General features: G+C 37.3%; 3 protein-coding genes and 3 long non-coding RNA genes across 14 annotated transcripts; 4 read left to right on the top strand and 2 right to left on the bottom strand.

Annotated features, from left to right (window-relative positions):
• Window positions 1-4108: 4108 nt before the first annotated feature.
• On the bottom strand, window positions 4109-7002 carry LOC139976960 (uncharacterized). Its single transcript, XM_071985887.1, has one exon. The coding sequence runs from the start codon at window positions 5025-5027 to the stop codon at window positions 4158-4160; it is 870 nt and encodes a 289-aa protein (XP_071841988.1). The 5' UTR covers window positions 5028-7002; the 3' UTR covers window positions 4109-4157.
• A 9073-nt stretch (window positions 7003-16075) lies between these two features.
• On the top strand, window positions 16076-195848 carry LOC139976942 (uncharacterized). Of its 7 annotated transcripts, XM_071985830.1 has the most exons (53): window positions 16076-16745; window positions 18463-18700; window positions 23312-23390; window positions 31739-32519; window positions 35239-35473; window positions 44293-44352; window positions 45608-45931; window positions 49938-50167; window positions 50367-50510; window positions 53523-53666; window positions 55044-55100; window positions 55729-55963; window positions 58578-58656; window positions 59208-60018; window positions 64502-64742; window positions 65910-66056; window positions 67302-67625; window positions 69278-69501; window positions 69700-69843; window positions 72331-72474; window positions 73765-73821; window positions 74689-74926; window positions 76113-76191; window positions 80652-81426; window positions 85069-85312; window positions 93871-93930; window positions 95290-95370; window positions 96524-96586; window positions 97383-97457; window positions 97933-97992; window positions 98789-98866; window positions 99902-100225; window positions 102516-102745; window positions 102944-103087; window positions 106135-106278; window positions 107563-107619; window positions 108237-108471; window positions 109658-109736; window positions 165145-165931; window positions 172929-173166; window positions 174163-174237; window positions 175608-175667; window positions 176616-176711; window positions 177698-177772; window positions 184796-184867; window positions 185679-185777; window positions 186665-186988; window positions 188572-188801; window positions 189002-189145; window positions 192264-192407; window positions 193665-193721; window positions 194330-194564; window positions 195614-195848. In XM_071985830.1, exons 3-53 carry the CDS (start codon window positions 23359-23361, stop codon window positions 195688-195690), a joined length of 10092 nt encoding a protein of 3363 aa, XP_071841931.1. In that variant the 5' UTR covers window positions 16076-16745; window positions 18463-18700; window positions 23312-23358; the 3' UTR covers window positions 195691-195848. The 7 variants fall into 7 exon arrangements, 4 of the variants coding, with proteins under 4 accessions (XP_071841931.1, XP_071841934.1, XP_071841933.1 ...); XR_011796329.1 differs by lacking the exons at window positions 165145-165931; window positions 172929-173166; window positions 174163-174237; ... (10 more) ...; window positions 194330-194564; window positions 195614-195848 and adding exons at window positions 127613-128399; window positions 131013-131087; window positions 131489-131834; ... (5 more) ...; window positions 138228-138991; window positions 141842-141995 and having other exon boundaries at window positions 16084-16745; XR_011796330.1 differs by lacking the exons at window positions 165145-165931; window positions 172929-173166; window positions 174163-174237; ... (10 more) ...; window positions 194330-194564; window positions 195614-195848 and adding exons at window positions 127613-128399; window positions 131013-131087; window positions 131489-131834; ... (5 more) ...; window positions 138228-138967; window positions 141842-141993 and having other exon boundaries at window positions 16084-16745.
• Window positions 23879-29692, top strand: LOC139976962 (uncharacterized). The gene is made up of 2 exons (XR_011796343.1): window positions 23879-26517; window positions 26944-29692. It is a non-coding gene; the product is annotated as an uncharacterized lncRNA (long non-coding RNA).
• Window positions 121288-124675, bottom strand: LOC139976963 (uncharacterized). Its single transcript, XR_011796344.1, has 2 exons — window positions 124574-124675; window positions 121288-122783 (listed from the first exon to the last, which is right to left on the bottom strand). It is a non-coding gene; the product is annotated as an uncharacterized lncRNA (long non-coding RNA).
• LOC139976954 (uncharacterized) lies at window positions 146409-158212 on the top strand. 2 transcript variants are annotated; one of them, XM_071985872.1, is made up of 7 exons: window positions 146409-146585; window positions 146934-147059; window positions 147499-147662; window positions 151211-151903; window positions 154834-154906; window positions 155526-155591; window positions 156190-158212. In XM_071985872.1, the coding sequence occupies exons 1-7, from the start codon at window positions 146450-146452 to the stop codon at window positions 156420-156422; spliced, it is 1491 nt and encodes a 496-aa protein (XP_071841973.1). In that variant the 5' UTR covers window positions 146409-146449; the 3' UTR covers window positions 156423-158212. The 2 variants fall into 2 exon arrangements, with proteins under 2 accessions (XP_071841973.1, XP_071841974.1); XM_071985873.1 differs by having other exon boundaries at window positions 146934-147072.
• LOC139976961 (uncharacterized) lies at window positions 151915-154087 on the top strand. Of its 2 annotated transcripts, XR_011796342.1 has the most exons (3): window positions 152043-152801; window positions 153169-153367; window positions 153804-154087. It is a non-coding gene; the product is annotated as an uncharacterized lncRNA (long non-coding RNA). The 2 variants fall into 2 exon arrangements; XR_011796341.1 differs by having other exon boundaries at window positions 151915-153367.
• Window positions 195849-214330: the final 18482 nt, after the last annotated feature.

The raw sequence follows: 214330 nt of genomic DNA, 5'->3' as shown, positions 1-214330 counted from the left end.
TAAAGGCATTGAAGACTTGCCCCAAACCGCGTGCCGCCCTCTGAAAAAAAGGTTCACTTTCCGTTGCTTGCAAGTGAAGTTTTTTTTCCTTGTCGCTACAAAATGCAGACAGTAATGAAACGTGATACCTTGTTGTCTTTTATCTGGACCTGAGATGTCCACCTCTGCTATGTTCACTGTGTTGTGGGTATTGACAGAAGCTGCATGCTTTGACTGTACACTAGTGTCTAATTTCCGACGGTAGCAAGCTGTGTGTGTATTTTCTGGGATCGATGGTGGTGTCTAACACTTCTGTTACACCTCATTCGAAACTAGGTCAGACATTTTAGAGGTCTTGTAAATAATAATAATAAATACTACTAACCTCTAATAATTGTTCTGTCTAGTCTAACCCTCCTTGCGTCGGTCCAGGGAACTTGAACTGTCAGTTCCAGGATAGGTCCGCATATATAAAAATCCTTGTAAATGAATAAATGTATCACTGAATCCGCTAGTAATTGGTGGGTTGCATTGCTACATCCCACACATAAATGTCCGGTGGATTCCCGAAGAATATACGAAAAATATATGAAGTATCGGCCTTTTTAGCCAGCTATCGCTGTAGTGTAGGCAATGGTATATATTGTAGTTATAAAGTAGTATTATACGGCTTAGGGAACAACCTTCGCTGACCGATTCTATGAACGAAGTGGCTGATAAAAATATGTCGCTCTACACTTGAACTTATGACCCCAAAACTTTCTCTCGTTGGACACTGGTCCTCTTTGTTCAAGTTTACTATAAATGGGGGTGTAGATAAGCAAGAAAGTTGGGCGACAGAATGTCTACAAACAAAATAAGTAGGCTGTTCCACTTTGCGAGAGGGAATATATAGGCTCGCTTGCAGTGCGGTCACTACATCTAGCTCCCCCCTAGATTGCTAATAATAATGGAAGGCAATCGATTAGAACTGCGTAGCTAAAATGACTAGCTACTAACTTCATAGATAAATCTGCTGGGCCAATGAACATGTCGGCCACTACGAGTTACTCTATCTGGTCTATTAACTTGAGGCGGAGAAGAAATATTACTTTGTTTACGAAGAATAGGCGTAGGCAATGAACGTACTGGAGGCTTACCAGATGGTGACTTCCTAGAAGGTGGCTCACTAGGTCGTGATGATTGATCTGATAGTAGTTCGTCACTGAAATCTTTATCTAAGTATGCTACCTTCAAGCGATCTATACTAACAATTTCTTCCCTGGTGATGTAATCTAGCTTGAAAAACTTATCGCCTTTGCTAATTACACGATATGGTCCTTTGTACGGGGACTGTAGCGACTTACGAACTGCGTCAGTGCGAACCCACACATGTGTACACGTTTGTAGATTTTTGTCTAACTGGCTGGTGTGACGTGACGGCCTAGTTATTGCTGGACGTAGATTTGCCATATGCTGCTTTAAGCGATCTGAATATTTGCTCGGGTCCGTCAGGGCAGGAGTATCAATGGGTGTTACTAGTTCGCATGGTAATGTAAGTGGAGAACCAAAAACTAATTCTGCAGCGGAGCAGTTAATGTCGGCTTTAACCGTGGCGCGGATACCCAGGAGTGCAAGCGGAAGTGCTTCTGTCCAGTTTGTAGAATCCGGCTGCGCTTTGAGCGAGGCTTTTAGCTGTCGATGAAAGCGCTCTACTAAACCGTTCGCTGCAGGATGGTATGAAGTTGTGCGAATGCGTTTCGAACCGAGCATGCGACTGAGCTCTCTGAATAGTGATGATTCAAATTGCGATCCCCTGTCTGTGGTGATTACAGATGGTACTCCAAATATCGCGACCCATCGCTGAATGAATGCCTTGGCTACTGTTTCAGCTGTGATGTCACTGATAGGTACAGCTTCCGGCCATCGAGAGAAACGATCAACTATAGTAAGAAGGTACGTATATCCGTTTGATGGTGGAAGTGGTCCTACAATGTCAATATGAATGTGTTCAAAACGTGCATTAGGTGTTACGAAGGTACCTACCGGTGCCACGTTGTGGCGATGTACCTTGGCCTGCTGACACCTGATGCATGAGCGAGTCCATTCACGAACGTCTCGATTGATACCGGGCCACACGAAACGTTTAGTGATGAGATGTTGTGTTGCCCGAATGCCTGGATGAGATAAAGAATGCAGGGAGTCGAAAACTGCACGACGAAATCTTTGTGGCACATATGGTCTGGATGTGCCTGTAGAGATGTCACAAGTGATGGTACCTTGAGATGACGGTAACGGAACTTCTTTGAATTGCAAAGTCGACGACTGACGTAGCTTGCTGAGCTCTTCGTCGACTTCCTGTTCCGCTGATATTGCTTTAAAATCTATATTCGAAGCACTGACTGTGTTGATTGTGCTTCGAGATAAGGCATCTGCTACAACGTTATCTTTACCTTTGATATGACGTATGTCCGTAGTAAACTGTGAGACGAAATCCAAATGACGAATTTCTCGTGGTGAGTACTTGTCAGGACTAGTCAAGAATGAATATGTAAGTGGCTTATGATCTGATAAGACGTGAAATTGTCTACCTTCTAGGAGATGACGAAAGTAGCGAATGGTGAGATATACAGCCAATAACTCGCGACCGAATGTGCTGTAACGAGTTTCCGCTTTCTGTAGGCGCTTCGAAAAGAATGCGATTGGCTCCCAGTTACCTCCCACTAACTGCTGGAGAACCCCACCTACAGCTACGTCCGAAGCGTCTACCATCAGACAGAGCTGGGCGGTAGGGTGTAGATGATTGAGAAGTGTAGATTGTGCAAGTGAAGCTTTGACATTCGAAAATGCCTGTAACTGAATATCCGTCAAGGTGATAGGCATGTTCTTAAGATTAGTTCGTAAGAGATCAGTCAGAGGTTGAATGATGATAGCACAGTTTGGAATGAACCGTCTATAGAAATTAACAAGCCCCAGAAACTCTCGTAACTTGCGGAGTGTATCAGGTGGCGGAAAGTCAGTGATTGCTTTGACTTTGTCCGTTAATGGAGTAATGCCACTTGCATCGACGTGATGTCCTAGAAAATCCAGAGATGAAACGCCGAAAATGCTCTTCGAAGGATTGATTACTATTCCGTGTTCATGAAGGCGATCGAAGAGTTGTCGCAGATGATCGTAGTGCTCTTCATGTGAAGAACTAGCGATGAGCAGGTCATCGATGTACGCATATACGAATGGGAGGCCTCGTAATACTTGGTCGATGAAACGCTGAAATGTCTGGGCACTATTCCTGAGACCGAATGGCATTCTCACAAATTCGAACATGCCAAATGGGGTAGTGATGGCAGTTTTGGGAACGTCATCTGGCTCGACAGGTATCTGATGATAAGCTCTTACAAGGTCAATCTTGGAGAAAATGGTTTTACCATGGAGAGAAGATGTAAAGTCATGAATATGTGGTATGGGGTACCTATCGGGCACGGTTGAATTGTTGAGGGCCCGATAGTCACCACATGGACGCCAGTCACCAGACTTCTTAGGAACCATGTGAAGGGGTGAAGACCAACAGCTCTCTGAGGGCCTGACGATTCCTAGTTGGATCATGTGTTCGAATTCGTCTTTCGCAATCCGATATTTGTCCGACACTAATCTACGAGGCCGTGCGAATACAGGGGTACCCTTTGTAATGATGTGATGGGTAATGTTATGCTTGATTGCCGTTTCCTTGTAGCATGGTCTGGTGATGTCCGGATATGTGTCGAGTAACGCGTGATACTGCGATTGTAGATTGGAGATACGATAAGACGGACTCGGCGACGTGTCTGTTGAAGTGCGCACGTTTACGCTGAGCGATGTTTCGAGATCGATTAGCTTGCGATGTTTGACGTCCACGGCTAATGAAAAGTGAGCGAGGAAATCAGCACCTAGTAATGGCGATGCTACATCGGCTAGTATGAAGACCCAGCGATAAACGCGTCGTAGACCAATGTCGAGTGTGAATGACCTCTCACCAAAGGCAGAGATGGGTGTCTGGTTTGCGGCATTTAAGGTAAACAATGGCTGTTTCCCTTTTTCCACTTTTGTCGCAGGAAAGACGCTCACCTCAGCCCCGGTGTCAACTAAAAATCTGGAACCTGTCCGGCGGTCAGTGATATAAAATAAACGACTGCTGGATGATGCGCCAGGACGATTCGTCGTTCCTAATCGCTGGCTGTTGAGTTTGGGGACTTGTTTTGGTTACCGGATGTCTGAAAGTTACATGGTGGTGTACATTTCTCCGCTGCAGCACCATATTGCCAGTGGTACCAACACTGAGATCCAGCATGGGAACGCTCAGAAGACGGAGACCTTGTTCGTCGTTGGGATGACTTACCATCCCTCGGTTTAGACCGGCTCCTATTGGTTCGGTTACCTTGCTGTCTACCTAGGGCCTCAACTTTCAGTGTGAGAGCTGCGACCATTTCCCTCAATTCTGCCATCTCTGTAGAAGGTGCATTGACAGAATTAACCGTAGGGGTAGATGCAATGGCCGAGACCTGATGGACAGACGGGGTTACTTCCATGATTTTGTCTGCAATGACTGCAAGTTGCTCAACGTCGATTGTCTCGCTAGTGGTTGCTAGAATAAGCTGCACATTAGTCGGTAGTCGTTGTAAGAACAGCTGGCGGAGAAAATTGTCATCTAATTTGCTATCCCCGAGAAGCTGGCGCATGCGCCGTAATAGTTGTGACGGTTTGCGATCGCCGAGTTCCTCTGATATGAGTAGTTGATGTAGCCGCCTTTGTTCCGACGCACTTGTTCGCTTAATTAGCTCGGACTTCAATGTAGAATACGGTTGTTTGGCGGGCGTGTGCAACAATAAATCCCTAACTTCCTGTGCTATCTCGGGCTGGAGGGAAGCGACAACGTATGCGTATTGCGTCTGCTCTGACGTAATGCCACGCGTGGTAAACTGCGCTTCGACCTGTGCGAACCAAATGGTCGGATCGTTCGGCCAAAAGGGAGGTAGTTTCAAACTAACTGCAGCGAGTCTTGACTGGGTTTCGGTTTTTTTCTCTGGATCGGTCATGATGACATAAACAATTTAGTTACATGAAATGTTATAGAATATTAAGGATACACCCGCTTAATTTAACTCTTGAAGTGCTTGTAGTTCCTTGCTGAACGATTTGACCAGCTCTATATGCCACTTACGCTTGATCGATGAAATCGCGTGTAGACCGTCATATAAGTGTGTGAAATTGTTTCGAATTCTACGCAGTGGACGACCGGAGCGGGATCGGCGTTTGTCGGCTTTGCGGATAGATGTGTGCCAAGACAAATTCCAAGGCTGAATGATGTTCGGTGCGTTACGATTGTACTCCTTAATTTGCCGATTGATGGCGTCAATTGTTATATTGTGCTGATGTTGGAATGTAGATAGTTCGGCTGCCGTGAAAATGGGCGATCGTAAGTTCCTATACTGTTGGAATTTCAAGAAAGACGCAGGTGGAATAGTGGCGAATGATACGATAGACTTGGGGTGTGTGGCGAGTACGCTATGTTTGAAACGTTCTAACTCGTTGAAAAGCTCATGCGATGTTACGCGAGATGGTTTCAGGGCGCGCTTTCCCCTGGAGTCCCGACTAGAAAATTCTGTGAGATTGTTGATGCCTGCAGCTACTTTAACTATTACCCAACTATCACTGATATAATATCGGAGCTTGGATAATGTCGGTGATAATAAATCTTGGACTGTAGCTCCCCGTTTAATAATATAGTCTATGTTTATGTCGTAACTCGCTGGTAATGAATAACGCTCGAATGAATATGAACGAGAATCCGCCACGAATAGAAAATGAATGTTCATGCCGGGTTTGACCGATATTCTAAGCAAGTATATAAGCTACCGTAGTTAAATTATGAAATGTCATGTGACTACACATACTGTACTGGCTGAACTGCTCGTGTACACACAGTCAATATCCTGATAAACTCACAAGGAAGAATTAAACTATCACGTCGGGGTCACCAATTTAGAGGTCTTGTAAATAATAATAATAAATACTACTAACCTCTAATAATTGTTCTGTCTAGTCTAACCCTCCTTGCGTCGGTCCAGGGAACTTGAACTGTCAGTTCCAGGATAGGTCCGCATATATAAAAATCCTTGTAAATGAATAAATGTATCACTGAATCCGCTAGTAATTGGTGGGTTGCATTGCTACATCCCACACATAAATGTCCGGTGGATTCCCGAAGAATATACGAAAAATATATGAAGTATCGGCCTTTTTAGCCAGCTATCGCTGTAGTGTAGGCAATGGTATATATTGTAGTTATAAAGTAGTATTATACGGCTTAGGGAACAACCTTCGCTGACCGATTCTATGAACGAAGTGGCTGATAAAAATATGTCGCTCTACACTTGAACTTATGACCCCAAAACTTTCTCTCGTTGGACACTGGTCCTCTTTGTTCAAGTTTACTATAAATGGGGGTGTAGATAAGCAAGAAATTTGGGCGACAGAATGTCTACAAACAAAATAAGTAGGCTGTTCCACTTTGCGAGAGGGAATATATAGGCTCGCTTGCAGTGCGGTCACTACAACATAACCGGCATCAGACGTTTCTTTGTGCCTCTTTAAGCTCCCCCCTCACCCTTCCTACTTACAATCATACCCTCCCATTTAAGTGGAACGTCCTTGGCTTGCTGTGCATGGCAACCTACATGACATCAATAACGTGACTGACAGACTCTAACAATGTATACGATACAGGCTACTGTCTGAATGTAAACTTGGTTGTATAATGCACCCATGAATGTGTAAATAAAATCTGCTACTGTCAATAACATGCTTCAATTTAGAAATATGGATTTATGGCATTGATCGAAGGTTTTTAAGTGATATGGGAAATTTCACATATTATACACTGCTAGTATAGCCGTGGTTACCATTCAATAATACAGTGCCATGAGACAACATAGGGGCATGAGAAAGTGATAAGCCTCGAATATATATAATAGTTATATAGTTATAAGCCTACAATATATATATATATATATATATATATATATATATATATATATATACAGGCACATAAAAAGAAGACACCGGGAAGAGAAAGAGGAACAGTGACATAATTACAGCACTGATCCCTATTATATACACAGGGTAGCCAGTGAAGGATCGAGAAGGGGTGCCGCCTCAGCCTACCCCTTACACCGACAACTCCGTTTTTGATGTTTCCATTTTCCTCTCTCACTAATGTTTATATATATATATATCATGGCGCGTGTGTGTGTATGGACGCCTTAAACAATTGTAAAATTGTGCTATGAAACCAATTGTGGCTGTGACCTATTCGTCGGGGAACAACGCATTTCGGTATTAGCCCAGGATCTATATGCGAACTGCACTAGACATATGTCCTTCGATGCAACACTGTCATCTAGAGATAAAATGTGCTACAACGCGAACTGAATGCTAATTGTTACCCCACCCCTAGTACGATAACTCATACACTGAATCTAAAAAATAAAATAAAAAAATTCCGCATGCGATTTGAGAATTGAGCACATTTCCTGCTAATATCATGTAGTGGATCCAAAGGTGTATCATTGCCGGCGAGGGGGGGGGGGGGGAGGGGCGGACGCACACATCACTTCTTGAGATTGTTCCCACCTGCATGAAAACGCGCGCCCCACAACCCTACGCCCACCCCTCTAATCGCTTCCCGATGAGTTACGAAACCAGACCCATCGTATACAAAAGTCTACTTGGATTATTTGTCCCCTGATTTTTTTCTGCAGATGCCCATGCATTTCCCCAAACTTAATTTCTAAGCCATAAGATCTAAAACTTAAGGAGGCTTAGGAGCATCATTGGGTCTGGGAAGTGTTATTTCCGGTGATCTGGGAGGTATATTTGACGAAAAAAATTTCGACGCTACGCGCGAACCCATGGTCGCGCTCCACTTAGATAGTATCAGAGAACAGACAAGCGTCTCCACAATTATCCACGATTGATCTGCGCCCATGCACCAATAAATTCACTGTCTAGATTTTCGAAATTTCCCTTACCAACATTCCTAAACAATCTTCCATCTTCTCGTGCAATTTTGACCGGAGATTATGGATGGAAATAAAAATATTGGGAAAATACTCGATTTACTCACGGTCACACTACAACGATATCGGATCGGAATCCGATTCCGAATTTTACAGCAAAATATCGGAAGAGTGGGTTTCCTATCAGTCACACTACATCGATCTCGGTCCGGATTGTCTTCCGATAAAGTAGTCCGATCCGATTTATATTTTATGATCGGTCAGCAGAGCGATTTTTATCGGACGACTATCTGATTTGCGAAGTTATGTCCAATCAGCGCGTTTGTTTATATTGACGTCACAATTTTGTAAATGCCCTAACTAGCTACCAATCATTATGGCGGACGAGGAAAATGAGAAATTGGTTGAATTTGTGAGGTAGAATCCTTCACTGTACGACAAAACCGACAAGAATTTTAAGGATTCTACCCGGAAAAGAGACATACGGGACTCAATTGGGAGAAATGTCAGTATGAGTGGTAAGTAAATGCATGGGCGGCGATCATGGGTGGGGGGGGGGGGGACGGGGGGACATGTCCCCCCCAATATTTTAGGTGGGGGGATATAGTATCTAATATCCCCCCCCCCCCCAATATTGGTGGCATAGTTTTTTTAAAGCATATGTTTTGTGGTTTTTTTATGATATCGCTAGTAATTTCAAAATAGAAAATGCTTAGATGCAATTTACAAGGCCTGGGAAGTGCCATTTCCAGCGATCTGGGAGGCATTTTCGGCCAAAATTTTCTTTTGCGGTTCGCGCCAACTTATGGTGGCGCTTCGCTTAGAAAGTCTGGGTACAAGCTTTGCCCCTCCCTTGGCAAATTCCTCGCAAGGCGCCTGTCTAACCGTGTCACAATTTGTTACTATATATGACCGAAAGTAGTTTTTACTTTTTTTCTCTCGAAATGAATAGCTAGACGGACCGCATCCGTAATGAAATTTGGTTTGCCTCTTGTGTATGAGTATAAGTACGTACAATCATATATATGATCCACATCGATATGGGTTCACTGGGTTTCCAATTTGGCCTGTTTCCTACAAGATTTCTAACCGCAGGTGCGTTGCCAAGGGTGGGGGGGGGGCGAAAGGTGGAGACCGCCCTTCCCCCTCGAGCATATTTTTTTGGTATTTTCTATGATATCGAAGTTTTATAATAGCCGTTACAAGAGGTTTTAATATTTGTACACCAATAATTTAACTGTGTCTGAATTTTCAAAAGTTCCTTGACCAACATTCTTCATCATACTTTCCCTCTACTCTTGCAATTTTGACCGGTCTGTTAGGGGTTGAGGGGGGGGGGGTTTCTATACTGGTTGTCCATAGATGAAATTTTGTGTAACATTATGGGTATGTTTGAAGTGAATTTATTATTCAAATTCTGAACAAATAATGGGCTTAAAACCTTGAAAAGTGGGGCTGAGGGGTTTTGTGGGGCGTTACGTAGAATTACCTCAGCAATGATCCACTGGAGATGCAATGAGGTCGAACATGGTGTGTGACTGGTGACAATCTTGAAAAAAAGGTATGAATGAAAAAAAAAACTGTTAGGAAAAACTTGGTTCTCAGGCAAAAGTGTACATCTGGTTGGTCATTTTTAAGCCCGAGAAGTGCCATTTCCGGTGATCTGGGGGCTATCAAAACCAGAAATTTTCTTGTACGCTGCGCGCCAACCAATGGTGGCGCTCCGCTTTGATAGTAATTCGCCTGCATCCAAGCAAATGTCCCCCCCCCCCCTCCAATATTTGAAACAGATCGCCGCCCCTGAGTAAATGGTTTTCGTGATACGAAGAACCCATAGAATCAACTGGCATGTGTAATTTGATCTTTTGTTATACCTAGCATGCAATAGGCTTTATTGTATTGTATTGCGACAGCTATGCTATTAGTATTATATTAATAGGCCTATTATACTTTTTGACCTTCATCCTCGGGCCGACCAACAACATTGCGCCTGTTTGCTGCTGCTCTCAAGCGGAGAACGATACTCACATTCGACATCACTCGCAACCTTTCACGAAGCAATCATTCTAAGCTTGTGGTTATGGTAGGCAAAGTCACTGTTTTATTGAGGGATTCGTGAAAACTTGTTTTCCAAATTACTCTGCCTAGGACTAGCCTAGTCAAACTCGAAGTGAAGTTTGTTGCGTTTCGTGGAAGTGGCTCTCAGTACATGTTTCTACTGTATATTCTACTTTCGCTAAGACCAGTGAATCGAACCTTAAGTTATAATGTAATCAAACACTCCCGACAAACTTGACAAGCCAAGCCTTAGCAGTGGCGGAGATATTGTAGAAGTTAGGCCTAGTGAAGGAATGTTTAATAATAATAATAATGTATAAAACAGTGTTGTTAGAACAAAGTTGTAGTACTGTGTCAGAGTTGTCACTTTTTTAACTGAGAGGAATTTGTACAGTCCTGTATTACTGTAAAAGAAACTTTGCTCTTATCAGCCTCCAATTTTTCCATTGTTTTAACCATGAGTATAAGTATAGAGCTCTTTTACCAAAGGAGAGAAGACTTTAAGGCTGAGTAAGTCTGATTACCCAGGTAACACCCTCGTTGGTCAACAATAGTATTACAAGTTCCAAACTTTGTATGAGAGGTGAATGTTACTTTCCATAAGGCAGGGAATCATTAAGTAATTTGATTTCTGGTTGAAATTCAGTTCTGGCCAGTTGTAGAGGGAGTTGTACTATTTCTTTTACCAAATGTCAAATGTAATTTTTCAGGATGTCCTAGAAAGGCACATGGTCTACAATAATGTATCCTTTTGCACCTCCCTCGAAGAGGCTAGAAATTTAGACAGTGCCACATTGATATATGTGGGCATTTTATTTTAATACCCAAGCATGAACATTTTGCACATTTCAATTGCAATTTAAATGAATGAGATCCACCTTTTGATAATTTGTGATTTTGAAATGCCAAGTTAATGCAAACATGGTGTAAAAGTTGAAAACAAGTGGAAAAGTCATGAAGAGAATGAAAATAGAGCGAATGAACTTGATATGAAACTTAAAATTATCAGGTGTCATTTCACTAATCAAGGAACATTAAATGTGAGGCCAGTGATTTTAATGAAGATTAAATGTGTTCAATAGTGGATAGCCAGCAGTTTCATTGATGTATTTCAGCCAGATGAGGTCTATCCCTGGCGGTCCTAGCCTTTGCTTGACGCCCTCTGGCACCGCCCGCATGTCATTTTCAAACATTCTACACATTTCCTGCATGCCCCCCCCCCTTTTTTTTTACTTGGACGGTAGCAAGGTCTGGCACAGTGCCAGATTAGCTGTTTACAATGGTGTTTCACATTTAGTTTTAAGGAGGACTGCCAATTCACCCAGTTTAGGTGTAGACTCCGAATTCCAAGATATCCAGCCCTCCTTGTTGCCCTGTTCCTTCTCCCGTCTTTTAAGACCTACTTCCTTCCCACGAAACCACTGATCTACTACATATATGGCGGCTTAAGGAGTTTTTGAAAACATATCGAATTTATAAGAAATTTCACCGAAAATTAAGGAAGAAATTAATCTGTATACAAACGCAGTTTTGTTGTGATTACTGTAGGTACTGTACGGAGCGTGGGTTATGTCGCAATCTGCATTAGCGTAGATGACACCATGTTCTGTACTGTTCAAATCATATTGGAAATGTCCATCCTTAACGATTAAAAAATCGTTTCTCTGTCAAACGCAACATTAGCGTTCTCATACTTTGTCAACATGTTTGGAAAAATATTTATCATTTTTTAAGGTAACTTCTTTGGGCCACCAGACAATCCTTTTAAATATTTGACCATCAGCAGGTGACCATAATCTGATTCCTAGCATATTTAACACCTTAAATACTTACCTCACAAGAGGAACAACCATACCTCACAACAAGAAGGACCATACCTCACAAAAACCATACCTCACACCAGGGAGGACCATGCCTCACAACAGGGAGGTGTACTGTATACCTCAAATAAATTAGGGCCATATCTCACACCAGGGAGAGCCATATCTCACAATTAGGCTAGATACATATGAAAGTACAATAGTAGAGTAGAGACAGGTGAGTGAGGAGTGCAGCAAACATTAAATTTAGGGACGAGAAAACAATTAGAAATCAATAGTCAAATTTGTTCCGAATCTGCCCAAATATTTAGAGATATTCAAAGGTCCACAAAACACAGGTGGTCTTCAGCTATCTTTCCACCAGCTACAGTGTTACAGAGCTCGAAACGTTTTGGGCATTGATGGTTGCACCTTTTGTAAACAGTTGAATACACCTGTTTTCGGTAAACAAATTTTGTTCCTATGGAGTAATACCACTTAAAACCCTATTTAGTTGTACACAAATTTATGTCTGGTGTGACAGCTCAATTTAAAGTTCTCAGCATTTATATGGTAGCTACTTTACAGGTTTTCATAATGCAAAGTAAGTCAACTGAATCAAATCCACAAAGGTGGGGATGGATTCTTATAAGTACAATCAGCTTTAACAGAAACCAGTCTAAAGCTGAATAAACTGTTTAACTTGGAAGAAAGGTGAGTTACGAAGCATGGTAATCATCTACTTACTGCAGGTCGGAACTTTTTATAATATCACTGAATATGCATGATGCCCTAAGTAACATAGAGTGTGTTGATGTACACTACTGTACCCTTGTGTAACAGTCTGTACAGATAAATCTATATACAAATGACCTTGCCTGAATAAAGAGCCCTTTCAAAATATTTTTCAACTTTGTAATAAAAAATTAGGGACTCACATATATCTATATATCTATATATTTTATATATACAGTATATTTCTACTGACCAAGTCAGTGTTAGTCAGTAGTAGATTTAGTCTGTAGTACTTCTTTATAAGTATAATTTTCCTGTAATCATTGCATTTGTAACTAGTACCTAGTTAAATCACCAGGCATACAATGAGTCCGTCTTGCCTCTTGGTACACAAATACACAACACAAATATTTTTCACAAGATCAAAACTTTCTAGGCCATTTCTCATAAAAGTTCATTTGCGATATTTTAATTTCAATATTGAATAAGGTCTAGGTTATACTGATGATCTCATTATGGTAGCAGATAATCATAACTTTCATTAGTCCTTATTTTATATTTGACACAAATATGTAAAACTACTATCATGGTAACATGGTGACATAGTTCACAGTTGAAAACTCATATTTTCATTATTATTATTATTATTATTAATTGCTAGTATAGCAGTACTATGATTACTTTGAAAATAACACTGGATGACAGGCAACCACACACATACAGTATAGATAGCCAAATAAATTACACTACATACTAGTGTGGTAAACTACCTGTCATATTTGCAGTAAAGGATTGGTAGACTACAAGAATACTGCTAGGCCTGGTTTTAAGGTAGACATCTACCTATTTAAATGGTTCCCAATAGTGGCAGAGCCGGACTGGTACAGTCTACTTGTAAAGCCGTAATGTTAAGTTGGAGTCTTCAGTGTATACTTAGTAATAACCAACCTACAAGTATCACACGATCGAACAATTTCAGAATCTGCGAAAAAGTTTTTTAAGTCATGAAATAATCCGTGAGAGTCCTCTTTGAATCCAAAATTTAAAAAATCAACAACGATACGGTTACAGTCCGGCCATTGCCGACGTTTTTTATGCACTTTAAATTATTATTCCGTTTGCTAATCAATCACAGTAAGGTACTACATGGGACGTCGCGATCGTCTGGCACTGCATGCGCGGGCATATATATATACACACAGTACTGAACACACCGATGAACATTAAAACCACGGAGACGTACTGAGGATTGTAAATCAGAGCACTAAACACACAGAAGGCTACACATGTGATAAGGTAGTGTCTCTGAAATTCGGAACAAGATTGATATTTGTAAAAAAAAATCTCCAAATACCCCATACGTTTGCACTTTAATATCTGTAACAGTGTATGGTTATTGTCCAATGTCAAGAGTTTTGGGATTTCCCTTATTTTGCATTGGATAAATCCAAACAAATCCACGAACAACAACCACATGCTCTAACTATTCTTGCTATTCTGCTCTTAATACGCGTGTATAATATCTGTTGCCTAACCATCGCACTTCATACGACCTGTTAATGATCACAAATCAACAGCAGACGTTTGAAAAACTTTTCGGAAAATTAGAGGACGCCCTTCCAATTTCAGATTTTGTGTGTAATTCTGGTGTCAAGGAGTCGATATTAATCTGTCCGTTTGTTCTCCTTTCTCAGATCAAAAGTAAAGTATGAAATGTTTCCCAAAAGGTAATGACGGCGGTGTTGGTCCTACCTGTCAAGAGCCGTATATAGTGTAGTCCAGTGAGCGCTTAAATCTCTCGACCAATCAAAAATCGTGTTGGCCATATCTCTATATACGGCACTGTACCTGTACCGCATACGATTTGTCACATGGTTATACTCGTAATGTGTAAGGTTGGCATGTAATATACATTTTTGAGTAGTCGAATGAGAAATTAATTTCAAAATACAGTATAATATGTGTGCTCCTCATATGTCACTTTCTCCAAGCAGTTACTTTCGTTATGGATATTTCCATTTTTGTGTATTATATTATATTAAATGCCAACTTTAATACGTTACCCCTGTCAACATAATGGTACTAACCTAAAAAGCGTCAGGTACATGGATTATGGTTAACAATTTCTGCATCAACACAACCTTGTTTTTAACATTTAAAGACATATTAAATACACAATATGATCAACATTTACTTATTTAATAGTACCAAGTACAATTTAATGCGTCGTGATAATTTATTCTACCTGTTGAATGTTTTTTTCTAACATTGAACAAACAGTGCAGACCCTACGACTCTAGTACCTATCTAAGAAATGACGGTCTAGCCGTTGCTGGCCAAGTAACAAAGTCTTTGGCTTTGAGTGCATCGTTTCTGTATGTTGCCGTGTTGGACGAATCTAACCGTAATAGTAATTACCGACTTTGCGATCCGCGTTATAGTCATTGCAGGCTATGGAATCTGCGGTCCCTCTTCACAATTTTTCAAGGTCGGCAAAAGTGTCTCCGTAGGTTTCCCTCTTGAAGAACCATAAAAGTAAATAAAAAGCAAATAGTAGAACAGTTTTTAGATACGATAGCAACTAGGTTTTTAATTTTTTTTGGGGGGGGGGTGTTGGGGCTTTGCTTTGTGTGTTGATGCGAAGTACATTTTGTACGAACATTTGGTCGATTAAGACAATTTAGACCTTCAAAGAAGCAAGATTTATTTAACAACTAACAAAAACTTATGGTTCTCATAGCTAATAATTTACATGGTCATGATAAATAAAATAGAAATAATAAGGAGTGTTCATATTTCCGACTTTTCATGGTAGTGTTTACATGGTGAATCATTTGCAAAGACCTAGAGACCACATTACTTTGAAGATTCACTTTTATAACTTGTTGTGGAACTGTATGGTGCGTACTCTCTTGTTCCAGTGTTTAAAAAACCCAGAGGTTAGCGAGAGTACGCCCTGGTGGTTACGGGAGCTAGGGGGAGGGAGGGCAATGGCGTTAATATTTAAAGTATATCGCTATTCCTTTGATAGTCATCTTATCATGCCATCCCTCTCCGTTATAGCCTTTTTATGTTCCTTGTGTATCTCGCAAACTATACCAAATATACTGTGCTTTATTGAAGTGTGGTGGTATTCCTTTAAAATATTAATGTACAATCATACACTCTCTGACCATTTACATTGATAAGCTATTTAGAATACATCACAGCTGAAAATTAAGGATGTTCTCAGTTTGCTGGTTATCATTAACCTCAATGCCAAGATCATGAATGGTGTAAACTTCATCTTCAGAGAGTAATTGAATAACTTTAACCCTCTAACTTACAGAAACTGACCAACAGATATTTTGTTTACTTTGCATTAAATAATCCACTTGCCTTTCATTGTTTAAACCAAAGGCTAATTAGCTCCTTACACAGAATAGTACAGAGTTAAACCTCAACGTAACACGTAGTCGTCTTAGTGGCGATGAAACAGACGACTATACAGCGATGCAACCTTGGCAGGGAATCAAACAAAGTTTGCTGATCACGCAACTACTGCATGTGTTACTTGTTGACTTCATTAGCTAGAATGCTACACTTTCGGACCAGTTATTGCTACTTCCTCCCTGCATATCATGTGATTAGCGCGTGGGCTTTTGTTATGTTCTATATTGTGTAGGTTACTCGCTGAATGATAAGGACTGGGAATTTTGCTTGTTACGGTCCGTATTCACGTGGAGAACAAAAATATTGTTTACCTCGAAATGATTTACAATGGCTATATATGGCAATAACCCTCACTCATTCAAAATGCTCACCGAACCCTAGCTTGAGTTTGGGTGTAACTGACTTTGCTATTTAGTTCCTCTTTCGTAGACCGTGCTGGTAAGACCTGTTCAAAATTAACCTGCTCATTCCAACAGTTTGCTAATTCATTTTGACAAGTTTCGAGCTGCCTCTTGGTTCAATCGCTTTGTTCCTCCTACCAGCAGACTTAAGTGTGTTCTCTCCTGTTAGTGGATCCCTATATTTGTCACCAGTCACCAGTCTAGTGCACCACCTATACCGATACAACACCAGTCTTAATGCTACATCTGTACCGATACATCCAACGATACCAGCCAGACAGATAAGTCACGCCAGCAAACTGTAACTGACAGTGAGTATAGCCCAAACCAAAATAGTAGCCTGCATCATTTAATCTATTTGAGTCGGTTAACAAAAGTTTGCCGTAGACACGTTAACCTACTTTTGTTAACATTTTGTTAAATTGTTTTAAATATAGACCTTTTCCAATTTTTGTAGAGCGTGAGTAGTTTGAAATTCTTAGATCATGATGTCTTGGTCAGGGCAATTTGAAAATGTGTCAACATTTGACGGCATATTGGAGATCAATTAAGGCCATTAGAGGGATATGTTTCACATTCAATGTTGTGGTCTTCATTATTAGTTGATAGATAATAAGAATAACATGGCCAGTGTTACCATTGCTGGTTTGTGTTTCATAGAATTTCTTGTATTTAATATATGTGTGTGCGTGTACGCGTGTGTGTGTATAAGTCAACAGGCCACTATAGTTTTATGCGTACACACATACCAACATATATTTGCATGAATCAAGAATGTCATTTTACATATTTATACCGTATATTTCTACTGACCAAGTCAGTGTTAGTCAGTAGTAGACTTAGTCTGTAGAACTTCCTTGTTTAATTTTCCTGTAGTCATTTCATTTCTAACTAGTACTTAGTTAAATCACCAGGCATACAATGAGTCTTTCTTGCCTCTTGGTACACAAAGATATATCTTCACCTGTTCTATGAGATGTCATCATCAATCAATGCAGAGCGCTGCAAGAACTCTTTCCTCTACAGTGGACTATCGGCAACAAATATTTTTCACAAGATCAAAACTTTTCATATCAATACCATCCTATTTTGGCAATTTCTCATAAAGTCCATTACAATACTTTAATTTCAATATTTAATAAGGTCTAGATTATACTAATCATCTCATTATGGTAGCAGATAATCTTAACTTCTCTTAGGCCTTATGTTATATTTAACACAAATATGTAAAAGTACTTTCATGGTAACCTGGTGACATAGTTCACAAGGCCTACTGCATCTTAGTAATTATGAGCACAAAACTTGGTCCTATCAGTTTTAAAATGTACTTGGTTATTATATATAACTTTTCTCCACTCTCCCCAAAATACACACACATTTTCCATGTATATGTCTCAAAGTATACAGCAAGCAACAAGAGAAGGTTAAATAAATAAATAAAATAATTACACATCTGTTACTAGACAACAATTGATGAGTTTTTTTCATACAATGTAAACGTTTGAGGAACCTGTTATTTATTATCTGGCCTCAGACGACAAGCAGAAGATGCAAAGTGGGCAAGGACTCAACCACACTCTGATCATAATGCAACTACAGTGTTACTTGTTGACTTCTTTAGCTAGAATGCGACACTTTCTTACCAGTTACTGCTACTTCCTCCCTGCATATCATGTGATTAGCGCGTGGGCTTTTATTATGTTCTATATTTTGTAAGTTACTCCTTGAATGCTAAAGACTGGGCATTTTGCTTGTTACGGTCCGTATTCACGCGTAGAACAAACATATTTTTCACCTCGAAATGATTTACAATGGCTATATATGGCAATAACCCTCACTCATTCAAAATGCTCACCGAACCCTAGCTTTAGTTTGGGTGTAACCGACCTTGCTAGTTAGTTCCTCTTTCGTAGACCGTGCTAGTAAGACCTGTTAAAATTAATCTGCTTAATTAAACAGTTTGCAAATTTATTTTAACAAGTTTCGAGCTGCCTCTTGGTTCAATCACGTTGTTCCTCTTACCAGCAGACTTAAGTGTGTTCTCTCTTGTTAGTGGATCCCTACATTTGTCACCAGTCACCAGCCTAGTGCACCGTTTGTACCGATACATCACCAGCCTAGTGCACCATCTGTTACCAATACAACACCAGCCTAGTGCACCATCTGTACTGATACAACACCAGTCTAGTGCACCATCTTGACCAATACATACATCCAAACGATACCAGGCATACAGATAAGTCACGCCAGCAAACTGTAACTGTCAGTAAGTATAGCCTAAACCAAAATAGAAGTCTGCATTATTTTATCAATTTCATTCAGTTACAAAATTTTGCCGAGGACACGTTAACATACTTTTGTTAACATTTTGTTAAATTGTTTTAAATATAGACCTATTTCATTTTGTTATGGCCTGAGTAGATTTGACGACATATTGGAGATCAATTAAGGCCACCAGAGGTATATGTTTCATATTAAATGTTGTCGTCTTCATTATTAGTTGTTGTTGCTGTGTTGTTTTTGGTTCCTTGCTTTAGCAAAAAGAATAAGGGAATGTTGGATTGAGGCCAAACTTGGACTATAGATCCGCCATATGGAGAAGGTGTGCCCTATTGTTTCTGGTGCCCACAAAGGTCAGTTATGGTCCAAAAACCGAAAATATTAAAACTGCAATAACTCCCAGTGCCAATGTGCGACAAGATTGATATTTTGGGACAAGTTGTGAACTGGTTAGGGGAGCATTTTCAAACTTAACGGTCATGTGATCCGAGGTCACCAAAGGTCAATTAATGATAAAAAACTAGTATTTTTGCGATAACTTGAGAACGAAATGTCCGTTAGGGTTGGGAATTGCTTCAATGGTATCCAATTGTCGACCCGCATCTGGGTGACCCTTGACCTCAATTTGACCTCTGGTGACCTTTACGTGTTTTTGTGGATTTTTACAGTTTTGATGCTATTTTCAGATGTCAAAGGTACCTTCTGATCATAAATGTCAATAGGTTGACCCCGTGTGACCTTTATGTGCGAAGTTATATGGGGTCAAAGTTTTTTGGTCGGAGTTAGGATGGTTGTACAGACTTGTCGTTTTGTTTTTTTGGAATCAGGAGATCAAACTACATCTGAAACCAAGGTCAAAAGGTCAAAGGTCACATTAGAAAAAATGTGCTTATTTTGGGAGGAAATGAGCAAAGAAGGAAATGTTTGGTTTTGATGCTAGATTTGGATATCAAAGGTACCTTCGGATCAAAAATGTCAATTGGTTGACACCAGTGTGACCTTCGTGTGCGAAGTTATACAAGGTCAAAGTTAATTTTCAGACATTTAATGCAACAACTCCCAGTTCCAAGGTGTGACATGGTTGATATTTTTGGACAAGTTGCAAATGGTATAGGGGAATATTTTCAAACTTAACGGTCATGTGATCCGAGGTCACCAAAGGTCAATTAATGTTAAAAAACTAGTATTTTTGCGGTAACTTGAGAACAAATTGTCCGTTAGGGTTGGGAGTTGCTTTAATGTAATCCAATTGTCGACCCGCATCTGGGTGACCCTTGACCTCAATTTGACCTCTGGTGACCTTTTCGTGTTTTGTGGATTTTTACAGTTTCGATGCTATTTTCAGATGTTAAAGGTACCTTCTGATCATAAATGTCGATAGGTTGACCCCCATGTGACCTTCGTGTGCAGAGTTATATGAGGTCAAAGTTAATTTTCAGACATTTAATGCAATAACTCCCAGTTCCAAGTTGTGACAAGGTTGATATTTTTAAAGTAGTTGCAAATGGTATAGGGGAATATTTTCAAACTTAAGGGTCATGTGATCAGAGGTCACCAAAGGTCAATTAATGATAAAAAACTAGTATTTTTGTGATAACTTGAGAACAAATTGTCCGTTAGGGTTGGGAGTTGCTTCAATGTAATCCAATTGTCGACCCGCATCTGGATGACCCTTGACCTCAATTTGACCTCTTTTGACCTTTTCGTGTTTTGTGGATTTTTACAGTTTCGATGCTATTTTCAGATGTTAAAGGTACCTTCTGATCATAAATGTTAATGGGTTGACCCCCATGTGGCCTTCATGTGCGAAGTTATATGAGGTCAAAGTTAATTTTCACACATTTAATGCAATAACTCCCAGTGCCAAGGTGTGACAAGGTTTATTTTTTTGGACAAGTTGCAAATGGTATAGGGAAATATTTTCAAACTTAACGGTCATGTGGTCCAACGTCACCAAAGGTCAGCTAATGTTAAAAAAGTATTATTTTGGGGGGAGAAAATGGGCAAAGAAAAAATGTTTGAATTTTTACAGTCATGCTCTCTTTAGGTCTCACCGATCAAAAATGTTAATTGGTTGACCTTCGGGTGACCTTTGTGTGAGAAGTTATGTATACAAGTTCAAAGTTAATTTTTTTTAATTTAATGCAATTTAATCTCAATGCCAAGGTGTGACATGGTTGATATTTTGGGACAAGTTGTGAACAGGGTGGTGGAACATTTTGAAACTTAAAGGTCATGTCATCTGAGGTCACCAATGTTATCATATCTGTTGACACGCTTGTAGGTCTATTATATTTCTTACATTTTCGACGCCATATTTAGATCTCAAAAGTGCCTTTTGATCCAAAATCCGATCACATTTGTGATCACAAAAGTGTTGGCTATAGTGTTGGTTACTTTATGGGAACATGTAGGACCACAATTACTTGGACTATTTGAGCCCAATCTTGCTTGATAATATTATGTGTATTGTCATATACCCCAAGCAAGGAACCACAGTGCCCTTGGGCTCTTGTTAAGAAGAATAACATGGCCAGTGTTCCCATTGCTGGTTTGTGTTTCAAAGAATGTCTTGTATGTGTCTGTGTGTGTAAATAAATAAATAAATATATATATATATATATATATATATATATATATATATATATATATATATATATATATATATATATATATATATAAAATAGTTCAAATATATTTCTTTTTTCAGTAAACCATTCGAGAATTTTCTGCAAAACTTTAAAGTGATTAAATTTAGTAATTAGAAGTAGTTCCATAACTCTGAGCTTAGGTTGCAACATTTGGGAATCCCCAATGGTGCAATTGTTTCACAGTTCAATGATCTTACTCAAATGGCACTACTTCACAAAGCCTAAATTGGGCTTTCATCTGATGAATAATTTCTGTGGTAACCAGTGACGTGTAATGTTGCACAGCAGTGCTTTAGTAAAACCGTGTGTAATTATTTGACTTGTACAATGGGGTATGGAGTATCTTAAGGTGTGTGGACAAATAAAGAAATGAAGTGTGGGAGTATTAAATGTTTGTTTAATTCCTTTACTTCAGGCAATATAGCTTTCTTATAATCTTATCCCTAAACGGAGTGTACTGACGATGAGAAATTGTAATCACTAGTAAATTTTTGGAAGAATTATATAACTAAAGTTGCTGTCCACCTCACACCCCTTTAAGGTACTAAAATAAAACCTGACGAGTTGGTTTTACTTAATGGGGGGGGGGGGGGTAACATAGGGTAGCAAAAGAACATAGGATAGACTTACATCTTTGAAGTGGGGGGTCAATAAGTAATGTGTGTTCGTGTATGTGTGTGAATCAAAACTAATAAACCGTAAGATCGATTGCTTCAAACTTGCTGGGTGTGTACATGGGTATTGGATGTAGTGCCTGCATGTCTAATGTCATCATAGGGTTGGTGGTCAAAGGTCAAATAACCTAAACAGCATTGTTGCCATTATTCATATACCAAATAATATACGACTGAATCCTTTAAAAATAAGCAAGTATTGCAGACCACATGTCTACACTGCATTTATTATTGTAAAATTGCAAATGTCACGTGATCAAATGAGGTATAAGGACAAAATGAGGTAAACTGTTGGTTAACTATATTCCAAGTCAAGAATATCCAGGATGATTAAGTTGATTACATAGCAAGATTGCAAGAAAATTTGATTTATTAAAACACTATGTGAATGACCAAAAAACAAAATAGCTGATAGTGTTGTAAACGAGAATAACTACATTGTTTGAATGCATTTGTATTGACATGAAATATCACAGGTTACGAGGTCTCTCAAATTCAAGATTCCCGTACTTCAAACTTTATGAGCCATAGTGATGATGTCATAGCGGACTGCGTTGATTCCCAACATGTTTTCTATTTAGCACATAAGTTTTGAATTTATTACTGGAAATTTAAATCGAAGAATATTAATGCTTATTTATCAACATAAATATTAAAGCTTCTCATCTGTGTCATAATTTATGCAGTTTGTTTCCATGGTAACTGAACCCTACAGGAGTATAAACAAGATACGTAAATATACAGTCTGCCACCATTTGTTACATTGTAGCAAGTATGGATAGTATGTGAGAGAGTCTTGTTGTATTGTTCATCAAATGAGTGAGAGAGGGGGTGGGGGTGGGGTTGACATGAAGACAGGAACCAAGGAGGGTCAATATACTGGTAACTTGCATTGTGGAATTGTAATATCCATGTGTATGAATTGCCTTTACTGTACATTGTTTCTCTAATAACATTTCATAATACCATCACATCATACACAAATGCATACAAATGCTGTAACTAATATCAACATAAAAGTTTGGTTACATACAAAGCTTTTCTTTTTCACGATCAGTTTTGGTACAGTGTAACCATCTCCCCATACACGCCCCACTCACATCCCAACCAATTGCATTAACTCAGGCAGATGTGGTAAGGCACAAAACTGCAGTTATGAATTTTAGTTAAATATAGATAGTCATTTAGTTATAAATAGTTATTGGCGACCAAGATCCAATGAACCGACAAATGCAGTCCTTTTAATTTTGTAAACATGTATTTCTTTTCCAGATCTGAATCTATAACAAATTGAATATCTGCACCCAAAATCAAAGACGATGGCCAGCAAGAATGTACTGAAACTCTCCCCGTAAGTATGAATATTTTCAATGTAGTTTTATTCTTATTTATCATTGTTTATTCATGAAGGTGACTGTGTGTATATATATATATATATATATATATATATTTATATATATATATATATATATATATACAGACTACAGTGGTGTACTGTCGCCTGCCCCACTAATTACGCACGTATCACGCAAAGGATTGGAATACACAATTAAATTGGCATGGTCTTTCTATTGTAGTGTGTGTGAGTAGCTCAGAACTATATGTTGGATTCATGTCCTATATGATAGTCTGATAGCCAATGAGCTGTAGATGTGCTCTATTGCTTTTTGAAGTAATGTCATGGGTCATACATAATGAGTAGGCAGGCATAATGTAAACATCTTTACATGGCTTTATGTTGACAGCATTTGTTTTCTTTCATACTTGGCTTGTATGTATTGGTAGCAAATACGTTAGTGTTCACGTTTGGGACATTAAAAATAATTGATATGGCTGGCTTAATTTTTTATCTCAATACATTACATGTATAGAGATATTGTAACAGTAAGTGGGACTCTCTCTTCTCTTAAAAATTTTTCAGCGTCTTCATATAAAGTTCTTTTTCTCTGGAATTTTCAGAGCAAGCATATATCATATAGGCCAACAAAAGTTACTATTTTTTATTCGAGAATTTTATCTCATTCTATGACTTTTTCACCGATTTATGTCCAAATCGGGCCAATTTGGACTGAAAACAGTTTAAACAACCCATTTTTGCACACGCTCCAAAACTTATGTTTTATGAAAAAGAATAGAATAGAATTGTCTTTCAACAGTGGTATCGTCTAAGATAGGGTCCTATTTATTATATATTTTATTAACATTTGAAACTTTCATTTGTTGTTTACAGGTAGGTATTAATAAGAATTTTACTAGCTGTAAATGACATTTTATGGCTTTTATTTGCTTCATTTGATGTTTAAATGATTTTTCTTTGTTAAAACAACACTGAGCTGCCGCCCCTACTTTTAGTAAAAAGGTCCGTTTTTAATGATTAAGCCCCGCCCCAAGTCTGTTTTGTAGCAGATTGGCTATGACTCATGGCAGCTACATGTTAGATATACGAAAATGGCTACCCTCGCGACCAATTTTCTCTACTGTAGTTAGGTACGCCAGGTGTAGTGTGCATGCTAATTACATATACACATTCTGTACTGCTGAATTCTACGTAGTGCATTTAATTTATATTAGACCTTCGTTTTTGTATCATCCATTTAAGGATAGTACTGGTGTTCAGGTAGCTTTTCAGAGCAAGGGCCATGATAAGTTTGTTTGATTGCCCTTCATGTATTTTGTATAATTACGTATACACATTCTTGTATTTCTGAAGGCTACTTACTGTAGGCCTAGTGCATTTAAAAATATATATATAGGCCTAGGCCTATTAGGCTTTCAGTGATAGCCACATTAGCATTGTACTGGTGTTCAGATAGCTTTTCCTAGGAAGGACCAGGGTAAGTTTGTTTGATGGGTACGTATAAAAGAGTAGCCGGCCATAGCATCACAACTTTTATAAGACTTTAAAAATTGTATAAGGTTATGTTTTATTTATAAGGATATATGATGTAAGGCCACGAGAATGAAAGTTATAGATTTGTGTCCGGACTTTTTTGAAAACACACGAGGCTTTTTTTCATTATTCATTATTTACAACTGCGCATGCGTAGCTATCTACATAAACCATTCACGCAAGTGGTATATAAACGACTTCAAAATGCCATGTTTGCTATCACAGTAGGGGAGAATAAAACCCTGGCTTTGAAACACAACTGCTACTAGTACTAGGCTAGCTGGATGAGGATGCATAGAATTTAAAAAAATGTTAAAAATACCGGGCTCCTGTCTGCAACATGATGTACACAGTGACAATGATAGCCTACATGACTTGGTCACTACAGTGCATTGACCTGGAACAGTACGTACGTACGTAGGCTAGGCCTAGATCGACTGCTTGTTATCCTATGCTTTAGCATTACACTGGAGACGATCATAAACATTGACCAGTGAATCGTAAAATTTCACATTCTGATCATGCCATCCATCAATATTTGTATATCGTATGCAATGTCAATAAACTTTGTTATAGTTTAGCCCTTTTATGTCAACAATTCGAGTCTTGAAACTATAGGTAAGTATAAAAGATTGAACGGATTTCTTACGTTTCGTTCCATGAGAACAACGCATGGTATCAACGCACGCGTGCGCGTGGAGACATTGCGAGAATCCGATGTGCGGTTGGAGCGATTTGACCTGTGACCCCGATGACGCCGCGACACTGGCAAAGCGATGATACTGTTTTCATAGCTGCATTTACGTGATAAATAGATCGTCTTTCCACTGTGCGCGATTTGGAAAGTTTTTTTTTTGTGCGGTAGCTTTTCAGGCATGCGGGCGGTGGACGCAAATCTATAACTTTCATTCTCGTGGCCTAAGTATGTTTAGCTTTCTTTTGAGCCTGTAATGTTGTACATCAAATGTACAAAGAATTAAAGTGGCCATGACACGAAAATTTCAAAGTCCTATATTTTTGGGATCCATCAAAGAATGTTCTCTAAAACATGTATCAACCAATCTGCCAGTTTAAAACTTGATTTTTCAAGTCGAAAATTGAGAATGAATTTACCCTTTTCGGCGTTTGAAACTTTGTTTACTCGAAAATTTTCCGATTCGCATGACGTCATGTGACGTCACGTTTTGAACACATATTTGTTGTCGCTGCTACGGTACCATTCACGTACACAGTAGACAAGTACACATACCACTAGTAGTTACTAAACAAAACACCGATCACAAGTGCGATATCAAATCAAAATTTCCTGTGAAATGGCGGATCCAGAGCCAAATGCGGCAACCGAAGTTCAAAGTGATAATGGTTCTTCACTAGGCAGTGAAATTGGGCTATAATTAGAGTGCCCTTTCTCATATTCGAAGCAGAGAGTGAAGGCGATGATCATTCCAATATTGAACCGAACGCTGAGGGTGGAGCGGAGGTGTTAGAACCGTATCAGTTCGAGCCTGTTAAACGAGCCGAAATTGAAGCTCCACAACATATCGAAGAAGAAATCCGTTCGAAACCATTGCAAGGAACATACAACGTGGTAAGAATTTATTAACGAAGCATTTAAAAACAAAATCCAGTCCATTTTGTGCATGTGTTGTTGGAATTCGCGGAACACCCTAAACCGTATTGTGCGTTGTGTTACGGTAACTTACAACCCATATGTAGAGTGTGTAGTACTAGTAGGGTTGGTTGCATACTGAAAGTTTGGCTCGGGGATGTAAGTTGCATTATGCAGCCATGCTAGGTAGGCATATGTGTTATTTCATACTCATTATTACTTGGCTAGTACTTTGGCCTGGAGTTTTGCAAATCAATTTTCTGAAACAAAAGAATGTTTCATGATACATGGAAGGTGTAAAATCACAACAAATGTAACCATAACTGTACATTGTGTGCCTGCTTGTTATTGTGGACATCATGGCCAACATTAATACATTTTGAACTTTCATAAATTTTTTCCCAGGCAGTACAGATACATAGCCTACAGTCAACAGGTTCAATGATACTTGGGGTTCCTAGCAAGACACGTCAGGGTTGTGCTACCATCATGTGCAGTCCAAAGGATCAGAAGTGATTTTCCAGCCAATGGTCATTACACTGGATTCAAGTTGCCAGGAGAAAACTCATTGTATAGGAAGCCTTTCTAAACTACGATTGTGTTGGATTATCAATCCGTCAGGGTTCCCTCAGTGTTGATATATTGAAATTCAAGACTTTTAATTCAGGATGAAAAGGTTATTTTCCAGACCCAACATCAACAATAAAAGAAAAGGCATGTTTTGAAGCATTTGGACACAAGTATTGGCATGACCGTGATGTCATATAATATGTGCATAAGGGAACGGGCATTGACCTTTTTAGGGGCATTTACCTCGTTTGATTCGTACCTTTAATCTGGAAGCCAAAATAACCATATCACCAATGATATTTGACAGAAAAGTCATAATAAAGACCAATGGAGGCAGCAGAACTCTTGAATGTTTAGACTGTTTCTTCAGCAGCAGTTGGTTTGTTTTGTAGTCTTTCTTCAAAAACTCAGCAGTACACCCTGTTAATGGTCTTCGATTGTTTTAATGCGTGTGATGCTGTGTTTCACATTGCCCATCAGTGTTGTACGTGTCGTCGTGCGTGGGTAACATTTTTGCATGTGAGTTGCGTCGTGCAGTGTTTCTTGGTTTAAATAACCCTGTATTGTATTTGCTTCTGGATTATTCTAATTAATTTGTCACAACAACGATTGATAGCGATGGACATGCAACTGCTTTGTAGGCTTAAAGCAAAAAAAATCATGTAAGTTGTTTTCTTTTAACCTCCTTTGATGTCACAAATTACATTAGTGTAATTTAAGAATGATAATGTTTATGGAAAGTACAGTTTTACTTTTATGTCATATAATACAATGATTGTTGTTAATGTTAGTTCAGATTGTCCAGAATGACTGTCTAGAACTGATATTGAATAAATTTTGTTCAATGATTTAACACTTGAACTATGTTGTGTGAATTTTTGGCTCTGTGACTTTAAAATAAATCGCTTTGAGATTTAATTAAACAACCTTTGGAATAAAATCTTTTTACCTACCTATTTTGACCCATCCCCATTACCCCCACTCCCTCCACAACATAATAAATGGTTTTCCTGGAATAGGCATAAGAAATTATTGCTATAATTAACTGATCCAGCATATTCCAGAAATAAATTGGGGCACTGAGATTTGTTCACAAGAAGATGTAACCCATCGCCTCTGAAGCTAACCTCATAACTTATTAGTATACAATAGAGCAATGAAGGGGGTGTTAATTTAGATGATACAGTAAAATCTCTTCGTCTATTGCGACTTCAGTGTAGTAACGCTAATACTATAGGGGAACCATACTATAGTACTACTAGTGCTCGGCGCGCTACCTCCTAAGGATCGCCACTTGCCCCATTGGAGGTTTCCTGTTCCCCGATCTGGTCTTCAGAGTAGTTTTTTGTGGATTACTTGACAGAAGAATGACTCTTTTATGTCGAACCGTTAAAGTCCATTTGTTTTATTTCATAACAAAAAGGAGGGATCGTAGTATGCTTCCGTGAAGTGTTCGCTTCATTCGAACTGCATACTGGCTAGGCCCAGTGAAATCGGCGCTGGTGTTGTGCACTAACTTGGTCATAATCGCCGTGTTTTTTTTCGTCCTTCAGCCATGGATGAAGGCTAATTGCATGGGTAATGATATTTATGCAGCCCCAACAACACAACGGACCGGCATTTCTCTCGGATAGTTTACAACAGTTGTAAAACAAACTTGAAATTTCTAACGATATAGCGTAATACAGTGGTTGTTCTCTCAGTGTAAATGTGCGTGTACTGTATATGGAACGATATGATCGTCGCGCATCCGATACATGCCTGAGCTTTGCACGTGTGTTCCTAACATGACGTCATCATTGTCTTGTTGTGAAATCGCATTCTCAGGTATCTATTTTCGGATGCGATTATTAAAACGTTAATTACTAATTAGTCCTTGAGGTTTTCAAGGTGTTGAGGATAGTTTTGAACATAGATTTTCTCATAGATTCAGAGGAAGTTACTCTCGATGAGTTGGATTTTTCGTGTCATGGCCTCTTTAAAATAAAATAACAAAATGGAGAGGAACTGAGGTGGCTATTACTTGCATCACTTGCATATAAAAACTTGTAATCTTCTTTTACATTATTTTTTTCCAAGTCATAAATCCATGAAATCTTCATGTCAGAAAAATTGAGATGGAAAAACGTGGGTTGTTTTGATATCTAGAAGTGGACACAGTTTTGATGGTAGTCACCACTACAGTCTACAGTAACATACAGTAGGTCAATAGGCCTAGCTCTCAAGGCAGGCATCAAGAATATGGTCGAGTTGTTCGCCTCTTCTAATTTGGCCGTTGTCATTGACGTCAAACTATATGACCAAAAAGTCTAACAGAGACTGACCCAAGATGGAGGATACCACATAAAAAACAAGTTCTTAAATATCCTATGACATTACTAAACCTTGCAACGTCGTTCTTTCGACTAACAGGCAATGAGCGCTAAAGGCAAGACTAGCAGGATAAAGTGTAACCTGCAGAGACTATTCGTGGCAAAGTAGCAAAAATGCAAGTTGTATATTTGTTGTACCATGAATGATATTGATAATTGTAGAGACAGAGCAAAGATTTGAAAGGAATCAAAATTAAAACTTCCAGTATTGAGATACTGCGTCATTGATGCTCTTGTTTTTTTTTTGAAGCAAGAAAGTATCAGGAACTGTATGTTAGATTATATGTCATATATGATAGTCTGATAGTGGGGCTGTGTATGTGCCCATTGCTTTTAAAATTAATGTAATGAATTAGTGTGTGGGGCGTGACACACGTAAAAGGTGGACATATTTATGTCCTTTCGTATTTGGCATGTTTGCATTGTCAGTTGCTTCTTGAGCATATTTTTTCCCTTGTAATTTGATACAGCGCCACCAATTACAGAAGTTTCCCGCCATGGTTCTGTTTGTAATGAGTAACTGTGTAAGGCGTGATTGGGACCTAGGTTGGTAAATGAACCTATGGCTTTGAATCGCCCTCCCTGAAATTTTAGCCTACCAAAGATCTCTAGTGACAAATTTTGAACGTTTACTAGTTTAAGTGACTACTTTATGAAGCCACTTTTTGTCCGTATTTTCTTTTCATGAAAATTTGCCGTAGTTCTGTGGAAGCTTTGATATTTCATTGGAACCAATTGTCCATTATATGCTGCCTAAAATTCCATTTGGAAAGAATGGTCGAGGATCGTTTTCTTGTCATCATATTTACCTGTCTTTGTTCCCTCCACATAATGATCTAAAATTGAGTACAAATTAACTGAGCTCTTGCTTAGTACGAACCACACGAAGAAAAAAATCCTTTTTTAAAAATAAACATATGCTATCAAAATCATGAATCACAAACGAGCAGAAACTCGATCGTGCCTGATTGAGTGCCGTTAACTTTTCACACATTCCAGAAATTTTGTCAAAATAACTCATATTTGTATACAGATGATTAAAGTCCTCAAAAAAAGCTTTTGTGAGGCTTCCTCTAAACTATAATAGCTAAATGCACACGTACTGCATGTGCTATGCAATTATACCACCATTAAGAAAACTTGTGTTGTTGGATATATAACTCACGGATATCAGGCTTTATAATTACATAGGCCTGTAAACGTCCGTGTATACAGCTACAGCTTGTTCTAAGTTAATTTCCTAAATAATTGCAGCTGCATGGGTCTGTATTATAACTGGGGTTGTGATAGCTCTGTATATACATATATGACACCCCGCTACATGATTTGCCACATCTTTAGTAGAAAAGCATGCATTGACTTAATGATACGTCCTGCGGACCGAATGTTCACATTGCGTCAAATGTAACAAAACAAAGTGATATAGAGTGCAAAAATATAGCACCCTTTTGCATCGAATAGATATAGGCCACCTGTAATCGGTCCAGCTGAAAGGCTTTCAGTATAAATGTTCACATCGATGTCTTGTAAATGCGCACAATGGTGCAGTGTACATGCACACCTGAAAACGTACTTACACATACTGAATATATCACTGAAATTACATCTACCATTGGCGACAGTTATACGTACCGTAAAATCCTATCACCTTTTTCCAAACAACACAAATTTACAAACACAATCAATATATAGTGTTATACTGACGTTGTTCGATTATTAGTACTACTTAAGTTATAGATCCACATTTTCGCACAAATTTACTCCAGTCGGCCCCATTGCCTGTTATCGGAAAATAGCACCGTGCTAATATATACAACTAGTTATTTTTTTTGTCGTGTGCTTACGAAAAGGCCTTCTAACCGCCTTCTATTACCTTCCAATCACTACAAACTCAAAATAATATTTTTCGATTAGAGATTGAGATCAGTATAGGCCTATATGAGTAATGTTCCAAAGACATTGTAAGCCTTTCTTCACTTAAATTTTATTTCCACTGTCAGCTTATTTTCTTTAACTGACCTTTTCAGTATATCTTTATACTGCCCTATAGCTCCCCCTCCCCCCCCCCCCCCACACACGTAAAGAAAACTGAAAATAATTTAGTGGAGTAGCTCTCTCTACGTAATAGCATTCGAAAGTACGATCATTTTTCCATCCGTTGTTTACTTCGTTAACCTGATCTTTATTAGCCAATATTTACGCTAAAATTACTTGTTACCATGGAGACGCAGGCTTGCGATTTTGTCTTTCCATTGCAGTGTACGAAGCGTTACCATACCAAGATGTACAACAGAAGGTGACTGGGCGGTCAGTGATATGGCTGTACGCGGTAACAAGCTGGCAGTGAGCAGATACAGCTACAGGACAGATGCAACATTCATAGACCTGTTTACGTTAAATGGCCCTGATTCTTCGTCGCCATTAATGACTCAGTTGTTCAGTAGAGTATTCCATTATCAAGCTTGGCCGTTCTCTCGCCATGTTTCATTCCTGGACGATTCACATGTAGTTACTACGTACATATATCTCGTTCAGGTTTATCATATTGAGGCTGACGACAGTGAACCATTACACACAGTCAACCTATTACACGATACAATAGCCAGGTGTGTGACTGTCAGAGAGGGAGAGATATTTATTAGTTTGTTTAGATCTAACGAGGTGATTGTGTTTGATTTTAGTTTAAATAAAATCAAAACAATCACCTTGAATGGATTAAGAGAATATAGATATCCTAAGGATATGACAGTTTATGGAGATAATCTGTTTATATCTACAGGTAGTAGAGCTATTAGATGCAACATGGAGGGAAATATTGTACATGAGTATAAAGCACCAGGCTACTCAGAGACATACAGTATCACTGTTAGTGGTCTGGTTTATATTTTATGGGATCTCCTCCATGTTGTTGTTTACTCTCTCTCTGACAGTCAACAACTGATGTCATTTGATGTTGATGACTCAACTAGAATCAGGATTGTTGATGTAAACAGGTTGTTAGCAGTAGACAGCAGTGGTGAAGTGAGAGAGTACAGTTTGGTAAGTACAGCAGGATTATGATAAAAATAGGAATATAATTTAGGTCTAGATTATTCAGCTAGTCAATTAAAGTAGACAAATATGATATAAGTGAATGTGAACACTTGTCTTCTTAACAATTATAACTATTGTTTTACAAATTTGGCAAAATTTAATGAATTCTAATGCAAATTTTTTTTCTTAGTGGAAATGGTTAACCTAAATTTCACAAGTTGTGTGCAACAAGTGTAGAGAAGTGATCAGGACATTCTCTCAAGTTTTTGAACAACTTTATGTGAATTATTTAGCAGTCTAGAATTTAGAAATTTGGTATAAGTGGATGCAAACTTTTGAGTAGAACACAACTGTTAGTGACAGCTTACAAAATTTGCAGAAAATTTAAAAAATTTCAGGGCAAAATATTTACATTCAAATTAAAAAATGAGATTGTAGACTATACACTGTGTGTACTGTATGTAGGAGAAATGAAGGCCAAACATAAAAGGCTTCATATTTACTGCAAAAATTTGACTTCTGTTGCAGGTTACTATCAACACCTTTTAGATAAGTACATGTAAAAAAATGTATAGGTAACAACTATTAGTCCCATTTTAAATTTGTTTTACCTGATTTGAGCAAATTCTAGTGCACATTTTTTCTAAGTCATATTTCAAAATTTGGTTGCAGAGTACACACACTGTGTGTATGCATAAGAGATCTTAGCTAAACAAAACTGACTCCATTGTCTTTTCAAACAAATATGAAATTGTTAGTTGCTTTAGTAATGGTAAATTGGTACTAGTGGATGCAAAAATTTGTGTACAGTACAACTATTACTGTGATTTTACAATTTTTGGCAGATATCAGAAAACCTCAATGCAAACTTTATACAGCCAGTTTCAAAAGCTATAGATATAGACTCCACACTGTGTGCCACCAAAGGAGAAATGACTCCTTTGTGTTTCTAGCAAATGTAATTTTTTTGTCCTGGCCATTATGACCTGAACATTTAACAATAGGCCTTCTTGTAGTATTAATGTACAAATTTTGCACCAGTGAATTCAATTTGGGGACAAACTGGCATGTTAATTGTAGGCCTAAGTTGTCTGTCTACATGCTTACTATAGTATGGTGGGCTATAACACAGCTTTGCTTGTTTCCTAAATTCACATGCTATGTTTCACTATATATGTATAGTAGTCAATTGTGATTAAATGTAAGTCAAACTAGAGCCAGCCAATAGGATATTTATAGTCTGTAATGCTGACACTTTGTGGGATCGTACAGGTACACAGTTGCATCTTTTCAGTCACGATGGCGAATTGGCGATGTTATAACACCACAATAGACGAGTACCTACATCGACTGTTTGTATATAGTCATTCAGGATGCAATTTCTCTCTTGCAATGACACAAAATACAAGTTGTATTGTTAATGTGTATTGTTTATCGTATGAAGGTTCACTTAGGATCAGGAAGTACTGTAATTAAGGTTAGTGTGAGCTGCAAGGGTAAGGGGAAGACATTAAAGTTGTCTTAATTGCTTCTTAGTGGTTTGACTTGTTCTGGTAAGGAATCTGAAAAGAGAAAAATAGACTATGTGAGATTCATAATGTGTATTATATTATATATACATTTTTGGTTACAATGCCAAATGTGTATGTACTTTATATATGTGTGTGTGTGTGTGCATGTGACGGCTTGCTCATAAACAAGATATCTCAAATTGAGTAAATGTCATGCTTGGTAGGTAGATGTCCCATGATTTGTAAATGTGCCCTATTGTCTTGATTGGGTGGGCCTTAATATGATATTGTTAAAATGTCAATATCTCTGCAACTGAATGACTAATTTAATTTATGCATAGTATGATAATGTAAGTAACATGTCTCTTTGCAACAAGTACGTTTACCTCAAAAATATTCATGCATGGGTGGGGCCTAATGGGAATTCGTGGAAAGAGGATTGTATACATGATACCTCAATAAACACAAGTAGAATCACAGTCTTCTTGGTAGATACACTTCCCATGGTGTGTATATGTGCCGTATTGTGTTTTGTTCCCATCTCTTGAATGTGAAGGGGTGGGTGGGGCTAACCATAAAGTTCGTAAAATGTTAATATCTCCTCAACCATATGTCTGATTTAATTTATTCATAGTAGCGTGATGTAACTACACGGTAAATACATGTTCTTTGCAACAACAATGTTTACCTTATTAATATTCATGAATGAGTGGCCTGGGGCTTAATGGGAATTGGTCAAACATGGCTTGTAAACACAGATGCCCTATCATGAGTAGATGTGCCCTATAGTGTGTGGTTTTCATCTCATGATTATTAATGAGTGGGCGTGACTTACCATAAAATTTGTAACTGGATACTGAAACATTTGGAATAGAAATAATGTTTCTTTAAAATCCTTACAATTTAACTCACTTATAAATTCTACATTATTTATTCAGATAGTTATTTTTAATTTTGAGCACATTGTATGGCAAGGAATCACAAAGCCAACTGGCTCTCTGGTTATACTATATCACTAAATACACTTTGTTAACATCATAATGATTCCTAGTACCTTCCTTTAGATGTTGCAGCATTAGTCAATAGATAATCCCTCTTCATTTTGGTGTGCACAAGTTCATGAATATTAACATGTATGGCTTACCACTCTTTGAATATTGTTTGGGCATCGGAACCACTTAATGTTTTCTTGTTCTGGTTCTCTTTCTTGAAAGGATCTTTTGCAAAAAAGGTATTTGCAAAAGGCATATGCAGAGATGACAAGAAGTGACAGCGAAAACCTTGCAAACTTCTTCATGTTTCCTCTGAAACATGTAAAGGCCATCATTAACAGCCCATCACACTCCGAGGACCTGTTAGTGGAACTAGAGAACAAAGGGATTATACAATCTGCTCTCACTGATGAATTATTTGAGAACCTTGGGGCACTTAATATCTTAACAGGAAGAAGTAAGTATAGGCAATGGATAATTGATGGGTGGTAACTTGTAGGATTCCAAAAAAGAAAGTTTTAAGTGACACTGTACTTCATATGTTAACATCATACTTGTTTGTGCAGTAAAAATCTCAGAAAATCCTATGCTATCAGGACACCTGATGAAGGTGAAAATCATGTTATAAATAGAAACTGATATCACTGAGTAATCATTTTGGTGAGTGCCTTAAATCAGTCCATTTAGTTTAAAATATGTGTTATTGGTTTCATTGAAGGTCATTAGGTTTGCAATAATGGTGTGTATGTGTCTCTTTATGTTGATGTCTCATTCGGCCAATTGATACCCCATATATCACAAAATGAAAGTTGGATGGATCTGAAACTTTGTTTGTATTTTGAAAAATAAATACATTTTCAGCTCAACTGCCATAATGACTTCATGAACTGAGGAGTTAACAGGCTATGTATTATGGAATTCCACCAAATTTGGAAAAAATATTGAACCTCCATGACACAAAACTGCTAATATATTAAAGGCACACTCTCAGCTAGGAAATTGCTAAAATCAAAAATCTTGTCTCAACGTATTCCCCGATTAAAAAATAAAAACAATGCTGCCCTCTTCTCACAGCGGCAACATATTCATTTCTTTAATATGGCATTCTCATCCTTAGCTATAAACAGCATACGCAAATGGGTACCGTTACCGCGAAGGTTTTAGATTTCCGAGATTCTAATCTGCCTCTCAGTGTTGCGTAACCTATAGGCACACTGTGTAATTGTACTGTGTGCTATTCGAGTTACGCAATTTTTCGATTTGCTATATGGAACAGTGCATATTGTACTGCTGGGAAAACGCTATACCAGCTCGTAGCAGCAGGTAGTTGTTATGGAAAGTCATATGGGCCCGTATGATTTCGTGCTGCCGATTTTTGTTGTAGAAATTGCTGAAGAAATAAAATGCGAATAGTTTCGTCGTGTAATTCTCTATAAACATGTGACTGAATGTGTGCTGTTTATGTACTGTTATTTGACAAAACGACTTGCTTCTGGCCTAAAGTTCTTCAATACTTGAGTTCAAAATAAAATAAAACAGTGAGCAAACAGCTTATCCACTAGAGAGCCTGTGTAGAAAAAAACACGCACATAATACAGACAGGTTAATGAGCATGGTGAACACAAAGAGATAGATGTAAGGGGATTAGTAGACAAGGGATGGAGAGAAGAATGAAAGATAAAAACCAACAGGGGAAGAGGATAGGTAGGAGATAAACAGTGGAGGGACAAAGAGAGGATTAAGGGAAGGGGTAGGGAATAAACTGGAGAAGGACAACGACAGAAAAGTGTGGAGAAAAAAAAGGGGTGGAAAAAGCTATGAGAAAAGGAGTAATGGGGAGGGGGGCAAGGGGAGAAGGAGGGGGAATGAAGAAAAGTTAGTCATGTCCTTCCTGAATGTTGAGCCCATTTGGTTGAATGGTGCGAAGGCGTAGCATCCACAACCTCTCTCTGCTGATTCGCACTAGCTAGGACGGCTACCTAAGGATTCAATCCCCTGGGCCTATAGAGACATGTCGTTAATGGTATGGTTGCATAGCTCCCAACTCTTGAGAAGGCAAATGCTGGTCCATGCCATGAATTGCCGTCCTGGGGGAGGGGTATATTGGGGGTGTCTCCCTCCACTTTTTATTTTTTTTTTGAATCCTGGTGATGCCTACATGTAAAATGGTGGCACCTAGAAAGGCTTTTGTCACCCAAAATTTTCTGAGAAATATGCATTTTTTTGTGTGTAACATCAATAAATTGAGTAGTAGGTCATAATTCATTCTTGCCTGTGGCATGAAAATGTCCGCTGCTCGCCCCAATGATATGATAGCCTAATTTGAGGTTCAAATGCTGATGTAAAGGAGGTTTTATACTCTATTATGCTAAATGCTAAAGAAATGATGGTTGCTAAGTCCAACTTTGATGCAATTTTTTTATGTATACTTGTCAATTACAATGCAGGTTCTTGGGATGCTTGCACGGGTCAGGGGCTTTGGGTGTTAGAATGGGGGTCCAACCCGCAAATTGTGGGTCAGTTGGGAGCTCTGTGGTTGGAAAGGTTAAAGTGTTCGCCAAAAAAACCTAAAAGATGAATGACCTTCGGCACAGGGGTAAACTGGACTCCTCCAGCTGCCTCCACTACATTTTACTGCATTACTACAAACATATGGTGGCTTCCACGCCAACTCTCGACCAGAGTATGCTGTATTGGCCCCAAATAAACCAGATATTCATATATGGTTACCTTTGGTCAAAGTTTTGAAACTGGTTTTATTACCACCTTCCAGGAAATTTACCTCACTGGGACATTCAGGCATCTTATGCTTTCAATTAGAATGCCTTAGAACAATTTGAAAGTAAAGACCTCTAGGAACATATTAAATATTCTAGCAATTATAGCATGCTAAATTGGGGACAATACTAAATAGCCCACCTTGAAAATATCCTGTAACCTACTCTGGATAAACACTATCTAATATGGAAGAAATGCTTTGGTTAAAGTATGAATATGGTCACTTGAACATTAAGAAATGCAAGTGAGATAGAAGTAAGTTTTCCCTGCTCATTGTTATTGTATATAGTTGAACTCAATGTAAGAACTGTACAGATGCAATCAATGTGTTAAAAATAAAAACATGTTACAATACTGACTTACCTAACTTTAGAATAAGCAATACAAACAATAGTAGGGCAGTGTTCCAAATACGGAATGCAAGGACATATACCCAAGTAAGGCTAGGAGACGTCATGCCTCCATTGTGGAACTTCTCCATGATAAGTATAGCAGCTTTACATGCAAAAGAACTTTTGCCAAAACTTCAAAAGACCCTATAATGTCCCCTGCATTTCAAACATCTCCATCTGCCACTATCTGCATCAGCCACTGGGCCCGACTGGGGTTATCATGAGAGCACTGAATGAACTGTTTTATCACTACTAGCTGCAAGTTAGAGTACCTCTTCAACACTCTATGACATCACAATATATGTTATGTTAAATTGAACTCACACAATACAAAATAAAGACAAGTTATTCTGTACCAACAATAAATAACCCAAGATCAATGTCACATTAGAACTACTGGTATGACTGAACAAGCTACAATAATTAAAAAGATCAGATATTGCTATCATGGAAAGCCAAATAGTGTACAATCAAGTATGTAGTGAAACCAATATTTCAATCATTTACTTATTTAATATGACACAGTTGTAACTTTGATGACATCAATTATGTAGTATACTTACACTATGAATGAACATGCAAATCAATGCTAAATACTACAGAAAGGAGAAGGATACATAATGCACTGAATGCAACAATCAATGTTTGACACCATGGAGAAGATAAATTCTTATGATACATTGCACTAGCTTAGTAACTTCATTTTACTGAGACACCATGTTTGTTGTTGTCTGTTATGGTACAGTTTGTTCAATTGTCTTGAAGCCTTGTGATATCTACATTCTGGATACTTGTTACTCCCATTGTCCACTCTTGTGTCCTTGATGTATGGTATTTAAATAAGCTGAGAAACTGCTTTGACATCAGCTATTTCAAAATTGTCCGTATCCATGTTGTCCACTATGCAAATCCATAGCTTTCACTGGAGAACAAGAAATATGACAATCACTTACGTAAAGTAGAGAAGCACACATTTATTAATGAAACAATCCAACACAAATACTTCCAGTTCCAACCCTTATATCTGCTTGCAAAACATCCATCATGCCATAACGCTATGCTGTGCTGTACTGTTCCTCTGAAGGATGTTCTGTACATCTGTAATGTGAAATGAAAATGGAAAAAAGACATATTTATGGCATTGTGTGAGGACAGAAGTGTCACAAAGATATACCTGTTCAAATGATTTTCCAAGATATGATTTATTTGATTTTAATTGCAAAAGAGACATTCAGGCTCATAGCCAAGGTAACTGGGTTGGAGCCAGCATAAATGTTATGTTTGTTTATTCACTGAGATTGTAACTTGCACTCATTGTAATAACTAAAAATTATTGTTCAAATCTGGGTGAAAGTAGACCCCTTAATGATGCCCCTAACACATTAAACTAGAAATATAGCTCACACTCAAAATTTGCCAAAAATGTCAATGTCTTTGCTGATATGAAACTATATGCACATGACAACCTGATCAGATGACAACTACAGTATAGGCAGTTAAGAGTAACTATCTTTAAGCAGTGCAAGTACTGTACTCTATGTACAAATGATGCCACATCATCATGAAACATAAAAAGAAAACATAAAGAGAAAAGAATAAATGTGCAATTTTTGAACACAAACTGCTTCAGACAGGTAGGTAGCACATTCTACAAGATTGGTAAATGTCTTTATTTTTCAGAGATAAGGAAAAATACTACAGGTACTGTTATCATTAACTTGTGGGGTTTGAACATTTTTGGGTCCCTCACATTTACAGACCTCCAGTGGCTGTATTAGCACCATATTTAGCACTACATGTCTGTGTCATTAATATAACATAATACAATAAATGAATAAATGTGTCCAATGTCCTAAATCTGGTTAGTCATATACAGTCCTACAGTAGTAAACTGCAGACCTAGTTAAAATGTAGACTTATTTACAGCATGGAATGGTTGCAGTATGTACATCAAAAAATTACCAGTCTCCACTGGGGTATAGCTGCTGGAGTGCATTGCTGCATCAGCCTCTGTTGGGCATGGCCTTTCGTTGAGGAACTGGTGTTATCTTTTCTGGTTGATCAGTTTGGATACCAACCTCTCGAGTTTCTTAATTGGGCACACACCTTCAACTGAAAAAGACAAATAATACCGGGATGTGCAAAGTTAATAATATATCAGAATGCATACTGTACACATAGCAGGGAAGTGCTCATGAATATTTGAGTGCCACGCAGATTGGGCGGTAGTGTGATCCACACCCTGGGAGAGGGATTTCATGGGTGGGGTACCCCCCCAAATGGAAAAATTTTGCACATGAAGTATGCTTAGGTGGTGCTATATTCCTATTCTGTGCCATATATTCTCCCAGATTTTGGTTATGGTAAAACTTATTAAATTATCATCAAAAAGTGATGGGCGAAAAAGGTTAAATACTGTTTGTGTGGGGCGGCATTCAGAACTGCTGGGCGTACAGTAGCTGCCCAGTGTGAGCAAATCCCTGACAAAGTGAATTATATAACTTCCAACATAAATTACTGAATACCACATTTTGCCCTTCACTAAATAGTCAAAAATTCAAATCAATTTTGCAAACACAGAACAGTAATTACACTACTAGTTAATACAGAACTTTGCTATTTGCAGCATAAATTCATCACATCTGCTTTATAATTTACAGTATGTATAGTGTCAACTCTGCAAGTACTCAAGAATGGTCCATTTACTAATATAGTGCAAACCTAAACTAGTGATGTGCAACAATTTCTATTATATTTCTTATTTCTATGTTAGTTGTATACACCTGCAGTATTTTAACTCATCTACTAATACCTTACATACACTAAATGTCATAACATTTGATGTTATAATGGCAATGTCCCAGTAGGCTTGCTCATACACTAATAAGTCACCAAATTTCATCATGTTCAGGGATGCATAATTGCTTTAAAAAATATAGCTAGGCTTTGCTTATTTCCAAGACTAAAAATTACGGAATATTCTACAGGTGTGCCCTAAACAATGAAGTGTTTAAAAGATACTATATAGAAACATGATATGGTATATAATGGGTGACCATTCTAGTTCTCTCACAAATCAGTAGTATCATTTTCATTTTGTATAATTTTTAGAACTGCATGATCAGATTATGTGTAGAGCTATGAAGCCTATGATTTTTGTTATATTTTGGCAAATGTCTTTAGTTTCTATATCATGATGAAATTATCAATTATTGTAAGACGGACTCAACGACCCCCGGAGTGGTGCGTCATGTCCGATGAAGCGCATATTTGGTGCGTTATTACAACTACAATATGTGCGTCAATGCGCCATGCATGGTGTATCCTTTAAATTAAATGTCGAACATAAAATGGTGGCATTCACACAATTATTGGTGACATTGATTTGTTTATGTTGTCCTTAATTTTATGATTAAACAACGATGATAGCAAACTATCATGTTATGAATGCATAAATATGTGAACGATATCTACTATCCTTCACTAATTCAACAAAGGAGCCTGTAGAGCTAGTGTACTGTAGCTTCTTTCTGAGAAGGCTTTTGAGTTTTGAATTAATTTGGAAAACTTAGTTATATCAGTTATCACTTTACACTACAGTTACAGGAAAAGCCGCTACCATTTTTTAAGTTACTATACCAAGTTGGAAGTATTATAGGCATACTCTAATTTGGGAAAGAAAGAATTTAAATTACAAAGTGGCTATTCTTACGACTAGTCGTAACAATAATTCCCTTTTAAGCATGCACAGTTGCTTTAACGTGGCTATATTTACGACTAGGAGTACTATTTTTACGACTAGGAGTAACAATATTTTCCGGTTAAGGGTTGGGTTAGGATTAGGTTCGGGTTAGGTTTACCCCTACTACATGCGCAGTTGCTTTATTTACTTTACTGCGCATGAATTCGCCCGATGTCGTAAGAATAGTTTATAAATAATTGTTACGACTAGTCGTCAGAATAGCCACGGCCTTTAAATTAATGCGTACATTTTTTCTTTGCAAGTGGAGAATCAGCCACAGCTAAAGTGGCTATGCGGATTGACAAACAAGTGAAGCAAAGTAAATATCCTAGCCTATGCATATTAGACTTAAAAAAGTAAAAGAACCCAATGCCTTAGTAACTTAATTCATCTTGGAGTTGCTCAGCAGATTCGAGGTTATTTCACCACTTAAGAACCCATTCTCAGACACAAAAAAAAGACAAAACTGAAATGGCTACACAAATTAGTAGTCTATAACTGAGAATGACCATGCATGCAAATATGCAGTAAATTTTCAAGTTGTCAGACTAATTTATTTGTTGCTAGGAACTCTATAATTGTGATGGTAAAGTAGAGTAGGAAATGAAAACAGTTACTTTATTGCGTATAGGCCCGTCCCTCACGTATCTCATTGCATACTAGACCTACAGTTACAAAATAAATATGCCCATATCAAAAATGCTCTTGACAGGAATAACCACCAAATTGAGGTAGGCCCTCCATGGTGCATAATTTATAAATCTGGGCCTGGAGCTAGGCTACAGTAGTCCTACTTTTGCTATTGCTCCGCTCATGAGAAGTTGCATTTCTTTTGAGTTAAATTTTTTTGTGGGGAGATCTCCCTACCAAATCCATATAAAACTAATGTAGGCTAAGTCCTATTCATATTTGCAAAGCTACAGAATCATAAACCAAACACATGATACCGCACACTTCCATACTGATCATGCTTAGTAGGCGAATATAAGTAGAAAAGCATAAATAACACTTCATGAAATGTTCGGCCTAGGCTAGGCTACAGTTTGTACAGCAGCCTGCACTGCAGTAGCATGGACACGACGGAGTTCGGACACCTAAGCCTTAAAACACCCCAAAACTATATCTCATGGCATAAATCACCTGAAACTATACTTGATATGGTTAGGTCATTTTGGAGAGAAACTAACTGTAGCTTCGTAGTTTTTCGTGCAATTGGCTCTTGCTGTAGGTTGTCTCATCGTGAAATCGCGTATTTCTTAGGGGTGTCCGAACTTCGCAGTGTTCCAAACTTGGCAAAACTGACTATACTACGACTGTACTAGCCTATGTCTCTAGGTGTATTAGTTGCCTTAGTTTGTAGTACTCGTAGTAGTAGGCCTAGCTAGCATGATCAATTGAACAATATAACAATGAAGCCTACGGCAGACCAAACACTTCGGCCGGCAAACAGTATGCAGTAGCCTAAATAGTAAATATATAACGTTACTTAGTCGTTAGCATAATTTGTTGCCTACCTTCTCGTATGATCTGCCATGCCAGTGAATGCTCTGCGAAGGTAGCATTGGTCATTTTGTCGATCCCCGATCTCTGTTCCAGTAGATCGTTTTTGGAGACCCAGTCCACATACGTAGCAACAGCTCAAGTACACTTTTCATTTCATGTCCGTTTTGTCGCTCACTGCTTTTGGCATTGGGACTCACAATAATGCAACCTGTGCCTTCCACCTCAACAGCGCGGTGACGCGGCCGTAATATACACGTTACGTGTATTATGCTACCACTGCATGAAACTGTGCTATATATTACGTATATTTACATACAGGGTACACTGTACACTGGCAGTATATTACAAATACTGTGTAGCGTGATTAACGGTGAACCATCGAAACATATGAAATCGGCCCGCCCTCTAAAAATTTCCTAGCTGAGAGTGTGCTTTTAAGGATATATGCTTTTGAGCTGAAGATGAAGAATTTTCAGTAATTTTATTAAACAATGAAGATCAATCGCTGGAATATACCTTTAAAATATAAACAGATGATATATTCAGGTACCGTGATGACAGGGTTGGGCTACAGACATGGGGCCTGATGTCAATAATGGGACCCCAGTATGCATAGGTTGGGATGGATCAAGGCATGGCTTCCTTCTCCAGAAGAACTTCATATATGCCATCAATGTATCATGAATGTATGGCGTGTGAAAAGAATGGGCCCAGTGACTTAATTGTCCCCGGGCCTGACCTGGGTCTGGATTTCCCTACTTTACTTTCAGCTTGGAAAAGATTCAAAGCAAAATGAGACTTTAAGCTCAAAACAAGACGTTGGAAATAAATGCATATTTTACTATTATATTTCTTTTGTAGGTGAAGGAAGCAAGTCATCCATTAAGAGACCTTCATCAACATATCTTAAGCACGAAGAAGGTGGGTACATACCTTCTAAGGTTTTAAATGAAAGTTGGCATACACTCCAACTTTCAATTTACTAGGTCAGTTTGTACACCTCATGAGGTGCACAAGATATAGACATTTCTCAACCCGTGTAAGAATATTATGGAAAACAATTTTTTTCCGTCCAAACAAGCATTCTTCTGACAAGAATCAAAGCTGAATGAGAAGTACCTGAGTGGTGGTATTCTGCTTGCTGAAACATTACATTTGTTCCTTGCTGTTCAAGTGGTCATTTTTCATAGTACTGCGAGAGAAAAGGAGAATTAATTGTTATGTCACATTTGGGAGTTTTTGCAAGATGATTTCTAAAGGTAGTAATTAAAATCACAGGTGAGCTAAGCTTTAATGAGCATAATAAGCATCATGTTAATGATCAAATTTTCATATGTCATTTGTCCTGTTATACAAAAAAAAAATCTGCAACATTAAAACCATGAAAGCATAATGGTTGTCAACATACATGATTATAAATTGTAATGTCAAATTTGGAAGTCTTTAGAAGATGATTTTTAAGAGTAGTATTTTAAAATCACAGGTGCTGCTAAGTTTTTGATGAGCATAGTAAGCATCTTGTTGATGATCAAATTGTCATTTGTCTTGTAATACAAAAACAGTTTAGTGCAAGATTAAAACCATGAAAGCATAAAGGTTGTGAACATGCATAAAGTATAATGCCTGCACAATAGCAGGAATCCTGCTGCTGCCCATTTCTTTCTCAATATTAATACTAGCCCTAGATATACTGATGTTTGAATGTAAACTATGATTTAAATCCATCCTTATGGTGCGATGATGATGAGTCCTTAAAATAGGATGTGATGTTATCATGGCAGAGGTTCATAAAAGGCATAACTTCTAATAATAATTGTTATTTTTATTTACTTGAAATCTGATAGACTTCAGTGAATTAATTGTCTGTGTTCTCTGCATGTATTAGTACATCAAGGTGCAAGAAAGTTATTTCCTCAAGGGGATAAATCATTTGTAATTATTGAAGTAAAGTAAGCTAAATTGCCATCATGGCTTAACTAACTGGGGTGCTACCAGATGCATACTTTAAATTTCATCAAGTGTAAAATAAAATAAAACTTATAGTAGGATATATGCTTTTGAAAATATACATCATTTCCATTAACTTTGTTACACAATGAACGACAATCACTGGAATATCGTTTAAAATATAGACAGATGATACTTTCAGGTAACAATTCAACTATTTTCCCTTTAGACTGGAAGCCACCAGACACCATGAAAATAACATCTTCCATATCTGAAAAGGGAGGATTATTACAGATTCCAAACACGGGTATTAAACTGGTTTTTCCACCAAACGCAGTCACAGAGGAACGCAATATCCAAGTGAAAATCATTCCACCAAGTCTTTTAAATGAGCCAGCCACATCCTTTTCAAGTAATTCATCAGTGGTATTGGAGCTTCTGCCGAATGGATTGCAGCTAAAACGTGAAGTTTCATTGACCTTACCACATTGTCTGACTTTTATTAATGAGGAAAAAGCTAAAGCCAAGGTTTATGTCAGTCACCATGAAGAAGGTAAACCTCACTTTATCTTACAATATATTGCTTAATTTCACACATTATGGTACTTTATTTGACTTCACATGATTTATCACATACAATATCTCACTTTACTCCTCACCGAATAGCTGCCACCTAACATGTGTGGAATGCACTGTGGAATGCACTGTGAAATGGAAAAGTTGACAGCGTACACTGCAACAGTGAAAGTTTATTTTCTATACCACACTGCTTGCCTTTCATCAAAGAAGCTAAAACAAATAATATTCATTTAGAAAAAAGTAACTCTCAGTAAACATCCAAAACTTTTGACAAATTATTTACAACAGAACTGTCTAGTTTAGGGTGTGTATAATAACTGCAAAACTTTGGTGGATAGGATTCGGAGATATAAAATGCAGCCAACAAATTAGTTAAGTATGATATTATCTTGTATTTGAAGACATTATAGAAGGAGATCACAGTTGGTTTATATGGTTTTTAGTTATTCAAGAACAAAGTTTTTTATATTTTCAGGCGCGTATCCAGGATTTTGTAACCCGGGGGGCGCGAATTACTATCTAAGCGGAGCGCCACCATCGGTTGGCGCTGAGCGTACAAGAAAATTTCTAGTTTTGATACCCCCCAGATCACCGGAAATGGCACTTCTCGGGCTTGAAAATGAGCAACCAGATGTACACTTTTGCCTGAGAACCAAGTATTTCCCAAAAGTTTTTTTTCCGTCCATAACCTTTTTGAAGATTATCACCAGTCACATCATGTTCAACCTCATTGCATGTCCTATGGATCATTGCTTTTGTAGGTGATTCTACTTCACGGCCCACAATATCCGAAAGCCCCACTTTTCAAGGTTTTAAGCCCATTATTTGTTGAGAATTTGAAAATTCACATTTCTCGTGAATAAAATCACTTCAAAACATACCCATAATGTTGCACAAAATTCAATCTATGGACAACCAACATAGAAAAAACCTCCTTCAACCCCTAACAGACAGGTCAAAATTGCACAAGTAGAGGAAAGTATGATGAAGAATGTTTGTCAGGAAATTTTTCAAAAATTCAGACACAGTTAATTTATTGGTGTAGAAATATTAAAACCTCTTATAACGGCAATTATAAAACTTGGTTGAAGGAAATGAAAAATAACAGATATTTCCGATATCAGGTATATCGAAACCGAACACTACACACATAGGCGTAGGTCCCGTAGGAGGCGGGGGGCTGCAGCCCCCCCTCCCGCAACCAAATTTTTCCCATTTTCTTCGGGCACCTACTTAAAGATGCCATGCAATGTAATGACCAATGCTTGCTTGTATTATATTGGCATGGATATATTGAAAAATTTTGGCTTTTTTTTCGGGCAAGTCATTACAGCCCCCAAATCCAATTGGGCTCCTACGCCTTTGACTACACACATAGACAGTTTTTGAGGCTGTTCATCGTGGAACATGCATTTCAATGCTCACTGATACGATGTTATATCTGCTCTTTGCTTTACAAATTCGAACAGGCGTGTAGCGAGTAATTGCCAAGGGAGGAGCGATGCCGGTAGGCAAACTATCTAAGCGAAGCGCCACCATGAGTTGGCGCGAAGCGTACAATAAAAATTTTGGCCGAAAATGCCTCCCAGATCGCTGGAAATGACACTTCCCAGGCCTTGTAAGTTGCATCTAAGCATTGTCTATTTTGAAATTACTAGCGATGTCATAAAGAAAATTTGCTCGGGGGGGGGGGGCGGTTGCCCCCTTCCCGAAATGCGTCATGTTCCCCGACGACTCGGTCGAGTTCAAGACCAGCCACAGTTGGTTCCATATAGCACAATCGTACAATTGTTTAAGGCGTCCATACACACACGCGCGTTATGATAGACCATATATAGTATTTATATAGATACATTAGTGAGAGAGGAAATATGGAAACGTCAAAAATGGAGTTGTCGGTGTAAGGGGTAGGGTGAGGCGCACACCCGCTCCGTAATCCTTGATCTGTCACTGGCTACCCTGTGTATATAATAGGGATCAGCGCTTTAACTATGACTGTTCCTCTTTCTCTTCCCGAGGTCTTGGCTATCTTCTACTCCCTCCTTTTTCTCTCTTTTTCTTTTTCTTTTCCCTTCCTTCCTCTCCTCCTTTTCTTTTTCCCCCTCCATTTCCCTTTTTCTTCTCTTTTCTTCTCTCCTCTTTTCCTTACCCGGGGGGCGCGTGCCCCCAACGCACCCTCCCTGGATACGCGCCTGATTTTTATTTTATTTTTTATGGTACATCGATTATATTTAGGGTTCTGATAACAACATAGGTTTGTTAGCTGAATGATACAAAGGAATTATTTACATAATGCGAATATTGATTCTGAATTGAGTATTTCTTCTTCTCCTCTTATACCAAAATTACACATCCAGAAAAACAAACCTTCAGTGAATACAAAACTCACCCTTACACACATGCATAAAAGTACATATACATACACATACAAATACCCATACACACCTACAAACGTACAAATACAGAGACACACACGCATACAAACACGTACGTACAAACACAAACACCCACACACAAGTAAAACAAAGCACAGTGAGGAATAAAACAGCGAAAAACAGAGATTGTCTATGCTACTACATAAATGTAACAGTAAGGTAGATGATAAGCAGAGGTTAAGTCAAGAGTCGCAAAGTTCATTGATTGAATGAGAAAAACAAGTCCTTAATGCCATGTATTTTCTGCGAGCAGAGCTAGTAAAATTTTCGCTTTGAGGCAATGTGCTTCTCAACGTTAAGAATAAGTATGAAATTATCTTGTATATGAAGACATTAAAGAAGGAGTTCACGGTTGGGTTTACTTGGTTTTTAGCTATTCAAGAACAATATTAATGAAAGTGGTCTGGCTGTGACCCAATGACAGGGCTGCAACACACTGAATTATTCATGCATTAAAATAAAAGAGACAGCTTTATGGCAACTCTCCATTTGGCAGTGCACTTCAAATCTACTGCAACAGATTAACTGATTATTGTAATTTTTGACTTTATGAAGCAATGCATTGCACTCTTTATTTTGTCTGGACCAATAAAATGGCTTGGTTCACCAGCTGTATGGGACAAGCAGGGAGTCTTAGTATGTGGTGTCTTGTGTGATTGGTTAAGGGGAGGCTAGTTAATCTAATCGGTGTTGTCACTTGTCACTAATCTTTCTTGTCACTTTTGTCTGGACCAATATAACAAGAAATTGCTAACTAGCTTTTATAAGTCCTGCAGAGGATTCTTGTACCTTTTGCCTGATTCTGGGAAGGCTTGCAAATCTAGTTGATGGCCTGGTGCAATTTCTAGTAGCCTATAGTAAAAGATTTAATGATCTGAAGTTTTGCATAATTAAATACAAGAAGAAAAATGTTAAATAGATTTGCAACCTTCACAAGTTAGCTATTACCTTAATATCAAGTGACAGTGGGGAATGATGCCAAAACTGAATGGGTAAAAGGACAACTTTATGCTTTTGTTTTTATTGGGAGGGGGGTGCAAAGTTGTAGAATGAAGATTGTGAATTGTAAACATGAATGATGCAGCCCAATTGTTTTCAATTAGATATGCTACTATACAGACTGCTGGATCTTGATTTTTATTTCACTGCCTCACAGGGAACAGGATTAATAAAAAGCTTTCTCAGACAAACACACTCCTCTTTATATTGATAGACACTTCATAAATCCTTCTATCCTGTGTATTTTTTATTGCTGCACAGGTGCGGTTAATGTGTCAGGATGTTACCAAAAGAAAAGCACATCATTGTTATATACATTGACATCTCTGTATAATGATAATAAATATTTACTTAGTAAGCATAATATCCACCGTTTCAGCTAAAAGTAAATTAATTCATAGACAAACACACTGGAGTTAATAAATTAATATTTATGAAATACCATGCACAAGGTTGATGGAATGGTAGTTTATGGTAAAATATTAAAATCAACACTCTTAGTGATTTCATTTACCTGATTGAAATTCATTTCTGTAAACTTGACAGGCCAAAGACCCCGTTGGGAAGAGAGACCGCTCAGCCCTTACATCTTTCATCGTTCAAAGTGTACAGTGAGACTTCTTGGCTTTTGCTGGGTGAAGATTGTAATTGATGACAAAGAAGTTGAAGCTAAGAATATTGTGGTATTTGCTACGAAAGATATACTACAGGATAACAAAACTGCCAATTTAGAAGTTGGATATTACGAAGACATTCCTGAATGTGGTGAACCAAATGTAAATTCATTATTAAATGGTGTGTTGTGATGCATCATTTTTTCTAAAATAGTATACCAGCAAGTATATTTTTTACAAAAAGATATTTTTTCTTTATAAAGTCATTTTTTTGTGGATTAACCTATGAATTGATCAGTAAATTTGACATAAATTGTTTGTTTTATTGAGAGTAACATCTAGTAAATGATTTTCATTTCAGATGCTAGAATTGAATCCAGACATGAAACCTGCAAAAAAACTCAAATTGAAATTTTTGAAAGAAGGAAAACAGCCATTAACTATATCATTTAATGGCACTGATCCAGGCAATACTTGGGCTATAGAGCAAGATAAACCACAAAAGGTAAATTTTTTCATTCGCATATTTCAGTTTCTAAAGTGGTCAGGTATTACTTTAATTTAGACTTGATAACATAGTTTATTATGTTTGTGAGAGGGCGCTAAAAAAATGTCATAATTTCTATTAGTTTACCATTAGGAGTTCAATGTGGTTATCCCTCGCTTGGATTATACTCTAAAAACATTAATTTTCCGGGTATCACATGATCTACAAAGTAACCAAAGCTATCTTCCATCTCTCACTCCTCAAGATTTTTTGTGAAAGTTTATTCCTGCTGCAGCTGCTTCATAAGCTAAGATTTTATGGTTACTTCGTAGATCACATGATACCCGTAAATTGCTGTTTCTTTCGGGTATAAACCAAGCGAGGGCTAACCAGGTTGAACTCATAATGACATACAGCACTCTGGCTTACATAGTGTAATACTGTGGAATATGCACAATTGTACTAAGTTATGTACATACTGTACACTGTCAGCTAGGGTAGGAGATATGGCACCATATTTACTTGCTATAAAATACTGTGACAGTAATATTTATTTGATATGTTCATCTGCAATGGAAGCTCAACAACAAGGTTAATGTAGTCAGGTTTGTGTGTCTGTGTGGGTACGCTCTATCTCAATATAAAGGGAAGTTTGATTGAGGCCAAACTTGGACTATAGATCGGCCACATAGAGAAGATGTGCCTTATTGTTTTTGGTGCCCACAAAGGTCAGTTATGGTCCAAAAACCCAAAATATTAAAACTGCAATAACTCCCAGTGCCAATGTGCAACAAGGTTGATATTTTGGGACAAGTTGTGAACTGGTTAGGGGAACATTTTGAAACTTAACTTGCATGTGATCCGAGGTCACCTAAGGTCAATTAATGTTAAAAACGAGTATTTTTGCGATAACTTGAAAACGAATTGTCCGTTAGGGTTGGGAGTTGCTTCAATGTAATCCAATTGTCGACCCGCATCTGGGTGACCCTTGACCTCAATTTGACCTCTGGTGACCTTTAAGTGTTTTGGGGATTTTTACAGTTTTGATGCTATTTTCAGATTTAAAGGTACCTTATGATCATAAATGTTTATAGGTTGACCCCTGTGTGACCTTCATGTGCGAAGTTATATGGGGTCAAAGTTTTCGGTCGGAGTTAGGATGGCTGTATAGACTTGTCTTGTTGTTTTTTGGAATCAGGAGACCAAACTGCATCTGAAACCAAGGTCAAAGGTCACATTAGAAAAAATGTGCTTATTTTGGGAGAAAACGGGCGAAAAAGAAAATGTTTGGTTTTGATGCTAGATTTGGATATCAAAGGTACCTTCCAATCAAAAAGTCAATGGGTCGACACCCGGGTGAGCTTTGTGTGTGAAGTTATACGTTGTCAAAGTTAATTTTCAGACATTTAATGCAATAAGGTGTAACACAGTTGATATTTTGGGACAAGTTGCGAATGGTATAGGGGAATATTTTCAAACTTAATGGTCATGTGATCCAAGTTCACCAAAGGTCAATTAATGTTAAAAAACTAGTATTTTGGGGGGAGAAAATGGGCAAAGAAAAAATGTTTGAATTTTTAGAGTTTTGATGCTATATTTACGTCTCACCAATCAAAAATGTCAATGGGTGACCTTTGCGTGTGAAGTTATATGAGGTCAAAGTTAATTTTCAGACATTTTAGACATTTATTTAACTCCCAGTGCCAAAGTGTGACACGGTTGATATTTTGGGACAAGTTGCGAATGGTATAGGGAAATATTTTCAAACTTAACGGTAATGTGATCTGAGGTCACCAAAGGTCAATTAATGTTAAAAAACAAGTATTTTTGCGATACGAATTGTCTGTTAGGGTTGGGAGTTGCTTCAATGTAATCTAATTGTCGACCCCCATCTGGGTGACCCTTGACCTCAATTTGACCTCTGATGACCTTTAAGTGTTTTGGGGATTTTTACAGTTTTGATGCTATTTTCAGATTTAAAGGTACCTTCTGATCATAAATGTCAATAGGTTGACCCCCGTGTGACCTTCGTGTGCGAAGTTATATGGGGTCAAAGTTTTCTGTCGGAGTAAGGATGGCTGTACAGACTTGTCTTGTTGATTTTTGGAATCAGGAGATCAAACTACATCTGAAACCAAGGTCAAAAGGTCAGAGGTCACATTAGAAAACATGTGCTTATTTTGGGAGAAAACGGGCGAAAAAGAAATGTTTGGTTTTGATGCTAGATTTGGATATCAAAGGTACCTTCCAATCAAAAATGTCAATGGGTTGACACCCGGGTGAGCTTTGTGTGTGAAGTTATACGAGGTCAAAGTTAATTTTCAGACATTTAATGCAATAACTCCCAGTGCCAAAGTGTGACACGGTTGATATTTTGGGACAAGTTGCGAATGGTATAGAGGAATATTTTCAAACTTAATGGTCATGTGATCCGAGGTCACCAAAGGTCAATTAATGTTAAAAAACTAGTTCTTTGGGGGGAGAAAATGGGCAAAGAAAAAATGTTGGAATTTTTATAGTTTTGATGCTATATTCACGTCTCACCAATCAAAAATGTCAATGAGTTGACCCCCAAGTGACCTTTGTGTGTGAAGTTATATGAGTTCAAAGTTAATTTTTAGACATTTAATGCAATTAACTCCCAGTGCCAAGGTTTGACACGATTGATATTTTGGGACAAGTTATGAATGGGGTGGTGGAACATTTTCAAACTTAACAGTCATGTGATCTGAGGTCACCAATGTTATCAAATCTGTTGACCCGCTTGTAGGTGACCTTATAATTCTTACATTTTCGACGCCATATTCAGATCTCAAAAGTGTTGGCTTTTAATAGTGTTGGTTACTTTATGGGTACATGTAAGGCCACAATTACTTGGACTATTTGAGCCCAATCTTGCTATGATAATATTATGTGTATTGTCATATACCTCTACGCAAGGAACCACAGTGCCCTTGGGCTCTTGTTTAGCAATGTATCTGCATGGTTTAAACATCACCAAATGCATTTATCATTTTGTTCTTCTTGTAGGAGATATCTTGGCAGTCTATAGCAGGGTCTGAAGATCGCTTAGTCTCATTTGTACTTCATAGGAAACAACCTCAGGACTCATTCTGCAATGTTTCAGCACAACAGGGGAACTCTGATCCTATTATATTTGTATTAAAGTTGAAGGTTCGTTGTTTTGGAATGGAAATGTTTGATATGTGTATTACTGATTAAACAGATTTTGGTACAAAGAGATCAAAAGGTTAGATCAAGCTGTTGAGTTGACAGGCTCTTGGCCCAGATTTTCATGAACTAAGTGGTTTAGCTAATGTTTCTTAAGCACTGCATCATCTGAGAAAGCGCACTGATCTCAAACTATCCACTTGAGGGTTCATATCCTTATGAGCATGAGCTGCATGTTGTAATATTATAGTGAACCATTATTCCTGACATCACTTTAACAAAACAATGTTAGGGTGGTAACATGATTGTAATGTGTTGCATTATATACCTCACAGCTGTTGAAGACATGTTTGAGTGCCAACACTACTTTTGTCAGTCAATTCTATGGATAGTCAGGAAATATTTGATTTTATGACCTGATCTTTGCCCGAATTATGCAACCAACATCAGTTTTATCATCATCATCAACTGGCTAAAGTAAATAAGTTTCTTTGTACAGGCTTGTAGATGCCACAAAACCATGCAAAGTAGGTTTGGAATGAAATGAATCTCTCCATAATGTTTCTCTCCTTCTGAATGTTTATGCTTTCTTGGTGATATTGTAACCTCTGCATGTGGCTTTAACTAGGGAGTTGTTCCATAAAAACTCTCTGCTAAAAACAAACACATAGAAAATAAAAACACCTGTCAACATATAGTTTCCAAAAACTTATACGCATTCCTGTATTTTCTAACTGATTTAAAATGTAGAGTAAGAGGCAAAGGGTGGTCCAGCCATAAAATGAAATGGAGGAGATAAGGTCTACAAAAAACTCAAGACCTACAGAACTTTTACTTTTATACAAGCAAAAGAGAATGTCTAGTAAAACAAAGAAATATGTGATTGCTTAATAATCATAATGACAAGCTATGGATGATACTGAGCATTTCTTTTGCATTTCCATTTGCAAAATAAAAGTAAAAACATATTTTACAATACAACAATATTGTGCGGCAGGTAGAAGGGTGTGAGAGTGGAGAAAATAATTACTGAATAACAGGAATTGATTTATATAAGTATATTCTTTTCTCTATGCTCATATTTCTACCCGTTTGGTAGTACCTCCTATTTCTCCCAACTATTACAATCTAATATTATGACTTCTCAAAGTGCTGATATTACATATAAGATAAGCTGTTGGTAATGCCTTCTATTACCTTAAAATCTTGCATCTCTAATGCTATGGTTTGCTTCTTACACCAAAAGTATGGAGATTGATTTTAACTATAAGTTACGTATGTGAAAGATAAATTAGTGCATTTTGCAGCTTTCGAAAGATAAGTTTGGAGCAATGTTTCTTTGTGGCAAGTTTAATGGTAATATATATTGTCTTTCTACAGGTGGATCAGTCAACAGGTGAAATCTTAGACAGAAAAGTACCTGATAGCATTTTAAAGGTATTTATTGTCTTAACGCTGTTTGTCAAGATTTTACAACAATGATCCAAGGATATGGGACAAAATTGTTGTGTTTGTTTGGAGGGGTCGTGGTGGGTGTCTGTGATCAGTTAAGTGTCCTGCTAGCTTACATGTTTCCTCATGCATCCCATGGCTATACTACCTAATATGTACTTTACCGTTGACATTTCTATCCCAACAATGTAATAAACAAACTTATTTGTGGCTAATCTCCCAAAAGTCTGGTGGGCCTTGGTTAGGCTGTAAATGTGTAACGGGAGTTGAGGATTGTACAGATATAGTACTAACCCTAAAAACTTGAAGTCGACATAGCATAATGTTATGTATTCGTGTGGCAGAAATAAGATAGGCAGTTAATTGTTTAGGGTAGTTTTTTAGTTCTTGGACAATTAAGCATCTACTTTCTGTATAAATATTACAATATAAGCCCCTCAGATGTTCTATTGTCACATCAATTAATTTGTTTCAACTAGACCACAAGCCATTAGTGTACAATTTCATTGAGGTCTCTTCCGACCACAGCTGTTCTATCAATTTTCCTTAGTTTTAAGATATTTATGTTTTAATGGTAAACAAAGCAATTTAATTAAACTCATCTTTGTTGTAGTATTTGGCAACAGAACTCGCTGAAGAGTGGCAAACGCTTGCCAGGTGTTTGAATATTAGCGATGCTGATCTTCATAATATAGAAGCTAATAATTCCAGGCGTATGCAAGACACAAAATACTTTATGCTTCGTCACTGGAGTGAAATGAATGGTACTGGGGCCACCTGCAGAGTGCTTGCTACAGCTTTGGACAAGGCAGACCGAAGAGATCTTAAGCAGTATGTGAAGAGACAAGGTAATAATAACTATTGACTGGATTGATATAGATGACTTCATTCAGGTTGATAATTCATCTAATAATACATGCGAACAAATAATTTGCATTCATAGTAACATTCAAGGGGTATTCAGGTAGCTAAAGTTGATTCCTTACAGAAACTGCTGGCAATTTATAGGTCAAAACCTTTATGCATCTTGTATGGCAAAGATAGAAAATCTTTAAATTTGGTGGTATTTTGTGAATGCATCTGGCAACAGCTGAATGATGTCATCACAGCAATTTAGCTGAAAATTTCTTTTTGTTTTTGGTTTCGATGATAATCGTAACCTTTGTAATCATGCGTGTGTGTGTGTGTGTGCGTTTGTGACGCCCAGCTTGTACATAGGAGTACCTTATTGAGTACAAGAAGCCTATTGTTTTTGGTGTAGGTCAGAGGTCATTTAAGGTCACCAGGGGTCAAATAGTGAAAAGCTTGTAAACATGATATCTCAAGAAACAAAGCTTGGATTGATTTCATTTTTGGTATGTAGGTTGACCACATTAAGTACAAAAAGCCTATCGTTTTTGGTGGATGTCGAAGGTCATTTAGGGTCACCAGGGGTCAACTTGTAAAAACCTTTTCATAATATACGGTATCTCCCATCGTCCAGCCTATAAGTAGATGACATGGGCGATTCACCTGATAAGAATAGGAGAGCCTATTGATAATTGAAAATGATCTTACGGGCATCCGTAGATTTGAATATGAACTCGCGACAATATCCCCATTGACTTAACTGTGTCGCTAGAAGTCCTGAATTGCTATGTACATAGCTACATAGATGTGTGTGTGTTACAGTGTCTTCCAAGGCTTGCTTGCAGACCATAGATATGTAAAACTGCTAGAGCTTCTGCACTTGTCACGCATCCGTATGGATATTTTGCTAAAGAGTTGATGTGATTTCTATGGAATAGTGCACTTGAATGGCGAAGCATGCCTTCTCTAGAAAATATTTGTAGATCATTGGTAGTTCTGGTTGGATGTAAGTTGCTCAGGTACCACAAATTTCAAAACATTTCTTGGCCAGCTGCCAAGGAGAAACTAGGTCAAGCACCTGTGAACTTGAGATTTGCTTTCACCTCATGGAGTTGGCTGTAATGTTGGCCTAGTTTTTCTCAATAACTTGTGAAACTACCATTGACAGGGTCCACAAGGTTGATATTTTGGGACTAGTTGTGAATGGGGTAAGGGATTGTTTCAAAACATAAGTCATGTGATCCAATGTCAACAAAGGTCAATCAGGGGTCAAAAACTAGTATTTTTGCAATAACTTTAGAACCAAATGTCCATCAAGGTTGGGAGTTACACTATTGTAATACAATAGTAGACCTGCATTTGGGTGACCTTTGACCTCAGGTCGACCTCCAGTGACCTGTATTAGCTTCTTTCAAGTTGATTCTTTCAAGTTTCGTGGGCATATTCCAATCTAAATTGTCCATAAGTGGACTTCTCTGCAATCTTAATGTGTGAAGTTATTAGAGATTTGGTTTGGTTTGTAATACTTGGTGTGCGGATTCATAACATTGAGTACAAGAACCCTACTGTTTTTGATGGAAGTGTGTATAACCACGTATAGACTGACCTGTGTTAGCATGCCATAGTGTTATTGTAACAGCTAGTTCTGGTTATACTAACAAGCAGAAGTCTAGTGCATTGAAGTCATCGAAACCTCAATACATTTTGCATTCTGGTTATTTATAATATTCAACTCCCCTATTTTTTAAGGATTATAATATTTCTACAAAACGTTGCATTGTAATGACATTCTAAATACTGAGAAATGTCACAGGTTACTAGATCTCTCAAATTCAAGATTCATGTCCTTCAAACTTTATGAGCCATAGTGATGATGTCATAGCGGACTGCGTTGATTCCCTACTTGTTTTCTATATAGCACATATGTTTTGAATTTATTACTGGAAATTTATATTGATGAATGTTAATGCTTAATTATCAACATAAATATTAAAGCTTCTCATCTGTGTCATAATTTATGCAGTCTGTTTCCATGGTAACTGAACCCACAAGAGTATAAACAAGACAAGTAAATATACAGTCTGCCACCATTTGTTACACTGTAGCAAGTACGGATAGTATGTGAGAGAGTCTTGTTGTATTGTTCATCAAATGAGTGAGAGAGAGAGGGGGTGGGGGGTGGGGTTGACATGAAGACAGGAACCAAGGAGGGTCAATATACTGGTAACTTGCATTGTGGAATTGTAATATCCATGTGTATGAATTGCCTTTACTGTACATTGTTTCTCTAATAACATTTCATAATACCATCACAGCATACACAAATGCATAAAAAAATGCTGTAACAAATATCAACATAGAAGTTTGGTTACATACAAAGTTTTTCTTTTTCATGATCAGTTTTGGTACAGTGTAACCAACTCCCCATAAACGCCCCACCCACATCCCAACCAATTGTATTAACTCAGTCAAATGTGGAAAGGCACAAAACTGCAGTTATAAATTTCAGTTAAATATATAGTCATTTAGTTATAAATAGTTATTGGCGACCAAGATCCAATGAACCGACAAATGCAGTCCTTTTAATTTCGTAAACATGTATTTCTTTCCCAGATCGGAATCTATTACGAATTGGAAATCTGCACACAAAATCAAAGACGATGGCCAGCAAGAATGTATCGAAACTCTCCCCGTAAGTATGAATATTTTCAATGTAGCTTTATTCTTAATTATCATTGTTGTAATTCATGAAGGTGACTAATATATATATATATATATATATATATATATGCAGTTCATCTTATCCATTACCTTCCGATCACTACAAACTCAAAATAATATTTTTCGATTAGAGATTGAGATCAGTATAGGCCTATATCATCCAAATGCCCCACAAACACAGTTTAATATGCTCTTAGTCTTACGTGCACTAACCGAAAAATGAGTAATGTTCCAAAGACATTGTAAGCCTATCTTCACTTAAATTTTACTTTTTGTCAGTATATCTTTATACTGCCATATATAGTTCCCCCCCCCCCCACACGTAAAAGAAAACTGAACATATTTTAGTGGAGTAGCTGTCTCTACGTACGTAGCATTCGAAAGTACGATCATTTTTCCATCCGTTGTTTACTTCGTGAACCTGATCTTTATTAGCAAATATTTACGCTAAAATTACTTGTTACCATGGAGACGCAGGCTTGCGATTGACCTGTATTTGCACTTTTTGTCTTCCCATTGCAGTATACGTAGCGTTACCATACCAAGATGTACAACAGAACGTGACTGGAAGGTCACTGATATGGCTGTACGCGGTAACAAGCTGGCAGTGTACGGATACAACAACAGGACAGATACACAATCATTCATAGACCTGTTTACGTTAAATGATCCTGATTCTTCGTCGCCATTAATGACTCAGTTGTACACTAAACTATTCGATCATCCAAGATGGCAGCATCGCTATGTTTCTATCTTGGATGATTCACATATAGTTTATGTGTACGTTGATATCGTTCAGGTTTATCATATTGAGGCAGACGACAGTGAACCATCACACACAGTCAACCTATTACAAAATAGAATAGCCAAGTGTGTGACTGTCAGAGAGGGAGAGATATTTATTGGTTTGTCTTCTGACGAGGTGATTGTGTTTGATTTTAGTTTAAATAAAATCAAGACAATCACCTTGAAAGGATTAAAAAGACACCCTTTTTTTGTTCATTTAGATATAACAGTTTATGGAGATAATCTGTTTATATCTACATACTATAAAATAAGGAATACTTTTGGCAGGAGTGCTATTAGATACAACATGGAGGGAAAGATTGTACATGAGTATAAAACACCAGGCTACTCATCTGCATACAGTATCACTGTTAGTGGTCTGGTTTATGTTTTATGGGGTTGCCTCCATGTTGTTGTTTACTCTCTCTCTGACAGTCAACAACTGATGTCATTTGATGTTGATGACTCAACTAGAATCAGGATTGTTGATGTAAACAGGTTGTTAACAGTGGACAGATTCACTGGTGAAGTGAGAGAGTACAGTATGGTAAGTACAGCAGGATTATGATAAAAATAGGAATATAATTTAGGTCTAGGTTAGTCAGCTAGCCAATTAAAGGAAACAAATTTGATATAAGTGAAGGCGAACATTGTTTTCTTAACAATTATAACTATTGTTTACAAATTTGGCAAAAGTTAAATGAAATTCTAATATAAAAAAATGGTTAACATAAATTTCACAAGTTGTGTGCAACAAGTGTAACAGAAGTGAGCAATACATTCTCTTAAATTTTGAACAACTTGATGTGAATGATTCAGCAGTCTAGAATTAAGAAATTTGGTATTAGTGGATGCGAACTTTTGAGTAGAACACAACTGTTAGTGACATTTTACAAAATTTGCAGGATTTAAGAAAATTTCAGGGCAAAATATTTACATTCAATTTAAAAAAAAATGAGATTGTAGACTATACACTGTGTGTATGTAGTAGAAATTAGGGCCAAACATAAATGGCTTCATATTTACTGCAAAAATATGACTTCTGTAGCAGGTTAGTATCGACACCTTTTAAATAAGTGCATGCGAACAAATGTATAGGTAACAACTAGTAGTTCCATTTTACAAATTTTTACCTGATTTGAGCAAATTCTAGTGCACATTTTTTCTAAATCATATTTCAAAATTTGGTTGCAGAGTACACACACTGTGTGTATGCATTAGAGAACTTAGCTAAACAAAACTGACTCCATTGTCTTTTCAAAGAAATATGAACTTTTCAGTTGCTTTAGTATCAGTAAATTTGGTACAAGTGGATGCGAAACATTGTGTAGAGTACAACTATTACTGTGATTTTACAACTTTTGGCAGATATCAGAAAACTTCAGTGCAACTTTTATACAGCCAGTTTCAAAAGCTATAGATATAGACTACACACTGTGTGCCAGCAAGGAGAAATGACTCCTTTGCGTTTCTAAACAAATGTAAACAAAAATTCCTGGCCATTATGACCCTGAACATTTAACAATAGGCCTACTAGTAGTATTAATGTACAAATTGTGCACCAGCAAATTCAATTTGGGACAAAATGGCATGTCAATTGTAGGCCTAAGTTGTCTGTCTACATGCTTACTATAGTATGGTGGTATAACACAGCTTTGCTTGTTTCCTAAATTCACATGCTATGTTTCACTATGTATGTATAGTAGTCAATTGTGATTAAATGTAAGTCAAACTAGAGCCAGCCAATAGGATATTTATAGTCTGTAATACTGGCACTTTGTGGGATCGTACAGGAACACAGTTGCATATTTTCAGTCACGATGGCGAATTGGCGATGTTATAACACCACAATAGACGAGTACCTACATCGACTGTTTGTATTTAGTCATTCAGGATTCTCTCTTGCAATGACACAAAATACAAGTTGTATTGTTAATGTGTATTGTTTATCGTATGAAGGTTCACTTAGGATCAGGAAGTACTGTAATTAAGGTTAGTGTGAGCTGCAAGGGTAAGGGGAAGACATTAAAGTTGTCTTAAATCATTGCTTCTTAGTGGTTTGACTTGTTCTGGTAACTGTTTTGTAAATTCAATTTTAAGTCTAATCAAAATTATTTTATGTATAGTCGTGGTGAATAAACATCTTGTAAACAAGGAATTTGAAAAGAGAAAAATAGACTATGTGAGATTCTTAGGGTATTATATATTACACATTTACTTTTGGTTACAATGCCGAACACTCAGTTACCATTGCTTTTATTTTTGTGTTGGTATGTGCGCATGTGTGTGTGGATGTGACGACTTGCTTGTAAACAAGATATCTCAACAACCACAAATTGAGTAAATGTCATGCTTGGCAGGTAGATGTCCCATAATTTGTAAATGTGCCCTATTGTCTTTGTTGCCAATCACATATATTAATGATTGGGTGTGCCTTAATATGACATTGTTAAAATGACAATACCTCTTCAACCCATGACTAATTTAATTTATACATGGTATGATGATGTACGTAACATGTTCTTTGCAACATACACCCTTACTTCGTCAATATTCATGCATGGGTGGGGCCTAATGGGAATTTGTGGAAAGTGGATTGTAAACACGATACCTCAACAAACACAAGTTGAATTACAGCATACTTGGTAGATACATGGGTCAATCCATGCCAAATCAACAGTGGCCTCCACGTCGACCCTCTCAGAATCGCCTGAAATTGATATGGCCCTTTCTGGCCCTACTTTGAGTTTGCTCTATATTCACAAGCAAAGGCATGTTTGAGTTTTAATTTGCAAAGGATCCTTGTCCAGTGGTAGTTGTACGGGAAAGGTGAAAAAAAAAGTCAAGCAGGTCGTACATTTTACGAACAGCGCCCTTAAACTTAAGAAATCTCACTTCTGGCCCTAATTATTTGGGCCTGTGGGTAAATTTCAATTTTTCTTCAAATACCATTTTACAGGAGTGTATTGACCCTAATTTTAAAAACTCAAGTGAAAAAGTTGTGTATTTTGTGTTATCTACTCAAATATACGACTCAAAAATTGCCAACATCACTTGGTTCATATGTATGAAAATGCTTGCACAAGCCGATCTGAGTAATTCAAATGACAACAACTTCTTAGCATTAGCATACAGGTGCTGAACAATTATGAGGGTGGTCCACTAGCATAAGGACTACAAATAAACTGTATTGCAGGGTCATATGCCCAAAGATGCCTGTGAACAGCACCCTCAAACATCACATTTTACCAATATTTTGGGCTATTTTGGGCATTTCAAGGTCAAATTTGGTCACAATTAAAAGGCTTTTTTTTTGGTTTTCAATACAAAACTAGTAAGATATGTATAGTTATGATGCAAAGAATGAGCTAAAACATCTTTACATAAGTTATTGATGCTCTGATGAGCAGCTTAAAGTGTCGTATATGAGAGTTACACCAGCTCTACAGAAACATGCTATTGAGGCCAAACAGTGGTAACATCTTCATTCAAGGAGATAATGTTAAACAACATTAGAAACTATTGAAATGTATTTATTAAAAGTGTTCTGTCTAATACTCTTTGACTCCCCCCTCCTACCCCCCCCCCATAGTGCACTATGCAGATTTGTATATGCATACAGTATGTGACTGACGTTTACTGCAAAAAGAATGCATAACACATGCATTCAAGGTAAACTGAATTATTTGGTTTGGTAATCTTCTGCTTCAAATTGTTTGTATGCATGTAACCCACCCCCCTCTGACCCATATCCTCTACCCAACCCTATACCAGAATAGAAATGAATGTGAACCAGTGCATACATGTACAGTGTGTACTATATATGTGTGTAAATTTAGGGCTCTTAAAATGCAATCTGGATTTGGTTGCTAGGCGAGGCCATATCCTAGCAACCAAAAAGTTTTCAAAAGTTTGTTTGCCCAATTTCATCCTTTGAGACATATGGCAAGACACCATATCAATTTCAGGCGATTCTGAGAGGGTCAACATGGAATCGACCCAAAAATCTGTTGATTTTGCATGGATTGACCCACATGGCCCATGGTGTGTAGATGTGCCCTATTGTGTTTTGTTCCCATCTCTTGAATATTAATGAATGAGTGGGGCTTAATGGGAATTGGTCAAACACGGCTTGTGAACACAACTTTTCAACAAATACAAGTTGAATCAATGTCATATTTGGTAGATAGATGCCCTATCGTGAGTAGATGTGCCCTATAGTTTGTGGTTTCATCTCATGAATATTAATGAGTGGGCGGGACTTACCATAAAATTTGTAAAATGTCTATATTTATCTTTTTAACCGTATGTGTGATTTAATTTGTAGTTAGTATTGTGATGTACAGTAACTATAAGTTCATGTTCTTTTGAACAATAATTTTACCTCATTAATATTCATGGTGGGTGGGGTTTAATGGGAAATCGTCAACAACAGTTGTAAACATATCTCAACAAACACGGTAGAATCAACGTCATACTTGGTAGGTAGATCCAGCTTGGTGAGTGTAGGAACCCTATGGAAATTGGTAGAGGTCAAAGGTCACATGAGGTCAACAGGTGCCAAAGTCTGAAAACCTTTTCAACATGATACCGCCAAATTAAAGCTAGAAATAGTGTATACTTTAAAAACTTTACCAGTTAATTGAATGGTTGATGACGTGCTACAAAATGAATTGGAATGTCTGATCGTTTCTGGTTCTCACCTAATTCTTGAACAAATTCAACTCACTTATAAATTCTACATTATTTATTCAGATAGTAATTTTGAATTTTGAGCACATTGTATGGCAAGGAATCACAAAGCCAACTGGCTCTCTGGTTATACTATATCACTAAATACACTTTGTTAACATCATAATGATTCCTAGTACCTTCCTTTAGATGTTGCAGCATTAGTCAATAGATAATTGCTCTTCATATTGGTGTGCACAATTTCATGAATATTAACATGTATGGCTTACCACTCTATGAATATGTTTGGGCATCGGAACCACTAAATGTTTTCTCGTTCTGGTTCTTTTTCTTGAAAGGATTTCAATCTTTTGACAAAAAGGTATTTGCAAAAGGTATTTGCAGAGATGACAAGAAGTGACACAGAACACCTTGCAAACTTCTTCATGTTGCCTCTGGAACATGTAAAGGCCATAATTAACAGCCCATCACACTCCAAGGACCTGTTCGTGGAGCTAGAGAATAGAGGGATTATACAATCAGCTCTCACTGATGAATTCAGTGAGAACCTTGGGGCACTTAATATCTTAACAGGAAGAAGTAAGTATAGGCAATGGATAATTGATGGGTGGTTACTTGTAGGGTTCCAGAATGTAAGATTTAAGTGACACTGTACTTAATACATTAACATTAAACTTGTTTGTGCAGTAAACATCTATGAAAATCCCATGCTATAAGAAAAACTGAAGTAGGTGAAAATCATGTTATAAATAGAAACTGTAATTGCAAAGTAATCATTTTGAAATGTGTATGGCGATTTGTGAATTTATCCTGTAAAACTAGAGTGACTTAAATCAGGCCATTCAGTTTAAAATATGTGTTATTGGTTTCATTGAAGATCATAAGCTTTGCAATAATGGTCTTTATGTCCCTTTTCATGGGGATGTCTCATTCGGACAATTGATATGTCACAAAATGCAAATTGGATGGATCTGAAACTTCGGTTTCATTTTGAAAAAAAATTTTAAACACATTTTCAGCTCAACTACCATTATGACTTCATTAACTGGGGTGTTAACAGGCTATGTATTATGGAATTCCACCAAATGTAGAACAAAATATCGTACTTCCATGATACCAAACCCCTAATAAATATATGATATTCTTTTGAGCTGAAGATGAAGAATTTCCTGTAACTTTGTTAAACAATGAGGATCGGTCACTTGCATATACCTTTAAAATATAAACAGATAATAATTTCAGGTACCAGGCCTGACGATAGGTTGGGTCAGGTGGGACTACAAACATGGGGCCTGATGTCTTTTATGGGACCCCAGTATGCATGGGATGGATGGATCAAGCCATGGCTTCCTTTTCCCAGAAGAAATCTTCATATATGCCATCAATGTACCATGAATGTATGACATCTTAAAAGAATGGGGCCCAGTGACTTAATTGTCCCGGACCTAACCTTGGGTCTGGATGTCCTTACTTAAATTTCCTTTCAGAGGTAAGTATACACCAGCTCAGGACAAACTCAATGCAAAACAAGACTTGAAGCTTGAAACAAGTTTTATTTTGTTTCTATTTACTACTTTGGAAATGACCTGGGTCTGGATGTCCTTACTTTCCTTTCAGAGGTAAGTATACACCAGCTCAGGACAAACTCAATGCAAAACAAGACTTGAAGCTTGAAACAAGTCTTATTTTGTTTCTATTTACTACTTTGAAAATGACTGCATATTTTACTGTTATGTTTCTTTGTAGGTGAAGGAAGTAAGTCATGCATTCGCATACCTTCATCAACTTTCCGTAAGCAAGAAGAAGGTGGGTACATACCAGAAGAAGAAGAACGTGGGTACATACCAGAAGAAGAAGAAGGTGCTAGTGGGTACATACCAGAAAAAGAAGAAGGTGGGTACATACCTTCTATTGTTTAAAAAGTGGGCATACACTCCAACTTTCATTTCACTAGGTCAGTATGTACACCTCATGAGGTGAACAAAACATAGACATTTCTCAACCCTTGTAATTATATAAAGAATATTATGGTGAAACAAAGCATTTTTCTGACATGAATCAAAGCTGAATGAGAAGTACCTGAGTGGTGGTATTCTGCCCGCTGAGACATTACATTTGTTCCTTGCTGTTAAAATGGCCATTTTCATAGTACTGCGAGAGAAAAGGAGAATTAATTGCTACGTTACATTTGGGAGTTTTTGCAAGATGTTTTCTAAAAGTAGTAATTAAAAATCACAGGTGAGCTAAGCTTTTATGAGCATGATAAGCATCATGTTGATAATCAACTTTGCATATGTCAATTGTCTTGTAATACAAAAACAGTTTACTGCAACATTAAAACCATGAAAGCATTTAGGTTGTCAACATGCATGATTATAAATTGTAATGTCAAATTTGGAAGTCTTTAGAAGATGATTTTTAAGAGTAGTAATTTAAAATCACAGGTGCAGCTAAGTTTTTAATGAGCATAGTAAGCATCATGTTGATGATCAAATTGTCATTTGTCTTGTAATACAAAAACAGTTTAGTGCAAGATTAAAACCATGAAAGCATAAAGGTTGTGAACATGCATAAAGTATAATGCCTGCACAATAGCAGGAATCCTGCTGCTGCCCATTTTTTTCTCAATATTAATACTAGCCCTAGATATACTGATGTTTGAATGTAAATTATGACTTAAATTCTTCCTTATGGTGCGATGATGATGAGTCCTTACAATAGGATGTGATGTCATCATGGCAGAGGTTCTTATAAAGGCATAACTTCTAATAATAATTGTTATTTTTATTTACTTGAAATGTGATACACTTCAGCGAATTAATTGTCTGTGCTCTCTGCATGTATTAGTTCATCAAGGTGCAAGAAAGTTATTTCCTCAAGGGGATAAATCATTTGTAATTATTGAAGTAAAGTAAGCTAAATTGCCATCATGGCTTAACTAACTGGGGTGCTACCAGATGCATACTTTAAATTTCATCAAGTGTAAAATAAAATAAAACTTATAGTAGGATATATGCTTTTGAAAATATACATAATTTCCAGTAACTTTGTTACACAATGAACGACAATCACTGGAATATTGTTTAAAATATAGACAGATGATAGTTTCAGGTAACAATTCAACTATTTTCCCTTTAGACTGGAAGCCACCAGACACCATGAAAATAACATCTTCCATATCTGAAAAGGGAGGATTATTACAGATTCCAAACACGGGTATTAAACTGGTTTTTCCACCAAACGCAGTCACAGAGGAACACAATATCCAAGTAAAAATGGTTCCACCAAGTCTTTTGAATGAGCCAGCCACATCCTTTTCAAGTAATTCATCAGTGGTATTGGAGCTTCTGCCGAATGGTTTGCAGTTAAAACGTGAAGTTTCATTGACCTTACCACATTGTCTGACTTTTATTAATGAGGAAAAAGCTAAAGCCAAGGTTTATGTCAGTCACCATGAAGAAGGTAAACCTCACTTTATCTTACAATATATTGCTTGATTTCACACATTATTGTACTTTATTTGACTTCACATGATTTATCACATACAATATCTCACTTCACTCCTCACCGAATAGCTGCCACCTAACATGTGTGGAATGCACTGTGGAATGCACTGTGAAATTGAAAAGTTGACAGCATACACTGCAACAATGAAAGTTTATTTTCTATACCACTGCTTGCCTTTCATCAAAGAAGCTAAAACAAATAATATTCATTTAGAAAAAAGTAACTCTCAGTAAACATCCAAAACTTTTGACAAATTATTTACAACAGAACTGTGTAGTTAAGGGTGTGTATAATAACTGCAAAACTTTGGTGGATAGGATTCCGAGATATAAAATGCAGCCAACAAATTAGTTAAGTATGATATTATCTTGTATTTGAAGACATTATAGAAGGAGATCACAGTTGGTTTATATGGTTTTAAGCTATTCAAGAACAAAGTTGATATTAATGAAAGTGGTCTGGCTGTGATCGAATGACTTGGCTGCAACACACTGAATTATTCATGCATTAAAATGAAAGAGACAGCTTTATGGCAACTCTTCATTGGGCAGTGCACTTCAAATCTACTGCAACAGATTAACTGATTATTGTAATTTTTGACTTTATGAAGCAATGCATTGAACTCTTTATTTTGTCTGGACCAATAAAATGGCTTGGTTCACCAGCTGTTTGGGACAAGCAGAGAGTCTTAGTATGTGGTGTCTTGTGTGATTGGTTTAGGGGAGGCTAGTTAATCTAATCGGTGTTGTCACTTGTCACTAATCTTTCTTGTCACTTTTGTCTGGACCAATTTAACAAGACATTGCTAACTAGCTTTTATAAGTCCTGCAGAGGATTCTTGTACCTTTTGCCTGATTCTGGGAAGGCTTGCAAATCTAGTTTACGGACTGGTGCAATTTCTAGTAGCCTATAGTAACAGATTTAATGATCTGAAGTTTTGCCTAATTAAATACAAGAAGAAAAATGATAAATAGATGTGCAACCTTCACAGGTTAGCTATTACCTTAATATAAGGTGACAATGGGGAATGATGCCAAAACTGAATGGGTAAAAGGACAATTTTATGCTTTTGTTTTTATTGGGAGGGGGGTGCAAAGATGTAGAATGAAGATTGTGAATTGTAAACATGAATGATGCAGCCCAATTGTTTTCGATTAGATATGCTACTATACAGACTGCTGGATCTTGATTTTTATTTCACTCCCTCACAGGGAACAGGATTAATAAAAAGCTTTCTCAGACATACACACTCCTCTTTATATTGAGAGACACTTCATAAATCCTTCTATCCTGTGTATTGTTTATTGCTGCACAGGTGCGGTTAATGTGTCAGGATGTTACCAAAAGAAAAGAACATCATTGTTATTTACATTGACATCTCTGTATAATGATAATAAATATTTACTTAGTAAGCATAATATCCACCGTTTCAGCTAAAAGTAAATTAATTCATAGACAAACACACTGGAGTTGATAAATTAATATTTAATATTTATGAAATACCATGCACAAGGTTGATGGACTGGTAGTTTATGGTAAAATATTAAAATCAACACTCTTAGTGATTTCATTTATCTGATTGAAATTCATTTCTGTAAACTTGACAGGCCAAAGACCCTGTTGGGAAGAGAGACCGCTCAGCCCTTATATCTTTCATCGTTCAAAGTGTACAGTGAGACTTCTTGGCTTTTGCTGGGTGAAGATTGTAATTGATGACAAAGAAGTTGAAGCTAAGAATATTGTGGTATTTGCTACGAAAGATATACTACAGGATAAGAAAACTGCCAATTTAGAAGTTGGATATTACGAAGACATTCCTGGTGAACCTAATGTAAATTCATTATTAAATGGTTTGTTGTGATGCATCATTCTTTCTAAAATAGTATACCAGCAAGTATATTTTTTACAAAAAGAATTTTTTCCTTATAAAGTCACTTTTTTGTAGATTAACCTATGAATTGATCAGTAAATTTGACATAAATTGTTTGTTTTATTGAGAGTAACATCTAGTAAATGATTTTCATTTCAGATACTAGAATTGAATCCAGACATGAAACCTGCAAAAAAACTCAAATTGAAATTTTTGAAAGAAGGAAAACAGCCATTAACAATATCATTTAATGGCACTGATCCAGGCAATACTTGGGCTATAGAGCAAGATAAACCAAAAAAGGTAATTTTTTTCATTTGCATATTTCAGTTCTAAAGTGGTCAGATATTACTTTTATTTAGACTTGATAACATAGTTTATTATGTTTGTGAGAGGGCGCTAAAAAAATGTCATAATTTCTTATTAGTTTACCATTAGGAGTTCAATGTGGTTATCCCTCGCTTGGATTATACTCTAAACACATTAATTTTCCGGGTATCACATGATCTACAAAGTAACCAAAGCTATCTTCCATCTCTCACTCCTCAAGATTTTTTGTGAAAGTTTATTCCTGCTGCAGCTGCTTCATAAGCTAAGATTTTATGGTTACTTCCTAGATCACATGATACCCGAAAAATTGCTGTTTTTTTTGGGTATAAACCAAGCGAGGGCTAACCAGGTTGAACTCATAATGACATACAGCACTCTGGCTTACATAGTGTAATACTGTGGAATATACACAATTGTACTAAGTTATGCACAAACTGTACACTGTCAGCTCGGGTAGGAGATACGGCACCATATTTACAGGCTATAAAATACTGTGACAGTAATATTTCTTTGATATGTTCATCTGCAATGGAAGCTTGACAACAAGGTTTTTGGTTCCTTGCTTTAGCAAAAGGAACCAATGTAGTCAGGTTTGTGTGTGTCTGTGTGGGTACGCTCTATCTCAATAAGGGAAAGTTGGACTGAGGCCAGACTTGGACTATAGATCCGTCACATAGAGAAGATGTACCTTATTGTTTTTGGTGCCCACAAAGGTCAGTTATGGTCCAAAAACCCAAAATATTAAAACTGCAATAACTCCCAGTGCCAATGTGCAACAAGGTTGATATTTTGGGACAAGTTGTGAACTGGTTAGGGGAACATTTTGAAACTAACTTGCATGTGATCCGAGGTCACCTAAGGTCAATTAATGTTAAAAACGAGTATTTTTGCGATAACTTGAAAACGAATTGTCCGTTAGGGTTGGGAGTTGCTTCAATTTAATCCAATTGTCGACCCGCATCTGGGTGACCCTTGACCTCAATTTGACCTCTGGTGACCTTTAAGTGTTTTGGGGATTTTTACAGTTTTGATGCTATTTTCAGATGTAAAAGGTACCTTATGATCATAAATGTTAATAGGTTGACCCCTGTGTGACCTTCGTGTGCAAAGTTATATGGGGTCAAAGTTTTCGGTCGGAGTTAGGATGGCTGTATAGACTTGTCTTGCTGTTTTTTGGAATCAGGAGACCAAACTGCATCTGAAACCAAGGTCAAAAGGTCAAAGGTCACATTAGAAAAAAATGTGCTTATTTTGGGAGAAAACGGGCGAAAAAGAAAATGTTTGGTTTTGATGCTAGATTTGGATATCAAAGGTACCTTCCAATCAAAAAGTCAATGGGTCGACACCCGGGTGAGCTTTGTGTGTGAAGTTATACGTTGTCAAAGTTAATTTTCAGACATTTAATGCAATAAGGTGTGACACAGTTGATATTTTGGGACAAGTTGCGAATGGTATAGGGGAATATTTTCAAACTTAATGGTCATGTGATCCAAGTTCACCAAAGGTCAATTAATGTTAAAAAACTAGTATTTTGGGGGGAGAAAATGGGCAAAGAAAAAGTGTTTGAATTTTTATAGTTTTGATGCTATATTTACGTCTCACCAATCAAAAATGTCAATGGGTGACCTTTGCGTGTGAAGTTATATGAGGTCAAAGTTAATTTTCAGACATTTAGTGCAATAACTCCCAGTGCCAAAGTGTGACACGGTTGATATTTTGGGACAAGTTGCGAATGGTATAGAGGAATATTTTTAAACTTAATGGTCATGTGATCCGAGGTCACCAAAGGTCAATTAATGTTAAAAAACTAGTATTTTGGGGGGAGAAAATGGGCAAAGAAAAAGTGTTTGAATTTTTATAGTTTTGATGCTATATTCACGTCTCACCAATCAAAAATGTCAATGAGTTGACCCCCAAGTGACCTTTGTGTGTGAAGTTATATGAGTTCAAAGTTAATTTTTAGACATTTAATGCAATTAACTCCCAGTGCCAAGGTCTGACACGATTGATATTTTGGGACAAGTTGTGAATGGGGTGGGAACATTTTCAAACTTAACGGTCATGTGATCTGAGGTCACCAATTTTATCAAATCTGTTGACCCGCTTGTAGGTGACCTTATATTTCTTACATTTTCGACGCCATATTCAGATCTCAAAAGTGCCCAAAAGTGTTGGCTATAGTGTTGGTTACTTTAATAATAATAATAATAAGACTTATAATGCGCACACACCACTCGCACACGCACACACCACTCAAAGAATGTTCATGGCGTACTTTATGGGTACATGTAAAACCACAATTACTTGGACTATTTGAGCCCAATCTTGCTATGATAATATTATGTGTATTGTCATATACCTCTACGCAAGGAACCACAGTGCCCTTGGGCTCTTGTTTAGCAATGTATCTGCATGGTTTAAACATCACCAAATGCATTTATCATTTTGTTCTTCTTGTAGGAGATATCTTGGCAGTCTATAGCAGGGTCTGAAGATCGCTTAGTGTCATTTGTACTTCAAAGGAAAGAAACTCAGGACTCATTCTGCAATGTTTCAGCACAACAGGGGAACTCTGATCCTATTATATTTGTATTAAAGTTGGAGGTTCGTTGTTTTGGAATGGAAATGTTTGATATGTGTATTACTGATTAAATGGATTGTGGTACAAAGAGATCAAAAGGTTAGATCAAGCTGTTGAGTTGACAGGCTCTTGGAACAGATTTTCATGAACTAAGTGGTTTAGCTAATGTTTCTTAAGCACTGCATCATCTGAGAAAGCGCACTGATCTCAAACTATCCACTTGAGGGTTCATATCCTTATTAGCATGAGCTGCATGTTGTAATATTATAGTGAACCATTATACCTGACATCACTTTAACAAAACAATGTTAGGGTGGTAACATGATTGTAATGTGTTGCAGTATATACCTTACCACTGTTGAAGACATGTTTGAGTGCCAACACTACTTTTGTCAGTCAATTCTATGGATAGTCAGGAAATATTTGATTTTATGACCTGATCTTTGCCCGAATTATGCAACCAACATCAGTTTTATCATCATCATCAACTGGCTAAAGTAAATAAGTTTCTTTGTACAGGCTTGTAGATGCCACAGAACCATGCAAAGTAGGTTTGGAATGAAATGAATCTCTCCATAATGTTTCTCTCCTTCTGAATGTTTATGCTTTCTTGGTGATGTTGTAACCTCTGCATGTGGCTTTAACTAGGGAGTTGTTCCATAAAAACTCCCTGTTAAAAACAAACACATAGAAAAAAAAAACACCTGTCAACATATAGTTTCCAAAAACTTATACGCATTCCTGTATTTTCTAACTGATTTAAAATGTAGAGTAAGAGGCAAAGGGTGGTCCAGCCATAAAATAAAATGGAGGAGATAAGGTCTACAAAAAACTCAAGACCTACAGAACTTTTACTTTTATACAAGCAAAAGAGAATGTCTAGTAAAACAAAGAAATATGTGATTGCTTAATCATAATGACAAGCTATGCATGATACTGAGCGTTTGTTTTGCATTTCCATTTGCAAAATAAAAGTAAAAACATATTTTACAAGACGACAATATTTTGCAAGGGTGTGAGAATGGAGAAATGGAGAAAATAATTAATGAATATCAGGAATTGATTTATATGAGTAGATTCTTTTCTCTATGCGTGTGTTTCTACCCGTTTGGTAGTACCTCCTTTTTCTCCCACTTCTTGCAATTCTTCTCTAATGCTATGGTTTGATCCTTACACCAAAAATATGGAGATTGAATTTAGCTATAATAGTATATGTTAGATAAATTAGTGTATTTTGCAGCCTTCGAAAAAACAAGTTTGGAACAATGTATCTTTTTGGTAAGTTTAATGGTTATGTATGTTCTCTTCCACAGGGGAATCAGTCCACAGTTGAAATCTTAGACAGAAAAGTACCTGATAGCATTTTAAAGGTATTTATTGTCCAAACGCTGTTTGTCAAGATTCTACAATAATGATCCAGGGATAGGGGACAAAATTGTTGTTTTTTGGAGGGGTGGTGGTGGGTGTTTGTGATCAGTTAATGGTCCTGCTAGCTGTCATGCCTCCTACAACCCATGGCTCTACTACCTAACATGTACTATACCGATGACTGTAATAAATTAACTTATTTGTGGCCATTCTCCCAGAAGTCTGGTGGGTTCTGAAATTTGTTCAGCAGCCTTGGTTATGCTTTTTATAAGTAAATTTGTAAGGATTGTACAGATATCATACTGTTCCAAGTGGACACAGCATTATGTTATGTATTTGTGTGGCAGAAAGAAGATAGGCAGTTATTTAGGGTTATTTTTTAGTTCTTGGACAATGAAGCATCTACTTTCTGTATAAATATTACAATATAAGCCCCTCTGATGTTCTATTGTCACATCAATTTATTTGTTTCAACTAGACCACAAGCCATTAGTGTGCAAACTCATTGAGGTATCTTCCGACCATTTCATCTTTGTTGTAGGAGTTGGCACCAAAACTGACTGGAGAGTGGCAAATGCTTGTCAGGGGGTTGAACATTAGCAAATTCAATCTTTATAATATAAAAGAAAATAATACCGGGAATATCGTAACCACAAAATACTTTATGCTTTGTTCCTGGAGTTAACCCCTCAGCTGATGTTCTATTGCCACATCAATTAAGTTGTTTCAACTAGACCACAAGCCATTAGTGTACCAACTCATCAAGGTCTCTTCCATCCACAGCTATTCTATAAATTGTCCTTAGTGTAAGATATTTATGTTTTTAATGTAAATGAAGCAGATTTAATTTCAATTCATCTTTCTTGTAGTATTTGGCAGAAAAGCCAGAGTTTTCAGAGTGGCAAAGACTTGCCAGGTATTTGAATATTAGCGATGCTGATCTTGATAATTTAAAGGAAGATAATCGCCGGTGTCATCAAGACACAAAATACTTTATGCTTCATCTCTGGAGAAAAAGGAATGGTACTGGGGCCACCTGCAGAGTGCTTGCTACAGCTTTGGACAAGGCAGGCCGAAAAGATCTTCAGCAGTATGTGGAGAGACAAGGTAATAATACCTACTCACTGGATTGATACAGATGACTTCATTCAGGTTGATAATTCATCTAATAATACATGCATACAAATAATTTGTATTCACAGTAACATTCAAGGGGTATTCAGGTGGCTGAAGTTGATTCCTTAGAGAAAATGCTGAAAATCTGTGTCAAAACCTTAAAAAAATGTCTATTGGCAAAGATGGAAAATCTTTCAATTTGGTGGTATTTTGTGAAATGCATCTAGCAACAGCTGAATGATGTCATCACAGCAATTCAGCTGAAAACTTCTCTCTGTTTTTTTTACATAATATTCAACTCCCCTATTTTTAGAGGAATATAATATTTCTACTAAACGTTGCATTTTAATGACATTCTAAATAGAGAGAATGTCACAGTATACAAGATCTCTCAAATTCAAGATTCATGTCCTTCAAACTTTATGAGCCATAGTGATGATGTCATAGCGGACTGTGTTGATTCCCAACTTGTTTTCTATTCAGCACATATGTTTTGAATTTATTACTGGAAATTTATATTGATAAATGTTAATGCTTAATTATCAACATAAATATTAAAGCTTCTCATCTGTGTCATAATTTATACAGTCTGATTCCATATTAACTGAACCCACAAGAGTATCAACAAGACACGTAAATATACAGTCTGCCACCATTTGTTACATTGTAGCTAGTACGGATAGTATGTGAGAGAGTCTTGTTGTATTGTCCGTCAAATGAGTGAGAGAGAGAGAGAGAGGGGGGGTTGACCAGACATGAAGACAGGAACTAAGGAGGGTCAATATACTGGTAACTTGCATTGTGGAATTGTAATATCCATGTGCATGAATTGCCTTTACTGTACATTGTTTCTCTAATTACATTTCATAATACCATCACATCATACACAAATGCATGCAAATGCTGTAACTAATATCAACATAGAAGTTTGGTTACATACAAAGTTTTTCTTTTTCACAATCAGTTTTGGTACAGTGTAACCATCTCCCCATACATGCTCCACTCACATCCCAACCAATTGCATTAACTCAGTCATATGTCCAAAGGCACAAAACTGCAGTTATAAATTTCAGTTAAATATATGGTCATTTAGTTATAAATAGTTATTGGTGACCAAGATCCAATGAACCGACAAATGCAGTCCTTTTAATTTCCTAAACATGTATTTCTTCTCCAGATCGGAATCTATTACGAATTGAATATCTGCACACAAAATCAAAGACGATGGCCAGCAAGAATGTATCAAAACTCTCCCCGTAAGTATGAATATTTTCAATGTAGTTTTATTCTCAATTATCTTTGTTGTAATTCATGAAGGTGACTGTAAATATATATATATATCTATATATATATATATATATATATATATATATATATATATATATATATATATATATATATATATATATATATATATATATATATATATATATACACATATAAATGTGTGTGTGAGTAGCTCAGGAACCATATGTTCATAATGATTCATGTCATATATGATAGTCTGGTAGCCAATCAGCTGTATATTGATTGCTTTTTATCTCAATACATTACATGTATAGAGATATTGTAACAGTAAGTGGGACTCTCTCTTCTCTTAAAAATTTTTCAGCGTCTTCATATAAAGTTCTTTTTCTCTGGAATTTTCAGAGCAAGCATATATCATATAGGCCAACAAAAGTTACTATTTTTTATTCGAGAATTTTATCTCCTTCTATGACTTTTTCACCGATTTATGTCCAAATCGGGCCAATTTGGACCGAAATACAGTTTAAACAACCCATTTTTGCACACGCTCCAAAACTTATGTTTTATGAAAGAGAATAGAATAGAATTGTCTGTCAACAGTGGTATCGTCTAAGATAGGGTCCTATGTATTATATATTTTATTAACATTTTAAACTTTCATTTGTTGTTTACAGGTAGGTATTAATAAGAATTTTACTAGCTGAATATGACATTTTATGGCTTTTATTTGCTTTATTTGATGTTTAAATGATTTTTCTTTCTTAAAACAATACTGAGCTGCCGCCCCTACTTTTAGTAAAAAGGTCCGTTTTTGATGATTAAGCCCCGCCCCCAAGTCTGTTTTGTAGCAGATTGGCTATGACTCATGGCAGCTACATGTTAGATATACGAAAATGGCTACCCTCGCGACCAATTGTCTCTACTGTAGTTAGGTACGCCAGGTGTAGTGTATTGCATGCTAATTACATATATATACAAATTCTGTACTGCTGAATTCTACGTAGTGCATTTAATTTATATTAGGCCTTCGTTTTTGTAACATCCATTTAAGGATAGTACTGGTGTTCAGTTAGCTTTTCAGAGAAAGGGCCATGATAAGTTTGTTTGATTGCCCTTCATGTATTTTGTATAATTACGTATACACATTCTTGTATTTCTGAAGGCTACTTACTGTAGGCCTAGTGCATTTAAAAAAATATATATATAGGCCTAGGCCCCCTAGGCCTATTAGGCTTTCAGTGATAGCCACATTAGCATTGTACTGGTGTTCAGACAGCTTTTCCTAGGAAGGACCAGGGTAAGTTTGTTGATGGGTACTTATAAAAGAGGAGCCGGCCATAGCATCACAACTTTTATAAGACTATAAAAATTGTATAAGGTTATGTTTTATTTATAAGGATATAAGATGTATAAGGTTATAAGAAGTATGTTTAGCTTTCTTTTGAACCTGTAATGTTTGACATCAAATGTACAAAGAATTAAAATAAAATAACAAAATGGAGAGGAACTGACGTGGCTATTAGGGGAGGAGGAGGCCACCCATCACTTGCATATAAAAACTTGTAATCTTCTTTTACATTATTTTTTCCAATGTAAGAAAAATTGAGATGGAAAAACGTGGGTTGTTTTGATATCTAGAAGTGGACACGGTTTTGATGGTAGTCACCACTACAGTCTACAGTAACATACAGTAGGTCAATAGGTCTAGCTCTCAAGGCAGGCATCAAGAATATGGTCGAGTTGTTCGCCTCTTCTAATTTGGCCGTTGTCATTGACGTCAAACTATATGACCAAAAAGTCCAACAGAGACTGACCCAAGATGAAGGATACCACATAAAAAACAAGTTCTTAAATATTCTATGACATTACTAAACCTTGCAACGTCGTTCTTTCGACTAACAGGCAATGAGCGCTAAAGGCAAGACTAGCAGGATAAAGTGTAACCTGCAGAGACTATTCGTGGCCAAGTAGCAAAAATGCAAGTTCTATATTTGTTGTACCATGATTGATATTGATAATTGTAGAGACAGAGCAAAGATTTGAAATTAGGAATCAAAATTAAAACTTCCAGTATTGAGATACTGCATCATTGATGCTCTTGTTTAAGTAATGCCATGAGTCATACATAATGAGTAGGCGGGCATAATGTAAACATCTTTACATGGCTTTATGTTGACAGCATTTGTTTTCTTTCATACTTGGCTTGTATGTATTGGTAGCAAATACGTTAGTGTTCACGTTAGGAAACTGTTAAAAATAATTTATATGGCAGGCTTAATTATTATTATTATTTTTTTTGGAAGCAAGAAAGTATCAGGGACTGTATGTTAGATTATATGTCATATATGATAGTCTGATAGTCAGTGGGCTGTGTATGTGCCCTATTGCTTTTAAAGTTAATGTAATGAATTAGTGTGTGGGGCGTGACACATGTAAAAGGTGGACACATGTATGTCCTTTCGTATTTGGCATGTTTGTATTGTCAGTTGCTTCTTGAGCATATTTTTTCCCTTGTAATTTGATACAGCGCCACCAATTTCAGAAGTTTTCCCGCCATGGTTTTGTCTGTAATTAGTAACTGTGTAAGGCGTGATTGGGACCTACTAGGTTGGTTAATGAACCTATGGCTTTGAATGGCCCTCCCTGAAATTTTAGCGTACCAAAGATCTGGACTGACAAATTTTGATCCTTTACTAGATCCGCTCAGTATAAGTGACTACTTTATGAAGCCACTTTCGTCCATATTTTCTTTTCATGAAAATTTGCCGTAGTTCTGCGGAAGCTTTGATATTTCATTGGAACCAATTGTCCGTTATATGCTGACTCAGATTCCATTTGGAAAGAATGGTCGAGGATCGTTTTCTTGTCATCATAATTTCCTGTCTTTGTTCCCTCCACTTGTTGATATTTTTTTAATTCGCATTAAAGTTTGCTGCAATTTACCCGGTAAAGGTTAACATTAATGTAAAGCAGAACCAAGAATCACTTCACCATAATGATCAAAAATTGAGTCCAAATTAACTCTCTTCCTTAGTACAAACCACTCCAAAAAGTTTTTCCCCTTTCTTCAAATAAACATATGCTATCAAAATCATGAATCACACACGAGCAGAAACTTGACCGTGCCTGATCGATCAAGTGCCGTTAACTCTTCAAACATTGCAGACATTTTGTCAAAGTAACTCATATTTGTATGAAGATGAAATCCTCCAACAAAGCTTTTGTGATGCTTCGTCTACACTATAATAGCTAAATGCACACGTACTGCATGTGCTGTACAATTTCCCAACATTAAGGGTATATAGTTACTCAGGCTCAGATTAATTGCAGGTCTGTAAACGTCCGTGGTACAGCTACAGCTAATTCTTCTAAGTTAATTTCCTAAATAGTTGCAGCTGCATGGGTCCGTATTATTACTGGGGTTGTGACAGCGCTGTATATAGGCTACATATGACACCCCTCTCCGTGATTTGCCACATCTTGAGTAGAAAGCATGTATCGACTTAACGATAAGTCCTGTGGACCGGATGCTCACATTGCGTCAAATGTCACACAAAAAATTGATATTGTGGAAAAATATAGCACCTTTTTGCATCGAAATAGATATAGGCCACCTATTCGGTCCAGCTGGAAGGTCTTCAGTATAAATGTTCACATCAACGTCTTGTAAATGCGCACAATTATGCAGTGTACGGCCTGAAAATTTATTTACTGCATTACACATGCTGAATATGTAAACACTGAATTTACATCTACCATTGGCGACAATTATACATACAGTAGAACTCTATCACCTTTTTCGAAACAAGACAAAACAAATACAATCAATATATAGAGTTACATTGTGGTGACGTTGTTCGATTATTAGTACTATTTAATTATAGTTCCACAATTCCGCACAAATTGCCTCTTATCGGAAAGTAGTACAGTGCTAATACACACATCTAGTTATTTTTTTTTGTGTGGTTACTAATAGGCTTGCTAACCGCAGAACATCTTATCCATTCATTACCTTCCGATCACCACAAACTCCAAAATAATATTTTTCGATTCTATTGAGACCAGTATAGGCCTATATCATCCAGATGCCCCACACACACAGTTTAATATGCTCTTACGTGCCTTAACCAAAAATGAGTAATTTTCCAAAGACATTGTAAGCCTATCTTCACTTAAATTTTACTTCCACTGTCAGCTTATTTTCTTTACTGACCTTTTCAGTATATCAGTACTGTCCTTTAGCTCCCCCTCCCCCCCCCCCCCACACGTAAAAGAATACTGAAAATAATTTAGTGGAGTAGCTGTCTCTTCCTACGTAGCTTCCGAAAGTACGATGCTAATTCTTCCATCCGTTGTTTACTTTGTGAATCTGATCTTGTTTACTAGCCAGTATTTACGCTAACTTGTTACCATGGAGATGCATGCTTGCGATTGACCTGTATTTGCACTTTTTGTTTTTCCATTGCAGTGTACGTAGCGTTACCATACCAAGATTTAAAAAAGAACGTGACTGGTGTGTCATTGATATGGCTGTACGCGGTAACAAGCTGGCAGTGTGCGTACACAACGACAGGACAGATACATTCATAGACCTGTTTACTTTAAATGATCCTGATTCTTCGTCACGATTAATGACTCAGTTGTGCACTAAAAACGTATTTGTTCATCCAAGATGGTGGTATCTCTGTGTTTCATTCTTGGATGATTCACATATAGTTACTGTGTGCCGTGATCACGTTCATGTTTATCATATTGAGGCAGACGACAGTGAACCATTACACACAGTCTACCTATTACACAATGGAATGGCCAAGTGTGTGACTGTCAGAGAGGGAGAGATATTTATTGGTTTGTATTCTAACGAGGTGATTGTGCTTGATTTTAGTTTAAATGAAATCAAGACAATCACCTTGGAAGGAATAGAAGGATATCCTGCAGATATAACAGTTTATGGAGATGATCTGTTTATATCTACAGTCGATCTGAGAGGGATTAGATACAACATGGAGGGAAAGATTGTACATGAGTATAAAACACCAGGCTACTCACGTGCACTCAGTATCACTGTTAGTGGTCTAGTTTATATTTTATGGAATTACCTCCATGTTGTTGTCTACTCTCTCTCTGACAGTCAACAACTGATGTCATTTGATGTTGATTTCACTGATAGATTCAGGATTGTTGATGTAAACAGGTTGTTAACAGTATGCAGTTCCACTTGTGAAGTGAGAGAGTACAGTTTGGTAAGTACAGCAGGATGATGATAAAAATAGGAATATAATTTAGCTCTAAGTTAATCAGCTAGTCAATTGAAGTAGATAAATTTGATATAAGTGGATACGAACATGTGTTTACTTAACAATTAGAACTATTGTTTTACAAATTTGGCAAAATTAAATAATTTCTAATGAAAAAATAAATAAAAATAGAAATGGTTAACCTAAATTTCACAAGTTGTGTGCAAAAAGTGTAAGAGAAGTGAGCAAGAAATTCTTTTAATTTTTGAACAACTTTATGTGAACTATTCAGCAGTCTAGAATTAAGAAATTTGGTACCATTGGATGCAAACTTTTGAGTAGAACAAAACTTTTAGTGACAGCTTACAAAATTTGCAGGATTTAAGAAAATTTCAGGTCAAAATATTTACATACAATTTAAAAAAAAGGAGATTGTAGACTATACACTGTGTGTATGTTGTAGAAATTAGGGCCAAACATAAATGGCTTCATATTTACTGCAAAAATCTGACTTCTGTAGCAGGTTAGTATCAACACCTTTTACATAAGTGCATGTGAAAAATGTTATAGGTCATAACTATTAGTTTTATTTTACAAATTTTTACCTGATTTGAGCAAATTCTAGTGCACATTTTTTCTAAATCATATTTCAAAATCTGGTTGCAGAGTACACACACTGTGTGCATACATTAGAGATCTTAGCTAAACAAAACTGACTCCATTGTCTTTTCAAACAAATATGAAATTTTTAGTTGCTTTAGTAATGGTAAATTGGTACTAGTGGATGCAAAAATTTGTGTACAGTACAACTATTACTGTGATTTTACAAATTTTTTGACAGATATAAGAAAACTTCAGTGCAAACTTTAGACAGCCAGTTTCAAAAGCCATAGATATAGACTACACACTGTGTGCCGGCAGGGAGAAATGACTCCTTTGTGGTTTTAAACAAATGTAAAATGTTTGTCCTGGCCATTATGACCCTGAACATTTAACAATAGGCCTACTTGTAGTATTAATATACAAATTCTGCAGTGAATTCAATTTGGGTAAAAATGGCATGTTGATCAATTGTAGGCCTAAGTTGTCTGTCTACATGCTAACTATAGTATGGTGTTATAATACAGCCTTGCTTGTTTCCTTACTTCACATGCTATGTTTTACTATATATGTAGTAGTTGCATTATGATGATGCAAGTCAAACTAGAGCTTGCCAATAGGATATTTGAAGTCTTTATTTGCTGGCACTTTGTGGGATCCTACAGGTACATAGTTGCATCTTTTCAATGGCGATGTTATAGCACGACCATAGACGAGTACCTATTCACAGACCCCTACATGGACTGTTTGTATAGTCATTCAGAATGCAATTTCTCTCTTGCAATGACACAAAATATAATTTGTATTGTGAATGTGTATTGTTCACCCTATGAAGGTTCTCTTAGTGCTGTAATTAAGGTTAGTGTGAGCTGTAATGGTTAGGGATAGACAGTAAAGTAGTCTTAAATCATTGCCTCTAAGTGGTTTGACTTGTTCTGGTAACTGTTTTGTAAATTCAATTGAAAGTCTAATCAAAAATAATATTTGTATAGTCGTGGTGAATAAGCATCTTGTAAACAAGGAATTTGGAAAGAGAAAAATAGACTATGTGAGACTCCTAGGGTATTATATATTATACATTTACTTTTGGTTACAATGCCGAAGGCTCAGTAACCATTGCCTTTGTGTTTCATGTGTGTATGTATGTATGTGTGTATGTGACGGCTTGCTTGTAAACAAGATATCTCAACAACCACAAATTGAATAAATGTCATGCTTGGTAAGTAGATGTCCCATGATTTGTAAATGTGCCCTATTGTCCTTGGTGCCAATCTCATATAAATGAGTGGGTGGGCCTTAATATGACATTGTTAAAATGTCAATTTCTCTTCAACCGATTGACTTATTTAATTTAAACATGATATGATGATGTACCTATGGAAATTGATAGAGGTCAAAGCTTACATGAGATCAACAGGTGTCAAAGTCTGAAAACTGTTTCAACACGATAACTTCAAAAACTTTACAATTGACCTGTGAATTCTCTAATGCTATATATGATTTTCTTTGGTGAACATAGTTTGGTTAACTTCAGTTGAGTTTTGTGAAGGGGCTATATAGGACTTCAAGTCTTCAACAAAACATAAAATCATCCAGGAAATGGACTCTGCTGCAGATCTTTGCTTTAAACGTGCCCTCAACTGCTCTTCACAGTTTTCACCCTCTGAGCTTCAAGGGGTCAGCAGGTTCTCTTAAGAGGTGCAAAAAGTGGTACAGATTATCAACAGTTTATCTTAAATGGTCTCAAAATTGACCATTTTCTCTGAGATTTATACTAGATGACTTTTGAATTGGCAGTTGGTTTAGAAAATATTTCACAGTGTGGAGACAATGTCACGTACCTCTCATTCATCAATAACAATTATTAAAGGGATGGTTAGAAGCAGAGCTGATTGGCTAGCTCAAAATTGGTAAAAGAAATATCTTTTTATTGATACATCTATGTGTCTTTATTTCACATAGGAAAACTGTTCTTTCTGGATATTGAAACATTTGAAATATAAATTCTATACTTAAAAACCGTTACCAGTGGATTAAATCTTTTTTAGTCTTTTAGTAGAATAAAGGATCAGGAGGGACACTAAAGTCCCCATCAAGGACCCTATAGAGAGAGGGAAAAAAAACTGAAGACACAAACACTCAGACCCGATTACAATGCTTAAAGTGCTTGTCCAAAGCATTCTTAAACCCATTGACACTACTTGCAAGTACAACTTTCTCAGGCAAACCATTCCACTCATTCACAACCCTGTTAGAAAAAAAGTTATGCCGAATATTAATCCTACTATGTGACTTTTGGAGTTTAAGACAATGATCCTGGTACAACTACTGTCAGCAAACATGAAAAAGTCGGTAAAGGATAAATTGTCAAAACCATACACAATCTTGAAAACCTTAATCAAGTCCCCACGTAACCTCCTAAGCTCCAGTGTGATAGATATTTCAGATAACTCTCATACATTAATAACAGTTATTAAAAGTTATATCAAAATTGGTAAAAGAAAATGCCCTTTATTAATACATGTACATAGATATTTCACATGACTGTTCTTCCTGGATACTTCCTGGATACTGAAACATTTGGAATAGAAATAATATTTCTTTAAAATCCATACCAGTGGATTAAATGGTTGATATTTACAAGGAAGTGCTTCAAATAAGAGCTGGAAATCTCTGATGTTTTCTGGGTCTCACTTAATTTTTAAAAATTATTTAGTTATATTGAATTTGAGCAAATGGTATGGCAAGGAATCACAAAGCCAACTGGCTTTCTGGTTATATTATATAGTACTAAATAGACTTTGTCAACATGATGACTGATTTCTGGTACCTTCCTTTATATGTTGTGCAGCATTAGTCAATAGATAATCCCTCTTCATGTTGGTGTGCAAAAGTTCATGAATATTAACATGTATGGCTTACCACCCTACAAATAAGTCTGAGCATTGTAACCACTAAACGTTTTCGTTTCTTTTTCTTGATGAGATTTAAATCTTTTGAAAAAAAAAGCCATTGAAGACATAAATTAAAATGAGATTTTTTCTGCAGCCCCCAGATGTCTTGACTCTATTGAAACAAGAGCTGTTTTCAGAGATGACGAGAAGTGACTGTGAAAATCTTGCAAACTTCTTCATGTTGCCTCTGAAACATGTAAAGGCTATCGTTAACAGCCCATCACACTCCAAGGACCTGTTAGTGGAACTAGAGAATAAAGGAATTATACAATCTGCTCTCACTGATGAATTCAGTGAAAACCTTAGGGCACTTAATATCAAGCTCTTAACCGGAATAAGTAAGTATAGGCAATGGATAATTGATGGGTGGTAACTTGTAGGGTTCCAAAAAGTAAGATTTAAGTGACACTGTACTTAATATGTTAACATTATACTTGTTTGTGCAGCAAACGTCTATGAAAATCCTGTGCTATAAGAAAACCGGAAGTAGGTGAAAATCATGTTCTAAATAGAAACTTTAATCGCAAAGTATTAAATCATTTTGAAATTTGCATGGAGGTTGTGAATTTATCCTGTAAAACTAGAGTGACTTAAATCAGGCCATTTAGTTTAAAATATGTGTTAAAGGTTTCAATGAAGATCATAAGCTTTGCAATAATGGTCTTTATGTCCCGTTGTGTGGAGATGTCTCATTCGTACAATTGATATGTCACGAAATGATAATTTTGATAGTGCTGTGAGAGAAATAGTTGCTATGTTACATTTTGGAGTTTTTGTAAGATGATTTCTAAAAGTAGTAATTAAAAATCACAGGTTAGCTAAGCTTTCATGAGCATTGTAAGCATTATGTTGATAATCAAATTTTCATATGTCATTTGTCTTGTAATACTAAAATAGTTTACTGCAACATTAAAACCATGAAAGCTTGTATGGTTTAAACTGAAAGTTGGCAAGCAGGCCAACCTTCATTTCATTATGTCCTGTACAACTCATGAGGTGAACAAGATATAGACATTTTTGAACCCTTGTAAATATACGAAGAATATTATGGAAAAACAATGTTTTGTTGTCCAAACAAGCATTCTTCTGACATGAATCAAAGCTGAATGAGAACTACCCGAGTGGTGGTATTCTGCTTGCTGAAACATTGCTTTCGTTCCTTATTGTTAAAACGGCCTTTTCATAATGGTTTTCATAATACTGAGAGAGAAAATGAGTATTAATTGTTACATCAAATTTGGGTGTCTTTGGAACATCATTTCTAAAAGTAGTCATTAAAAATCACAGGTAAACTAAGCTTTAGGAGCATAGTTAGCAGAATTTTGATGATTAATTGTAATATGTCATTTGTCTTGTAATACAAAAACAGTTTACTGCCAGATTAAAACCATCAAAGCATAAAGGTTGTCAAGATGCATGAAATCTCACCAAGTTTTAAAAAAAAACCTGCTAGTAGGATATGCTTTCGCAAAGATGCATAAATCCCAGTAACTTTGTCAAACAATGAACATCAATCACTGGAATATTGTTTAAAATGTAAACAGATGATACTTTCAGGTACCAGACCCGACGACAGGGTGGGTCAGGTGGGGTCACAGACATGGGGCCTGATGTATCTTATGGGACCCCAGTATGCATAGGTAGGGATTGATCAAGCCAAGGCTAACTTCCCCAAATATTAATTCATATATACATTTATGGCATATATGCCATAAATGTATGATGTCTTAAAGAATGGGGCACATTGAATTGTCCCGGGCCTAACCTGGGTCTGGATGTCCCTACTTTCCTTTCCGAGGTAAGATCACCAGCTCAGGACAAACTCAATGCAAAACAAGACTTGAAGCTTGAAACAAGTCTAATTATGTTTCTATTTACTACTTTGGAAATTAATGCATATTTTACTGTTATGTTTCTTTCTAGGTGAAGGAAGAAAGCCATCCACTTACAGATCTGCATCAACTTTCCTCAAGCAAGTAAAAGGTGGGTACATACCTTCTATGGGTTTAAAAAGTTGGCATACACTCCAACTTTCATTTCACTAGGATAGTATGTACACCTCATGAGGTGAACAAAATATAGACATTTCTCAACTCTTGTAAATATATGAAGAATATTTTGGAAAAACAATAGTTTTTCGTCCAAACAAGCATTCTTCTGACATGAATCAAAGCTGAATGAAAAGTAACCGAGTGGTGGTATTCTGCTTGCTGAAACATTACATTTGTTCCTTGCTGTTCAAATGGCCATTTTTTCATAGTACTGTGAGAGAAAAGGAGAATTAATTGCTACGTCACATTTGGGAGATTTTGCAAGATGATTTCTAAAATTCACAGGTGAGCTAAGCTTTTATGAGCATAATAAGCATCATGTAATTGATCAAATTTTAATATTTCATTTGTCTTGTAATACAAAAATAATTTAGTGCAACACTGATACCATGAAAGCATAAAGGTTGTCAACATGCATGAAGTCAATGCCTGCACAATAGCAGCAATCCTGCTCCTACCCCTTCCCTTCCTTTCTCAATATCATTACTTCCCCTCAATATAGTGATGTGTGAATGTGAACTCATCCTTGTGGTACGATGATGATGTGTCCTTACAACAGGATGTGATGTCATCATGACAGAGGTTCATTAAAGGGGTAACTTCCAGTTATAATGGTTATTTTTATTTCCTTGAAATGTGATACATTGTCTTAGTTCATCAAGGTGCAGGAAAGTTATTTCCTCAAGGGATAAATCATTTGTATCTTTGCAGTAAAATCAGCTAAATTGCCATCATGACTTAACAAACTGGGGTGCTAACAGATGCATCCATTAAGTTTCACCAAGTTTAAATTGAATAAAACTGCTGGTAGCATATGCATTTGCAAAGATGGATCATTTTCAGTAATCTTGTCAAACAATGAACATCAATCACTGGAATATAGTTTAAAATGTAAACAGATGATACTTTCAGGTACCAGACCCGACGACAGGGTGGGTCAGGTGGGGCTACAGACATGGTGCCTGATGTCTTTCATGGGACCCCAGTATCCATAGGTAGGGATTGATCAAGCCACGGCTTCCTACCCCCAGAAAAAACTCTTCATATATGCTATAAATGTACCATGAATGTATGACGTCTTAAAAGAATGGTGCCCAGTAACTTAAATGTCCCGGGCCTTACCTGGGTCAGGATGTCCCTACTTTCCTTTGGAGGTAAGTACACCAGCTTAGGACAAATTCAGTGCAAAACGAGATTTAAAGCTTTAAAAAATTCTAATAATGTTTCTCTTTAGTACTTTGGAAATTAATGCATATTTTACTATTATATTTCTTTGTAGGTAAAGGAAGCTATTCATCCATTGACAGCCCTTCATCAGCACTCCGTGTGAGAAAAATACAAATGCTGACATTAGAAGAAGGTGGGTTAATACCTCCTATGGTTTTAAATGAAAGTTGGCATACACTCCAACTTTCATTTCACTAGGTCAGTATGTACACCTCATGAGGTGAACAAAATATAGACATTTCTCAACCCTTGTAAATATATGAAGAATATTATGGAAAGACGATATATTTTTCGTCCAAACAAGCATTCTTCTGACATGAATCAAGCTGCATGAGAAGTACCTGAGTTCGGGTATTTTGTTAGCTGAAACATTACTTTCGTTCCTAATTGTGAAAATGGTCTGTTTTCATATTACTGAGAGAGGAAACGAATATTAATTGTTACATCAAATTACGGCGTCTTTGGAAACATTTTCAGTAAATTTGTTAAACAATGAACATCAATCACTGGAATATTGATAACAATTTAAACAGCCTGATGCCTGGTGACAGGGTGGGTCAGGTGCGGCTACATCCATGGTGCCTGTTGTCAACAATTGGGCCCCAGTATGCATAGGTAGGGATGGATCAAGCCATTGCTTTCTTTCCCCAGAAGAACTTCATATATGCCATAAATGTACCATGACGTCTTAAAAGAATGGGGCCCAGTGACTTACTTGTCTCGAGCCTGACCTGGGTCAGGATGTCCCTACTTTCCTTTCTGAGGTAAGTACAACAGCTTGGGAAAAATTCAATCCAAATAGAGACTTAAGGTTTGAAACAAGTCTACTTATGTTTTTATTTAACACTTTGAAAAGTAATGCATACTTTATTATTATATTTCTTTGTCGGTGAAGGAAGCAAGTCATCCTTTTACAGCCCTTCCACACTCCGTCAGCAACATCTGACAGTAGAAGAAGATGAAGAAGGTTGGTACATACCTTCTATGGTTTTGAATGAAAGTTGGCCTGCACGCCAACTTTCATTTCATTATGTCCTGTACACCTCAATGAGGTGTACAGGATACAGACATTTCCCCACCCAAGTCCTTTTACAGCCCTTCCACACTCCGTCAGCAATATCTGACAGTAGAAGAAGATGAAGAAGGTTGGTACATACCTTCTATGGTTTTGAATGAAAGTTGGCCTGCACGCCAACTTTCATTTCATTATGTCCTGTACACCTCAATGAGGTGTACAGGATACAGACATTTCCCCACCCAAGTCCTTTTACAGCCCTTCCACACTCCGTCAGCAATATCTGACAGTAGAAGAAGATGAAGAAGGTTGGTACATACCTTCTATGGTTTTGAATGAAAGTTGCCTTACACTCCAACTTTCATATCATTATGCCCTGTACACCTCTAGAGGTGTAAATATATAAGAATATTTATGGAAAAACAATGTTTTCTGGGTCCAAACAAGCTTTATTCTGACATGAATCAAAGCTGAATGAGGAATACCTGAATATGGGTGTTTGCTTGCTGAAACGTTACTTTTGTTCCATACTGTTGAAGTGTTTACTGTTAGTCAAATTTGGGAGTCCTTACTTAAAAATCACAGGTGAGCTAAGCTTTTATGAGCATAGTTAGCAGCATGTATATGATCTAATTGTCATTTGTCTGGTAATACAAAAACAGTTAAATTCCATATTAAAACCATGAAAGCATAAAGGTTGTCAAGATGCATTAAAGTCAGTGCCTCCACAATACCAGCAATTCGGCTCCTACCCCTCTTTCTCAATATTATTACTAACCCTAGATATACTGATGTTTGAAGGTAAACTATGATTTAAATCCATCCTTTTGGTGCGATAGTGATGAGTCCTTAAAATAGGATGTGATGTTATCATGGCAGAGGTTCATAAAAGGCATAACTTCCAATTATAATGGTTATTTGAATAATTTTCTAGAAATGTGATACATTTCTGCTATGTAATTGTCAATGCTTCTGCATGTATTAGTTCATCAAGGTGCAGGAAAGTTATTTCTTCAGGGGATAAATCATTTGCATCTTTTAAAGTAAAATAGGCTTACTTGCCATCATGTATTAACAAACTAGGGTGCTAACTGATGCATTCATTAAGTTTTCTAATGTTTAAATAAAATAAAACTTCTAGTAACATATGCTTTTGCAAATATGGATAATTTCTAGTAACTTTGTTAAACAATGAACATCAACCATTGGAATATTGATTAAAATATAAATAGATGATACTTTCAAGTGCTAAGCCTGACGACAGGGTGTGTCAGGTGGGGCTACTGCCATGGGGCCTGATGTCAATTATGGGACCCCATTATTCATGGGTAGGGATGGATCAAACCATGGCTTTCTTTCCCAGAAGAACTCTTCATGTATGATATGAATGTACCATGACGTCTCAAAAGAATATCGCCCAGTGAATTAATTGTCTCGGGCCTCAAATGGGCCTTTATGTTACTACTTTCCTTTCAGAGGTAAGTACACCAGCTTTGGACAAGTTCAATGCAAAACGAGACTAAGTTTGAAATAATTCTAATAATGTTTCTATTGAGTACTTTGGAAATTAATGCATATTTTACTATTACATGTCTTTGTAGGTAAAGGAAGATATCCATTCATGCACATGCATTCACCAGCACGCCGTGTGTCAATGCTTACAGAAAGAAAAGAAGGTGGGTAAATACCTTCAATGGTTTCAAATGAAAGTTGGCCTGCACGCCAACTTTCATTTCATTATGTCCTGTACACCTCATGAGGTGTACAGGATATAGACATTTCTCAACCCAAGTAACTATATGAAGAATATTTATGGAAAAAGAATATGTGTTTTTCCAAACCAGGATTCTTCTGACATGTATCAAAGCCTGAATGGGAAGTACCTGAGTGGAGTTATTTTACTCTCCGAAACATTACATTTGTTCCTTATTGTTAAAATGGCCTATTTCGATAGTACTGAGTGGGCAAAGGAGTATTACTTGTTATGTCAAATTTGGAAGTCTTTGGAACGTGATTTCTAAAAGTAGTACTTAAAAATTACAGGTGGGCTAAGCTGTCATGGGCATAGTTAGCAGTATGTTGATGATCAAGTTGTCATTTGTCTCTTAATATAAAAACAGTTTACTGCAAGACTAAAACCATGAAAGCATAAAGTTTGTCAACATGCATGAAAGTCAATGCCTTCACAATAGCAGGAATCCTGCTGCTTCCCCTTTCTTTCTCAATATTAATACTAACCCTAGATAAACTGATGTTTGAATGTAAGTTATTATTTAAATTCTTCCTTATGGTGCAATGATGATGAGTCCTTACCATAGGATTTGATGCCATCGTGGCAGAGGTTCTTAAAAGGCAAAAATTTTCATTTCCTTGAAATGTGATACATTTTGGCGATTTAATTGTCTATGTTCTCTGCATGTGTTAGTTGAAAAAGGTGCAAGAAAGTTATTTCTTTCAGGGGATAAATCATTTGTATCTTTTGAAGTATAATAAGCTAATTTGCCATCATGACTTAACAAACTGGGGTGCTAACAGGATGCATTCATAAGTTTCACCAAGTTTAAATTAAAATAAAACTACTAGTAGCATATGCTTTTGCAAAGATGGATAATTTCCAGTAACTTTGTGAAAAGATAAACATTAATCACTGGAAGTTTGTTTTAAGTATAAACAGATGATACTTCAGGTACCAGGCCTGATGACAAGGTGGGTCAGGTGGGGGTACAGACATGGGGTCGGTTGTCTTTTATGGGACCCCAGTATGTAAAGGTAGGGATTGATCAAGCCAAGGCTAACTTCCCCAAAATGAACTCTTCATACATGCCATATATGTACAATGAATGTATGACATCTTAAAAGAATGGGACCCAGTGACTTAATTTTCTCGAGCCTCTCCTGGGTCTTTATGTCACTACTTTCCTTTCAGAGGTAAGTACACCAGCTTGGGACAAATTCAATGCAAAACAAGACTAAGTTTGAAACAATTCTAATGATGTTTCTATTGAGCACTTTGGAAATTAATGCATATTTTACTATTATATGTCTTTGTAGCTAAAGGAATATATCCATCCATTCACATGCCTACTTCACCAACACACGTTATCACAAGGCTGACAGAAGGAGAAGGAGGTGGGTACATACCTTCAATGGTTTCAAATGAAAGTTGGCCTGCACGCCAACTTTCATTTCATTATGTCCTGTACACCTCATGAGGTGTTCAGGATATTGAAATTTCTCAACCCAAGTAACTATATGAAGAATATTTACAGAAAAAGAATAAGTGTTTTTCCAAACCAGATTCTTTTGAAATGATTCAAAGCTGAATGCGAAGTACCTGAGCAGAGGTATTTTTCTTTTTGAAACATTACGATTGTTCCTTATTTTTAAAATGGCTTGTTTCGATAGTACTGTACTTAGAGAGAAAAGTAGTATTACTTTTTATGTCAAATTTGAAACTCTTTGGAACATGATTTCTAAAAGTAGTAATTAAAAATCACAGGTGGGCTAAGCTTTCATGAGCATAGTAAGCATTATGTTGATAATCAAATTTTCATATGTCATTTGTCTTGTAATACTAAAATAGTTTACTGCAACATTAAAACCATGAAAGCTTGTATGGTTTAAACTGAAAGTTGGCAAGCAGGCCAACCTTCATTTCATTATGTCCTGTAAAACTCATGAGGTGAACAAGATATAGACATTTCTCAACCCTTGTAAATATATGAAGAATATTTATGGAAAAACAGTGTTTTTTTGGTCCAAACAAGCATTCTTCTGACATGAATCAAAGCTGAATGAGAACTACCCGAGTGGTGGTATTCTGCTTGCTGAAACATTACTTTCGTTCCTTATTGTTAAAATGGCCTGTTTTCATAATACTGAGAGAGAAAATGAGTATTAATTGTTACATCAAATTTGGGCGTCTTTGGAACATCATTTCTAAAAGTAGTCATTAAAAATCACAGGTAAACTAAGCTTTATGAGCATAGTTAGCAGCATTTTGATGATTAATTGTAATATGTCATTTGTCTTGTAATACAAAAACAGTTTACTGCCAGATTAAAACCATCAAAGCATAAAGGTTGTCAAGATGAATGAAATCTCACCAAGTTTAAAAAAAAAAAACCTGCTAGTAGGATATGCTTTCGCAAAGATGCATAAATGCCAGTAACTTTGTCAAACAATGAACATCAATCACTGGAATATTGTTTAAAATGTAAACAGATGATACTTTCAGGTACCAGACCCGACGACAGGGTGGGTCAGGTGGGGTCACAGACATGGGGCCTGATGTATCTTTTGGGACACCAGTATCCATAGGTAGGGATTGATCAAGCCAAGGCTAACTTCCCCCAATATTAATTCATATATACATTTATGGCATATATGCCATAAATGTATGATATCTTAAAGAATGGGGCCCAGTGAATTGTCCCGGGCCTAACCTGGGTCTGGATGTCCCTACTTTCCTTTCCGAGGTAAGATCACCAGCTCAGGACAAACTCAATGCAAAACAAGACTTGAAGCTTGAAACAAGTCTAATTATGTTTCTATTTACTACTTTGGATATTAATGCATATTTTACTGTTATGTTTCTTTGTAGGTGAAGGAAGCAAGTCGTCCATTCACAGACATTCACCAACTCTCCTCAAGAAAGTAAAAGGTGGGTACATACCTTCTATGGGTTTAAAAAGTTGGCATACACTCCAACTTTCATTTCATTAGGATAGTATGTACATCTCATGAGGTGAACAAAATATAGACATTTCTCAATCCTTGTAAATATATGAAGAATATTATGGAAAAACAATAGTTTTTCGTCCAAACAAGCATTCTTCTGACATGAATCAAAGCTGAATGAAAAGTACCCGAGTGGTGGTATTCTGCTTGCTGAAACATAACATTTGTTCCTTGCTGTTCAAAATGCCATTTTTCATAGTACTGTGAGAGAAAAGAAGAATTAATTGCTACGTCACATTTTTTTGCAAGATGATTTCTAAAAGTCACAGGTGAGCTAAGCTTTTATGAGCATAACAAGCATCATGTTCATGATCAAATTTTCATATGTCATTTGTCTTGTAATGCAAAAACAGTTAACTGCAACATTAAAACCATTAAAGCATAAAGGTTGTCAACATGCATGAAGTCAATGCCTGCACAATAGCAGCAATCCTACTCCTACCCCATCCCTTCCTTTATCAATATAATTACTTCCCCTCAATATAGTGATGTGTGAATGTAAACTAAACCTCGTGGTACGATGATGATGTGTCCTTACAACAGGATGTGATGTCATCATGACAGAGGTTCTTGAAAGGGGTAACTTCCAGTTATAATGGTTATTTTTATTTCCTTGAAATGTGATACATTTCGGATATTTAATTGTCAAAGCTTCTGCATGTATTAGTTCATCAAGGTGCAGGAAAGTTATTTCCTCAAGGGATAAATCATTTGTATCTTTTGAAGTAAAACCAGCTAAATTGCCATCATGTATTAACAAACTGGGGTGCTAACAGACGCATCCATTAAGTTTTATCAAGTTAAAATTAAATAAAACTGCTGGTAGCATATGCATTTGCAAAGATAGATCATTTTCAGTGTCTTTGTCAAACAATGAACATCAATCACTGGAGATTTGTTTTAAGTATAAACAGATGATACTATCAGGTACCAGACCCGACGACAGGGTGGGTCAGGTGGGGCTACAGACATGGTGCCTGATGTCTTTCATGGGACCCCAGTATGTATAGTTAAGGATGGATCAAGCCATGGCTTCCTACCTCAGAAACACTCTTCATACATGCCATAAATGTATGACGTCTTAAAAGAATGGGGCCCAGTGACTGAATTGTCCCGAGCCTTACCTGGGTCCTGATGTCCATACTTTTCTTTCAGAGGTAGGTACACCAGCTGAAGACAAATTCAATGCAAAATGAGATTTAAAGCTTTAAAAAGTTCTAATAATGTTTCTCTTTAGTACTTTGGGAATTAATGCATATTTTACTATTATATTTCTTTGTAGGTAAAGGAAGCTATTCATCCATTGAAAGCTCTCCATCAGCACTATATAAGAGAGATATGCAAATGCTGACATTAGAAGAAGGTGGGTACATACCTTCTAAGGTTTAAAATGAAAGTTGGCATACACTCCTACTTTCATTTAACTATGTCAGAATGTACATCTCATGAGGTGTACAAGATATAGACATTTCTCAACCCTTGTAAATATATGAAGAATATTTATGGAAAAACAATGTTTTTTCGTCCGAAAAAGCATTCTTCTGACATGAATCAAAGCAGAACGAGAAGTACCTGACTGAGGGTATTTGCTTCCTGAAACATTACGTATGTTCCTTATTGTTAAAGTGGCCGTTTTTTATGGTACTGAGAGAGAAAAGGAGTATAGTATTACTTATTATTACTTACCCAAGATATACTGATGGTTGTGTAGAAACTATATTTAAATCCTTTCTTATGGTACGATGATGTTGAGACCTTGAAACAGGATGTGATGTCATCATGATAGAGGTTCTTAAAAAGCATAACTTCTCATTGTAATGGGTTTCTCTTATTTTATTTCCTTGAAATGTGATATATTTCGGTTATTTAATTGTCAATGTTCTCTGCATGCATCAGTTCATCAAGGTGCCGGAAAGTTATTCCCTCATGGGATAAATCATTTGTAATTTTTGAAGAAAACTAAGCTAAATTACCATCATAACTTTACTAACTGGGGTGCTAACTTGCGTTCATTAAACTACACCAAGTTTAAAATAAATAAACCTGCTAGTAGGATATTCTTTTTGTAAGATGCATAATTTCCAGGAACATTGTCAAACTATGAACATCAATCACTGGAATTTTGTTCAAAGTATAAATAGATGATACTTTCAGGTACCATGCTTGACGACAGGGTGCGTCAAGTGGGGCTACAAACATGGGGCCTGATGTTTTTCATGGGACCCCTGTATGCATGGGATGGATGGATCAAGCCATGGCTTCCTTTTCCCAGAAGAAATCTTCATACATGCCATCAATGTACCATGAATGTATGACATCTTAAAAGAATGGGGCCCGGGGACTTAATTGTCCCGGACCTTGGGTCTGGATGTCCCTACTTTCCTTACAGATGTAAGATCACCAGCTCAGGACAAACTCAATGCAAAATAAGACTTTAAGCTTGAAACAAGTCTATTTTTGTTTCAATTTACTACTTTGGAAATGAATGCATATTTTACTGTTATGTTTCTCTGTAGATGAAGGCAGCAAGTCATCCATTCGCAGACCTTCACCAACTTTCCTTAAGAGAGAAGAAGGTGGGTACACACCTTTTATGGTTTTAAATGAAAGTTGGCAAACACTCCAACTTTCATTTCACTAGGTCAGTATGTACACCTCATGAGGTGAACATAATATAGACATTTCTCAACCCTTGTAAGAATATTATGGAAAAACAAAATTTTTTGTCCAAACAAGCATTCTTCTGACATGAATGAAAGCTGAATGAGAAGTACAGTACAGTACCTGAATGGTGGTATTCTGCTTGCTGAAACATTACATTTGTTTCTTGCTGTTAAAATGGCCATTTTTCATAGTACTGTGAGAGAAAAGGAGAATTAATTGCTACGTCACGTTTCAGAGTTTTCGGAAGATTATTTCTAAATGTAGTAATTAAAAATCACAGGTGAGGTAAGCTTTTATGAGTATAATAAGCATCATGCTGATGATCAAATTTTCATATGTCATTTGTCTTGTAATACAATAACAGTTTACTGCAAGATTAAAACCATGAAAGCATAAAGGTTGTCAACATGCATGGAAGTCAATGCCTGCAATCCTGCTCCTTCTCAATATTATTACTTACCCTAAATGTACTGATGTGTGAATGTGACCTAATCCTCAAGATATCATGAATGTATGATGACTTAAAATAATGGGGCCCAGTGACTTAATTGTCCCCGAGCCTGACCTGAGTCTGGATGTCCCTACTTTCCTTTAAGCTTGGGACAAATTCAACACAAATGGAGCCTTTAAGCTTGAAACAAGTCTAATTATATTTCTACTCACTGCTTTGAAAATAAATGCATATTTTACAATTATGTTTCTCTGTAAGTGAACAAAGAAAGTCATCCATTAACAGATCTTCATCAACATTTCATAAGCAACAACTGACAGTAGGAGAAGATGAAGGTGGGTATATACCTTCTATGTATTTAAATGAAAGTTGGTGTGCACTCCAACTTTTATTTCACTATTTCCTGTACACTTCAAGAGTTTTTTTCTTTATATTTCATTTGTCTTGTAATACAAAAACAGTTTACTGGAAGATTAAAACCATGAAAACATATAGGTTGTCAACATGCATGAAAGTCAATGCCTGCACAATTGCCCCTTCCTCTCCCAATATTATTACCTAACCTAAATATACTGATGAGTGAATGTGAACTAATCCTCATGGTATCATGAATGTATGATGTCTCAAAAGAATGGGGCCCAGTGACCTACTTGTCCCCGAGCCTGACCTGAGTCTGGATGTCCCTACAATCCTTTAAGCTTGGGACAAATTCAACACAAAATGAGACTTTAAGCTTGAAACAAGACTAATTATGTTTCTAATTACTACGTTGGAAATGAATGCATATTTTACTGTTACGTTTCTTTGTAGATGAAGGCAGCAAGTCATCCATTCGCAGACCTTCACCAACTTTCCTTAAGAGAGAAGAAGGTGGGTACACACCTTTTATGGTTTTAAATGAAAGTTGGCATACACTCCAACTTTCATTTCACTAGGTCAGTATGTACACCTCATGAGGTGAACAAAATATAGACATTTCTCAACCCTTGTAAGAATATTATGGAAAAACAAAATTTTTCGTCCAAACAAGCATTCTTCTGACATGAATGGAAGCTGAATGAGAAGTACAGTACAGTACCTGAATGGTGGTATTCTGCTTGCTGAAACATTACATTTGTTTCTTGCTGTTAAAATGGCCATTTTTCATAGTACTGTGAGAGAAAAGGAGAATTAATTGCTACGTCACATTTCAGAGTTTTCGGAAGATTATTTCTAAATGTAGTAATTAAAAATCACAGGTGAGGTAAGCTTTTATGAGTATAATAAGCATCATGCTGATGATCAAATTTTCATATGTCATTTGTCTTGTAATACAATAACAGTTTACTGCAAGATTAAAACCATGAAAGCATAAAGGTTGTCAACATGCATGGAAGTCAATGCCTGCAATCCTGCTCCTTCTCAATATTATTACTTACCCTAAATGTACTGATGAGTGAATGTGACCTAATCCTCATTATATCATGAATGTATGATGACTTAAAATAATGGGGCCCAGTGACTTAATTGTCCCCGAGCCTGACCTGAGTCTGGATGTTCCTACTTTCCTTTAAGCTTGGGACAAATTCAAAACAAATGGAGACTTTAAGCTTGAAACAAGTCTAATTATATTTCTACTTACTGCTTTGAAAATAAATGCATATTTTACAATTATGTTTCTCTGTAGGTGAACAAAGAAAGTCATCCATTAACAGATCTTCATCAACATTTCATAAGCAACAACTGACAGTAGGAGAAGAAGAAGGTGGGTATATACCTTCTTTGTATTTAAATGAAAGTTGGTGTGCACTCCAACTTTTATTTCACTATTTCCTGTACACTTCATGAGGTGTACATGATATTGGCATTAATCAAAATTTGTAAATATATGAAGAATATTGATAGAAAAACAATGTTTTTTGGTCCAAACAAGCATTCTTCTGACATGAATCAAAGCTGAATGAGAAGTACCCGAGTAGTGGTATTCTGCTTGCTGAAACATTAGTTTGTTCTCTATTGTTAAAGTGGCCTGTTTATAGTACTGAACGAGAAAAAGAGTATTAATTGCTACGTCACATTTGGGAGTGTTTGCAGGATTATTTCTAAAAATCACTGGTGAGCTGAGCTTTTATGAGCATAGTTAGTAGCATGTATATAATCAAACTTTCATATGTCATTTGTCTTGTAATACAAAAATAGTTTACTGCAACATTAAAACCATGAAAGCATAAAGGTTGTCAACATGCATGGAAGTCAATGCCTGCACAATAGCAGCAATCCTGCCCCTACCCCTTCCCTTCCTTTCTCAATATTGTTACGTACCCTAAATATAGTGATGTGTGAATGTGACCTAATCCTAGTGGTACGATGACGATGAGTCCTTACAACAGGATGTGATTTCATCATGACAGTGGTTCTTTAAAGGGGGCACTTCCAATTATAATGGTTATTTTTGTTCCCTTGAAATGTGATACATTTCGGTTATTTAATTGTCAATGCTTCTGCATATTGTATTAGTTCATCAAGGTGCAGGAAAGTAATTTCCTCAAGGGATAAATCATTTGTATCTTTTGAAGTAAAATAAGGTAAATTGCCATCATGACTTAACAAACTAGGGTTTTACAGATGCATTCATTAAATTTCATCAAATTTGAAATGAAATAAAACATAGTACGATATGCTTTTCAAAAGATAATTTCCAATAACTTTGTTACACAATGAGCGTCAATCACTGGTATATTGTTTAAAATGTAAACAGATGATACTGTCAGGTAGCAATTTAGCTATTTTTCCCCCTCAGACTGGAAGCCACCAGACACCATGACAATAACATCTTCCATATCTGGAAAGGGAGGATTATTACAGATTCCAAACACGGGCATTAAACTGGTTTTTCCACCAAACGCAGTCACAGAGGAACTCAATATCCAAGTAAAAATCATTCCACCAAGTGTTCTAAATGAGCCAGCCACATCCTTTTCAAGTAATTCATCAGTGGTATTGGAGCTTCTGCCGAATGGTTTGCAGTTAAAACGTGAAGTTTCATTGACCTTACCACATTGTCTGACTTTTATTAATGAGGAAAAAGCTAAAGCCAAGGTTTATGTCAGTCACCATGAAGAAGGTAAACCTCACTTTATCTTACAATATATTGCTTAATTTCACACATTATTGTACTTTATTTGACTTCACATGATTTATCACATACAATATTTCACTTTACTCCTCACCGAATAGCTGCCACCTAACATGTGTGGAATGCACTGTGGAATGCACTGTGAAATGGAAAAGTTGACAGCATACACTGCAACAGTGAAAGTTTATTTTCTATACCACACTGCTTGCCTTTCATCAAAGAAGCTAAAACAAATAATATTCATTTAGAAAAAAGTAACTCTCAGTAAACATCCAAAACTTTTGACAAATTATTTACAACAGAACTGTGTAGTTAAGGGTGTGTATAATAACTGCAAAACTTTGGTGGATAGGATTCAGAGATATAAAATGCAGCCAACAAATTAGTTAGGTATCATATTATCTTGTATTTGAAGACATTATAGAAGGAGATCACAGTTGGTTTATATGGTTTTTAGTTATTCAAGAACAAAGTTTTTTTATTTTTTTATTTTATTTTTTTATGGTACATCGATTATATTTAGAGTTCTGATAACAACATAGGTTTGTTAGCTGAATGATACAAAGGAATTATTTACATAATGCGAATATTGATTCTGAATTGAGTATTTCTTCTTCTCCTCTTATACCAAAATTACACATCCAGAAAAACAAACCTTCAGTGAATACAAAACTCACACTTACACACATGCATAAAAGTACATATACATACACATACAAATACCCACACACACACCTACAAACGTACAAATACAGAGACACACACGCATACAAACACGTACGTACAAACATAAACACCCACACAAGTAAAACAAAGCACAGTGAGGAATAAAACAGCGAAAAACATCAGAGATTGTCTATGCTACTACATAAATGTAACAGTAAGGTAGATGATAAGCAGAGGTTAAGTCAAGAGTCGCAAAGTTCATTGATTGAATGAGAAAAACAAGTCCTTAATGCCATGTATTTTCTGCGAGCAGAGCTAGTAAAATTTTCGCTTTGAGGCAATGTGCTTCTCAACGTTAAGAATAAGTCTGAAATTATCTTGTATATGAAGACATTATAGAAGTTGTTCACGGTTGGGTTTACTTGGTTTTTAGCTATTCAAGAACAAAGTTAATATTAATGAAAGTGGTCTGGCTGTGATCCAATGACAGGGCTGCAACACACTGAATTATTCATGCATTAAAATGAAAGAGACAGCTTTATGGCAACTCTTCATTGGGCAGTGGACTTCAAATCTACTGCAACAGATTAACTGATTATTGTAATTTTTGACTTTATGAAGCAATGCATTGAACTCTTTATTTTGTCTGGAACAATAAAATGGCTTGGTTCACCAGCTGTATGGGACAAGCAGCGAGTCTTAGTATGTGGTGTCTTGTGTGATTGGTTTAGGGGAGGCTAGTTAATCTAATCGGTGTTGTCACTAATCTTTCTTGTCACTTTTGTCTGGACCAATATAACAAGAAATTGCTAACTAGCTTTTATAAGTCCTGCAGAGGATCCTTGTGCCTTTTGCCTGATTCTGGGAAGGCTTGCAAATCTAGTTGATGGCCTGGTGCAATTTCTAGTAGCCTATAGTAAAAGATTTAATGATCTGAAGTTTTGCATAATTAAATACAAGAAGAAAAATGTTAAATAGATGTGCAACCTTCACAAGTTATCTATTACCTTAATATCAAGTGACAATGGGGAATGATGCCAAAACTGAATGGGTAAAAGGACAATTTTATGCTCTTGTTTTTATTGGGAGGGGGGTGCAAAGTTGTAGAATGAAGATTGTGAATTTGTAAACATGAATGATGCAGCCCAATTGTTTTCGATTAGATATGCTACTATACAGACTGCTGGATCTTGATTTTTATTTCACTCCCTCACAGGGAACAGAATCAATAAAAAGCTTTCTCAGACATACACACTCCTCTTTATATTGATAGACACTTCATAAATCCTTCTATCCTGTGTATTGTTTATTGCTGCACATGTGCGGTTTATGTGTCAGGATGTTACCAAAAGAAAAGCACATCATTGTTATATACATTGACATCTCTGTATAATGATAATAAATATTTACTTATCAAGCATACTATCCACCGTTTCAGCTAAAAGTAAATTAATTCATAGACAAACACACTGGAGTTAATAAATTAATATTTAATATTTATGAAATACCATGCACAAGGTTGATGGACTGGTAGTTTATGGTAAAATATTAAAATCAACACTCTTAGTGATTTCATTTATCTGATTGAAATTCATTTCTGTAAACTTGACAGGCCAAAGACCCTGTTGGGAAGAGAGACCGCTCAGCCCTTACATCTTTCATCGTTCAAAGTGTACATTGAGACTTCTTGGCTTTTGCTGGGTGAAGATTGTAATTGATGACAAAGAAGTTGAAGCTAAGAATATTGTGGTATTTGCTACGAAAGATATACTACAGGATAAGAAAACTGCCAATTTAGAAGTTGGATATTACGAAGACATTCCTGAACGTGGTGAACCAAATGTAAATTCATTATTAAATGGTGTGTTGTGATGCATCATTCTTTCTAAAATAGTATACCAGCAAGTATATTTTTTACAAAAAGATATTTTTCTTTATAAAGTCACTTTTTTGTGGATTAACCTATGAATTGATCAGTAAATTTGACATAAATTGTTTGTTTTAGTGAGAGTAACATCTAGTAAATGATTTTCATTTCAGATACTAGAATTGAATCCAGACATGAAACCTGCAAAAAAACTCAAATTGAAATTTTTGAAAGAAGGAAAACAGCCATTAACTATATCATTTAATGGCACTGATCCAGGCAATACTTGGGCTATAGAGCAAGATAAACCAAAAAAGGTAAATTTTTTCATTTGCATATTTCAGTTCTAAAGTGGTCAGATATTACTTTAATTTAGACTTGATAACATAGTTTATTATGTTTGTGAGAGGGTGCTAAAAAAATGTCATAATTTCTTATTAGTTTACCATTAGGAGTTCAATGTGGTTATCCTCGCTTGGATTATACTCTAAAAACATTAATTTTCCGGGTATCACATGATCTACAAAGTAACCAAAGCTATTTTCCATCTCTCACTCCTCAAGATTTTTTGTGAAAGTTTATTCCTGCTGCAGCTGCTTCATAAGCTAAGATTTTATGGTTACTTCGTAGATCACATGATACCCGAAAAATTGCTGTTTTTTTCGGGTATAAACCAAGCGAGGGCTAACCAGGTTGAACTCATAATGACATACAGCACTCTGGCTTACATAGTGTAATACTGTGGAATATACACAATTGTACCAAGTTATGCACAAACTGTACACTGTCAGCTAGGGTAGGAGATACGGCATCATATTTACTTGCTATAAAATACTGTGACAGTAATATTTCTTTGATATGTTCATCTGCAATGGAAGCTCGACAACAAGGTTTTTGGTTCCTTGCTTTAGCAAAAGGAACCAATGTAGTCAGGTTTGTGTGTGTCTGTGTGGGTACGCTCTATCTCAATAAGGGAAAGTTGGATTGAGGCCAGACTTGGACTATAGATCCCCCACATAGAGAAGATGTGCCTTATTGTTTTTGGTGCCCACAAAGGTCAGTTATGGTCCAAAAACCCAAAATATTAAAACTGCAATAACTCCCAGTGCCAATGTGCAACAATGTTGATATTTTGGGACAAGTTGTGAACTGGTTAGGGGAACATTTTGAAACTTAACTTGCATGTGATCCGAGGTCACCTAAGGTCAATTAATGTTAAAAACAAGTATTTTTGCGATAACTTGAAAACGAATTGTCCGTTAGTGTTGGGAGTTGCTTCAATGTAATCCAATTGTCGACCTGCATCTGGGTGACCCTTGACCTCAATTTGACCTCTGGTGACCTTTAAGTGTTTTGGGCATTTTTACAGTTTTGATGCTATTTTCAGATGTAAAAGGTACCTTATGATCATAAATGTTAATAGGTTGACCCCTGTGTGACCTTCGTGTGCGAAGTTATATGGGGTCAAAGTTTTCGGTCGGAGTTAGGATGGCTGTATAGACTTGTCTTGTTGTTTTTTTGGAATCAGGAGACCAAACTGCATCTGAAGCCAAGGTCAAAGGTCACATTAGAAAAAATGTGCTTATTTTGGGAGAAAACGGGCGAAAAAGAAAATGTTTGGTTTTGATGCTAGATTTGGATATCAAAGGTACCTTCCAATCAAAAAGTCAATGGGTCGACACCCGGGTGAGCTTTGTGTGTGAAGTCATACGTTGTCAAAGTTAATTTTCAGACATTTAATGCAATAAAGTGTGACACAGTTGATATTTTTGGACAAGTTGTGAATGGTATAGGGGAATATTTTCAAACTTAATGGTCATGTGATCCGAGTTCACCAAAGGTCAATTAATGTTAAAAAACTAGTATTTTGGGGGGAAAAAATGGGCAAAGAAAAAATGTTTGAATTTTTATAGTTTTGATGCTATATTTACGTCTCACCAATCAAAAATGTCAATGGGTGACCTTTGCGTGTGAAGTTATATGAGGTCAAAGTTAATTTTCAGACATTTAGTGCAATAACTCCCAGTGCCAAAGTGTGACACGGTTGATATTTTGGGACAAGTTGCGATTGGTATAGGGAAATATTTTCAAACTTAACGGTAATGTGATCCGAGGACACCAAAGGTCAATTAATGTTAAAAAACAAGTATTTTTGCGATAACTTAAGAACGAATTGTCTGTTAGGGTTGGGAGTTGCTTCAATGTAATCTAATTGTCGACCCGCATCTGGGCGACCCTTGACCTCAATTTGACCTCTGATGACCTTTAAGTGTTTTGGGGATTTTTACAGTTTCGATGCTATTTTCAGATGTCAAAGGTACCTTCTGATCATAAATGTCGATAGGTTGACCCCCGTGTGACCTTCGTGTGCGAAGTTATATGGGGTCAAAGTTTTCAGTCAGAGTTAGGATGGCTGTACAGACTTGTCTTGTTGATTTTTGGAATCAGGAGATCAAACTACATCTGAAACCAAGGTCAAAAGGTCAGAGGTCACATTAGAAAACATGTGCTTATTTTGGGAGAAAACGGGCAAAAAAGAAATGTTTGGTTTTGATGCTAGATTTGGATATCAAAGGTACCTTCCGATCAAAAATGTCAATGGGTTGACACCCGGGTGAGCTTTGTGTGTGAAGTTATAAGAGGTCAAAGTTAATTTTCAGACATTTAATGCAATAACTCCCAGTGCCAAAGTGTGACACGGTTGATATTTTGGGACAAGTTGCGAATGGTATAGAGGAATATTTTCAAACTTAATGGTCATGTGATCCGAGGTCACCAAAGGTCAATTAATGTTAAAAAACTAGTATTTTGGGGGGAGAAAATGGGCAAAGAAAAAATATTTGAATTTTTATAGTTTTGATGCTATATTCACGTCTCACCAATCAAAAATGTCAATGAGTTGACCCCCATGTGACCTTTGTGTGTGAAGTTATATGAGTTCAAAGTTAATGTTTAGACATTTAATGCAATTAACTCCCAGTGCCAAGGTCTGACACGATTGATATTTTGGGACAAGTTGTTAATGGGGTGGTGGAACATTTTCAAACTTAACGGTCATGTGATCTGAGGTCACCAATGTTATCAAATCTGTTGACCCGCTTGTAGGTGACCTTATATTTCTTACATTTTCGACGCCATATTCAGATCTCAAAAGTGTTGGCTATAGTGTTGGTTACTTTATGGGTACATGTAGTCCGACCACAATTACTTGGACTATTTGAGCCCAATCTTGCTATGATAATATTATGTGTATTGTCATATACCTCTACCCAAGGAACCACAGTGCCCTTGGGCTCTTGCTTAGCAATGTATCTGCATGGTTTAAACATCACCAAATGCATAAATCATTTTGTTCTTCTTGTAGGAGATATCTTGGCAGTCTATAGCAGGGTCTGAAGATCACTTAGTGTCATTTGTACTTCAAAGGAAACAAACTCAGGACTCATTCTGCAATGTTTCAGCACAACAGGGGAACTCTGATCCTATTATATTTGTATTAAAGTTGGAGGTTCGTTGTTTTGGAATGGAAATGTTTGATATGTGTATTACTGATTAAATGGATTTTGGTACAAAGAGATCAAAAGGTTAGATCAAGCTGTTGAGTTGACAGGCTCTTGGCCCAGATTTTCATGAACTAAGTGGTTTAGCTAATGTTTCTTAAGCACTGCATCATCTGAGAAAGCGCACTGATCTCAAACTATCCACTTGAGGGTTCATATCCTTATTAGCATGAGCTGCATGTTGTAATATTATAGTGAACCATTATACCTGACATCACTTTAACAAAACAATGTTAGGGTGGTAACATGATTGTAATGTGTTGCATTATATACCTTACCACTGTTGAAGACATGTTTGAGTGCCAACACTACTTTTGTCAGTCAATTCTATGGATAGTCAGGAAATATTTGATTTTATGACCTGATCTTTGCCCGAATTATGCAACCAACATCAGTTTTATCATCATCATCAACTGGCTAAAGTAAATAAGTTTCTTTGTACAGGCTTGTAGATGCCACAAAACCATGCAAAGTAGGTTTGGAATGAAATGAATCTCTCCATAATGTTTCTCTCCTTCTGAATGTTTATGCTTTCTTGGTGATGTTGTAACCTCTGCATGTGGCTTTAACTAGGGAGTTGTTCCATAAAAACTCCCTGCTAAAAACAAACACATAGAAAAAAAAACACCTGTCAACATATAGTTTCCAAAAACTTATACGCATTCCTGTATTTTCTAACTGATTTAAAATGTAGAGTAAGAGGCAAAGGGTGGTCCAGCCATAAAATGAAATGGAGGAGATAAGGTCTACAAAAAAATCAAGACCTACAGAACTTTTACTTTTATACAAGCAAAAGAGAATGTCTAGTAAAACAAAGAAATATGTGATTGCTTAATAATCATAATGACAAGCTATGCATGATACTGAGCATTTCTGTTGCATTTCCATTTGCAAAATAAAAGTAAAAACATATTTTACAAGACGACAATATTTTGCAAGGGTGTGAGAATGGAGAAAATAATTAATGAATATCAGGAATTGATTTATATGAGTAGATTCTTTTCTCTATGCGTGTGTTTCTACCCGTTTGGTAATACCTCCTATTTCTTCCACTTCTTGCAATTCTTCTCTGATGCTATGGTTGATCCTTACACCAAATATATGGAGATTGAATTTAGCTATAATAGTATGTGTAAGATAAATTAGTGTATTTTGCAGCCTTCGAAAATACTAGTTTGGAACAATGTATCTTTTTGGTAAGTTTAATGGTAATGTATGTTCTCTTTCCACAGGGGAATCAGTCCACAGGTGAAATTGCAGACAGTACAGTACCTGATTGCATTTTAGAGGTATTTATTATCATAATGATGTTTGTCAAGATTCTACAACAATGATCCAGGGATAGGCGACAAAATTGTTGTGTTTGTTTGGAGGGGTTGTGCGGGGTGTCTGTGATCAGTAAAGTGTCCTGCTAGCTGTCATGCCTCATCCTGCATCCCGTGGCTTTACTACCTAATATTTAATATTCCAATGACTGTAATAAATTAACTTATTTGTGGCCATTCTCCCAGAAGTCTGGTGGGTTCTGAAATTTGTTCAGCAGCCTTGGTTATGCTTTTTATAAGTAAATTTGTAAGGATTGTACAGATATCATACTGTTCCAAGTGGACATAGCATTATGTTATGTATTTGTGTGGCAGAAAGAAGATAGGCAGTTATTTAGGGTTGTTTTTTAGTTCTTGGACAATGAAGCATCTACTTTCTGTATAAATATTACAATATAAGCCCCTCTGATGTTCTATTGTCACATCAATTTATTTGTTTCAACTAGACCACAAGCCATTAGTGTACCAATTCATCGAGGTCTCTTCCATCCACAGCTATTCTATAAATTGTCCTTAGTGTAAGATATTTATGTTTTGAATGTAAATGAAGCAGATTTAATTTCAATTCATCTTTCTTGTAGTATTTGGCAGAAAAGCTGGATTCAGAGTGGCAAAGCCTTGCCAGGTATTTGAATATTAGCGATGCTGATCTTGATAATTTAAAGGAAGATAATCGCCGGTGTCATCAAGACACAAAATACTTTATGCTTCGTCACTGGAGAAAAAGGAATGATACTAAGGCCACCTGCAGAGTGCTTGCTACAGCTTTGGGAAAGGCAGACCGAATAGATCTTCAGCAGTATGTGGAGAGACATGGTAATAATAACTATTGACTGGATTGATATTGATGACTTCATTCAGGTTGATAATTCATCTAATAATACATGCATACAAATAATTTGTATTCACAGTGACATTCAAAAGGTATTCAGGTGGCTGAAGTTGATTCCTTACAGACATAATGCTGGCAAGATATAGGTCAAAACCTTTATAGCATCTTGTATGGCAAAGAAAATCTTTCAATTTGGTGGTATTTTGTGAAATGCATCTAGCAACAGCTGAATGATGTCATCACAGCAATTCAGCTGGAAACTTCTTTTTGTTAACTTTTTATATATAATATTCAACTCCCCTATTTTCAGAGGAATATAATATTTCTACTAAACGTTGCATTTTAATGACATTCTAAATAGAGAGAATGTCACAGTATACAAGATCTCTCAAATTCAAGATTCATGTCCTTCAAACTTTATGAGCCATAGTGATGATGTCATAGCGGACTGCGTTCATTCCCTAATTGTTTTCTATTCAGCTCATATGTTTTGAATTTATTACTGGAAATTTATATTGATGAATGTTAATGCTTAATTATCAGCATAAATATTAAAGCTTCTCATCTGTGTCATAATTTAGGCAGTCTGTTTCCATGTTAACTGAACCCACAAGAGTATCAACAAGACACATAAATATACAGTCTGCCACCATTTGTTACATTGTAGCTAGTACGGATAGTATGTGAGAGAGTCTTGTTGTATTGTTCATCAAATGAGTGAGAGAGAGAGAGGGGGGGGGGGTGACATGAAGACAGGAACCAAGAAGAGGGTCAATATACTGGTAACTTGCATTGTGGAATTGTAATATCCATGTGCATGAATTGCCTTTACTGTACATTGTTTCTCTAATTACATTTCATAATACCATCACATCATACACAAAAGCATACAAATGCTGTAACTAATATCAACATAGAAGTTTGGTTACATACAAAGTTTTTCTTTTTCACAATCAGTTTTGGTACAGTGTAACCATCTCCTCATACACGCTCCACTCACATCCCAACCAATTGCATTAACTCAGTCAGATGTCCAAAGGCACAAAACTGCAGTTATGAATTTCAGTTATATATATGGTCATTTAGTTATAAATAGTTATTGGCGACCAAGATCCAATGAACCGACAAATGCAGTCCTTTTAATTTCGTAAACATGTATTTCTTCTCCAGATCGGAATCTATTACAAATTGAATATCTGCACACAAAATCAAAGACGATGGCCAGCAAGAATGTATCAAAACTCTCCCCGTAAGTATGAATATTTTCAATGTAGTTTTAATCTTAATTATCATTGTTGTAATTCATGAAGGTGACTGTAAATATATATATATATACATATATATATATATATATATATATATATATTTATATATATATATATATATATATATATATATATATATATATATATATATATATACATATAAATGTGTGTGGGAGTAGCTCAGGAACCATATGTTCATATGGATTCATGTCGTATATGATAGTCTGGTAGCCAATCAGCTGTATATTGATTGCTTTTTCAAGTAATGCCATGAGTCATACATAATGAGTAGGCAGGCATAATGTAAACATCTTAAAATGGCCTTATGTTGACAGCATTTGTTTTCTTTCATACTTGGCTTGTATGTATTGGTAGCAGATACGTTAGTGTTCACGTTAGGAAACTGTTAAAAATAATTTATATGGCAGGCTTAATTATTATTATTTTTTTTGGAAGCAAGAAAGTATCAGGGACTGTATGTTAGATTATATGTCATATATGATAGTCTGATAGTCAGTGGGCTTTGTATGTGCCCTATTGCTTTTAAAAGTAATGTAATGAATTATTGTGTGGGGCGTGACACATGTAGAAGGTGGACATATTTATGTCTTTCGTATTTGGCATGTTTGTATTGTCAGTTGCTTCTTGAGCATATTTTTTCCCTTGTAATTTGATACAGCGCCACCAATTTCAGAAGTTTTCCCGCCATGGTTTTGTCTGTAATTAGTAACTGTGTAAGGCGTGATTGGGACCTACTAGGTTGGTTAATGAACATATGGCTTTGAATGGCCCTCCCTGAAATTTTAGCCTACCAAAGATCTGGACTGACAAATTTTGATCCTTTACTAGATCCGCTCAGTATAAGTGACTACTTTATGAAGCCACTTTCGTCCGTTTTTTCTTTTCATGAAAATTTGCCGTAGTTCTGCGGAAGCTTTGGTATTTCATTGGAACCAATTGTCCGTTATATGCTGACTCAGATTCCATTTGGAAAGAATGGTCGAGGATTGTTTTCTTGTCATCGTAATTTCCTGTCTTTGTTCCCTCCACTTGTTGATATTTTTTTAATTCGCATTAAAGTTTGCTGCAATTTACCCGGTAAAGGTTAACATTAATGTAAAGCAGAACCAAGAATCACTTCACCATAATGATCAAAAATTGAGTCCAAATTAACTCTCTTCCTTAGTACAAACCACTCCAAAAAGTTTTTCCCCTTTCTTCAAATAAACATATGCTATCAAAATCATGAATCACACACGAGCAGAAACTTGACCGTGCCTGATGGATCGAGTGCCGTTAACTCTTCAAACATTGCAGACATTTTGTCAAAGTAACTCATATTTGTATAAAGATGAAATCCTCCAACAAAGCTTTTGTGAGGCTTCGTCTACACTATAATAGCTAAATGCACACGTACTGCATGTGCTATACAATTTCCCAACATTAAGGGTATATAGTTGTTCAGGCTCAGATTAATTGCAGGTCTGTAAACGTCCGTGTTACAGCTACAGCTAATTCTTCTAAGTTAATTTCCTAAATAGTTGCAGCTGCATGGGTCCGTATTATAACTGGGGTTGTGATAGCGCTGTATATTGGCTACATATATGATAGGTACCCTCTCCATGATTTGCCACATCTTGAGTAGAAAGCATGCATCGACTTAATGATACGTCCTGTGGACCGGATGTTCACATTGCGTCAAATGTCACAAAACAAATTGATATTGTGGGAAAATATAGCACCTATTTGCATCGAAATAGATATAGGCCACCTATAATCGGTCCAGCTGAAAGGTGTTTAGTATAAATGTGCACATCGATGTCTTGAAAATGCACACAATGCTGCAGTGTACATGCACGCCTGAAAACGTACTTGCACATGCTGAATATATATCACTGAAATTACATCTACCATTGGCGACAAGTATACGTACTGTAAAAACTCTATCACCTTTTCCGAAACAAGACAAGACAAATACAATAACCCCACCCCTTCTTGGCGCATTACAGCTGAAATGCGCCTTAAACACTTCTTTCACCCTCGACAAAATCATCTAGTTTTGCTATTGTAAAATAAAACATTTCCGCCTTTTCGACCTGCATTAAGGGAAACATCCCACAACCCCATCACCTTCCTGGCGCATATTGACTGATATGCGCCAAAAACTCTTCACCCTCCTTTAAAAAATATTCTAGTTTAGCCATTTATCGTGCATACAGTGTCATAGAAATGTGCATCCAACGGTTATGTCCATACTTGGATGTTAGAATGTGACATATAATTTAAAACATCATCTTCAACTCCCTCTGTACAGTTTGTACAGATTTGAGCACTGAAAACCCATGTGTTTAGAAAATCATTACTCGAGATAGGAATACACTAGAGAGCTTCCCATAGCTTTATTTTGCACATAAGACAGCCTGCATCAACAAACAACATTTTTCCGAGGGGGTCACATGGACCTTTTTTTAATTTTGTATTCAAAGATTTGTTTACATTAAAAAAAACGGTCGTTTTGACCTTTTTTTCAAAAAAATCGTGAGAAGAGTGAAAACTTTCAAGTCAACTGACCCTATCTCATACAACTAGCTAAGACATACAAGGAATCAAATCAGGAGCCTAACAGGCATATGTAGAGAGATGGCTCTATATTTGGGTAAAATATGTCAAAAAGTGACGTTTTTCGGTCTAAGTTAGGGCCAAAACACGGTCAAATTTCCGATATTATTTCTCCAGAATGATTCACCCTACAGAGTAGATTTTTAGCTCTCCAGAGGCGCCACACTGAAACGCTTGGCTATATAGAAACAATTTAGCAATAACGCCTCCACTTTGTGAGTAATCCCTAGCATTTCAACTCGAGCATTTCTATGGTATAGAATTTCGGTCTACCACAGTTAATATGCTTCGTGTAGTGTGTGATGCCTCATTGAAGCTGGCAGCCACTAAGAGCAGACACTAACAGCAGCCACTAAGAAAAAAAGGACAGTAAGACATGACACATTGTACTACAACTGCGGTCGTGTGTGTTTGTTATAACCAGTGTTACCAGCGACAGTTGACGAAAAAACGCTAGATTGGCGAAAATAAAACCCCAAACGCGCTGTATATACTTAATGTGTAATGATCAGAAAAATGATTTTTTTTTCAAAATCGATTAACTTTAGTTATGGAGCCTACTAGGATGTCTGGTTAGCACCACATTAAAGTAGAAAGGTTCCTCTTTCACGTGGTATACCTCTACTATCGGTAACAAAAATGATTTCTTGACCAAAAGTGGCCTTAAAGTTTTAACCCTGATACGTACATCACTAAACGCGCTGTATATCTAAGGTGTAGTGATCTAAAAAAATGATTTTTTTTTTTCCCTTCAAAATCGATTAACTTTAGTTATGGAGCCTACTAAGATGTCCGGTTAGCACCACATTAAAGTAGAACGGTACTTCTTTCACGTGGTATACCTCTACCATCGGTAACAAAAATGATTTCTTGACCAAATATGGCCTTAAAGTTTTAACCCTGATCCGGACATCTCTAAACGCGCTATATATACGTAATGTGTAATGATCAGAAAAATGGTTAATATTTATTTTTTTCAAAATGGATTAACTTTAGTTATGGAGCCTACTGGCATGTCCGGTTAGCACCACATTAAAGTAGAAATGTTCCTCTTTTACGTGGTATACCTCTACTATCGGTAACAAAAATGATTTCTTGACCAAAAGTGGCCTTAAAGTTTGAACCCCGATACGGACATCTCTAAACGCGCTGTATATCTAAGGTGTAATGATCAGAAAAATGTTTTTTTTTTTTTCCTTCAAAATCGATTAAATTTAGTTATGGAGCCTACTGGCATGTCCGGTTAGCACCACATTGAAGTAGAAAGGTTCCTCTTTTACGTGGTATACCTCTACTATCGGTAACAAAAATGATTTCTTGACCAAAAGTGACCTTAAAGTTTTAACCCTGATACGGATATCTCTAAACGCGCTGTATATACGTAATGTGTAATGATCAGAAAAATGGTTCATTTTTATTTTTTTCAAAATGGATTAACTTTACTTATGGAGCTTACTAGGATGTCCGGTTAGTACCACATTAAAGTAGAAAGGTTCTTCTTTTACGTGGTATACCTCTACTATCGGTAACAAAAATGATTTCTTGACCAAAAGTGACCTTAAAGTTTTAACCCCGATACGGACATCTCTAAACGCGCTGTATATACGTAATGTGTAATGATCAGAAAAATGGTTAATATTTATTTTTTTCAAAATCGATAAAATTTAGTTATGGAGCCTACTGGCATGTCCGGTTAGCACCACATTAAAGTAGAAATGTTTCTCTTTCACGTGGTATACCTCTACTATCGGTAACAAAAATGATTTCTTGACCAAAAGTGACCTTAAAGTTTTAACCCCGATACGGACATCTCTAAACGCGCTGTATATATGTAATGTGTAATGATCAGAAAAATGGTTAATTTTTATTTTTTTCAAAATCGATTAACTTTACTTATGGAGCCTACTAGGATGTCCGGTTAGCACCACATTAAAGTAGAAACGTTCTTCTTTTACGTGGTATACCTCTACTATCGGTAACAAAAATGATTTCTTGACCAAAAGTGATCTTAAATTTTAACCCCGATACGGACATCTCTAAACGCGCTGTATATTCGTAATGTGTAGTGATCAGAAAAATGGTCAATTTTTTTTTTCTTCAAAATCGATTAACTTTAGTTATGGAGCCTACTAGGATGTCCGGTTAGCACCACATTAAAGTAGAAAGGTTCTTCTTTCACTTGGTGTGCCTCTACCATCGGTATCAAAAATGATTTCTTGACCAAAAATGGCCTTAAAGTTTTAACCCCGATATGGACATCTCTAAACGCGCTGTATATACGTAATGTGTAATGATCAGAAAACTATTTAATTTTTTTTACATTGAAGTAGAAAGGTTCTTCTTTCACGTGGTATACCTCTACCATCGGTAACAAAAATGACAAACCTGAGAAGAATAATGTATAAAGAAATACAAGAGAATAGAGTGATTCTTTAAATATATGTGGATTATTTTGCTAGCAGTACCGATGTAAAATTTGACAAAGACTGCAATTTCTTTCGTATCTAGTTGTATGCTGTTGATGAGAATAACACGGGAATGGATAATATAGCACTACTTAGCAACCGATCAATATAAGTAACCTTAAAATTAATTTTCATCCAAATTGTTTTACATTGTCATTTCACTTGTCTGACAATTTTTATTATGTCTTAATTTTTGTTAGGACATTTTCTGTTACGTTGTATCTTGTGGAATGAAGATTAAGCAGTTGCCATTGCAATTGGTTTTATTATCATTTTCCCGAATAATACAGCAAACGGACCAGGTAATAAGTATATTGTTCCATATATGGTATGATGGTTTATGTAGCATGTTTGATATAATGGAGTGTTTGTTGGTTAGCAGTGTGCATATACGCTTGCAAAGAGTTGAGTTGGGAGAGGAAGATTTCATCCTTTGTATATTGATGTAACAGTATGTTAAATTCAGTGTTACGTTGGAATGCGAAAGGTCTCGATAATTAACTTTTAACGAGACACAAGCCTGGGTTCGTTTCCGTAAGGAACACAGACAAATTGACGAGTCTAGAGAATTAATATGAGAACGTAAACTATATTGAACAATGGAGTTGAACCAACAACAACAAATTGTAATTACAAATATATAGAAAATTACTCACAAACTTAACAAGATAGGATACACTTTAAAATACGCTGGTCTCTTCCAACGGCGATATCCCTCAGCGGCCACGACCTAGATGACAACGATTCTCGGTCCGTTGTACCGCGAAATTCACTGGTCCTCGACGAAGTTTCTCGCGATCCCAGAAACAGCAGTCACCTTCTTTCCGGCGATGCTCCAAAATAGAAGACGGACTTCCAGCCACAATAGAGTGAAGCACAAGTCGAACGTCTCGCCGACTAAAAATTACCAGAGTCAGTCCAAAATCAGCTTTATAGCCACAAACTACTGGCGTAACGAACTTCCTCAACGGAGACAGAAATTCTTCACCTTCTCCGAAATAACGACTGGAAAACTGTAGTTTCACAGCAAAGTCCTCTTCAAACTTCTGAATGGAAGTGCAGAATCAATCTTGGTAGCGATATCTCAATCCCTCAGAAACTACTGGCAGTTGAGCACTGACGATATATAGTAGAATGGTATAATAAGTGTCGTCGCTTGTATTTGTTCAGAAACTCAGAAACTTTCCGCTCTGGGCGGGTTTTTATACGATTCGCCATGTCAAGAACCATCCAGATCTTTCTCGATACACCTGAGTAACGATTCGACCCAGTTTCTTCCTTCCCGGAAGTCCTTTGCATATCCTGCGAACATTCCAGAGAATCCACGAAGATGTGTGCACAGCTTACACGCGATTTCATGTAAACCGACGTTAACCCGAGACCAGCGTGTCATCATAAGGAATATACCAGAACAATCGTGTATTATAACATTCTGACACGGTAACCCGACCTAATTTCTCAAATATTGATTTATCACGTAGGCAATTTCAAATACTTTCTATATTGTAACAGTAGGTTCCCCACTAGCAGTGACTAGCGTTAGGCTACAATGGGCCCTCGTAACATCAGTGAAAGAAATGTGCACGTTTATTAGAGAGTATTGTTCAAATTATTAATGCAATATACCAAGAAACGCTAAACGTAATTCCCTTAACTTTAGAAAGGGTCAATAGTGAGTTAAGACTGACTTAAACAGTGGAGTAGCTAAGAATTTGTTTATGCGAGGGTGGTGGGTGGGTCCAAATCGCTTCATGAGTGTGGTGGGGGGGGGTGAGTTTTACCGACTACACTCTTTATGAGGGCCAACATGTGAGCTGTTCTTTTGAGATGTGGTGCTATAAAGTCTAAATTATGAAGTGTTTGTGTTTGATATGGAGTATAATTATTTCCAATAGTGTGGGGAGTTTGGAGGGGTGTGGGTGCATGCCCTTGGCAACCGACCCCCATTGGAGATATATGCTACTGGATGTAACTAAGTGTGAATAAAGGGTATGCCATGTCTCATAGAGAGTCTGTGTAACTTATTAGACGTTTTATTGTTGTGATAATATTACAAATTATACTTTTACAAAGAGGTAATGAGAAGAGAGATTAATATCGTCAGTCATTCTTTAGAACCTCAAGATAGGAATGCAAGATGAATCGTACTAACCATTTTTCTGATCATTACACATTACGTATATACAGCGCGTTTAGAGAAGGGTCCGTATCGGGGTTAAAACTTTAAGGCCATTTTTGGTCAAGAAATCATTTTTGTTACCGATACTAGAGGTATACTGTGTGCAAGACGAACCTGTCTACTTTAATGTGGTACTAACCGGACATGCCAGTAGGCTCCATAACTAAAGTTAATCGATTTTGAAAAAAATAAAAATTAACCAATTTTCTGATCCTTACACATTACGTATATACAGCGCGTTTAGAGATGTCCGTATCGGGGTTAAAACTTTAAGGCCATTTTTGGTCAAGAAAACATTTTTGTTACCGAAAGCAGAGGTAAACCACGTGAAAGATGAACCTGTCTACTTTAATGTGATGCTAATCGGACATGCCAGTAGGCTCCATAACTAAAGTTAATCGATTTTGAAAAAAATAAAAATTAACCATTTTTCTGATCATTACACATTACGTATATACAGCGCGTTTAGAGATGTCCGTATCGGGGTTAAAACTTTAAGGCCATTTTTGGTCAAGAAATCATTTTTGTTACCGATGGTAGAGATATACCACGTGAAAGAGGAACCATTCTACTTTTATGTGGTGCTAACCGGACATCCTAGTAGGCTCCATAACTAAAGTAAATCGATTTTGAAGGGGGAAAAAAAAAAATCATTTTTTTAGATCATTACACCTTAGATATACAGCGCGTTTAGAGATGTCCGTATTGGGGTTAAAACTTTAAGGCCATTTTTGGTCAAGAAATCATTTTTGTTACCGATACTAGAGATATACCACGTGAAAGAGGAACCATTCTACTTTTATGTGGTGCTAACCGGACATCCTAGTAGGCTCCATAACTAAAGTTATTCGATTTTGAAGGGGGGAAAAAAAAAAATCATTTTTTTAGATCATTACACCTTAGATATACAGCGCGTTTAGAGATGTCCGTATTGGGGTTAAAACTTTAAGGCCATTTTTGGTCAAGAAATCATTTTTGTTACCAATAGTAGAGGTATACCACGTGAAAGATGAACCTGTCTACTTTTATGTGGTGCTAACCGGACATCCTAGTAGGCTCCATAACTAAAGTTATTCGATTTTGAAGGGGAAAAAAAAAAATCATTTTTTTAGATCATTACACCTTGGATATACAGCGCGTTTAGAGATGTCCGTATCGGGGTTAAAACTTTAAGGCCATTTTTGGTCAAGAAATCATTTTTGTTACCGATAGTAGAGGTATACCACGTGCAAGATGAACCTGTCTACTTTAATGTGGTACTAACCGGCATGCCAGTAGGCTCCATATCTAAAGTTAATCGATTTTGAAAAAAATAAAAATTAACCAGTTTTCTGATCCTTACACATTACGTATATACAGCGCGTTTACCACGTGAAAGATGAACCTGTCTACTTTTATGTGGTGCTAACCGGACATGCCAGTAGGCTCCATAACTAAAGTTAATCGATTTTGCAAAAAAAAAAAATTAACCAATTTTCTGATCCTTACACATCACGTATATACGTATATACGTATATATACGTATATCACGTATATACGTTCAGAGATGTCCGTATCAGGGTTCAAACTTTAAGGCCATTTTTGGTCAAGAAATCATTTTTGTTACCGATGGTAGAGGTATACCACGTGAAAGAGGAACCATTCTACTTTAATGTGGTGCTAACCGGACATCCTAGTAGGCTCCATAACTAAAGTTATTTGATTTTGAAGAAAAAAATCATTTTTTGGATCATTACACGTTAGATATACAGCGCGTTTAGAGATGTCCGTATCGGGGTTAAAACTTTAAGGCCATTTTTGGTCAAGAAATCATTTTTGTTACCGATAGTAGAGGTATATCACGTGAAAGATGAACCTGTCTACTTTAATGTGGTGCTAACCGTACATGCCAGTAGGCTCCATAACTAAAGTTAATCGATTTTGAAAAAAATAAAAATTATCAATATTTTAAAACGTTTAGGCCACTTTTGGTCAAAAAAATCGGCTTTGTTACCGATAGTAGGTATAACACGTGAAAGAAGAAATTGTTTTCTTTGATTTGATGTTAACCGGACCTCCTAACTAGGTCAATAACTCAAATTAATCGATTTTGAAATAATAATACGTTTGGATCATAACACATTACCGCGCGTTTCGAGCTAATTTTCCCATTTGCATCCCACTCCTGTTAGGATCAAACGGTTTGTAGCCATCGAATTTCAATAAATCAAAGTGTTACTGGCTGTTTTTTCATACCACGTGTAAGAGGAATACCTTAACATCGTCATTGTACCCCTCTTGACTGTTGCATATTCTCATAAATTCATTGTTTAGACATTTGAAAAAAAAAGAAAAAAAATCGTATAGAAATTGCCGCAATTTACGCCTTTCCCACAAGATTTGGTAGGATCACAAGTTTCAGTTCAATATGGATGCAGATTTCGTCCACCATTAAATTCCAAAATTATATTACATGAAAGAGCAACAACTCATCTCTCATATGGTGCAATTATTGGCATTTTACAGTATTCATAGCGTTAATTATTATCGCTTTAAACAGGTACGAAAAAGTAGCAGTCTTGTTATTGTCTGTTAATTTAGGCTGCCCTTAGTGGCTGCTGGGGATCCACTTTCCCACCACAGCATACCCAGCGCTCGTCACAGTGTACAAACATCAGTGGCCACGGCGTGTAACGTTGATGTATACACTATTGGCTGCTGTTAGTGGCTGCTGTTAGTGGCTGCTACGTTCAAACAGGTGTGTGTGATCAACAAACTCAACGCTATCACTCACGTAATTGAAACGGTAACTATTTAGCACATATTATCATGGCTAAATACTTCTAAGAGGCGTTAGACCTTCTTTTTATGGGCAATTTGACCATCCAGCCATTGGAGGAAGAAGATTCTGACGATGAAATCCTGATATGGTAAGCCACACTGTATGTACAATGTATTGTGTATACATGTACTGTCGTAGCGCAATTGGTATATAACTTACCGTTACGCTTGACTACCATTGTATTACATAATAGGCCGTGTCTATTCTTACGACTAGTCGTAACAATTATTTATAAACTATTCTTACGACATCGGCGAATTCATGCGAATTCAAAGTAAATAAAGCAACTGCGCATGTAGTACAGTTGGAAGTCTGACCTGTGACCTCGAAGCAAGATCAACGATCACGCATATCATTAAATTTGAATTTCCCCGCATTTAACGTAAAGTAGGTCCTACGATTCACTCACAGAATTTACAGACATTGAAAGTTAACAACTTACCAAAACCTCACAGAATGGATTAAAAGTAATTCCAATGTATGGTAGGGCAAAGATACCCGAGAAAAAATCAACGAAAACCTATGAAACAACGATTGCAATCCAACTTCGTCCTCACACATGTATTTCTAACTGACACAAAATAGGTCAAAACGAACCAACGAAAGAGAGTTACAGCAAAAAAGTTCTCCCATTTGTCGATCTTCTACTCTCCTACATGATGCTGTAAAGATTAGGTGAAATGGTTGTCTAAGACGGCCGGTCACAAAACGATTACCTCGACTCGCCGATTTTGTTGCTGTCGCCGCCATTTTAAATTAGGTAGACTTTCGCCAAGCCGTTTGCACGCTATGGGCTACTACCAACAAGACTTCATTCAAATCGTTTTCAATGTAGTGGAACCAATTCCTTTAGTGTACGGTCTATTAGGAATGTTAGGTTTTGTGGCGTGAAGTTAAGTAATTTAAGTTGTGCTAAGGTTTGGAAGAAATTTTGTCCCCAATTCTAATATATGATTAGGTAAAATGTGAAATTAATGAGAGCTGCGTATGGGAGGGGTAAGAGTGGCAAGATGGGGAGGGGGCAAGGGAGATGGTGTTTCCTTTCTAGCTAAATTATAGTGGTAACTATTAAGGTAACACAAACTTTCCTGAGTCTGTTGTCAAAACTGAAGGGGTCATACCACATGTCGAATATACAGAGGTAACAGGCCTAGGCCAAGCCTTATTTCTAGTTGCTTTATTGTAAGGAACTTCCAACAATTCCGAATGATTTATACCGACAATACCAAATGATTTATACTTACCCACTTACCATAGTTCCACAGTAGCCCTTACTCAGTGAGATTGTGCAAAGCTGGGTACTCATCTGTTGCTTATATTCATCAATAAACATAAGTTAGTTTTCCAGTCAATACCAATCCTTGTTTGGTTCATGTATCACACTACATAACCACTTGTCAATATTGGAGTTTTAAGTACTGGGGCTTGGGTAGGGGTGTGTTGTTTTGGGGGGGGGGGTGTGTGGTGTTTTTAGGTTTTTTTGGGAGGGAATGTGGTGCTTAGCAGATTTGGGAAAAGGTTTGGAGTTTCCCATCTTTGGGATGGGTGTGGTGTACACCAGCTTTGGGAAGAGTTATTGTATTTTGGAGGGATGAGGTGGTTTTGCCACATATGGGGACTTAAACTAAAAGCAGACTTTCAGTGCACAGGCCATGTTTGGATACATTACGTTCTATGGATACTCTGACCAAATTTTTTGAGTAGGGCTGTTTTCTTTTTCTTTTGCACATGCATAGATACAAACATTAGTCAACAGTGGAAATAGAGTTGCCTGGTCTTTTATTGATTTTGTAACTGTAACAATAAGGCACTTTAAGCAACAGAAAAAAAAGAAAACAAAAACATTTGGTGTTACACTCTCCATGAAAGAACATGTTTTAATATCCTGTGAAAATATGGGCATGAAATAAAAATTACTTTGATCACTTCAAAGTGAAATACTTTATTCAAATGGAAGGAATAGCTTAAATTTGTTTTAATACTTCTTGAAAACACACTTCATACTGTGAAGACTTCATACAATAATATTGTCTGAAAAAAATCACACAAAATGTCAAGTGCATTATGGCTGGAAGGGGTATTACAAGGTGGCATAGTGAAGGCATGACTTGGCAAAAACAGTTCAGGTGGCAGGATGGATAGTTTTGTAACTTTGAAATAGTGAGACATAACTGTGACATAAAGCATAAGATTTAAATTGAAAGACAAATATATAAAGTATATAAATGGTAAGAGTAGAAAGTAAATAAATAACTCCAAACTAGACATATAACAACCTGGTCTTCTTCAGAAATAGGAGCACCAATAGCAGCCCAAGGATCCTTAATTCCTTTCATATAATTCAAATTATTTCCAACTGACTTGCCCTCTGCCTCCAGTTCTGAGGTACTTTTTCTTGAGCTGAATTTTGTTGGCTACAGAGAATCCCTTTCAGGTATCCTAAGCATCCTTGGTTTGTCACTTATTGTAATTAATTCCAGCTGACTTGATGCTATTGCAAGCACAATGGTGAAAAATGCTAGTTGTGTCTTTTTCAAGTTCGCACTCTTCATCTTCTCACATACAGTAACCCCCAACTTTCCTGAGCCATCCTCATAGCCCACAGGCCTTTTACAAGCAACAAATGTCTCATCTGAAAATTCCATGTCAGCCAGTTCGAGCCATCCATTTTGTTAATTTTCCACGTCATATCTTCTGTTGTTCCAGCCATATTGGTCAGTTGTCACGACTAAATTAACCAATTTAAGTACCAACATTTCCCAAGAAATGGTTCCAAAATCAGCACATAAATTCCAAACAACAATCTATTCTACACAGTTAACTTCCAGTGTATGTGTCTGGGCCAATAACCTGTTCGAGTTAGCTAGAGAATAGGCATGAGACTGCTGAGTATATTACAGCCTGTTGCTGCACACAACTTGTTCTTTCTATAAGAGTATAACAGAAACTGAGGAAAAATGTAAATTACATATATAGAAAACAAAATTGCTTAAAGGTAGCACACTAATAATACAACCTGATTAAACAAACAATAGTTTGGAGCAGAGTTGTAACAACAGGTACTTAGCTGAACACAGGCTGCATTCCTTCTTACTACAGGTACATATAACAGAGCTAGGAACTTAACGATATATAGTATTAAATAGAATGTGAGACTACATTTATCAACAGATTTCTATAAATAAACTCTTATATATATGAAGACTTCAGATATGAGGATAATATACATGAGGATGTAATAAACTCTGGAAGCTCTCTGTTCACCTTAAGAATGAGGTACATAAAGTAGATGAATACTTTTTGGGGGGTTGGGCTAATACTTAATACCAGTGGAACTGCATTTTGCAATGTTAGTCATTATACATAACAAAACAAATTTAATAGTGAATGAAACTTTTCTTCTTTTTGGGAATAACTTTTTTTTTTGTCATATATACATGGGAAAGCACCTTAGAGAAATCTGTGTGTGACACACACACACATAGGGAAGACTGTAAGTGAATGACTAAGTACTTCTACTACTGTACCTATCATAGAAAACAACTTAACAATAAAAAGATCGTAAACTCTCGTTAACAGCAAAACATGTTGTCCTAAAATGATCCCTGATATTGTTTTAAGTCACCTGGAATTATAAGTAGCTATGTACAACTACATGGCTCTATGAGGTGCAATTGTTCTCAAGTACCAGCAGTAGGTCTAACTGTAATAGCAATAAGTATAAAGTGTAAGCAGTATAAAGCAAGCTAGTTTTATTTCTGTGTTACGTATCTTGCTCTACCCAACTACATATTAAGCATAGGGAATTGGGCCTAGACTTACGTAAGTCATGGATCTAATACCGGTCTTGAACACTTGTAACAAAGTGACATTGAAATGGATCCCGATCCCAGGATGGAGGAAATTTTCACCCAGTCCAGCTTTAATAAAACTCATAATAAGCCATGATCTTAACTTATACATAGTACAAAGGCAGTCTACTAGTACTACTAATAATTTTTGTATAATAATAATAATACTAAATTGTATCTTATGCAGTCCAAATCTTTTCAAGAACAGGCCCCTTAGAATTATTACCCAAGGTACAAGAAGGCGTAGGCTAAGAACTAAAGGTTATAAGCCTTAGTCCATTATTAAAATTGGACTAAACTATGCAGGTATTCTAGTATTACTAAAACTAGGCTAGGGCCTACCTGTAGTAAAAACTTGTCGTAGTATATTACTTTAGTAAATACAAAAGTACTAGGCCTAGTATAGGCTAGTACTAGTAATATTACTGTCCACTATGCCCTCAAATTTTAAAATTTTAACTATTTAGTAGCCATAAGTATTACCGTGACTTATCAACTCCCTGATTTTTCCATATTAACGCAAATAAATGAAGGGAATCTATGCCGAATAGAAAGATTACGAAAAATACGAGACGTTGCAAATCTACTGTAGCACTAGCTACATCATAGTCGACATATAGCGCTAGGCTGCACGTTATAGGATACGGTGCTTTCGTGTATATGTGTATTATGTACGTTAGGATACATGTATTAGGGGCAACCAAAACCACATAGGAGCACCACTTTCGTTGACCAAAAAATCACACTTTTCGGTGGAGTTACAACTTTTCTGAAAAATATGAGTAAGATTCAAGCTTATATATTACAAAAATGCTATTTTTACGGTTAAAAGTTGTCTAAGACGCGAAAGTCAAATAACGATAGACGTCGACTCGATTTGACTTACCTTTATGTTTTTGCGTTGGTCGTCGATAAGAAAATGCACTGTTCTATTGGTAAAATCTTCGTTTCTTTCCGGAAATGATCGTATTTGAGTCTCTAAAGTATCTTTAATTACCGGATTTGCGCGAAACAATTACTTCCGGGTCAAGTAGCTGTGCTCGAAAGTTTGCTAGTAACGGTCATATATTGAGGTCAGACTTCCAACTGTAGTAGGGGTAACCCTAACTCTAACCCTCAATCCAACCCTAACCCTGAACCTAACCCTAACCGGAAATTATTGTTACTCCTGGTTGTAAAAATAGTACTCCTAGTCGTAAAAATAGCAACTGCGCATGCGCAAAAGGTCATTATTGTTACGACTAGTCGTAAGAATAGCCACTTTGTACATAATACATGTTGGTCAAGTAGTTTGGAGGGAGGCGGGAAAAATCAGTCATATTCCTCACATTCAAACATCAAATTATATTTTACTTATGAAATAACATGTCTTGAACTCATCAAACTATCAAAAGTCCAGCAGATTTCATCAAAATAATTTCGAATGGGCAAAAAAAGTACATTGTATGTATCATAACCTCATTTGCATATTTACATATCTAATTAGCTCAATTATAAAAAAAAATATAAAAATTAAAACCTCATTTCAATACCTATCTGTCAATACTAGGGTCCCTATTGACAAAAATGAACAGATTTTAAGTAATTACAATGTGTAAATATTTTCCCAAGGAACAATGATATGACGTGGAAATTGGTGTACATAAGAAGCAGAGATACAAAAGAAATCAACAACTGACCCTAATCTATGAGATAAAAAAATATTGTTTCCAATTTATAAATTGAGAGAGACGGGTATAACTTGTGAAGACATTTTGCACAACAGCAGTATTTTCAACTAAAAATCCTCTTCTCAAATAGCCCCTCCCCCCCCCCGCCCCCTCCCTCTGGCCCCTCAAAATTACAAGTAGATCCACGATGTATGTTCTGAATGATTTCCACCGATTTTAGATCCTATGCTACAACATAAGCAACCTATGGTGTGATAATTGCGTAATGTTGCATAGCTCAGGAACCATATGTTGGATTCATGTCATATATGATAGTCTGATAGCTAAAAGAGCTGTAGACGTGCTCTCTTGCCTTTGAAGTGATGTCATGAGTCATACATATGAGTGGGTAATGTCAAAATCTTAAAATGGCCATATTTTGACAGTTACACATTTTTCTTGCATAATTGGCCTGTTTATATATTGTTATCATACGTAAGTATTTACGTTATGAAACTGTTGCAATTAATTGATATGAATGGTAGGCGGAGCTTAATGTAATATTTAGGAAGCAAGAAAATCTCAAGAACTGTATGTTAGATTATATGTCGTATATGATAGTCTGATAGTAAGTGGGCTGTGTATATGTGCCCTATTGCTTTTAAAAGTAAGATTTAGTGAGTGGTGCATAGGACACGTACATATGTTGAGGTGGACATATTTGTGTCCTTTCATATTTGGCATGTTTGTATTGTCAGTTGCGTCTTGAGCGTATTTGCTTTCAGGTAATTTAACAGAGCGCCACCACTTTCACAAGTTTTCACGCATTGGTTTATTTGTAATCAGAGTAAGTGACATATGTTGGTGATTGGAACTATGTCTTTAAAAAGGCCCCGAATATAAGCCTGCCAAAGGTCGGGACTGTCTACGTTTGATCCTTTACTATATTCGCTCAGTTTAAATAATTACTGTAGTGAAGCCACTTTCGTTCTCATTTTCTTTTCATGAATATTTGCAATAGTTCTGCGCGGAAGCTTTAATATTTCATTGGAACTGGTCCAATTTGCTATACCTACGATTCAATTTGAAAAGAATTGTCGAGGAAATTATTTCTCCTCATCATACTCTAACTGTCTGTAGTCGGTCCCTTCGCGTGTTGCTTTTTTGAAATTCGCTTTACAGTTTACTGCAATTTATCCGGTAAAGAGATAAAACATTAATGTAAGCACAACCATGCAAGCATTGCTTCATCATAATTATCACAAATGGGTCCAAATTCTCCATGCTTTATACGAGCCATCCCAAAAATGTGTTTTTTCCTTCTAAATCAACACGTCCTATCAAAAGTATGAAACCCACACAAGCATGCTATAGCTATACTCCCAATCTGCTAAAAAAAAAAAAAAATGTGCAAAGTGCCGTCAGCTTTTCAAACATTGCAGACATTTTGCCAAAGCACCTCATATATTTGTACTTTATGTTATTTCTACAATTATTACCCACAAGAAAAATTGCATAACGTAATTGTTCCTTAATATGTAATAATTTGACTATTGACGACAACTGTACGTACTGCAAAATTTCTATCACATTCCAGACAACACGAAACCACCTCCAATATAGTGTTATGTTGTACACATTGTTCGCTCGATCAGTAGTACCATATATTATAGCTAGGCCCACATTTGTACACAAATGTACTTCATTCCCCTTCTGCCTTTTATCGGAAATTAGAACGTGCTAATATGCAACTATTTTTTTTTTCCGGGTGCGTACGATCTTTTAGTCCTATTCACCTCAATTCATCGTATCCATGACCATCCGATCACCAGAAACTCCAAAATAATATCATTTTTTTTCGATTGGACATTGAGATAAGTATACAGGCTTATATCATCCAAACGCCTCATATATAGCTTAATATATGCGTGCCCTAACCAGAACGGAGAAATTTTCCCTTGTTTTTAATGGATTTGAAGCCTATCTTCACATAATTTTTTCTTCTACTGTCAGCTAATACTGTAATTTCCTTTAAAGACCTTTCCAGTAGATCAGTATACTGCCTTCCACAAGTAATAATTTAATGGAGTCATAGTGTTACTGTTATAGTATCTCTTTGTACGTAGCATTCGAAAGTACGATCCTTTTTCCATCCGTTGTTTATTTCGTGAAACCTGATCTTTATTTAGCCAATATCTACGCTAAAATTACTTGTTACTATGGAGACGCAGGCTTGCGATTGACCTGTATTTGCACTTTTTGTCTTTCCATTGCAGTGTACGTAGCGATACCGTACCAAGATGTACAACAGAACGTGGCTGGTTTGTCACTGATATGGCTGTACGCGGTAACAAGCTGGCAGTGAGCGTAAACAACAACAGGACACATACACAAGCATTCATAGACCTGTTTACGTTAAATGATCCTGATTCTTCGTTGCTATTAATGACTAAGTTGTGCACTAAAGCATTCGATCATTCAAGATGGCGATATCACCATGTTTCATTCTTGGATGATTCATGTATAGTTACTGCGTGCTGTGATCTCGTTCATGTTTATCATATTGAGGCTGACGACAGTGAACCATCACACACAGTCAACCTATTACACAATAGATCAGCCAAATGTATGACTGTCAGAGAGGGAGAGATATTTATTGGTTTGCTTAATTCTAACGAGGTGATTGTGCTTGATTTTAGTTTAAATAAAATCAAGACAATCACCTTGAAAGGATTAAATAGATATGTTTATCCTGTAGATATAACAGTTTATGGAGATAATCTGTTTATATCTACAGACACTAGGAGAGCTATTAGATACAACATGGAGGGAAAGATTGTACATGAGTATAAAGCACCAGGCTACTCATCTGCATGGAGTATCACTGTTAGTGGTCTGGTTTATATTTTATGGGATTGTCCCCATGTTGTAGTTTACTCTCTCTCTGACAGTCAACAACTGATGTCATTTGATGTTGATGAATCTCATAGAATCATGATTGTTGATGTAAACAGGTTGTTCACAGTAAACTACTTCACTTGTGAAGTGAGAGAGTACAGTTTGGTAAGTACAGCAGGATTATGATAAAAATAGGAATATAATTTAGGTCTAAATTAATCAGCAAGTCAATTAAGTAGACAAATATGATATAAGTTAATTATTCAGCAGTCTAGAATTAGGAAATTTGGTATAAGTGGATGCAAACTTTTGAGTAGAACACAAATGTTAGTGACATCTTACAAAATTTGCAGGATTTAAGAAAATTTCAGGGCAAAATATTTACATTCAATTTAAAAAAATGAGATTGTAGACTACACACTGTGTGTATGCAGTAGAAATTAGGGCCAAACATAAATGGCTTCATGTTTACTGCAAAAATCTGACTTCTGTAGCAGGTTAGTACTGTATCAACACCTTTCAAATAATTGCATGCGAAAAAAGTTATAGGTCATAACTATTAGTTCCATTTTACAAATTTTGCCAGATTTGAGCATTACTATAGTATATACAGTATATGGTAACCAGTATAACACAGCTTTGCTTGTTTCCTAACTTCACATGCTATGTTTAACTACATATTGTAGTTGCATTGTGATGATGCAAGTCAAAGTAGAGCTTGCCAATAGGATATTTGTAGTCTTTATTTGCTGGCACTTTGTGGGATCATACAGATATACAGTTGCATCGTTTCATTGGCCATGTTATAGCACCACAATAGATGAGTACCTTGTAGCACATAGTTTAAGGACTAGGCTGTGCTGGTAACACAACCACAACCATTACACATTAGATCAAGGGAAGCAGTGTTCAACTTCTGCAACAGCTCGCCTGCCTTTACGATGATATAACACACAAGTTTATTACAATGAATACAAACACAATGTTCTCTTGTAATCAGCAAGGTAAACACTATTTATTCACCATAAAGAAGGATGGATTATGATATGAATATATAAAATATGGTCAAAACATGGCAGTCATCATAGCCTTACACATATATGGCCTACTAATCTAAGTGGCCCGCCCATCTCGTCTAGATGTACGATCCCTCAGTCCACTAATGGGTCTAGTAGTGGGGGGTACATCGACTCAGTTCACCTGGTTCACAGGACCATGAGTGGGTGTCTCCGGCATCTAACAATGTCGTCTAAAGGTAAAGATCGCGGTAGGGTGTCAACTACTGTACATAACCTAAGTCCTGTGTGGAAATTAATATATTTAGTTTCTAATAATCTTGTACAGCTCGTCTCTACTGCAGGTGTACGGCAGCTTGACCAGAGTGTCTTGGTGAATTGTCACTACACATTGCTACTGTAATATTGTCAACACATAATAGTTACAAATAAAATAAACAAGGGGCAAGGGGTCAACGATCTCCTACAGTAAGCAACTAATTTATAAGCATATTAAAATAAGTATGAAAATTTGCAGTAATTTACAAAAAGCTCAACTTGACATGGGAAGATTTCTCCTACCTAATACATACATTTACAAGTACACAAAAATAATAAGTAATGGTGACACAACAACAGTGATATAGTATAGGTAATACGTAGACTATAAAGTATATTAATAATTAAATGAACCTTTGAGACATTTACAGTAATTTGCAACTGGTCGCTTAACATACAACTACTTGCCTATGTTACTCATACAGCAATAACACAGTGTTCCATAAATAAGTGGACTGTCTATCCCTAGTTGGCATAGCAGTATTAATCTTGGAATGTCGCAATATAGTTTATAACTAGGAGCTGGTTGCCCTAGTTACACTACTAACATATCCCGATATAGGCCAGTGATCATTACACCCTTTATAACTTACATGAAACCTACAAATATATAACAAATATATACTGTTGGGGAAATCCCACAGCTAGTAACAATTTAGCAACAACAATTAGCATGCTAACTATGTACTTCAACCCATGCTACCTTTACTCACTTAGACCACAGGTTGCCATGGCAACTAACACCTTTTGTTAGGCTGCAGGTACCTAAGCACCCAATGGGACTAAGAATAGGCTACAAAGCAGAGACTGTCACCTAGCCTATCTGCTGTATCTGGTCAAATGGGGTCTGTACCAATTAAGAGTGACTCATAGGGCTAAAGACATGCTAATATATAGTCAGGTGGGGTAAAAAAACAAAATAATTTACCTAAAGTTTGAGATAACAAGAGATACATTTATGATTTTCATCATTTTTTATTCTTTTCAACTGGCAAGTAGGAATGTCTTCTGACATAACTGGAAGACATTTTGTTTTTGCAAAGAATGAATACAAAATTTGAAAAAAAAACAGTTTTTTTTTAACCCCCAACCAACAAGTAACACATCTATACTACTAAAACATCTTAATTTCTGCTAAGCCACCGGTCCACCTTATAAAAGTACTTCTATACCATTGAAATGTGTATCATGAACAATGAATAGCACAAAAATAGGATACACTACCATCTCGATGTAGTATTAGGTAAAACTACTTTGAGTAAAGTATTACCCAACATCCATATAACACTGTTTCTATGTAAGACCTGGTTCTGGGTTATCATTACCCAGCTGAATGTATGGAGGCAATAATAGTACATTGTCTTAATTTGTTGTTATGTTTTTGTAGAGTCAGTAACAAACTGTGTTTAGAGCCTATACTAATATACTGTTTACTCGTAACTAGGCTCGCGACCCTTCAAGTGTTAAACAGCCCAGCACACCAGTATCAGACCGTGTTGTCACAACTGCTGCCATACAGGTAAATTTATTCAATCCTGGCTCATGAAATAAATTAGTGGCAAAACAGTGGTGGTAACGTTCAGGTAAACTGAGCTACCTTCAATAAGAAAATGACTCCATCAGCTACTAAAGACTGCTCTTAGGCTAATCAGTTGGTAACGTGTAGATATAATGTTATTATAAGTGGAGAGTTGCATGAACTACCAACAAGAACAAGAAAGGTACACAAGGGTTGTTACACAAACCCATTGATGTCAGTTGATTCCATGTATAAAGAAAGATATATATGAACTACCAACAAGAACATAAAGCTACAAATGACTGTCACACTTATAGTGAAGTCAGTTGATATGGTACAGGTAGCCGGCTTTCTCTGTCACTGGTAGCTGTTTGGTTTTTTCTTTCCCACATTATAAATAGAAGAGGTACATACAATATTCCAAAAATCAAGTGTTGTCCAAATCCCTGAGGGTAATGCTGATGATCAACAAGGAAGGAGGAAGATTGGATATTCCAGATACTGGGGCCAGCCTGGAAATACCTTCTGGGGCTCTAGAAGGGGAACAGTTCATTCAGATGATAATTATTCCACCCCATCTCGAAAGTGAATCACTTACATTTGCTAGTAACTCGTCACTGGTGGTTGAGCTATTGCCTAGCAACCTGAAACTTATGAAGCCAGCCATATTGACACTACCTCATTGCTTGGTTCTTAAGAAAGGATGTGAATGGAAAGCAAAGATATATAGAAGTCATCATAAAGAAGGTAATTGTACTGAAGACATTTCACTTTCTTTCATTTTAAGTGAGATACTTGTGTGAAATATGACTGTAAATTATGTAGAGTTTTCTTTTGTAATTGCCATGCGCTACTGGCAAGCAATATTACCAGTTGGTGTTCTAAAGTCAGAACTTCTCATGCTTTCAGTGCAATTGTAGATGTAGAAGTGCCAATAGAGAGTCTAGTATTGAACTTGTCGATCAGGTGTTGAAGTTGCCAAATTTTGTAGAAGGTTACTTGACCTTACATCATAACATTTGATGAGATTGGTGTTTTATAGGGAAAGCCCTAAGTTAATCCCTGAACTCTTAAAAATATGAGATCCTTGATTATCAAGGGTAGGTAATGAATTGATGTGATGTTTTGTAAGAAAACTGAATTGCTTGTGGGAATGAATGTAAAGTGCAATAAAACAGTGTAGTTCCTTCCCAAATTTTGCATTAATATTTCTATTTTGAATTCATATTAGGTACTAACTTCATGGAACTTTGTAAATGGAATGTATTGCGATGAATGTGCAACTTGTAACCAAACTTTCTGAAGATATCAATTTTACTGGTAAAAATTACAATTGTTTATAGTTTTCGAAGTGCACAGCTCTGCACCTACTGGATGCTCTATGCCTGACAAATGTGTTTTTCAATGCCAATCTAGAATGCATATTAGTCATGGGAGTGAGTGTGCTAATGAGAAACCTGGTTTGAAATCACAATGTGCGACTTTCGTTTCATGTTATTCTTCTTTATTTTTATGTTAGGTAGCGAGCCGCAATGGGAGGAGCAGTCCAATACTCATTATGAGCTGGGTGAGCACAATTGTGTGATTGAGATTCAACGTTTTAGCTGGGAGAAAATTGAAATTCTTGACAAAATAGTCGAAGCCAAGAACATTGTAGTGTATGCTGCTGGACGCTGTGGTCCAACGGACTCCATGTATCTTGATATTGGATATTACTGGGATTTAGTAACTTGTGTAGAGGTGAGTTAAATTCATTGCTGAATGTCGTAATTGAATATTTATATCTGTTATCCTTCCTCTACCGTGACCATCTGCTTATCTTTCTGTTTTCAAAGGTTCCCAAGCGTAACAATGCAAGTTTGCTACATGAACAACCCACAGTGTTTAAAAAAGATGGGAAACCTTTGACCATTTCATTAGATAAATTTGAACCAATGACATGGACTTGCAGTAAAGGAAACAACCCACAGGTATGTTAATGTCAACTGTGAACAGGTCATACATTATTTTAAAACTTTGAATTTGTAAATTTTGAACTGATTAATTATTAAGCCAACTTAATAGGAAAGTTACACATTTCACCCATGTAGCAATAAAAATTAGAAATCATTTAAATTTCTACAGAGTGAAGAATTCTATGTCGTGGTCAATCCTAAAACTTCAAGCATTCAACAATGAGTACTGTAGCTATGCATAAGTTGATTACACATTCAGAGCACCAAATCATATCCATTGTAAAGCAAATGTTTGAACTTAAAATTAGTTAATGCTAGGGAGTTAAAGTGTCGAAGAATGTATTCAGTTCTTTTATTCTACCTCAGGTGATATCCTTTGAAAAAGTTGCCATTAACAAAGGGACTTTTTGCACATTTGTGCTGAACAGAACAGAACCTATGGGAACAGATACTTGCACGTGTCTTTTCAAAGCCGGCCAAGCTCCAAATCTTGAGGACTACACCTTCCTGCTCAAGGTTTGAACTTAATCAAATAGATCCAGCTTAATAATGACGCTTTGATGCGGATTAGTTTTCTGCATTTGTTTGTCATGAAATATTCTATTTTACTAAAACAACAATATTGTGTATCCAACATAGCGAAAAGGATGTTTAAGTTTTGAAGATTATATAATGACTGTTTCAGCTACTTTTTAATTACTGTTTTTTTTTTTTTTAAATTGAACCAGAACGCCAGTTGGCTTATCGTGATTCCTTGCCAATTGATATTTAAATCCCTATCTTTCGTCATTGTTGATTACATTGCAAGGTTCTTTCACTGGATGTGGACCTACCTACTGAATATGTTAACTTACCTTGTTTACAAGCTATTTTAGTGAAAATAAACTTAAGCCCGCCCAACTATAAATATGCATCATATCAACTTGAACCTATGTCACCAAGTACCCACTATCTACCAACACATTAATTCTAAGTATGAATAACTTCTGACTTTCGGTCGCGGAGTTATTAGCATTTGGAGATTTTCACGTTTGACCCCGTGACCTAATTATTATTCATGAGATGAAAACCAAAATCAATAGATTTCATCTACTTACTATGGCGCATCTATGTACTAATTATGACTTTATTCCAACTTGTTGTTGTTCATTTACCGTGTTTCCTAGCTATTTTAGTGAAAATCATGTTAAGCCCCGCTTCCTAATAAATATGCATAATATCAACTTGAACATATTTCAAAATGTACCCGCTATCTACCAACATATTAATACCAAGTATAAATTAATTCTGACTTTTGGTTGCAGAGTTATTAGCATTTGACGATTTTAACGTTTAACCCTGTGACTTCATTATGATTCATGAAATGAGCACCAAAGTCAATAGGGTTCTTCTACTTAGTATGGCGCATCTGTGTACCGAGTATGACTTCAATCCAACTTGCCATTGTTGAGTTATCATGTTTACGAGCCAAGGTCGCCACATACACACACACGCGCAATCACCATCGCATAGATTCCTTTTGCTTTCGTGTAAGGAATAAAAAATGGTAACAAAGAAAGACTAGAGTAGATGTATTTTGTAAAATAGATCACCAAACTGTGTATGTTATGAACTAGTATTGGAAAAGTGCTTTGAAAGAAGTAAATTGATGCATACAATAAACTCAATATGTTCAAGCCGTAGTAATACCCCAGAAAGTACCAACATGTAATTTACATTAATGGGTGATATGGTACATGGGTTATCAGATTTAAGTATAAAATTTTATGAACAATTGTACAGTTCAAATGTCAATAGAAGACAAAGAAAAGTGCAACTAAATCCTCCAAGATATTTCCTAATATAACATATGGTTTAATTAAAGTCATTAATAAGATACAATGTGAATTAGGGATACATAAGATAAGTTCTAGGTCACTGTGGAAGACAATATAGGAACCGGAAGGATTACATTAAACAAGAGCCTGAAAGATCAGTAGTAATATTTCAATGTTTTGAAGAACTTTGTTCAAGATTTTTCGTTTTACTGTGAGGTGTTTGTAACAGGTTGGCAGCAACAGAATGACGAAAGAACGAAAACACGTAGAACCCATTTAAGCTTCCTTTCTGAAAACATTTAAGTAAACCAAATATAATTAGCTCCCTGATCAGGTAAGCAAGACCTCAACTGAAGGTTAAATTTTAACTTATAGTTAAACTCCAAATCAAAGTTAAGATACATACTACTAATTGCAACAATATAAATGTTAACATATCAGGTCAAACAAACATGTATGACCATTTAAAACCGTATTTGGGTATTTGTCTTGTCAGCTGTGCTTGTCAAAAGTGAGAAGTATTGGTGTGGCCCAGAGGTTTGGTGTGGTTTAGAGCTTATACTAATATACTGTTTATTCTTAACTAGGCACCTGACCCTTCAAGTGTTAAACAGCCCAGCACATCAAACAGACAGGACGATGAAAGAGTGGGAACATCCACAGCTGGAATAGAAGCATCAGACCGTGTTGTCACAACTGCTACCCTCCAGGTAAATTTACTCAATCCTGGCTCATGAAATAAATTAGTGACAAGTCAGTGGTGGTAACATTCAGGTAAACTGAGCTACCTTCAATAAGAAAATGACTCCATCAGCTACTAAAGACTGCTCTTAGGCTTATCAGTTGGTAACGTTTAGATATTATGTCATTATAAGTGGAGAGTTGCATGAACTACCAATAAGAACAAGAAAGGTACACAAGGGTTGTTACACAAACATTGATGTCATTTGATTCCATGTTTAGGGAGAGATATATATGAACTACCAACAAGAACATAACGCTACACATGACTGTTACACAAAATATGTTGATAGTGTACAGGTAGCTGTGTTTTTCAGTCACTGTTATCTGTTTGGTTTACTTTATCATAATATAAGTAGAAAAGGTATATTTGAGATGCCAGATATAAATAAAACAGAGACAACATGGTCTGTTACGAAATTAAAGCTTTGATAACAACGCATACCAAAACCGGTTGTTTAATTGCTGAATGGAATGTTTTCTGAGTTAGAGATGCTGTTTTTCTGAAGATGAAATCAAACTATTCTTTTATACTTTCTAAAAGAATTTGTCACAACGTTTTTGTCATGAATGGATCGATGTTAGCAGAACACTTGGAATTGAAGAGGCAACGCTCTCGGACATCCAAAGGCGTATCATGTTTACACGACATCAAGCTTATGAGATGTTAGACACATGGAAGAAATTGAACGGAGAGAAAGCAACTTATAAATTGTTGGGAGAGGCTTTGATAGCAGCTGGTCGAACGGACCTGTACGAAGAGTTTATCCCACAAGGTAAGTAAGAATAATAAGACAGTTTTAAATAATTTAGATGGTATGCAACTTTATAGAAATTAAAAGCAGTGAGAAAATTTGGGTGCAAGTAAATTGTGTTGAAAAAGAGCCAGAAATTGTCCACGTATAAACGGGAGATGGCTCACTAAATCCAATTGTTTTACTATTTATTCGTTCCTCAAAGCCTGAAGAAGTCTCTGTTGCCAATGGAATTATCAATCTTTAAAGATTTACCTGTATACCTACTCATATTCGTAATTTGTAATTAGCAAAGTATATCCCAGTTGTGTAGCTTTCCGAAATTGCATACTTTGGATGTCCTTTTCTTACAATTAAAAAAATTAGCTAAGATGAAAAAGAGCAGGGCTGTAAAATAGAGGTACAGGTAAAACAGGGACATAGTGTAAGAAAAAGAGATGGAAGTTTATAACCATAGTATAGATGCTTGGACAAAGAGTGTGCACGATAAGTATAGACTTAGGGTGCATATTGTATTGAAACAAGATTTAGAGATAGAAGGAGGAACATTCTATAGAAAGAATTGATATTTATCATACTCAGGACAATAAGTGAAAGATTACATCTCCCAAGGAATATGAATAACACAATCAGGTGATCTATAAACTTTGCTCACAATGGACTCTGCAGTGAAAGATTAGAAATGAAAACCAAACTGATTTAAATTGTTATCAAGTTCTTGCAGCGGAGTGATACACCACAATGTTCTCTATATCAGGTCAATGTATAGTGGGCGCCTAGACAATAAGAAAAGAGATCGGTATGCCATATATACAGAGGGATATAAGAATCATGTTGGCATAATACATGCCAGTTATATATTACGCATTCCAACTGAATAGTAATCAATATACAGATAACATCGTTAACGTTTCATAGCTGGATAGCTCTTTAAAAACAAAACTGGCTGAGCTGGCATACTTCCTTCAAGAAGTTTCCTTTTTCAAACTCAACACATGTATAGCGAACTTCATGCTTCAGTCAATCTAATCCATGGCTTCTCAATTACTGAGTGTCAGCTTGGCTGTTGAACATCTTGATTTAAAGCTATATATGTAAATGTCTATTAGTGTAGGAGGTTAACTAGGGAAGCTGATCACCCCAAGTAGTATCTGTTACCACATCAGCACTGACCCTAGCAGCTTCTGACAGTCTTGAATAAATCAGTGTGCTACATACACTGTGCTAATATGGCAGTGATACCTTTTGTTTGCAATGACTGACAAATTTGTTACCCAACACCAAAGTAAAAGTTTCAGGGTTTCAATATATTAAAGTTGTACCATATTGCTTACAACCTAATAATCAATTGTTGGACAATGATTAAGTAGACAAAAGCCATTAGTTAAGTTGAGACAATAGCACTGTAGAGTTAAGTCCAGATTGTTCTTCTGGAAGATTGTATGGAATGTTAAAATTAAGTCAACAGTAATTTGAGTTCAGCTGAGACAAAATGAGGATACCTTGTAAACATGATATTTCAAGAATGGAATTTTTGGGAAAAAATTCATAAGAAGTATGTGGATGATCCCTGTTGATTAGATGAAATCCTACTGTTTCTTCGGAGGTCACATTCCAGTTGATGTCATCAAAGGTCAGAGTCTGAAGACCTTGTAAAAATGTTACCGCATCAAGGATTCTTGAATATATCTCATATTTAGTATGTGGAAGCTTTACATTAGGTACATATGCACTATTGTTGTTATTAGATGTGACAAGATACTCAATTTATCAGAGGTTAAAATTTGAAGACCTTGAAATTATAATATCTGATGAAAATGGAAAATATTTAAGTTCAAAGACTCAACATATATATTATTCCTTTGATTGCAGACTCAGGAGATCAACCAATTAAACTTAAACACAAAAATGAAGATATAGTAAGAAGACGAAGCAAAATCAGCTTGACAACAGAGACAGAAAGAGCGTCAGCTGGTGGAGGAACAGGGCAAAGCACAAGCACCATGAAGTCAAGAGAAAGAGCTTCAGTCGGTGGAGGAAGAGGAAAAAGCCAAATCATCTTAATAATGATATTAATAATTATAATAATTTTATATATCGCATTGTACTAAAGGTCTCAACACTGTACCCTTTACGACAGATAGAGGAAGAGTGTCAGTTGGAAGAAAAAGAGGGCAAAGCACACACGATTCAGTTAAGGAGAACCACCGGAAGAACACCAAGTTGAAGATTCTCACCCATTATCATCTGCTAGTGACGTAGAAAACACACATGTCAGAGAATAGGTGCTTGTAGCAAGATATTTGTTGGCAACAATAGAAGCTTTGAGTATTCTGGAACATCATTTTATTTGGCACATTAGGCCAATGGATATCAGCCCTAGTGACCGGCATTCGGAAGAAGAAGAGCAACATCCTCATCTGATATTGTCTGTACCAAAGAAGGACAGAAAGTGATCAGGAAAACCTCACAGAGATAGTTTGAAAGACGAGGAAGGAACTGTAGAAGATCTTCATCGTCCTATTCCTCAGAGATCAGGGAATGAAGGTGACAGGATGAGAAGAATGTTCTGAAACCACCCCACGTCGCTGTATCTCGGGTGCCTACCTCGGGTATTGCAACTTTCCCCCATTGTTGTGAGTTTGGATATAAATTGAAGCTGAGATGAAGTGAATTAAGAAACAATAAACAAAAGGAGCGTTTGAAAAGTTGTCAGTTTAAACCCTTGCTGGTCTAATCTATGTTTTCGTGTTTGACAATATTAGTGCACCGTTTTCCATTCAAAATGACAAGAAGAAGTTCCGTTATATTATAACTTATATATATATGTGCTTTTCCTCTAAAAATCAGGTCAAACCAGGGGAAATATTACTGTTTCATGTATAAAGTTGACCTTGGCATTTTGTTCTAATTGAAATGGTTGCGGTGGAGCATTTGGAACATAAACAAAAGTCGTAATACAACAACGACATCCTATTGTGATGATTGCCATAAAATCACTGCGTAATCATTGCGTAAATAGTGTCTGATCGAACTGTCCATATTGATTGCATGTTAGATAATAATAATAATGGAAGATAATGGCTATGTGAATCTTTTTACTGGAAATAATTAATAACTCAATGCAGAGGACTACACTTAGCACACATTGATTAACAGAAAATTACGGTAAAGACATCTAACTGTTTCTTTTAAAAAGAGAACCAAGAGTAATACAGAAAGTAATACAGTATTACCTATTGTAATACAGTAATACTTACTGTTGATTTGATGGCACAAAAGTTATAGATTTTGTCACAACGCTCAATTTTTTTAATTGTACATGCATCGTATTTGCCAAGTAGAATTTTACGTCTCATTTATATACCACGTGACAATTATTATCTGAAAACATTTCTTGAAATTTTACCTGCCGAGTAGATTAACTGTATTTTCTACTTTGAGTGGTTTGTCACAAACAGAGGTGTTATGGTTCTCTTAAGTAGCCCCTTTAGTAAAGCTCAAATACAAAATGAAGTGAAAGCCTTAACAATATGTATGAAAAAATAATAATTATATAAGTGAAAGGGTATCAGCATAGATCAATATCTTTAATACTATAATTAAACCAAGCCTAAGGTGAGAAAGGTCCATACAGAACCCTTATACAAACAAGGTCAGTAAGAATATTAAGACAGTTCTAAATCATTTTAGATGATATGTAACTTTATTGAAAATTAAAAACAGTGAGACAAAATGGGTGAAAGTCAATTTTGTTAAAAACAGCTAGTAATTGTCCACATAAAAAACGGGAGATGGCTTCTTATATCAAGTGTCATTGTAGTTTATTCTTTCCTTAGGCATGAAGACGTCTCTGCTGCCATATGGAATTATCAATCCTTAAAACGTGCCTGTATACCTACTCACATTTGTAATTTTTATATAGTGTATGTGTAGCTTCGAAAATTGCATACTTTGGATGTCCTTTTCTTCACCTTTTAAACAAAATAGCTAAGATGAAAAAGGGCAGGGCTGTTAAATTAGAGGTACAGGTAGAGAAAAGATAAAGTGAAAGAATAAGATAAGGAAGCTTATGACCACAGTATAGATGCAGGGACAAAGAGTGTGCATAATAATGATAAAACTTGCTGTGCATACTGTAGAAAAACGAGATTTAGAGATAGATGGAGGATCATTCTATAGAAAGTATTGATATTAATCATACTCTGGACAATAATTGAAAGATTACATCTCTGTAGGTATCTGAACAACACCATCAGGTGATCTAACTTTGCTCACAATCAACTCTGCTGGAGGATCATTCTATAGAAAGTATTGATATTAATCATACTCTGGACAATAATTGAAAGATTACATGTTCCTAGGTATCTGAACAACACCATCAGGTGATCTAACTTTGTTCACAGTCGACTATGCAGGTGCCAGTAGATTGTGAAAGATTAGAAATAAAAACCAAACTTACTTAAATTGTTATCAAGCGATACACCATAATGTTCTCTTTATCAGATTAATGTAAAGTTGGAGCCTAGACAATAAGAATAAAGATCAGAATGCCATACATACAGAGGGATATAAGAATCCTGTTGGCATGATACATGCCAGTTGTATATTAAATATTCAAACTGAATAGTAATCAATATACAAAAAAAAACATCGTGAATGTTGTACAGTATAGCTTGATAGCTCTTAACAAAAAGCTGGCTTCTCTGGCATGTTTACTTCAATAATTTTTCTTTTTCAAACTCAACACATGTGTAGCCAACTTCATGCTGCAGCAAATCTAATTGATGGCTTCTCAATTTACTGAGTGTCAGCTTGGCTGTTGAACATCTCCATCTAGAGGGTTAGGGTTATGGTTAGGGTTATGTTAGGGTTAATGTACATGTCTATTAGTGAAGGAGGTTAACTAGGGAAGCTGATCATCCCAAGTAGTATCTGTTACCACATCAGCACTGACCCTAGGAGCTACTGACAGACTTGAATAAATAAATGTGATACATACACTGTGCTAATTTGGCAGTGATACTTTTGGTCTGCAATGACTGACAAGTTTGGTACCCATCACCAAAGTAAAGGTTTCAGGGTTCCAATATATTTAAGTTGTACCATATTGCTTACAACCTCTATTAATATCAATCAATAATCAATTGTTGGACAATGATAAAGTAGACAAAAGTATAAGTTAAGCTGAGACAATAGCGCTATGGAAGATTGTATGGAATTAACACTTCACCTAACCATAAATAATATTAAAAATGTTTATATCATATCAGCATTAAGGTACTGCAGTTACTTGTCATTTAATAAATCAGGACAAATACTAATTTCATCACCAATTAGAAATGAAGTGTTTTGTGCCTTGTTGGAATTGGTTCTAACATCATCAAGTGTAATGTTGTATGAATAACTATAGTCACTAATTACAACCTTGGTAACTGGAACTTGTATGATATTAACACTTTAGCCTACATTGGTTTATCTTACAGCAGGTGATCACCACTACGAACACAGGTATGGAGATAATTCACAAGAAGGTAGGAGATCAATTGAAGAACCTATCCATCAAGATGAGAGACCATCTGAAGTTGAGAGAACACCGAGGGAGCTCCATGTCGAAAGTGATGGTTTATCAACCTCTTCAGGTTGTGTTTCAAGTGACCACCAAGTCATTTCATTTATGCAAGGTGGGCAAACATTTTCCTTAAGTTTGAAAAATTACCAGACCATAGGTAGCCTATTTTAGTGCAATAAAACTAAACCTGATTAAAAGAGAAAATTTCTTGCCACAGACAAAATGAATCTATGCAGTGGTGATGATGTGTGCGTGTTTGTGTGCATATGGTGGGCTGGGCATGTCTTGGCCTCACAACTGGTGACTTGGGACAAATGAAATTCCTGTCACCGGTTGTTAAACAATAGAGAATAATAGTTATCGGTTGTCCAGACAAAGGGTTAGAATAGAGGCAAATGTTATCACTTGTAGCTAATATAATAGAAAACAAGATTGTGTAAGTGTGTGTGCATGTGTGAAGATGCGCACTTGTTTTGTATTCTTACCGAGGACTTGACCTAAGGAAATGTAAGTCCTCATTTATCCATTCAAAAGAATCACCATGTCCTCAGAAGAATTATTTTGTTCAGGTGTATTGTTAAGGTTAGGTTTCGTTGATTTGAACAATGAAAAAAAAACAATGGGGTTCTCAGTCTGAATGTAAAACACACCTGCATGTGTGTTCATGATGCCTAGCTTGTAAATAGGATATCTCAATAAGGGAAGGTTGCATGGATCTCAGACTTTGTATGCTGAATTGTTGATACTGCATATTAAGTACATGAAGGTCAGCAGAGGTCAACGTCTGAAAACCTTGTACGCATGATATTTGAAGATGGGAATCTTGGATGAATCACATTATAAGTAGATACGAAATATGGGAGTCTCGTCATTTACACGGCATACGTCCATTATCAGTAACAAAACTTATTTCTTAAACCAAATATGACCCTTATCATGTTACCATCATTTGAAACCTGAAGACATCCTTAATTTGATTTTTTATTTATTCAAATAAGTTATTGAGGGGTTTGAGAAGCCGGAGTAGAACCAAAAGAAAGACGAGACTCTTGTCTTTCACATGGTATAGGTCCACTAATGACAACAATTTAACTGATGGTGTTGTGTAAGTAATCAGAACATGGACAATATTTTGATTAAAACCAGAGTAAAGCCAAACGCTGCCTCTTTCAAAGACATGGTATAGAAGTTACTCACAGGCTTAGTTTGCAAGAGGACATAGTTAAGATGAGCAACAGTATATATCTGAAATGGGTATTTTATATATTGCACATTTGTGACATAGAATGGTTTTCTTTCATGCAGGTTCAGCTACTTTGCATATTAGTCAATTTGATGTAAATACTCAGCAAATATATTATTCCTTTGATTGCAGACTTAGGAGATCAAAAGATTAAAATTAAAAACAGAAATGAAGATAGAGAAAGAAATTCAAGCAAATACAACTCAAAGCACAAACATCTTGATGCCAGAGAGACCGAAAGAGTGTCAGTCGGAAGACAAAGAGGACAAAGCAAAATCATGTTGGCGACAGAGACAGAAAGAGCGTCAGTCAGTCAAGGAGGAGGGCAAAGCACAAGCATCATGGAGTCAAGAGAAAGTGCGTCAGCTGGAAGAGGCAGAGGACAAAGCAAATTCAGCTTGACAGAGAGAAAGAACATCAGTTTGAAGAGGGTAAAGCACACACATTTTGAAGACACAGAGAGCAAGAGTGTCAGTCCTAAGAGGGCAAAGCACATACGATTCAGTGATGGAGAACCACCAGAAGAACACCAAGTTTAAGATTCTCATCCGTCATCATCTGCTAGTGATGTAGAAAACACACATATCAGAAAATAGGTACTTGTAGCAAGATTTTTGTTGTCAAAAATAGAAGCTTTGAGTATTCTGGAACATCACCATTGTGCTCCACCCTTGGAATTTTTATTTGGCACATTTAGCCAATAGATATCAGCCCTACTGACTGGCTTACAAAGTCATTGGAGATCTATGCGCAGTGTAGATCCCAGGCAATAGGATCTAGAACTGTATCTACACCTCTGTTAGAACCCTCTGTGTAAACCTATTTTCACAACTAACACATAGATTTAGATATGTTAGCACTTTACAAAGTCACTGGAGATCTATACGCAGTGTAGATCACATTCAATGGAATCCAGAGCTGTATCTACACCTCCATTAGAACTCTCTGTGTAAACCTATTTTCACAACTAGCACATAGATTTAGATATGTTACAGCACTTTACAAAGTCATTGGAGATCTATTCGCAGTGTAGATCACATTCAATGGAACCCAGAGCTGTATCTACACCTCCATTAGAACCCTCTGTGTAAACCTATTTTCACAACTAATACATAGATTTAGATATGTTACAGCACTTTACAAAGTCATTGGAGATCTATTCGCAGTGTAGATTACATGCAATAGGATCCAGAACTGTATCTACACCTCTGTTGGAATCTCTTGCATCAACTTATTTTCACAACTAACACATAGATTTAGATATGTTACAGCACTTTACAAAGTCACTGGAGATCTATACGCAGTGTAGATCACGTTCAATGGAATCCAGAGCTGTATCTACACCTCCATTAGAACCCTCTGCGTCAGCCTACTTTCACAACTAATACATAGATTTAGATATGTTACAGCACTTTACAAAGTCATTGGAGATCTATTCGCAGTGTAGATTACATGCAATAGGATCCAGAACTGTATCTACACCTCTGTTGGAATCTCTTGCATCAACCTATTTTCACAACTAACACATAGATTTAGATATGTTACAGAACTTTACAAAGTCACTGGAGATCTATACGCAGTGTAGATCACATGCAATGGAATCCAGAGCTGTATCTACACTTCCGTTAGAAACCTCTGCGTTAGCCTACTTTCACAACTAGCACATAGACTAAGATATGTTACAGCACTTTACAAAGTCACTGGAGCTCTATACGCAGTGTAGATCACATGTAATAGGATCCAGAACTGTATCTACACCTCTGTTAGAACCCTCTGCGTCAACCTACTTTCACAACTAGCACATAGATTAAGATATGCTACAGCACTTTACAAAGTCATTGGAGATCTATGCGCAGTGTAGATCATATGCAATAAGATCCAGAACTGTATCTTCACCTCTGTTAGAACCCTCTGCGTCAACCTATTTTCAAAACTAGCACAAAGATTTGGATACGTTACAGCACTTTACAAAGTCATTGGAAATATATGTGCAGTGTAGATCACATGCAATAGGATCCAGAACTGTATCTACACCTCTGTTAGAACCCTCTGTGTAAATGCTGAGGATCCCCATCGACAATCGAGTATAGATTAGTAAGAAGAAACATACAAGTAAAGATGGAGTGTATACAATTGATTAAAACAGATGGAGAGATGTTGGAGATATTTCAAAATGTAATTTCAACTTGATGAAGCATTTGCCTTGGTAGATGTAGTACTCATAAATGCAATGACCAACTTGAGACAAGCATTGATGTGGAGTGTAAAGTGTGCATGTTTCACAGTGTTATAAAAAACTAATCCTAAATCTTTGCACAGGTAAATGCCATGTTAAGAAATTGATGTCCCGAGGCAAACTTGTTAGCTTATATGTCTTGATCGTCATATCCATTGCTTATATCCCCATGATTTTGAACATGTCAGGTTTGATATCAGCGTATGCCATTATTAAATGCCGTTATTATGCCATCATTTGCCATTTTTAAAGTTGTGATCTGCACCTTCATTCAACCTCCATTTTGTCTGTTGTCATTTAATACTTGTATATATATATAGTGATACATGAAATTGCTATCGTCACGCCTGTACTGGTCATATTCCACTTTTGAGATACTTGAGGATAAAGAGTCTGATGTGTGATGAATGTGTTTTCCTTGACAGCACACCAGGAGCCGGTTACTACAACGATGATGACATACCAGATTTCATGATCATCTTTAACTACGGACCAGGCTATCCTCTGTACTACTACAGCCAGGTAATTAACACTTAAAGAATGGCCGCCTTTGACACATACTGTTACTCCTGATCTCTTCATAGCCTCCCTCCCCCCTGTACCTCCCCCTCCCCTCCTCCCCCTCCACTCCCCCCACAAAACAAGGAGGAAGGTAAGTATTTTAACTTACAGCTAATCTTTCCATTTCTACTTGACCTTTCAAACATTCATTTAGCTTCTGATACATTCCTCTTTGAAAGTCTGGAAGGCTGCCTCAACAGGCTTTTGACCATGATGTCTGCTTCCCTAATCCAGTGTACAAGATTGCTTTTCGTCCCTTTCTTGATAAAACCTTAATTTCTCCAAAAATATGCCGATTTGTTGCATATTCGCGAACGTAGTACCTAAGGATAAATCCTTCCACTAGTTGTTCAAGGAGGTTATGCCTTGTTAATTTGTAATTAGATACCAAAAAATGCATTATGTTGTCCATTGATTTGGGTGTTGCTTCTATTTTTTAAGGTAACAATGGGCGGAATGGCAAACCTCTGTTGGACCCACCTATGAAGATGTCAGGCAGTGTTCAGAGTTCTTCCCTCTCCGTCAGTTTTGAGGGTCACGGCAATGATGCCTTCATCTACTGGGGGTTAATGTGTGCTGGACATGAACAAGACACTTCAGAGTTTAAATATGCGAATGGTAAGGGAAGTATCCATATAGCTATCTATCTACGTACTCTGTAAGATTCGAAAAGATGGTGATATTAAATGGTATCCATCAGTTTTGTAGGAGGGGTGCGAGAGGGGAGCATGAAGTTGTCTACTCTGGCGGGCGACATGGTCATTCTCTGTTGGAGCAACCAATAATGTTCAAATGAAAGAAATGTTTACAATCATGAGCAGTCATGATCGGAGGGAAAATACTAGTTAAGAATGATTTTACTCGCTAAGACGTAGATTTTGATATTAGTGTGATCGATTCCAATTTGTTCAGGGAAAAAAATGTTGTCGGTCCTAAATGGTGTCCTTCAATTTTATTCGTTGTTAGGAGTCACTGGAGGAAGCAAAAGCAGAGTGAATTTCTGTAAAGAGAGATTTGGAACTGACGATGTGACCAGACAATTTATACTCAACCGGAACATGAATATTCCAGGAGATGTCATGTATGATTCAAGTAAGACGGAATGGTACTTATAGGGACTCAAGCTAGTCATATTGACTCCACTAAAATACAGTGGTACTAAGGGGGGGTGGGGGGTGGGAGGTAAGGGAGGGGCTCAAAATACTGGCATTGGCTGAAATAAACTACACTTTCATTAATTAATATGAATGGTACTAATAGGGACTCAAGCTAGATGTATTGACTCCACTAAGATACAGTGGTACTAAGGGGGGGGGGGGGAGGGAGGGGTACATAATAGTGACAAAAACTGAATTGAACTATAAACTGCACCTGCATTTAATAAATGTTATGATGAATGTTATTGTGATTTATAGACTGTAATATTGCTACTCATTAAAGTTGTTCAGTGTCATTTGTAAGTCTTTTCTATTCTATTTTTTTTATTTATTATTCTATGTTAGTTCATTTTATTCTTTTCTACTTTATTCAGGTCAGTACTTTGACTTTGAACATTCCAATCCAGTCAATGCTACCATCCTTGCTGTGAAGTTTCTAAAAACTCATCCAAACATTAAAGACAAAGTTATTAAGGAAGCTCTCCAAAGGCACCACGGAGCAGGCAATCAGGATTTGCAGAAACCGTCTAAGAAAGAGGCAAGTATAAATTTGAGGTACCTCAACGTTTTAATTGGAAAAGATATTGTAGCATGAGAGGTGCAAAAACCTCATTCAATTCCAATGAAAAATGATGCTAAAACAGGGACAATCTTACTTCACTTGGCTGAGTAGAGGGCACTTAAGTATATATATGCAACTTCACCATTTCAGCAAGAGGTCCTACCTCATCAAATAAATATGGATCATGATCCTATAACAGGTTTAGTCTTAATGCATTAGTTGAGAAGATTGGGATTAATTTGGAAGATGGTTCTATAACAAGTTTAGTCTTATTGCGTTGGTTGAGAAGAGGGCAGGCTCTTAAGTAGATATAACCTCTTATTAGAAGAATAGACGATTTTTACAAGAGGTACTACCTCATGGGATTAATGTGGAAGATGATTCTATAACAGGTTTAGTCTTACTGCATTGGTTGAGAAGAGGGCAGGTACCTTAGTAGATATTACCTATTCTTAGAAGAATAGATGATTTTTACAAGAGGTACTACCTCATGGGATTAATATGGAATATGATTCTATAACAGGTTTAGTCTTAATGCATTGGTTGAGAAGAGGGTAAGTATATATATATATATATATATATATATATATATATGTATACAACTACACCATGTCAGCAAGAAGATTCTATAACACGTTTAATGATAGAAAAAGTAATCTGTTCATTATTATTGGATAAATAATCATTCAGAAAATCCAGATTGATTGATTTGAGTACATAGGGCAAAACTGCTTGATTCGGCTACTGGCAAATCGTAGTCTTTTCAAAGATGTTTAATTCCATAATGGTCAGTTTATTCTGCACTTAGTTTAGTGAATAATAGTTAAAGGTTATATCATGAATTACAAGTTTCGGGTATATATGTGAGCTAGGATGAAGATGAAATGTAGTTATAAACCCGTAGTCACTTCACTTAAAATGTGATACAAGTTGTGACTTGTTACCAGTTGTGATTTGTCACAACACTTGGTTTCTCTTTGTGCTAAGATGAAAATGATATATATTATTTTTCAGATAATTAAGTCTCTTGCATTGAAGTATTTGTAAGTATCAAATATCAAAGATAAATTTCACTTTGCTCTAATCCTGAAAACTTTTCACTCACTACTTTACATTGAATAATAACTAACACAATGCTCGGTAAATATGCATTCATTTTGTCATTTGCAATTCTTTTGTACGAATATAATTAGCCAAAACCCCTCAACCAACTGGTGCTGTTCTTTTCAAAAAGAGGGTCATTTCGATAACGAGTATTTGCCTTTAGAAACCTTTTAAATAACCACATTGGAAAACTTGGAAACACAACTAAAATGACTTGCACAAAATATATTACACTTTTTATCAACAATTTAATCATAAACACAAGAAGATGGTTTTCATTTCCAAGAAATATTAGTGTGTTTTCATTCTTCTCATCATAAACCTGAAATTTTTCTAGTAGAAAAATAATCAGAAATAGATGAATAGGGGAAAAATGGTTATTCATTTCAATGTGTCCAGTAGTAAAAGTTATCAAATGCAGCTGAGCTTGCTGGCTTGTAATAGTGACATTTAGCTCTGTTGTAAATATATATATGAGAGGTGCAAGGTCATGTCTCTTGTATGGCAGAAGAAGTTTTCAAGTTTGATACATCTTAACCGAAGATCTCATATCGTAATATTGCCAAGCCTTCCTAACATTATTTTTTTATTGACATTCTACCAACATAACAATCACAACAGAATATCTGTTTTAGGGTACTTCTTTTTTTGTCTTTTTTGTCTTTTTTTTTTGTCTTTTCTATAAAAGCTGTTTTATGATACAATTAAACTGTGTACATGTTCTTTAGATATTTTTTGGGACAAACCTGATATGGAACAAGCACATACCTACGGAAAAACAAAGAAGACCAAACATTTGTAACATTAATTCATTTATTTTCTCTTCATATCTCACTTTGAAATGGGTGTAGATCCGTTCTGACTCAAATTTTTTCACTTTCATATTTTGGTAAGGTACCTAGAGATATTCAATAAAACCTTTTTTTAATTAGCACCTAACATATTGATGCTTTCTTGTTATGTTTAATCTCTGCAGAAACCTATTTCTGTGTCATTTTGAATTAGAAATTGCTTCTTCATTAAATCAGCTTGTTTTACTTCAGTATTAACCAAAACAAAAAAGGTTCTTTGGAAATTATGTTAATTTTTTTCAAATTCACTTCCAGGTTGAGCAAGTAAGTGCCCTTACACTCACACTTCAACAATCTGGAAGTTAATTGGCTTCCTGTGTGTCTGATCGCATGAATAATATACTAACTGCATGAAAATGTTTGTATCAGTTTCAAAGATGTTTCAAACTTGCATTTTACTACAAGGGACGGGGCAGAAGGGGGAGGGGGCAGGGTGGCATGAGGGTGTAGGCTTGAGGTGAAGCTAGGCTCATCAAGAACAGTGCAATGGCAGCAAAATTATTTTGATTTATTCAAGCATTATTTATGAGCTTTCTCTTCTCTCACATATACGTTGTCATTTATTAAATCAGGGAGAAGGGGGGGGGGGAGTGGTGGAATTGAACCTTGACTGAGTTGTTCATATGAAAGGTAAAGTGCAGTTGCATTTCATTACTGACAAAGGAATAGCTAATATACTTTTTTACTTTTTGTTTTTGCAAAGCACCACCCTTTCCTTCTTTAAATCCATATTTTGCATGTTTAATTTAATTTTTTAAATCCTTTATACTTTTTCTTTTCTCTAAAATGAACTGTTTCCTAAAGATAACATCATTTGCATCAGTAATTAAAATGAAGTGTTATAATCTGTTCAACTTAAAAGCAGTAGTTTGGCTTGATCATTCATCAAAATTGTTTTCAAAGTTTATGAAAACAACATAATATGGTTCCAATGGAAACATTGTTGTCCAAGTCATCATTTAACCAATCACTAAACACAGTTGCTTCATCAACAGTGTTATCTTAAGAACTATGCATGAAAATGGTCTATTTATCAATATTGTTATCAAAGTCATCTTTGAAAAATTATTCATGTCTCAGCAGTATTTCACTCTTACTATCCCATCATCAACACCAACCCATGTCATGTTAGAAAAATTACATGGCAAAGTTCATTAATCAACAGTGCCCTAAGTTTTTCAAATTATTTTTGGAATGAATGACTTTTTCAAGTAATTTTAAGTCAAGATAATTTGAATGACTTATTCAAGTCATTCAAATTATGTAACTGATTATTACTTAAACATTATTACTTGATTTTTGCCTTATGCAACAGATACATATCTGACACAGATGTTTCATATACATTGATTGAATATACAAATTCTTTATTATGGTTTTATTCAATCACAAGAAATGTTACTCTTTGCAGGTGACTTACAAGTAATTTGTTGCTGCATTGAGAACATTCTTAACTCAGTCTTTGGTATTTCATTTATTGAGAGGAATTTTTTGGCTTTGGTCTATTAACGAATATTCATATGCCCTCGTTCTACATTAATTGATCCTTTCTTCTGATATGCACTTCAGAATCATGTGACTCCTTCCCACTCGATGGATGACGACGATTCAGATGAGATTTCAGAATTGAATGATGACGACCTGTTGAATAAATTTCTAAGCTACCTCAGAGAGAACTTTGATGATGAGGAGAAGAAATTGATGATCCAACAACTTCTCAAAGATGGAGGTTATCAGTTAGATGAAGATGGTGACTTGGATATCGGCGATTTTGTGTTCCAGTCTGCTCCTGATGACACCGATTTTGGAGAACGGCAATTATTCAACGACTACAGTCCCCTGGATCATTCCAAGAAAAACAGTGTAACATCACGGCAGGATAAGAAAAACTCATATCCACAAAGCCTGGAGGATTTCTATTATAACAGACGTCACCATGACGATGGAGCATACAGACGACCATACCAAAGAGAGCGAAGAAAAAGAAATCCGGAGAAGGAACGGCTAAACCAGCAGAGAGACGAATATTTACACGAAAATATCGAAAGGTTATTAGAGGAATCTCAATTTCTCGGTAGAGAGTCTTCATCTACTTCGAACAGAAGAAGACGGAGACATCTAGGGGCACACGATGCTGATGGCGTACAGAGGCTGATATCCACGGGAAGTCTAGCCCCTCCACTTGATGCAGAATCTGTCAGACGTGGTGACTCTATAGATGTTGTTTTTGCTGTTTATTGGTTTTATCCATCAGAGGACCATGTGGTGGCATGCTCCTATTAGAGTCTATATCAGTCCGCTCGATTGTTCTCCTTCAGGAAAAGTGCCGAAAAGCAGCGGGAGAACATCTTTTGTGACCTGTTATCAATCATAATCTAGTTTTTTGTGGCTTGCATGTTGAAGAGCATGAATGGAAGTACTTGTGGTGAGAAAATTGGGTCAATTGAGGCAATTTTAGACCCCTTTAGGCCTCCCGGGAGCAGCGTAGGAAATTTGTTTACCACTGAGTGAAGAGGTTTGTTTACAAGTGACGAAAACTTCCGGCTCGGATAGCAAAAAATCTTCATGGTCATGGTACGGAAAATTGATGGTGCCATGAAAGGCCAACTTGTCAGCTATCCGGTGATGGGTAGCGTTTAGCTAGTGAAAACTTCTATCTAGACTTAGAGACCACATTACTTTTGTGATTTAGTGTGTAAGTCAATGGGGCTTTTAATGGGCGTATGCTACCTTAAGCAAAAATGCCAAATTTTTCATTTTAAGTGCTAGAAGTCCCAATTTTGGATCAAAGTAGTTGCTATGGTGTGTAAAAATGGTTTTCAAGCAAACGTCAGAAAATTTCAAGCTTGGGTGATTTTTACGCATAAATTAGTATTACAGCCTTAAAGTACCACAAAGAGCATGTGCGTTTCTATGCAGTAGACTAGAACAGCCTTCTGAGCATTTCTGACCAGTTTTTCCTCCCCAATAAACTATAGGGTCATTAAGCCTTGACCTACCAAAGCTTCCGTAGTATGATTCCTGCCTTGAATCTGCTAAGTAGGTGCCAAATGCACGAAATTCAAAATCCTTCAGAATCAGACCAAAATGCCTGCAGTGTGTGTGACGTGAACGACTAAGTTCAGTGAAATTTGACATCTGTGGGCACCTAAAGTACATGGTAATCATATTTTAGGTTATTTTTGCTAAAGTTGGAAGTACCTGGTGTTTAACTAAGGACAAAAACTCAGTTTCAATGCATGAAATACCCCTAACGTTGTTAGCTTAGGCCTAGGCCTCAGGTTCATAATGGCGCTACGTTAGTATCCTAGACCAAGTCTACACCAGCTGTAGCACAATGTTGTATGAGGTCTGTATCCTAAGTGGAGTGGCTGGTGAGTGCTAATACCTTGCACAGAGAATGTTTTGAGTCTTATTTAGCAAATAATCCACAAAGGTATGCATTTTCTGCCCCTGCATATGTGCATCAAGGGGTTTTTGAGCCTACTCACTCCTCATTAGTTTTCTGTTGTTTTGTCAATTTTCAGAGAAAGTTGATGTGCTAAGTCCTCAGCATGCACAGCTATATACTTTGAATGGGTGTGGTATCAATGGACTCAACTGGTTAGGTGAGGTAACAACAAATCCCAAACAACTCTGACAGCAGAAAGAGATATCCTGATGCTTCCATGGGAGATCTACTGTAGTAACTATAGGAACCAGTGCTTGCCACCAATGGAGAATACGGTAATTTGACGTTGTTGTTCTTTGCCGAGCAACAAATTTGAATGTTTTATCATGAAATATGCCCCCCTATCCACCTCTCTTCTCTTATAACTGTCTTTAATACATTGTTACAACCTATGCACAAACCTTTAAATGGACTGGGTGTGCTATTGAGGTGAACAGTGTATCTAGATAGCATTCCAGTAAGCTTTCCTTTTGACTACTGTAATACTGTTACAGTGAGGCTGTTGTTTACAAATCCCGATGATCCAGTTTTGGCAAAGAACACCTTCGATTCTCTTCTCTTATTCTTAGTAACTTAACAGTTGCACTGGAGTGACATGCAATATCAGTTTAACATGTTCCAAACAGTTCAGGAATACATTGGGGTATGTCCTGTGGGTCAGTTTGGGAGGAATCTGCTGAGTAAACAAAAGTCGTTTTCATCACTTTTCAGAGCCAGAGACGAAAAAGCCCTCCCCGCTGACCCTTCTATGGATGATGTTTCTGCAGGTAGGGCAAGCCAGACCAAGTGGACTGTGATCAGGGATACCAATCAAACCTGCAAGAATCATAGATGCACCCAAATTGGTCAAGCTTATCAAAATTGGTGACTGGAAGTGTTGTTGCAGACATAGACCTGGTTACTGCTTACACAGTATTGCTCATATGTGTATTTACACACTGCACCGTGCATACTGAAATCTCTGAAAATACATCTTTTTGGACCTAAAATGATAATTGCATAGATTTCTGTTGTGGTTTATATGGTGACAACTATGAAAAGTATCATTTTGGTGATAAAAAAAAAATTCATATCTCACTTAAGGTGGCATACTCCTATTAGAGTCTATATCAGTCCGCTCGATTGTTCTCCTTCAGGAAAAGTGCCGAAAAGCAGCGGGAGAACATCTTTTGTGACCTGTTATCAATCATAATCTAGTTTTTTGTGGCTTGCATGTTGAAGAGCATGAATGGAAGTACATGTGGTGAGAAAATTGGGTCAATTGAGGCAATTTTAGACCCCTTTAGGCCTCCCGGGAGCAGCGTAGGAAATTTGTTTACCACTGAGTGAAGAGGTTTGTTTACAAGTGACGAAAACTTCCGGCTCGGATAGCAAAAAATCTTCATGGTCATGGTACGGAAAATTGATGGTGCCATGAAAGGCCAACTTGTCAGCTATCCGGTGATGGGTAGCGTTTAGCTAGTGAAAACTTCTATCTAGACTTAGAGACCACATTACTTTTGTGATTTAGTGTGTAAGTCAATGGGGCTTTTAATGGGCGTATGCTACCATGTGAGTTCCATACTTGTTTTCAAGAATAAACCAAGCCATTGAATAAAACAGTCTGTGAATGAAACTAACCGTCTCCATTTTTGGTCGATATGTATCACATAGATCCTTAGGTCATAGTTAGTAGTTTTTTTTCTTTCTTACTGTTATTAGAAATGATGCTTTTTTCCTCCTTCTGTTTCTCTTTGAACAGCTCATTCTTCCAGAAGAGGAAGACTGTATCAAACAATATATGGATAATGAGTTACAGAGAATGAACCCAGAAAGTAAGTCACTGAAGAAAAGTCACCAAAATGACATTTTATTTGGGGATATTTTTTGGGATGGAATACAATACAATATTTGGTTTTTGGCTCTTCAATTGTATTGCTGTTTGTTGAAAACAAGATCCATATAATTGAATTCTTTAATCATTGTTGTGGTAGTTAATCTGATATCTGTTGTGAGGTATTAATAATATTCATCACTTCTTCATATACAGTCCTTTCATACTGTCTTGTTACATCTTGTTAAAGTTCTCAACTTCCACTAAGCACGTAACCCAGAGAGTTCATTTTGTGAAGTCATCAAGTTTAAATGTTTCTCTAAAGGCTTGAGCACCCTTTACCTCATATTCATATTTATTTACCTTTTAAATTACTTTATATAACTTCACATAATTATTTACCTTATATATATTTGAAATGCTTTCTGCCAACAGTCACCATTTTGAAATAAATTCAGGCTGCGTCAAAATGAAGCTATTTCTTCTATGACGTAATTTGTTGCAATATTAAAAGCAGCAAAAGCAATCCAAGGTCGACAGGCGCAATGATGTATCAGATTTGATATTTACTTTCATGACAATAATATGAGATTAAGTTCAATCTTCCTCTTCTCCATCAGATCAATTTTATGGTTTGGACCACGATGGATTCATCAATCATGTTGAAGATATTTGCTTAAGCAGTGGTGAGAATTAGCACCTTTCTGAAAGTTATTCTTCAGTTGACTGGAGTCTGTGCTATTGTGTGAGACATACATGGTCTGGTAAAGCTGGTGAATTACACTTTAGTGTGACTTGAAGTATAAAGTATTTTGAAAGTGACTATGCTATAGTGTGACTTGAAAAATAATAGCAACAGAGGGTCACTGTCATGCCGGTCCCACCTAGTTCCTCAAAACTTGACAAGCTGCAGTCTCTGAAAAGGCTGAGAAGTCATTTTGTGGATTCACTGAAAGACACTTCTGGGTAATGTACCTGCATATTCCCTTATTAATACATAGTTTGATATTCAAACTAACATACATTTCCACCCACTATTTCACCAATGGAATTTTGAAGATTGATCGCTTGAATCATGACACATACACAACTGTGCATGGTCTGCTGGGGCCACTTGATTTAGTCTTATGTTCCAGTTTGAATGAGTTGTGTGGTTTTGGTCGATTGCTTGACTCAGACAGACTAGTTCTCAACCATTAATGTTATTTCACTGTGATAATAATGTAGTAAGAGAAATATTTCCCTTTTCCTTGTTGATTTAAAAATTTCATTTCCTCTCGAAAGGTAATGAAGAGAAGATGAGGAAACACACTGAGAATCTTGATCCTCTGAACATCTACCCATTCAACTTAGATGCCGGCATTTTGACAGTTTATCGTCTTCGATTGAAATGTGACTGTGACTTATCACCCAGTTTGAACTCATCAGAAAGAAGATGTGCGAAGATGTTACCATATCACAGACAAAGGTGGCCAGCGTACCTTGGAAGACATACAAACAGTTTCTTCCATCAATAATCCAGAGTAATTCCCAAACGTTTGTGGGAGTTGGTGCTTAGAAGTGTGCTCAGAACAAGTCCATAATTAGCTGTCATTAGTCCTCATAGTTGTAATACATTAATTAAAAGGATTCTATCATGAAATAGAATGAGGAATTGTGTTTATTAAGTAAGCTGTATTTCAAGTAGCAACATTTGGGTTAATGAAAGAGACTTGTTTGATTGCAGACATTTTCACAAAGAAGAAACTGAATAGGGCAGCATAGAAATCTACTGACAGTACCTACATGTTGAAACTTCTTTCAATGCATTTTCCTGATTAACATATCTTGGAAAGTCACATGTTGGACTTGTAGTTTAGGATTTGGTCATTCATTGTCCATAGGAGACAGATATTTTACTAGCATTGTTTTTTAGCTATACATGTAGCCTTATCTGTAGATTACAGATTCCCATAAATAGTTGGGTAAATGTATCAAGCTACCATTTCCCTTTCTGTTTGGTGCGTCGGTCGTTTTTTGATTTGAATGTTTTTTATGAATGTATCTTGAAAGGGGACCTGATTATTCACAAAGATATGTGATCAGTAAATAATCCATATAGTTAACATATTCCCATAATGGTGGTATGAAGAGTCATCTCCAACTATACTCCAACTTTACTCATGTGTCGTGTTCTTCCAACTATTCAAAGTGACTTTTCTGATCGTGATCGCTTATAGTTCCATCTTTTAGATTATTGTAGGAAACGGATTCAGTGCCAAATTGTTAATTCTGTGTTTTGAAAAGATATAAGAATTTCTTAAAAGTTCAAATGAGGAATTCAATAGTTAAACATTGAATATTCATTGCTATTATACTCTCATCCAGTCTTGTGAATCTGCAAGCTTAATCCGCAAACTTAGACTTAAATGTTCAAATTAGAATAGAGAACTGATTCTATTGCTAAATCAGTTTCATTGTCATATAAATGATGTAGTTTTGTGTAGCATATTTCCAAGTCCTGAATCAATAAAGCCTATCTTATATGTACTGAAATCCTGGTGAAATCAACTTAAAGGCAGGAGTGTCTTTACAGATGTGTACAGTCGTAACAAGCACATTACTATGTCATAAAATCAGAAAAACATCTCTTGTTAAAATTCATTGAGGAGTGTTAGCTCAGCGGTTAACACCAGTGCCATCCAATCATAAGGTCCCCGGCTCGAGTCACTCCAAGATTAATGTAAGTCGTCCAGTTACAGAGTTGTTGACAATTCATAATCATGGACGTTAAATATGAATCTAAGAGACTGACTTCGGTCAGCTTGTGGCTTTGATAAGCCAATGAGGCTTCTTTGTGAGTTCCTGCTTGCAAGAGGATCTAAAATACATAAAAATACATAGATATCATGTGGCTTAACATGGAAGTAGAAAAGAACTTGTGTAAGTCAGATTCTTACAAGTTCATTTAAGAAATGAGTTTACACTACATGTAACCAGACAGTGGAACAGCATTAGACATACTTCAGATTCCAAACACGTATACGATTTCGTTTTTAGTTGTAAAAATTTTTGTTTTTTTCTTTGTGAGTAATGATTTAAATTAAAGGTGTCTAGTCAGCTAATTCTTTAAAACATGGGAGATATTATATAGCTTTACAGACCAATCAAGTATTATATAATATGTTATAATAACATTAAATATAACAATGTGACTTAAAAGACGATTGTATTGGTATCTGGTTTGGCTAGAGAGGCTCTTCATCAATGGAAATTGTTTTTGGGAGAAATCACTCATAATAAAATATGAAGAATTAACAAAAGAAAACGTTTTTGTTTTTCTTTGCTTGACTCTTTACAAGGCCCCATGATAACTTGTGTTCCCAGAATGCGACGAGTGGATGATATAGTCATGCTTTGCATACTGTGTTATATTGTGTTGTACTGTACACAAATTAACATGACTGTTATAATAATTTGCTCAATGAGCACAGCAATTGGTTACTCTATTTTGGTTGTAATTCCAGAATTCAAGATATCTTTAAATATTTCACGATATCTTTAGTTGTTTAGTTTAGTGGATTCCAAAAACAGATCAGGGTGCCATAAGATCATCTCCTTAACTATCATTGGCTAGACAACTTTATGGGGTTGGTCACCAAACTTTCTAAGCCAATTTGGCCGATTTTTACATTAGTTAGCCATGGCATATAAAACATGGACCACTAGCATCTCATCTGGGTAGGGAAGCCGGACACATGTGGTTTTGTTTATACTAAGACATTAAACAGGATGGTCCCATTTAAAAATGATTAAGTTTAAAAAGCAATTCTCAGAATAGGAATCGGTCATAATATCGACTCCGTCCAATACAAGGCAAAGTAAAGAGCCAAGTATTCCTAATCTCACATGACAGGAAAGCATTGATACTAAACAGAGCCGATCACCATTCAAAAACAGTGTTCTGAATCCTGTGTACAGACAGTGGTTCGTTGTCTCTTTGGCAACTAGGAAACCAGTAAATGCAGGTTATGTGATCTTGTAAGGCGTGGTGTTTGTTGATATTATTGTCGGGTTTGCGTGGATGCCTTACACAGATTATTTTGTTGAGGGTTAAGTCCGAAGTATAGAGATTATATAAGAAACACTTCAGGAGACGAATCGGATACTTTTCCTCTTGTCATAAACTTGATTGAAATGTTCCGACTCCAAATTGAGAGCAAGAGATGGAATAAAAGTTTGAAATGGTTTAACAATAAAGGGCCTAAAGATATGAGAACTCAACCAATACGTCCTTACAGGACAAAGACCAACTGAGAACTCTCGAATATGAAAATATACTTCTTTGATTGGAATAAACCAGCTGGTACGCACACTCAGCTGATTGGCTGAAGTGCCGATAGCGACCAATTATAATAATAACTCTTGATTGGACAAGTCAGTCGATCACGCACAGCTAAATGCAAATGTACGCAAATGTACTATCATGTCATGCACATTACGTACGCAGAAAGATGCACAACAACGAATAGATTATATCAACAACTACTACGGATTCAGGCGGGCTGTCAAGCAATGCTAAGAATAAAGTAACTAAAATAACCTTGAACTTTACATGACCTTGAACATACACCAAACTACGTCTCACATAAGATTTAACAGGAAATATCCTCATTTTCACCGTCAACACGTAAGGACAGCACAGACAAACCACAATTCCAAATCATCCTTCAATCTTAAATTCTCAAAAGCTCTTACTCACAACAACTCAAATCTGGGATGGAAATCCTGAAGCACGACCATAGTTAATAAACAAATAAAGTGCATTGCCAGGTTTGGTACTTACTCTTAGGTGGCGTACGATTGGGTTGATATTTAGCAGTAAATTCAACATTTTCCCGACTGATTAAGCTGGGGATCTGAACCTTTATAGATATGACCAGAGGCAAATCTAGCATTTTCTGAAAAGAAGAGAGTGTTGCACTGGTGTCATTGAAGCTTTCTCCTATGTTGGGGGAGGGGGGGGGGAGGGGTGAGTTGGGTTCCTCCCGCTCGACAAATATTAGACGTGAAATGATGTATTTTGAGGCATATTTAGAATTTAAATTAGATCTATACAAGTAGCCCTGAACTCAAACTTTTGTACCTTATTGCAGTGGTGTGCAAAACATTCTCCTACTGAAGCACCCCCACCCCCCGATTATCACTAGAGGTGGGTACAACTCACCCCTCCCGATGTGATCAGAGTGCAACATGCCCGATCGAGCCTTCAGGCTAGCACACACTATCAAACAAAACAGACTATTAATTACTATTAGGCCTATTTTATTTTATGTTGGTAAGCAGACAAGCAACATATTTAGCATGGAAGCCATAGTTCTTGGATAAATAAATACTTCGGAGGCTGCTCCGGACCTGGCAAACCCACCCTCCCGGGAAGAAACCACAAGCTCCCACTTGCACACGCCACTTTTTTATAGTCTTCCTAGACCGTGCGGCGTTTCTCTCGGTTTTAATCGTATTATATAATATTGCATCACACTTAAAGGATTCCGTACATTTTAGACACACCTACTTTCGTTTTTTTGTTGTTTATTTGCGGTATATTTATCGTGTTGTGATTGGCTTACTTATGCGTCGCGTTATCGATATCAAATATGTAAACCCAAGCCACTGCCACGTCAATCTCACATGATCATTGCCTACGACTCCGCTGAATTCACAACTAATATTTCATATTTATTACATTCCATGTCTGCGTATATATCGGCGAGTTCGACATAACTGATCAAACATCCTCTGTGGGCTACGTGCAATAGCTAAAAGGATTACTTACTGCACAAAGGAAAGCAATATTTCTATTTCGTTTCACTGATGTGAGGTAAACTATATTGTTTCTTGTGAAGTATCTTTAAGTCCTGCTTCATTTCAGTCTTTGTAAATCAAAGGTTTCGGTTTACTACATCCAACAACGTACCGCGTTACTGTCCATACAGAGGTAAGTAGGCTACCATCTGGTTTTCACTCTCAGTTAAAATATGTTTTATTGTATCCGTTTCTATATCACCCCGTATTCCTCCATACTGAATCCCTCTCCCTTCACCCCACCCCGACAGCCACATTTATATAGTCCCTCTTAAGAAGTATTCTGAGAAAGGCTCTTGAAATCCCCTCCTCCCCCTCCCCCCCCCCCCCCGCCTTCACACACCTCTGCATAAAAATATAATATTATACTTTACCAATTCATCTTCCATGCATGTAAAAACTAGGACAGCATGCAGATACTTGAAGTGCCATCAATGTTATATCGCATCATCGCCTTATGTAATACTAATAATAATACTGACAACAGTGGGGAAAACCACTTTTCCCCCTTAATTCTGTCGCTTTATTTTTAGAACAAAAGTATGGCATTTCCGAACATGAACAAGTCAAGTAATTGGTAACAATGTAGCCTACTGATGGCTTATATGCAAACTGTGAATGTAAAATACGCCCCGAATTCAAGCAAAGCTACACGGATATAAAAATCACATAGGCCTATATGTATGCACGGTATAGGCTAGATGTATGTCTCGTTGCCTCCAACGGAAGGTTAGTGTTATAACCTTGTTAGACCTAATGAGAATATAAAATACCATCTATAAAGATAAAGTTCGGGTACAATATCATATGCGTCGTACGTACGTTCTGCATAGGCCTACTGGTTGTTACGGATATATCTATTTTTTAATCGTGGTTACATCTATACTACCATCGTGTGTTACTGTTTTTATGTAAGGTTAGTGAATACCTGCCTTTCGACGCCACTATTTGGTCGACATTGTCAGTGACACTACACTTGGAATTCGAACAATCGTGACTGCGGGGGACTCAACGAGCGATACCGTTGAGAGTTTAGCCGGATTTGTTATTTAAATGTTCCTTTGTCTGTTCGTTCGTGCTCATTGTGTCTTGTTTCGATATATTTTAGCACACAGGGATTCTCTACGCCCACAGTTCAAAGTTCACGAGCACATTTCATTTCATGTAGTATATAACAATACACAACTTTCAGTATGTACACTGAATAACTCTACCGTTAACCAAATTTCGACGGTTGAATGGAACAAAAGATCCCCAAGATTGCGCAATATTATTGCGCAACAACGGGGAATCCCTGAGACATATTACTAACGACTTGACAATTGACGTGTACTTATACGATAGCCTAGAAATGACAGATGTTTCGTAAAATATATGATAGTTTATAATGGACGATATGCTTCAACAGGTCAGCTAAGTAATAGAAACATAATCTTACTTCATTCACTAATCAATGTCTCTGTAATTTCGTCAAGCATGTCCACGTTCTACCACCAATTAAAATGTCAATTTGATCATTCAAGAGAGTCGAATATTGTAAGGAGTCGTTTGCATCATCATCTTCATCATTATTGATTTTGCTTTCATTTATAGACTTGTTTACTAACTTTGAAAAATTAAATTCATCATCTTTTCCAACAGATAAAGAAGAAGCTTCGTCTCTTGTCCTCTCAAGTTTTCACCAATCTATAAAACATGGCCACCATTGTATCTCCTTGGTAAGTAACCATGCAGCCATATTCTGGGTAGTGTCATAGAAACGTGTATCCAACGGTTATGTCCATACTTGGATGTTAGAATGTGACAGATAGAATTTAAATAATCATCTTTAACTGGTAAACAGAGATACAAAATAAATCAACAACTGACCCTTATCTATGAGAGCAAACAAAATATTGTTCCCAATTTATAAATTGGGAGAGAAGGATATAACTTGTTAAAACATTTTTCACAACAGCAGTACTAATTTCAACTAAAAACCCTGTTCTCAAATAGCCCCCCCCCCCTTCCGCCCTCTCTCCCTCACGCCCCTCAAAATTACAAGTAGATCCACGATATATGTTCTGAATGATTTCCACCGATTTTGGATCCTATGCCAGGAACCTATGGTGTGATAATTGCGTAATGTTGCATAGCTCAGGAACAATATTCATGTCATATATGATAGTCTGATAGCCTATGAGCTGTAGATGTGCCCTATTGCCCTTAGAAGTAATGTCATAAGTCATACATATTTATGAGTGGGTAATGTAAAAATCTGAAAATTTTGACGGCTACGCATGTTTTCTTTCATATTTGGCCTGTTTATATTGTTAGCATATACGTTAATGTTCACGTTATGAAACTGTTGAAATTAATTGATATGGATGGTAGGCAGGGGCTTAATGTAATTTTTTGGAAACAAGAAAATCTCAGGAACTGTATATTAGATTATATGTCGTATATGATAGTCTGATAGTCAGTGGGCTTTGTATGTGCCCTTTTGCTGTTAAAAGTAATGAAATGAAGTAGTGAGTGGTGCATAGGATACGTACATATGTTGAGGTGGCCATATTTGTGTCCTTTCATATTTGCATTCTTGTATTGTCAGTTGCGTCTTGAGCGTATTTGCTTCCAGGTAATTTGATATATCGCCACCACTTTCAGAACTTTTCCCGCCATGGATTTATTTGTAATCAGAGTAAGTGTGTATAGGGCGCGATTGGAACTATATGGCTTTAAACTGGCCCCGAATATTAGCCTGCCAAAGGTCGGGACTGTCAAAAGTTTGATCCTTTACTAGATTCGCTCAGTTGAAGTGAATACTTTAATGAGGGCACTTTCGTACGATTTTTCTTTTCATGAAAATTTGCGGCAGTTCTGCGGAAGATTTGATATTTAATTGGAACTGGTCCATTTTGCTACCTACGATTCCATTTGGAAAGAATGGTCGATGGTCGATAGCTTTCTTGTCATCATACTCTTACTGTATAGTTCCCTCCGCCTGTTCCTTTTTTAAAATTCGCATTAAAGGTTACTGCAATTTATCCGATAAAGAGATAAAGGAAATTTAACATTAATGTGAGCACAACCATGCAAGCATCGATCCATCATAATTATCACAATTGAGTTCAAATTCTCCATGTTTTTACGAGCCATCCCCCCCAAAAAATGTTTTCCTTAATATAAACATATCCTATCAAAATTATAAATCTCGATCACACGAGCATATGCTAGCTACCCAGCAAACACAAAAACGTTTTTAAAACGTAATTAAAACGTTTCGTCTTTTGTTTTGATAACGTTATTTGTGGTGTAATAAATATGTCACGAAAACGTTTTCAGGCTATTATTTCAAACATTTTTTCGTTAAAACGTAATTTAACATTAATATTACATTAATATATCTCATCAAAACGTTATGCCAACGTTTATATAACACCACATTTAACGTTATAAAAACATATATTAGAGACTCTTTTAAAAATGTTATGATAACGTTTTGTGTTTGCTGGGTATACTACCATCTGCTAAAAAAAAAAATAGAAATGTGCGAATTAAGTGCCGTTAGCTTTTCAAACAATGCAGGCGTTTTGCCAAAGTAATTATCTGCTGATGAATGTCCTCTAAAACGAGGTTTTGTGAGGCTTTCTCTACATTACAATACAGGCTATGCATACTGTATAATTGCTACAATTACCTACAAGAAAACTTGCAAATGATGTTGTTTGAAGAATATGTAATAATTTGATCATTGGCGACAATTACTTACGTTCCAGAGAACACGAAACCTACAATAGTGTTATAATGTGGTGACATTAATTGTTCGATCGATCGATCAGTATAGTATATATATATCATAGGCCCACATTTTTGCACAAATGTACTCCATTTGGCCCTCCTGCTTTTTATCGGAAAATAGCACATGCTTTAAGGCCTTCTCACCGCAGTCTATGACCATCAGCTATCACCAGAAACTCCAAAATAATATTTTTTTTTCGATTAGACATTAAAATAAGTATATCATCCAAATGATATATCATCCAAATGCCCATACATAGCTTTCAATAAATATGCGTGCCTTAACCATAACCGAGAAATTTTCCCTTGATTTTAAAGGATTTAATTGAAGCCTATCTTCACCTTAATGTTTCTTCCACTTGTCAGCTTATTTTCTTTACAGTCCTTTTCAGTAGATCAGTATACTGCCCTCCACTGGTAAAGGAAACTGAACATAATTTAATGGCGTTATAGTGTTTCTACGTACGTAGCATTCGAGTACGATCCATTTTCCATCCGTTGTTACTTCGTGAACCTGAACTTTATTAGCCAAGATTTACGCTAGAACTACTTGTTACCATGGAGACGTAGGCTTGCGATTGACCTGTATTTGCACTTTTTGTTTTTCCATTGCAGTGTACGTAGCTTTACCATACCAAGATGTACAACAGATAGTGACTGCTGGTGTGTCGCTGATATGGCAGTACGCGGTAACAAGCTGGCAGTGTGCGGATACAACTACAGGACAGATGATACACCATCATTCATAGACCTGTTTACGTTAAATGATTCTGATTCTTCGTCGCCATTAATGACTCAGTTGTGCACTAAACTATTCGATCGTTCAAGATGGCGGTATCGCTATGTTTCTATCTTGGATGATTCACATATAGTTACTGTGTACGGTGATCTCGTTCATGTTTATCATATTGAGGCAGACGACAGTGAACCATTACACACAGTCAACCTATTACACGATAGGGAAGCCAAGTGCATGACTGCCAGAGAGGGAGAGATATTTATTGGTTTGTCTTCTAACGAGGTGATTGTGTTTGATTTTAGTTTAAAGAAAATCAAGACAATCACCTTGAAAGGATTAGATAGATATCCTGCAGATATAACAGTTTATGGAGATAATCTGTTTATATCTACAGGCCAGCGGAGAGCTATTACTAGATACAACATGGAGGGAAACATTGTACATGAGTATAAATCACCAGGCTACTCATCTGCATGGAGTATCACTGTTAGTGGTCTGGTTTATATTTTATGGGATTGGCTCCATGTTGTTGTTTACTCTCTCTCTGACAGTCAACAACTGATGTCATTTGATGTTGATGAATCAAATAGAATCAGGATTGTTGATGTAAACAGGTTGTTAACAGTATGCATGTACACTGGTGAAGTGAGAGAGTACAGTATGGTAAGTACAGCAGGATTATGATAAAAATAGGAATATAATTTAGGTCTAAATTAATCAGCTAGTCAATTAGAGTAGACAAATTTGATATAAGTGAATGTGAACATTTGTTTTCTTAACAATTCTATTGTTTTACAAATTTGGCAAAATTTAATGAAATTCTAATGCAAACAAAAAAAATAAATAAAAAGAAATGGTTAACCTAAATTTCTCAAGTTTTGTGTAACAACTGTATAGAAGAAGTGAGCAAGAAATTCTCTTAATATTTGAACAACTTAATGTGAACTATTCAGCCGTCTAGAATTAAGAAATTTGGTATAAGTGGATGTGAACTTTTGAGTAGAACACAACTGTTAGTGACATCTTACAAAATTTGCAGGATTTAAGAAAATTTCAGGGCAAAATATTTACATTCAATTTAAAAAATGAGATTGTAGACTATGCACTGTGTGTATGTAGGAGAAATGAAGGCCAAACATAAAAGGCTTCATATTTACTGCAAAAATTTGACTTCTGTTGCAGGTTACTATCAACACCTTTTAGATAAGTACATGCAAAAAAATGTATACAGTAGGTAACAACTATTAGTTCCATTTTAAATTTGTTTTACCTGATTTGAGCAAATTCTAGTGCACATTTTTTCTAATTCATATTTCAAAATTTGGTTGCAGAGTACACACACTGTGTGTATGCATTAGAGATCTTAACTAAACAAAACTGACTCCATTGTCTATTCAAAGAAATATGAACTTTTCAGTTGCTGTAGTAACGGTAAATTTGGTACTAGTGGATGCGAAACATTGTGTAGGGTACAACTATTACTGTAATTTTACAATTTTTGGCAGATATCAGAAAACCTCAGTGCAAACTTTATACAGCCAGTTTCAAAAGCTATAGATATAGACTATACACTGTGTGCCAGCAAGGAGAAATGACTCCTGTGTTTCAAGCTAATGTAATTTTTTTGTCCTGGCCATTATGACCTGAACATTTAACAATAGGCCTACTTGTAGTATTAATGTACAAATTTTGCACCAGTGAATTCAATTTGGGACAAACTGGTATGTTAATTGTAAGCCTAAGTTGTCTGTCTACATGCGTACTATAGTATGGTGGGGTATAACACAGCTTTGCTTGTTTCCTAACTTCACATGCTATGTTTCACTATATATGTATAGTAGTCAATTGTGATTAAATGTAAGTCAAACTAGAGCCAGTCAATAGGATATTTATAGTCTGTAATGCTGGAACTTTGTGGGATCGTACAGGTACACAGTTGCATCTTTTCAGTCACGATGGCGATGTAATAATACCACAATAGACGAGTACCTACATCGACTGTTTGTATATAGTCATTCAGGATGCAATTTCTCTCTTGCAGTGACACAAAATACAAGTTGTATTGTTAATGTGTATTGTTTATCGTATGAAGGTTCACTTAGGATCAGGAAGTACTGTAATTAAGGTTAGTGGGAGCTGCAAGGGTAAGGGATAGACAATAAAGTCGTCTTAAATCATTGATTCTTAGTGGTGTGACTTGTTCTGGTAAGGAATCTGAAGAGAAAAATAGACTATGTGAGATTCATAATGTGTATTATATTATATATACATTTTTGGTTACAATGCCAAATGTGTATGTGCGTATGTACTATATGTGCGTGTGTGTGTGCATGTGACGGCTTGCTCGTAAACAAGATATCTCAAATTGAGTAAATGTCATGCTTGGTAGGTAGATGTCCCATGATTAGTAAATGTGCCCTATTGTCTTGATTGGGTGGGCCTTCATATGATATTTTTAAAATGTCAATATCTCTGCAACCGAATGACTAATTTAATTTATGCATAGTATGATAATGTAAGTAACATGTCTCTTTGCAACAAGTACGTTTACCTCAAAAATATTCATGCATGGGTAGGGCCTAATGGGAATTCGTGGAAAGAGGATTGTATACATGATACCTCAACAAACACAAGTAGAATCACAGTCTACTTGGTAGATACACGTCCCATGGTGTGTAGATGTGCCGTATTGTGTTTTGTTCCCATCTCTTGAATATGAAGGAGTGGGTGGGGCTAACCATAAAGTTCGTAAAATATTAATATCTCCTCAACCATATGTCTGATTTAATTTATTCATAGTAGCATGTTGTAACTACACGGTAAATACATGTTCTTTGCAACAACAATGTTTACCTTATTAAGATTCATAAATGAGTGGCCTGGGGCTTAATGGAAATTGGTCAAACATGGCTTGTAAACACAGATGCCCTATCATGAGTACAGTAGATGTGCCCTATAGTGTGTGGTTTTCATCTCATGAATATTAATGAGTGGGCGTGACTTACCATAAAATTCGTAAAATTTCTATACCTCTTTAACCGGATGTGTGATTTAATTTGTTGTTGGTATTGTGATGTAACTAGAAAGTCCATGTTCTCTTCAACGATAAGTTTTCCACATTAATATTCATTGTGGGTACAGTTTAACGGGAAATCGTCAAAAACAGTTGTAAACATGATATCTCAACAGACACAGGTTGAATCAATGTCATACTTGGTAGGTAGATCCAGCTTGGTGAGTGCAATAACCCTATGGCAATTGGTAGAGGTCAAAGGTCACATGAGGTCAACAGGTGTCAAAGTCTGAAAGCCTTTTCAACTTGATACCTCCAAAATTAAAGCTACAACAATCTGTGAATTATCTTATGATACATATGATTTTTTTTGGTGAACATACTTTAGTCAAGTTCAGTTTAGTTTCGTGAAGGGGCTCTATAGGACTTAAGCAAAACATACAATCATCCAGGAAATGAAACCTGCTTCAGAGTGTTGCTTTAAATGTACACTCAACTGCTCTTCTGAGTTATCACCCTCTGAGCTTCAAGGGGTCAACAGGTTATCTCAAATGGTTCCAAAATTGGAAATTGAAAATTTCCTCTGTGATTTATAGATATTTCAGATAACTCTCATACATTAAAGACCAACTATGGAGACTTTTCGATGAACATGAAATCCCACCATTTTGCATGTATGTAATCCTTAACACACTCCAATTGCATTGCTGTTATTAACTTTACCAATTTCGAACATTAAATACGTGAAAAATGGGGAAAAAAATCAGCTCTTTATGAAACCTATTTCAGACATTCCTGAAACATTCCGAAGACATCAGGTGACCCTGTGACGTCACTGTTTGTATACCTCACTCATAACAATACTTTTAGTGTGTACAGTTGTATACTTGAGCTGCCAAAAACATCAACGATATTACTCCTTTACCCCCGAAATGCCACAATTCTGTATTGTTGGAGGTTGCAGTTATACCTCATCCAACAAAAGCATCAGCTTTTTAAGATTTCCGAGTAAAAGAACCGACGTAAAACGCTGCGGACTTTGGATCAATTTTTTAGATCCACGCGGAAAGATTTTTCAGCACCCAGAGTATCTCATGCCCATGAGTCCACATACATGACACTGCCTCTGTGTATGCTGCAAATGTCTCATTCTGCGAAAATTATATACCGTCGATAGCTGTGTCGGACGATGGTCGGACATAGCTAATGTGAAACAGACCATAAACAAGCTCTGGACGTCCTTACATGTAACATTATATCACGCAATTGACAGTATAATATTTACTGTAAGAGATGACCGTGTATATAAAATGCCTATAGGGTTAGTACATGTAGGGAGTTGGCTCAAAGCATGTGTAAATAGTCATGTTAGGATTTCATCACATTTATATATTTCCTTTGTCGTATTCCAGTATCGTGAGTTCGTGATACATTGTGTTATATATTGTCCGTTATGTTAATTCCGGCATCTGCATGGTCCAAGGAGTTGAATAAAAACGGTTCTATGTAGCGATCAGACGTTTTATTTCGTTAGTGACTGTCTTGTGATTGTGGGATGTAACTGGTCCAGGCCTGTTTCAACTAGACCTAATTTTATGGAATTACACAGAGTCACGGTAGTATTTCGCCCAGGATTGAACGAGAAACGTGGATTTGGATATTCACTGCTAAATTTTGTTTATTGAAAGGATATATACTTGTTCTGTGTTTGTACTTTCGGATATTACAACGAGTAAGTACTATGTTCAGCTGAAGCTTAGTCATGTATATGCTACCCTGGTTTGATTCGGGTCAGCGTCTTCTCGAAGTTGTTCGATTATGTTTAGTGTCTTTTTGGTAATTTGTTGACAGTAACATAAGCCATTTCCCGTCACATATCACGCATGAGGCATCTTTTAGGTCTATTCTTCTGTTCAGTTTACGGTATCTTGCGATCAAATTGTATTACGGAATCGCCAAGCTGCTTGCATGTTCCACAGTATATTGTACCGTACGGACCTATTGACGCTCCACTTTGTAAAAGATGCTTATGTAGCCGGTCAAAAACACAGTGACCAGGCGTAAATATATTTTTAGGTTTGGGAAGATTACAAGTGGCACCTCCAAATTAGGGTAGGGCCGGTTTACTCTGAGATCGTGGTGACATCTTAAAAAGGCGGAATGCTGACACAAAAACAAACAAATAAAGGTAAAGTGGTGTGTTTACGATGCACATGGACGTTGTATTAATATCAATGGGGTTGCTTAAACTTAATGTGAAATTATATACAGTAAATGGGTGTAACTTACATATCTCGGAACTCTTACTTCTTATAACGACTCCACTGAATTTAATGGAAAAATAATACTTATCAGTCCCAACGAAAATAATAACAAAATCGCGGCGCGGGTCGACCGAATACAATTTGAGAACGAAATTGTCTCCTTGGGGAACTTCTAGGGCGGTTCACTTAGTTGGGGACGTCTCTGGATTGGGTGGTTCTCTGGACAGCTCGCGGCTCGGCGAAATAACCTCTTGGGCGTCTCAGCTTGGGGCGTCTCTAGGAGGACTGTTCATCACTCAGGTGGACCATCGCAGGGATACACTTCCGAATCCAAACAAGGACGTAGACTTAAAACATTATAGTTCCATCACAACAGAAAATCAGCACAACAAATAATAGGGTTGCCAGATATTAGCACAGGATGAAATATAGTTCTGCCTCCATTGGTACAGCTTCGGGTGATATAAACTTTTATTAAATATGAAATTTCCTTGTACTGTAAAACAGTTCCAGATGTTTACTCAAATAGAATATCCATTTGTAGAACAAGCTCCAGGTATTCACTAAACTTCTATAAAAACTCCATGGGTAAATAGCTTCAAGTGTCCATTTAACTTCTAATTAATTTAATACTGGTCCTCTACTCTATTACTGGTGAAGTAAGTCTAAGAAAATAATTATGATCTCGTGCCCAGCCATTTCAAACTCAATCCTTCCCCTCTTCTCCTCTAACTATTACAAACTCAATCCTTCCCCTCTTCTCCTGTAAACTACTGTCAACTTAACTTGGCGTCCGCGTCTTTTCTTACTTTCCCCCTACCATGCTACCCTATTCACTCCATCCCATAATAATAAGAATACATCCCATAATAATAAGAATACATCCCATAATAATAGTACGAGGCAACTCACACATGACCACCTTAAACCAATTAAACACAAAGGTTGGTTCATTGAATATTCATGATTTAGCCTTTGTCTCAACTTTCCCCCTCCTACTCTAGACCGGCATGCCCTCCACTTCCTGGTATTCGAGGTCCAGTGAGCAAACAGCTGTCAATTAACACTTAATATATAATTTACCAGACACATTACTTAATTTATGGTGTCCTTTTGGTACATTTAAAATAATCATCTACCACCAAAACATTCCTATTTAACCCACAGTTCTGAAAAGGGATAGACTCTTGGAGCCACTCATATATTCCTAGAAAATAGGACCACGCAAAACAATTACTTAACTTAAGAAAAAGACAGGTCGCACAGGGCCACCCCCACTAACTGTTGCCATGTATTAGTTAGCAATAAGAGTGAAAATTAAGGTAACTCATAAATCTACCAAGTAAAGTTTATTCATTGTCAAATGAATAGAAACAAACAAACAAAAGAAAATGATTAAATGAATAAAAACAAAAGTAGGAAAATAAAAGAAAATGATAACTATACATTACATTAACCAGGTTATGCTCTGGTTACACTTCCATTTGAGTGGAAATTTTGCTAATAAAATAACCAATTAAACTAAATTTTCTTCTCAAAATTGTCTTAAAACTATTGTTTAACCTTCATGTGTTCTTGTTTTAAGCTAACAGCTTTTCAAATGCTCAAAATTGAAAGTCAAATACAGTACAATTGTTCGCTATCTGTGTATAAACAGTGCCTATATCAGCGTTTGATTTTTGCGGTATACCAACTTTGACGTCACACGGTGACCAGAGGCTCCTTTGGGTCAATCTCTGTTTTCAGACATTCCAGAGGTTCATGTAACGTGACTACCCAAAATGTCCATTTTCGTGGTCGTTTTTTGATGTGTTATAGTAGGTTTTCGAAGTTTATTTTTTACACATGTTGATTATATGTACAGTATGTAAACTCCCAAATTAATGGAAAATCCCCCCCAAAAAATTGTCTCCATAGTTGGTTAACAGTTATTAAAAGTGATATCAAAATTGGTAAAGAAAATGCCCTTAATTCATACATCTACATATATATTTCACTTAGATAGACTGTTCTTCCTGGATACTGAAACATTTGGAATAGAAATAATATTTCTTTAAAATCCTTACAATTTAACTCACTTATAAGTTCTACATAAGTCAGATAGTTATTTTTAATTTTGAGCACATTGTATGGCAAGGAATCACAAAGCCAACTGGCTTTCTGGTTATACTATATCACTAAATACACTATGTCAACATGATAACTGATTCCTGAAACCTTCCTTTATATGTTGCAGCATTAGTCAATAGATAATCCCTCTTCATTTTGGTGTGCACAATTTCATGAATATTAGCATCATACATGTATGGCTTACCACTCTTTGAATATGTTTGGGCATCGGAACCACTTAATGTTTTCTTGTTCTGGTTCTCTTTCTTGAAAGGATCTTTTGAGAAAAAGGTATTTGCAAAATGTATTTGCAGTGATGACAAGAAGTGACAGCGAAAACCTTGCAAATTTCTTCATGTTTCCTCTGAAACATGTAAAGGCCATCATTAACAGCCCATCACACTCCGAGGACCTGTTAGTGGAACTAGAGAACAAAGGGATTATACAATCTGCTCTCACTGATGAATTATTTGAGAACCTTGGGGCACTTAACAAGCTCTTAACAGGAAGAAGTAAGTATAGGCAATGGATAATTGATGGGTGGTAACTTGTAGGGTTCCAAAAAAGTTTGATTCAAGTAATACGTTGACCTTATACTTGTTTTTGCAGTAAAAATATCAGACAATCCTATGCTATAAGAAAAACTGATTTAGGTGAAAATCATGTTATTAATAGAAACTGATAGCACAAAGTAGTCATTTTGAAATATGTATGGAGGTTTATGAATTGATCCTGCAACACTAGAGTGACTTAAATCAGGCCATTTAGTTTCAAATATGTGTTATGGGTTCCATTGAAGGTCACAAGCTTTGCAATAATGGTGTGTATGTGTCTCTTTATATTGATGTCTCATTCGGACAATTGATACCCCATATATCACAAAATGAAAGTTGGATGGATCTGAAACTCTGTTTGTATATTGAAAAATAAACACATTTTCAGCTCAACTGCCATTATGACTTCATTAACTGGGAGTTAACAGGCTATGTATTATGGAATTCCACCAAATTTGGAAAACAATATTGTACCTACGTGACACTAAACTGCTAATATGTATATAGGATATGCTTTTGAGCTGAAGATGAAGAATTTCCAGTAACTTTGTAAAACAATGAAGATCAATCACTGGATTATACCTTTAAAATATAAACAGGTGATATATTCAGGTACCAGGCCTGACGACAGCTTGGGGCTACAGACATGGGGCCTGATGTCAATAATGGACCCCAGTATGCATGGGAGGGATGGATCAAGCCATGGCTTCCTACCCCCAGAAAAACTCTTCATATATGTCATAAATGTACCATGAATGTATGACGTCTTAAAAGAATGGGGCTCAGTGACTTTATTGTCCCCGGGCCTGACCTAAGTCTGGATGTCCCTACTTTCCTTTAAGCTTGGGACAAATTCAACACAAATGGTGACTTTAAGCTTGAAACAAGTCTAATTATATTTCTACTTACTGCTTTGGAAATAAATGCATATTTTAGTATCATGTTTCTCTGTAGGTGAAGGAAGAAAGTCATCCATTTACAGATCTTCATCAACATTCCATAAGCAACAATTGACAGTAGAAGAAGATGGTGGGTATACCTTCTATGTATTTAAATGAAAGTTGGTGTGCACTCCAACTTTTAATCACTATTTCCTGTACACTTCATTAGGTGTACATGATATTGGAATTCCTCAACATTATGGAAGAACAATTTTTTGGGGTCCAAACAAGCAGTCATCTCACATTAATCAAAGCTGAATGAGAACTACCCGAGTGGTGGTATTCTGCTTGCTGAAACATTACATTTGTTCCCTATTGTTACAGTTGCCTGTTTTTATAGTACTGAATGAGGAAAGCAGTATTAATTGCTACGTCACATTTGGAAGTGTTTGCAAGATGATTCTTAAAGTAGTAATTAAAAATCACTGGTGAGCTGAGCTTTTATGAGCATAGTTAGTAGCATGTATATGATCAAACTTTCATATGTCATTTGTCTTGCAATACGAAAATAGTTTACTGCAACATTAAAACCATGAAAGAATAAAGGTTGTCAACATGCATGAAAGTCAATGCCTGCACAATAGCAGGAATCCTGCTGCTTCCCCTTCCCTTTCTCAATATCATTACTTACCCAAAATATACTGATGTGGTAATGTGTACTTATCCTCTTGGTACGATGACAATGAGTCCTTACTTGTACAACAGGATGTGATTTCATCATGACAGAGGTTCTTTAAAGGTGTAACTTCCAATTAAAATGGTTATTTTTATTTCCTTGAAATGTGATACATTTCGGGTATTTAATTGTCAATGCTTCTGCATGTATAAGTTCATCAAGGTGCAGGAAAGTTATTTCCTCAAGGGATTAATCATTTGTATCTGTTGAAGTAAAATAAGCTAAATTGCCATCATGACTTAACAAACTGGGGTGCTGACAGGTTTATTTCATTAAGTTTTACCAAGTTTAAATTAAATAAAACTGCTAGTAGCATATGCTTTCGCAAAGATGAATCATTTTCAGTAACTTTGTCAAACTATGAACATCAAGCACTGGAATTTTGTTCAAAGTATAAACAGATGATACTTTCAGGTACCATGCATGACGACAGGGTTGGGTCAGGTGGGGCTACAAACATGGGGCCTGATGTCTTTCATGGGACCCCAGTATGCATGGGATGGATGGATCAAGTCATGGCTTCCTTTTCCCAGAAGAAATCTTCATATATGCCATCAATGTACTATGAATGTATGACATCTTAAAATAATGAGGCCCAGGGACCTAATTGTCCTGGACTTAACCTGGGTCTGGATGTTCCTACTTTCCTTTTGGAGGTAAGTACACCAGCTCAGGACAAACTCAATGCAATACAAGACACGAAGATTAAAACAAGTATAATTTTGTTTCTATTTACTATGTTGGGAAATGAATGCATATTTTACTGTTATGTTTCTTTGAAGGTGAAGGAAGCAAGTCATCTATTCGCAGTCCTTCACCAACTCTCCTTAGGCAAGAAGAAGGTGGGTACATACCTTCTATGGTTTTAAATGAAAGTTGGCATACACTCCAACTTTCATTTCACTTGGTCAGTATGTACACCTAATGAGGTGTACAGGATATAGACATTTCTCAACCCTAATAATGTTTTCCGTCCAAACAAGCCTTCTGAGTGAAACAAAGCTGAATGAGAAGTACCCGAGTGGTGGTATTTCTGCTTGCTAAGACATTACTTTTGTTACTTATTTTCATAGTACTGAACGAGGGAAGGAGCATGACTTGCTACGTCACATTTGGGAGTTTTTGCAAGATGATTTCTAAAATAGTAATTAAAAATCACAGGTGGTCTAAGGTTTCATGAGCATAGTTAATAACAGTATGTTGATGATCAAATTGTCATATATCATTTGTCTTGTAATACAAAAACAGTTTATTGCAACATTAAAATCATGAAAGCATAATGGTTGTCAATATGAATGAAAGTCAATGCTTGTACGATAGCAGGAATCATGATGCTACTCCTTTCTTTCTCAATATTATTACTAACCCTAGATATACTGATGTTTGAATGTAAACTATTATTTAATTTCTTCCTTATGGTATGATGATGTTGAGTCCTTGCAACAGGATGTGATATCATCATGGCAGAGGTTCTTAAAAGGCATAACTTTTCATTTCCGTGAAATGTGATTCATTTTGGCGATTTATTGTCTATGTTCTCTGCATGTGTTAGTTTATCAAGGTGTAAGAAAGTTATTTCCTCAAGGGATAAATCATTTTTATCTTTTGAATTAATAAAAGCTAACTTGCCTTCACTTAACAAACTGGGGTGCTAACAGATGCATTCATTAAGTTTCACCAAGTTTAAATTAAAATAAAACTACTAGTAGCATATGCTTTTACAAAGATGGATAATTTCCAGTAACTATGTAAACAATGAACATCAATCACTGGAATATTGCTACTTTCAGGTACCAGGTACCAAAATGTTGAACTTTCAGGTACCAGGCCTTATCGCTCGGTACTTCAGAGGAGAAGTAGCAAATTGACAGTAAGAGAAGAAGAAGGTGGGTACATACCTTGTATGGTTTAAACTGAAAGTTGGCCAGCACGCCAACCTTCATTTCATGATGTCCTGTACAACTCATGAGGTGAACAAGATATATAGACATTTCTCAACCCAAGTAAATATATGAAGAATATTTATGGAAAAAAATGTTTTTCGTCCAAACAAGCATTCTTCTGACATGAATCAAGGTGAATGAGAAGTACCTGAGTTCGGGTATGTTGCTTGCTGAAACATTACGTTTGTTCCTTATTGTTAAAATGGCCTGTTTTCATAGTACTGAGAGAGAAAAGGAGTATTAATTGTTACATCAAATTTGGGAGTCTTTGGAACATGATTTCTAAATTTAGTCATTACAAATCACAGGGGAGCTAAGCATTAAAAAGCATAGTTAGCAGCATTTTGATGATTAATTGTAATATGTCATTTGTCTTGTAATACAAAAACATTTAACTGCAACAATAAACTATGAAAGTATAAAGGTTGTCAAGATGCATGAAATTTCACCAAGTTTAAAATAAAATAAACCTGCTAGTAGGATATGCTTTTGCAAAAATGGATAATTTCCAGTAACTTTGTCAAACAATCAACATCAATCACTGGAATTTTGTTTTAAGTATAAACAGATGACCTGACAACAGGGTGGGTCAGGTGGGGCTACAGACATGGGGGCCTGATGTCTTTCATGGGAACCCAGTATGTATGGGTAAGGATGATTCAAGCCATGGCTTCTTGCCCCCAGAAAACTTCATCAATGCCATAAATGCACCACGAATGTATGACGTCTTAAAAGAATGGGCCCCAGTGAAATAATTGTCCCGGGCCTTAACTGGGTCAGGATGTCCCTTCTTTGCTTTCAGAGGTAAATACACCAGCTCAGGACAAACTCAATGCAAAATGAGATTTTAAGTTTCAATCAGTTCTAATAATGTTTCTCTTTATTTCTTTGGAAATTGATGCATTGTTTACTATTTTAATTCTTTGTAGGTAAAGGAAGCTATTCATCCATTGGCAGCTCTTCATCAGCACACTTTAAGCAACCACTGACAATGGAAGAAGAAGGTGGGTACATACCTTCTATGGTTTCAAATGAAAGTTGGCATACACTCCAACTTTCATTTCATTATGTCTTGTACATCTCATGAGGTGTACAGGATATAGACATTTCTGAATCCAAGTAAAAATATGAAGAATATTTACGAAAAACAATATTTGTTTTTACAAAACAGGATTTTTCTGACATGAATCCAAGCTGAAAGAGAAATATCTGAATGGGGATGTTTTGATTGCTGAAACATTACATTTGTTTCTTGCTGTTTAATTGGCCATTATTTCATAGCACTGCAAGAGAAAAGGGGAATTCATTGTTACGTCAAGCTTGGGAGTCTTTGCAGATGATTTCTAAAGGTAGTAATTAAAAATCACAGGGGGCCTAAGCTTTTATTATTATAGTAAGCATTAGGTTGATGATCAAATTGTCATATGTCATTTTTGTCTTGTAAAACAAAAATAGTTTACTGCAACATTAAAACCATTTATAGCATGAAAGTTTTTCAACATGCATGAATCAATGCTTGCACATTAGCAGCAATCCTGATCCTACCCCTTTCTTTCTCAATATTATTACTAACCCAAGGTATACTGATGGTTAAGTGTACAGTCTACTTCACTCCTCTACCTATCTCATACTTACACAGCGCCCCCCCCCCTTATCTAGCCTACTAGTCCCACACTGGCAAATTCTACCATACCCCAACTGGCCACCCACCCTGCTCTTCCTCTTATTTGCCAGAATTCAAAGAGTTTGGTCTTATTTTGGCTCATGAATTTTCTAATTCGTATTTTCTAACGATAACATCTACCATAACCATTGAAATTGAAGAAACATCATCAACAAGCGGCCAGCAACAGAATCAAGCCGATTCTGTCGGGTATCCTTCTTTTTTCATAAGTAAAATTTTGCACTGAAAATTTTGTCAGTTTTGTCAGCTTAGGCGGCAGAGCCTAACACACTGTAGCGGGCGGGCAGTTGAGGCCTTAGCTACTTCTTGTTCATTAGGATAGCCTAGCTTGGTAGCATTTAGGCCGCGGGGCCTTGCTACTTTGCTACAAGCTCGGTTGCGGTTGTCGCTTTAGATTCGATGTCCAATTGTCCACAGCTTCGATCACCTTACAGGGGTATTTCGTTAACTTGGGATTTGGTTCGGCACTTAGGTTGTCCGGTATTCCCGGCCCTAGTGTCGGGGGTTCATTGACTATATGCGTATTATATGTATACATGTATGTTTCTTGCCATTTCCCCCTTAAAATCGCGGACTTTGCAACTGGGAATTGTGTTAGCACTTAGGTAGTCCGGTATCCCCGGCACTAAGCTTAGTTCCGGTACACAGAGGTGCTCGCTCATTCCCGCCACTTTCCATTGTTTTGGCGGGAAATTTGTGGAGCAATTAAGATTTACAGTTGTCCGGTGTTCCCGGCTCTGATAGACAGTCTGTCTACCTATATGTGTGCATGATTTGCTTTACCACATGTTCCCAGATATGGATCACATGTTCCCAGAACCACATGTTCCCAGGAACCACATGTTCCCAGATATGGAAGGAAGTGGAGGACTGGTTGGCGGACAAAGCCCTGAAGAAAGACCGAGACAACTCGGCTCCAGGGAGCCAGGAAAGCACCGGCGAAGAAGCCTAAGAGGCCCAGAGTATCCGCCTCCAGTCGAGACCTAGGAGGGTCCCAATATGATCCAGAGCGGGTGGCTGAAGTAGCCGTGCTTGCACGGAGTAGGCCTTTAAGCCCGACTCGGGAGGCCAGCCAGGAGGCTGAGCCGTCCCTGGATCACGAGTGGGTGGCCGAAGTAGCCGTGCTTGCACGGAGTAGGCCTTCAAGCCCAACTCGAGGAGCCAGCCAGGAGGCTGGCTCGACCCAGGACCTGGGTAGGCAGGAAGCCAGGAGCCAGGAAGCCTGCCGGAACCCAGGAGGGTCGCAACATGATCCAGAGCGGGTGGCTGAAGTAGCCGTGCATGCACGGAGTAGGCCTTTAAGCCCGACTCGGGAGGCCAGCCAGGAGGCTGCGCCGTCCCTGGATCACGAGTGGGTGGCCGAAGTAGCCGTGCTTGTACGGAGTAGGCCTTCAAGCCCAACTCGAGGAGCCAGCCAGGAGGCTGGCTTGACCCAGGACCTGGGTAGGCAGGAAGCCTGCCGGAACCCAGGAGGGTCGAAACATGACCCAGAGCGGGTGGCCGAAGTAGCCGTGCTTGCACGGAGTAGGACTTTAAGCCCGACTCGGGAGGCCAGCCAGGAGGCTGAGCCGGCCCAGGATCACGAGTGGGTGGCCGAAGTAGCTGTGCTTGCACGGAGTAGGCCTTCAAGCCCAACTCGAGGAGCCAGCCAGGAGGCTGGCTCGACCCAGGACCTGGGTAGGCAGGAAGCCAGGAGCCAGGAAGCCTGCCGGAACCCAGGAGGGTCGCAACATGATCCAGAGCGGGTGGCCGAAGTAGCCGTGCTTGCACGGAGTAGGCCTTAAAGCCTGACTCGGGAGGCCAGCCAGGAGGCTGAGCCGGCCCAGGATCACGAGTGGGTGGCCGAAGTAGCTGTGAACTCAAGGAGCCAGCCAGGAGGCTGGCCCAACCCAGGACCTGGGTAGGCCGGAAGGTCCGGCCCTCGGGGAGCCGGAGCCAGAGCATGGAGAGACTCCCAGAGACCTGGGAGCCAGGACGACCTGGGCAGGATGCGGCTCTATCCGGGGACGATCCCACGGAAGACCAGGAATACCGAACCAGCGATGTCTGGCCCGACCGGAACAGACAAAATGTTCGGGTCGAGGAGAGTGGTACCCGGCGTGGTACACACACAGAGATGGGCTCCAGGAGCCCGGGTCCGGCGAGACCCCGGGTCCGGTGAGACCACGGGTCCGGCGAGATCCCAGAGGGAGTGGGGAAGTGAGGTTCCACGTCGGATCCGAGACCGGCCCCAAAGCCGGGAACCGGAGCTACAATCGACTGCTGGGGCCCCAGAGATGGTTTCCGGAGGTCCGGGGTCCGACGAGACTCCAGAGGGAGCCCGGAACCAAAGTCCCACTCCGAACCCAGAGCCGGTCCCGGAGCCGGGAGCCGACGAGAATAACAACTGCTGGGCCCCCAGAAGGGGGTAGCAGGGGCAGAAGCCCGGCCTGCAGATCTCCTAACCGGAGCCGCGCCCGGTCCCGAGGCTTGGTGCCGATGAGAGTAACATCTGCTGGGCCGGCCCCGAGCCAGGTCCCCACGGCTAAGGGAGATATACTCATCCCCAGCCTCAGAGAGGGAAGGACAAAGACGGGCACTGAACACAGACATCGGGGCCGAGGAGCGATCGCAACCCACGGCCAGCCCGGCCGCGACACCACGATCAATCCCAGACCAAAGAATGGAACCTGATTTGTTCCCCGGTGAGGACGTTCTGGTTTGCAGAGCGCCATTCAGCCTGTCCGGCCTAGACGACGAGGTCGACCCCGAGATTTCGGGGTTACGGAGGAGGGAAAGTCTCCTACATCGGGGGAGTGTTGCCCCCGGAACTAGCAGCTTGAGCTGCGACGACAGGTTCAAATCAATTGCGGAGAAACACTGCAATCGCTATACCATTAATCGCCACACATCCCAAATGTGTGTTTAACTGGTACCAGCGGAAACCAGGACATGACATAGATTTCCTGGGCATTCATGGGTCATATTCTCCTCGCTAATTATACTCCTCTCCAATTATAATTTTTCGCCATGTTCAACACTGAACATTTGTTAAGAGAGGACGGGGGCCAAGCAGCCACCTGGCAAACCTGGCAAAGTGCTAGGGAAAAACGAAAACTTAAGAACCTGGGCAAACTGCCAGGAATGTGTACACGCTGTACATTTGTTAAGAGAGAAGGCGCCAAGCAGGCACCTGGCTTGCCACGTGTGAGCTCAACGTTTGCTGCAACGAGCTGTCGAATACGTGAGCGATCCCACGGAGTAAGCCTCTCTATTTCTTTGGTGAATTACCAAGACAAACGCATTAGTAAGTTGGAAAAGGGGTAGGATAGAACCCCAGCAAAGTTACAAACGATAACACGCCCCAAACATACAGTAGGCGCTTCATGAATAATGTTCGATGTTCCGACATTTTAAGCAGAATTGCATTTCGTAGCACCTGATGGCCTAGTCGTGACTATGCGCTAGGTGGTTTCGATAGGAAGTTGGAAACCTTTACTGAACTACGAAATGGACACATCTCGACGTGAAGGGATTTGAAGTAACGGGTACGTTATCTTAACATTTAATACGTGTTTATTACGTTAAATGTGTTGTGTGAGAACGTCGACATAGCGTGTCTATGAGATATTAATGTTATATCAAGGTTATATTAATGTCCTAACGAAAATTGTTTGGAATAATAGCCTGAAAACGTTTCGGTGACATATTTCTTACACCACAAATAACGTTATCATGACAGAAGACGAAACGTTTAATAACACTTTGGTGTTTGCTGAGTAACTCCCTGGGCTCCGTTAAGCAGCCAGGGATTAGTGAGGTGGATTATCTACAAACCCACCCTCTCACCACCTTCACGGTCCCACTCCGCTGGCCGACATGGTCACTTCAACGCACTGGAGGCCAATGCCATCCTCAACGCTGTGAGAGCATGGCAAAAGGAGTTGAGGGGCCACGCAGTTTACGTGAGGACAGACAACTCAACGACAGTGGCCTATGTCAACAAGGAAGGCGGGACCCGCTCACGAACACTCACTGAGATAATTTGGGAGCTGCTCCATCTATGCGACAGCCTGAACATCTCCCTCACGGTGTCACACCTAGCGGGAGTAGACAATCAGCCAGCGGATATCCTCTCGCGAACCACGAGCCCGAACGAGTGGGAGATAACCCAACACTGGGCGAACTGGACGCTCCAGATCTTCAACCGCCTGAGCATCGACCTCTTCGCATCAGCAACGAATTTCAAGATCCCGAAATTCTGGAAAGTGGATGCATTCTCGTTCCCGTGGGCGGACCTGTACCTGTACGTGTTTCCACCGTTCGTCCTAATTCGCAAGGTGCTGGCAACACTCAGAGACTCAGACGCAACCATGCTCCTACTCGCACAGTATTGGCCGAACCAAACGTGGTTTCCTCTGATAATGGAGCTGCTTGTCGACTACCCTCTCAGACTCCCACCCAGGGCAATCGTCCTGCGAGGCCAGACAGAGGCCGACAGAGGGATCCCAAACATCCAGCTCTGTGCATGGAAACTCTCCGCAGGGACCTACGTCAGAAGGGAGTTCCTGCAAAAGCTGCGGAGTATGCAACGAGAGCCTGGCACGAGTCCACAGTCAGGACTTACGATTCCAGACTCGCCAGGTTCAACCAATGGGCAACAGACAATGCTTGCAATCCCGTGGAGGCTTCTCTCGGGGAGATAGCCGCCTTCTTCACTCTACTCTTTGAAGAGGGCAGAGCGGCCTCAACCATCCGCAATTACCGCTCAGCCATCGGGGCCATACACAAGGGCCTCCCAGACGGTTCAACAGTAGGCGACAAACTGGACCTCACAAAAATCATCAGAGGATTCTTTCACACCAGTGGCTCGACGAGGACACTACCCCCGACGTGGTCACTCGACGAGGTCCTGTCAGCTTTAGCCAAACCACCATACGAGCCGATCAGGGCGTCCTCACTAGAGGACCTGACTAGGAAAACCCTGTTCCTACTGGCGGCAGCATCGGCCCGGCGTCGGAGCGGCATTCATGCCCTAACCATAAAAAGGGACTACATGAGATTCGACAACGACGGGATGAGGCTGCTTCCTGACCCAGCCTTCCTCGCAAAGAACCAATCTATGACCTTTCCCCGGAGGAAATTTTCCTGCCATCGATCGGATCGTTCACAACCATCAAAGAGGACCGACGTTGGTGCCCAGTACGGGCATTACGAATATATCTGGACAGAACCAAACAAATCCGTACGTCCGACCGTCTGTTCATACTACCACGGGCACCACATACGCCAGCCTCGAAGGACACCTTGGCTCGTTGGCTCCGAACCACGATCTCGAGCCATACAAGGAACCCATTACCAATGCGAGCCCACGATGTCAGGGGAGTCGCGGCCTCACGAGTATGGTTTGGCGGCGTCCCACTCGAGGCCATCATGAAGGCGGCGGCATGGAAATCTAACACGACCTTCGTCTCCTGCTACCTGCGGAACACCAGGTCACCTGATGGAGACTTCGCCAGGGCAGTTCTCAATCCGCCGAGACGCGGCACCTGGGCCCACCACCAATGACGGCTGTGTCACTCTGGGGCGCTGTGTAAGTATGAGATAGGTAGAGGAGTGAAGTAGACTCCCAAAAACTTACCTGGTTTTAGGGTCTACGAGCGACGATACCTATCTCATACTGGTTTCCCTCCCTCCTTCCCCACTCCAGGGCACCGGTCGAGGCGGATTGCCAAGACCTTACGATGTGAATTCTGGAGAATAAGAGGAAGAGCAGGGTGGGTGGCCAGTTGGGGTATGGTAGAATTTGCCAGAATGGGACTAGTAGGCTAGTTAAGGGGGGGCGCTGTGTAAGTATGAGATAGGTATCGTCGCTCGTAGACCCTAAAACCAGGTAAGTTTTTGGGATTATTACTTAAATCCTAATGATACGATGATGATGAGTCCTTAAAACATGATGTGATGTCATCATGACCGGGGTTTATGAAAAGCATAACGTCTCATTAAAATATGTTTCTTTTTGATTTCCTTAAAATGTGATACATTTCGGTTATTTAATTGTCAAAGTTCTCTGCATGTATTAGATCATCAAGGTGCAGGAAATTTATTTCCTCTAGGGATACATCATTTGTATCTTTTGAAGTAAAATCAGCTAAATTGCCATCATGACTTAACAAACTGGGGTGCTAACAGATGCATTCATTAAGTTGCACCCCTACTTTGCTTTCAGAGGTAAGTTCATCAGCTCAGGACAAATTCAATGCAAAATGAGATTTTAAGCTGGATACAATTATCATAATGTTTCTCTTTTTAGTACTTTGGAAATTAATGCATATTTTACTATTATATTTCTTTGCTGTTAAAGGAAGCTATTCATCCATTGACATCAGCCCTTCATCAGTCTACCTTAAACAAAAGACGACAGTAGAAGAAGAAGGTGGGTACATACCTTCTATTGTTTTAAATGAAAGTTGGCCTACACGCCAACTTTAATTTCACTAGGTCAGTATGTACACCTCATGAGGTGAACAAGCTTATTGAAATTTCTCAACCATTGTAAATATATGAAAAATATTTATGGAAAAACAATGTTTTTTCGTCCAAACAAGCATTCTTCTGACATAAATATGCTGAATGAGAAAACCTGATCGGTGGGTATTTTGCTTGCTGAAGCATTACTTTTGTACCTTGTTGTAAAATGTGCCTGTTTTCATAGTTCTGAGGGAGAAAAGGAGTATTAACTGTTATGTCAAATTTGAGATTCTTTGCAAGATGATTCCTAAAAGTAGTAATTAAAAATCACATATGAGCTTAGTTTTCATGAGCAAAGTTAGCAGCATGTTGAGTGATCAAATTGTCATTTGTCTTGTAATACAAAAACAGTTTACTGCAGGATTAAAACCATGAAAGCATAAAGGTTGTCAACATGCATGAAACTCAGCGCCTCCAAAATGGCAGCAGTCCTGCTCCTATCACATTCTTTCTCAATATTATTACTAACCCAAGAAATACTGATGGTTGAATGCTAATTATTACTTAAATCCTTCCTTATGGTACGATGGTGTTAAAATAAAATTAAGCTAAATTGTCATCAGGACTTGACTAACTGGGCTGCTTAAAAATACATTCATTTAATTTCACTAAGTTAAAAATTAGATAAAACTGCTAGTAGGATATGATTTTGAAATGACGCATAATTTCCAGTGTTAAACAATGAACATCAATCACTGGAATATTGCTACTTTCAGGTACCAGGTACCAAAATGTTGAACTTTCAGGTACCAGGCCTTATCGCTCGCCGGTTTTTCAGAGAAGAAGTAGCAAATTGACAGTAAAAGAAGAAGAAGGTGGGTACATACCTTGTATGGTTTAAACTGAAAGTTGGCCAGCACGCCAACCTTCATTTCATGATGCCCTGTACAACTCATGAGGTGAACAAGATATAGGCATTTCTCAACCCAAGTAAATATATGAAGAATATTATGGGAAAATGATATTTTGTCGTCTAAACAAGCATTCTTCTGACATGAATCAAGCTGAATGAGAAGTACCTGAGTTCGGGTATGTTGCTTGCTGAAACATTACTTCCGTTCCTAATTGTTAAAATGGCCTGTTTTCATAGTACTGAGAGAGAAAAGGAGTATTAATTGTTACATCAAATTTGGGAGTCTTTGGAACATGACTTCTAAATTTAGTCATTAAAAATCACAGTTGAGCTAAGCTTTCATGAGCATAGTTAGCAGCATGTGATGATCAAAATGTCATATTTCATTTGTCTTGTAATACAAAAACAGTTTACTGCAAGATTAAAACCATGAAAGCATAAAGGTTGTCAACATGCATGGAATTCAATGCCTGCACAATAGCAGGAATCCTGCTCCTACCCCTTCCCTTCTCAATTATTATTACTTAACCTAAATATACTGATGTTTGAATGTAAACTATTATTTAAATTCTTCGAAGGTGCAAGAAATTTCCTCAAGGGATAAATCATTTGTATCTTTTGAAGTAAAATAGAATAAATTGCCATCATGACTTACCAAACTAGGGTGTTACAGATGCATTCATTAAATTTCATCAAATTTGAAATGAAATAAAACATAGTAGGATATGCTTTTGAAAAGATACATAATTTCCAGTAATTTTGTTACACAATGAACATCAATCACTGGAATATTGTTTAAAATGTAAACAGATGATACTATCAGGTACCAATTATACTATTTTCCCTCAGACTGGAAGCCACCAGACACCATGAAAATAACATCTTCCATATCTGGAAAGGGAGGATTATTACAGATTCCAAACACTGGTATTAAACTGGTTTTTCCACCAAACGCAGTGACAGAGGAACACAATATCCAAGTAAAAATCATTCCACCAAGTCTTTTAAATGAGCCAGCCACATCCTTTTCAAGTAATTCATCAGTGGTATTGGAGCTTCTGCCGAATGGTTTGCAGTTAAAACGTGAAGTTTCATTGACCTTACCTCATTGTCTGACTTTTATTAATGAGGAAAAAGCTAAAGCCAAGATTTATGTCAGTCACCATGAAGAAGGTAAATTTCACTTTATCTTACTTTATTTTGCTTAATTACACACATTATTGTACTTAATTTAACTTCACATGATTTATCATATACAATATCTCACTTTACTCCTCACCAACAGCTGCCACCTAACATGTGTGGAATGCATTGTGGAATGGACAAGTTGATAACATACACTGCAACAGTGAAAGTTTATTTGCTATACCACACTGCTTGCCTTACATCAAAGAAGCTAAATCAAGTAATATTCATTTAGAGAAAACTAACTCTAAGTAAACATATCCAGAACTTTTGACAGAACTGTTTAGTCAAGGATGCATATTATAACTGCAAACTTTGGTGAATAGGATTCGGAGATATAAAAATGCAGCCAACAAATTATTTAGTATGATATTATCTTGTGGTTGTAGACATAGAAGGAGATCACCATCGGTTTTATGATGTTTTTAGCTATTCAAGAACAAAGTTGATATTAATGAAAGTGGTCTGGCTGTGACCCTATGACTTGGCTGCAACACACTGAATAAGTCATGCATTAAAATGAAAGAAGTAGCTTTCTGACAACTCTTCATAGGGCAGTGCACTTCAAGACTACTGCAACAGATTAACTGATGGTTGTAATTTTTGACTTGATGAAGCAATAGACCAAAAACACGGCTTGGTTCACCAGCTTTATGGGACAAGCAGAGAGTCTTAGAAGGGGGCCTTGTGTGATTGGTTTAGGGGAGGGTAGCAATCTAGCTGGAGTTGATGGAACTCTTTCTTGTCACTTTTGTCTAGACCAATATAACAAGACATTGCTTACTAGCTTGTATGGGTCCTGCAGAGGATTTTTGTGCCTTTTGCCTGATTCTCGGAAGGCTTGCAAATCTAGTTGATGGACTGGTGCAATTTGTAGTAGCCTTTAGTAAAATATTTAATGATCTGAAGTTTTGCATTAAATACAAGAAGAAAAATGTTAAAAAGATATGCAACCTTCACAAGTTAGCTATTACCTAAATATAAGTTGATAATGGGAATGATGGCAAAACTGAATGGGTAAAAGGACGATTTTATGTTTTTGTTTTTATTTGGGGGGGGGGGGGTTCAAAGTTATAGAATGAAGATCGTCAAATGTAAACATGAAATGATGCAGCCATTAGATATGCTACTATGCAGACTGCTGGATCTTGATGTTTTTTTCACTCCCCCACAGGAAACAGGATTAATAAAAAAGCTTTCTCAGACATACACACTCCTCTTAATATTGATAGACACTTCAGGAATCCTTCTATCCTGTGTATTCTTTATCGCTGCTCTGGTGCGGTCAATGTGTCAGGATGTTACTGAAAGAAAAAACATTATTGTTATTTACATTGACATTTCTGTATAATTATAACATATAGTAACTTAGTAAGCATACTATTCACCATTCAGCTAAAAGAAAATTAATTCATAGAAAAACACACTGGAGTTAATAAATTAATATTTAATATTTATGAAATACCATGCATTTCAGGTTGATGGACTGGTAGTTTATGGTAAAATATTAAAATCAACACTCTTAATGATTTCCTTTATCTGATTGAAATTCATTTCTGTCAACTTGACAGGCCAAAGACCCCGTTGGGAAGAGAGACCGCTCAGCCCTTACATCTTTCATCGTTCAAAGTGTACAGTGAGGCTACTTGCCTTTTGCTGGTTGAAGGTTATCATTGATGACACCGAAGTTGAAGCTAAGAATCTTGTGGTATTTGCAGCGAAAACGATGCTACGAAATAAACAAACTGCCAAAGTAGAAGTTGGATATTACGAAGACATTCCTGAACGTGGTGAACCAAATGTAAATCATTATTAAATGGTGTGTTGTGATGCATCATTCATTCTAAATTAGTTTACCGCGAAAATATTTTTTACTAAAGTAAGAATGTTTATCTTTATAAATGCACCATTTTGTGGATTACCATATGAATGGATGAGTAAAATTAAAATAAATTGTTTGTCTTATTGAGAATGGCATCTAGTATATCATTTCCATTTCAGATACTCAAATTGAATCCAGACATCAAACCGGAACGAAGCCTGCAATTAACATTTATGAAAGAAGGAAACCAGCCATTAACTATATCATTTAATGGCACTAAGCCAGGCAATACTTGGTATACAGAGCAAGGAAAAGCAAGAGAGGTAAATTTTGTAATTTGTATATTTCAGTTCACAATTGGTTAGATTTTAACAGAGTACTTTAATATTGACTAGATAACATTGATTATTATTAAATGTGAGTGTAATGCAGGCGCTACGAAAGTGTCATGTTACCTTCATTTACCATGACAAGTTCAACCAGGTTATATACAGTAGCTCTCGCTTGATTTATGCCCAGAAAAAAACACACTTTTTCGGGTATCACTTGATCAACAAAGTAACCGAAGCTCTCTTCCTTATCTTACACCTCAAACTCTGTTAAAGTTTATTCCTGCTGCAACTTCTTCATGAGCTAAAGTGTGCATTGATAAAGAGCTAGGGAGTGAATTGACTGAACATTTTGGACGATTTAATGATTCTGAAAGTAAAGACATTCCATTATGTTTACCCGAATTAAAGGATGGTTTTCCTAAATAAGATGTTAATCTGGTATCTCGCCAATCCAGTAAAAACGTTTAGAGCGGTGTTGCATGTGGATCAGACAAGATTCTGTGGTGGGTATTTAAATGCTCTCCTAATAAATTAGCCCTGTTTACGCATCTTTATTTCAGGAAAGCATTCAAAATAGTGAAATGCTTAGTTTGTGGAAAGCAGCATTATTAACATCCCCTGTTCCCAAAGTGAAGAACCCAAACATGTAAATGATTTCAGACTAATTGACTAAGCAAGTATTGCATTTAATAGTATAAGCTCTCGTTGCCACAGTTAATGAAGAGTATATATAGATCAGATTGGGAATGTCAATTTGCTTACAAAGAAAAAGGTGTATCCTGTATCGACGCTGTGCTTTTAATAATCCATGAAATTGTGTCGAATTTAAATAACAAGGAAATCACTATATCAATTGTGTTGTTCCTGGATTTCTCCAGTGCATTCAATACAGTCCTTCCAAATCAATTAATTAAGGATTTATCTAGATATATGATTGAGCCATGGCTCATTACCCTTGTATATGACATGATACCATGAAAATTGCTATTTTTGTAAACCAAGCGAGGGCTAACCTTTAACTCATAAAGACATATGAGCACTCTGGCTAGCATGGTGTAATATTGTGGAATATACACAATTGTACTAAGTTATGTACATACTGTACACTGTCAGCTAGGGTAGGAGATATGGCACCATATTTACTTGCTCTAAAATACTGTGACAGAAATATTTCTATGATATATTCATATGCAATGGAAGCATACCTCAGTTTTTATCTCAATACATTACATGTATAGAGATATTGTAACAGTAAGTGGGACTCTCTCTTCTCTTAAAAATTTTTCAGCGTCTTCATATAAAGTTCTTTTCTCTGGAATTTTCAGAGCAAGCATATATCATATAGGCCAACAAAAGTTACTATTTTTTATTCGAGAATTTTATCTCATTCTATGACTTTTTCACCGATTTATGTCCAAATCGGGCCAATTTGGACCGAAATACAGTTTAAACAACCCATTTTTGCACACGCTCCAAAACTTATGTTTTATGAAAGAGAATAGAATAGAATTGTCTGTCAACAGTGGTATCGTCTAAGATAGGGTCCTATGTATTATATATTTTATTAACATTTTAAACTTTCATTTGTTGTTTACAGGTAGGTATTAATAAGAATTTTACTAGCTGTATATGACATTTTATGGCTTTTATTTGCTTTATTTGATGTTTGAATGATTTTTCTTTCTTAAAACAATACTAAGCTGCCGCCCCTACTTTTAGTAAAAAGGTCCGTTTTTGATGATTAAGCCCCGCCCCCAAGTCTGTTTTGTAGCAGATTGGCTATGACTCATGGCAGCTACATGTTAGATATACGAAAATGGCTACCCTCGCGACCAATTGTCTCTACTGTAGTTAGGTACGCCAGGTGTAGTGTATTGCATGCTAATTACATATACAAATTCTGTACTGCTGAATTCTAGGTAGTGCATTTAATTTATATTAGGCCTTCGTTTTTGTAACATCCATTTAAGGATAGTACTGGTGTTCAGGTAGCTTTTCAGAGCAAGGGCCATGATAAGTTTGTTTGATTGCCCATCATGTATTTTGTATAATTACGTATACACATTCTTGTATTTCTGAAGGCTACTTACTGTAGGCCTAGTGCATTTAAAAAAAATATAAATATAGGCCTAGGCCCCTTAGGCCTATTAGGCTTTCAGTGATAGCCACATTAGCATTGTACTGGTGTTCAGACAGCTTTTCCTAGGAAGGACCAGGGTAAGTTTGTTGATGGGTACGTATAAAAGAGGAGCCGGCCATAGCATCACAACTTTTATAAGACTATAAAAATTGTATAAGGTTATGTTTCATTTATAAGGATATAAGATGTATAAGGTTATAAGAAGTATGTTTAGCTTTCTTTTGAACCTGTAATGTTTGACATCAAATGTACAAAGAATTAAAATAAAATAACAAAATGGAGAGGAACTGAGGTGGCTATTAGGGGAGGAGGAGGCCACCCATCACTTGCATATAAAAACTTGTAATCTTCTTTTACATTATTTTTTCCAAGTCATAAATCCATGAAATCTTCATGTAAGAAAAATTGAGATGGAAAAACGTGGGTTGTTTTGATATCTAGAAGTGGACACAGTTTTGATGGTAGTCACCACTACAGTCTACAGTAACATACAGTAGGTCAATAGGCCTAGCTCTCAAGGCAGGCATCAAGAATATGGTCGAGTTGTTCGCCTCTTCTAATTTGGCCGTTGTCATTGACGTCAAACTATATGACCAAAAAGTCCAACAGAGACTGACCCAAGATGAAGGATACCACATAAAAAACAAGTTCTTAAATATTCTATGACATTACTAAACCTTGCAACGTCGTTCTTTCGACTAACAGGCAATGAGCGCTAAAGGCAAGACTAGCAGGATAAAGTGTAACCTGCAGAGACTATTCGTGGCCAAGTAGCAAAAATGCAAGTTATATATTTGTTGTACCATGATTGATATTGATAATTGTAGAGACAGAGCAAAGATTTGAAATTAGGAATCAAAATTAAAACTTCCAGTATTGAGATACTGCATCATTGATGCTCTTGTTTAGCATTGCATCTGCATGGTTTAACCTCAACAAATACAGTTATTTTTTATTTTTCTTCTTTAGGAGATACCTTGGCGGTCTATAGCAGTATCTGAAGAGCGCTTAGTGCCATTTGTACTTCAAAGGAGACAAAATATGGACTCATTCTGCAATTTCTTAGCTCAACAGGGGAACTATAATCCTATTAAATTTGAAATAGAACTGGAGGTTTGTTGTTTTGGAATGGAAATTTTTTGATATGTGTTATTGCTGTTTTAATGGATTTTGTAACAAAGACATCAAAAAGGTTAGATCAGTAGTGTAATCATCAAGCTGTTAAGCTTACATGCTCTTGGCTCACATTTTCATAAACTAAGTCGTTCAGCTACTGTTTTATTCAGTACTGCATCATCTGAGATGGCATAAATTATCCACTTGAGGGATCATATCCTTATTAGCAAGAGCTGCATATTGTGATATTATAGTGAACCATTATACCTGACATCACTTTAAACAAAAAAAATATTAGGGTGGTACCATGATTGTAATATGTTGCATTATATACCTCACAGCTGTTGAAGACATGTTTGGGTGCAAACACTGCTACTTTTGTCAGTCAATTCTATGGATAGTTTAGAAATATTTTGATTTTATGACCTGATTTTGGCCAGAATTGTACAACCAAGATCAGTTTTATTATCATCAACTGGCTATAGTAAATCAGTTTCTTTGTACGGGCTGTTAGATGCCACAAAACAATGCAAAGTAGGTCTGGCATTTAATGAATCTCTCCATAATGTTTTTCCCTTCTGAGTGTTTATGCTTTCTTGGTGATATTATAACCTCTGCATGTGGCTTTAACTTACCGTAGAGAACAAACACATACATAAACCTGAACACCTCTCAACATATAGTTTCCAAAAACTTACACTTCTTTATTTTCTAACTGATATAAAATGTAGAGTAAGAGGCAAACTGTGGTCCAGCCATTAAATGAAATGGAGGAACATAATGGCTATAAAACTCAAGACTTTTACTTTTATGAAAAGCAAAAGAGAATGTCAAGTGTAACAAAGAAATATATTATAGCTTAATCATGAAGACAAGCTAGGCATGATACTGAGACTTCTTTGCATTTCCATTTGCAAAATAAAAGTAAAAGTAAAAACATATTTCACAAGACTACAATAATGGAGAAAATAATTACTGAATATCAGGAATTGATTTATATGAGTAATTTTTTTCTCTATGCGTGTGTTTCTACCCGTATCGGTAATACCTTCTATTTCTCCCAATTTTAGCAATTATTCTCTAATGCTATGGTTTGATCCTTACAACAAAAATATGGAGATTGAATTTAGCTATAATAATATGTGTAAAGATAAATTAGTATTTTGCAACCTTCGAAAAGACTAGTTTGGAAGAATATATCTTTGTGGCAAGTTCAATGGTATGTATGTATGTATGTATATTGTCTTTCTACAGGTGGATCAGTCCACAGGTGAAATTGCAGACAGTACAGTTCCTGATTGCATTTTAGAGGTATTTATGATCATAATGATGTTGTCAAGATTCTACAACAATGATCCAGGGATAGGCGACAAAATTGTTGTGTTTGTTTGGAGGGGTCGTGCTGGGTGTCTGTGATCAGCAAAGTGTCCTGCTAGCTGTCATGCCTCATCCTGCATCCCATGGCTCTACTACCTAATATGTAATATTCCAATGACTGTAATAATTAACTTATTTGTGGCCATTCTCCCAGAGGTCTGGTGGGTTCTGAAATTTGTTCAGCAGCGGCATTTTATAAGTAAATTTGTAAGGATTGTACAGATATAACACTGTTCCAAGTGGACATAGCGTTATGTTATGTATTTGTGAGGCAGAAAGAAGATAGGCGGTTATTTAGGGTAGTTATTTTAGTTCTTGGACAATGAAGCATCTACTTTCTGTATAAATATAACAACATAAGCCCCTCTGATGTTCTATTGTCACATCAATTAAGTTGTTTCAACTAGACCACAAGCAAGTAGTGTACCAATTCATCGAGGTCTCTTCCATCCACAGCTATTCTATAAATTGTCCTTAGTGTAAGATATTTATGTTTTGAATGTAAATGAAGCAGATTTAATTTCAATTCATCTTTCTTGTAGTATTTGGCAAAAAAGCTGTGTTCAGAGTGGCAAAGGCTTGCCATGTATTTGAATATTAGCGATGGTGATCTTGATAATTTAAAGGAAGATAATCGCAGGTGTCATCAAGACGTAAAATTCTTCATGCTTCGTCTCTGGAGAAAAAAGAATGGTACTGGGGCCACTTACAGAGTGCTTGCTACAGCTTTGGACAAGGCAGACCGAAGAGATCTTCAGCAGTATGTGATGAGACAAGGTAATAATAACTATTGACTGGATTGATATAGATGACTTCAATCGCGTTGATAATTCATCTAATAATACGTGCATACAAATAATTTGTATTCACAGTAACATTCAAGGGGTATTCAGGTGGCTTAAGTTGATTCCTTACAGACAATGCTGGCAATATATAGGTCAAAACCTTTATAGCATCTTGTATGGCAAAGATGGAAAATCTTTAAATTTGGTTGTATTTTGTGAATGCATCTGGCAACAGCTGAATGATATCATCACAGCAATTCAGCTGAAAATGTCTTTTTGTTTTTATTCATAATATTCAACTCCCCTATTCACAGAGAATTATAATATTTATACAAAACGTTGCATTTCAATGAAATTCTAAATACAGAGAACCTTGAAAGCTAGCAAACAGTCCAAATGTACCAGGTCTCGCACATGCATCAAATAAAATATTATAATAGAAAAGTAGAACATGAAAAACATTTACTGTTTCGACACCACAGACCACCTACTGTGTTCCATTGCATAGCCGAATGGAGGATTTTACTAGTCAAAATAGGTTCATCCAATCAACCAATATCAAGTCAAGACATTGAGATGTGGTTTTGAACTGACAGTGTAGAGCATGTTTCATTTCTTCATAGCAGTCACATATCCATTTAATGTCCAAGCCACATCATTAGAAAGCAATAAACTTGTGTTAGTTTTTCAATCTACATACCACATTCGTTATACTTAATATAATATTACATATGTTAACTGGTATTGCCATGAGCAATCATGCAGTAGATGCATCCGTACATGGAGGTTTCAAATCTTCTAATCATTAATACATGGATAGGAGGTATTACACGATATATTCATACAAACATGTCTTTTATAGTAAAAGAGAACACATTTCTCTTTTTAATGATGGGTGTCTGATTCATGTAATATCCAGCTTACAAATGTCAGGAATTACCAGCAACTGTCTAGCCCTGAAATATCACAGTAAACGGTTGTGACTTTAAAGCAAATACATTTTTAATATTTAAATACCAAAATATCACTGTTCATTTGTAGTGCCAATGCAGAGCCGTAATGAACCCACACAGGACTCGGTAGCTGGTCCACAATCAATGCACATATCAAGATCTTAGCCAAGTAATCCATTGCTAGGTGTACAATTCCAATTTGTTCAGAGGAGTATGATGTACCTGCACAGGGGTCTGATGTACCTACACAAGAGGAGGATGTACCTACACAGGAGCATGATGTACCTACAACAGAGCCCGATGTACCTACCCAAGGGCCCGATGTACCTACATAGGAGGTTGATGTACCTACACAGGAGCATGATGTACCTACACATGGGTAGGATGTACTTACATAGAAGACGGTTACTACACAAAAGCCTGCTCTTACACGATGAATCTCTACCTACACAGCAACGTGGATTGTTTAGTGGAAAGTTTAAGGGAAAACAAACTTCAAGTGACATGAGGATGATTTTTCTCGATGTGCATCAAGACGATACGTAATAGTGGGGGAAAGTTGCAGTATCATAATTGGCCCTCACGTGGGTATGCCACTTATCTGTGAAGACAGCTGAAACACAAAAATATGTAAAACAGCTGAAGTTCAACCATTCCAAGAATTATAATTATTGTAGACCTTCAGATGAGCCTAATTTTATGTTGAATGAATACGAAAACAGGGGTTTGTGGTTGTCCTATTAGACACCAGGGCAGATGCTTATATGTAAATTAGGGAAACAGATTGGTCTATCTGCTAAGGAAGGGTTAAAATGATACTTTTTTGTTGCAATAAAGCAGCTGGTTAGTTGCCAGGTTTTCATGAATTTTTAAATGTTGCAAGTTTTAATACACTAAGCAAATAATATCAATCGAACTGAAACATTCTCCAGGACATTTCAAATTATATGGATCTATTTATTAATTGAATTTGATTTGAGCATCATCGCTGAGTTACAATATCTCATATCTATCTTAATCACAATATGTTGGATGTCTTTGAATTCAAAAGCAGGCAGTGGCCTTACCTGACTTTTATCTGGGGGTGGGGGGGGGGCAAAGATTTCGAGTAGGGGGCAAGTTTCACGCTGGACCAGCTTGGTCAGTTTAGGTACTTTTTGCAAATATGGCCCGTTCCCAAACACTTTTAACCATGGTATTGGTACTGTTAAGAATGTTTCTATACCCAATTTGAACGGTTTATTCCTGAGTTCCATCCGCTAAATCGTTGACGGGATATTCCAACTAAAATGTGAACTTGATATATTGTAGAGAAAGTCAAGCATGTAGTCAGGATTTCACTTTAGGTGGAGGATCCAGTTTATGACCTGTCAACAAGAACACTTTGTCCTACCTGCATGGGGTCCTGGTGCCCGGCATATTGACCCTGGAAGCTATACAATTTTTCGGACTTGAGAGGCTTCAAAGGTTTCATTTTTTATCCAATCGGCGGAGATTTTAGCTGTGTAAAATTATATTAAAATGTTCAATATACTGCATATTATTAGCCTCAGCCTGATTCGTTGGGTAGAAATTAATCAAGTAGGCAAATAACTCACCCAAAATAGAAGCTGATTCTAGGGTGGCCTAGTTATTCAAATCTGTGGCACTGGCAGTATCCATTAATAAAAAGACACAATATGATAGTGTCATAATGTGATACCAGTTTGGAGTTTACGGCCTACATCAGGGTTGTCAGTTTTTCTGTAACACAACCAGTCAAATTTAGAGAATTTTCCGGTCAAATCGAGTTAATAAAGAACAAAAACATTTCTGTTCGATGTCTACCTCTATAAGTTGCCTACAATTTTTGTAGATTGCATTCCTCTGCAATAGGGCAACTCTTTGTAGACTGCCTATGCTCTATGTATATGACATTTCACTGGGGGCTCCCACCCCCTGCCTCCCCAGGTGGTTATGCCACTGAAACAGGAGTTTGTAGATGTCCTTTTTTGACACCCGAGGAGAGGCATAGCATATAATATGCAATTAAGAATATCTACATATATAAGTTTCTGTAATATTCAACGCAAAAACACCTTCTTCAAGTAAATTCATGACCTCCCATTTAGTTTTCATTTCTTACAGCTCTTGATAAGCTTACCATGTGTTGAAGAGATGTAAATTGTAACCATCACACCCCCATTGTTTGTGTTTTGCTTTGTCAACATATCTTGTGGTTGAACATATATATATATATATATATATATATATATATATATTAATATGAATTCGCTAATGAATGATTAAATTAAGAAAGAAAAGATAATAAATCAACTCTTTATTCAAAGGGAGGAGATGTCTTCCAATTTGTTCCTCATTTAATGTTGCGCCCTCGACTTCATCATTGTGTTCGTGGTCAAAATTTGAAATGCATGGTATCCATCAAAAAGCAGTGAAACAACATTGAGAACAGGCAAAGCAAGTAGAAAATGTAAAAATAATAGAAAGTTGTTGAGTTCTAGAAACAGACGAGTTTTCAGAGCAGATTTGAATGACGCAAGAAGAAGTGAGAGCTTAATGGATCCAGGTAATTATTTTCAAGGTTGTGGGGCAGTAGAAGCAAAAATAGAAAACAAAACGAAAAATGGTTTCCCAATGACCTGTTAGTAAGCTTTATGGTGAGAAGTCTTGTGTTCCAAGAGCGCAATGATGAGGTGCATGATAAGTCTATAACAGCTCTGATAAATATATCGGTGATAAACTGGCATATGAACATATGTAAGTATCTTGAAAAGGATGCTGGGTAAAACTGTAAGCCAGTGTAATAATAATACTGGAGTGATATGTTCTCTATAATAATTATGGGTGTTAAAATCCTTGCAGCAATATTCTGAAGACGAATTAAACAAACTATTTGGCTGGCCATATAAAAGTGACTGAGTTACAGCGGGTAGTAACAAACCGCATGTACACGTTCCACTGCATCGTGATATGCTGTATAAATGGCATAGATGGAGCGACTGTACACAGAAGTCCCTCTTCACCACCCTTCCCCAGGCTTACAACCACTTGTCTCACTGACCACGCACCCTTCAATGTGTTAGTCTTTCTTTCCCCAAACCGTGTGCCGTCCTCTGAAAAAAAGGTTAACTTTCCGTTGCTTGCAAGTGAAGTTTTTTTTCTTGTCTCTACGAAATGCAGTAATGAAACGTGATACCTTGTTATCTTTTATCTGGATCTGAGATGTCCATCCCTGCTATGTACACTGTGTTGTGGGTATTGAACATAGCTGCATGCTTTGACTGTACACTAATGTCTAATTACCGACGGTAGCAAGCTGTGTGTGTATTTGCTGGGATCGTTGGTGGTGTCTAACACTTCTGTTACACCTCATTCGAAACTAGGTCAGATATAACCGGCATCAGACGTTTCTTTGTGCCCATTTAAGCCCCCCCCCCACCCTCCCTACTCACAACCATACCCTCCCATTTAAGTAGAACGTCCTTGGCTTGCTGTGCATGGCAACCTACATGACATCAACAACGTGACTGACAGACTCTAACAATGTATACGTTACAGGCTACTGTCTGAATGTAAACTTGGTTGTATAATGTACCCATGAATGTGTAAATAAAATCTGCTACTGTCAATAACATGCTTCAATTTTGGAAATATGGATTTATGGCATTGATCGAAGGTTGTTAAGTGATGTGGGAACTTTCACATATTACACAGTGCTAGTATAGCCGTGGTTACCATTTAATAATACAGTGCCATGAGACAACATAGAGGCATGAGAAAGTGATAAGCCTCGAATATGTGTAATAGTTATATAGTTATAAGGCTAGGATATATATACATTGTATCAATATGCCATCAGGTAAGTGTAACTCCCAAAAGAAATTCTGAAACATAAAGACAAAAAAGGACGCTACATTTGACAACGATAAATGTCTTTTATAATAATATCAACAGTAACTGCAAAAGCTATTGAAACATCGGTATTTCAACACAGGGCCGGTTAAACCTGCTAAACATTAACTTGACTTGTCACTAATGTTTCTAATCCGAGATAGCGCCACCATTTATGACAAGTTCTTGCCAGAGCGATATATATGGCCCAGTTTCTGGTCAGTTTATATATCTTCGGTTGTTAATTTTAGATACACCTAAGTCGGTGTCAGGTTAAACGTACTTGTACCAAAGACTATGTACGTACCTTGTAGTTGCAATTGTCGTTCAGGCCTAAAGGGCCGGTCACACTACAGCGATATCGGATCGGAATCCGATTCCGAATTTTACAGCAAAATATCGGAAGAGTGGGTTTCCTATTACGACGGTCACACTACATCGATCTCGGTCCGGATTGTCTTCCGATAAAGTAGTCCGATCCGATTTATATTTTATGATCGGTCAGCAGAGCGATTTTTATCGGACGACTATCCGATTTGCGAAGTTATGTTCAATCAGCGCGTTTGTTTATATTGACGTCACAATTTTGTAAATGCCATAACTAGCCAGGGGCGTCAATCCGATTTGAAACGTGGGGGACGGGATCGATTCGAGTATTCCGGCCGTAAGTACTATCTAAGCGGAGCGCCACCATCGGTTGGCGCGCAGCGTACAAGAAAATATTTGTTCTGGCAGACCCCTCAGATTGCAGGAAACGGCACTTCCCGTGCATTATGGCAGGAAGCAACACCCCTAAAATTGATAAAAATTTCCGGCAATTTTTATTTTCAATTGGGAAATATTCTCGAAGGAAGTGATCGCCATTTATTCCTAAGTTGACCAATTCCTCGTCTCCCAGAAGCGCCCAACATTTAAGATATCGAAACATTTTCGTGTTGGCTGATCCATGATCACCGCCCATCAAGGGCGGCGGAAGCACTGTTAATCTGGGGGGGGGTCACCGACATCAAAGGGCACTTTGCAGCAATTCGATTGGACTGATGCAGCCTTATATTTAGTACCCTTTACAACTCTTATTGTATTATCTTATTTGTGTATATTTGTGTACACACATCACTCCATCAAGGCCCCCCCCCCCCCCCCCTTTCAAGGAAAATATGCATACTAGCACTGCAATATCCAATGTGCAAATTGGGAAACAAGGAACAAGTTTTCTTTTGAGACAAAATGAGGCGAAATCATGCTAATTGCTAATGTAGGAATCTTCCGAATTAGAGTTTATTTCTTGTTAATATCTTAACAAATTTGTTCCATTCGAAATAGCTTTGAGTTTGACCCACAGAAATTCACTAAGAGTCAGAGGCGTAGCCAGGAGTTGCAAAGTTGTATGCACGACTATCTGAGCGGAGCGCCACCATCAAAATGTTTGGTTTTACAAACCCCTCAGATGGCCGGAAAAAAGGCCCTTCCCGAGTGTCTATTCTGGTTCCCTGGCCTCTTGCTAACTTGAGACACCTCAATTTTTATGTAGAAAATGGGCACATTTTTAACCTGGGGAAAAGTGGGGCACGTGCCCCCTGTGCCCCCCGGTTCCGCCGTCCTTGCCGCCCATGCCCGTGAGAAGTGGTGACTGGGTGAAGAAAAAGCCATGCCGTTTGAAAACATGGGCAGAGAAAGTGAAAGTAGCGAAACCTAAGGTAAAACGCGCGATAACGAAGTGATTATTTTCCAGGTTAATTGAGACTCTATCAAACGCGAGCTTAGGACAAACATATTCAAAGGTAATGGCATTACTAATCCCGATATGTCGTCTTTGAGGTGTGTGGAAAATCCGCAACGACCATCAAAGAGCAATTGAATATTTAGTCTACTTTTCGATTTCGAAAACACTTTTTTTTTAAATTATGACAAAATTTTATGACACCTTTGATTTTTTTTGGGGGGGGGGCCTGTGTCCCCCGGGCCCCAATGGGCACGACGCCACTGACCCCAGGGCCTCAGATATAGGCCCATTGCAGGGGTGGGCAACCTTTTGAATGAATGGGCCAGATTTTAGGAGTGAAAGATTGACAGGGCCGCACCTAACCAACGACCTGCTGTTGATTTCACACCTTTGATTCCGAGGACGTTCAAGCAATAGGTGTGTGTACTTAATGGTGAATTCTGGTCGGAGCGTACTATGTAACCACCATGTACACAGGGACGTAGCTAAGGCCTGATGATGGGGGGGGGGGGGTGTAGTGGCTGAAAATCGGTTTTGAAGCCAGAAAATTCCAACTGCTGCTTTGTACCCCCCACCCTCCCGCTACTCGTCAACGATACGGTCAGTGTCAGTCAGAAAACCCAATCTTTCGCGACTGCACTTCTGTTACGAACTTGTTGCGATACATTTGTACCCACTGGCACTCATTTCAAAAACTTATTGCCCCCCCCCCCACCCCAACCAAATATTTTTGTGAAATTCGGGCAATATGCTGATAGCTTTTTTGATTTTGCAATGTGTTTTTCAGTGGTTATACTGATATTATTATTACCCAACAATTATCACCAATACGGAAGGGTAATAAGACGGAAAATGATTGTATGCTATTTGCATGCGATGTAAAAACCGATGCATGCCTGTATGATATGCACATGATCATGTGTGATGCGCGCGTAGCGCGCGAAAAATTTTGGTTATATTTTTCGGGCAAGTCGTTACAACCCCCCCCCCCCCCCCCACAAAACAAATTGGGCTCCTACGCCTATGACGGTAGTTCTATTAGGCATTTTTTTGTAGTATTCAAAATCATAAGAAGTTTTGTACGGTGGAGTATAAGAATCGCGAGAAACAATTTCCCAAAGTGGCAAGGAAAACGTGGTCAATTTTGACCGAAATTTTAAAAAAAATTTACATGAAAAGGCCTAGATAAACTAGAGTGCGACAGTCGGAAATTCCGACTGTCGCACTCCAATTTTCCAACTAGCGTCAGTTTTACCATGGCTTGGGGTGAGACACACCCACACCCCCTCTAACGACGTCACTGCGCGGTGAATATGGAGCACGATCACATGGTTCAGCCTCTGTTGAGTCATGGTGCTCCGTAGCCTTGTCTTCAAACGCCTCAAAACACTAAAAGATCTCTCGGCTTCCGTCGAACTGGCGGGGGAGACGAGGAGCAACCGCAAGAGAGCTTCACCAAACATAGCCCGTACCACTGGATTCATCAACTTGAATATTTGTCTATACCCTTCAACCGACGACGAATGGAACTGGCCTCGAAATAAAGGCAGACTAAGCTTAAGATTGTTGGAGAGCTCAGGGTACCAACTCACGAGATCTGGGTGGAATTCTCCATTCAGCAACATTGAGTGATATTCGAGGATATGAATCCTAAGATGTGTAAGCCGTAACAAAATAGAGCCACGACACTACTCTTTTTCCAAATGTGTGGGGGGGGGGGGACATTTGATATTGTTTCCCCCATCCATCGAAATGTGGGGGGGGACGTGTCCCCCCGTCCCCCCCTAGATTGACGCCCATGTAACTAGCTACCAATCATTATGGCGGACGAGGAAAATGAGAAATTGGTTGAATTTGGGCCAGGTCGATAACGCGGAAACGCGGAAACCGCGGAAACCGCGGAATTCGAGAAACCGGGTTCAATATCAACGGTTTCCGCGGTTTCCGCGTTATCGACCTTGCTATATAGTAAGGTCGAAAACGCGGAAACCGCGGAAACGAGAGGAATTTGTCAAGGGAGGGTGACGAAGTCTTTTGGGCGCATTTCAGCCTATATTCGCCAAAAAGGGGTGCGGGTTTAAAGCTAGTAAATGTAGGTCGAAAACGCGGAAATCGTACTTTACAATGGATGAGTTAGATTATTTTGTCAAGGGAGGGTAGTGTAGGTCGAAAACGCGGAAATGTTTTTTTTTTTACAATGGCGAAACTAGATGATTTTGTCAAGAGAGGGTGAAAAAATTTTTGAGCGCATTTCAGCCAGTATGCGCCAGGAGGGGTGGGGATAGAAGATTTTGTTTCACTAAATGCCGGTCGAAAACGCGGAAATGTTTTTTTACACAATGAATGGCGAAACTAGAGAATTTGTCAAGGCGGAAGGTTAAGAGTTTTCGGCGCATTTCAGTCAATATGCGCCAGGAAGGTGAGGGGTTGTAGGCTGTTTTTTTTTACTAAATGGAGGTCGAAAACGCTGAAATGTTTTTAGCAAAGGCGGAACTAGAGGAGTTTGCTAAGGGAGGGAAAAGAAGAGTTTTGGCCGGCGCATTTCAGCCAAAATTGAAGGGGGTGAGGAAGGATGTTGAGGCTTTTTCACTTAATGCAGGTCGAAAACGCGGAAAAAGTGTTTGCCAATATGCGCAAGGATGGAGTGGGGGTATGAGACTTTTTTCAGTTAGTGTAGGTCGAAAACGCGGAAATTTTTTTTTTCACAACATTTTTCACAACTGGATGATTTTGTTAAGACAGGGTGAAAAGGTGTTTTGGGCGCATTTTAGCAAATAGGCGCCAGAAAGGGGTGAGGTTGAAGTCTTTTCACTAAAGGCATGTCGAAAACGCGAATTTTTTTTTTAACAATGACGGAAATACTCTAAATGCATGCAGGAATGTAAAGAAATGTTTTGGTCGCATTTCAGCCAACATGCGCCAAGAAGGGTTTGGGCTTGAAGCTTTTTTTCACTAAATACAGGCAGAAAACTCAGTAATGTTTGTTAACGTCCATTTGGTATGCAGGGATGGTTCCAGGATTTCTCCGACACGGGAGCTAAGGTCCCCGGAAACAATTGTGTGCACGTTGTAATATTAATAAAAAAATAAACAATTATATATATATATATATATGTATGTATATACTTACACATACATATATATGTATGTATATATATATATATATATATAGATATATTTACACATACAGATACATATCTATGTATATATAAATCTAATATTGCCGAAGCGCGCGGTAATTTGTGGTGTCTTTTTTGGTATATGAGAGAAGTTTGAAGCCCGTATGTCGGTGCGGCTGACACCTGTCGGGGACTGATTTTCCTACATTTATCTTTATCATAGAATGATCATTATGATGATAAGAAATACACAATAATATATTTTTTTCTTCATTGCTCCCTGACGAAATCATAATTTCCCCTACCAGGGGGCTAGACCTCCCCGACGAGGGGAAGGGGACTGTTACCCCGCTTCTCCCTCCCCCTCTTGGGCCACCCCGTCGGTATATATAAAGGTGCGTATGTACAATGGCGGAACTAGAGAATTTTCACAGCTAGGGGACGGCAAAGGAGCTTTTGATCGTTTATGAAAAGAAAACATAAAACCTATGTTTTGGGGGACGATTCGGAGGAAGTGTATGAACTTGAAGTTGCGAACTATTAGAAGTAAGACAGTCACATTTACAATTATTTGACCGATTGCGTTACAATAAAACTGGCAACCCTGCCATCTTCCCCAGTATTGGAATACCAGTGTGTAGTTAGATACTAATTCCTCGTTCCTCGTTCGACGTTCGCGAATGAGTAACTGCTACCTATTCAGTAACTTATTCGACAATGGTACCGACGTAACACTTATGACAAGACGAATGCATTCTTACAAGATGTTCAAAATTTGGTCGTGGAAAAGAGGTTTATCTGGGTCACTTGAACTCTAATGACAATGTAAATGGGTACCATAGTGCATCTTGCCCGGTCCAAAGAGTTCTTGACCAACTAAAATGACCACTACATCATCGGTTCTTAAATTAATGTAACGGAAACGGGACCTGACGAAAAATCACTTTAGGCCCTAATCAAGACTAGCACGCCTTGGACCACCTAACCAATGGGTCATATGAATTCTTTAGACAATGAAGAAGGATATCATAATGCGTCTTGCCCGGTCCAAAGAGTGCTTGACCAATTAAAATGACAACTAAATAATCACTTATTAAATTAGTGTAACGGGACAACGAATGAAAAACATTTGGCTCCTAATCAAGACCAGCACGCCTTGGACCACCCAACCAATGAGTCATATGAACTCTACAGACATTGTAGAAGGGAACCGTAATGCGTCTTGCCCGGTCCAAAGAGTGCTTGACCAATTAAAATGACCACTAAATCATTACTTCTTTAATGAGTGTAACGGGACCACGAACACGCTCTGGGCCCTAATCCATGCAGCACGCCTTGGATCACCAAACCATTGGGTAACATGAACTCTAATGACATTGTAGAAGAGTACCATAATGCGTCTTGCCCAGTCCAAAGAGTGCTTGACCGATTTAAATTACCACTAAATCATTACTTCTTTAATGAGTGTTACGGGACCTTGAAAAAGCTTAATGTTTTAGTTCTATACGTGTTTATATCAGAAAATTTCCATTGTACCTCCGTTTGTGTTTACTCTCTTTCTTTTAAGTTTGTTATTTGAGATATCGTTATGTAGAAAACACTTAGATTCGTCGGGTATGAAGTACTTATATCAAGCTCTACTCAATTATTAGCTTAAGAACCGGTATGCTGAGACTTATGCCATGGCGAAATACTTAAGCTCTGATATTAATAGACTACGTCACATTTTCTTTGATTAATGTCTGGAATAACCACCACAAAATCCTCTAGTTTCACCATTGTTAAAAAAGCATTTCCGCGTTTTCGACCTGTATTTAGTGTAACAGCCTCAACCCACCTCCCCAGACCTTTGCTGGCGCATATTGGCTGACATGCGCCGGCCAAAACACTTCATTTCCCTCCCTTAGCGAACTCCCCTAGTTCACCCTTTGTTAAAAACATTTCCGCGTTTTCGACCTGCATTTAGTATTAAAAAAGGCTACACCCCTCCCGCACCCCCTCGTGGCGCATATTGGCTGAAATACGCTCAGAAAACATCTTCACCGTGCCTAGTTTCTCTTGTTTCGCCATTGTAAAAAACAATTCCGCGTTTTCGACCGGCTTTTAGTAAAATAAATTATTTTACCCCACCCCTTCTTGGCGCATTACAGCTGAAATGCGCCAAAACACTTTTTCACCCTCCCTTGACAAACTCCCCTAGTTCCGCCTTTGTTAAAAACATTTCCGCGTTTTCGACCTGTATTTAGTGTAAAAGCCTCAAACCACATCCCCACACCTTTGCTGGCGCATATTGGCTGAAATGCGCCGGCCAAAAACACTTCATTTCCCTCCCTTGGCAAACTCCTCTAGTTCCGCCTTTGTTAAAAACATTTCCGTGTTTTCGACCTGCATTTAGGGGAAAAGCCTACAACTCCATCACCTTCCTGGCGCATATTGACTGAAATGCGCCGAAAACTCTTCACCCTCCGCCTTGACAAATCCTCTAGTTTCGCCATTCATTGTGTACAAAAACATTTCCGCGTTTGCGACCTGCATTTAGTATAAAAAAAAAACCTTAGCCCTTTCCCACCCCTCCTGGCGCATATTGGCTGAAATGCGCTCAAAAAACGTCTTTATCCTCCCTTGACAAAATAATCTAACTCGTCCATTGTAAAAGTACGATTTCCGCGTTTTCGACCTACATTTACTGAAATAGCTTTAAACCCGCACCCCTTTTTGGCGAATATAGGCTGAAATGCGCCCAAAAAAAAAGACGTTGTCACCCTCCCTTGACAAATTCCTCTCGTTTCCGCGTTTTCGACCTTGCTATATAGCAAGGTCGATAACGCGGAAACCGCGGAAACCGTTGATATCGAACCCGGTATCTCTATTTCCGAACCCGGTTTATCGATTTCCGCGGTTTCCGCGGTTTCCGCGTTTCCGCGTTATCGACCTGGCCGTTGAATTTGTGAGGTTGAATCCTTCACTGTACGACAAAACCGACAAGAATTTTAAGGATTCTACCCGGAAAAGAGACATACGGGACTCAATTGGGAGAAATGTCGGTATGAGTGGTAAGTAAATGGTTTTCGTGATATGAAAAACCCATAGAATCAACTGGCATGTGTATTTGATCTTTTGTTATACCTAGCATGCAATAGGCTTTATTGTATTGTATTGCGAGAGCTACATGCTATTAGTATTATATTAATTGGCCTATTATACTTTTTTTTTGACCTTCATCCTCGGGCCGACCAACAACATTGCGTCTGTTTGCTGCTGCTCTCAAGCGGAGAACGATACTCACATTCGACATCACTCGCAACCTTTCACGAAGCAATCATTCTAAGCTTGTGGTTATGGTAGGCAAAGTCACTGTTTTATTGAGGGATTCGTGAAAACTTGTTTTCCAAATTACTCTGCCTAGGACTAGCCTAGTCAAACTCGAAGTGAAGTTTGTTGCGTTTCGTGGAAGTGGCTCTCAGTACATGTTTCAACTGTATATTCTACTTTCGCTAAGACCAGTGAATCGAACCTTATAATGTAATCAAACACTCCCGACAAACTTGACAAGCCAAGCCTTAGCAGTGGCGGAGATATTGTAGAAGTTAGGCCTAGTGAAGGAATGTTTAATAATAATAATGTATAAAACAGTGCTGTTAGAACAAAGTTGTAGTACTGTGTCAGAGTTGTCAATATTTTAACTGAGAGGTATTTGTACAGTCCTGTATTACTGTAAAAGAAGTTTGCTCTTATCAGCCTCCAATTTTTCCATTGTTATAACCATGAGTATAAGTATAGAGCTCTTTACCAAAGGGGAGAAGACTTTTAGGCTGAGTAAGTCTGATTACCCAGGTAAAACCCTCGTTGGTCAACAATAGTATTACAAGTTCCAAACTATGTAAGAGAGGTGTTACTTTCCATAAGGCAGGGAATCATTAAGTAATTTGATTTCTGGTTGAAATTCAGTAATTCTGGCCAGTTGTAGAGAGTGTTGTACTATTTCTTTTACCAAATGTCAAATGTTATTTTTCAGGATGTCCTAGAAAGGCACATGGTCTACAACAATGTATCCTTTTGCACCTCTCTCTAAGAGGCTAGAAAATTAGACAGTGCCACATTGATATATGTATGTATATTAGATCCTCCTGCAAGCAGGAACTCGCGAAGAAGCCTCATAGGCTTATCAAAGCCGCAAGCTGACCGAAGTCAGTCTCTTACATTCATATTTAACGTACATAATTATGAATTGTTAATTGTCAACAACTCTGTAACTGGACGACATACATTAATCTGGGAGTGACTCGAACCGGGGACCTTATGATTGAAAGGCACCGGCGTTAACCACTGAGCTAACACTCCAAATTATATATGTGGGCATTATTTATGTGGGAATTTTATTTTAATACCCAAGCATGAACATTTTGCACATTTCAATTGCAATTTAAATGAATGAGATCCACCTTTTGATAATTTGTGATTTTGAAATGCCAAGTTAATGCAAACATGGTGTAAAAGTTGAAAACAAGTGGAAAAGTCATGAAGAGAATGAAAATAGAGCGAATGAACTTGATATGAAACTTTGTCGTATTCTTGTAAGCATATCAATTAAGAATTAGTCTCAACAAATTATCAGGTGTCATTTCACTAATCAAGGAACATTAAGTGTGAGGCCAGTGATTTTAATGAAGATTAAATGTGTTCAATAGTGGATAGCCAGCAGTTTAATTGAAAAAATTTCAGCCAGATGAGGTCTATCCCTGGAGGTCCTAGCCTTTGCTTGACGTCCTCTGGCGCCGCCCGCATGTCAGTTTCAAACATTCTACACATTTCCTGCATGCCCCGCCCTTTTTTTTTACTTGGATGGTAGCAAGGTCTGGCACAGTGCCAGATTAGCTGTTTACAATGGTGTTTCACATTTAGTTTTAAGGAGGGCTGCCAATTCACCCGGTTTAGGTGTAGACTCCGAATTCCAAGATATCCAGCCCTCCTTGTTGCCCTGTTCCATCTCCCGTCTTTTAAGACCTACTTCCTTCCCTGATGTCACTTGAATAGATTATTCTACAGAGAAGATAGCTAATTTTCAAAGCGGCAAGTGTTGCCGTTTATAGGTAGACTTCATTACTGCAATATCAACGCTTGCTTACCTGAGACAAATCGCCAATCTTTGACGAGCAGAAATTGGTTTTCTGAGCTGCGTCACTTGTCTTTTGAGGTCATCTTGTACTAGGTCCAAAATGCGGTTAAACTGGTCCTCGTTCATTCTAAAGTAATTGTAGAACTTGTCTTCGTTACTAGAAAGTTCTCTTACCAGAGAGTGGTACTCGCCGAGCTCCTCGCGCTTTTCATTTATTTCATGTACCCACAATCGGGGACATCTCTCACGGTTCTTCTTCCATAATTGATAGAGGAGCAAATCGTCGTGAGTTGCATTGAAGTTCAGACATACGCGCGCATACAGGTTGCTACCTAGAATACGCACTCCGTTTAAAAATATCGCTGTTGTGTGTCCTGTTCCCCGATCCGATGTCAGAGCAGAATGTAGTACTGAGAAGCTTAGGCTTCGCAGAACTGTCCGATTGTAAACGTTAGAGTAGCCTACATGCGAACATTCTTCTAGTTGGAGCTGGATAGCGCAATGTATTAACAACTGCTGTTAATACTTACACAAAGTGTTACACAAAGACTACGAAACCACAGTGACTGATCTACTACATATATGGCGGCTTAAGGAGTTTTTGAAAACATATCGAATTTATAAGAAATTTCACCGAAAATTAAGGAAGAAATTAATCTGTATACAAACGCGGTTTTTGTTGTGATTACTGTAGGTAAGGTACAGAGCGTGGGTTATGTCGCAATCTGCATTAGCGTAGATGACGCCATGTTCTGTACTGTTCAAATCATATTGGAAATGTCCATCCTTAACGATTAAAAAATCGTTTCTCTGTCAAACGCAACATTAGCGTTCTCATACTTTGTCAACATGTTTGGAAAAATATTTATCATTTTTTAAGGTAACTTCTTTGGGCCACCAGACAATCCTTTTAAATATTTGACCATCAGCGGGTGACCATAATCTGATTTCCTAGCATATTTAACACCTTAAATACTTACCTCACAAGAGGAACAACCATACCTCACAACAAGAAGGACCATACCTCACAAAAACCATACCTCACAACAGGGAGGACCATACCTCACAACAGGGAGGACCATGCCTCACAACAGGGAGGTGTACTGTATACCTCAAATAAATTAGGGCCATATCTCACACTGGTCAGGGAGAGCCATATCTCACAAGTAGGCTAGATACATATGAAAGTACAATAGTAGAGTAGAGACAGGTGAGTGAAGAGTGCAGCAAACATTAAATTTAGGGACGAGAAAACAATTAGAAATCAATAGTCAAATTTGTTCCGAATCTGCCCAAATATTTAGAGATATTCAAAGGTCCACAAAACACAGGTGGTTTTCAGCTATCTTTCCACCAGCTACAGTCTTACAGAGCTCGAAACGTTTTGGGCATTGATGATTGCACCTTTTGTAAACAGTTGAATACACCTGTTTTCGATAAACAAACTTTGTTCCTATGGAGTAATACCACTTAAAACTCTATTTAGTTGTACACAAATTTATGTCTGGTGTGACAGCTCAATTTAAAGTTCTCAGCATTTCTATGGTAGCGCTTTACAGGTTTTCATAATGCAAAGTAAGTCAACTGAATCAAATCCACAAAGGTGGGGATGGATTCTTATAAGTACAATCAGCTTTAACAGAAACCAGTCTAAAGCTGAATAAACTGTTTAACTTGGAAGAAAGGTGAGTTACGAAGCATGGTAATCATCTACTTACTGCAGGTTGGAACTTATTATAATATCACTGAATATGCATGATGCCCTAAGTAACATAGAGTGTGTTGATGTACACTACTGTACCCTTGTGTAACAGTCTGTACAGATAAATCTATATACAAATGACCTTGCCTGAATAAAGAGCCCTTTCAAAATATTTTTCAACTTTGTAATAAAAAATTAGGGACTCATATATATCTTAATATCTATATATTTTATTTATACAGTATATTTCTACTGACCAAGTCAGTGTTAGTCAGTAGTAGATTTAGTCTGTAGAACTTCTTTATAAGTATAATTTTCCTGTAATCATTGCATTTCTAACTAGTACTTAGTTAAATCACCAGGCATATAATGAGTCCGTCTTGCCTCTTGGTACACAAATACACAACACAAATATTTTTCACAAGATCAAAACTTTCTAGGCCATTTCTCATAAAAGTTCATTTGCGATACTTTAATTTCAATATTTAATAAGGTTTAGATTATACTGATGATCTCATTATGGTAGCAGATAATCATAACTTTCATTAGTCCCTATTTTATATTTGACACAAATATGTAAAACTACTATCATGGTAACATGGTGACATAGTTCACAGTTGAAAACTCATATTTTCATTATTATTATTATTATTAATTGCTAGTATAGCAGTATTATGATTACTTTGAAAATAATACTGGATGACAGGCAACCACACACATACAGTATAGCTAGCCAAATAAATTACACTACATACTAGTGTGGTAAACTACCTGTCATATTTGCAGTAAAGGATTGGTAGACTACAAGAATACTGCTAGGCCTGGTTTTAAGGTAGACATCTACCTATTTAAATGGTTCCCAATAGTGGCAGAACCGGACCGGTACAGTCTACTTGTAAAGCCTTAATGTTAAGTTGGAGTCTTCAGTGTATTATAAGTAGTAATAACCAACCTACCAGTATCACACGATCGAACGATTTCAGAATCTGCGAAAAAGTTTATTAAGTCATGATATAATCCGTGAGAGTCCTCTTTGAATCCAAAATTTAAAAAATCAACAACGATACGGTTACAGTCCGGCCATTGTCGACGTTTTTTATGCACTTTAAGTTATTATTTCGTTTGCTAATCAATCACAGTAAGGTACTACATGGGACGTCGCGATCGTCTGCCACTGCATGCACGGGCATACATATATACACACAGTACTGAACACACCGATGAAAATTAAAACCACGGAGACGTACTGAGGATTGTAAATCAAAGCACTAAACACACAGAAGGCTAAACATGTGATAAGATAGTGTCTCTGAAATTCGGAACAAGATTGATATTTGTAAAAAAAATCTCCAAATACCCCCACACGTTTCCACTTTAATATCTGTAACAGTGTATGGTTATTGTCCAATGTCAAGAGTTTTGGGATTTCCCTTATTTTGCATTGGATAAATCCAAACAAATCCACGAACAACAACCACATGCTCTAACTATTCTTGCTATTCTGCTCTTAATACGCGTGTATAATATCTGTTGCCTAACCATCGCAATTCATACGACCTGTTTATGATCACAAATCAACAGCAGACGTTTGAAAAACTTTTCGGAAAATTAGAGGACGCCCTTCCAATTTCAGATTTTGTGTGTAATTCTGGTGTCAAGGAGTCAATATTAATCTGTCCGTTTGTTCTACTTTCTCAGATCAAAAGTAAAGTATGAAATGTTTCCCGAAAGGTTGTGACGGCGGTGTTGGTCCTACCTGTCAAGAGCCGTATATAGTGTAGTCCAGTGAGCGCTTAAATCTCTCGACCAATCAAAAATCGTGTTGGCCAAACTCTCTCTATATGCGGCACTGTACCTGTACAGCGTACGATTTGTCACATGGGTCTACTCGTAATGTGTAAGGTTGGCATGTAATATACATTTTTGAGTAGTCGAATGAGAAATTAATTTCAAAATACAGTATAATATGTGTGCTCCTCATATGTTACTTTCTCCAAGCAGTTATTTTCGTTATGGATATTTCCATTTTTGTGTATTATATTAAAAGCCAACTTTAATACGTTACCCCTGTCAACATAATGGTACTAACCTAAAAAGCGTCAGGTACATGGATTATGGTGCAGGGGTTAACAATTTCTGCATCAACGCAACCTTGTTTTTAACATTTAAAGACATATTAAATACACAATATGATCAACATTTACTTATTTAATAGTACCAAGTACATTTTAATGCGTCTTTGATAATTTTATTCTACCTGTTGAATGTTTTTTCTAACATTGAACAAACAGTGCAGACCCTACGACTCTAGTAATAGCAACCTTTCTAAGAAATGACGGTCTAGCCGTTGCTGGCCAAGTAACAAAGTCTTTGGTTTTGAGTGCATCGTTTCTGTATGTTGCCGTGTTGGACGAATCTAACCGTAATAGTAATTACCGACTTTGCGATCCGCGTTATAGTCATTGCAGGCTATGGAATCTGCGGTCCCTCTTCACAATTTTTCAAGGTCGGCAAAAGTGTCTCCGTAGGTTTCCCTCTTGAGGAACCATAAAAGTAAATAAAAAGCAAATAGTAGAACAGTTTTTAGATACGATAGCAACTAGGTTTTTTTTTTTTTTTTTTTTTTTTGGGGGGGGGGGGCTGTTTGGGCTTTGCTTTGTGTGTTGATGGGAAGTACATTTTGTACGAACTTTGGTCGATTAAGACAATTTAGACCTTCAAAGAAGCAAGATTTATTTAACAACAAACAAAAACTTATGGTTCTCATAGCTAATAATTTACATGGTCATGATAAATAAAATTGAAATAATAAGGAGGCTCTCTACTGTAGTGTTTACATGGTGAATCATTTGCAAAGTCCTAGAGACCACATTACTTTGAAGATTCACTTTTATAACTTGTTGTGGAACTGTATGGTGCGTACTCTCTTGTTCCGGTGTTTAAAAAACCCAGAGGTTAGCGAGAGTACACCCTGGTGGTTACGGGAGCTAGGGCGAGGGAGGGCAATGGCGTTAATATTTAAAGTATATCGCTATTCCTTTGATAGTCATCTTATTATGCCACCCCTCTCCGTTAAAGCCGTTTTATGTTCCTTGTGTATCTCGCAAAATATACCAATTATACTGTGCTTTATTGAAGTGTGGTGGTATCCCTTTAAAATATTAATGTACAATCATTCACTCTCTGACCATTTACATTGATAAGCTATTTAGAATACATCACAGCTGAAAATTAAGGATGTTCTCAGTTTG

Source organism: Apostichopus japonicus, chromosome 12, assembly GCF_037975245.1.
Source record: "Apostichopus japonicus isolate 1M-3 chromosome 12, ASM3797524v1, whole genome shotgun sequence".
NCBI lineage: Eukaryota > Metazoa > Echinodermata > Holothuroidea > Aspidochirotida > Stichopodidae > Apostichopus > Apostichopus japonicus.
Note: the sequence above shows the minus strand (reverse complement) of the source record. Positions and strands in the feature narration are given on the sequence as shown.

Bases quoted from the DNA above. Each gene is read 5' to 3' on its own strand.
- LOC139976954 (XM_071985872.1), top strand. From the start codon at position 146,450: ATGAAGATGTCAGGCAGTGTTCAGAGTTCTTCCCTCTCCGTCAGTTTT. The intron at 147,060-147,498 runs GTAAGACGGAAT...TACTTTATTCAG, and splicing joins AGATGTCATGTATGATTCAA to GTCAGTACTTTGACTTTGAA. The intron at 154,907-155,525 runs GTAAGTCACTGA...CTTCTCCATCAG, and splicing joins ACAGAGAATGAACCCAGAAA to ATCAATTTTATGGTTTGGAC.
- LOC139976942 (XM_071985830.1), top strand. From the start codon at position 23,359: ATGGCCAGCAAGAATGTACTGAAACTCTCCCC. The intron at 73,822-74,688 runs GTATTTATTGTC...TCTTTCTTGTAG, and splicing joins TACCTGATAGCATTTTAAAG to TATTTGGCAGAAAAGCCAGA. The intron at 192,408-193,664 runs GTTTGTTGTTTT...GTCTTTCTACAG, and splicing joins AATTTGAAATAGAACTGGAG to GTGGATCAGTCCACAGGTGA.
- LOC139976960 (XM_071985887.1), bottom strand. From the start codon at position 5,027: ATGACCGATCCAGAGAAAAAAACCGAAACCCAGTCAAGACTCGCTGCA.